The 286,848-nt window shown below is 36.2% G+C and overlaps 2 long non-coding RNA genes across 2 annotated transcripts; one reads left to right on the top strand and one right to left on the bottom strand.

The window, feature by feature from the left end:
• Positions 1 to 106,372: 106,372 nt before the first annotated feature.
• LOC121827182 (uncharacterized) lies at positions 106,373 to 243,074 on the bottom strand. Its single transcript, XR_013049033.1, has 5 exons — positions 242,980 to 243,074; positions 217,993 to 218,094; positions 192,656 to 192,736; positions 174,242 to 174,426; positions 106,373 to 108,341 (listed from the first exon to the last, which is right to left on the bottom strand). It is a non-coding gene; the product is annotated as an uncharacterized LOC121827182 (long non-coding RNA).
• Positions 243,075 to 272,453: 29,379 nt separating this feature from the next.
• Positions 272,454 to 277,985, top strand: LOC121827184 (uncharacterized). The gene is made up of 4 exons (XR_013049034.1): positions 272,454 to 272,515; positions 274,091 to 274,244; positions 276,761 to 277,032; positions 277,775 to 277,985. It is a non-coding gene; the product is annotated as an uncharacterized LOC121827184 (long non-coding RNA).
• Positions 277,986 to 286,848: the final 8,863 nt, after the last annotated feature.

Raw genomic sequence — 286,848 nt, forward strand, 5'->3', positions numbered from 1 at the left:
CAGTAATAATATAAATAAATAAATAACTCTTAAGTAAAGAAAGCACTGGACACCCAAGTGGATACATATCCACATTCTACTAGACCATTATAGAAGAATTAGCATGATTATTACTATCATCATCAACCAATTATTCCATAAAATATAAAGGGAATTAGCCCTTCCAATTTTTTATGACAGTATTACCATGATACCAAAGCCAGACAAAGATCCAACAATAAAGAGAACTATCCGCAAATCTTTTAATGAACTTAGATTTAAAAAACTCTGTAAAATACTTGTAAATCAAATTCAAAAACACATTAAAATGATTATCTACCATGATCAAGTCAGCCTCATATGAGAGATGCAGTTCAACATACTTAAATTAATAAGTGCAATCAACCACATAAATAGACTGAAGGACTAATCATGTTATTAGACACAAAGAAGGCTTTTGCCAAAATCCAACATCCTTTCATTATAAAACGTCCCAGAGAATCTATGGATACAGGGGACAAAAATCACGGCAAGCCATTAGTTAATATCATCAACAAGAATGCCCATTCTCTCCTTTTCTGTTCAACATAGTACTTGAAGTCTTAACCAGAGGAATGAGAAAAATGAGGAACTTAAAAGAATACAAATAGGAAAAGAAGAAATAAAATTATCCCTATTTGCAGATGATTCTATACATAAAGGATAATAAAAGCTTCACTAGAAACTACAGATGATAAATACATTCATTAAGTAGCAGAACATAAATTAGTTCACAAAAGATAGTATCCTTCTTATATACAAATAATAAACATATCAAAAAAAGATTTAGAAAAGTGATCCTATTGATAATAACACCAAAAATATCTTAGAAGAAATCTAATGGCATGAAATACTAATGTAATAAAACCTTTGACTGAAGAAAGAAATTAAAGAACATTCCCAAAGATGGAAAGATCTCTCATGTTCATAGATTGGTGAGATTCATATTCTAAAAATGGCCATCTTACCAAAAGCAGTCTACAAGTTTAATACAACCCCCATCAAACTTCTAAAGCAACTCACAGAATTTGAAAAAAAAAAAAAAAAGCCTTAAATTCCATTTGGAAACAGAGAAAACTCAAAATAGGGAAACAAGCCTGAATAATAAAAAAAACAAATGGAGGTATCAGCATCCCTTATTTTAAGTTACTCTACAGAGCTGTAGTAATAAAAACATCATGGCACTGGAAGGCAAATCAATGAAACATAATTGAAGATACCCACATAATCAGGGCAAATTATTTTAGATTAAAAAAAATCCAAAACTACATACTATGGAAGAAAAGATAGCACTTCAACAAATGGTCCTTGCAATTGGAGAGCTCTTCTAGAAAAATAAGACTAGATTCCTATTTCTCATTCTGAACAAAACTCGACTCCAAATAGATCAAGGATGTAAACATAATACCTGATATCCTGAATCTGAAAAGGGAGAATATACTTCACTTACAGACAGAGGAAAGGACTTTCTGGCCAGGACCCTGATGGATAGTATAGACACTAAGACCAGTAACTGATAAATAGCACAATATGAAACTAAAAATTTCTAAAGAGCAAAGAAGCTGATTATTCAAGTAAAGAGACAGGGCATACAGAACAGAATAAAATCCTTTGCTTACTGTATATTTTACAGGGGTTTAGTGTCTAAAATATTAAAAGAAGTTAAAAAGCTAAACATTAAGAACACAAAATGCAACTAAAAATGGGACATGATAGTCTGACATACCAATTTAGGTCAAGATATACTATAAAAACAGGTGTGTGTTTGTGTGTGTGGGGGGTGTGGGTGTATACAGGAGTACATCAGAATAGGACCAGCTAGTAAGCAAACTCAGCAGGTAAAGGCTGCCTGAGAATGCAAATATGATAACTTGAGTTTATCCACCAAACACATGTAAAAATGGAAGGAATGGACCAACTCCACAAAGTTGCCATTTGACTCCACACCTGTGTCATGACATTTGGAACACACACACACACACACACACACACACACACACACACACACACACACATTATATACAAACACATTAACAAAAAGTAGCTGAATAAAAACAATTGACACAACTAAACTTTGCAAATGAAAACACATTGGATTATTTGTCCATGATCAAGAATGTTAATGAGAAATAAAGGCCATAAATGAATGAAAGAAAGAAAAGAACACCATTGCATGAACCAATGTTAATAGGAAGTCATATGCAATTTTGATCAATTACAACCTTTGCTCCCAAGGTCCAAACAAAACATACAGTTATACAATTTAAAACAAAACACAACAAACAAACAAAAAACCCATGCAGAGTTATCATGTAATTCTTTCTCTGGATATCAAGCCAGGTGTTATTTGAAACTCAGCTTCTCAAATGTATTTGTAATGGGATTTATTTGTAATATATCAATATCTGAAGCAGTAAGCTTCCTGAATGTGAATTAAACAGTTCTAATCCTATGAGTTTCATGAATGAATGAATTCCAGGGAAAACAACAAACAAATAAAACCGAACTTTCCTCTGCCTCAGGAAAATGAAGTGTGTGCATCTCGGTGCTTTATAATGACAAATAATCCTTAAAGACTCAGGCAGTTTCTTTATTAGAGTTAGTATTATTGTTTGAACTAAAGGGCACTGACATTTTGCTTCTGTAAAATACCATGCACAGGGTTTTTTGTTGTCAAAAGCTTAAGAGACATGCTTTCCTATTTCAAGTCAATGTGAGTGTCTGGTTCTTCTGCAGGTGCAAATTGTCCAGATATTGTCTTTTTGCTAGTAAGTGAAAAATTCTGAATTCTAATATGAACAATTCAAAAAAAGTCATTTTAGTTTTGCTGTGGTTTTCCCATCTGCTAAGTAATTTTGACAGTGACATTTGAGTTAAAACAAACTCATCTTTCTAAGCAGAGTTGGATTTGTTAGAAAGACTACTGCAGTAGAGGTCTGCACTTGATTCTAGGGAGAGTGATTCATGGACACATCAATACAGAACAGAAGCTGAGGGGTACAGGCATTCTTCCTTGACGGAATATCATTTTCAGAAGGTTGGGTCTAAAAGCCTGTGAAAATGATCCATGACACTGGTGCTTTTGTGATGGGCAGTGAGAGGGTGAGAGTAGTGTAGCTGGAGGAGAAAGTAGTAGTGAGTCCTTAATGGAAATATTTTACTTGTACAGTTACAAATCCTTCACCATCTCTTGGGATGTGGCCCTTCTGAATACTTTTTTTCTCATTCCTAAAATGAAGCTAATGGCACCTATTTTAAAAACAAGTTATTATAAAAATATAGATACCAAAAGTCTATTAATCAATTTCCACATAACAATACTTCCCTTCACACAATTATGTATTTTGTTTCTGGATGCAGAAATTTGTAGAAGCTCTGGTCTTGTTTGCTTTCTTCTCCTTCTTATAGAAATCAGAAAGATCTGGAAATACCTCCTGAAGTTAATGTCAGAAGTAAGTACTTCTGTTTTCGATCTACTCAGATACTCTCTTATAAACACATTGTGTTTAGAAGTAGTGAGAAGGGAGTGAGGGTGGGGTGTGGTATTAAAATTCTTACCCTAGTGTTCTGTTTGCTTATGGTCAAGTACATCTCTGTGCTACACATTTCTCAGTCCTCTCTGTCTCCTTACATCACCTCTGCTTATGACAGTGACAAGTGCATGTTCCTCACTGTGCTCGCTCCCCCCAGAACCTGGTATCATCTTTTCAATCTCAGAATAAAAACCGTGTCTTTTTCGTCAGTTGAAGGAAATATTCCTGTAATTGATGCCTGTTTCTGTACCTCACTTGTGCTTCTATGTAACATAACCTATTCCCATTCATAGCCTGATGTTTACTCCAAATATATAGAGGTAACCTACCCAGTGCAGGGGACCATTACATTCTACTGGTATACAAGTTGTTATGCATTTAAAGAGGCCTGGTATAACATTGTTAATTACTATTTATATACAAATACATCAGATTAATTTCATTGGCTTATTTATCTACTTACTTATTACATATGAACTTATTTATTTATTTTCTGAGACAGTCTTACACTGTATCCCATGCTAGCTTTGAACTCAGAATCATGTTTTTGTCTCAGCATCTTCAACACTGGGATTATAGGCATTGGCATATGTTACCACACCCAGCTTAGCTTGAATTTTGAAAACATAACAAAAAAAAAAAAGGAAAGTTTTGTACTTAGTCTGTAGCTGAAGTTTTCTCCAATCCTGCCCGGGGCCTGTAGCCACTCAGACCCAAATAAACACACAGAGGCTTATATTAATTACAAACTGTATGGCCCAATGGCTCAGGTTTCTTGCTAACTAGATCTTACATCTTAAATCTATAAATTTACTTTCTATAAATCTATATTTTGCCATGTGGCTCATGGCTTACCGGGATCTTTACATCTTACTTTTCATGGTGGCAACAGTGGCTGGCAGTGTCTCCTGACTCAGCCTTTCTGTTCCCAGATTTCTCCTCTCTGCTTATCGTGCCTATACTATACTTCCTGCCTGGCTACTGGCCAATCAGCATTTTATTTATCAATCCAATCAGAGTAACATATTTACAGCATACAGAGCAATATCCACATGAGTCTGTCTTGGTTGTAAGATGGACTAGCAGTTATCACCTAGCTCATGCTCAAGAAACCTGATGTGACCATGCAACACAACAGCAGTTCCACCACCACCCCCCACACTACGTCTCACCTAGCATGCCTGTTACCATCTCAAATCAATAGAACAAGGCAGAATTTGAAAGAGAACCCAGACTCATACCATTTTATTATAATACATTGTTCTGTGTTATTATGGTGAAGCTCTTTCTGTACCTAACTTACAAATTAAAATATTTCCTAAGTATGTGTGGTTTGAAGAAACAGCATATATTTGATACTCTTCATGGTTTCAGGCATCTACCAGAAGTCTTTTAATTTATTGTTCATGGATAAAGGGGGATTACTATAAAATGGTCTTTACCTTCATTGATACTCAAATAACATAAATTAATATACAGAAATTTTATCATTGCCAAGCAGAATAGAAAAAGCTAAAAGTTTGATCATAGCAAGGGCTTTAAACGGTATATAGAAAATATATTCTCTACATACTGTTGATCAAAATCTTTGAGGGGGGGCTAACAAAAAAATGTCTATCAAAATTTAAAATACAGCCTTTTGTCCTAAGATATCATTTTCCATACATATTCTAGATAAATAATTTCACATGAGCACAAAAACTATCCACACAAATGTTAAGGAGCTTAATATATATGTATATATAATATGTATGTATACATACATATATGTATATATACATATACATACATACATACATACATACACACACATATGGTCTTGCTGGTCTTGCTCTGAACTCAGGTGTATAGAAATAGCTCTAAATACCTCCCATCCTAGCTATGCTGAAGGCTGAGGCAGGAGATACACCTGAGTTCACAGCAAGACCCTGTCTCACAAAGCAAAACAAAATGGTTAAGTAGTTGTGGTAGAGACAAGCAAAAGTGCTGAGGATGCATGCATAAGTGGGTGTGCCATTCTCCAATGCATCTTTTCCCCCTTTTATTAAAAAAAGATTGTTTTCTCACATAATATATCCTGATTATGGTTTCCCCTCCCTCTACTCTTCCTAGTTCCTCCCGTCTGGATATAATCCCTATCTGTCTCTCACTAGAAAAGAACAGGCTTCTAAGAGACAATACAAAATATAACAAAAGAAGAAAGGTTTTCAAGTATGAACAAGTAAAGCAAATTAGAAATATTTATAATATTTTTAATTTATATAAAATTAAATACAGAAGTCAAAATTTAATTATTTCAAGTATATATAAATATGTATAATGTAGTTAGCATATCTGAATGACATAATGCAAAAACCAGGGCAAGCCAGAAAAAAAAAATTACAGAGAGAAGTTAAATGGGGAATTATGAATGAGGACACATTAACAGGTTCTCTTACAAACATGAAAGAGACTTTCTAAACATAACTAACAAAAAAGTTATAAAACTATATGATAAATTCTATAATTCTACGTTTACACCAGCAAATGGTCTATATAAGTTCATACATGACTATAACTCTTATAGACAAATATATTCTGACCCAAATCAATAAACTGTATAAATGTTTCTACTGAACCAGAGACTGTGACAGGACCTAGAGGACATTCATCGTGTGCTAGAGTAAAACAGGCAATACACAAGGAACATTGTACAGTTAGTAGGAAAGAAATCCATAGCATTGCTGGAAGTCAGGACACGAGAGAAAAATAATCTCTTAGATTCATATATTAACATGATCACTGCTAAACTTCTCGCTTTAATGAGGATTTAATTAAAAACACAAGGAAAATTCTAAATAAAATCTGTCTGGTCTGAGTAGCTGCTTCACTTAATTCAGTCAGAGGATGTTTGTTAGGTTTTATGGGAAAATAAAAGGTGGAGTACATGAAAGATCTCCAGCAGTTCAAAATCTAACCAAGGAAACACAGATTAGTGACACGCAGAAAGCAATTCATGATTTATTATTTAATTGAAGACATGAGGGCTATGAGCACAGATGTTCTATTGAAGGATCTCTGCAGATTTCATAGCAACAATGCATTTAAACAATAAGTCTAGGTCTTAGATCTTGGAATGGCAATAAAGATGTTGTCATTATTGGAGCATAAAGGAAGGAAGATATACATAAAGGAGTAGGAAAAGCTTTTGGAAGGAGGTGGTGTTTGGGGATGGTGTTGATTTTCTATGGTTAGAGACAGCAGAGAAGCCTTTCCAGTCTGAGGAACCTTCTACTCAGGCTAAGGAAACACATATTTCAAGACACAAGGAAGAGCTCGTAGCCAGACTAATAGTTATGGAGGGAATGAGTCAGATATTCAACTGGGAAGAGAAGCTGAGCTAAATCCTGCAGGATTCTGAGTCTAGTTCATGTGTCATGAGAAGGAAACTATAGTTCTTCACAGAGGATACTGACTTTTCCAGAGTTGAACTCTATAAATGTTTGAGTCATAGTCAGAAAGGAGTTTTCAATATGTCACCAAATACCCTATCAAAAAGATATTTCATGTACAGTAGATGTTAGGCACATGAATGAAAAGGGAAAAGTTTAAATAAACAAGGTTTGAATAACAAAATAATCTTTAAAAGATGACCAGGACCCATAGAAGAGAAAACCTCACCTGCCAACTCAATAGAGAAAGGTCCAAGGGAAGCTAGGACAGTGTTCCCTACTCCAAGGAGAGCTGGGAGAGTGCTCCCTAGTTCCTTCACAGCAGCTTTGGGAAATTCTTATGATTAAACAATGCAGTTGAAGTGAGTTAGTTTTTGGGAACCAATAATATTAAAGAACTCTTTTGGTATGTATAAAACTCTGAGACAGGATTATATGAGAAGGCAGTGAATGATCACATTCTTTAAGCATTTATATTTTTTCCTCTTGATGTAGGTAAGTTGTTTCTGATTCCGTCAATACCAGTCTTTGGAGGCAGTTTCTGTAGCATGTCCTTTGGCTTGTCTCTTCCTGCAGCCCCTGAATTCTAATGAAGGTCTAGGAATTTCACAGCCATGCAGATGTTTCTGCACTCTCTAAAGAAACATTTCCAGTTCTTAACCTGAAATACTTAAGTTGATAACAACTGATTAAAAAAAAAAAAAGGACAGTTTAACTATCTTGGTGCTTTTATAGTGATAAAAATTATACCAGATTTTTCCCCCACAGGAAACAAACAGAAATATAACACTTTTCTAGAGAACAAATAAATCGGAAGGAAAGTTCTCATCATTTGCAATGCAAAATGTGGCCAAGGAAAGGGAAATACTTGTTCCTACTAGAAATTCAACCTACACAATATACATTTAAATAACTACATTCTGTGGTATTCAGACCCTGAAATATCCATTTAGACAGTTTCTAGCTGAGACCTTTTGGGTTTTAAAATAATTCTGTTTTCAGTGTCAAATATTTGGTGTCCATCAGCTGCACTAAAGAAAAAAAAAAAGGTTGGGCAACATTGTGTCTTTTGAGATACAGTAACATGACAGAAGGTGACAAATGGGAGAATGTGTCACAGTGAAGCATGATATATTACAGCACAGTGATGTGCTGATACTCAAAGAATCCATAATATGCATCTTTCTTTTTATTTGCTGCTATTGCAGAGGAGATTATTCTTATAGATTAAGGGACTACTGTCACTTCTCAGGTAACAGAGTAAATATATTTTACTACATTAATATTTCTGTTGAAGACTATCATGTGCTTTTTCTCTACTTCCTTTCTAATAATTTCAGATTAGACATAGAAGCATTATAAATAGAATTCTGTTTCCTCTTCTGTTGCCTGGCTTATCCAGAGGTCACACAACATCATAAGTCTGAATTCCAAATCATTACCATGGGAAAAAATTAATGCCATGGTAGACTTGCATATGATTGAGTGAGGGTAGATTTAAACACAATGGTATTTTATGGTTTCCTCAGAATCTTTTATGGTAAAATACAATGATGAATAAAACTTTCTAATTTATGTTTAAAAATCATTTTCTCAGTTACCTTGCTATTTTGTCTTTTGAGGGGGGGCTTACATTTTTGAAGAAGGAAATAGGGGGTGGGTTGGGGGTTGCAAAGCTGGGGTGGTAGGAGGAGGGAAGAGAGGGGGATCTGTGGTTGTTATATAAAATGAATACAAAGTTTATTAATAAAGAAAAAATTCATTTTCTTATTAAATTTTTAAAGAATTTGTAATTTGATTTGTACAAGACCTCTATATGATTAATACACTCTTCTGTTATCATTTTTCTAAACATTAGCAACCAGTTTTCTTGAAAATACTTATTATGCATGATACACTGACAGCTTTTTAATCTGTAACTAATACTCCTTAAACTTCTGCTTCCCAGAGAGACATGCACTTTGTAGTATGTGTTTGAAGATTGAGCAGACTCAGACCTGTGATTTGGAGCATTAGTGTTCCTGATATATACTAATACCAAAATACCAAGTAGAGTAGACACATTAATGTGAAACATTAATACTACCCAGAAAAGGAAACAGTTTCATGCTAATAGTTCTGTCAGGGTGCTTTTCTTTCATTCAGTTAAAACCTCAGTGTCTCTTATTTCCTGTAATCAGGAAGGAAAAGGATTCTTTTTTCTTAATTTACATACTATCCTCATATAAGTACATTATGTGGCTTAAACTAAAAAAAGTATATAAAAGAATCAAAAATAAGTTTATGTCATACTCAATGAATTCAATACAGAGAGTTCCTCTATTCTGCTTTTCCCACACATGTATCTGAAATTGTCCTTGCCAATTCATACACATTCTATACGACAAACTTCATTCATTTATAAAACATGATTTTATATTTTCCCAACCTAAAAATGTAACTTGCTCATTCATGAAGCACTCACATGAGTGACTGCTCACTTATCCTGATGAGTAAAATACAGAAACAAAGGGTTGTAAATGTAGCCCAGTGGTAAAGTGTTTGCTTAGCATATACAGCATTGCCTTGATCCTGAGCACCAAAGAATATCAGTACTTCTTTTATTCTCTCCCTTTATTTCTTTCTCCCACTCTAGCTCCCAATAAATAGGACCTTTGGACAAATGACACATATTCAGTTAAAATACATAGTGCTACTCTGAACCATAGAAATATAATTTTTTTTTTTGTTTTTTGTTTTTTGTTTTTTCGAGACAGGGTTTCTCTGTGTAGCTTTGTGCCTTTCCTGGAACTCACTTGGTAGCCCAGGCTGGCCTTGAATTTTAAAATGCTTTGATGATATAAACATTATATTGAGTCTAAAATGAAACATTTTATGTTGGATAAATAAGATTTTAAAGCATCTCAGGTTAAAGTTTCACATTTGGAATAAAAAATACTTAGCTATAGAGAGTATTTATTTCTTTTTTGTGGTGCTGGAATTGAACTGAACAACTTGTGTGTACTAGGCAACCACTTTTCATGGAGCTGTCCTCCCCAGTACTAGGAAATATTCCTGAGTTAAAAATGTCATTCTGCTGTAGTAGAAGATGTAAAAGCACTGGATCTACAGCAGGCCACATTCTGTAGGGAGGAAAGACTCTTCATTTTCTATCTGCTCTCTTATAAATGTCACCTTTTTTTTCCAGCAGAGGCCTAGAAGAAAGGGTTTTCTTTAATAAAAGAGCAGAAACTACTTCAGAACTATTAAACACCAGGGATTGATAGAATTAATCAGTTGTGAAGTCTATATCACACAATAAAACCTGTAAAATCACAAGGACAAAATATACAGAGAATGAATTTTATGTGAAAGGTATCTTATCTCATGGAATGTTAATGCTTCCAGTACTTATTTAAAAAGTAAAAAGAGTTATCTTTCGAGTTGTACATGTGTATGTATGTACATATCACACACACTGAATTTCTACTAAACCTTATTTATTATTAAATTCACTATATTATATATTATTATTTATTATTAAAAGAGTAGTGTCTCAATAAGCTAAATGTGTGATGGAAGAAAAATCCATGGCAAGGCTTAAGCATTTGGTACAATCTATAAAAGCAGTTGCTGCTCTTGCAGAGGACCTGGGCTCAATTTCCATGACCCAAACAGGATGGCTAGTAACTGCCTGTGACTCACTTCCAGGGGATCCTGCATGCCTTTTTGGCTTTGTGTGAACCTGCTTGCATTTGGTGCACACACACACATTTCAGCACACACATGCATGCACATAAATTTTAAAGTTCTTTAAAAAGGAAATCTATATGAAAAAAATATATTGAGGAATATCTTTTGTGTATCCTTCAAATTTCCTTCTAAGTAACGGTTTATGCTCATAATTTCTGTCAGCCTTAGTCAGATCAACTTGTTTTTGCAATTGTCAGTGGTAAACACAAGAATTATAAGTGGCCTAGATGCTGAGAATAAGTGATTATTAAATTTTCAACCATAATGGGACATGTTTACCACCACGTATACTATCACCTACAAGTCTCAAAGAACACCATATCAGAAACTAAAAGCAAGTTTGAGAACTAGAGGAAGGTTGAGGGCCAGCAGGCAAATAGCAAAGGTTCTTTTTTCCATTTTCTTTTTTTTTTTTTTTTTTTTTTTTTTTTTGGTTTTTCAAGACAGGGTTTCTCTGTGTAGCTTTGCGCCTTTCCTGGAACTCACTTGGTAGCCCAGCCATTTTCTTTTATGTGGGTTGTTACCAGAAAGTATGGCCTAAATTTAGGGTGTTTCTTCCTTCTTCAAATAATGTATTACCAAAACACATCCTCAGTGTATATTATAACTTTCAGCTTAGTATTTTATGGGACTCCAGAGTGAGTGAATGAGTAGATCTCTGATTCGTGTGCCTACACTTGGGGCTATTTTCCTTCTGTTGGGTTGCCTTGTCCAACATTTTTTGTCTTATTATATTTTCTTTTATTTTGTTTTGTTGTTATCTCTTAGAAGCCTGTTCTTTTCTAATGAGAGACAAAACAGGATTGGACCAAGATAGAAGAAATGGCGAGGAACCAGAAGGGGTAGAGGGAGATGGAACTGTAATCAGGATGTATTGCATGAGAAAATAATCTGTTTTCAACAAAAGATGGGGGTAAGAAAAGAAAATCCCTGACAGGAGTGCCCAGCAGCTTAGGTTTTAGTTGATTCCAAATGTCTTCACACTGACAGCCAAGACTACCAAGGCAACATCAAAAACATGTCAGATTAAATTCCAGATGCCCTGGGCCAGAAGGAAACCAGGAATTCTGTCACCATGAACAGATACTAGAAAAGTATGGAGGGTGCCTAGTATCTCTGAAGAATGTTTGGATACAATTAACTAGGTCCAGCATTTAACTTTAAACATTTATTTAAATATCTAGTAACACTGAAAAAAACTGTGGATCTTTTTGTTCCCCCACACCTCCAGCCTTCACTTAAGTTCAACTTTAATAGTAGAATAAAATGCGCTTATTTAATAGTTTGGAAAAGGCAGAGAAAAGGAAGCTTTACTTAGAGGTCTTGCTGATGTTTATAATTAACATCCATGTGTTAACATGACAAGAAAGGTGCCTTCGGCTGAGCAGTGAGAAAGATGTATGCAGTAGTATGTCAATGTACTTCTTCTACACCAGTATTATAGCTGTAGAAAACCCAAAGATCACTTAAAATGTAGAACAATAGTTTGGAAGAAATACACTTCATTAATTAACTTTGAATTTAACTAAATTATATAATTTTATTTTAAGCCATTGTCTTATTATTGTTCATTAATCATCATCATAATCATCACCATCATCATTAGTATTGTGTATGTACACAATGACACAGCACATGGAAGTCAGAGGATAATTTTGTGGAGTTGGTTTTCCCCTACATATATGTATATTCCAGAGATGGAGTTTTGATTGTCATGCTTCTGAGATAAGCATCTGTCATACCACAGTTCTGCCCTCTTATTACATGATTCCACATAGAACAAAGTCATTTGACTTTCTGTAAGATTCTCTACTTTAGGGTTCTCTACTTTACCTGTAAACTTCTAAAACAGAAATTTTAGGAAATATATGTTTCATGGCAGGTGGGAAGTTAATTTAGACTTGGTGCATTCACATTTTATTTTACTAGGTTGGGATTCAATTCTTTTTATTGTTTTGTCTTTTGAGACAGGAACTGAGTATTTGGCCATGTCTGGCCTGAAACTCAATATGGACCAGGTCAATCTTGAACTCAGAGACATCAGCCTTTCTTTGTATCCTGAGTATGTGAATCAAAGGCATGTGTCATTGATGCAGGCTATATGCTACAATTAAAAAATGTTTGATATACCAGCTTTTACATTGAAATTGTTTTCTAAAGTGGCTATACAAGTTTGCACTCGTACCAATGGTGAAAATTGTTTGGAAGTTGAAAGTGTCATTAGCCTCAATCATATTACATAGACATAATATAACCATTCGTTAGAATACATATTGCTGATTATTAAAAGTGGTTGATATTTTTTGTTTTTTGTTTTGGGAAAAGGTTTAATTATGCAGCCCAGGTTTAGCTCATTGGGTCACTCAAGCTGCCTTTAAACTCTAAATTCTTCTGCCTGGGTCTTCCAAATGGGGATCACAGGTATATATCCATGTCTTCAAAATATTACTTAAATGATTTTTATTGTTTCTGAGATATTTCTTACCACTTTTATTTCTTCCTATGTCATCTCTCTGTTCAGACCCACAATCCAATTTTTAATTATTTTTTTTATTGTTTGAAATTATAATATAATTACATCATTTCCCTCTTCCCTCTACTCCCATCAAACCTTCAAATAGACCACTCTTTGCTCTTTAAAATCCACAGACCATTTTTTATTGATTGTTGTAACATACACATATGTATATTCATCTATATTTCTAAATGCATAGATAAAACTTGCCTAGTCTATATACAGTTAATTGTATATTTGTTTTTAGGGCTGAGTATTTAGTATTGAATAACTAATTATTGTTTTCTTCCCTGAGGAAAACTATTTCATTTGCTTTCAGCATTTCTTGGTTGCCTGTAGTTCTTTGTGTAGATTGAGACCTCCTGGGATATCCTTATTCATATTAATCTGTCTATTGTCCTTCAGACACAGGGCCCAGACTTTGTTGACCTGAATTAGAATTAACATGAAAGCCTCCTCTCCAAGGACTACCTTCCACGGTATCAGAAGGCATCATGTGAACATCCAAAAGAGGAAAGCAGCCAACAGTTCTTCCCAGCTATGAGTTCTATGAACTACATGGACCAGCACCATACAATAATCCTATGTGTGCACTATTGGTGTCATATCATACAGTAACCAACAGCTCTCTAATTGGACTCAAGTCCTACTCAACAATAGAGAAACAATGCCTAATACTGGGAATCTAGCCCACAATCCAGGGCTAGTCAAGACAAGGTTCTTAGAGGAGAACACACAATCATCACTTCTTAAACTAGCATCATCTCTAACTACATTATAAATGTTTTACCTACAGATAAGTGTAGCTCTCTCCCATCATCAAGAAAACTTCACTTTGTCACAGATGCAAACTATTACAGAAAATCACAACCATTCAAAATGCAGAGATGTGGATAATCTTTGAAATCTGGTAGAGTTCTACTGTGAGTCTATCTGGTACAGGACTTAGTACAGGTAGAAGATTTTATATTATGACTTCAATAAATTCTCCTTTTTTATTATGGTCTATTTAGGTTGTTTATTTATTGGTTTAACTTTGGTGGTTTTTATGAATTCAGAAATTCATATATTTCTTTTAGATTTTACACCTTAATGGACTGCAGCCTTTTAAAGTATTTCTCTATAATATTCTAAATTTATTTGATGTCTATTATAATGTTTCTCTGTTTCTTTCAGAATCTTTTTAATTTGGGTCATCTCTTTTTATTTTTGATTAGTTGAGTTGAGTGTCTGTTAATCCTGTTTATCTTCTCTAAAAAATCATCATTTTTTGTTGATACTCTATTATTTTTTGTTTTTTTATTTCTTTAATTTCTGCTCTAACATTTCTTAGTTTTTTTGCCATCAATTTGGTTTGGGTTTGTTTTGTTCTCATTTTTCCAAATTTTACTTGAACCATTAATTCATTTATATTTGCTATTTTTAATTTTATATTGTAGGCAGTTAGAGCTATAAATTTCCCTCACAGGACTGCTTTTAATTTGTCCCAGAGGTTTTGTTATAGTTTTATGTTTATTTAGTTCCAGAAATGCTTTTTATTTATTTCTTGCTTTCTCCTTTGACTCATTCATTATGCAATGGTAAACTATTTAATCTCTGTGTGTTTGTGTATGTACTAGAGACTTATTTGCTGTCAATTTTAAGTTTGGATGCATTATTATCAAATAGGACATACAAAGGTATTTTTGTTTTCCTGCATTTATTTAGGTTGTTTTGCATCTCAAGGTGTATTCTATTTCAGAGAAGCCTTCATGGGATGCTGACTGGAATCAATAATCTTTCTCATTTTTTCTGGAATATTCTGAGATATCACTTAAGTCCATTTTATATCTGCTGTTATTTACTTCTGATGTGTTTCTGATTATTTTTGTCCAAAGGACCTATCAAATGGAATTGGAGAAAATGGAGTACTGAATTACCTACTTTTTATTAATGGATTGATATTAATATGTGCCCTTAATCCCACTATTAGACATTTTTAATGAAATTTGGTACACAAAAATTTTGCATATATATTTGTGTGTGTGTGTATAGTGAATCTATAAACATATATGGCATTTATAACTTAAATTTATAGTTTATAAATTTATAAACTTAAGGTTCAAATGCCCACTTGTTTAACTGTTCCCTTGATTACAATTTAGTATTTTTTATCTCTTTAGATTAATTTTAATTTGAAGTTTATTTTGGCAGGCATTAAGAACAATGCATCCCATTGAAATATTTTTTCTACCTTTTAGCTTCAAGATTATGTATGTCTAGAACTAAGAGGACTTTCTGGGTTTCATTTCTTAATCCAATCAGCCAGCTTGTCTTTTGCTTAGAGGATTGAAAGCATTTATATTATTCACCATCCTTAGTAATTATGAAAAGGCAAATTAAAGCAACTTGGAGATTTCATCTCACCCAGTCAGAACAGACAAGATCAACAAAACAAACTACCAAAAATGCTATAGAAGACATGGGAGAAAGGGAACCCTCGTGAAGTTATACCACTTGGACAAAAAGTACTTCCCTGGAGAGCCATAGACCACCTAACAAAAATTTAGCACCTGGTAGGAATAACCTCTTTGTTCCGAAATGTCCAATAGAATCTGGAAACAATGTAGCTTTTTGCCTTTGCCATTGGTTGTCTGCCAGAGGTTGAAGGTCAAGTCCTATTGCTGAAGACATCATGTTCTTGGGCCACAGTACTTGGAAGATTCAATCTGTATTTAATCTAAGAGCCTCCTCCCTGTGGACATGCTTTCATAGGACCAGAATGTGCTATGTGAGATTTCAAAGGAGGAAAGCAGTCAACAACTCTACCCATCTGTGTAGCCTGTGCATCAAAACAATGACTAACAGGGCAAGATATTTATTTATTTATTTTTGAATTTTGAGACAGAGTTTCTCTGTGTAGATTCTGAGCCTGTACTGGAACTCTCTGTAGATCAGGCTGGCCTCAGTCTCACAGAGATCCACCTGTCTCTGCCTCCTGAGTGCTGGGATTAAAGCCCTGTGGGCATCACCACTGCCCAGCTGGCAAGATATTTTTAAAGGTACAATAATGGCAGGAATCTTGGTTATAACTAAAAACTGTCCAATTGTACCTAAAGCTCATTCAGCAGGAGGGTAATCGTTCCTTATACTGTTGAAAAAATTTAACAGCTGCAAGACTGGGAAAACTGTTGAGATAATGCCTCCTAAAAATGACAGGGAAGCTACATCCATGAAACTTCAACAATATGGCTGCCTAAACAAAACCCAGACAATGACAACACTGTTAGACATGCTGAAGTGAATTGGAGAACAACAACAATATAAGAGGTTTCCATGCCTTGTGCTGAATTTTTGTTAGATGGCTTATGGCTCTCAAAAAGCACTTTCTGTCCAAGTGGCATAACTTCATTTCATATATATTTATTTTGATTCACAGTTTCAGAAGTTCATTGAAGCTCGGAAGTAATGGCATATATCAGTGGTAACAGGACCTTGTGATATGACTTGCTCATATCTTAGTGCAAGAGCAACCAGAGGCAGGGACTACAAGCAAGCCTGTCACAAGTTAAGCACCTCTATTAGCCAGGACTCCTGGCCTGAATGTTGTGCATACTCCCAGAAATGCACAGCCACCTAGAGACCACCTGTATACTGAAGCACATGAGCTTGTGAAGGAAGTAGTACCAATTTCAATTTGGGTAGAGCCATCACATTGATTTCTCCAATATTTGCAGCATTGTGAATTCCAAAATTGTACCAAGGACCAAATTTATGCACTTTGGTCACTCCACTACTTGCTACTTTCTGGCTTATGTATGTATGTATTTGTACTAGCCATCTATCTCTATACGGTTTTGGTTTTCTTGGGATAGACTCTCAATCTATTTGTTCAGGTAAATTAGGTCGAGCTCTGCCTGTATAAACTGATACATTTTAGAATTTCCTTGAGCTAGTTTGTAGGGGTTTGTTGTTGTTATTGTTCCAATTGTAAACAAAAAAAAAAACAAAATCCTGTCTGATGTTTTCAGAGACTGTTGCTCAACTGGCTTCCCAGAATTCTAAATACCAGTGAAAGACATAGAGATCAAAATCAGAGAGAGACTAACTTGATCAGCCTTGAAGAGTGGAGGATTCTCTAAAAACTAAGTTAAGATTCTTGCTAAGACCAGAACTGGCAGACAAGAGAGGGAGGGTGGAAAAGAAGAATGGGCCAAGATTTTGTCCAGATGGATGCTCTGGGCATAGAATGAGATTGGTTCAGGAGAAAAATGTGTTACTATAGAGTAAGAGGAAATCTGGCTGGGTCCTTACAGCTGTTTTCCCTCACCATGTCAGTGTTACTCACTAGAGAAGGTTCGGATTGCTTGGCCTGAGGGGATTTTAAGAGAGAGAGAGAGAGAGAGAGAGAGAGAGAGAGAGAGAGAGAGAGAGAGAGAGAGAGAGAGAGAGAGAGAGAGAAAAGCAAAATAAAACTCTGAATCATTTACTCTGTAATATAAACATGGCCATAACACACACATTAAAAATGAAAACAAATTACCAAAGCCACATGATATCAAAACACTTTATATTTTGAAAAGAATAATAAACATGGTTTCCTACATGAAAAATCTGAGAATTATTTTAGGTAAGAGTCCTAAAATAAAATTAGATATTAGATTTTCACATTAATAATATTTATGTTAGGAGTGGTATGGTAGTCTGAATGTAATTGGCTCCCACAATCTCATAGGGAGTCATAGGGAGTGGCACTATTAGAAAGTGTGGCTTTGTTGGAGTGGGTATGGCCTTATTGGAGGAAGTGTGTCACTCTGGGGGCAGGCTTTGAGGTTTCCTATGCTGAGGATAACACCCAGTATCTTAGTCAACTTCCTGTTGCCTGCAAACATGTACGACGCTCAGCTACTATTCCAGTACCAACTCTGCCTGCACACCACCATGCTCCCTGCCATGATGACAATGGACTAAACCTCTGAAATTATATGCAAGCTACCCCAATTAAATGTTTTAACTTTATAAGAGCTGCTGTGGTCATGGTGTTTCTTCACAGCAATAAAAACCCTAACTAAGACAATAATATGATTTTATTATGTTTCATGATCCCAATATAAGCTCATTAGAGAGATCAGGACACTATGTTTAACTGGCCCTATTTTTTTTTACATGATATGAATCAGTTTTCATGGGAAAACATATTGTAAGGAACTATGAGTACAGAATAGAAGTATTGTCTAAATAACAATGATTTAAAATTAACTATCAAGGTTTATTTTTTGTCAAGCATCAATTTTACAACTCTCCTTTTTTCTTGTGTGTACTCTTTTAGAAAGAATCTACCAAAACATCTGTACTTTCTTGGTTTCCTGTTATGATTTTACACATTTCTAAATCTCATACAGATAAGGAGATTCAAATAAAATTTGGTGATAAAAGAAAACATCACCTTCTGTATGTTGAGAATTCCAATGGCAACTTTCAGCTGAATGTGAATTAAAATGGCAGGTTATAAATCCCCTGAAAATAAGGTTTATAATGGAAATGCTGACAGGCATTTAACAATAGCAGCAGTCGCTGGCACCACTGTAATAAAGGGACTTAAACGAAAAAGAAATGTATGCCTCACAAAGACATGCATATTTCAGGCTGAAGCTATGTGCACACTCAATATAGGGATAGATGATAGTGTGCCTCAGCAATTACGATGCATGGTGCTGGTAACAAAGGTTCTTGATTGTTGGAGATTTTAATGAAAAGCCTGAATTTGGTATTCTTCCTGTTTGATCCTTGCACCATCACCTTAGGAATATACTTTCTTCCACTTCCCTATGAGAGCAAAAAAAGGCTTAGTCAGAAATTGAGCCTTGGGACCCAGACAGGTCTTATAACACCAAGTCCTCTGAAGCCCTCCACCAAATGAATGATTGCAATGCTGATTAGGCATTAATTACCTCACGGAATACCAACCCCATCCTTTAAGGATGCTGAATCTCTTTAGTCGTGAAGTTGACCATTCTGCTTGTTACAGTTCCCTTTCCTAAACAGGACAGTGGCCCTAAGCGACTCCTGTGAACTCCCTGCATGCTGAAAGTTCACCCCCTGGTTGCATCTGAACAATATGTTAGATAAGTTGTTTTCCTTTCTTCTTAGCAGTGAGTCACATAACAATGACTTCCTCTTCATCCTCCTCACCCTTTTCTCCTTTCTTCTTCCTTTTTCTTCTTTCCTCCTCCTCATCCTCTTCATTATTTATTCTGCTTCTGAATTTTAAAACCATATGTTTACAAAGAAAGAACTGAATATTAAGTATGCCAGGTTGTGTTGTTCTGATTATGCCTATAAAATGAGTTTTAAATCTTCTAAAAAGCAGACTTATAGAACAAACCATATCTAGATCCAAACTTATCACTTATAGATTCTTATTTCTAGACATCTGTGCCCCAGGTCATCACCAAACTGATCCACTCTGTAATTTTGTTTAACAAATAACGAAGTCTTTGGTTATTTGTGGAGAGAATTTTCCCCAGGAATAGGTTAAAGGCCTACTGGTGTTAGAATCTGTGTATTCTTTCTTCATGCCCATAAATTCCACCTAAACTGTCAAGATTGACAATTCAAAAAGATAATGAAAACCACTTTTTACTCTCCTTCTTGTAATTGCCACAGGCAAATTTTAAAAGATATCATAACTGGTCCCAAAGAATGGCTGGTATAAATACTTGACATAGGCTGAAATGAGTACTTTGGATATGATCGTAAGTCATATAACTGGTTAGTTTCTAAATTACAGGTAACTATGACTTATATTTGTACATGCAGGCTTGAATTCTCAATTGTTTAACTTTTTAAATTAAATACTTCAATTTAATTGTTTTAAATAGTATATGTGTATTAAATACATTTTAAAATTATATGTGTGCATGTATGTATAAGCACAGATATGTTCATACAAATTTTTCTTTTTTTTTCTCTCTTTTCTTTCTTTCTTTTTTTTTTCTCAAGACAAGGTTTTTCTGTGTAGCTTTGTGCCTTTCCTGGGACTCACTCTGTGGCCCAGGCTGGCCTCAAACTCATAGAGATCCGCCTGGCTCTGCCTCCCGAGTGCTGGGATTAGAGTTGTGTGCCACCACCATCCGGCAATACAAATTTTAATGCACAAAATTGAAAAAAAAAAAGCAAATTTCAAATTAAAACCTGTTTATACATATCTTATTTTATTTCTCGAATAACACATGTTAATATATTAAAAATACCCCAATATTAAATATTAAATAAATACTAAAATTAGTATTTTCACTGTAGATTTTAAAAGTTTGCCAACTTGTATAAGCACTCTTTAAAATTTATAACAAACATTAAAAAGTCAATAAATTGTGCATTGTAAATAAATTCTAAAAGATTAACTGGAGTGAGTTCAACACCCAGGGATCAAGACAAAGCATTGTAGGCACTGGGAGCTGAATCCTTGGTCTTCTCCCATCAAATTATTATCAACTGCGATAGCAACCATTTCATTTGAATCTTCCAAAAATTCTGTATTCTGTTAGGATGACATTTAAAGAATGAATGTAGGCTCCTAAGACTGAAAATAGAAGAGAGACAAAGAATAGAAAGGGTTATAACATGTATGTCTAAGAGTGGGTTAGTATTGTGAACCGTGGAATCTCACTTCTTCATTTGAACACTGAGAAATCACATGGAATGTTCTGGAATGTTGATCACTGAAGGGCTGAGCCTCTGTCTAGCCTCTGGTTCCTGTTTGACTTGCTGGGGTTTTCCCAGAAGAATTTCTTTATATTTTGGTTTAGCAAGAGCAGATAAGATTCTTGGCCAAATAAGTTGAGAGCCTTCAGGTGATAGTAACATAAAGAGAGGATGGATGGTCAGTTAGCATGAGGGACATGGAGGAGCAGCTGTAGCACAAATGGATGGAGTGTGGAACATGCTGTCAAGAATTTCTGCTCCAACAATATTTTAAATTTTACCCAAATACTAGTTTTTGGCACAATGGCACAATGGGGTTGGTGAACACTATTTCATTTCTTCTTTCTTTAGCTCAATATTCTCTATGATAAGTGGTCTATGATATTGTGTTTGGAATGCCAGTTGGCTAAACATTTATACAGCAATTCATATTATTAACCTCTCATTTTTCTATTTCTTTGATAAGCACATTTTGTTCATTTCCGGGCACTGGACATTTTGAATATAACTTCTGAAAATATATATCATGAATACCTATGAGGTATGCATTTTGTTGAATGCATATTTTATTGATCATAGTTTGTTCACAGGCATGTTCACCTTTAGTAGAGGTTGACAAATACTTTCTCAAATCACATATGTTTATATTCACATTAGTGAAGTATAAAATTTTATCATTCACTTGCAACCTGAGTGAGTCCCTTTAGTATTCTCTACATTGCTGATCTTGAGAGTCACATTCTTAATTTTTGTTACTAGGCAGTAGTTTGTATAGAAAAAGTTTTTTGTTTTTTGTTTTTGTTTTTTTTTGTTTGTTGTTGTTGTTGTTTTTGTTTTTTGTTTTGTTTTGTTTTGTTTTTTTTGGTTTTTCGAGACAGGGTTTCTCTGTGTAGCTTTGCGCCTTTCCTGGAACTCGCTTTGGAGACCAGGCTGGCCTCGAACTCACAGAGATCCGCCTGCCTCTGCCTCCCAAGTGCTGGGATTAAAGGCGTGAGCCACCACCGCCCAGCCCTAGAAAAAGTTATTTTTGAAACATACAAATAGATGTGAGATTGTCGACTGATCTTCATTTTTCTCTAATATATTTAAGTTGTTATTTAAAGTTCTTTTGGTTTTCATCATTTCTATGGAAAATAAGCTGTCAATATTACTGCTTATTGCTTCTTGGAAGCTAGTCTGTCAGATTGTTTTTAGTATGCCTGTTTTTAAATATTTTTTCTTTGTTCTTCACTTCCAATAATTTTTCTATTAGAAGGCAAGTTAGTTCACATTTACCATGTTCAGGTTCTTGGGAGTTTATAAATTTGTGGTTTGGTATGTTTTATCAGTTTAGAAAATGTATTTATTTTTTAATGTGTGTGTGTGTGTGCGCACCATATAGATGCAAGTGCCCATGGAGGCCAGATTAGAGTACCAGATCCCCTGTAGCTGGAATTCACAGTAATGAGCTGCCCAACATGGGTGCTTGATGAAGTAGGTACTCTAGAAGAGCAGGAAGTGCTATTAACAACTTAGCCCCTTAAAAGTTACTTCCTAGGAAAAATTTAAGTATTCTTTATTCTTTATGTTTATCTTCTACCTTTGAGGCTAATTCTGTTTATTATGTACTATGTATCTATGTATATTATGTGTAATTAAATAATATATACATTAGTATATTATTTATAGTTATGTATATTAAACCTTTTTAGTGGTTTTTTTTTTGCAATCTGTTTAATATTGGTTATATTAAACTTCATTCTTTCCCCCTTATCTGGTTTTCTTATCTCTATTGCAAAGTTAACTGCATTGTTCAATCCTTCAATTGATACATGAAAAAGGCAGCTCAAGAAAGTTATTTGTGTGTTCTTTTTCACTCACTTTATACTTTATGACATTTTCTCTAACAAACCAGTGCTTCCTCAATTTCGTTTCTGCTTTCTTTTCCCAGATCAAAAATTGTCTGTTTTCATTGGTTCAATCCCTAACTGTCACATGCTATAAAAATCATGGCTTAGTTAGAAATTAGTGGTTTGGCTCACAGTCTGCAATATCATCATTTATTTGAGCACTGCCTATTATATTACCTTTTCTGACTATACTGAGTTTATTGACTAAAATAATGATTGGTTATTTTGAAAAGGAGCTAGTATAGAAATATTTTATCTCTGTTGTACAGAGCATTTCATACTGTTTTGTATTGTGTCTATATCATGTACCTTTTGATTACATGATATAGATCCAAACCACATGAGAGCATTTATACAAGCCATTATATATCCACTTAACTATATTATTACTTCGTGTACAAAAGTGTACTTCTTTTTTATTTGTATTTATTTATTTATTTTTCTATTATCAGCTTGATACAGTACAAATTCTTATCCTAATATTGAAATGTTTCACTGAGGCTTGCCCAGTGATTGAGTAAAACCAAAATTTATTATAGGTCACAGTTATCCTAGGGTCCCCCCTGCTATATAGCCTCCCTGGTTCTGTGGGTTGCAGTCTGATTATTGTTCTTTGCTTTATATCTAGTATCCACTTATGAGTGAGTACATACCATGTTTGTCCTTCTGGGTTTGGGTTACCTCACTCAGGATGATATTTTCTAGCTCTATCCATTTGCCTGCAAATTTCATGCTGTCATTGTTTTTCTCTGCTGAGTAGTACTCCATTGTGTATACGTACCACATTTTCTTAATCCATTCTTCAGTTGAGGGGCATCTAGGTTGTTTCCAAGTTCTGACTATTAGGAATAGTGCTGCTATGAACATAGTTGGGCATGTATCTTTGTAGTATGATTGAGCATTCCTTGGGTATTTGCCCAAGAGTGGTATGGCTGGGTCTTGAGGTAGATCGATTCCCAATTTTTTGAGAAACCGCCATACTGATTTCCACAGTGGTTGTACAAGTTTGCACTCCCACCAACAGTGTAGAAGTGTTCCCTTTGCTCTGCATCCTCTCCAACATAAACTGTCATTAGTGTTTTTGATCATAGCCATTCTGACAAGTGTAAGGTGGTATCTCAGAGTTGTTTTGACTTGCATTTACCTGATAACTAAGTGTATTGAGCATTTTTTTAAATGCATTCAGCCATTTGAGATTCTTCTTTTGAGAATTCTCTGTTTAGCTCTTTAGCACATTTTTCAATTGGATTGTTCAGTATTTTGATGTCTAGTTTCTTGTGTTCTTTATATATTCTGGATATCAGTCCTCTATCAGATGTGGGGTTGGTGAAGGTCTTTTCCCAATCTATAGGCTGTTTTTTTGTAGGAGGCCCCCAGACAATGGGACCGGGACCTGTCCTTGGTGTATGAGCTGGCTTTTTGGAACCCAGGGCCTATGCTAAGACATTTTGCTCAGCCTCAGTTTAGGGAGGAGGGGACTGGACCTGCTTCAACTGAATCTACCAGGCTAAGCTGAATCCCCAGGGGATACCTTGCCTTGGAGGAGGTGGGAATGGGGGGTGGATTTTGGGGGAAGGCTGTGGGGTGGGAGGAGGGAGGACAGGGGAATCTGTGGCTGATATGTAAAATTAATTATAAAATAAAAATATATATAAAAAGAAAGAAATTGAAGAAGATATCAGAAAATGGAAGGCTCTCCCATGCTCATGGATAGGTAGGATTAACAGTAAATATGGCAATCTTACCAAAAGCAATCTACAGATTCAGTGCAATACCCATCAAAATCCCAACATAATTCTTCACAGACTTGGAAAGAACAATACTCAACTTCATATGGAAAAACAAAAGATCCAGGATAGCTAAAAGAATCCTGTATAATAAAGCAACCTCTGGAGGCATCACCATCCCTGACCTCAAGCTCTACTATAGAGCTATAGTAATAAAAACAGCTTGTTACTGGCATAAAAACCGACCTACAGACCAATGGAATCAAAATGAAGACCCTGACAATAATCCATGCACATATCAACACTTGATTTTTGACAAAGAAGCCAAAACTGTACAATGGAAAAAAGAAAGTATCTTCAACAAATGGTGCTGGCATAACTGGATGTCAATATGTAAAAGATTACTAATAGATCCATATCTGTCACCATGCACAAGACTCAAGTCCAAGTGGATCAAAGACCTCAACATAAATCCAGTTACAATGAACTTGATAGAAGAGAAAATAGGAAGCACTCTTGAAAGCATTGGCACAGGAGATCACTTCCTAAATACAATACCAGTAGCACAGACACTGAGAACAACAATTAATAAATGGAACCTCTTAAAACTGAGAAGCTTTTGTAGGGCAAAAGAAACAGTCAATAAGACGAAAGTGTACTTCTTATGATGTCTAAAAGATGGATAAAAGTCTAAAAAGAAAAGGAAAGATTCATGCTGGCTGACACATGTGAGAGAGATTACATCATGGCTTGTAGCATGAATCTTAAAAGTTCTTATTAATAAAATCAAACCCAGAGCCAAGTATTGGGATGAATGCTGGATGGTCAAAGAGACAGAACAAGCCACAGCTACCTCACCTTGCCAGTTCCTCAGATGGTCCTGTTTCCTCAGACTGGAAGCCTCTGAGTCCTTATCCCAATGGCTCTCAGATGAACTGCTGCTCGAAAGCCTGAAGTTTAACCAGCTAAAAGCTTAACCAGGCCAAATGCTAAATCAGGTCAAATGCTTCTAGTTCCTGGGCCTCACACCTTATACATCTTTCTGCCTTCTACCATCACTTCCTGGGATTAAAGGCTTGCTTTCTGGGATTAAAGGCATGAGTCACGATGCTTGGCTGTATCCTTAAACACATGGATTTCTGCCTAGCTCTGCCTCCCAAGTGCTGTGATTAAAGGCATGTGCTGCCACTGCCTACCCTCTATGTTTAATATTGTGGCTGTTCTGTCTCTGACCCCAGATAAGTTTATTAGGGTGCACAATATTTCGGGGAACACAATACCACCACAATGGCTGACACTGCACTTTGATCTGCTGTAAGGCAAGGGCACATGGCTGTTATAGAATATTATTTGAAGGTGTGTTACTTTTGTTTATGTTTCATTTGTTTAACTCTGTGAAGCTGTGTTACTTTGCTTGTCTCAAACACCTGATGGTCTAATAAAGAACTGAATGGCCAATAACAAGGCAGGAGAAAGGATAGGCAGGGCTGGCAAGTAGAGAGAATATATAGCAGGAGTAATCTGGGATGAACGAAGAAGGAGCAAGAGATGGAGAGGAGGACCCAAGGGCCAGCTACCTAGCTACATAGTAAGCCACAGAGTTAGTGTAAGATTTACAGAAGGAAGAGAAAGGAAAAAGCCCATAAGCAAAGGTATATAGAATAATTTAAGGAAAGCTGGAAAGAAACAAGCCAAGCTAAGGTTGGGCATTCATGATTATGAATAAACTTCCGTGAGTGATCTATTTGGAAACTGGGTGGTGGACCCCCTAAAAGAGTAAATAACAAACAACAACACATGGCAGAAAAATGAGAAGATGTTTGAGCTCATTCACGGAATTTAGGAAAAAGAAAGGACAAGGCAGGGAGCCAGGGACCACGTATTCTACTCACAGTCATAATTTCTGTGGCTCACTTTCTTTAACTATATTGTACTTTCTAGTTTCCAAACATCCCACCAATGTCAGACATCCCTGGATTATGATCCCATTAATAAAATAATCTATTGGTCGGGGGAAAATCTTCTAATAATTTACTTCCTCAAAGTCTTATCTCTGTACACTGCATTAAGGATCTAGCCTTTATGCTCATTCTAAAACATTCCATACTCAAACTATAATAAAAGCAAGAATTTGTGAATCTACAACTATGCTATTGAATCATCTGCTAGACATTTCTTCACAACTATGACGACCATATTATTGGATTCTTAGCAAGAATTTTGTTGTATGTTTGCTGATTTCAATTTGAGTGTGCTAGATACACCACAAATGAGATTGCCTTTGTGTGTTTGAACATTCTCTGGTACATAATAAGTTATCACTAAATGCTTACAGAGCTCAATTGCAGTGTAGTGTGGTCCACCTATACAGTACATGCCAGTCGCATTTATGTGAGCACAATTATTTTGTCATCCTTCCATTCTTCTATAGAGTTTTGGGCATTAACAGAAAGCAGAAGTGAAGTGCATGAGGAGTGGAGTCAGTCGAACTTCACTTTTATCCATATACACCATGATAATTTAGTATCACTGAAGAAAGCTTTAAAATGTGGGCAGGGCAGCCTCATTTTTAATTAACTGCTCCAAAATCTTGTCTTGGTTACCAAAACATAGTTTTGATAGATGAGGATGACACCGCCTATACTTCCATGAAGAAACTGTAGTCAATTGATACTGAAAAGGAAGTCCTATGATGTATATGTGTACACTAATGGCATTTAATAAAGTGTAGAAAATACAGTACAATGTTGTACCTGATGTAATAAGCAGCAAGAAAGAACATTTAATGTATCCATGAATTTCCATATCCAGACATGAGAAATGGCAGCAATAATACTGTATTTGTACCACTTCTTTTGGACACTCATTGATGGCAACTTACTTGACAATAGTACCTATGACACAAACAATTGTTCATTGTAAATTGTCTCATGTTAATGACAAGTTATGGGTATTGTGGAAAGAGAAGTTAATAGAAGTAAACTAGTTGGTTTGAAATGCCACTTAATGAGAGTGATGGGCTGGATGTTCTTTTAAAGGGAATGGCAGTGTTTAATCTGCCCACTTTTGTACTTGAAGCAGTAACTATCAGTGTTTATGAGTTTTAGCTCCTGAAATAATACACCATGACATATTAAACTTTAATGGAATAAGCATAACATTGTATTTTGTTTTATGAATGAGTATACTTAATAAACAATGCATTATTTAGTTTGAATCAACTAACTGAAGGCAGTTGTTGTCTGAAAAACACAGTAGTGCAGTAATAAGAGTGGGCTATTTCATTCATTTTTCTTCTTCAGATTTTAAATTGCTCAGCACATGCCTTCTCCCAGCTCTCACTATTTTAAGCAAATCTGAACTCCTGAGACACAACACGCTTCATAATCAACCAATATAGTTATTGCAATTGGGGAAAAAAACAAAGAGAATGTCAAAGCTATAAATTCATCAAGTACAAAAGTAAGCTTAAAAGTAGAGTATAATGATCTTACTTTGGAAATCATGTAAGACACAAATCTAAAATTTGTTGAATCACACTTTAGTTTTCAGTAGAAAATTGAGATATGATCTATGAATAAACATAGATTCAGACAAAATTGCCAGAGAAAGAAGATGCAAATAATGAAAGACTATCCTTTAAAACATAATAATTTAGCAAAATAAAAATATAATTCAATAAATAACATGCATATATGCACTAATGTTACAGCAACCTCTATAAAAAGTATGTCAAGTTTCCAATAGACTTTCTAGTAGGCTTCAACGTCTCCTTCTGAAGAATGTTTTCAGAGAGATGGTGTTTAACAATATAGAGTGTGAAGATTCCAACAAGTGACATTTTGTTACTTTGTGTGTTTTCATTTTAATATTATTTCAAATGGAAGTAAGGTCACAACTATTTCTAAAACTTCAATAAGCCCTAAATTAAGTTTTCTTAATGCTTTATCATTCTGTCAATTTTCCTATAGTTCTTGTTATTTTTTCCATTCTTATACTTTTTGAACTACCCAAAAATGCTGAAGACACTGTTTCCTTAGGATTTCAAGGTATATTATGAAGAGCAAAGACATCCTACTAAAACACATACACACACGCATGCACGCACGCACACATGAATGTGTAACCTAAAACAGAACTGCACTGATACCTGCTGGGAGAGGGAAAACCAGTTTTCTTCCATGGAGAGAAACTGAGATATCAACCACACCCTAAGACAGGAAGCTTGATCAGGAAGAGTTGGCCAACATAAATTGAAACCATGTTTTTTTGTTGTTGTTGTTTCCGTGTGTGTGTGTGTGTGTGTGTGTGTGTGTGTGTGTGTGTGTTTTGTTTGCTTTGGTTTTGGTTTCTTAAGAGAAAGAAAGAATATGAAGTTGGATAGGCAGAGAGGGGAAATGTGGGAGATGTTAGGGGAAAGGAAAGAATATGACCAGTATATATTGCATAAAAAAGTAATTTAAATAAACAAATGTTATAAACAATTTTTAAGATACCCAAGACCCATCTTGTAGATTTTCTATGAGGCCCTGGGACTCAGCATTTTCCTAAGTACTTCTAAGTAAATGCACCAATGTTTGAATTGCTAGTAGTGTCAGCTATTAGTTGACAGAGCTAGGAACGTTTGAATGTTTAGTCAATGTAGATTAATAGAATATATTCTACATGTAATATAGAACATAAGTAATGTTTGTATATGTGGATGCACATGTGTTGCATATTTTGAATATATATATGAAATAAGGTTATATTGATAACTTTTAGTACATTCAATTCCATTGGAACAGGTACACTTGTGTTCTTTCTATATTTGTGACTTGCTTGCTCAGCATCTCAATTTATTGAGATGACTGAACCCATTGTCTCAATAAATTTACTAAGTTTAAAGCACAAAGAGGATCCTTCCAGAACTGCTGATTTGTACCAGCAAATTCCTGACAAGAATTCAAAGTTTGTTTCAACTTATAGGTAAAATTTATTGGAGTGAAATCCAGAAACCAGGAGTAAATAATTGTATGAATTTTGAGAGCAGATATACTTATGATATCCTTAGCCCCACAAAAATGTAGAATATTTATGTTCATATGGTGTAACAGAGTATATACTCTATTTGACTTTGTTCATCTAGTATAATATTTGTAAAATTTTTCCACTTTGTTGTATTAGGAATTGTTCTATTTTATTGCTGATTAGTATTCCTTTGCATAATTACAACTAATTTATTCATTCTCTTCTTAGTGAACATGTGGGTTGTTTTCAGCATTTGGCTTTTATGAATAAAAATGTCAAAACCATTCTCTTAGAAGTCTTTTTGAAGAGATATGTTTCTACTTTTATTGGAAAACACCTAAGAATGGAGTTACTGGGTCATATGGTGGATATAAATCTAACTTTGTAAGAAACTGCTACAGTCTTTCCCTGAATGGCTTGTGTCATTTGTGAACTCAGTGATAATGTGTAAGTATTCCATTGCTTCAAATACTTGCTGACATTTGGTATTTCCATCTTAAAATTTCAGGAATTTGAGAAGCTTCACAAGAATCTATTATTATCGCTACAATATGTATTTTCCAAGTTAATTATTCTTATTCATTTTATTTTCTTATAGTTGTCATTTACTGTGTCTTAAGAAATATTGCCAACTACTATTTTGTCAAAATTGTCACTTTCAGTTGCCTTAAGAACCATCATACTTTCAGTTGGGGCATTTTGGCTACTGTGTCTTTTAAGTTAATTTTTTTTTTTTGGCGTAGGGTAGAGTTCAACCTTCATGTTTTTCCACATGGATGCTCAGTTGGTCTGCTTCATTTGTTGGCAAGATGTCCTCCAGTGCTTTTCTCTAGTGCTTTAGTAGAAATTCAGTTCTACTATTTAAAACTAGGTCTGGTTCTGTACTGTTTTGCTGATTCTATCGATGTGATTAACTACTATTAAAGAAAATTCAAGCACCTCAAATCATGGAGCTTTATAATAGATCTTGAAGGTAGAGGGTATATGTAGTGGGTAGCCATTCCAGCTTGGATCTGGAAGTTTCAACCCCCATTGAGACTCTGGCAACTGTCACGCCTATCAGGCAGGATCTGGGAAAGGTGTATCGTAGTCCAGCGGTGTTCTCTGGAGCTCGGCTCAGTCCATCTCCAACGTTCAGCGTCCTGGCACCGAGAGAGCTCACAGAGAGAGTGCTGGCCCATCCAGCTCTCTGGTCTCCAGGCGCCTCCCCTGGCCCCGCCTCGTAGGCGTGGCAGTTGCCAGAGTCTCAATGGGGGTTGGAACTTCCAGATCCAAGCTGGAATGGCTACCCAGTACAGGTATAAGTATCTTTCCCCCACAAGAAATTTTGGCTATGCCAGATATTCATCATTTCTAAATAAAATTTGAACGAGCTTTTATATTTCTTTTTCTTTTTCTTTTTTTTTTTTTTAATGTCTCCTGTTCGGGTACCCAGGATAGGTCCTGGTCCCATTGCCAGGGACCTCACAAACAGATCAAGCTACACAACTGTCACCCACATTCAGAGGGCCTAGTTCAGTCCCATGCAGTCTTGTGAGGTCCCACTAGCTCAGGTCAGCTGTCTCTGTGATTTTTTTCTGATCATGCTCATGACCACCACCACCCTCTTTCTCCTTCAACTGAAGTCTAGGAGCTCAGACAAGTGCTTTGCCTGGGTCTCTGCAACTTGCCTCCATTAGTCAGTGAATGGGGGTGGAATAGGGGAGGTGGGGGGAGAAAGAAGAAGGAGGAGGGGAAACAGTGGTTGGTATGCAAAATTAAAAAAAAAAAAAGTTAAAATAAAATCCCACTGTTGCTTGAGTTTTCCTGCCTTGCCCACAGTCAGGACAAATCTTTGTCACCCGCCAGTCCCACAGCCGCTCAGACCCAACCAAGTAAACACAGAGACTTATATTGCTTACAAACTGTATGGCCGTGGCAGGCTTCTTGCTAACTGTTCTTTTATCTTAAATTAATCCATTTCCATAAATCTATACCTTGCCACGTGGCTGGTGGCTTCCCGGTGACTTCACATGCTGCTGGTCATGGCGGCGGCTGCAGTCAGTCCTTCTGCCTTCCTGTCCTTTTATTTCTCCTCTCTGTTAGTCCTGCCTATCCTTCCTGCCTAGCCACAGCCAATCAGGTTTTATTTATTGATCAATCAGAACAACTTGACATACAGACCATCCCCCAGCACAGCCAAGTGCAGGCCATCTCAGACACCTGCACTCAGGCCCATGGTCCTAATCATCCTCTATGCGGACCTGCTGGGTAACGCCACAAAGAACCCAAGAAGGGCTCCCACAGGACATACAGAACATCCCACAGCATCCCACACAACTACAAAAAAAAAAAAAAAAAAAAAGCCTCCTGTACCCAGTTGTCATTAGAGAGGCTTCTCCCAGCAACTGATGGAAACAGATGCAGAGATCCATAGCTAAACATTGAGTAGAGCTCCAGGAATTCTTTGGAAGAAGGGGAAGAGGATTGTAGGAGCCACATGGGTCAAGGACACCATGAGAAAATCTATGTAATCAACTAACCTGGTCTCCTAAGTGCTCACAGAGACTGGACTGAACCAACAACCAGGAAGAGTGCATGGGACTGACCTAAGCCCTCTGCTTATATGTTATAATTGTGTGGATTTGCCTTCTTGTGGGACTCCTAACTATGGGAGCAGGACCTTTCTCTGACTCTGTTGCCTGCTTTTGGGACCCTTTCCTACCACAGGGTTGCCTTGTTCAGTCTTAATAGAAGAGGAAGTACCTATTCTCACTGCAATTGATATACCATGGCTGGTTGATAGGGGAGGCTTACTCTTTTCTGAAGAGATAGGGAGGATGAGTGAAAGGGGGAGGGACTGGGAGGAGAAACTGCAGTCAAGATGTAAAAGAGAGAGAGAGAGAGAGAGAGAGAGAGAGAGAGAGAGAGAGAGAGAGAGAGAGAGAGAGAGAGAGAGAAGCAAGCAAGCATACTGTGACTTCCTTTGTGATTGAGTATACAGATTATTTGGAAGGAAGTGGAGAATACCCTAACAATTTTGGATACCATTATTCCCAAGCTTGATGTATTTCTTCATTGATTTATTGTTTTCATTAATTTCTCTTAAGAATGTTTTGTAGCTTTCAGCAAAATCTTTTGTTATATTTGTTATCATTTTATGTTTTAAAATACTACTTGGTACAGTATTAATTTTCCAAAATTCATTTTCTAACTAAAAATTGACTAAGGCTATTAGTCTTTTATTTTTTATTTTTTTTTTTTTAGTTTTTGAATAATGTAAGTCTCAATAAAAGTCTCATTAAAAGAAAAGTATCTCTCCACTTGGGAAAAATCAGGGTAAGACTGGTAATTCTTACTCTTTAGTCGATAGTGAGATAGTCACACCATCCAACTTGAGTTTTCTTTATTAGAACAGTTTCATTTTTATATTTTAAAATAAAATATTCTACTTTTATGTACATATGTGGGTTGTTCAGATTTTCTGATAGTGTACTAATCTTGTAGCCTGACATTCTTCTAAATATACTTAATGGTTCTAGAATTTCAATAATTTCACCATTATCTGTTGCATTACCTATAAGAAATATTGGGTATATGCTTATAAGGTTGAGAAAATACTCTTTCAGTTGCTTTAAGGATCCTAGGTTACTTCTTATTTAATCTGGTAATGTAAATTATAATAATTGATTTTCAAATGTTAAAATAACTGTATCCTTTGAAGAAATCCCATTTGCTCAGTATATATTATACTTTTTATATATTTCTGGCTTCATTTTGCTAACATTTTGTTAGAAATTTTTACATGTTTATTCATGAAGGATATTAGTCTTTCATGTTTGAACTTTTTTTTAGTTTTGGAATAATGTAAGCCTCATATAATAAGCTTAAAAGTGTCTCTCCATTTGGGAAAATTGGAATAAGATTGATAATTCTTACTCTCCAATAGAATGTGGAGTAGTCAGAAACACCATCGAGGACCTGAGTTTTCTTTATTAAAGGGTTTTATTTTTATATTTTCAAGTGACAAATTCTACTTTTATGTACATAAGTGGAGTGGGTGTTCAGATTTTTCTGTTTCATCTTGAGCTAGCTTTTAGAAATTCTGTTTTCTTGATGCTTCATCTTTTTCATCTATGTTATCAAATATATATACTAAAACTATTATTTCTTTATTCTTTAATGGTAAATATGTCATGTGTTTCCTCCTCCTCATATTGTAGTGGTAATATGGGATTTTCTTATATTTTCTTTATTGGTCTTTCTAATGTTTATCACCTTTATGATTTATATTTATTTATTTAGTTAGTTAGTTGGTTAGTATGTGTGATTACATGTATTCATATGTGTGGGTGGGAGTTAGCATGCCTCGATACAATTATGGAGGTTAGAGGAAATCTTACAATAATGTGTTTTTGCCTTATATTATGTGAGTTGCAGGAATGAAAAATCAGTTCATCAGACTTTGCAGCAGGCATGATTTCTGGAGCAATCTTGCCAGCACACTTTAATGCTATGCATGTATATAATATATTTTGATCATACTGACCCCACCCTCTTCCTCCTAACTCTTCCCCAAACCACTCCTTCCACTTTGCATTCTCTTTTTCACTCAGTCAAATTTATTCTGCCCATGTATTCATGGGTATCAAGTCATCCTATTAGGGTCTTTTCCTGTAAAGAAAACCAATTCTCCCCCTCTCTCCCAGAAGCCATTGACTATCCTCAGGTGTGGAGAGTAGCACATGAGCTCCTCCCCACATCATGCCAGTAGGCTGACTGGCTTAATTTTGTCCTGGTCTTGTGCAGACAACCACAGCTGCTGTGAGTTTGAGTTCAGCAATCCTGTCATCACCAAAAATCAGTGTTTCACTGTTCATTCAGTGTTCCTCTTTGACCTTTGGCTCTCAGGATTTTCCCATCTCCTGCTCTGCAATGATCTCTGAGGGTGAGAAGTTGATAAAGTTATGCTATTTGTTGGTAAGCACATGGCCGACACATTCTTCCTCTACATTGTCCCATTGTGGGTTTATGTATTAATCACAATCTACCTTACAAACTCTCATATGAGCTTCGAGAGCTTAACTAATCTCTGTATATAGAGAAATGAATTTGTAGGGCAGTTTGATACTGTCCATTAAGGAACATAATAATAGTGAGTTCATCCCTAGAACCCAAAAGCTCCCTAACTCTGAACTATGGCTATATTTATAGGATGCCATATGAGTTCCATCCTATGGAGCAGGCCTTAAATTAAATCAAATTAAATTAAATCTATAACAGTTATGCTACTATTGTACCCATTAGCATATCTTGGCACTGTGGTTATCATTGTAGTTCACAGGTTTCATAGCTGGATAAGACTTGATGATATTTTTGCCTTAACAGCCTAAACAGCACTTTTTGGCACTAGACAAGTTAGGCAGCAGGGGATAATTCTCCCACCCATTACCAACATAATTTCAACATGGCTTGTGACCAAAGTAGGTGGTGCCTTATCAATAGAGTTTTATATAATCTACACAAACGATGTTGGAGTAGGGTGCATCAACTGTGCCAAAAGACTATACCCCCTGTCTTTATTTTAATAGGATTAGTTTAAAACATCCCCATTTCTTTAAATTAAGTGAGTTTTTTAACCTTTTTTCACAGAATATAATTTGGTTGCACTCACATTCTCTTCATTCCTATTCTTTAGTATTTCTTTTTGTATGTACATATAATTTGCTCTCTTCTCAAATATTACTACAAAAGCTTACGTCAGTTAGTTATCACTTCTTATATAAATACATAAATCTATAAATTGACTTCTCAGCACTGACTTAGGCCCTTTATCAAATCGACTATATTTCATTTTCAATCATGTTGAAACTATATTCTAATTTCTCTTGTAATTTCTCCTTGCTCCATTGATCATTTAGAAATGGATTCTTATATACCCACATATTTGGATATTCTCAGGTATTTTTGTTACTTATTTCTAATTTAATATTGTTAAGCACAGACCTTAATCTCTGCCTGAGCTAAGTGTATGCCCAGGTAGAGGGTCGGTGAACACTTAAAACTAATTTAGATTCCATAGCTAATACTTGTTCTGCTAAGTCCACTTGAAGCAGCAAGTTGATATCTTTTATATATTCTTTAAATACATGCCTGAAGATGATTTGGGTTACATTCAATGCTTAGTGTCCAGGTATGGAAAACTTGTGGTATCATATATCAATGCTCAAATTTTTTCAGATTTTGGAATTTTTCAGGTTTCAGTTTTCAAATACAGGATACTCAAACTACGGAACTGTTCAAGTTGAGTGTTTTACATTTTTTGGTCCACTTTTTCATTCAGTCTCAATCCAGATCATGGTCCTCCCATATCTCCCTCTCTTCTTTCCAATTTCATGACTTATTTTTGTTTGTTTGTTTGCTTTGGAGAGTCTCAGGGTAGAGCTCTGGCCTGAAACTCCTTAAGGAGGGAAGCCAGGGCGGCCACACTCACAGAGACATGCCTGCCTATATCTCCAAGTGCCTAGAGTAAGTGTGTGTGCACACACACACGCACACACACAGCAATAATAAAAAGCTGAGTCTATTTAGCATTGTCTTTAGTTATGTGTGTCTAGGGCTGTCACTAACTGGTATGGTATTGTCAGAGAAAGGATGTAACTGTGGGGACTGGCTTTGAGGTCTCTTTGAGTGCATCTTAGCTCAGTGTGACAGACAGTCAACTTCCTGTTGCCTACATAATGCAGGACTCTCAGCTACCCTTGCAGCACCACATCTGCCTGCATCCTGCCATGCTCCCTGCTGTGATGATAATGGACTGAACCTCTGAAACTGTAAACCACCACCTCAATTAAATGTTTTCCTTTATAAGAGTTGCCGTGGTCATGGTGTCTCTTCACAGCAATAGAACACCTAGCTAAGACAAGGCTGGAAGTACTTTTCTAAAAGAGGCCTCTCTAGGTTGTCAGTTAAGGCTTCCTATATCTCTTTATCAATATTTCTTCCATAAATATTTGGAAGTCACTGAGAAGTCTCTAACATAAATTCATCTCTCATGGCTCCAGAATATTTTTTGCAGTAGACAGACAGACCTTGTAAAGGATCACTGTACCTTTATCGCACTGTGATGGACATGTGATAGACTCCTTGCATAGATATATGTAACTCCAGTCATACTTGGTGCAATACTCTCTTATACCCAGTACTGCAAATGCTAGCAATACAAATGTCACAATACTCTCTATCTCATTGAATGGTGGCACAAACCATGTGGTGGTGACCAGCCAATTTCTGATTTGACCCAAGGCCCATTCCACAAGATGGAACCCATACCTGACACTGCTAAGGTGATCAAGAACCTGAGAATAAACAGCCAAGAGACCTAGGGTAAAACCTAAAATTACTGATCACAAAAAATGTAGTGATAAAATGATTCCTAGTGACATTCTGCTATACTCATAGATTGTTCACCATCATCAGAGAAACTGATGCAGCAGATGGGAGCAAATACAGATATCCTCCTCTTGACATTATACAGAGATTGTGAGACCTTGGAACACAGCCCTAAATATTGTCTCCATTAAATCCTTCCTCTTGGGGATCATCAAATCCTTCGGGAAAAGAGATAGACAGAATGTAAGAGCCAGAGGTGATGGAGGACACCAAGAAAACAAGACCCTCTAAATCAACATGAGCAAAGCTCATATGAACTCACAATGACTGAAGCAGCATGCACAGAGCCTGCTTAGTCTGCACCAGCTCTACTAGTACATATGATGGTTTCTAGTTTAGTGTTTTCATAAAATTCCCAAGTGTGTAAATAAGTTGTTTCCTGATTTGTGTGGCTTCTCTTGGGCTCTTTTCCTTCTCTTGGTTTGCTTTTGTACAACTTCAATGTGATAGTTACTACTTTAGCTTATGCTTTATTTTGCTACTTTTGTTATTATATCTTAGAAACCTGTTCTTTTTTAAAGAGAGTGGATCTGGATGATAGGTGATGTGGCGAGGAACTGGGAGGAGTAGAGGGAGGGGAAATTGTAATGAGGTTATATTATTTGAGAAAAGAATCCATTTTCATTGAAAAAAATACAATATTATTGTTATTTTTTACTTAAATAAATGATAATACAAATGGAATCAAAGTGAAAGTGAGCCTTGAAATTAAATACTGTAGTTAAAGAGTTATAGTATTTAACTTCGGAGACTGTTATATTTGGGTCCCTGTTTGGATTTGCTCTTCCACATGTAATAGATTCTGAGAGTTTGTTTTTCTTGAAGTTTAGGTGTTGAGCATATATTTGACAATGTGGTACCCTCCAAATTTGTTTTGAAAATCTATACATTTTACTGGTTTGCTCTTTCATTTTGTTTAGATTCACATATGTGAGATCATGTGATATTCTTCTTTCTCTGTTTGATTCCTTTCATTCAGTATACTGTCCTCCACTTTCACCTGTTACAGAAGACTGCAAGATATTTCTTTGTAAACCACTCTTCTAATTTGATTTTATCCAGTGGTAGCCTTAACTGGCCATCTCCTGTGACTAGATTGGTACCTGGCCCAATTGTCATCCATCAGAGAGGCTTCATCCAGAGATTGATGGAGGCAGATGCAGAGACCCACAGCCAAATACTGAGCGAACGAGAATCCTGCAGAGGAGAAGGAGAAAGGAGTGCAGGAGCCAGAAGAAGAACACCACAAGTTAACTCACAGAAGCAACTAACCTTAGATCATAGGGCCTCACAGAGCCTGAACTGATAATCAAGAAGTCTGCATGGGACTGACCTAGGCACTCTGCATATATGTTACTGTTGTGTAGCTTGGTGTTCTTGTGGGACTCTTATCAGCAGAACAGGGGATGTCTCCGACTATTTTAATGGCCTCTGGGACCCTACTTTTTATACTAGGTCACTTTGCCCAGCCTTAATACAGGAAGAGGTGCTTAGTCTTACTGCAATTTGATGTGCCATGTTTTAATGATACTCATAGGATACCTCACCTTTCCTGGATGGAGACATAAGAGGAGTGGATTGTGAGGTGAGAGGGGAAGAATAGGGGAGAGAGACTGGTATGGGATGGATGATAGGGGCAGGAAGGCTGCAGCCGGGATGTAAAATAAATGAATGAATAATAAATAAGAAGAAGAAAGTAAAACTTCAGAAGTCAAAAAAAAAAAAAAAAAAAAAAAAAAAAAAAAAAAAAAAAAGAGGCCATGGTGGGGGTGGGGAGAACTCTCTTCTGCTTGCATCTGTACCACAGTTTCTTAATCGTCAAGGGTTCCAGGTTGTTTGGTGTCTTGCCTGTTGTGAATATTGCTGCAATGAATCTGCCAATTCAGGTATCTTTACAAAGGGGTGATTTGATTGCCTTTGAGGATCAGAATAGAAGTTAGTTTATTTATAACACAGGTCTATTTTAAGTTTTTTTCATTAACAAATGCCATGTTCTTCCATAATTGCTGCATATATGCTCATTCCTATCAATGATGCATCAAGTCTCTTTTTAAATTACTTTAAATTTTTCTTAAATAACAAAATAGGCTGATAGATTAAAGTAGATAAGATAGTATGATAAATATTCCATATTATTCTAGAGATATACATAATTTTTACTGTAGTGCTTAGTTTGTTTTTATTTAGTTTGGAATAAGTACCAAGTGACTATCAAATTGTGCCATGTATTTTTAATTTCCATCACTATCATTGTGTTGTGTTAAATGGCAAAATATTTGAATGATATATTTTGGAAATTAAGTACTAGTGGAATATTTTTCCTGTCTAGTGTTATGAATATTGGACTATATTTAATTTATTATTTTGAAATTTTAAATAGACTACTGTGTGTGACTTTTAAAATTTAAGGCACCAACAAGACTTTCTTCCATGTTCACTACAATAGTCATGATAAACAACCAACAATAAAATGCAGTGAAAAAACTCAGTGCATTGGTCTAGAGACTTTTTATTATTATTATTATTTTATTTTATCTTATTTTTGAGACAGGGTTTCTTTGTACAGTTTTGGTGCCTGTCCTGGAACTCACTCTGTCGATCAGGCTGGCTTCAAACTCACAGAGATTCGCCCGCCTCTGCCTCCTGAGTACTGGGTTAAAGAGTTGAGCCACCACCACCCAGCTGTTCTAGAGATTTTTAATTTTGAAACTTTTCCATTTTTACAAAATCTCTATTTAATATGTTAACATTTATACTTTAAACTAATATACCAATTGTAGCAAATTTCACTTTTTGTTTATTTTCAATTTATTATTTTTCTTATAACAAATTTTTAAGTTTTATATGATCTAAAAGCTTTTTTACAACATTCATTATAAAGCAAGTTACTAATTTACCAATTTAATGCTTTGTAAAATTTGTAAATTTTTGAGTACTTGTTTGCCTTTAAAATTTATGTTTGGTTTGCGATGTTTTCTAGGATTCGAGGGTTACGATGATCTGTTTCCTTAATTTTACCTGATAAAACATTCCAAGTGATTTCCTTTAGTCCTACAGAAAGTATTTCACACATTTTGACAAGCTGTATTTCTATTTCTGCTGTGGAGCTTCATATCATGTTTTTAATTTTAAGGATTTCATAATAGATAATTTTAAAATGTCGTAAGTATTTTGTATAAGTTTTCAGATGTGTTCTTTGAGTCAGAGAATATGATCTTTATTCTGCAGAATTTGCAGTTCTATGCGAAGTAAAATCAATGCTGTTTGTATTCTGCTGTTTGTGCAAGATATATATTGTGTTGAATTGATATTAAATTTATATCATTCAGATCATGCAGTTTTTTTGCTTTCTAAGTTTAAACTCTGAATATTGTAAAGTCTTTTTTAAAATAGCACAAAATTGTTTTGTACAGATATAATTACATTAGTATGTAAAATAAAATGTTAATAAATTAAGCATAAACTTTCATATTTCAGAGCATAGAACACAGAATTACTGATTGTTTTTAAACAGACATTGTATTTTGTTTTCTTAATTTAACAGTTATAGGCTACTGGTACTATGAATAGTGCTTCTCTTTTTAAGTTTATGTAAAGTTTTAAACTCTTATTTCAACCTAAATTTTAAAGTTTAAGATAATTTTTCCTTTAAGATAGAAAAGATATGAGTTTATTTCTTTTTTACTTATTTTGAAAATCATAGTAATCAACAACAACTTAATGTTTTATATTGTTGTTAGGGAATATTTAGATCTAAGATTGTACTATTTTTCTTAAAATACCCTTCCTCATCATTTTTTTCACAATGTTTTCTACATACGTTAATTATCTGACTGCTTCTAATCTGCTTTATATTTGGCTGTTCCAGTTTTTACAATCGACAATCTATTAAATTTGCTACTTTCACTTCAAATGCAGAAAATCTAGTAAAATGAGACATACAAATTTGTGCTTAAAATAATGAAAACAAAAGTTTTGTGTTGAAATGATACAAAGAGTACCCTGCACCCATCGAAGAAGCTGATGAAACTTGATGAGGTTAAGTATGGCCAGTATCCTTTGCTGAACATACTCTACTACTTGAGTGTTTTCCTGTCCACTTGTGATTTCAACAGTTATAGTCACTCTTTGCAAAAGCAACAGGCATTCCCTTCCTAATTCTCAGCACCTGCCAGTGTGGCAAAGGAGATGAAAGCAGAAGGTTATCAATCAACTGGCCTAAAAATATAAAGATTATCCCAGATTATGTCTGTGGGCTCAATATTATTACCAAGGTCCCTAAAAATGGAATTATGGAGCAGAGGGAAACATAGCTGATGGTAGAGAAGGACTCAGCCCAATGTTCCTATTTTAAGCAGGAGAAAGACAGCCATGCTAGACAGGACAGAGATGCAGAATGCCAACTTGGTGACTTTACCTCAGTAAGACCCATCTCAGACTCGATCTACAGAATGGAAATACTGCCTAAAGCTGCTGAATTTTGGTAAATGCTTACAACAGCGATAAAAACTGACAAACTATTGCACTGGAAAAAAACACAAATACAGATGAAATACTGCAAAAATATAGCCAAACTCCAAGGATAAGTGGTCCATAAAGACAATACAGGAAAGTAATTTATATATATATATATATATATATATATATATATATATATATATATATATATATAATAAAGTAATATAAATATAAAGGAATCAGGAAGAAATTACATATATAGATATTTCATGCATAGAATGAAAAGTAAGAAAATCTCATTCTCAAGAGATCACTATAAATGTTACAGGTTTTTAAAAATAAATGACTAGCATCAATAAGAATTTTTGAAATGAAAATTATGAGTGAAATAAAATTGAATAATAATTATACAATGACTATTCAAAACAGATTAAAGGTGAACACATTTAATTCTAGCATAAGGACACAGAGACATTAGGATTTCAATGAGTTTAAGGCCAACCTAGTCTACATAGCAAGTTCTAAGACAGCCAATGCTACACAGAGATATTCTGTCTTATAAATAAAAAGCAAATGATCAAAATATAAAAAGGAAATTAATGAAATAGCTAAATCACATTAATGTACAAATACTTTAAAATCATGGAATAGACAGATAAATGAAAAAGCTAAAGCATTATCCCAAATTAGTGTAAATGCATTAAAAACATGGAACAGAGCTTAGGAACAATTTCCTATCAATCAGTAGTTTCTTGAGGAGAACATAACAGAAGGTAGTAAATGGAATTTTCATATTTTCAGGTGTAAGATGTGTACAGAGTATTTTCTGAAAGAAGTACAAGATGCATGCTTTAAAGTTTATATTTCTATGAAACAATGGTTGGGTGCAGAAAGGAAAAATGAATGATGAAAAAAACTTAAGTAAAATGAACATTAAAAGGTAATAAAAGTAAATTTAAAAAAGAGTGAGAGGAAGATGATGAAGAAGATGAGATGATGAATAAACAGCCATGAATGTGGAGTTCAGAGGACAACTTGTGGAAATCAGTTCTCTCTTTGCACTAGATGGATCAGAGGGATTGAACTCATGACTCATGGATGTATACTGTAGGCTTGGTGGCAAGCACTTTTACATCTTGTGCTAAACCATCTTGCTGCCTTAATAAATATTACAAAAACATTGAACATATTATTATGGTTAAATAAAAGTTGTCAAGGAAAATTGCAATCAGAGGAACAAAAAGTGAAGAATTTGGAATTGAGGGAAAGAAGAAAGAGAAGGAACGGAATGGTAGACTATTGATCACCCTAGGAAAATATGTTTAAGTGCATGTGGTAGAAAATAAGCACAGAGTAAGGACAGAAATTAAATGTAGAAATACCAACATTAGAACCAAATAAAACTCATTGAATCTAGTAGACTATATCAAAATATAAGTAACATATAACAAACTTTTGAAAAGTGTAATGTTGGTAGCCAGCTGGCTCAGCAGGTAAAGTAATCGCTGCCAAGCATGAAGACCTATTGTGTCTCTTCCAGAACAACATGGTGGAAGGAAAGGACTGCCTCTCACTAGTGGTTCTGTGTACTGCCTGCTGTGACACATGAGCCTTCAACACACACACACACAGTGTTTTTAACAATAACACACACACACACACACACACACACATATATATATATATATATATATGTATATATATTATTTGATATATATTTATATACTATCTAATATATATCAAATGAATGACACATATATGCACTTCATGATTACAATGACTCTGGTGAATGGGGGCTTAATGATCCCAAGACAAATATTATACTATTAGGTCAAATAAAATGAATCAAATGTTGCAGTTGGCTTCTTTTGGTTTTATTTTGTACTTCTGTGGAAGACTGGTGGTACATAAAATCAAAAACATGATGAAAATAGAAAAAGATACATACTTTCTTCTAACTATACATCCAGATAGAGCATGGGTAAAAAAGAAAACGATTAGAATAATAACAACCAAGTAGATCAGTAACATAAATTAGCATTAGTAAATTCCACAATAAAAACAGAATGAATAATAAAATATCAAAAAAGAACAGAAAAGAAAATGTCTTAAATTGTCAACACATAAGTATTCTAAAAATGAGCGTTGGTGTTTGAAGCAGCATTTCATTCTGTGGGTCAGGCTGGCTTGGATCTCACTGTGTAGACCAGACTATGAACTCAAATAGTCAGTTAGCAACATTCTGCTATCACTCAGATTCCTTTTACCTTAACTTCCCAAGTGCTAGAATCATAGGTGAAAACCATCATATCAAAATTAATATTTTTAATTAAATTTGACTGACTAAAACTTTTGACATGTTTGCTGAAGACAAATGGGTCATAAAATTACAAGTAAGTACACACTCACGTATTTTATAGCACCGAGTGATATCAGAATGCTGCTATCAAAGCGATTAATAATGTCTTTGTCTTTTATACCGGATGACTTCTGTGATGGTAGCATCATGCTGACAAGACATGAAAGTAATGATTAACAATGATGATACTGCTAATTAATTGCTGTATTGAAGCATAATAATAATAAAACTATCAGCTCTTTAATAACACAGTTTGTCCTTAAAGCATTTAAAGCAAATATCATAGCTGGAAAAATTTACATTGATGTGTGATGTAACAATGGAAATAAAACCTGACAAATACTGTTCCAAGTGGAAACAAAAATGTGTTAAATTTGGGAGGCAGGAAGTATCTGGGAGAGTTAGGGGAGAGGAAACCATTACTTCCTTTTTCAACCAGACCAGACTCAACCAGTCCAGCCCGTATTGGACCAAACTGGACTGATCCCAACCATTCAGACTGGACCTGCACAGGGCCTATTGCACAAATATGAGGACCTGAGTTCAGACCACAAGACCCCAAATAAAAATCCAGATGCATGCCTATAATATCAGTGCTAGGGAGACAGAATAATGTGGATCCTCGAGTCCCTCTGTCCTGTCCATCTATACTTTGAGGTAAGCTCCAGGTTAATGAGAGACCCTGTCTCAAAAATACAGTATAAGTAACTAAGGGAGAAACACAAGACCAACCTCTGACTTCTAACCATTTATTTACACACATGTGTATCTACATGCACACAGCATGTGCTCCCACACCCACACATATACACACATTTCATATACACACATGCACACCTGTACCATACATGGTCAAACACACACATATGAACACACACAAGCATGTGATCCCTAAGAACATGATATTGCTATAAGCTGCCCTCATGCACTTGCTATAAAGAAAGTACAAATTGATTTTATACTAACAAATGTAAAGTGTAATTCCAATTAAATAACTGTAATGAAAGGGAATGTTAAAATCAAATTTGATTTTCAATTTTACACGGAAAGAGAATTGACATTATATGAATATCCCTGGCTCTTTCAATATATTATATAACCAATATATTCATTTAGAGATGAATTGTGACAACCCAGAGAGGCTATCTAGGGAGAACTTACTCAAGGTCAGAAAATCTGAGCTTGCTTTACTCAACAGGGCTGCATAATAGGACGATTTGGCCAGGGGCATGTATCCCAGGTGTTTGGAAGGGTCTACACTTGGTTGTATGGTGTGCCTTGATCTTGCAAGGAGATCTTTTGCCTCTCTTGGCATAATATAAAAGCCCTTTTGAATAAACCTCTGGGCCGCTGGGTATTGACCCAGGGCCTTCCCAAAGCTATCCTGTGTCTCTATCTTTCTTATCTGTTTCTATCTTTCTGTCTAATATTTCCTCATTCTTCTCTCCTCTACGCAAGAACTCTTCATAGGTGGGAACAGGTCAGAGCTGAAATCACACAGACTCCCAAATTGAACAATATAAAAGCATTTGAGGTGAGATACAAGTAAGCTAGAGGATGTCAGAAAATAATCTTGGTAATGTTAGACACAATGATCTTTCTTTATAACTGAGTCATTTTAAGGAGAATCATATCTCTAAACAGAGAACCTAGAACCATCACACTGATATTTTGTAATAAAATATATTTTGGTAATTCAACAGGATATTGTCTCTACTTATGAATGTCTATGAGCAATTTGCTCTGCCAAGCAAATTTCAAATGTGTAGTCTATTTGTTTAGTTCATACTAAGTTTATAGCAACTAGTTCTAATCACCTGGTATAGCCCAAATCAAATTGAGAAATGTGTTCTGTGTCAAATTTCCTTTAAAATACATGGTGCTCAATTGAGGATTGTTGGCCAAAGATTTCTACCTGAACTAACCTTTTCTCCTAACTGTCCTTCTCTGGGTGAGATGTCTGCTTTCCATTTTTGCCATTAAAAAAAAATAATAACTTGCCGGGCGGTGGTGGCGCACGCCTTTAATCCCAGCACTTGGGAGGCAGAGCAAGGCGGATCTCTGTGAGTTCAAGGCCAGCCGGGGCTACCAAGTGAGTTCCAGGAAAGGCGCAAAGCTACACAGAGAAACCCTGTCTCGAAAAACAAAAAAACAAAACAAAAAAAAAAACAAAACAAAACTGACTGATAATATATAATCCTTAGAAAGATATACTAATGAAACTAAGAAAAATATTAACACATAGACCAAGGAGTTTAGGGAAGAAGTTACCACACCATTGCATTACAAAGCTGAAGAATGGCCCAAGGTTATTAGAAAACCATCCTTAGTTTATCCAGTTAGATACAGGAATGACCACCAGGTAGGGCCATTACAAGTTAATATCGACAATGATCCAGTGTATTTCTCTAGTAATGAAAGTTTGTTTTTGCATATTACTGCATAGGGCACATTACAAGTATACCACATGATACTAGATGGGAGGGAAGGGATGGCCAGATTCCAACCCACAACTCCAGAGAGGCTAGCTAACAGGGAAAGACCCTAGAAGGGACACATGGATGACCAAGCGAAGGAGAAGTGGATGAGATCTACATGAGTGGACTGGGTGTGGGGGTATGGCAGAGTGCGAGGAGTGGGGGATGAGAACATAGGGAAATGGGAGGGTCAAGCTGGAACAGGGACAAAGGGGGAGGGCAGGGAAGAAGATACCATGATAGATGAGGACATAATTGGAATAGGAAGAGGCAGGGTGTTGGGGAGGCTCTCAAGAATCCACAAGGATGACCCTACCTTGGTCTGCTGGCAGTGGTCCAGAGGGTGCCTGGACCGGTCTACTCTGGTGACCAGCCTAGCAAATAACCCAGCTGTCATCATAGAGCCTTTGACCAGTGACTGATGGAGGCAGATACAGAGATCCATGGCCAGGCACCAGGCTGAGTTCCGGGAATCCAATTGATGAGAGAGAGGAGAGATAGTGCAGGCAAGTGACATCAAGATCATGATGGGAGGACGTGCAGAGATGACCAACCACACTAGTGGAAGCCCATGAACTTTGTACTGGTGGCTGTGTGGAGCCCCCATGGGACTGGACTAGGCCCTCTGGATACAGAAGATGGTTGTTTGGCTCGAACTGTTTGGGGGGGGGGCACCCAGGCAAGGGAATCGGGATCTGTCCTGGGTCAACGGGCAGGCTTCTGGAATCTGATGCCTGTGGTGTGACGCCTTGCACAGCCTTGGTGCAGTGGGAAGAGGCTTGGACCTGCCTAGGCTCAGTGTGCTGAGCTCTGCTGACTCCCCATGGGAAACCTCGATTTGGGGGCCGTGGGGATGTGGGTTGGCTTAGGAGGGAGCACTGGGGGGTGGAAGGAGGGGGAGGAAGATCTGTGGATAGTATGTGGAGTGAGTAGAAAATTTTTTAATAAAGAAAAATGAAAAAAAAGTATACCACACAATCCTACAGGACAAGCAGTTATAAAAAGATCTAACTGCACTTTAAAAATATACTTAATAAACAGAAAGGGGTAATAAAGACCCCCAGAGATAGATTGCACAATGCTTTGTTAACTTTAAAATTTTAAAATGATATTGATAAAAGAACAATAACTTTGGAAAATAGAAAAAAAAAACTCCTGAATTAAATCAGCCTGTATACTTTAAATACTTGTTGACCTCAGAATGAAAACCAGGATGCCAGGATATGTGTTCTATTGAGGAAGTGGTTTTGCTTTTGTTTCCATAGGAGAAGAAAAGCTGTGCATACCATAAAAATTGATAAAGATTAGATTCAAAGAGACAAGACCTCTTGATTAGAAGAGGCAATAGTTCATTAAACAGAATGACATTCAATCTAAGCTAACATTTAAGACTAACAAATGCCTTTCATTTGATCAGGTATAAGGAAACTCTGTAAAGTTAAGGTTGGGGCAGGGATTTGTTTTTGTTTTTCCAGGAAAATGAAGGCATCCAACTAAGGAATCTGAGGACCATTGGACAAATGAGACATCTGAAGGAAAAGGATGAATCACCTAGAGAAAATGTCCCAAGAAAAAGAGTAAATTGGCCTAATGGTATCTATAACATTTCCAAGAGGATAAAATTTCATAAATCTTCCCAAATGTTTGGTTTTTTTTTTGCTGGTCTCTACAGACAAAAATGATCCTTTTGTGTTTCCAGTTCAACTAAAATTTAAGACTGGCTTTGGAGTTGGAGTATGGCTCTCTTCTTCACTAAACCCAAGCATGCTTATTAAAGAAAAATCCAAAATCTCTGTCTCATGTCAGAGGAGCTACCCATTATGGGACAGAAAAAAAATTAAGCAACTATTTTATTGTCACTAATTTCATAATATTTTGGTTTTATTTTGACTCTTTAAATTTTTTCTTAAGGTATAAATATTTAAAAATTTATAAGATTAATATATATTTAAAGTATCTGTTGTGATAATAATGGTCATATAGAGTACTAATTCTAGAAAAAGGCTTAATCTAGTTTCCTATGAATGATTTGGGGCTTATGTTTAAATCAGGTTACTAGGAATGAAGTTTGTGTACTCTGGATATTCTTAACAAATTGTTGTCCTTTAACCTCTCTGAGATCTGCTGCATATGACATTTAAAATGTTTAAGTTTCCTTCAATGAACCATGACCATTCCTAACAGTGACTTTGGAAATCTCCAAAAGGATAATGGGGCCCCAAAAGAATGATTCCACCCAGATTTTGATAATGCCACTAAGCTGACAAACATCATCAAGAGATTGGATTTGGACTACAAATTGCTCAGGAGAGTTTTAAGGTGCCTAGCTGAGATGGTCCAGCTTCACAGACTACTCTAGACAGGACTTGAGATAAGCCCTGTACTTTCCTATTACACAGAAACAGGACAACAAAAGATATAGCTAACTCTTCTAGGATTTGACCATCATCCCAATTTTCTCAGGGTCCCCTGGAGATGCTGTTGCTCCCCCTGCCAGACAGCAGAAAGCAATCTAGAGAACATGATATCCATATTCCCAAGAGGTGGGATAAGTATTTTTTGTCATTCAATGGGTTATGGATATTTGTCATCATTTAGGGGTAGTTGGTTATGAGCTATTATTGGTAATGGAAAGGAAAAAAGCTGAACAAAGGAAATTAGATTCAATGATCTCATTCTGACAAGAAAAAAAAGGGGTATAGAAATGATAGGATAAAAGGGTAAATTATTCAATCTACTTTTAAACTAAAAATACAACTACTAGTCTTAAATATTTTATATTGCTATGGATTTTTTTATATTAATACAAAATTGAGATTATTTTTGTTAGAACATACTGTACATACATTTCCACTCTTGTTTAAGTTATTGTACCTATGCAACCCATTTAACAATGTACTGTAAACTTCTAGTCCTTGAAAGTTATTATTACAACCTTTTTAGGATAATAAAGAAGTGCAGGTTAGTAGTTAGTCACCTATTATGACCAAACTTATAGTTATGTTAGTAAAAAAAAGCTACTGACAGTATGCTGTCCAAATAGGACAAGCAGGACACAAAGGAAAGCCACTGCCAAACTTTGCCAAGACAAGGCAGGACAGTCCTTCAAAATTCTTGCTTGACAGAAATGGCTATCAGATGTTCTAGGCCTGTAAGCCAAAGATGGATGCCCCAACATTACAAAGGAACCTTGGGTGACTGTTCAAACAGCCATCTGTTTCTATCATTTCTAGAGTTTTGGAAGTTGTTTGCTCTATACTTCCTGTTTACTCAGTTAATATTATAACCTTCTTGGGTCTCTGATGGAGTTGAGAACTAGATAGTTATAGTTTTCCTTGTTACCAAATTCAGAAAATAAACTCACTAAAGAGGTAAAGTGTATAAGGTTGAGAGACATAAAAAAATAGTTTTGGGTTGGTAATGCAAGCTAGGATAGAAAGTAAATTAGGTACAAAACTTTGGATATACCAAGATAGAATAGATATTGTATATAGTTTTACTACATTAGAGTTAAAACCTTCCCTTTTATTTAGACAAAAATGGGGAAATGTGTGATATTTTGATTGCATTCTGACAATAAAGCTTGCTTTGAGTCAGAGGGCAGAGCTAGCCACTAACTGACCAAAGTTAGCCATAGAGGTTTTGGAGGACTGAGGACAGATAGGATGCAGGAAGTACTAAGGATAGGTGGATAAAGGATCTCAGCCCTTTGGATGGAGGAACAGGAGAGATAGGAGGTCACTAGTGGCTTCCCAGCTGCTTCTCTGATCATTCAGATTCTTAGCCCGATATCTGACTCCCGATTTTTTATTGATAAAGAATAATTAGATAAATGTATCAGAAGCACATCACTATTATGGTAACTGAAAACAAACAAAGATATGGTGTATATATAGATATATGCTTACATACACACAGATCTATAACATTCTAGGTTGAGGGTAATACACAGGGAGGCTAATCTATCATACCTAAATAGTTTTTTAAAATGTATATTTACTTTGTGTAATACACACACACACACACACACACACACACACACACACACACACACACACACGGGGAATGAGGAATTACAGAAGCCAGCATCAGGCTTCAGATCCCTTTGAGCTGGAGTTAGAGTCATTTTGTGAGTCTCCTTTTGTGGGTCCTGGGATTCAAACTCAGGACCTCTCATAGAACAGTAAACATTTGTTAACTGACGAGCCATCTCTTCACCTCAACTTGTCTACATGTTTTTAATTTAGACATACAGCTAACAATTAAGTGAACTATGCCCTACAATGTTCAACCTTTGACCTTGCTAAGTATGCCTCTAAACCATCAAAATGAAAAAGCACATGACTATTATTTATATCATTTATGTGTCTGAAGGTCAGGGAAAGATCAATCAATATTGTGTTTAATTAATAATGTACAAGATTTAAACATTGGGCTTTGAAGGGTCAGAAGATCTTGCTAAGTAATAATCAGGCATAATTCACAAAGTATACATTATTTGAAAATATTGTATTTATTTACTTTACTGCAACAAACCAGTAAAAACACGGAAGCAATCAACATCTTTGTACTTTTATCTTAAAATTATCTGCTTCTTTGGGTCACTGTAACTTGAAAAAAAATTTTTGTTAATTTTGATTTAAGAACTCTTATAAAGGTCGTACCAAAATTAGATTGTTGATGAAAACTAGTTAGATTCAGAATTTGTATTAAAATATTACGAAGAATCAGATTATAAGGTGTCATTAATTTATAAACTATATTTAAACTGTTTAATTTTCAAAAATTTGTTATATAACCTATTATCACAGAGTATATTTTAATTACTACCTCTGTAAAGGATCGCTGGATCCATATAGTTAGAGATATAGTAACACATTAGTGTAAAAAACTGCCTGATACTTAAAATGTCTGAGCTTCCCAGAGGAACTCTGAAATCACTCTTCTAACTTGTGGGTACCTCGAAGCAGCACAAATTAGAACATGAAAAGAGGGGGAAAATGAGTTTTTGTCACTGCTGGGAAATCATGTTTAATCAAGAACCTGTTTTTTCCATGCCTTCTCAGAGGAAGACTCAAGACTATTGTCTTTCCATTTCGCTTGTTTCATCAATGCCACTCCCAACACATTAAGGGGTATTGAACTCCAAGGACTTCATAGCATAAAGCCTCAAGGTATGTCCTCATGGTTTCCTACCTTAGGACCATGTTTTTAGGTAGAACACAGGCATCATACATTCTACACATTCTTAGGTAGAACACAGGCATTATAAGGAAGCTTGAAAAGTATCGCCTGATTCACCTTCCACATCCAGGGCTCTGCAAGGGATTGACTGTACTTCTGACCTCCACCCCCAGAGTGTCTGTAAATTCAAACAGGAGACTGAGACAGGGACAGTCTCAGGTGATCTCCTCTTGCCTTGGCAGAATGTACTAGAATCCTCTCAGCTGTGACAGAATCTACTCTTTTGTAAAGTCTACTGCTATTGTCAAAGTAAACCTGTAATTCTCTCTTCTGTAGTGTGAAATACCAGAGCTGTGAAGGGTATTGATGGAGCCAAAATATTTGTTTCTAAATTAGTGAAGATTATGGAGTGGATGTGGGAGTCAGGCAGTAGGGTGGGGTAGTGGAGGCTCCCTGTCTTTTATCTGTCCTGAAGCAGGAAGTTAATCTTCTGAAGATAACTACCCACCAGTCCAGAGAAGGCAACTGCAGATTCTATAGAAATCTGAAGGCAGATTTACTTCATGATTTTCTGTTTCCAATCTTCACACCTTAAGAGACATGAATTACTCTCTCCATCTTGTCAATGTTCTTGGATTTGCTGTCCATTGGTGGGCTGCTACCTAAGCAAAGATCCTAGGCTACTGAGTTATTTTTCCAACCACGAAAAGTGAGCATAGATTATTAAGCCCACTTAGTTGTCTCTTCTAGTTTATGTTTCAGAAAAATACCTCTACTACAAACTTTTGAGAGTTCAATGGAAAGGAGGATATTTTTGACCCTTTCACAAGCAAATTATATAGTTTTGTTGTGGGTACTTGGGATGGAAGCCAGGGCTTCATTCATGTTATATGGGCACTCCACAATTGAGCTACACCACCAACCAAAATTGTATAATCTAGTATAAGTAGAGTATCTAGTATTGAAGATTCATGGGACCAGAAGAGTTCCAGATAGCAGGTGTTTTCATTTTGAAATATATGCATATTCATAATGAGGTATCGTGGGGGGTGAGACCCAAGTCTGATTTTATAATTTATGTTTCAAAACCACTATATTAACATAGACAAAGGATTTTTAGAATATATTTTTAGTGTGCCATCATTATAACTGAAGCCTATCAAATGAAGTCAGATATGAAATTTTCCACTTATGGTATTATATCAACAGTTAAATGTAGCTGGAGTTTTTTCCAGTCCTGCCTGGCCCACGGTCAGGACAAATCTCTCTCACCCGCCAGTCCTGCAGTTGCTCAGACCCAACCAAGTAAACACAGAGACTTATATTGCTTACAAACTGTATGGCCATGGCAGGCTTCTTGCTAACTCTCCTTATATCTTAAATCAACCCATTTCTATTAATCTATAAGTTGCCATGTGGCTTGTGGCTTACCAGTATCTTTTTTTGTTTGTTTGTTTGTGTTTTTCTCTTTGTTTGTTTTTTGTTTTGTTTTGTTTTTAGAGACAGAGTTTCTCTGTGTAGCTTTGTGCCTTTCCTAGAACTCACTTTGGAGACCAGGCTGGTCTCGAACTCACAGAGATCTGCCTGCCTCTGCCTCTTGAGTGCTGGGATTAAAGGCATATGCCACCGCCGCCCGGCTGCTTACATCTCGCTTGTCATGGTGGCGGCTGGCAGTGTCTCTCTGCCTCAGCCTTCCACTTCCAAGAATTCTCTTTTCTGTTTGTCTCACCTATACTTCCTGCCTGGCTACTGGTCAATTAGCATTTAATTTATACAGAGTGATATCCACAGCAGTTAAACAGTTTTTGATTTGGGAGTATTTAGGATTTCAGATCTTTGCAGTAGAGATTGTCATCTACTGATTCAATATGTTTAACCCAACTGCCATGTTTTCCCAATTTGAGAAATGCCCTTGTCTGAGATTAGGCTTTATTTTCTTATCAGAGAACCTTTGCAAATGCCAAGAGACTGAAAGAGGTGGTATGCTGGGGAGTCTCCTCCTCTCAGCTCATCATTCTGCGTGGGCAAGTCTATGGTGAAGACATGCTGACTTTCTCCAGAGAAGTGATAATTGCTTGGTTTATCGTTCCCTGAGAGACTTACCTTTTGCAAACCAACAAGGAATTAGATGCGTGGAACAGGTGTGAGCACTTTACCCCAGGAAAGTCATCTTTTGCTCTTCTGTTCTTGCCAGTGTAAGCCAATAGTGAAGTGAGCAGAAAGTAAACAAAAGTAACAATATTATTACAGGAGAAAATGCTCTCCCTGTGGCCCTCTAGCCATGGGTCCATTACTTTGTCTTCCTTGTGTTTTCATGACAATGGGACCATATGACCATGGCAAGGCCTTTAATCTGTTTCTGGAGCAATACATCAAAAGTGCAAGGGTAGAAAAGATTACAATACTCCTGCCTTATTAAAACTGTGCAGATATATAGAGGCGTTATTATTTTTTCAATGAATATACCACCTTCATAATAGCTTTTGAACATGGAGAAATGATCTAAATATGCAAAGCTGTAATGAAAACATTCTTTCAAGATATTCCATGAGTTAAGACCAAAGCCATTTACCAGCAACTCAAGTTCAATGTTTTGTTTTGTTTTTTAATTTGGATCATGATAGCAAAGAAAGCTATAAATCTTCATTTTATAATAAATAATAGAATGATGAGGTTTTTAGGCATTTGCACTAGAGTCCCTTTTTTATGTCATTTTCTGTATTTTTAAGGGAAATTATCTTAAAACAAGGCATTCTAATCCACCCCTGCATCTGCCCTCACATCTTAAGTAAAATTATCTCTCACTTTTCTCCAGAGAGTAACTACAAAGGGTTAAAGAAAATCCACCCTGACAATGCTACCAACAATTCTCTCAGTGTGCTGGTTCACTGCTCCACAGGGCATAGCAGATGTTGTGTCTGGTAGTAAGAAGGGCCCAGGAGGTGCGGGCTGTCAATCACATGTTTGCTGCTTTCCCCCCCTCTAACTAAAGGCTATGCTATGGATATGAAACCTAACCAAAACAATCTGCCTCAGCTGGGGTGTGTGAGGTATCAATAACCCTGGCAGAGGTGTCAAGAGCCTTGCTGGAACTTGGCTACCCTGCGGACCAGACACTTAGCAAGTTAACATGGTTCTGAACACTCCCTATTCCCATACCACAGCAATGAGCACAACTGGAAAAAATCACAGAAGCAAAATGCTGAAAAGAATCTCATTGAGTTGCCCTCAATGAAGCAGAGAGTGAAACTAAGTACTGGACTTCACTGGAGAGTATGGTGAAGCTTCAAGCTGGGCAAGTTCCTTGGCTAAATGAGAAACAGTGAAATACAGAAATATTGTCGAAATATTTTCTCAGTACATCCATATGTAAAATTTCAGAATACAATAAAGTGATCCCATTCTACCCCCACAACTGTGATGTTCTGCCTTTGGAAGTAAAGAATCAATTCTCCCAAGAAACCACAACTCAAATTTGATCAAAGGGTCATATAAAATGTAAGTTTCATTAAAGGGAATAACATTACTCAGCATATGTATTAAGGTTGTTTAAAAACTTACCCATTTAGCAAAATTTAAATATTTGTCCAACACAAAAGACTCAACTTATTTAATGATTTTAAAAAATCCTATTTAAATGACTCCATACAAATTAGTATACTCCCTGGCCTGATTTTTCTTGATCATGTCTGTTTTTCAACTTATATTGCATTATGGTGTTTCCCAAGTTCTTATTTATAATTTTATTAAATTGCAATTATATATTATTCTGAGAATAAAGATTACATGGTATTTCTAGAAAAATATATAGTATACAGGAAAATATGAATATGTGCTCAGCATTTGAATGTTGTTAGTTTTTGCTTTGAAATTCAATAATGCCATCAGCATGGAAGACCTCTCAGAACTCAGCATTTCACACAGTGCAAGCTGCTTTCTGTTACAAAAGACCAGCAGCTGTGGCTCCCACAGATACCCTTAAAGACAGATAGAATAAAACACTGGGAGGGAGTAGGTTGACACAGGAGCATGAAATGGACGAGATGAAGTCCCTTTGTTCAAGCCAAAAGGGCTATAAAGTTACTATAGTAACATACAGTATTAAACTCCAGGTGGATTGATCATCTTCCTCAAACAAAAACAAACAAACAAAAAAGCAAAAGATAAAAAACCAAAACAATAGTGATCACAAATATTTTTCAAGAAGTTGTTATTTTTGGTTTCATTTGGATAGACAAGGAACTGGGTGCATGTTCTGATTTGAGGAAACAACCCCAGAGATTCACAGTATGGGAGGAAAATGCAGTTTTTAAATATTCCTAATAAATGCAGTGATGTGTGCAGCAAGAACAACCAGGAGACAATGGGAGAAGAATTAAGCAATGTGGTTCCCAAAACCTTGTGTTTTCTTTCTGTTTTATTTTTACAGTTGTCTGTTTTTGTGTGGGTGTGAGAGTGTGTGAGTGTGTGTGTGTGTGTGTGTGTGTGTGTGTGTGTGTGTGTGTCCATCAATTTTTTTTGTCAGGTAGAAAGAATTAAGTGTCGATAACTCTGGATCACATTCATAGATGATTCAGCAAATGTTCCTTAATTGTAGTTGCAAGGTTTCTAGGTCTCTCTGGTTCAGTCTTCTTCGGTGATGATTTAAGATATGAGGTACAAAAACTATAAAACGTGAAATGTCAGACAAAAAAGTTTCCATAAAAGCACAGAAAATAAAAAAAAAATACAAACTGAGTTCTAATTTTGAAATTCCCTATACTTTTATGTTGGATCAGTAACATAGGATACATGGGAGGGACCTCCTTATCCATTCTTCAGGCACAATACTGTCTGTCTCTGGTTTTGTGTGATTACCATCTATAAACATGCTGCAGGTAAAACCTTGCAAGGTCTTTGTTCCACCACACACTTCTTCCATTGCTTGAATACACAGTCTCTTACACCCATATTCTTGTCTCATTTTCTTTAATAAGTGTCCATTTTTGTGACTCTATTTTCCAATACTGAGTCTTATGTTTTATACATCAGTGAATCCTTTCAATAATAAATAAGCATTAACAATTACATCATTTGGATTTAGGGCTAAATTAATGATCCTGTGAATTGCTCTTCGTGAATGCTGCTGTAGTGCTATGAAAGAGTTAAGGGATGTCTCCTAACCCTTAATTTATGCCATGGGGTACCCAGGCAGTCTGGACTCAATAAGAATATTTTTAGTAGGATTTAGCTAACAGTGTGAGACATACCTTTAATGGATTTAGTTTGGGTAAACAACCTTTGTCTAGACAGCCCAAATGTCACAGGTATTGGTGTTCATTCTAAGTGGTAACTGCTAGGTAAATAATTGCAGTGTTACCTTTCATTATTCCTACTGATATTTTATGAATTAAGTTTTTTCTCGTATCAAAAACTAGATGCAAATTCTTAGGAATGGCTTTAACCACACACATTTTTGCTGATCACTATTATTAGACAGTATAGGAATAGTTAGGTTTTAGGATGCACTGATAAGTGTTCAAGATTTTTGAGGCTGCTTAAGGAATATAGCAGTACTAAGAATATAGAAAAAAGGGTGGAAAGAAAAGCTAATAGCAGAGTTTAGGAGGAAAGTAAAGAGCACAGTTATAGTTAAGAGATGAACAAATAAACACAGAAATGCAGGAAGTCATAGAAGCATTCATTTACTATAAAGAGCTATTCATTCATTAAGCTTATCATACATATCCCTGCTTACAAAAATAAAACATGATGTGTTTGCTTCAGCAACACATATACTAAAATTGGAAGAAATAAAAAATAGGAACACTAATAGAGCTGTGTCATTTTTAAAAAGGGAACAAAATTTAGTTTACTTCCTTATAATAAGAAAAAATGACTTATCTTTTTAATAACTAAAGATACTTTACACTAAGTTTTTTATTTTATTTGAGACCATATATTCTTTTCTAATTATGGTAAAAATTCACCTATAAAACATTTCTGTTTGTCATGATATTTTGCTGAAGTCTCATTGTAAAGGAAGGGGGAAACAGAGCTAGGATTCTGGAGGACTTGGCATTGCCAGACTCCTCCATCACAGCTATGAGTGCTGTTCCCCTTGGCTAGCAATCACTAATGCTTTCTGAGATTTCAGCATTGTAATAATCCATGATTAATGTTTGCTTGGGTCTCTAGAGTCTCTAAAATTATAGAAATGAGTAATACAATATATCCCTTATCTATAAAATGATAAATGTATAATTTTATAGGAAAAGTGAATTTTGACAACTCTTACATGAGACTAGAGTTATAAGAACTAAGTAAAATTGGGTGAAGGGTGTTGTTCCAAAATTTTCATTCTAAAGAGAATGTGATTATAGCATTAAGTACAGGGCAAAGTTATTACTGTTACATAAAGCATTCAATTATTTATGCATGCAAAATTTCTGTTCTTCATTGCTTTAATTTTGTTAAGAACAAGTGTCATCTGAGGTTGTACTTTTTTTCAACTTGCTGATAACACTGGGAACTCTACCCTACAATACAAAATAAATGGGATATGGGACCCAAAGCAACAACTACTGTATTAAATGTTGCCTTAAATGAGAATGCATTGCTGGTAATCCTATTTATATATTGCATAATCTATTATTTCTTTTGATTATGCTTTTTCTTCCAGTGTACATTTTACATTTTACCAGAAGGGCTCTGTGGTTCAAACTAGTAATTAGAAACCTGAGGCTCTAATAATTTGACAAAGACAGTAGGTCTGCTCCATTGTGTAAGTTGTTCAGAAAGAGGAAAGAAATAAATGGATTCTTAAAAGATGAATTAGTTTAATTCACAAAAATTCACATAATGGGTAACAGTTCATCTGGAGCGATCCAGCCATTTTTATTTAGAGGAGCAAAGGAGGAGAGAGGGGTGTTTCCAAGCCACATTGTCAGTGATATCAGCCCAAATGTGTGCCAGACTCCTACAATTGCTGCAGTTTTCACCTTGGGTATCACAAACAGCGCTGGAGGCCACCTGGTACAATCTATGAGAACCTATGCTCCCAGCATCTTCCTTACTAACACTGCTGGACACTCCAAAGCTTTAAGATCTCCACCAGCATCCTCTGCATCCATGGTACAGAGGTCACTGAGCACTCTACCAGAGAAGCACGGCAACCCTCATCTAATTCTCTGTAGGAATAGGAAAGAAAGAGGATCATGAATTAATGACAAAAGTCGTCAAGACAACTTCCATACAGAGCAAATGTTTCTATTTTTAAGTGTGTTTATTTTTATTTTATGCATATGAATGTTTTGCCTGCATGTACATGTGTGTACCAGATGTGTGCAGGGCCCATTGTAGGCCAGGAAAGGGCATCAGATATTTCAGAATTATAATAGGTGGCAAGTAAGCTGTCATATGGGTCTTGGTGACTGAAACCAGGTCCTTTGCAAAAGCAAGCACTCTCAACTGCTGAGCCACCTCTTAGCCTTCAAGGCAAATGTTTTAATGATCATGTAGATTTTATTCCTTGTTCCCTGACTGCAAGTGGAATATTTTAAACTGCAGGTTCCAATCTGCTTATGAACAAAGTTCATAAGTTAGTTAGTTTTATATGGTTATATCTGTGCTCTGGACTATGAATACCCCCAAGAGTTCACACAGGTAACAGTGTTTGAAAGGTGTTACTTCTGAAATAGTCACATTTGGTAAAGTGAGCAGATGCACATGGCTTTTTCATTTTCAATATGCACATGCCTACCTCCATATCTTTGCTAGTCACTAACCATAGCCACACCAGCAAGAATAGTCAGTTCTAGTGATGGAGGCTGAAGTCTCTACCACTTGATTTTCCATTCTTATTCCTCCAGACAGAAATGGGTTTTGCCTTAACATCTGCACAAAGCTTGGGCCAACTTCACTCGATGAACTTGCACCCTACCTACCTGATACTGTTGAACTGACATATTGTAAACACTATCATGTCCATAGCTGCTTAAAAGTGAGAGTACCCTAATCTCTAAAACCTCTCATTCGGTTTATGGACATGTTTGTGATATTTGGGCTAAGAGGTTGTTCATCAGGTAAGACAGCTTGCTGCACAAGCCCAAGGGTCAGATTTCAATCTCAAGAACCATGGAAAAAGTAGAGAATTGCATAACTCAGCACTCTTTGGGAAGATATGGAAGGACGTCTGGGGCTTTCTGACCACCAACCTAGCTGGGAGACCCTATCTCGATGAATTGGGGCATAGAGTGATAGCGCAAAACATATGACTTCCTCTGATCTCTGTGAGTACCTGCACACACATGCTCATATCACACACACACACAAAGTCAATCAAAAACTAAGATTATGCTAGGGATCTCATCTGTTTCATCTTTCCATTTTCCTCTCAAAATATGAAGAATTTAAGGCATGTGTCAGTAATAATAAACACTGTAACGTTCAGCAGATGCTGAGTGTGTTTCTCTTTTGCATTTAACAACCTGTTCCTTGGAGTTTGCACTTGAAGGGAAGGTCAGCAAATAAACACATTGAACATTTCCAAATTACCTAAAAATAAAATAATGCCTAAAATAATCTGAATTTCCATCTTCTTACATATCTATAAGTGCATACATTAATCGGACCTATGTCTGCTTTGCTTGTTTTTTTTTTTGGCTTTTCTTTATTTTTCAGTGATTAAAATTGTGTCTAGCACACAATGTTTGGTGCTCATTGAATAAACAAACAGTAAAATTCTTGAATTGTGCAACATTTTGTACACCTCTCTAAATGTATGAACAAAAGTAAATACTCAATTTGAGATAAATTAGATATATTGAAATCCAATTTGGAATTAGGGTCAAATGTTTGATTTTTAACAGTGTAAACTATATAGGGTGCATACACAGCATTTGTATTTTGTTGTTTATAATTAGTTATCTGTGTAGATATATCACTAAGTTAATTTCTGAGGAAAAATCAGAGGTAAAACATTAGGGAAAATTTGCACACTTATAAAAATAAACAATTTATAAGAGATTTTCTGAGAAACTGCTCACTGAACACAAAATGAATCAGATGTGTAAAGGGACCAAACCACCCAAACTATAAGATCAGTGAAATTGTGTTGAGCCTATTCACACGAGATGTATAACCAGGTGTTGGCCAGAGTCACACCAACACTGCAATGCCAGGCTCCTCTCATTCTTCTTGGATGCTGGCAGTTTCAGAGACAGGACCAAAACTTACACTGATTTGAGACCGGTACAAAATAGGAATTTCTGCTCTGTTTAGTTTATCCCATGATGCAGTGGCTATACTTGTAAACGTATTTTATCTGTGTCTCAGATTGTATGAGCTCAACCATCATGGAGACAGGACTAAAAGTACTTTTAAAGATATTTATTGCAGCCTTCGTGTAAGGATATAAATATCCTGAATGTTAAAAGCAGCCACTTCATCCATGTTGAATTAAGAGAAAAATAGGAAACACGGATGCAGTAACTCTGCTCCCTAGCCAACACTACAATTATGCTAATAAATTGCCTACCTCTGCATCACTTCCTAGTGAGTTCCACACCATCCCAGTGTTTAGGAACCAGGAAGAAAAGCCTTGAATCCTGTGTACCATCATTCTGTTTGTCTGAAGTCTACTCTCTGAACTTTCCAAAACTCAGGTCCCTCATGTATGAGGAAAAGATAACAGAACATACAGGGTACAGGATTAATAGTAATAATACTTTTAAATATTTGCATTAAATAATTTATAACTGTGATTCCTCTCCCCTAGAAGTTATTCAGCTAAGAGTCTCACACTCTTTGGATATAAATAAATACAAATGTATTTTTCTATTTTTACTTTTTATTATAGCATGTTATATTTTAGTCCGTCATTTAGGCATGGTTTACACATTATAAAATTCTTATTTCTTTCACAAGGTTAGAATTCACACTTACCTCCAACTCTGTCTGTGTGAGTGTTTACTCAAGCATGCATGGGGAACACATGTATGGTAATTAGAGGACACTTTTCAGAAGCTAAGTCTCTATTTTCACATGTGCGTACAGAGGCTAGACTTGGTCATCAGGCTTGACAACAAGAACCATCATCTCCCTGACCCATCATTGACCTCTCAACACATTGGAAGACACTTTCTCTCTGAGTCCAAGTCCTATAAACACACCATGTTCTTGCTGCAGCCCCCAGATGGACAGTTCTCATGTTATGAACCCTGACTGTGATGGTGTAGTGATGCACACTTAGTTCTTTCAATCACGGTTTCAACTTCCTGCTTGGACACTACTTGTCTGCTCTCTTGTTACCTTACTTGTAGAATGATGACTGAATGTTTAGCATAGCATCAGAGGAAATAAATTGAGTAATGTCAAAAATTTATCTGTGAACTATAGTAAGAGCCAAATTTTTCTTATAATTAAACAAAATGTGCCCAGGAGGCCTGCGTGTTTATATAACAACATCTCTCCAACAAGAAGGGTAAAACTAGTCCATAAAACAGACATTGAGTTTTAAAATATTGTATTTTGCTTCTATGAAAGACTGATAAATACATCTATTAGCTAAAGACCTCAGGAAACACTGAGATCAAAAAGCTATTATTTTCTGAAATTCATATCAGCAATATTTATATTGGGAAATTTTTTTGATTTTTCTTATCATAGCCACACTTTAAAATTGGCATTTTTATTATTCTTTGATAATTTCATACATGTACACAATATATTTTGATCATTATCAGCTTTCCATTCCTTCTCTCTTAAATTCACCTTCTTCTCAATTCTATGTCTGTTTTGTTATTTTTAATGGACTCACTGAGTTCACTTTGTGCTTTCAGTGGATCTTAGATTACACACTGGAATGTGGTCATCTTACCAGGGTTCACAAACTTAGATAAAACTCACTCCCCTCCTCTTAGCAGCCATCAACTCTCATTAGCTCCTCAGATACTCCATGCTGAAATATTGACTGTCTTGATCTTGTACAGGTCTGATGTCAGCAACCTAAACTGCTGTGAATTCATCGAAGCTGTGGTCCTGGCATTTCCAGAAGACACTGTAGTGCTCCAGTCTTTCCCAACCTCTAGCTCTTGTATTCCTTCTGCCTCTCTCTTGTCCTCACTGTACCCTGAGTCTTTATCCATCTGCTATACAGAACTAGAATTTTATGTATATTAATGGCATTGCCATGGAAAAATATTTAGATTATTTTATCTAATAATCCTATACTATCCCACAATATTTAGACTATTACATTATGAATACATATGCTGAATTAAAAGTTATATTATTTGATCAATATATGTTTGTTGAGTGAACAAAATTATATAAAATGTTCATGCAGAGACTTTTGGTATATAAGATTATTCAAAAGAATTAAACAGAAGTGCTTATTCAAGAAAATTCTGGTCTGTCACTGTAGCAGGAATCTTAAAAGTTCTTATTAATAAAATCAAACCTGAGGCGAGTTATTGGGGTCCATGCTGGTAGATCAGAGAGACAGAACAAGCCACAGCTATCTCACCTCGCCGGATCCTCAGCTGGTCTTGTCTCCTCAGATTGGAGGCCTCTGAGTCCTCATCCCAAATGGGTCTCAGCTGAAAAGCCTGAATGCTTAACCAGCCCAATGCTTAACCAGCCAAAAGCCTCTAGTTTCTGGTCCTCACACCTTATATATCTTTCTTCTTTCTACCACCACTCCCTGGGATTAAAGGCTGGCTTTCTGGGATTAAAGGTGTGTATCACCATGCTTGGCTATTTCCAATATGGCCTTGAACTCACAGAGATCCAGAGGGATTTCTATCTCTGGAATGCTAGGATTAAAGGTGTGAGTGCCACCATTTTCTAGCCTTTGTATTTAGTGGCTGTCTGTTCTCTGACCCCAGATAAATTTATTAGAGTACACAATATTTTGGGGAACACTATAATACCACCACATTTCCTCTCTTTTTGTCTAAAATTAAAAAAGCTTATAACTAATACAAGAAAAACTATCCAATAAGTATATACAATATATACAGCCAAAATTACATTAATGATGTCTAGTCTATTAACATTTGACAGATTCAGATAAAAACTCCATTATATATATTAACAATGTCCAGTCCAGTAACATCTGATAAACTCAGACCAAAAAATTTTCATTACTTATCTTATTTAAAACAAGTAGTTCCTTTTTAAAAGTAGATTCCATAATCTCCCTTTTTATCTTATCATATCCACATTTTCTCTTCTTTCTTTTCATAATAGATTCAGTAGTCTACCTTTTGTCATTTTTATATCTTCCCCTTTTTCTTCAGTGTAGATTCAATGATCACCTATTTATCCTATTATTTCTTTATCTTTTTTCTCAGAGTAGATTCGATGATCTATCTCATATCTATATTCTCTTTTTCTTTTTGCTTTCTAGGGGTGAAGATATCTTTAGGGAATCTTGAAAAGAAAATTTTTGGGTTAATTGTGAAGTCCTGTATCATTTGTCCAGTCTCTGGATAATAGGAAAGTTCAGGGCTTGTTTTAAGTCCTTGTTTGAGTAGTCTGTCAGGCTGGATCATCTCAACTAGTCCTCTCGAAATTGTTCTGACCAGTTCGTAGTCCAAAGTCGATTTTTCCATGGTGTTAATTGGCTTAATGGCTTTATCATAGTCCATGTGGAATCATCTTTGTGGGATCCTGATCTTTTTGAAGATTTCAAAGTCAGTATTGGTCATGGTTTCCTGCAGACTTCTTTTTTTTTTTTTTTTTTTTTTTGCCTCCTCTGTGGTTTGGAGCAATCATAGTCTGATAAATGTCTGTCTCTCGGAACCATGAACATTCTTCCCTAGAACAGAAAATCTTCACAACATGTCACCACTTTTAACTATACAAGATACTGATTGAAAGACATCTAAGGATGAGAGAACCCTACCTGTAAGAGCTATGCCTTTCTATTGACATTATTATGCTATACCTTCAGTAACAATCTGCAAGCCCAAGGGAAAACTCATGTACCACAGAACACATCAGAGCATCAGAATCCTGTGGCATTTCTTCCCAAAGACTTGGAAATGAAATCTTTTCAGGACATAAAGCAGTATCACCACTGTTTCCTTTATGCAGTGTCCATTTTTAATGTAGAGGACAAGAAGTTCTTGTGCACATAGAGAAACATGGGGGAAACCAGGAAAAGTTAAACACACAGGCTTGTCTCTTTAAAGGAAGTACATGTTTACCTTTCTTCCACTTGGAACACTGAGAAAGGATACAATTTATAGCCTGGTGATCTTTTGCTATCTGTGGGGCCAGTCCTCACGAGAATCCCCCAGATTATTATGTTCGTTTATTCCAGGCTTCCCCCTACCCTGAGATCTCGAGCATTCTTCTCAGTCCATAAGACCATCCTTATGAGAGATGTCACCTGTGCTTTACAACAGCCTAAGTGATTTCTTTTTTTTTTTCTTTTTTTTTTTTGATTTTTCGAGACAGGGTTTCTCTGTGTAGCTTTGCGCCTTTCCTGGAACTCACTTGGTAGCCCAGGCTGGCCTCGAACTCACAGAGATCCGCCTGGCTCTGCCTCCCGAGTGCTGGGATTAAAGGCGTGCGCCACCACCGCCCGGAATGATTTCTGTTATCTTAGGGCCAGGCCAATCCTGACTTCCACAGATGTTAAGTTTATTAACACCCGTGGAAGTTATTCTCCCTAGCCCTTCATCTTGAGCACTGTTTCTGAGTCAACAGAACCCTTCATTATGGAAGAAGCCACACGTACTTTATAAAGAATTTCAGCGTAAACACATTTTAAGCATTGTGTACAAATGGGACTGTGTTTATTGTCATCAGAAATATTTTTTTAATTGTGTTGTGTTTAAATATAGATAAAATAAACCTGGTGTCAGACTCCAGAAGTTTGAACCAGCAATAGCTAAGTCATGCTGAACTGGATTTTCTTCTTGTCCCCACATGAACGATTTCTTGGCCAACCCTGGTGTTTACAAAGATCCCCACATTATAAGAAATCATTTTCACATTGAAGAATTGGAGTGTGTGACAAGGAATGTGTACACACAGATCATTGTGATCATTAAGTGTGTAGAAGAATCAAATGCCATGCTAGCCAATGCATTTATCATAGGCATCTTTTTCTGAGATTTTTGAATTATGGAAACAATTAGTTGTTGTTTGAGCAAAGTTGACTAAAAGTCAATGAGTTGATCTGAAGAGACCATTATTGAATTATTTCAAACAGACTAGAGAGTCCACATCATACCAGGTACATACTTTTCATTGTCATACCAACATAGTAATAGAAATATATGAAAATAAATTTTTGGTTGTTACAGCAACTGAAAACACTTTCACAATTGCATGAGGTACAGAGTAGCATGCTAGATTTCTTACAAACAGTAATATCAAATGTGGTACAACTAAAAAATGTATCAACGCCCTTATGTATGTGTGAATTGCACCTAATGTTTATGCTTTTACAAATAAATACAAACTATTACAATTGCTTTAATGTATTTAGAACTTTATAAAACTTGAGCTGTGTTCTACAATAATGACTACAATGTCTACAATGATGAAAGTACTCTTCAATCTTTTTCAGACTTATTAAAAGATGTTACCCTTTAAATGTGTATTGTTCACCTATAACAATGCCACTTATCCCGACAATGCTACTGCCACACAAATGAAATAGAGTTGTCTCTACCAGCTGCTACTCTCCATCCACAGTGCAGGCATGTGAACAAGAAGGTTTGACAACATGATTTCACAAAGTAATGACAGACAGACAAAATGAGTGGTTGATTCTTAGCATGTAGGAAACCATAGGAGTACCATCATACACTTTCTTTTTTTTCACTTGTGTGTGTGTGTGTGGTGTATGCATTCACTCCTGTGTGCATGTGGAGACCAGAGAGAACATCAGGTATCCTTTTATGTCACTTTTTTGAAGCTTTTTTAAATTTTATAATTTAATTTAATTTTACATATCAGCCACAGATTCTATCATACACTTTCAAGGATATTTGACTCCTTGATGAGGCCTTCAGTACATCTGTTTTTCTTCTTCCCTCTTGGAACAGAGACGAACCACCTATTCCTGCTTTTTTTTTTTTAATCTATCAAGACCTCTTGTGAGTAGCACACATAGCTTTTCTGACTTCTTAGCAATATGCAGAAAACATTTTAATTAAAGATGTCATGGACAGCCAAGTGAGCTCAGTAGAAATTTTCATACTATATGGTGCCTAACTTTGCCTGAATTTCTCAGGGAAAATATTTTACTTCAAAATATTCATCACCAGCACACTGAAGACAGTCAAGTTTCAAAACTCTAACAAACATCTTTCTGCTTGCTCTTTATGTCATGATAATGAAGAAAATTTCTGTGCATAAACCTAACAAGGATTTTCTTTCTTTCCATTCTTGCTACCTCCTTCTCGAGCTCCCTTCTTAGCTCTTTTCCTCTCATGTTTTCTTTCTAAGGTTTTAAAGTTAGGACCACATATATGCTTAGCAAGTGTTCCAGCACCAAACCACATTCCTTGACTTTAACTATTGCCTTTCATGTCTTAGTTAGGGTTTCTATTGCTGCAATGAAACACCATGGCAAAAAGCAAGTGTCAGGGAAGGGGGTTATTTGCCTTACACTTCAACAGCATTGTTCATCATTGAAGGAAGTCAGGACAGAAACTCAAGTAGGGAAGGATCCTGGAAAAAGGAGCTGATGCAGAGGCCACAGGATGCTGCTTACTGACTTGCCTCCTTTACTCAGCCTGCTTTCTTATAGAAGCCAGGACCACCAGCCAAGGATGGCACCACACACAATGGGCTGGGACTGTCTCCATCAATTACTAATTAATAAAATGCCTTGCAGCCAGGTGCTTTTCTTTTTCCTCTCTCTCTTTCTTGTTTGTTTGTTTGTTTTTGTTTTTTGAGTCAGGGTTTCTCTCTGTAGCAGTGGCTGTCCTGTAATTCACTTCATAGACCAGGCTGGCCTTGAACTCATTGAGGTCCACCTGCCTCTACTTCCAGAGTGCTGGGATCAAAAAGGCATGAGCCATCACACCCAGGTTTTTATTTCTTTTTGATTTATTTTTTTACAACCAGATATTATGGAAGCATTTTCTCAATTAAGGTTCCCTCCTTTAAAATAACTCTAGTTAGTGTGTCAAGTTGAAATAAGACTAATCAGAACACCTGATAATCTTCTGGATATTTAAAATAAAAGTACTCTACAACTCATTTCTAGAAAGGGATCATATTTTAGTTCTTACAAGTCTCATAGGGAAATGGAAGTTATTTAAAACAAAGCCATACACTCACAATGGCAGTGGATAATGTTTGTAGATTTCAATCATGAACAGTTGTAATAATGAAACATGAGTCAAAATGAAAGACACTTTGTGAAATGTTAGTCTGAAATCCAATCAGAAAGTGGTTGGTTACTCCAATAGTATTTTTGTCACTATGGCACCCTTGGGCATATCTTGTTGGGTAGATCATTATTGTATCCGGCCATGTTCATAGATGTCTAAGACTCCTGATGATGCTCCTTGCAAGAGAATATTGTAGCTATCTTTACAGTTCAGTACCAAATTGATTTCTCCATGTTCTATGACTCAAGTGTTTTCAGCAATAATTTCTTGCTTTCAGGTTCTGGAAGGCAGCCAAAAGCAAAAGCAATAGCCTGTTCTGTCTGACATGGGGCGGATATATGAGACCTGACTGACCAACAACTCAAAATGAGGTAACCAATACCTGGCACAGTACTTGTTATTTTATAGTTTCCATTGTCCAGGAGAGACATTGTCCACTACAGTAGAGGGTAACTCCCCTTAAACTCCTTTTATGTGTGCATCTGTATATACTTTAGGAATTTCTACCGTAGTAGGTTTCCACATGGCATTTTAAACAGACATTAGTATTAGTTTTCCCTTTACATATGCCCCCTCTAACCTGCTCTCTCATGCCCCACCCTGTTGAATATTGTCTCCCTTTCCCCTTCCATACTACCCATGTTTTGTTTTCCTTACCTTCAAATCCACCCGTATAGACCTTTACTTGTTTCCTGACTTTTATTGGTACTCAAATTTAAACAAATATCAAATGACAATAAATGCCAGTGTGGATGTAAGGAGAAGGGATGTCGGTAGGAGTGGACACTAACACAGCCACTATGAGGATAAGTTTAGAAACTCCTTGAAAAGCTAGAAGTGAACATAGTTGAGCATGTGCCCTTGTGGTATGATTGAGCACTCCTTGGGTATATGCCCAAGAGTGGTATAGCCAGGTCTTGAGGGAGGTTGATTCCCAATTTTCTGAGAAACTGCCATACTGATTTCCAGAGTGGCTGTACAAGCTTACATTCCCACCAACAGTGGAGGAGAGTTCCCCTTGCTCCACATTCTTTCCAACATAAGCTGCCTTCAGTGTTTTTGATTTTAGCCATTCTGACATGTGTAAGATAGTATCTCAGAATCATTTTGATTTACATTTCCCTGATGATTAAGGATGTTGAGCAATTCCTTAAATGTCTTTCAGCCATTTGAGCTTCTTGTTTTGAGAATTCTCTGTTTAGCTCTATAGACCATTTCTTAATTGGACTGTTGGGTATTTTGATGTCTTATTTCTTGAGTTCTTTATATATTCTGGATATCAGTCTTCTGTCAGATGTGGGGTTGGTGAAGATCTTTTCCCATTCTGTAGGCTGTCCTTTTGTCTTATTGACCATGTCCTTTGCCCTACAAAAGCTTCTCAGTTTCAAGAGGTCCCATTGATTAATTGTTTTCTCAGTGTCTATGCTATTGGTGTTATGTTTAGGAAGTAATCGGATGGCTGAACACCCTTGCTTTCATGATAGAACTCTCAGCCAGTGTCTGATGGAATGGGTGCAGAGATCCACGGCTGAGCCCCAGGTGGAGCTCTGGGAGTATCTGCAAGAGAGAGGAGGGATTATGTGAGCGAGAGATGTTGAGACCATGGTTGGAGGAAACACAGAGACAAATAGCCAAACTAGTGGAAGCGCATGCACTGTGAACCAATGGTGGAGGAACCCCCTTGGAACTGAACCAGGCCCTTTAGATAACTGAGACAGTTGATTAGCTTGAACTGTTTGGGAGGCCCGCAGGCAGTGGAGCCAGGACCTGTCCTTGGTGCATGGGCTGACATTTTAGAGCCTGGGGTCTATGCTGAGATACTTTGCTCAGCCTTAGTGTAGGGAGGAGGGGACTGGACCTACCTTAGCTGAGTCTGCCAGGCTGGGATGACTCCCCAGGGGAGACCTTGCCTTGGAGGAGGTAGGAGTGGGGGTAGATGGAGAGGGAGAAGGCTGGGGAGTAGGAGGTGGGAGGACGGGGGAATCCATGGCTGATATGTGAAATTAAGTTAATTATAAAATAAAAACTCTATATAAAAAAGCTAGAAGTAGACCTATCATATTACACAGTTATCCTGTTCCTGGGTATATTCACAAAGGACTCTATATCCTACTATGAAGATACTTGCACATTCATTTTCATTACTGCTCTTTCTATAATAGTCAGGGAGTGGAAACAAATTAGATGTCCATCACTTGTGAATGAATGATGAAGATATGGTACATATATACAAGTGAATATTATTCAGCACTAAAGAAAAATGAAATTCACTGGTAAATGGATAAAGCTGGGAAAAATCATCCTAAATAAGGTAACCTGGACCCTGTAAGATAAACACTGCACATTCTTTTTAAATTGTGAGTTTAGATATGTGTGTTTAAACTGGAGTAGCCTTAGCAGTCAGGAAATTAAATTACCTTAAGTGTAGGGTTAAATAAATGTTAAGACAATGTAGAGTTATTAAATGTGATATAACTGTTCTTCCTGCTATAAAGCTTTATTGATGGTTTTAATTATTGTTTTTTGGAATTTCCAGTGTTATTTACAGACCTGGACAATAGTATTTTTGTTTTGTTTTGTTTTTTTCTGGGAACACTGGTATTTTTCAAAACTTAAGGTTCATAATAATAGATGTTCCTGATTTCAAAAAGGATAGATTCTCAAATTGTTCATAACATGATCCATGAGAAATAGTTGATTTATGTCTACTTGTACTTGTTCACCAAATCAGTGTCTACAACACAGATACTTTTGTCTGTCACTGTATCTTTGCTGAAATCTCTAGCTGATTCCTTTCTTTTTAATTTTATTTATTTATTTATTTATTTATTTATTTATTTATTTATTTATTTATTTATTTATATTTTTAGGTACCAGTGCCCTGTCTGCATGTATACCAGCATGCCAGAAGAGAGCCTCAGATCTCATTATAGACAGATGGTTTTGAGCCACCATGTGGTTGGTGGAAATTGAACTCCGGGCCCCTGGAAGAGCAGTCAGTGCTCTTAACTGCTGAGTCTTCTCCCCAGGCCCTTCTATCTGATTCTTAAATAATATATGACTGTGAGATTTCTAAAACTAACTGAGTGATTTCAAGATGGCCGAAGTCAGAATACCTTCCAGATAACAGAACAAATTACACAAGGATTGCCCTTGGTCCATTGCTTAGCATAAGGACTCCTGCACATTTGGACTTCTGGGATTTGCCTTTTCAAGGAGACTAATATTCACTATAATGGGTGGGTTATTCATGTCTTGACCACAACATTTCTACAACACAGCATAGGAGATTTTTGACAGCTATTTGAAGTAGAAGACAATGATAAAATGAACGCAAATTTTCAAATCTTGCTGACAATATAATAAATGGATTAAATGATTCTCAGGATCTCTCCAAGATCCCAAATATCTCTACTTGTAATTTTAAGTTCTTAGAATCAAAAATCTCAAACATTCCAAATAACATTTAAACTTATTTTCCAAAGCAGTCTGTTAATTATGGGTAAGAGGCACATGAAAATGAAATTCATGGAGATACATCCTATAATAAAAAAATGCATTTTTAGTAACTCATCAACCCAAGCACATAAACACATTTGGGAAATGAACCTCATTCTTTTTGTACAAGTGAATTCAAATAAATATGTTTCATTATAAAAATTTTATTTTAATATCTGAATGCTATGCTATATTTTTCTCAAGTTCTGATTAATTCCTTATCAAATATCACTTTTATTATCAGGGATTAATGAGAGATATATAGGCAGTGGTGGCCCAAGCCTTTAATCCTAGTACTTGGGAGGCAGAGGTAGGCAGGAGAAGACAGATCTTTGTGAGTTCAAGGCCAGCTTGGTCTATAGAGCATGTTCCGGGATGGCTAGGGCTGTTACACAGAGAAAGCCTATTTCAAAAAACAAAAGCAAAACCAAAACCAAAAATGTGGTATAAAGCAGTTTTAAAAATGGCTATATATCCTTTCAAATAGGAAATATATATTTTTCTACAGGTTAAACTTGATAGGAATTCAGGTTTACCTATATTAAATTACTATGGCCCATAGAACATTACTTTGTTGCATAACTATGTGCCAATTTTTTCATAGCATTTTAAAGTTTATAACATATAAATATGTTCTTCAAGCACAATTGAGATATTTTCAACTCATATAATAATGGTAGCATAGAATATTGACATACATTATAATCTATAAGTCACTTTCTTATCAACCCTTTTAAAATTATCCTAAGGATGATTTTAATAAAATTTATGTTTTTTTTCTAATATTCTTATGGTAAGAAAACAAGCATTTTGCATTGTACAACCAATTGTTGTGCTCTCCCTTGGTGAAAACTATTTCTCCTCTCAGAATTCCTTAGTTGACTGGAGTTCCTGAGAATATACATACAAGTAACATTATACAGACCGAGCAGGGTATATTTATGTACCTAGGAATACATATGTGTGTGCATGTGCACCAACAATTAATTTTTAAAAAGTGGCCACGGATTTGAAAAAGAGCAAAGAGGGGTATGTAGGAGGATTCAGAGGGAGGAAAGGGAAGGGGAAAATAACATCATTATATTATAATGTCATACAATAAAAGAAATGATTTTTTTTAAAGACCTAGCTTTTCTACATCCAGTTCAAGATTGTTTTCTGGTTTTCATTTGTTTGTTATGCAAATTTAAAATGCATTAATGGTTCACAACAAACCAGTTTTGAATCAGAGAAACTTGAGGAAAAAACACTGTTTCTGATTTTCCTTATGTCGTGTTTTTTTTTTTTTTCCCCCATTGAGACAACTTCTTCCACCATTAAAAACACATCTTTGTGGGTCTTCTTATCTAGAGGACAGGAGATACTGTCTGTAGAGTTTATATCAGGTTCTAACAACTGTAAAACATTTGTGATAAAATAAAAATAAACTCAGGTACCATGAGGCCATGAGCTTAACATTCTCTTTTCAGTTATGCATAATGCATGTAGATTGGAAAGAACATCATAGGAAATGAGTTTTAAAATATGAACATAGAATTGTTAGCATATTTGTAGGTTATGCTCATTCTATTACATTTAACAACAAAAACATTTGTCACAATTTTGTTGATTATACTAACACAAGTGCTCTGAAAACAACACTGGCTGTCTCACATCTTTGAGCTTTCCCCTTCTAGCAGGAGGGGGAACAAGACAGGAAGCATTTCTAGAAAATCCATTTTGCTAATATTTGAGACAACACTGTTCTTATTTCACTGGGATCTTATTTCATTCTTATAGGCTTAACATCTCACTGCATGAACAAAGAAAATACCATGTGAAAAGGGCTTCAGGCTAGCTACTTCCAAAAGGATTCAACCTTCTGAGTGCTATCCATATCAGCCGTACACCCACACAGTTAGCACTTTTGAATACATTTACTGAAAACCATTAATAAAGCTACAATCTTACTCTGGTTCTTAACCATGTGTCACAGTGAAATAAGTTCATGTAAATCTGTGAACTGCACGACAACGATCAAATTAACAGTCATTTCAAGAAAAAAATGCCCCTCAGGCTGAAAAATAATTAGTAGTCTCTCACTATCTTTTCCTCCTAATAAAAATCACGTTATTATTGTTGACTGTGCTAATAAAACACCTCCCGTGACCCTGATGTAGCTTGATGTAAAATGTAAGGACTGTTCTATTGTGCAGCCTCGCACATCTTTTATTGAACATTTCCATTTGGCTCTTCATCTGGGAACACAAGGGCCCATAGACGCTGAAGAACTTTTGTCACATATAATATAACTCTCACTTGTTTATCACTGCAGTTAATAAAACACCCGCTTTAAAATTCATTATCTCTGAAATCCAACTTTTAACTCTGAAGCTGAATATTCAGAGCTGTGGCTAAGTGCAGGAACAAGAGTAAGAAACAGGGAAAGCAAAGAGGACAATTCCATTTAGTGCAAACAGAACAAGGCTACCAGAAATGCTACTGTAAACAGAATGTCCAAGGTTTTGATGCTTAGAAACATGAACAGCTTGTTCAACATATTTTGGGAGGGTAACTTATCTGCCATAACTACTTACTGCATTCTTTTGTACTAAATAGTATTGTAGGTCTCCCAGGGACAGAGCAAAATAGGTACATATTTTTTAGCCGGGCGGTGGTGGCGCACGCCTTTAATCCCAGCACTCGGGAGGCAGAGCCAGGTGGATCTCTGTGAGTTCGAGGCCAGCCTGGGCTACCAAGTGAGCTCCAGGAAAGGCGCAAAGCTACACAGAGAAACCCTGTCTCGAAAAACCAAAAAAAAAAAAAAAAAAAAAAAAAAAAAAAAAAAAGGTACATATTTTTTGTCCTTAATTTTCGAAAAACATGAACAAGTTGGGTTTTTGTGTGAAAGTGGGCAATTGGGTACTTGTGTTTTGAACATGCAAGATGAGGATAAAATCTCTTTTATTGTTTCTAAAAACACAAAAGCCTAATAAATTTAGAAAAAATATTGAAGTATATGAATCAGAACATTGAACAGTACCTATATATCAGTAATAAAATTCCTAAGTATTCTGATTTCAAGAACTGACAGGACTCAGCAGATACCTTTGAACACAATAAGGTAAGCAAGATAATGTCTTTGCTTAGTGTACAGTGAGGAAACTTTCACAACATAATTAAATACAACAGAAAGCTAGGACATGACCAGTTTTCCAAATGATAATGAACTCTGTAGCAAATAATTATTGAACTTTGACAAATTCTTAGAATATACCTTTTAAGAAATGTACAATATAGATAGATGTTGCTAGCACAAAACAGCATTTAGAGTGTGCATGCCCACCCCCAAAATAACCCAAATACATAAATTTTATGGAGTTTTGTAACTTTCACACCTTATCAGAAGTCATACATAGGTGAGAAGCATATACTAAACAAATGGATACCAAAAAGAAATGTTAAAATTATAGAAAATATTGTAGCAAGTTCTACATATAAAAAATTTACTGCAAACAAAGGAAGCTATGTCTTGCTTATTTTTTATGAGCATGACATTTTCATCATTCTTCTTAATCCATATTTATCAAAGTGATCTACACTGAATGTTATCTTAAAAGTATTTTGAAGGTCAAATAGGCTTGAAAATCTCAGATTTAGCTAAGGCAAATACTTATAGGACTCAAATGTGGTCAGGAGCACATGTGACTCTGGGAGGAAGCACAGCCTGGTGACCAATGAGAAAAGATAGGACCTCTGGCCCTTTCCCTGAAAGGTAGAGGCTAGAAGCTAGAGGCTGTGTTCTTAAGACTTCTGGGATATTTCAGTGACAGTGTATGGTGTTAGAATGGGACTCCTTTTGAGAGTCTCTCCTACTAAAGATAAATCCTCACACTTAGATGCTACTGGTTATTCAAAGTTCGCAAACAGTGCTACTATCATAACAATACGCATTACAACATTATTTTTAAAGTTCTTTCAATAGTCAGATTGAAATAATAGACTTCTATAATCATCTTATCTTTTAGAGCAATTTTTTGACTATAACGAAATGGATGATACTTGCTAAACAATGGATTGTTTAGCCCACATTTCTAGACAGTCAAAGTCCAAATCCTGGTGGCAGTCCCATTGGTACAGGTTTGGAAATTTGACTAAGAATGAATGGTGTCACAATGGTACACATAGAGAAAGCAATCACATCTCAAATTGAACCGATAGTCCTGTCTTCTTATCCAAAGGCCCCCTCCACTAGGACTCACCTCTTAAGGTTCCCATCTCCCCTCATTGCTAAACTATAGACCAAGCTTGCAATACACCAGCCTTCAGATAAGAAAATATATCCAAACCATAGCACACTTTTTTGAAACTGCAGGAAACTTTTATGTCTTAGGCTATGCTCTCCTTTATGATAAAATGGTGCTAATCCTTTGCAGAGAAAGACTAATTCCTAAATACCAAGTTTTGCCTATCTGATTATTCTTGGACCAATTACTACTAAATATACAATTCACCAATTCTTTCAGCATGAAATGAATTGCATTGAGGTTTCCCTTTCTCCCTGTCCGACAATCTTCCTTTCCCTGACTTTAAATATAGAAGGCTTATTAAGGAGAGTCAGAGATGCACCATAGCTTTAGCCTTACAAGCCGTTAGGTTTCTAAATAATAAACACACTCCACTCAATACTGCTTTTGTTTATAATGACATGGGTTGTTTTGACAAGCCTTTCCTACTCCTTGAGTTTTATAACTTTAGTTTCATAAAAGAGATCTTTAAAAAAAGAAAGAAGAAACAGATGCAACTGTCAGAGCGGACAAAAGGAAATATGCAAAAAGAAAAGTGCTCGTTTTATTTTTTTAAGAAACCAAACTTATAAATTCGACTTTGCATTCGTCTATCTCTCTCCCAAAAGGTATAACTTGTGTGAAAATGCTGTCACAGTGAATAAAATGGTATGGACACTAATATCCCTTTAAAATTAAGAATAATGCTACAACTATAAGAACAAGTTAAGAAAAGATTTCTTACAGGAATAGGTGTTACTATGCTCCTAGCCAATCAATCACCATTTTCTCACCTTTCACATTCTGGATTAACAAATGCTGACCAAACTGGAAACCATGTGCACAGAAGTTTTATATGTAGCAAGCAGTATAATTTAGAGTTAAGAACAAATCATCACAAAGCCTGATATCTCACTGCAGATCTCAAAGTGAATTGAATAGGTTCATTTTTAAAATGTCAATTTGATGGACCATTTGTGTTTCATCTCATATGAAGTGTCTGTTCAGATTATTTGTCCATTTTAAAATTGATTAATTACTTTTTTTCAGTGAGGATCATGGGCACTGGTAGGTCTCAAAATTGTAATACTCCATCCTTACCTACATGAGAACATGATTATTAAATCACAGTAGGTAACATGATTTTGTTGCAGTGGTTAATTATTTTTTAAATTTCTTATATGTTCTATGTTCAAATACTTTTATCAGAGAAAATTTTGGCAAGTACTTTTCTCTATTCCATAGGCTATCTCTTCTCCTATTGATTATATCCTTTGTTTTGCAAGGGTTTTTAATATGATAAGTCCTGGTTTTAGAAATTAGGACAATGTAAATCATAATTGTAATGATATAATACCTTATCTTAGAATAATTGTCATTTTTTGTAAAAGCAAAAAGTATATTGTGGCAGAAACATACAAATACATGAATTATTAGATACTATTAGTAAGAGTGTAAATTTTATATATATGAAAATAAGTCAGCATAACAAAGTGATATTTTACATACTGATATTTATTGTAGTCCTACTCAGTCAGAGTAGCCAAAATATTATAACAGACTAGGCATTCATAAACAAATGAATGGTTAAGGAAAATATGCTAGATATGCTTATTATTCCACAGTAAAGATGAATGAAATATGCCAGAAATTAAACAGATGGAACTGGAGTACTTATACCAAGTGAAATAAGCCATATACACAAAGACAAATAATAGAGTTTGCCTTCATTTGTGGAAGCTAAGAATTTGACTTGATACAGATTTACTAAGGTTGGGAAGGGTGTATATGAGGAGAAAAAAAATGGGTGTTGGTTTGATGAGTGCCTGCCCCATGATGTGCTCACTGAACTTGATTAAAATATACAATCAATACATTTTTAAAGAAAAGTAAAAAGAAATATTATTTTTAAGTGCCAATCTCATATTAAGTTTCTTTAAGTGTAAACTTGATAATGGTAGTGAATATTTCAAAATCAACAAAAATTAAAGGATGAAAACTGTAAATATCTTTCAATATATGCATGAAGAAATACTCTAGTTCATGGTTGTAAAGTGATGAATAGAGGTAGAATGAGGATAAATAAAGGTGCACACAAACACAATTCTTCCCTAAACTATTTAATGATATAGGAATAAATATTGTCTTGATTTGTCACTGAGGAAGCAAAAAAAATTAAATAAAATTATTCTTATGGTTGGTTTATTACTATCCCATTAGTTTATCTATATAGCAAACCATTCATAGTCATATGTTCTTACGCTTCAACCAGTTTTTTTTTTCTAGAAGCTTTTCATAGGTTTGCAAAAAAAGAAAAAGAAAAAGAAAAAAAAGTGGGGGAAGGCTTGTATTATCTGGGGGTTTTACTGGGCTGAGCATTCAACATGGCATGAAGTACATCCTAGAAGCCCCTGGGGTGCTGAGCTCAGCCAGAAGACCAAACACCCACAGGGATAGTTTTGTGAAGCTCAGACATCAATGTGTTCTTACTTTCAGAAAGCATCATAGGCCCACAGATCCAGTAAGAAGCGACAAAGATCAAAATGACCAGATCATCGATATTCCAGGGTATCCTGTAGCTGTGTTCGACAGGGAAAATAAGGCACTAACTTGAGAAACTAGTCTCCATGTTCAGAGCAGGGAAGCGCATACACATGCGGGGCAAGGAGGAACCGGTGGGATGGCAGTTAGCTTTTACTAAGGCAGCAGCTTGCACTGGGTTCTTATTGCTGTTACCTCCACCATCGTAAACATGTCTCAGAACTAAAGCGAGACATTTCAGGGGCAGAAATCCTTCCTCTAGTATGAAGAAACTCAACAGCATTGCAAGTTCTCCTGGATTTGATGGTTGCACAGAAGAAATTAGCAGAACACTTCACAATAATATTAACACATTTTGTGCTGCCGTGAATATGGCAAATATTTGGTAAACTACACAGTAAAAAGGAAATACATTTACCTTTATTTTATCTACAGTAACAAAGTACTACACCAAGTAAAGGTTCATGTTCCTGGTTACGTATGTATTTGGATGAGACAGATATTCACAATTCTGTTTTGGAGCTGAGGCTCAAGATTAAATGGTGGGTTTGTTTGATTGTTGTTTGTTTGTCTGTTTGTCTGTTTGGGGGTGCTTACCTTCTGCATGAAATTAAAAATTCAATAGATAGAAAAACTAAGATCCCCACCTGATTTCTCTACTATATTCGGCATGTTGACTCAGTAAAGAGTATATTGTAAAGGCCTGTTAGAGAAACTGTGGGTTCAGAAAGGGCCACAGGCAAGAAGATACGGTAAGAAATGGGAACATTCGAGTGAGAAGTCTCTACTCCAACAAATACGTTTCATCACCTAACTTGTCAGAGTGACCCTGTCTTACAGCATCCACACTGTGGGAAACACTAAAAAACCAAACAAAACTCTGGACAGTGGGAAAGAGAACAATGCGGCGGAGGTCATGAAACAGGCTGCCGGTGGGGCACAGCGTGGTGAGTGATGGAGCACGGGAAACAGTGACAAGTGAAGACAATGACATACAGGATAGACAAGAGGGGTGAGATCTTCCCTCCCTCCGAGCTCACACCCCTGCTGCTGAGGAGACTTTGGGGTTTGTATAGAGCTGGAGGGAGTCTGTGAAAGAATCAAGAGAACAGCCATGTGTGGCTTATAGGGCATAGTCTGGTTTTAAACAGAGCAGATACCCAAGGCAAAATGAATTAATCAAAATCTTCAGTAACAACAAAGAATATGAGGTAACAAATGAAATCCACTACCTCATATATATCTTCTTAGTCATGTTGATAATTCAGTTTTTAAAATGGGGGGAAATACTAGGAACAACCACAACTTTTCATTCATTCCTCTAAACAATACAAAATAATTTTAAAATGAAGCTAATATTTCTAAGAAAACACTTTGACAAAATTATAAATAAAGATATATAATGAAAGTGTTAAGCACGATCTATTATGTTATTCTTCTTCTTTACAACTGACTTAAATATGTTGCCACTTGGAAAACCAATCTAGCTAAATATTGTTTATTAGACTTGAAAATCTCATCATCAAAGTCTGTTTTAAAAATGTTGTACAAAATGATCAACTTTTTAAATATATGTTTTTAATCAATTGGCTGATGTCTAAGTGATTTCACATCATTCTTGACAACATTGGTGTACATTTTAGTCCAAGGGAACAAATTACATTTTATTAAAAGGAAATAAAATTGTAAAGCCACCCGTTGCCTGAGATTCTTATCTAGCTATTCATCTAAATCCACCCCAGCCTATTATGAATAATTCTTTCTAGCTATTTTCTGATCCATGTTTTTGATTCAAAATGCACAAAAGTAATTAGGCTAAATTGAAACATTTATAGAAATACACTACTTAAAAACTCAGTTTCCAAAAAAGTTTTACTCTACCCTAAGGAAGCAAAAACAAAAATGCCCATGCAGCAGAACTCTCATTCTGCATGTTACAGTTAGCCCTGTAGCCAACCAAGCTCAAATTAATTGTACTGACTAAACTTTCCTTCTTGGAGAAAATTAAAGATATGCTGTTGTCAACACTTGAGCACAACCTCATGACACTTAAATGCAGAGAAGGGTGTGACATCCTGCCCCGGCTGCCTCTCGCTAATTAATCACTCTGGTATTTAGGACCATTCAAGCAGACAAATTAATGGGGAATAATTAGTGTATCTTTGTTCCAGCTCAGCTTTGCACACCAGACACTCAGGGAGAAGGGAGCTTGTGGAGTGCAGCCATTAGCATGCACATAGTTTCACTTCTGTTCTGCGAGTTCTTCTGAGATTAAGAGAAAGGCCAAATTAGCAGACGTGTGACTGGGGTTAGGATACCCTTCTGCAAAGAAAGCTCTCTGCACATCAGCCTTCAGATGCACATTGATCATCCAGACATTGAGTTTCATGAAACCCAATTAAACTTTAGGGAAAATACAATTTCAGAATCAAAAAATCTTTTAAGAAATATGGTGGAAAAATTATTTTTATTTACACCACTTATATTTTATTTATTTATATAGTACAGAGCTGAATGCTACTATAAGACATTTCCCATTTATTATACCGCTGGCTTTTGTGAGTTCTATTGAAAATGGATTTTATCAACAAATAGCACTTACACATTTTGTAATTAAATAGTGTAGTCCATTTAACCTCTCTCCATTTACTAAGAACTCTCTGTAGATACTCCCTACGGCCATAAAACTTAATTTCTTTTTTTTTTCTGATAGGAACCGTAGACTAGAGAATTCAGACAGCCTCCATACACAGCATGTGTGAGCAGCACAGTATTGATTAAACTCTGTCCCACTCCACACTGCTGACTGGTTTCAGTCATATGGAGTAAGAGCTCAACAGCTTTGTTTTCAAACTAAAACTTAAGTGTTGATGCCTAATATCATTTGGCCCACTACTAAAAAAAATGACACAAAGATAAAATCAAGTGAGTAACAAGAGTTTAAATTTTCTTGAATTAAACACACCACTTTCATTCACTATACAAATTTTATTCCTCGTCAGAAAAAAAAAATTCCATTGTTTTCTTCAAATAAAACTTGAAGCTACAGATTCCATACTGATAATAAATTTTCTGAACTTTTGTTGAAAGTGTGCTATATACAAAACTTATCTGAGCATACCACATGTAAGGATGTGAACATATGTATATTCATTCATATAATCATACTGGTTTTAATGGCATTATGTGTACATGATTTTCAATCATATTTTTTCAATTCTGATGCAATCTACAAATTTATGCTTGCCTGCCTAAAGTTTCTATGAGCTTTATTTTCTACATTTCACTACCTAACTGTCCAGACAAGAATGATTACTCCAGCTATACAGACAGCATTCCTGCAAATCCCATACCCATTATAGAAGGCTCACAACCTGAAGTCTTTACCTCAAGGGGCAATGTGCTGTGTGAAAGGACAGAACTACAAACTCAGAGGCTGATGGAAAGTAAGACCACACAAGCATCACACTCAAAGTAGGAGCTAAAAAGTTTTCAGAAAGAATTTTCACCACCTGAAATAAGAAGGTAAATTTAGTGTTTAGCACTGTGAGTGGGTTCACTCCTGTTAATAGCACATAACAAAAAATGATATAAAAGAGTAATTTCCCTGCCTGCCACAATTTAGGATGCTTTTTAACCACACTCAAGTTCTACATTTAATAAAAACGTACTTGTAAGCATAATGCTCTTGAATTTGTTATAGTGGGGGAAGAGAGAGAGAATATAAATCAGAAAACCACACATTCTCACAATTTCTTAGAGGCAAGGAATGAATCTCTCTCCAGTCTCCTGTGAGACACTAAATTACTGCCTACCATAAGCACAGATGCCATTAGAAAGGCTTCCATCCTGGGAGTGGGTCCTCCTAGATCTTTGAAGGTGCCTAATCCTCATTAAAGGCAAACCCTGGCTTAGGAGGGGCTGTGCTGCCATCAAGGCACCTGGTGATGACTAAAAGCGCTGTCCCCATGTGCGGCTGCTGCTGAGCAGCAGAATGTAATTTAGTCGCACCAGCGGGAGCAGGGGTCAATGATTTTATATTAATGGGGATCACGACAGTTCTAAGCTGTGGCGTGCTTTGAAATAAGTGTTTTACACGGCAGCAAAGAGAGCTGAGCTGGGGAAATGAGCTGTGTCACTGTCTCCTCATGCCTTGCAGCAAACACTGGGATGTTTTTAGTTGCCGCAGACTGTGCCATCATAATATTTTATAAACAACAATTACCTTTTTCATTTTGAAAAACCCGACCTCCTCGTGTAATTTTGCTAAAGAAGCTACCGAGAATTAACAGATTCCTTTCTAATCAACTAGAGCCTAAGCACGCTGCTGAAACAATGGATGAAGTTCATATGGGATGTTCAGATCTGGGAACTGGTTTAGGAACATAACCATGCTGGTAGTGTATGCTGCTTTTGTAATTGTGAAAGATGTATTTTCACACACCTTGACCCATTATCAAAAGTGCCCACACCTAGAACAAAGGAGATGACAGAGGAGTTTAGGGCAATGATGTAAAGTGTGGTCAGGGTTCAACTCTTCTTTCTATGATAGAAATTACTGTTATCGCATTCTCCAGAAATTTATCCACAATTTAAAATTCCATGTCATGAATACCAGCTCTAGAATCTATATATTGTTTAGCACATGGGTGTTTTATCAAATTAGCATCTGAGAAGGAGGGCCCCCCAAAATTATTTCTGTGAGTAGCTGTAGATAAGCACAATTTGAAGAACTGTGGAATTTTCAGGCTTCTGAAATAGTCAGATGAAATGGTATCTATGCATGGGAATATAGAGTTACGGCAAGGAAGTAGTCTTCAGTTTAAAATTTTCTTTGAATTACCTAGGTTGTAGGTATCAGAACATACAGGGATGAGCATGTATCTGTGCCAGATATGACTGATTAGTAGATACCTCTCTGTTATATGAATAACAGCTTCCCAAGAGTTAATTACAAAAAAAAACTACTGTAAAATGTGTGTTTGTTGACCAGAAAGATAAAATCTATTCTAATAAATTAGCACTTGAAAAAAACAATTGATTAATTTTCAATATTTCTCTCATGCACAAGAATAGTCTTAGCTGGGCTTTGAGGTTATTGAGCAATTACTGAAGATCAAGGTAGTATAATTAAAAATTGAATTACATGCTACCTCAAAAACACTTTCAATAAAGCAAACTCCAAGCTTCGCACATTCCAAAGATTATCTTTGAAAGAGTTGTGCTGTGACAGTTAGTCTATGCAAAAGCCCAACCATAAAACACACACACACACACACACACACACACACACACACACACACACGAGTTGGATGAAAGAGTGCAATCATCAGGTGTGTTAAAAATAACATGTTATCATTATTCTTATTATGTCTGGAGAACATCAGGATATTAAAGATTCTGACAAGTGTTAGTATTCTTCAAATATTTGTTCAATAAATTTTCTAGTTACTTTTCCCCTGGGCCCATGGTCACTACCCTTTTAAAAACACACTATGGGGAATGTTCCATTAGAGCTACAGGCTTTGTGAATATACATTTTCATCAGTTGAAGCCAGTACATCTAATCTGGATCCCAAGTCCATTCCTTTGTATGTAGTCTCTGGTTAAGGAATTGGGGTGGGGGATTAAAATGTAAGTTTCCAGACAGTTTGAAAAGCACATTATATTTAAAAATTAATATCTCTCCAAATTGGAGAAATATTCCATTATTCCAGTAACAAAAATACAAAGGATGGTAGGCCCATTTCTGTCTTCAAATCTGAAGGTAAGAATCACCACAAGTAGTGTTTTGATGTGGCAATTTGACTAATTCATGACACTGCTATAATTTGGGATACAGAGTGGTTTAGCTATTCTAAGACTAGTGTTACATGCAGTCTGATAGGGGCAATCAGCACCAAGATGAGAGTAAAGGTAAATGAGGTCCTTTCATGATCACAAAATATGAGGAGGAACAAAAAATCCAGTAATCAGGATACATAACATTTTAATCAGATTTTTAAATTAAAATTTATGCAAATAAACCCATGGTGAGCAAAATATCAAAATTTTAAATAAGGACAGGATTAGTGTTACTCATGTATCATTTTGCTTCAGGCTCCAGTGTGGCTAAGCATAGCATTGGGAATAAGAAATTACCAGGAGAGATGCTGCGAAAGTGTGAAGCACTTGCTTGCAAGCCGAAATTAGTTCTGATTCATTAATAGCTAAACAACTTTCACAAGCCCATATACCATGCTCTTCTCACTCACCGATAGAGATAAGAGGACTTCCCAAATTGTTGTTGGAAACATTGATTCAATGAGATCATAATGTGCAAGAGGAAAATAGAATTAATAGTAATTTTTTTTACATTAATTTGTTTTATTTTATGTACATCACATGTGTGTTCCTGGTGTCCACAGAGGTCAGAAGGGAGAGGTGGGTCCTCTGGGTGAGAGTTAAAAATGACTCTGAGGTGCCATATTGGTGCTGGGAACCAAATCTCTTTAAGAACAAATACTCTTAAGTTTAAGAAAAGACTAAATTTGATTTAGTAAATTATTTAAACACTTCTGCCTCCCGATTTAAACAATTTTTAAAAGTTTTCAATTATCATACAAAGTATCATGGAATCTTTAAACATAGCTTATTCTTGTTGGTCCTCCCTCTTCTCATCCATCCTGCCCTCTAGTCTATCTACCCCTACTAGCCTCTTTTCTATTTTCTGGTCACTTGTGTTCTGCAGGGAACCCTGGAGTTGGCTTGGCCTAGCTGAGCCATATGTCACAGGTTTTTCAGGTTGGTGTCCACAGCTCCTAGGGCACTGAGCTTTCCAGTTCTTGAGAGATTGGTGCACTTCCTCAGACAGTGAAGCATTCAGGCCATGTTGGGTTTCTCTGTATGTCCCCTTAGTAGTCAAGGAAGCATGGAAGCTTAGTAGAACGCTTGGTCTTAGACACTAATATTTTGTACCCTTTGTGGCTTGCAAACGTCACTGTATCCTGGCACCTACATCTGTGTTGATCCTGGAAATTGCCATTATATTCTGTTTCTGATAAAGGTATAAAAAGTCTGATTGCTCTCAACAAAACTATCCTTGCCTCGGTTGTGCTGTGGCCCCCTCCAACCTGGCTTGATTTCATTCCTTGCAGCTGTATCAGGTGACCTGGGCCTGCTAAGTAAGTGCAGACACTTACAGTGTTCTATCACCCTTCCTGCTTTTCCAACATTCTTATTCCCTTTTTGGTTCCATTTTCTAGTTTCATGACCTATCCCAATCTCATATACATACATATCCATGTATATACATACATATATACAGATATATATATAATATATATATATATATGATCAACATATGAGGAAGAGCATATGGTGTTTAACTTTTTGAGTCTATAGTACCTCATTTAATATAATGATTTCCATATTCATCTATTTTTCTGAAATTTTCAGTTTCAGGTTTATGACTGAAAAAAAAAACATTGAATGTATGTACCATGTTTCATTATCCATTCATCTCTTGCCAGAGACCTACTCTGATTCCATTCCCTTGCTATTGTTAATAGATCACAGTAACACTGAATGTGCAAGTACCTCTCTTCCAGGACGTAGAGCCTTTTGGGCATATGACAGTGGTGATACTGAGGTAATATGCTAGTTCATCTTCTAAATTTTTGAGAAACTTCTATATTTATTTGCATAATGGCTGCACAACTTTACACCACAACATGTCATAAATGAATATTCCTCTTTTTCAAATCCTTACTATCAGTTGGTGTCATTTGTTTTCTTGATGACAGATATACTGACTCAAGTGAGATGAAAACCCAAAGTTTTAGCTTACATTTCTCTGATAACTAAGGGTGTTGAACATTTTGACTATTTTTTAGTAATGTCTACTCATTTCTTTAACCCATTCCTTATTTTGATGTTATTGATATTTTAGTAGTTTTTAAATAGTCTAGATATTAACCTCCTGTTAGAAGTAGAGTTGGCAGAGACTCTCTCATTCAGTAGGCTCTGTTCTACTGTTAGTTTCTTTTTCTGTACAGAAGTCTCTTGACTTCATGTAATTTGATCTGTCAATTCTTGGGGCTATTTCTTGTGCAATTAAGTCTTGTCCAGAAAGTTATTGCCTACACCTACATCTTGAAATATATTTTTCTCTAGAAGTTTCAGAGTTTAAGATTTTACATGAAGACCATTCTCCCATTTCAAATATTGTTCTGTTCAGGGTGACAAATATAGAACTGGTTTAGTTCTTCTGCAGGTTGATAACTGGTTTTGATACCACAGTTTGTTTTATAGTCATCAGCCCACCCCCTTCTTTGATGTATCTGTTGTGTATTGATGGCCAAAGCAGTCTGAGTTTACTTCTGGTTTTCAATTCTGTTCTGTAGGTCTATATGTAATACTTTGTACATGTACCATGCCGTCTTTGTCAATATGGATGTACAGTGTAATTTGAACTGAGCTAATTTTATACTTTCAGCAGTGTTCTTTCTGATTAGAATTAATTTGGCTATTGTAGTCTTTTGTATTTCCATATGAACTTTTTTAGTGGATTCTTCTAGTTCTATGAAATATCTGATTGAAATTTTGTGTGAGATTGCATCAAGTCCATAGATTACTCTTGTTAATACAGCCAATCTCAAAATATTTATTCTGCCAATGAATGGGGGTAGAAGTTCTATCCCATCATTTAGTATCTTCAACTAATTTTGTTAGCATCTAGACTACTTGAAAAAATGTTATATTGACTGGAATTACAAGACCCATAGAAAGGTGACCACTAAATTTTACAAGACAAAATGGTCCTTTAGGTTCCTGCTTCACAGAGAAAACTGCCAAACATTCTACAAAACACAAAAAATGAGACCTTGAGACTCTAGGCCAGTTGGCTAAAGAATGAATGCCCTAATGTTACAGTAAAACTTTGGATGACTGTCCAGACAGCCAGCTGTCTCTGTTATTCTAGATTTTTAAAAGTTGCTTACAATGCTCTTCCTGTTTACTTAGGTAATATTATATCCTTCCAGGTCTTTGATGTAGTTAAAGACTACATAGTTATAATTTTCCTTACTTATAATAAAAGATAAATATAAAACTTTAGACTCATAAATATAAGATAGAAAATATTTTCTTTAATTTTGTCAAATACAAATAGACTAGATATTATAACTGTAATTCTTGCTTAATAACTGTTTTGTTATATGTAATTTTACTATGTTGAAGTTAAACCCTTCCTTTTTGATTAGACAAAAAAAAGAGGTCCTGTGGGATGTTCTGTATGCTGTGGATGTGTTTCTCTGATTGGTTGATAAATAAAAAGCTAATTGGCCAGTAGCCAGGCAGGAAATATAGACCGGATAAACAGACAAGGAGAATTCTTGGAAAGGAAGGCTGAGTCAGGAGATGCCAGACGCCAGCCTACCGTCTAGGAAGCAGCATGTAATGGCATACAGGTAAAGCCACAGAACATGTGGCAACAGATAGATTAACAAAAATGGGCTGAGTTTAAGTGTAGGAACTAGTCAGTGGTAGGTCTGAGCTAATGGCCAAGCAGTTTATAATTGATATAAGCTTCTGAATTATTATTGTACAGTTGGCTGCAGGGTCCCTGGGACTGGGCAGGAATGGAGAAAACTTTCAGGTACAGTCAGGAAATTAGTAAAGGGCCCTAATAAGGGAATGCTATCTCTGGATAGAAGAAAGAATCCAGTGACTTAAATGAGTAGTGGGATACTGAAACACTCGGGCTGAATGAGGTGTGATAAAAGGGCAAAGTAGAAGAAGGAAGACATGGGAGGCATTCTATCAGTGAAGATCAAGACCAGCAGTCACCCTGCAGAAACTGCCTTCTGCAGTAGGAGTAACCGATGATGTTTTTATTAGACTTAAGACCCGCTTCACACAGTGGAACTTATACCTGGGTCAGTCATTGGGCCAAGAATCCACGGTAAGGCAGGGCATGGACACCAGGGAAGCACCTAGCTGAGTATTCACTGGTGATTGACACATGTCAGGAGGGAAGAGACAGTTTTCTTTAAGGGTGGGGCCATTGGTAGGTCTAACAGGCTCCTGAGGTCAATGGCTGTACATCTAAGAGTACATAGACAGTGCTGATGGGACTCGGGGTGTCTAAACATGAAATGAGAGCACAAAGTTGGGTGGGTATGGAATGGTTGTAGATACGGTAAGAGACGGGGAGATCAAAATGTTCAAATACAATATACAAATTCTCAAAGAATTAATAAAGAAGCAGTCCTATTTCCCCTGATAGTCTGAATAATCATTCCTTCTGGCATCTTTAGCCTGTTGACTCAAGAGTGCTAGGAGCCCAATGTGGCCGGGAAGAAGTCTTATTTTGCAGTTCAATGAAATTATTCTTGTGCCTTCTGGGTTGGAGTTGTGGTTAGTGTTATAACCTTGACAGGAAATATGATTACCTGGTAGTTGTACCTCAGGTCATACCTACCGGGCATTATTTTGTTTATGTTAATGGATGTGAGAAGTTTCCTCCCTACTTAATTATGAGTGGGACCATTCCATAGCACTAGCAAACATGCATTCATTACTCTCTCATTCTTGCAAAAAGAATTTTTATTAGTTCTTTGTTCTTTGAGAATTCTGTATGTGATAATCACTTGCATTGCCTTAGCTCTTCCCTAGATGGACACACACACTCTACTCACCACCCAAATTATCATCATTTTCAAAGGTAATTAAGGAACATCAAAGAGTAGCTTGTTCTGCAAGATCAACCTATCATTGGCCACACTTTTAGAGGAAATGGACTCTTCCTCTCAGCAGCTCTCTGTTGTTCATTGGCTAGAGGTGGTACTTCATGCCCAACTCCTTTCTCCATGCTTGGATTTAGTCTAGCTTGGACTTCCCAGGTATTTTGCATGCTGTTACAACCTTTGTGAGTTCTTATTTGCAGCTATCTTGCTGTCTCCCTCTCTCAGTTTTTGTTAGTTGCCTGTAGATCTTTGTCTAGGAGTGGGATCCCTTGCGATTTTGGCCTTCCATGTTATCTTTACTATTGATATTGTCATTGTTCAGGCCTTATTTAGACATCCATTTCTAGGAGACACAGTCTCACAGCAGAATTCTTCATCCTCTGCCTCTTAGCATCTTCCTATCCCCCTTTTTGCATTGTTTTCTGAGCCTTAGGATGAGAAGTTGTGTTGTAGATATATCTTCTAGGGCTAGGCTGCACACAGTCCATTAAACTCTGCATTGTGTGCTGTTTTGGTTTCATATAACTATCTTTATTTGTTGTAAAGAGAAGCATTTTTTGATGAAGGGTGGGAATGATACTAATCTGTATATATAAGAAAAAAATTAAAATGTAGTTGGTAATTATTTTGACCTAGAAAGGTAGCAGTGATAGGCTCTCTTCTAAAATTAATGACCTTAAAATTTTGGGATTTGGATTGGTTTCTAGTATCAAGCAAGATGACCCTCCTATTGAGTGGAACTTAAGTCCTAATATACAGCTGTTAATTACCATATGGATGTTGCTACTGCAGCTTTAGGGATATCTTGAATGTTTGTCATCATTGTGATCCATAGTCATTACAGTTAGGTAGGACTACAGGTTGTTTCATTTGGCAGTTTGCGTAATAGTTTCTGGTACTATGAAAGCTATTCCACTAGAAGGAGGTTTTCACTTAGTTCTAATTCAAATCAACCAAGTCCTGTGTCCTAACTCTTTGGTGTCTTCTGCAATAACAACTTATCTTCAACTCTGAGAAGCAACCAAAGGCAACAGCAATAGCTTATATTATTTTGGGAGTCATTTGTATTACACTGAACTACAACTCAAATGAAGATTTCTCATGTTTTGTACTGGGATTTTTATAAGATAGTCTATGGCTCTTGAGGGGAACATTGTCATACAAGAGGCATAACTTCATTTAAGGGTGTGTGTGTGTGTGTGTGTGTGTGTGTGTGTGTGTGTGTGTTTGGGAATCATATTTTAAGGTGTGCTACTTTTGTTTATGTTACATTTGTTTAATTCTGTGAAGCTGTGTGTTACTGTGACTGTCTAAAACATCTGGTGGTCTAAGAAAATGCTAAACTGCAATAGTGAGGCAGGGGAAAGGATAGGTGGGGCTGGCAGGCAGAGAAAATATATAGAAGAAATCTAGAAGGAAAAAAGAAAGAGTAGAGAGAAAGAGAAGGACTCCAGGGGCCAAACACCCAGCTACACAACAAGCCACAGAATAACAGTAAGATTTACAAAAGTAAGAGAACAGGAAAAGCCCAGAGGTAAAAGATAGGATAATATAAGTTAAGGAAAGCTGGCAAGAAACAAGCCAAACTAAGACCAGGCATTTATAATTAAGAATAAGCTCTGCATGTTTGACTTATTTGGGAGCTAGATGGTGGGGCCCCAAAAGAGAAAAAACTAATCAACAACATGTGTGTGAGTTTTTTTATTCGTTGTGTATAAATTTAGGAAAAGATGATTTTTGAGACTTCATCAAAAATCATTGGTGTTATTTGTCCCTCCTCATGATTTCTTCTATATTAACCCTCCTCCACAATCTCCAATCAGTTCACCCCTCACTGTTTTTTTCATTTCCACTTTAATAACATCTGTACACTGTTATTATCCTCTCAATATCCACTTCCTCTTTTCCCTTTATGTTTCCCTGGTTTCTGTTGTGATTTCATGTTATGTGTTTGCATCTGAATATTTGTAGCTAGCAACCACAAATGAAAGAGAAGATATGTTGTTCGTCTTCTGGGCTTAGGTTACTGGATTCAATCTTTTCCAGATTCATCAACTTACCTGCAAATTTTATTATTACATTTTTCATTATAGTTGAATGGTATTACTTTGGGTTATGTACCACATTTTCATTATGTATTCATCTAGTGAGGCACATTTATGCCTTTTCTCTTTCCTAGCTATTGTGAATAGAGGAACACTGAACACTGATGAGCAAGGATATGTGGAGTAGGATGCCAATTCCTTTGGGTATATGTCAAGGCATGATATCACTGGGTCATGTGGTAGATTTGTGTTTAGTTGTTGAAGATTCTCTATATTGATTTCCAGAGTGGCTATACCAATTTGCATTCCCACCACTAGTGAATCAGGGTCCCCACACCCGAAGTAACATTTGTTGTCAATTGTTTTGTTTTTCTTAGCCATTCTGACTGGGGTGACATGGAATTTGAACATTGTTTTAATTTGTATTTCAATAAATTAAGCATGACAAACACTATTAGAAGTACTTCTTGGTCATTTTTAAAATTATTTTTCTATTGAGAACTCTCTGTTCAGATCCATAACACATATTTTAATTATTTTTCTTGTTTAGTTTCCTTATTTGTTGATTGATTGATTTTGTATATTCTGGCTGTTAATCCTCTGTCAGATGTATAGTTAGAATTGATTCTCTCCCACTCTATAGGTTTCTTCTTCACTGGATATTTTCATTATCTATACAGAGATTTTTTTTTTTAGTTTAAGATTCCATATCTCAATTGATGGCCTTAATTCTTGGACAAATGGAGTCCTAGTCAGATATCCTTTTCTATACCTGTATCTTCTCAGGTATATTTTCTTTTACAGTTTTAACATTTGAGGTTTCTAATTGAGGTCTTGTCCCACTTGGATCTAATTTTGGGGCAGAATAATAAAAGTGTCTGATTTCATTCTTCTAACTTCCTTTCTTTTAGTTAGTTGAGCCAAAGGTCTGGTTTAGTTTTTCAAAGAATGAAATTTTAGTTTCATTGGTTCTTTGTATCGTTTGTTTCTATGTCATCATTAGTTTCTACTTATATCTTTATTAAAATTTACTAAATTTTGTTTACTGGACTTACTAGATTTTTTTAAAACTCTTGAGTTGTATTTTCAAGGCCTTCATTTATGCTCTTTCTGAGCTTTTAATATAAAGAATGGGGTTCTAAATTTCACTTGTAGAAATGCTTTTAATGTGTCCCAGAGTTTTTCTTGTATTGTGTTTTTATTTTCCTTTAGTTTCCAGAATTTCTATTTATTATCTTATTTTTATTTACATATTATTCACTAATTAGTTGTTTAATATCCATGAGTTTATGTACTTACTAGAGATTTATTTGCTGTGAAATTTAATTTTAATGGCATAACAATCAGATGGAATACATGGAATTAAAAGTTTTAAAAATCTGTTAAATTTGATTTTTGTTCCGGGATATGGTTTATTTAAGAGAAGCTTCCATATATTCATATGTATGCATAATTAGGGATGGGATATATAATAGATATCTGTTAAGTCCATTTAATGTAAGGTATTACTTAATTTAAGACTCCTCTGTTTTGCTTTTGTGCAGATGACCTATTTACTGAAGAAAGTGGGGTGTTGAAATCACCTACTATTATTAGGTTGGTGTTAATTTGTTTCTATAATTACAAGAGTGCACTTTTTCTGAAATCCGATGCATCGGAGCTATATATGTGTGTGTGGAATTATAAATATATAATTCCAAATATATAATATGTACATATTATTGAAATATTTTCTTGGATAATTATTCCCATGATTAAAATGAAGTACCCTTCTCTGTCTCTTCAAATTAGTTTTAGATTGAAGTCTATTTTTTCAGATATTAGGATGGCATCCCTATTTTCTCCTGATATATTTGCTTGGAATGCTTTTTCTATCCTTTCACTTATAGTGATAGCAATCTTTAAAGCTGAGTTCATTGTAAACAACAGATAGGCAGATACTTTTAATCTATGAGGCAACCAATGCCTTTTGATCTGTTAGCTGAAGTCATTAATATTTAAATTTATTATTGAAAAGCATGTAGTGAACGCAGTCATTTTTGTGTATTTATGTTGTTTTGTGTTCCTAGTAGTTAGTGTTTTGTTATTCACTAGTTATAACTTTGTTTGTTTTCTCTCTAGAGTCACTTGACTGTGTGTATTCTCTCCAGTTCAAAATATTCTTCCAGTATTCTCTTTAGGATTGTTGAGTGGATATGATTTTTTTAGGCTTTTAGTATAATGGAAAGTTATACTTTTGCTTTCTCCTATAGGAGATAGTTTAGCCAGGTATTGTAATTTATTTGGCAGTAGTTGTTTAGAACTTGGAGTGCATTGCTACAGGTTTTTCTGTTTTGGTGCTGAGATACCATTGAATTTAGTGCCATAAGTGGTATCTAAGTAGCATAAGTGGTATCTAAGCACCAAAAGTGTGTATGTGTGTATGTATAAATTTATAATTTCAAACATATAATATGTACATATTACTGCAATATTTTCTTGATTAATTGTTCCCTTAATTAGAATGAAGTACCCTTCTCTGGATCTTCAAATTAGTTTGAAGTCTATTTTTTCAGGTATTAGCAAGGCAATGCCTGTTTGTCTCCTGATACATTTGCTTCGTATATATTGCTAATCACCCAAAGTTTTAGATTCCATTGAATTCAATGCCATAAGTTTATTTTAAATTTTTTCTTACATATATTAATTGAACTCAAAAGTCTGTGTATTATGAGAAAAAAGTGCCATTCACACTTAGTTTAAAATTTAACTTGTGTTGCTTCTAATTTATCTATATTTCTTATATATTCATTTTTTTACTTCACTGGGAAAAGGCCATTTTTATTCTATTTACTCTTGTAAATTTGAGAGTAAACTATAATTTATCATTTTACCTATTGTTGAGCTATTTTTCTACTTGCATAACTAGGTACTTCTTTTTATATTATGATGAGAAAAGAGAAAGCAGATGAATGTTTGTGTTCACAGAAATGCTTTCTATTCCATTTCTCACAGCCTTTCTACTGCAGTAAAGCCAGACTGGAGGAATGATTTCCCTTCCTCTGTTCCCTCTCTTCTCTTTCCTTCTCATGGAGAGCAGACATTGGAAACAGTTTACTTCCTTATTCCTTTCCTCTATCTATTGCTAACTCAAACATCAACTGCCAGGTATGAAAAGATGCTTACATATTTTCAATCCAATAAGTGTAATTAAAATATTCCTTATGGAATATCTTATGTTTCTAGAGTCCTACTACAGCACTAACAGTACATATTGCCAGTAAACTTATCCATTTGACGATAAGGATATATTACAAAAGTTAATGATCCAGCTATATCTGTCTTTGATTCTCTTTAGCACTTTCCATAGAAGCAGTGGGTATGTGTTTCAGTGATATTCTCGAATAGTGTATCTATTTTCTAGTACCTTTTTCTTAATCTTATATACATAAAAATTTTGCATAACACACAATTTTGCTGCAAATTTTCTATAGTTAATGATCAAAAACTAGAAACATTTAATAAAAGCATTCTAAATTCATAACAGCATACAACATACAACTTTCCCTTTATAGTCTCTCATTCAATAGAATTAATAATTGGTAATAAAATTATGCAAAATGGAATTGAATTGATTATAAAATAATAAAATACCTCAAAGACCATTTTAATACAAGGATGATTAGTAATTTTTGATAAACAACTTAGTGAAGTATCACTGTATTACTATAATCTTAATAATATGATTTGGATAAAAATACAAGATTTACTTGACTGCAACAGTAAAGTGATAGATGATATAAAGTATTTCTTAAATTAAAATTATTTAGATGGTTAGTAGAATTCTAATGGAAAATAGATAGGACTCTTAAATTTGGTCTATATTTTAAGACATTTTTTCATGCATGTTGATGTCAATATTTCAAACATAATTACAGATTTTACCTGCTGAAGTGACTTATTCAGATTGTTATATTAGAATCAATTCCTCATGTTTTAATAGAAAATGTAATGTGTTAAGTGACTGAAGAAGTGGCAGTATATTCTTTCTACTCTCTAGATGAAACAGTTCAAGCAAGTGTACAAATAAATAAATCATCATAGAAACTCTAAGGGTTTCTTTGGAATCAGAATTCAGAGAATTAAATGATCATGAAAAATTAGAAGGTAAATAATATTTGGGAAACTATTATGAATAAAAATGAAAAATAAAGTAGTCGCATGCAAGTTAATATTAATCAACAAAACATTAATTCTTTAATGGAGCTCTTAAGGCACGAGAAGAAGAAAATGCTTAAGTAACACATGAAAATACTAAACTAGACTTTAAAATCATAAAGCAAATGCAAATTAAAGCAAAATTTGCAGTAAGACCGCCCTGGAGGAGTCACTTCACACCTCCTTCCTTGCTTCTATCTTTTCTGTCCACAGAGAAGAAATGCTATAGTTTTTCCCTCCTTACTGCCCTTTTCTGCCCATTGCTACCTTGAAGTGTGAAGTTTTAGATCTCATTTCTCTCTATTTATCATTCCTTCTTTTAGAAATATATTTCCTAAGAATATAGCTTCCCATCCCCTCCGTGTGTGTGTGTTTGGGGAAAGGGTTAAGTATAATCTACAAATTGTTGGTAGATTTTAATTAAAATTATTTTTTCTCAACATCATTTTCTCAAAATTCATTTATTATTTTTATTTTATTCATCTTCTCTGTATGTATGCAGTTTCAGCAGAGGCCAAAAGGAAGTGTTGGAAGGTTTGATATTGGAGTTATAGGAAGTTGTGAGCCACTGTGTGGGTGCTGAGAATGGAGCCTGAGTCCCCTGAAAAAAACAATAAGTTCTTATCACCACTTAGCCATCTCTCCGGCTCCTGGATATCAGCTTTATATTTACAGTTATACATTTCAGAAATAATGCAAATAAATCATCATTATTATTCTACGATTATTTGTGTCTTATTTGATAATAAAAAATGGGAAATGCCATTTACACAGGAAAATAGGTGAGGTGTATAGACATACAAACTGAAGATGTTATGGTGTTCAGATGAATACCTGAAGGAGGTAGGGAAAAGGTGACATTTCAGTCATTTTCAAGTATTTCAAGAAATATTTTAGACAGAATAAACTAAATATATTTGTAAATTAAGTTCCCTAAAATATAAAGCAATGTATATGAGTCAATCTTAAGTAAGAAAGCCTTTTTAGCAAAACAATCATAAATTTTACTTCTTCAAAATATTCCATGAAGTTGCAGGGAAAACATGGATATTAGCAATTATTGCAGCTATGAAAAATATTGATCAAACATTATGTGCCCTACTTACTGAAAAGAAATAATTGTCACCAGTGAAGATATGACTAATAAAGAAACATAAAACTAAAAGTGAAACATAAAGTAAATATTATAGAAAATATTCTATGTATTTCATCTGAATAAAAAAATGAATCACAGTTAAAGATTGATCCACATACTATCTCTTTATAAATATATAACATGAGGCCACATTAACCACCAGAAGTTAAGGTAGGCTGTCTGTCCATGGACCTTCCCCACTCTCTTGGTGAACCCTACCCTATTCTCAATCCCCCCTCCAGTCCTTGTTGTTTGTCCCTGTCCCCAACTTAGGAGGACACCCTTTACTCAACCCCAGTACCCACAAGCCATAAGACCAGACAGGAAGCAGCAACCAAGGAATGAAAGACCTCCTCTACCAAAGACAAATTCAGAAATCAGCACCTAGACCTGCAATCATCCCAAACCCAGATGCCTAGATGCCAGTGTAAGAACACAATCAACAACAATATGGCAATATGTTACCACAAGAGCTCAGCTGTCCTGTTACAATTAGACCTGAATATCCCAACACAGCTGAAGCACAAGAAAACTACCTTAAAACCACCTTTTTAATGATGATAGAGGTCCTTAAAGAGGAAATGAATAGATCCCTTAAAGAAATTGAGGAAAAGACAAACAAAAATTTGTAGGAAATAAATGAATCCCTTAAAAACACAAAGGAAAAAAAGCAATGAAACAACGATTCTCTGAGAAAATCAACAAGATAGATAATCCCTTATCAAAACAAACTGAAAGACAGAGAGACAATGTGCAAATTAACAAACCAGAAATGAATAAAGTGACATAAGATCAGATTTCCAGAAAAAAAAAACAAAGAATTATCAAGTCATAAAAACTATGTTCCACCAAAATTTGAAAATCTAAAAGAAATGGATAATTTTCTCTACAGATACCATTTACCAAAGTTAAATCAATTTAAAAGACCTATAACCCGTAAGGAAATAGAAGCAGTCATTAAAAGTCTCCCAAGCTGCCCCCTCAAAAAACCCATAGTGAGACAATTTTAATGCAGAATTCTACCAGACTTTCAAAAAAGTACTAATATCAATACTAAAATTATTCCACAAAACAGAAATAGAAAGAACACTGCCAAATTCATTTTATGACAGTTACCCTGATAACCAAACAACAAAACGATTCAATTAAAAAAATATTGCAGAGCAATTTCCCTTATGAGCATAGATGCAAAAATGCTCAATAAAATCTTGCAGACTGAATCTGAGAACATGTAAAAAAGATCATCCACCATGATCAAGTAGGCTTCATCCTTACTTGAGGGATCAAGCAGACTTGACTCCTATCTGAGGGATCAGGTAGCAGGGAAGACTGGAGGGATAGAGTATGGGAAAGATGACTGGATTTGGATGGTATCTGGCAGGAGGTGTGGAAACCTAATGCAGTGGAAACTCCCTGGAATCTATGAGAATTACCCTAACAAGGGACCCTAGTAATGGAGGATATGAAGTCTGAACTATCCATTTTCTGTAACCGGGCAAGGCTTTCAGTGGAGGGATTTGAACACCAACCCAGCAACAAAACATTTCATCTATAATCTGTTCTGCCTGCAAAATGTGCTGGGGAATGGTGGCACATAACTTGTAAGAATGGTCAACCAATGATTCTTCTAATTTGAGGCCATGGCACAAGATGGAGCACATGTCTGACACCACCTGGATAACCAGGAACTGAAGGCTGGATAGCCCTGAGACCTAGGGTGGAAACAAACACAACTGGCAAAAAAAATCAATGAAATGATTCCTAAGAATGTTATGCTATACTCATAGTCAGATGTCTAAGATGCCTAGTCCAGTAGTCAGTAGAGGCTGCCTCCAAAAGCTGATGGAAGTGGATGCAGAGACCAACAGGCAAACATTAGGCAGAGAGAAAGAGTCCAGATTGGATGTCTCCATCACTTCACTCTCCTCAAAGCTTGGGGAGCACCTGTAGAAGGATGGAAGAAGGAACTGTGGGATGCATAGAGATCGAGGACACCAGGAGAGCACGGCTTGTGTAATCAATTAATCAGTGTTCATGGGAGCTCACAGAGACTTAAGAGGCAATCACAGAGCTTGCATGGATCTGTGCTAGGTCTTCTGCATACATGTTATGGTTGTTGGCTCTTAGTATTTTTGAAGGACTCCTGAGAGTTGGAGTGGGGTTGTCTCTTACACTTTTGCCTGTTTTGGGGACCCTTTTCTTCCTACTGGGTTGCCTTGCCCAGTCATGATGTTAGGGTTTGTGCCTGGTATTATTGTATCTTGGCATGGCATGTTTGGTTGGTGCCCCTGGGAAGCCTGTTCTTTTCTGAATGGTTGGGGCTGATGGATTGGATCTAAAGGAGGGAGAGCAGGGAATTGGGATGAGTGGAGGGAGGGGAAGCTGAGTCAGAGTATATTATATGAGAGAAGAATAAATAAAAATTAACATAAAAATAAATAACAAATAACATCTTTGCTTTAGTATTTCCTTCAGCCATTTAAGTCTGATTCTGATAGATGTGCATCAAGTTTCCTATTCCAATTACCAAAAAAGTCTTCACTCTTCAAGTTGGTAAAAAAGACTAATACCTGTTTGCAACAATGGAACTCTATCATAGTACATGGTGATATTTTACTATTGTTTACATCTTCATAAACTTCCCCATTCATTTTATGAGTACTAGTTTTAAACAGTACGTAGTAAATCCCATGTCCTCATAAAAATGCCACAATATTGGGATGATCAAATATATAAAACATAAGTTACAATGTACTAGTAGCATTGAGTGAAATGCCTACTTTCTAAATTTTACAGTATTATGTAATACTTCTTAGTGGCATCTTCATAAAGGATTGCTACCTTAAAAGGAACTTAAAAATATGTAAGTAAGAATAATATAATTTTGTCTGCTACACATAAAATAGGAAGATTAATTGAAGTTATAATTCAAGTAATGTCTCCAAGAGTGCCAAATTTCATTTTTAATATATACCCTTAAAAGGAAAGCACAAAATAGTCTATAAAACCTCGTAAAAATTTGTGTGTCTCTGTGTATGTGTATGTGTGTATGTGTGAGAGAGTCTCTGTGTGTCTGTGTTTATCTGTGTGTGTCTATATGTGTTTCTATGTGTCTCTGTGTTTGATGAGTGTGAGTATAATTGTGTATGTCTATGTGTCTGTGTATGTGTGTGCATCTCTGTGTGTGTATGTGCTTCTCTGTATGTGCATGTGCATGTGTCTGTCTATCTCTCTGTGTGTCTGTGCATGTGTGTATGTGTATGTGTATCTCTGTGCATGTGTGTATATGTGTCTGTGTGCATCTGTGAATGTGTGTGTACATGTCTTTCTGTGTATACGTGCATGTCTGTGTGTGTATGTATGTGTGTCTGTATACTTGTGTGTGTGTGTGTGTGTGTGTGTGTGTGTGTGTATGTATGTGTTTCTGTGGCATGTGTAGGGGAGGGGTATGAAGAGCCCAAGTCAGAAATAGCTTCAGGGTGGGAGGAAAGAATAGGTGGAGAAACAGAAACCTAAAAGGAATGAGAAAGAGAACAAGAAATCATTTAAGAAAATATATGTTCCTTAATACTCCTAGCAACCAGAACAGAATTTTTTTTTAATTTGTCTCATAAATCTGTGTAGTTTACTTTATTTATATTCATGATAAAAGTCAGAATTGTCAACAAGTTGCCAAACACAGGCCAAAGGAGCTCTTCGCCATGTCTCTAATGTCAAAATTTTACAGGTGTCTTTTACCTTGAGTCCTGGAGGTTTCCAGAGGCCACATGAATCCCTCATGTAGTTGAAAATGAAGTCATTGTGAATCCAAACAGAAATGAGCCTTCAAAGGAGGGCAAAGATGTCAAACGTACAGCTTGCCACCGTTGTTGGGCCAACTTTCCTTCTGCTGGGTCAGTGACCTCAGTGCCCAGGACTGTCAAGTAAGATGGGCTGAAGGACAGCTGTTTTCCCAGAACCCTTGGCCCTGACTCAGACCGCAGCCCTGATGTGCCCTCATGACGTGCATAGCAATGAAGTCAAGAAAATGGGCAGTTGCCAGGGGATTTTGCTGAACATTTTGACTAGCCGTTTTATATTATCTTTCATCTCATTGGTGATGAATATAAATCTATATATTGAATTGAGAGCCATATTGATTGGCCTCCAAAGTCCTAACTTGGTTTCAACTTATTATAAATTTATCTAATGTCCTCTTTCAGCAATATGATCTTATAACATATCTGAACATTATTATGTAAACAGTAAGAAAATTTTAACTCCAATTTTAGTAAATAACCTATAAAGAAACTAGTTTTGCTTTTACCTCTCATAGATTTTAAAAATCTGTATAAAAATCTAAAATTCAATAAAATAGTTATTGAACTTTATTCACAGAGACTAAAGTAATAAATGTTCTTTCCCAAGATTTAATATAGATGAAATATGAGACACTGTTTTTTACTCATTTGAATCTGTCTGGTAGTTTTATTTATGTATTTTAAAACCTAGCCTACTGTGTATATGGCACATGGATTTGATGCAGAGGATGCCTAAACCATAGGACTACATACTAGTTTGTTTACTTGGTTATACAGATATGGACTTAAGACCTGAGTATGAGTTAAACAAGAACTACATAACTAAATCTTCAGTTAGTACTTCAATGTGGACTTCATCCCCACAAAGTGAGAGTTTAAAATAAATCATAAGCTTTAAATGGTACCAGATGCCTATAATTTCAGGAATTGTGAACTTGGGGCAGAAGGATTGCAAAAATTCAAAGTCAGCATTGATGACATAAAAAGATAGTATCTCAGTCAGTGTATAAATAAAATGAAGTGAAACACAAATAAATATCAGGATGTATCTATGTCAAGCAACTTCTTTAAAACTCTAAATAAAAATAAGAGTTGAAGATAATTCCTCCTTACAGAGTGCAGTCCCCAATCTGTGACATCACAGGCTGAGATACTTCCTCCTCACATAGTGCAGTCCCAGAAATGTGACATCACAGGCTGAGACTCTTCTTCCTCACATAGTGTAGTCCCAGATCTTTAACATCATAGGCTGAGACTCTTCCTCCTCACATAATACAATCCAATATGTGATATCACAGGCTGAGGCACTTCCTCCTCACATAGTACAGTCCCAGATCTGTGACATCACTGGCTGAGACCCTTACTCCTCACATAGTATAGTCCCAGATCTGTGTCAGGATAAGCCGATACAAAAGCCAGTGTGATGAAGTTCTCTAGCCTAGACCCAGATTGGCTCCACAGTCACCTGCCCCAGTTTCTGCCCTTTAGCCAACCAGAAAATTTGATTTAGAGAAACACATGTACAAATGAAGGAATGCAAGAAAAGATAATTACAGGTTCCTGTCAGGTACAGCATCAAGAAAAGAAAGCAGAGCATTCACACAGGGAGGAAGACAAAGCAAAATCTGTGAGGTTTGTGTTATCTGCTCCCTAGTAAGAGTCAGAGTAGCAGTGACTTTCTAAAAAGACATAACTGGGTGAGATATGACAAAATGACAGAACACACTTCCAGAAGCTATAATCAAGATAAAGGACTGTCCTAGTTAGGATTACTGTGGCTGTGATAAAGCACCAGGGCAAAGCCCCTTGGAAAGGAAAGGGTTTATCTGGCTTCCACATAAAACTTTATTATCAAAGGAAGTCAGGGCAGGAACTCAAGCAGGCAAGGAACCAGGAGAGAAGAGCTGATGCACAGGCCAGGGATGGGTGCTGCTTATTGGCTTGCTCCTCATGGCTTGCTCAGCCTGCTTTCTTAAAGAACCCAGGACCACCTGCCCAGGGATGGCACCATCCACAGTGGGCCTTTTTCCCTTCCCATCAATGACTAATTAAGGAAATGTCCTACAGGTTGCCTACAATCTGATCTTATGGAGGATTTTTCTCAATTGTGGTTCCCTCTTCTCTGATGACTCTAGTTTGTGTCAAGTTGACATAAAACCAGCCAGTACAACAGACCCCTTGTCAACTTGACATACAGACATTTCACTTTTCAATTAAAATCTCTATCTCATTTTTCCCCACATGGCACATTAATATTTATATAAGATATGAATTTTACTTATAAAATAACATAATTTCTATTATATGTAAAATAAATATGTATTTTAAATACATATTTATATAAATAATATATTATATATAAATTATATAATAATATATATAACACAATATAAAACACAAATAACTTTAAAAGTTCCATAATCCTTACAAATTAAACACATTAAGCTTGGTCTCTTTTTAGAAAAGCATTGAGTCTTTTTAAAGATAAAAAAAAAATCTCTTTTAAAAGTTCAAGTCTTTCAGTTGTTTGCTCTGTAAAAATCAAAATTTTAATAAATACTTCTTCCAGGAGAGAAGAACTAGGTCACAGTCACAATCTGAATTAAGCAAAACCAACCCCTAAAAGTGTAAAATAACACAATGTCCAATACCTGGGATCCACTCACAATTTTCTGGGCTCCTCTAAAAGGCTTAGGTCATTTCTCTGGCTCTGCACCCTGCAGCACACACAACCTATCTTCTAAGATCAGGTAGGCTCCATCCCACCACTGTTCTTGATGGTTGTTCCATGGTACTGGCATCTCCAAAATGCTGCAATTGGGCTACACTTTCACCAACAGTCTCTCCTAGTGTCAAGCTTCAACTTTTCTGCATGACTCCTTCAATCCTGGGCCTTCACCTACTATTGAGGCTGTACCTTCACCAATGGCCAGCATCTCAAAGTACCAAGCCTCAGCTACTCTCCAAGACCCCTTCATACATTCAAAACCAGTATCACCTGGGTGAGTCTTACACTACCAAGTCCAGCTGCCAGCTCAAGGTACAACCTTGGCACAGAGTGTCTGTGTGCTGAATGTTCTGAGTGTGTGGAAACACTTCCCAGAAGATTTCACCCTAGTGGTGTTGGTCTCTTCTTAATCACCACTATTTCTTAGCTCCAGGTGATCAGCATCTATTATTTCAGTAAAGAAAAGGTTTTAATTGAGTAGTTCTGTTCCCTCATTAATCACAGCTGATTCTTCAGTTCCTGCTGACCAGACATCACATATACTTCACATAAACACATGGTAGAGTCTTTGCTTCCCTCTGAAAGCTTGTGAGCCAGACCTCCACCATATAAACTGTTCTCAGTATTCTTATCTCCATAGCTCTGACAGAACAGTCCACTGAGCTCTCAATAATAAATGATTCTTCTAGCCCAAAGTTCCAAAGTCCTTTTACAGTTATCCCCAAAACATAACAATCAGGTCTGTCACAGCAATACCCCACTATTCAGGTACCAACTTCTGTCCAAGTTTAGGTTATTATTGCTGTGATGAAACATCATGACCAAAGCAACTTGGTCAGGAAAGGGTTTTATTTAGCTTATGCTTCCACATCACAATTCATCGTCATCAAAGGAATTTAGTACAGGACTCAAGCAGGGCAGGAACCTGGCAGCAGGAGCTGTTGCAGCAGCCAAGGAGGGGTGCTACTTATTGACTTGCTCCCCATTGCTTGCTCAGTTTGCTTTCTTATAGAACTCGGGACCGGGACCGCTATCCCACTATCCCAAGGATGGCATCATCCACTTTGGGTGTCCCTTCTCTCCTCTACCAATGAGTAATAAGAAAAAGTCCTACAGGCTTGCCTATACACTGATCTTATGGAAGCATTTACTCAATTGAGGCTCCCTCTTCTCTGATGACTCCAGCTTGTGTCAAGTTGACATAAAACCAGCCAGTATAAGTACCTTGAATAAATAAATTGGATTTAGAGAAATTTAGAGGGTTCAAAGCAATCCAAGCCACAATGCTCTCAGAGGACTACCTTGAGGTTATTTTTAAAAGAAACTACCCAATATTTTACCTTTAGCTAATTATTCATGTACACTATAAGAGAAACAATTAAATGTGTAATCCTCAGAACCATAATAAATTATTTGAAATGCCTGTTTTTAAACATTGGGAAACCATTTTTTTCTTTTCTTCCTGCATGAAAACCTCTGACAAGTCTGTTTTGTCTTCAGCGTTTTTCATGCACACAGCACAAAAAGTTGAGTTCTGTAATTTTTCTTTAAGTTTCTCATAAAATGTAAAGGTTAGAAGACAAGGATGTTCTTCATAACATTGTTTACAGGACATTTGTTCACTGGAAAACTTCCAGTGTGCCAGGCAATGTGTTTGCTATTTAAAAGAATAATTAAACACCATTAAAAGTGTGTTAGTTAATTATGGTACAGGCATATGATGAGCTATTATCTAGTTATTAAAATGATGTTTATGGAAAGTTTAATGACAGGAAAATGCTAATGATTTAGTATTGAGTGAAAATGTACTTATAAAATAGCACTTACCATATTATCTGAGATACATAAAAATGCATTAAAAATTGAGGAATATGCCAAAATACAAACAATTTGCCTTTCGGTGGCAGAAGGATGAATGCTCTTTCCTCTTGCAGTACCTTTCACCAAAAACAACAACAACAACAAAAAACATGTATTAATTTAATTATCATTAACATATATTTTTAAACCTTTGGTAAACTGGCAATATTAGAACCCGAGCCAGCTGACCTGGAAGAACTTGATTGAAGTCTGACAGGTTGTCAGACAAACTCTCTAGACACACTTCTCTGGAATGAAGCAGCTGGACTTCATGGATTGCCCGTATTGTTCCAGGTCTTTAAAATGTCTGAGTTCTCCAGAAAAACAGACAGACATATTTAAGATTTTTTTTTGTTTTATTTTGCTAATAATCAAAAGCTAGTCTTATAGGATGCCTGCTATATGCTTTTTATTGTGTATAATTTACATGCACCCATTTTAAGTTTTATTTTTTAGCAATTTTGACACATACACAAATACAATGATTATTCTAATAAAGTACAGGATATTCTCTGATTCTCAATAGTTCCCTTGCATTGTTCTTCCTTGCAGACAGTCCTGGCACCAAACAGCAACTAGACTGCCTTTTGCTGCTGTCAATTGTCTGCCTTGCAGAATTTTACACAAATCGAACGGGACAGCACGTGCTCATCTTGCCGAACTTAGGTCACCTGGAGTTTTGAGGTCTATCCTTGCTGCATATTTCTGTGTGAGAGGCTATTACAGATAATTTTAACTGTTTGTTCTTTGGCTACTTTAGAGCTCCAGTCTCCTGCACTGAGCTCTTCCCACTGCAGCTATAGTAAATGCTCTGTCTCTCTGGACTTTTTGTTTGTTGTTTGTTTTCCCACTGTGGCTCTCCTAAATGCTGTTTTTCTGGGAACAATGCATGCAACTGTGATCCTGATTCAAAAGATGCCTTGGATTTGAAATCTCTGCCTCCCAAGTGCTGGAATTATGGGCATGGAACAGGCCCAGCATAACAGAACATTTATAATAACCACAGTTGGAGCAGATCAACAGATAAAATTATAAGCAAGTTATTACATGTGGGCACAATGGAATGCTACTCAGCATTTAAAAACACGGAAAGATTGAGGTGGGAAATGGACGTAACTCCATCCCTAACCAAGAAGGTATCTGTAACTGTATCATTTACAAAGGAAAAATTAGTTGTTCCCAATGGAGACTCATTAGGTATACAAACCTTACTTGAGGAAGGCCTGATCCCAGCACAAAAGAAACTCAGCAGCATTTTTGTAGACTTTTTGTCTCATATTGCTTTGGTTTTGTCTTAATATCTTTTGCTTGTATATTACGTTTTCCATTTTTTGTGTTTCTATGGGCTTTGGTTTTGTGCTTGTTTGTGTATTTCTTGTTTTTTTTACTTAATAATTTATTATCCTAATTTTTTTTGGGGGGGGGTTGTTTGTTTGCTCACTTCTTTTTTGTTTGTTTGTTTGTTTTTGTTTTTTTCAAGACAGGGTCCCTTTGTGTAGCTTTGGAGCCTGTCCTGGAACTCACTTTGTAGACCAGGCTAGCCTCGAACTCACAGAGATCCTCCTTCTTCTGCCTCCCAAGTGCTGGGATTAAAGGCGTGCGCCACCACCGCCTGGCTGCTCACTTATTTTCTAAAGAGAAGATGTGGAATTGGGTTGGACAGAACCTCAGAGGAGTTGGCAGAGGAGAAACTGTGTATCAGAATATATTGTATGAAAAGAAGTGTTTCAATAAAATATATATACATAAAGTATTTTTAATAGTAATTTAAAAGCAAGGTTACTTACTTTGTAGTTTGAATAAAAAATCTTTATTAAAGGTAACTTCTATATGTTAGTTGAAATTACACATACATATTATTCAGTACAAATATTTTCAAAATACATTAAGTTTTAAATAAGCTTCAACAGTGTTTAATTGACATGCAGAGTTATCAATTCAAAAGCACATTTGCCTGTTTCATTTTAAGATGAATGCATTTTTATAATACTTGTTATATATGTCAAAGGAAGTATTACATTGGTTAAAGCAATCAGGAAACTGAAATGAATATTTATTACACAAAAACTCACATACTTTAAATTAAGTACCAAATTCCTACTGTGTAGCCTCCCGCTAGCCACTGGTGGAAACCTTTTTTGAAACTCAAATAGTTATAAATAAAAATTGTTTCAGTTTTTCCTTTCATTTGAAACTCAAGTCCTGAACACAGAATAAGATATGGTCTCCGCTCCATGGGTTTCACAATGCCAGACTAATGTTCATTCTATTCAACTCTATATTATATCACACACTTGGTAAAGGCTTGTTCACTACTGTTGAGATAGAATCCTGTGCCCTGATAGACTACTGACAGAAAGTTCACAGTCCTTTGAAAAAACAAGGCCTTGAGCATATTGGTAGGCCAAAAAAAAAAAACCAAAAAACAAACAAACAAACAAAACACACACACACACACACACACACACACACACACACACACACACACACACCTGTCATAAAGCAAGAGTTCTGTGTGGAGTGGAATTCTTATCATGGACTGTCTTTTTCTAGTTACTACTTAGTAAAGCTTGCCAGAAACAGCACTCCAATGCTATGTATAACCCCGTGCAATTCTGTAACATTAGCACAATATTTGAAATGCTCTAAACATCTGTTGAGTGGTACGGCAAATTATGGCACAGCAAATAAAATATGTATGTGAGACAAAACATTTTAGGATATCAATAACTGTTTGTGATTTATAAATATCTATGGCCTTCATATTCATAAGGAAATGTTCTTAGAAATCTGACCACTATAACTGTTTTTTTATGATTTTTCTAAATTTCTCCCTGGGGGCAAAATTTTGGTTTGTGCATAAGAAAGAATATAATATACTATAAGAATTCACTTATTTGGATAAAAGGGAATATTATATTAGAAATATAGTATATCTCAAATTGAACTAACAACTGAATTATTCTATTCAATAAATGTTTAAACACCTACTATGTGTCATTCTGTGAAGACGTTTGAATTATTCATAGATGTCCTCAGAACACATAGATCTTACATTCTAATAGAGGATTCACTGTGATTGAGGTGGTCGAAGATAAAGTTAGAAAATGTACAAATGAGTTAATATTCAATATTTCTGGTGATATTATCCTGTATTCACTTTTAGCCTAGATATTTTCAGCTGATGATATTGCAACTTAAAACTTCAAACAATTCATGCTAGCAGGGTAATACTTAAATTCAGATTATTCTACTTATTTTTGTTAGGTGAAAAAAAGCATGAGAAAACAGCATCTAATCTCAAAATTGATAACAAAAATGGAAAGACAGTGAATAGGAAAAAACTTTCAGAAGGAAGTACTTACTTATATGTAAGGCCTTGGGATTGTTTGCTTTGTATCTCTCTATATGGAGAATGTAGCTGACAAAGACCCACAACTATTGCACTGTAAAATCTTCTGCGACATTGACATGGTCCTAACCATTACTCTCCACCAGTGATGGAGCAAGGCAGGGGGATTAAATGATGAGTTTTTCAGAAAGAGGAGATGTTCTGACGTCCATTTTTATCTTGCAGAAATACTGGCACCCTGGCTGAAACCTTCTCATCATCCTTGTCAGAGGCACTTTCTCTCTGGTGATCACTTATGTTGTGGTCTGAAGGTGCTCCCAATCTTTTCAGCTCACTCATACTTCTTTTGTTGTGGTCTGAAGGTGCTCCCAATCTTTTCAGCTCACTCATACTTCTTTTGTTGCTAGAAAAAAAAAAAGACCTTCCATGTTCAATGTTTAATTTCATTTTGGAGTCTACTTCTTGTATACTTGGTACAAAGATAGATTTGTGCAAATGAGAAATAGTGGAGGATTGAACTAGCTCCCTCACTATGCCCCATGTAAGGTTATTTGTGTAAGTTATAGTTCTCTACAATAACAGAACTTATAGAAGGAATATATATAAATACGTATATATACATGGAGGGTTATTAGATATCCAGCTTTACCTAGCTACCTTACTGTTTTCTTTCACACATGTGTCTCCTAGTAAAAATCCTTGAATATTTTATCCTCTTTTATTGGCTGCTTTTTGAGAGTCTCTGCAATATCCTTATATAGTATTAGAGTTAAGTTATATCCATACTTCCCAGTCTCTCACTTTACATGGCCTGGAAAGGGTAGAAAACTAGTAAAAAATATTGAAAGCATAAGGAAAATGAGTGTGGGCTACCAAAAGAAGATGCGACAATGCATTTTAAGGAAACCAAAGTAGTGCCGTATCATCTGTGCAACTGTTTGCTCTATAGCTGACTATTAGCAATAAGCAGTTTTAGTATTTTTGCTTGTCAATGAAATATTCACAGCCTAACTATGAAGGCAGGTTAAGATTCATTTCATGGGGTGTTGCAAGCAAAAGACAGTGAATTTTTTTAATTCTAACTGTCATGCTTTTTAAATTTTATTTAAATAATATTTTTCCATTTATTTTACATGCTGACCACAGTTTCCCCCGCCTCCGCCTCCTATCTTCTCAATACTCGCCCTTCCATCTGTCCCCCTTCCCTTCCACTCCTCCATATCTCTCTCTCTCTCTCTCTCTCTCTCTCTCTCTCTGTCTCTCTCTCTCTCTCTCTCTGTCTCTCTCTCTCTCTCTCTCTCTCTCTCTCTCTCTCTCTCTCTCTCTCTCTCTCTCTCGACTGTTAAAGGATTAAGTTTATTTCAGAACAGACCAATAGTAGCCACTCACATCCGTTCAGTCCCATGGATCTGAGTGACTTCATTCTGGAAGTCACCAGACCATGCAAACAAGTTGATCATTCAGCTTGCTCTTCATTGAAAATGTTCTCTGGTTTCCTCAAACACCAGCTTGAGGCCTTGTCTTAGCCCACTGACACACATTTAAAAACTGTACCCAACGGGCTAGAGAGATGGCTCAGAGGTTAAGAGCACTGACTGCTCTTCCAGAGGTCCTGAGTTCAATTCCCAGCAACCACATTGTGGTTCACAACCACTTGTATTGAGATCCGGCGCCCTCTTCTGGCCTTCAGGGACACATGCAGGCAGAACAAATCTTTCTGCTCTGTCTTCTGCAATGATCACCATGCCTTAGATGTGGAAGTGTTTTGTAGATGGATTCACTGGATCTGGGTTCCACAACTCCACATCCTGATTGGCTATGGTTTTCTGTGGTGGTCTTTTTTTTAAAGTGTGAAGGGAGAGGGAATTTATATTCCATATGAACACCTGGCAAAGCCCACCCGTCTTTGAGTTCCTTAGCATTACCATCACCCCCCCAACACACACACACACTTCTCACTGCTCACACCTACCTTGTAAGGGCTTCCTCCCACCTACTATCTGTCTGACTTCCTCCTTTCTTCTTTGTCATCTCCACTCATTTTCATAACAATGTCTGGCAATAGTTTAAAATGCTTCTAAGAATATATGTTTTATTTTCATTATTACTGACATTAGAACGGCTTTCTGAGTGGTCACAAATGGCACTGAGCTGCCCTAGAGCTGAGAGTTCATGCCTTTGGAAGGCTTCAAGCAAAGGTCTTCTGTCTCCTTTAGCTTTCATTTTCAATGGCTGTGTAAAACTCTTAGATCCCCCTTTGAAGAATGAAAATGACTATCCTGGAGTGCTTTGGTAGCACTGGAGAGAACCAATGATTTCTGAACATATTTTAATCAGGTTATCGTTTTGTTTACATTTCCTAAGTTTCTTCTTACACAAAAAAACAAAGATAAGCTTCAATCTGTCAGTATTGTTACCCACTCCAAATCATCAATGTCAAAAATATTGCTACTTTTTATACTTATAAAATCTTTTCCTTTCAGTCCTCTTTCTGTTGTACTTGTGTTGGGAATATTCTGATCCCAAACTATGAAAGTTTTAGTGAATTTTTTTAACTAAATTACCACAAAATGTTTCCAAGGCTAATATTTTACTGTTAGGAAAAGTAAAGTGTTAGAAATCATTCCTCCCCAGATCTTCATCAAAAGAAACAGAAAACACAAGAAAAAGAGAAAGTGCATTTTCATCCATGAAGCTCCACTTTTATTCATTGTTCCCATGCATCTGCACTTACATTTTGTGAGCTCCACTTAAGGTTTAGTGGAAAGGACTCTCTGCAATAAACAAATGATGCTGGAACCCAGTCATAATTCATCTCCTTCTCCAGATATCACTGTTTCCCAAGAGAAACTCCAAAAGGAAATATCTAGGTATTTTTACTTTTGCAGAAAGTGTAGTGAGAACAGAACCTGCTTTTTAAACTACTGTGAGTTATTTTCATTTGCTAAATGTGGGCCTTTTTCTTTTACAAACTTAATAATTATTAATGCAACAAGAGATAACATCCAGTGCCCTATGTTTAAAAAAATCCTTCACCTCTTATATAAATGTTTTCAGACTTACATCAAGATTATTTTAATGTATGGAAATAGCTTATCAAATCAAATTAGGTGGAATCAGTAATACTAACACTCACAAACACATATACATAAGCCATTCTAAATATGCCACTAAATATATTATGCATACATCTTTGTTTTAGTTAGGATTTCTATTGCTGTGAAGAGACACCATGACCATGGTAACTCTTATAAGGGAAAATATTTAATTTGAGGGTTTACAGTTCAGATATTTAGTCCATCATCACCATGGTGGGACATGGTGGCATGTAAGCAGACATGGTACTGGAGAAGGAGATGAGCATTTTACATCTTGATATGCAGGCAACAGGAAGTGAGCTGTCCTCCCTGGGTGTAGCTTGAGCATAGGAAGGAGACCTCAAAGCCCACCTGCACAATGACACACTTCCTCCAACAAGGCCACACCCACTCCAATAAGGGCACACCTCCCATTAGTGCCACTCCCTTTGGGGGACATTTTCTTTCAAACCACCAAAAGCTGTATATCTGCATATGTATCATATATATGATTTTAAGGTCCCAAATTATGGAATGTTTTTCAACATGTAATAACTATGTATTCTGAAGTTTTCAACTGTAGATAATAGACCCCTTGTATGTTTCCTTTTTATTTCTTTTTAAGTCATGCAAATACATTACATAGAGAACAATTTAGCGTAAGAACAATTTCCTTTGCATTGACTTCTTGATTTTTCCATGAAATTAAGCCTTGTGTTACTTTTTGACCATCCCTTGACATTCCACATAGTACTGACACTTTTTTCTGAAATAATTATTGGGCCTATAATTTGTCTATACCTTCGATCAAAATATATGTTCTATGAAAATCTATAATGTGCATGTTATGCTTTAACCTTTTAAGTGTTTTTCCTTGCATGTCTATTCTAAAATCCTACATTCTCAGAAAGCTGTATACTTCATTGAGTGAATGATTAATTCAGCTTTTTTAAAAATAGCTTTTATTTGCCCAAATTAAGCACTGGTATATTTCTGCATAAAGAAGAATAAGGCCTTATAATAAGAAATTCCTCGTTCCTCACTTTCAAATCACCTTGGAACAAAATTAAAGTAGTACACATAAAACAAGCACCTGATTACAAGAGGAAGTTTCAACCAGTTTCAGTACATTGCAAGAGGGTGGTGGGCTGGGCAGTAACTGCAGTGCTGGATGTCAAGAGAAAGTTTAAGTATATGGCTTACTCCTCTCTAGTAAGATAATCGAGATATGTATAAAATCACAATGGGAGAAAGGAATGAGAGGGCTTAGAATTTGGAAATTTAATGGATGTCTCAAAAAACGTGAGCCAAGTAGAAAAAGAGAGATATCAAAAGATGGATATTGAAGGGAAAATGAAGTAGCTTAGCTAGAAACAAGAAGGATGTTCATTCTGTAGAATCACAGAGGACTGGGGTCTCATAGTCTGGGAAACGTCAGGAAACAGGCAGTTGGAGGAAGAATGGGTGATGAAAATGTGTTACTGGAAGGTGACAGAATAAACAGGCATTGCCCAGAACATAGACCTCCATGCTCTATCAATTTAGTTCTAGCCTTCTAGGCAGACAAAAAGAGATCCTTTGGTGTGGTTGCAGTGAGGGAAAACAAACTTTAGCTTGAGGTATTATCTTCATAAAAAAAAAATGGGAAGAATGAAGACAGTTTCTTTATTTTAGGTGATTTTAAACTAAACAATCTTTGTTGCGCAATACCCTAAGGAAAATGTTAATAAAATTGAAGAGTTTACCGTTTTTGCTGCCTTCTGTGTTACAAATTGTCACTCTTGAAACTGCTTCATGAAACAGCATTTGAAGTCAGCAAAGACTTCCCTAATTAAAACTCTTATGACAAAGGTTTGTTTCCTTTTTGCTTCCCTCTCATACACCTCAATAGTTGACTCCTGCTTTTCTCTTTTTAAGGACTCATTTATCTGTATTTTATGTGTGTATGTGTGTCTGCCAGTATGTCTATAGAGACACCATCCATGCATATGCTGGTGCATGTGGGGACCAAAAGAGGGTATCAGATCTCCTAGAACTAGAGCTCCAAGCAATTGTGAGCTACTTGCTGTGGATGCTGAGAACAGAGCAAAGGTTTTCTGCAAGGGAGGCAAGTACTCTTACCATTGAGCCCTCTCCCCACCCCCTCCTTTATTAATGCCCTTTTCACTTGACTGTTTATCTCTTGTCTTGCTGCCTGGTCTTTAGTGTCTGCATCTGGATGCTACTCTGCTTATGCATCTTCATGGGAGCTTCTTTTGATCAGTACAGAAGTAGCTCTGTAGCCGAACCCTCCTCACAGATGGACTAATGTAGCCCAGATCAACACAAAGAACGGTGGGGAAAATATTTCAAGCTATGACATTTTGAGGAGTTTTGTTTCACACTAATATCTGGCTTGATCTGTTTGGGAGGCATCCAGGCAGTGGGTCCGGGTCCTGTGCTCACTGCATGAGTTGGCTGTTTGAAACCTGGGGCTTATGCAGGGTTGCTTGGCTCAGCCTCGGAGGAGGGGACTGGACCTAACTGGACTGAGTCTACCAGGTTGATCTCAGTCCTTGGGGGAGGCTTTGCCCTGGAGGAGGTGGGAATCGGGGGTTGGGCTGGGGGGAAGGGGGAGAACAAGGGAATCCGTAGCTGATATGTAGAACTGAATTGTATTGTAAAATAAAATTAAATTTAAAAAAAATCTGAATATAATGCATTACTAAGGGTTGCATGTGTACATTTTTCTATATCTATTGTTATATATTTAATTATAAATCTATAGCATTTTCTGAAAGTTGCTTTGTAAATTGTACTTTATCATTAAATTTTAGCAATACATTTATTACAATATAGAATTCTTTGAACATCATTCATATGGTTGCAGTCTTCATAATTTTGATGTGCCAACATTAGCATTTAAATAGTATTTTTGTTACTGGATAGCAAAGATATACCAATTTAAAGTATTAAATGACCATTTAATAATATCCTGGATCTGTTTCATAAGTAAGTAAATCATGTTGCCAGGCATATAAGGCTCAGGTTTATCAAATTTTCCACTTATAGTGTGAGCTAACATTGTGCTCAAGGATTTACCATTACTTGAATCCGACAAGGTTTCAAAACCTTTTTATATTGGCCCAATTTTAAAAAATTTGAGATATGGTATAATTATAACATTTCCCCTTTCCATTTACTCCCTTCAAACCCTACCATATATACTGCTCCTCACTCTCTTTAAATTCATGGCCACTTTTCCCACTGATTGTCATTGCATCCATATATGTACATACATATACATACATATGTGTGTGTGTGGGGGGGTATTCCTAAATATAACTGACTCAGTCTGTATGTATTACTTGTATGCATTTTGAGGACTGGCTGACCATATGGCACTGGACAACTGGTTGATATACTTTTCAGGAAGGATTACCTCTCAAAAGTTTTGTTTGGGCTATCTCAAAGGACAAACGTGCTTTCCATGAAGCTTGATCACATGGTGGAAGAAGAGAAGAGACTTGACTCTGACTCTCACAGTTGTCCTCTGACCTTCACACAAGTGTTATGGCATGTGTACCTGAATGTGCACATGCAGACACATGCACTGATAGAAGGAAAATAATTAATTAAGCAAATAATGGTAGAATACATGTTTGATTAAAGCACAATTTTATATAATTATATATAGCTGACATCTACAAATGGATCATTTTTGTATATGTATAAACTTGTTAAAAGTGACCCAAATCAAGATCATTAGCACATCTTTCTGTCCTAACTTTTCCTCAGTTGCTCTCAAGGCAGAAAAGTGGAACAATTCATTGGGTTCACTCCACTCCGTTTGATTCCCCTTTCTCAGGGATCAGTGTCAGCCAATGTCTTTGAAGACTGCTTTCAAATATATTTTTCAGTTTTTAAATATTTTACACAAAAGGGTGATTGAAAACTCTATGAATCCAGAATAAATTTTATCTTGTTTAAAAAAAATTAGTCTAAGCCGGGCGGTGGTGGCGCACGCCTTTAATCCCAGCACTCGGGAGGCAGAGCCAGGCGGATCTCTGTGAGTTCGAGGCCAGCCTGGGCTACCAAGTGAGCTCCAGGAAAGGCGCAAAGCTACACAGAGAAACCCTGTCTCGAAAAACCAAAAAAAAAAAAAAAAAAAAAAAAAAAAAAAAAAAATTAGTCTAATATATATATATAAAATTAGTCACTGGCTTAACATTTTTACTTTCAGCAAAAGTGGTTACTATTAATTTTATTCCCTTAACTAGATGAAGTCAAGGGAAACTAACACTCTTCTATTTTCTAAATTATTCTCTGCTCTAGAACCCAAGTTAAATAAATTACTAAATTATTTAATTATCTCACTTAATTAAAACAAAAAGAAACACAACCCTTCCCTTCTTCTCCCCCCCCCCCCCCCGCCCCAGTTTACCCAGTAGATCTTAACTATTTTCCCTTCCTGGAACCCTCTATGTGTGTCCCTCTCAGGGTCCTCCTTTTTGCCTAGCTTCTCTGGGGTTGTGGATTATAGCCTGGTTATCCTTTGCTTTGATTCTAATAATTGCTCAGCCCTGGCACAGCAGGGAGGGTCTCAATTTAGTATGCCAGACTCTCTTGACTCCCTAAGGGAGGCCTTATCCTCTCTGAGGAGTGGATGGGGGATGGGACTGAGGAGGTGAGGGAGGTCAGGAGGAGAGGGAGGGGGAACTGGGATTAGCATGTAAAATAAATTTTAAAAATTTAAATAAGAAACACAAGCTAGTTATTGTGCTTGTTTATAGGAAAAATACGGTGTTTTCATTGCTTTTAACTTTTTAAAGTTCACTGGGCCTATTATTCTAGTGCTTGGAAGGCAGGGAGAAATGATCCCTGGAGCCTGATGGCTAGTAACTCTAGCCTTATTGGCAATTGGTTTTTGGTTCGATGGAGGGATGCTGTTTCCATGAATATGGTGGAAACTGTTTAAGGAAGAGTCCCAACATCAACATCAGGCATTCATACACATGTACACATACATGCACCTTTGTATACATATAAACACATGTACACCACACACCACACACAAAAGAGAAAAATAAAAGGATGTTTATTTGATTATTTTCAGTATGCGCTGTGTATTTTCCTCACAGTGTCCATATGTATATAGTGCTCTGTCCTATGTCCAAACATATATCTCCTATTGTAGAGTTGCACACTTAAGGAATTTTCACTTCTGTTAAAAGTTTTCAAGCTAGAATGACTTTCAAGCATCAAAAGTCTTTCTCGGGGTTGTAAACTTTTATTTTCAGATTATGGATTAGAAGCAAGAGGAAGGAAACATTATCAAGGCCAACTGTAAGTCCAGCTACTTGGGAAACTGAGGCAGATAGATTGTACATTAAGGCATGCCTGGGCTTAAAAAATGATCCTGTCTAAAAAAATAACAAAAGAAAACAATCAACAAGCATTTCAGAGAAAAGACTTTAACCCTAATAATTCATTGAATTTTAGTGGGAAAGAGAGTTAAAAATAGTACTTCTATGAAAGTAAAATTACTAATATAATTTAGTTCTTATATTATTCTTGGATCCATATTTGAATATGCTCCAGTGTACTGCTACATATGGAGTTAAGAATTTTGCAACATATTCAATCTATGTCTCTTTTAATACAGTGATGACATGAGCAAAATCTAGAACATTCAATGGGTTTATGTAGATGAAGTGCACTGATACATCCTGCTAGAATTTACAATTGGTATAGCTAGGCTAGTTATTCTCTTAGTTTTTAGATATTTGCAAGCACTCCTAATCTCATGCATACTGTAAAACAACAACAATAATAATGCTCATCCACCCTTAAGTTTGCTGATGGCCAAATGGTACAGTCTATATTCTCTTTGGTTTCATACTAGGCTTCCTATCATATTTACATTGCCAGTGACAAGGTCTCGTGAATCTTTGCCAGAAAAGTAAACAAATGAAGCAAACTGTGTTTTGTTTTCACTTATATTTTTTTTAACTTTTGAAAGTTAGAAAACTTGTTTACTATTAAAATGTACATTTCAAAATTTTATTTTCTGTGAACCACTATCATGACAATGTTGTTAGCTATAGCCAGTTGCCTCCCATGACTACTGAAATACAGTATTTATGTATATGTTTTAATTATAATCTGTACAGTGTTTAAGCACATTTACTTGGCTATACCTGCTAACAATATGAAACAGATTTTTTTTTCAGATTTAGGCAGAAGATAAGAAACAGAAATGAATAATAACTTGGATTTTCAGTGGCTTGCCAATACCTTTAGTGCCAAGAAACTCTCTCTGATAGGTGCTAAATCAAGACAGACATGCAACTGCACTCCTGTTCACTTGTTCCTCTCTGACCATATCATTAAAAAAAGCCATGCCTCGCAAAAAAATGAATTTGTGTAGTTACTTGTGTCCCCTTCATTGGAATCATTATCAGCTGCTAAAATATAAGTGAATATTTGATTAATGCTGCCTTAATAATGAAGGAAACATGAAAGCTTGTGCATTAATGTGACCTTGGACAAACTTTTCCAAGATAAATATGGTGGTTTGAAAAGAATAGCCCTCATTGGCTCATATATTTGAATGCTTAGTCATCAGGGAGTGGCACTATTTGAAAACAATTAGGAGGTGTGGCCTTGATGGAGGGAGGAAGTCAGTCTCTCTCTCTCTATCTCTCTCTCTCTCTCTCTCTCTCTCTCTCTCTCTCTCTCTCTCTCTCTCTCTTTCTCTCTCCCTAAAGATTAGGACATAACTCTTAGCTACTGCTCCAGCACCAGGCTTGCTTGCCCACAGTGATGATAATGAACTAAACCTCTGTATCTGTAAGCAAGTCCCAAGTAAATGTTTCCTTTGTAAGAGTTGCCTTGGCCATGGGGTCTCTTCACAGCAATAGAACAGTGACTCGGACAATAAAGTATAGGAAAAGAGAAATTTGGCAAATTGCCCAATGTGTAACTTTTCTGCATCAAGCTCTGGCCTCTGCAACTTCCTGTGAAGAGATTTTGCCTGGTAGCATACGTATTTATCCCTAAAACTGTGGCTCCTATCAGAAGTTAGTGAAACTTTTTTCCTATGTGTAATAAGCTCAAACTTAAATGATACAGGAATTGTGATGGGGCCCTGGGAGTTAAAGAAGTCCAGGCTTTCCTGTCCCAGAACCTTGCTATCCTCTATTAGAATTTTCCTGGAAAATGGGTTAGAAACCTTTTAAAGAGTGCTCTTTGGGAAAAAAAAAAACAAAAAAAAAAAAAAAAAAAAAAAAACTAATCTACTAGGGTCTATAATTCTCTGTAGATCCTATTGTCTTTTGTGTTTCATCATTTCCTGAGGAAAATTCATCTAAAATAGCAGACTGAATTATTTTCAGCATGATTAGAATGGCCCAGACTGGTTGCAAACAATGTGAAATGCACTGTTCTTTTTGAGTTTCTATTGCTGTGATAAAACACCATGGCCAAAAGTATCTGGAAAGCAAAGGGTTTGTTTCAATCTTACAATTCCATATCACAGTCCATCATTAAAGAAAGTTACAGTGGGAAATCAATGTAGGAACCTGGAGGCAGAAACTAAGGCAGAAGCTGTGAAGGACTGCTGCTTACTGGCTTGCTCAGCCTGCCTTCTTATGCCATCCAGGACCATCATCCCAGAGGTGGTACTGACCACAGTGAGCTGGGCCCTCCTACATCAATCATTATGAAAGAAAATGTTCCTTCCACAAGCTTGTGCACAGACTAATCTAATAGGGGCATTTTCTCAATGGAGGTTCCCTCTTCCTAAATGAGTCTAGTTTGTGTCAGGTTGACATGAAGCTAGCCAGCACAACTGTATTTAATATGTTAGCACTGTGATAATATAAGGAAAAGTTAGATGCATGGATATTTTTCTTTCTGATATTGCAATATTTCCACAGAGATATCAATGTAAAGTTGAAACTTTTGTGTGTTATTTGAGTATATTCCAATTGGCCTAATACTCAGGAATGCCCGTATTTGTCTATAGTCACTATAGTATCTAGCAACTTCTGACTTCAACACACCCCTAGAGCTCCATTCATATAGCATAGAGACATTTACTTAATATTCAGTTTCAAGCTCTAGGACTACAGATACAAATTAAAATTAAAAATCAATGATTTTCTTATTTTAAGAGGACATGAAAGTTGCCAAAGGCCAATGAATGACAGGAGCAGAGTGAAATAAGCTAATGCATTCTGACTCATATTCATTCATAATTATTAGGTTTCTCCTTACTTTGAAATAGCTGTGACCTGGCCAGCACCTACCTGCTGCCCAATGCCCAGAACACTTGACTCTCCCATGTTAAGGACTTCCTTTCTGGCCTGTCACAGCATAAAGCACTCAGCCTGACAAAATGTCTGACATCAAGAGTAAAGGAAGTAGACTCATTGTCTAGTTACTGTGCTGCACTCATGGGAGTCCTGAGGCCAGCTGCATCACACTTCTAATTGTCTACTGCCAAGTCTGCTATCATGTCACATCACCAAGGCCCATACCTTACAAAGGTCCAAGTCTTTAAGAACATTTTTAATTCATACAACATCTGGCATCCAACTTTGGGGACGTGAATTCACGAAAAAGCCTCTTGTCTGTGACTTTGGAGCCTGCTCAAGTCCAGACTCAGGCCCAGACTTGGACTCCAAAAATGACAGAATTAGCCAGTTTTGCACATTCCCCCATTCAGATAGCTGGCTTTTTGGTTTCTTTCCTCTCCTGGTGTGCTTTGGCTTTCACTGGGCCCCCTCCTCAGGCTGCTACAACACCACCGTCTGAATCATCACTGTCAGAAGATTTGGTGAGTCAATTGGGATTTTTTAAAGGGAGGAATTAGTTAAAAGAAAGTTTTTTTCCCACATTAAAAAAATGGGAAACGTTTTAACAATGGGGAGAGTTTGGACTCTGCCTCATAATACTATGGACCGTCTGAAAATGGAACAATTAAATGAGAGGATAATTAATGTTGATGGGATTCATGTAATGTCTGTTTTTATTTCTGTTTTATCATTAAAAAAGCTGGTTAATATGAGTGCCAAGATAAAAGTTTTAGAAAAACCTGTTAAAACAGATCATAGAGATATTCAAACCCAAACAGTAATTTAAAAGTAAACCAATCTCAACATTGCATTATAAGGTTACAGTGAAACAGGCTAAGGCTTTCAAATAGCCAGCCTTCATCTATCCAGTAACCTTACAGAAATGATAGCTCTGCTCAAGGCTGTGTAGGAGCTGACTGGACTCCTGAGCAAATGTTAGATTTGAGGAGATTCAAAGAAGCAATAGTCTCATAAGGCATCCACTCATCTTTTGTGAAGCAGATGTTAAACTCGTGGTCAACTTGTAATAGAATTTTCCCTCAAGACTGGAGAGATTTGGTTACAGCAGTCTTAGAGTCTGGTCCCCAATTACAGTGGAGGACCTGGTGGAAGGATGACCACTGAACAATGAAGAAGAGCTAGCGGTATGGAAATTTCCCAAGATCAACTTCTTAGAGAAGGTAATTATGTTGATATACAAAGACAATCTTTATATGATGACCACACCCTAGCTTATGCAGAATGGCAGCTTTGAATGCTTGGGACCAATTTGCAGAAGTAGGAAAAAATGAGTCATTTACAAAAGTTATACAGGGTCCAAAAGAAACCTTCACTGATTTCTTACAAAGACAGACTACAGCAGGAAATAGAATGATACCAAATTCAGAAGTTAGACAAATAATAATTAAACATTTGACTTTTGAAAATGCTAATGCACAATGAAAAAGGGTAATTAGGCCATGAAATGCAAGATTAACACCCTTGGAGGAATGGATCTAAGATACAGTTTGTATTGAAACTCATGATCATGGTGATGCTTGGATAGGAGAGGTGATTTCCAGAGGTCTGAAGAAAAATAGTAATGTCAAATGTTTCAATTGTGGTAAACAATGTCACCTAAAAAGGGACTATAAACAGGGCGTTCCTAGAAATAATGTTTTTTCAAGAAATAATCCCAACAGAATTCTGGATTATGCAGAAGTTGTGGCAAAGGCAGAAACTGGACTAATTAATGTAGATCAACAAGGGACAGTTAGACAAGGTAATCCCTTGCCTTTGCCATCAGGAAAATCCCTGAGGGGCCTGTCTACTTTTAAAAAGTACTAGTTTTAAATATTTTACATTGGATTAGATTTTTTGTATATTGTATACAAATTTGTATATTGATACAAAGTTAAGATTATTTTTGTTGGCATGTACTATGCATACATTTCTTTTTTGGGGTTTTTTTTTTTTTTTGAGACAGGGTTTCTCTGTGTAGCTTTGTGATTTTCCCTTGAACTCACTTTGTAGACCAGGCTGGCCTTGAACTCACAGAGATTCGCCTGTCTCTGTCTCCCAAATACTGGGATTAAAAGCGTGTACCACCACTGTCCAGCTGTACATACATTTCTAATCATGTTCAAGGTATTAGTCACCTATTACAATCAAACTTATTGTATTAGGAATATTTTCAAGGTCAAAAAGAAATATATTTTAGATTGACAAGTCATCTTCAAACATTTCAGAGATCTACATTTCTGGCTCTGGGATTTTCATTAAAAGACCTATTAGATTTCATGTTACGGGGTCCCCAAAAACCTATCCTTTTAAAAAAGGTAGCAATAAGTGAACATGCAATTTTTGAGTTTGAGTTTCTAAAGCTTTCTTTCATATCAATTCAGATTCTGAAAACATAGAGATCTCTGTACTACTGCCACATAGAGGAAATGCCACTTAAGGCCAGAGTATTAACTCAGTATAATATATTGTTAAAAACATACAATATTATTTTTAGATAGAATGAATAAGTAAGATGAATTCAACTCAGAGGTCACTCAGAAGAACTTGCTGAGGGACATTTAGAGACTTGAGAAAGATATTTATTATTATATTTGAGTTTAGAAGTGTTTTCTCAACAATAATTCATTAATAGGAAACTCTCCTTTTACCACAATGCATGGTTTCCTTCAAATGGTGCAATGTTCTTGTTACTTATTCCTTAGACTCATACTTCAACATTATGAGAAACACAGTATCATTCACTTCTACATATCTTGTATAGACTTGAAAATGAATCAAACTTAAGGTATTATTGATACATGAAAGACAAGTTAATAATCACAGTATGATTTAGAACAAGAGACCTGAATAACAGCACTTTCTTAATGATTTCTAGAAGTATCTCTTGCCTGGAGCTTTACCTGGGAGTTTCATACAAAATCAAGTTAAAAATTGCCACATATATCTCTAGAGCATTTCAGTTCAAACATATGTCACAAATCCTGGGAAGAAGTTTAAACCATTTTGAAAATGATGTAGAAAAGGAAATAATTTGAAGATTGACCTTCCTGTTGCCATCATCTAAATATCTGAAGGATCTGTCACATAGAATTTATTTTAAAAGATCAGGGAATATAACTTTATATACACTCATGTACACTGAGTACCTGTCATCTCACCAAAAAGTAAATAACAAAACTTGTAAATTACTTGAATTAACAAGGGATAGGGAGCAAAGGATGACCTTCCTTAAGTCTTTTATTAGCATTTCACTTTCCATAAACGTCATCATAACATTGGAAATTAATTTCCCCCACAGTTAGAAAAGTATAGAGATATGGTCATTTAAATGTACTTATTAAGTATCACTTTACATGATATTCAACAATAGGAACTGACTCAGGAGAACAGCTCAGGCAGCAGCTCCACCCTTGAGGAGTTTAAAACAGCAGATAACAACAGTATAGTAAGACAGTCTCGGGTGTGCAGGGATGACTGAAAGCAGGTGCGTGAACACTGTCATCAATTCACTTAAAGATGAATGCTGGACGGCTGGGTAATGGTGAGTATAGGTGCAGAGACGGGGGCCATGCCAGCACCCCTCTGATCACTGTGATACCCCAGGAAACGTGAGGCTTACCAAGAGCCCAAGTTGGGGCAAAGCAAGAGAGTGGTGCTGTGTGTGGTTAAAGAGTTCTGGGACAGCCTGCACCATGCTGGGCAGTGGGAGTGAGTGGCAGAGTGGAGAGCAACTGATAAAACTGCAAGTTTTCAGGGATGTTCTCACAACAAAGCAGGCAATGGGGTTAAGTACAACCAGAAAACTTGTGCACCACCGTCATGAGGACAGACTTGCCATTGTCCCCAGGCCAAAGAGACACTCATTCTGTCTTATGTTTGAAAGAGAAACTGTAAACATAAGACAAATCTGGAAATTGCTCATTAAGAGATTCCCATACAGACATTTTCTCCTTCAAAGCTACAAATCTAGTTGTAAAACATACAAACTAAAGACAAAGCAATCTTAAAATTATGAATTATAAATGCATAATTCTATTAAGAAAAGAAGAAAAATGAGGAACTGATTTTTCACCTATTATTCAGGACTTCCACCTGAAACTAAAACCGTTAATTAGCTTTGGTTATGATAAGAAGGCTCAAAACATGTTTTTTCTTTGTCAATCTGGTTGACTGGTTACTTACCGCCTTTTTCTCTGCCTCTCGTAAATATTCATAGGTGGTAGTAAACTATGTGTCCTGTGCCCAGATCTACAAGACCACATTCCATTGATGCAGACTGAACCACGTGAGTGTCTTTCTCTCTTCTTTGTCAATATATTCAGTTTACAGTGGACTTTTGCAGTGAACTGGTGTTTGAGATTTGAAAAATACTTTGCCATTTTAGACAGATTTTCTTTTAAGGAACTAAAGAAAAGGAGAGAAGGAAAAATGCATGCATATGTATGTGTACATATGTATGTTCGATATCTAGAACAGAAATTAATTTTTCTTTATCTAGTGTGGTATAGCTAGTTGCACAGGAGTAAAACATTCCCTTTTGGAGAGGGAAGGAAGGAAATGAGATTCAGGGAAGTCAATGAACCATATAAGGAACAGGCAACAAACAAAACTTTGTAAAATCTCACAAAACTTCTGAAAGTTGAAAGATTCACAAAGACTCCTCCGGGCCCCCCTCTAAGGTTATGCAGCCAGTCGCAGATGCTAGGGAGAGGAGATTCTCATCAGCACTGCTTCCTGCATGCTGTCTAGGGAGCTCCTGACATACAGCGTCCATGAGTCATCACCCGTTCTGGGGCAGGCTATTTGGTGATGCAGTCATCTTACAATCACCCATGATCCTCCTGGAAGTAAATTCTTACCTGAAAGTAACCCACCCCTCCCAAAAAATACAGCTTTCTGGATTATAAAACTGGCCTTAGGTAGACTGTTTCTTTGCTTTTTTTTTTGTTGTTGTTGTTGTTGGTGGTGGTGGTGGTGGTGGTGGTGTCTTATCTGGGGTGAACAGATGTTCATTCAAACTTCCCCCAAGAAAAGCCTTGCAACCTATAATTATAATTCCCTTTTTCTCTGAACTCTTGCCTGATATATATGTACAAACTGAAAAAAAGAATGCAAAACTAAGTTAAGTTGTCTATCTTGTATTATGGACCAAAGCATTGGGAACACTTCACCAATAATACTTTCATCTCAGGGGAAGAGATATACTAGATCACAAAGTGGCAGTTGCTCTGGATCTCCAGAGAGCAAAACAGCAAAGTAAAAACAAGAAAAGAATTCTGACAACATGAAGTTATTTGTACTCAGTTTATGTATATTATGAAATTGCTTGGGAACTTTTTACGTATTTACCTTGCTGAACACATGAGTGAAAATGTGAGTCTTGGAAAATAGTCATTGCTCAAATAAAAGATACTTTTAATTTTTTTTAGTAGGAAGTCTAATAAATTGAAATGAGGTTAGCATTTGAAAAGACTAGTTTGTTCAAATAAACCCAGGCCATGTGTCCAAGGCAGTGAAAGAGAGTGAGCAGCGATGTGCTGGGCATCAGTAGGAAAACAGCTGCCATGAGCAATGAAGGAATGATATTTGCACTGCCTTTTCCCGTTCCTTTTATTTTAGTCTTTGATAGATACGTAATAATTATATTTTATAAGAATGCCAGTGGTGATGGAAGTGCTTCTCCTAATGCAGAGGCTGTAAAGCTATCAGAAGAGCTTTAAGCAAATGTTATCTGTTTTACAGAAGAAATCAATTACCCACAGATTGCTCAAACCAGTGGCAGGCATGGGAAGGAATAAAATGTGTTAAGTAGAAAAGTTACAGCCATAAACATGAAGGAATTACATGATATATGAAAGCAATCACTTGTTCAATTTACCTTCAAAACTAAAACAAGTTCTTCTGCACTGGAAATAAACATGAACCTCTCTCTGAAGAGGGAACAATTTCCAACTCAATAGGGAAAGTACTGTATAAATTTTAGCCAGGAATAGCACTATTAGGAACGCACAGCCAGGTCTTCAGAGATAAAGTATGTGAACTATTTAACATACTTATTTCAAAGTAGGTATCAGTTTATCTTCATCTTCCTGCAATTCAGCATTATGTAATTTTCTACATACACTCAGAATAAAAAATGGTCTGCCAGAAAATGTTCCACACATTAAAATGTACCTTATATTTATATCAAAATGCAAAATATGTCACCCAATTAAAAAATTTATTTTGTATATATAGATTCTAATTTTCATCATTCTCTATTGATACATTGTGTTTATAATACTAAGAAACACCATAGAAGTAGACATTTTCAATGCTTAAAGAAGAAAAATAAATGTTCCAATGAAGCCCTGCTGGTTCTAATAATGACATCATGGTATGAATGTTCACCAAGCTGGAAGTCCTTGGGTGGAGTTGGATTCTTGCTTGTGAGACAAGGTCATAATTTTTAGTCTTTTCTCTCCCTAGTCCTTGAGGAATCTTTAGACTGTATCATTGAAAAGTTTAAGTGGATTCATTCAAATCACATGTAACATAAAAAGTGATTTCCTAATTTTGTAAAACAGAAGTCATTTTACCAGATGTGTTTCCAAAGAATCACAACATAACCATCAGGCTTCATAGTCATCATGTGTGATGACAGCCTTGAAAAGAGATACCTGCTTAATGAAGAACTTCTGTTTTCCTTTTTGTCTTTTTCATTTTTTAAGCTGAGAAGTGTTTAGAAGAATTTCCTCACATGATCTTTTAATGGAATCAGGAGTAATATACCAGCTGGTGCACATCATTTTTTTAAGAGATTCTAAAGGAGAGTTCTATACTAATTTAATTTCTTGTGAATTAAATATGTGTAGTCAGGTTTAATGTAAGTCAATTGTCCTTATGGACAAGTGTTAATGATAAATTCAAAGTACTATATTTTGGGGACATATTTTATCAAAAATTTTAAGTAGGGTCCTATTAGTATACTATAACTCAGAAAATAGTACTGAGAAAATTCCCCAATAAAATACAGCACTGCTAATGCTGTTTCCTCCTGATGATCAGGTTGATATACTGGAGAGGTCCCGCTGATTATTCTCCACAGACCTTCCTGCAGGATAATGCATTCTGAAAACACTAACTTGAAGCTAAAATATTAAATATGCATTTCTTCCTCTTACAGGACATGTTGCAACAGCACACGCTGCTGGGGAGAATGACCCATAAGTGCTGGCTTTCTCTCCCCCTTGCTCTTCTTTTGCAGAAACAGTTAGTGTGGCGTGCAGTGAACCAAATCAGCAATGTGATTCAAGCTGTCTCCATAGCTTCTTGGCAAAAGAAAGGATAAACTATAAAAACTCCCCTCCTACTGCTTTCAGCTCTTGCTTCCCACACTTTAACATCTTCTGTCACCTCTGGCGCTGTTACTGACCCATGCTAAGCTAAACTAAAGGATGATAAGTTTGCTGCCTTTGCCCTTGTCCTAAGGGGCTGCACATTATCCTATCAAGTATCAGTAGCCATTTTAGTAGGATATTTGTCACCCCACGAAGGCCCTGGAACAAATGAAATGGGCAGCGAATTACAAAAATGTCATTCTCTAAAGGAAATGGATGAAGGCTTTTGTTCTCTAGTAATAAATAGATGCCATAGGCCTATAACACTATTTTTATATTAAATTTGACAGGGTTACTATTTCCAGTTCATTAAGGGAACAGCTTGAAAACTATTTCTTTCTGTACTTTTAAAAATAACACAGTGCACCTTTCCTCTCCAGTAATAAATATAAACAATATGTGGTAATAGATCTAAGAAATCATAGATCATGAAGAACTCCAAACTTTCATTAATGTTTACTTTTAAAAATGTGCAAACATCATTTGGAGGAGGTCTTGTGATTACAGATGGATTATATGAGGTACCTATGAATGGGTCCTAAAGATTGATTTATACTGTTCCTCCTGTCTTTATAAATCACAAATATATGACTTCCGTTCCTCACTTTTCTCACACATTAGTTTTACAGGGCATCATGATAAATATGCCATGGACAAAGGTCTAGCAAAGGATAATAACTCAAGCCCTTAAATGAAAGCTTCAAAGTAAATCCTCTGTGCTTAGCAGCAGTATACAGGGGTCAAGATGACAATGTCCCAGACTAGAAAATAAAGTGTGTTTTAGCACCTTTGAGCCTCAGTACATTTGTTAATGGGTACACTCGGAAGGGCATACAAACTTGTCTTTGGAGTGGAGCGTATGCAGGATATATAAGATAGCAAGTTAGATTGCACCATATATTTGACAGTCAACTTGGATTTTGCGATTTACTCAGTAATGCTCTAGGGGCATTTACAGAGTAGTTACTAGCTCTATCCAATTTAATAGACATTGTTTAGTAGTTTCTCCTATTCGGTGACTTTGGAATTGAGTTCTCTTCTACTTACTATTTGCTAAGACTGGGTAGTACAAGTAATTCATGGGGAATTTTAAATGACAGTTTGACACCTCTGTGTTCCAATAAACCATTACTAGATGTGATGTACCCTTAATGTCATTTAATAACATTTTTGGTCATGTTTTAAAACTCAAAGTCTAGAGTTTGTCTTAAGTTTCATGTATATATGTTTATATTTTGATCCTTTTAATGAGCAAAGGCTCTCAAAACTGGCTAAAAGATTCCATTTTTCAGTTTAAGAAATCAGAGTAAGTTATTTCATAAAGGCAAATGACTTTAAAATATCAAACTCAGAGCTATGTGCTATCTGTGGAAATTCACCATTTCCAAATGTGTGTGTGTGTGTGTGTGTGTGTGTGTGTGTGCATGCATTCCAATTTTCCTTTGTTTTTCAACATAAAAACACACTCTGGTCTTTATAAACTCTCTGCTTGTATAAGCTTTGATAACGTCACTAATACAACCAGCAGTTCGACACAGAATATCTAAGTATATGATTTTGCATCTATTTATTTAACACATGAATTTAAGCTCAAAGTTATTAATGTGTATTTTAATCTCTGCCTTATCACTCTCATTACATCTCCTGTGTACTGCTGGGAGCCTTCCAATATCAATCCCCTTGTGTCTTTTAATTTATTTTGGCTGTTGGTGCTTTCTGACAAGCTATACTCCATTTCTTATAACTAAAGCCTCTTTAAATTTTCTACATTTCATTGACAAACTCAGGAAATAATTCCTGTACTGAAGGAGAGGGAAAAGTAAGTAATAGCTAGAAGATGAGAAGGAGATGACTTTTGAAGAACACAATTGTCTCAGAAAACAAAGACTAAAGAGGAAAAAACTGGTTTTTAGTTTGTAAATGGAAAATGATAAGTAGTATTTTTTATTATTGTATCATAAATACACAAGTTTAAATAGAAACATGGTAGATAAAGACTTTCATCAGTGGAAACTGTTCCACCCTTACCATGAGTTACTCAAATGGTTTGCTATGTTTGTTTTTTTATTGATCTTAAAAAATAAAGCCAACTCAACATTAAGATTCTTTTTTCTTCTGCATTGGAAACAGACATAGGAAATAACATGCATGTTATTGGCAGACATTTCATTATATAAATATCTATTATTTAAATTTTGAATTTTATCCTTGACTTCTAAAAGACATTTTTCAAAGGTTTGTGTGGTGATATTTTATTTGTGCTCTAACAAATAAAGCTTGCCTGGGTATCAGAGGATAAAGCCAGCCACTGTATTAAACATAGAGGTCAGGCAGTGGTAGCACATGCCTTTAATCCTAGCATTTTGGGGCAGAGATTCATCTGAATCTCTGTGAGTTCAAGGCCACACTGGAAACAGAGCCAGTGACACAGGCCTTTAATCCCAGCACTAGTTAACCATAGAGGTCTGGAGGTCTGTACAAAAAGCCAGGAAGTGATAGAGCTGAGTGGAAAGAGGAAGTGATGTAGCTGGGCAGAGAGAGGAAGTAAGATGGCAGGGCACGGAAAGGTATATAGGGCATAAGTTTACAAAAAGTAGCTCTCTTGGGCTGAGGATTTCTTAGCACTAAGAACTTGTGGCTGGCTTGTTCTATTCCTCTGATCTTTCAGCTTTCACCCCAACATCTGGCTCTGGGTTTTCTATTAATAAGATAATTTAGCAATTTGTGTTACAGTTTTGTTTTATTTAAATATCAAATACAAAGACATTTTAAAATACATTTCCCATTATTTGTATTCTTCAATTGAAACAATGGGTTTAAAGTCTCTTAATTCCCATAATATTTCATCCTGATTTCTTCCTTGTGATATACTTCCTGCAGAAAACACCTTCACCTATTGGATTGTGGGAAATCCCATAGGAAGAACCCCTAGTTTCTCCTACAGGGGAATGGCAATAAACCAAAAGGAATGAGGCCCTCAACCCACTAGTGAAACTGAAGATTGTTCAGCCAGATTTAACCCATGGCCTTCAGAATAAGAAAATTTGGGTACAGCAGACCAGAAACTTAGCAGAATACAGCCCCGACAAAAGCTGGAAGAAGTGCCTGGCTTCAGAACTATATCCCAAAGGAAGAACTTTTTGTATCCAGAGCTCTCTTCATTCGACAGCCAGCTCATATACAGAAACATGGGGTCTACTGCTTCAGCAAAGACCATGGGAGCAGGTCACTGTTTCAGCAGTTACTTGATTCTGTATTAACCACATGATGTATTTGTAAATTAAACGGCTACTTGGGTTAAGAGTACTTGTTTTATTTATAGTTATATTTCATGGAAAAGGGAACCACAGAAGTTATAATATGTTACCTTCGAAATACTTTAAAAAATAAATCACAGGGTATTTCCTCCCTCCTCCCATAAGCTGCTTGATGATTTCCAACAGATGCTTTGTGGCATCTGAATGTGGAATGGAGTCCAGAGGGAAGTGAGTTCTTTCCTTCTTGGGTTCTTTGTTTGTTTGTTTGTTTTCCTTTTATAAATGAGAAACATGGTGAGAAAAATAACATTTTATTTATTTGTTTGTTTATTTATTTATTTCCATTTTGCCAATATGCCAGGGAGGCATTGCAGGAGGCAGGCTTGGAAGCTGGAACAAGAAGCTGAAAGTTCACATCCTCAACTGAACTTCAGGGCTGGATGTGGGAGTCACCATATTATGAGATGAGAAAGGATGCAGATTTAGGACAAACCTGAGAGAAGGCTACATTAAAGGCAAAGGGAAGTCTCAGAGGATTTGTTGCGTGTCCTTGAACTCCTGACCCTCCTGCCTTCACCTCAAGTGCTGGTAGTATAGGCTTAAGACTTTTTATTTTTAAGCCATTAAAAAATAGTGGCAGGTCAATTGGAGTTTGAGTAATTTCCTTTTGTACTGATACTTTAAAATAGTGTGAACTCTACCCTGTTTAAACAGTTACCCTCAACCTTGTTAAACGCATTTTTCTTTCATTCCTGTCCAGTAATTGCCCTCTTCATTCTGAGATTTCAGAGATCAATCCTGTTTCTTTAGTCTCATTTGAACCCTCTTAATCTACCTCTCTCTCTCTCTCTCTCTCTCTCTCTCTCTCTCTCTCTCTCTCTCTCTCTCTCTCTCTCTCACACACACACGCACACGCACACGCACACGCACACGCACACGCACGCACGCACGCTTGCTCACTCTCTCCCTCCCCCTCCTTTTGTCCCTCTCTTCCCCCCCACCCCAGGTTAGGATGTGTCTTACTCTACCTCTCTCACATCAATTGGTACCCAAACCAGAAACAATTCAGGCTGTCAGGCTAACCCCCTGCCCTCTGCACATGTTATAAACTGTGGTAGAAGAACTTCCATAACTCATGCTCTCCCATCAGGCCTGGCAGCTCCCCAACAAGAGTCAGACTGCTGCAGCTCTCTGGTTAACTTGGCTAGATTGCTGAAACTCTCCAAGACTCATTTTCCTTGTTCAGAGATGCAGAACTAATAATAGATCCTCCTTCGAAGGACTGATATTTTGAAAACAATTAAATAGTTTGTAAAGGTTTGCTTAAGCTATTTTTCACAACTCTTTTCCAAGATGCAGACTTGGGTGGGTGTGTTTCCTAACAACATCCAAATACTATGAAGTATAAAATATGTTATTCTTCCCATTGTCTGGAAATTAGAACACATGTAAAAAGTATTATTTCCAAAATGATGAATATTTCTTCTAGAAACATAATATATACTAATCATATTATTTTATACTTATATGTTTATGTTGTATTATAAATTGCTTATAAATATAAGATGCTTAAAATAATGTATATTAAAATAAATCTAGATTAAGTTTTGAATAATGTTTTGTTTTGATATTATGATAAAATTTTATCATGTCCTTCTTCCATTTCATCCCTCCCTCCCACTTACCACTCCTTGCTCTCATTCCAATTCATGGCTGCTTCTTCTTTAATTGTTGTTGCGCGTGTGTGTGTGTGTGTGTGTGTGTGTGTGTGTGTGTATGTGTGTGTTTTCCTAAGTATATAAAACAACCTGCTCAGTCTGCTTACTGTTACTTGTATAAATATTTTCAGGCTCCACATCTCTGCATTTTAATCAGTTGTGTTGTTTGTAATGGTCTCTGTCTATTCCAAAGAGAAGATTTGGAAATAAGGACAAATATTTAGAATGTAGTTGGGGGTTATGCTGGTTTAGTAGTGGTATATTAATCCAGATCTAGATAGTAAATTATCTTGTAAAAATGGGTCTGGTACCCAGCAAGGGTCTCAGGAGGCAAAGGCATTCACCACCTGACAACATGGCTTTCCCCCCAGAACCCACATAGTAGAAGTAAAGAACCAACTCCCACAAGTCATTCTTTGACCTTCGGACACGTGTGTTACACAGTACTGTGATTCTACATTCCAAATAAGTGTGAAAATGTTTAATAAACTAAAATAAATATTAAAAACAGGGCTGGAGTGGATGTAACTCGGTAGTAGAGTGCTTACCTAGCATGTATAAGGCTCCGAGTTCCATCACCAATACTGAAAAAAAAAAAGTTAAAATAAACCAACAAAAAGACTAATATGTGTTTATGGAATCTGGACCCAGTTTTGACTAATATTAAAGTGTTAGTGTAGTCCTCTAAAAGCAGAAGCTTTAACTGTCTTTTTATAGTAGCATTAATATAATTTCCATTAAGAACATAATAACTCCCACATTCACTCCATCCTGAGGAATAATCATGACGGGTGATTTTTATCACCACCTTAATTTTCAGATGGCAACATTAAAGTGGAGTCACAAACTTGTGCTGTTAACGTCTAGTAAAATTAAATGTGATTTTAATCCATAATGCATGATTTTAAAAGGGAAGTAAATTACTAGTTTTATATGGCTTGGTTTGTATTGATAAAAGTTGGCACAAATTGCTAATTTTTTTAAAGTTTACTTTCCAAATTTAACTTTGAGCTGCAGCTATCTCTGGCTTAAAAAAAAAGCTTTGCAAACTCAGACATAAAATGTGTATTATATATACATTTAATATGAAAAATAACTCCTTATATCATATTAATTAGCTATGTGGCATAGCAAGCCATGCTTAGGTTACCCACTGAGCTAATTTAATTTACACAGTGGCAACTAATTTAAAGTAAGCATCCTCTGGCCAAGCTTGTTTCTGATTGTTTTAGGAGAAATTATGTAAAAATTATTAGTCTTGGATTTGAAAATAATCTTTTCCATTAATTTCGTCCCTTTTGGAAGTGACTGTGGAATTTCTCCTCTTGGCAGATAGAAGAATAAGTATTTAGGAATTATTAAGAATAAACTAGAGAGTGAAAACATTAGTAAAATATGATGCCTAACTTCTGACATAAACTCTAAATTTTCATTTTTATGGTTTTTGCAAGGACTCTTTCATTGTCAATGGGAACCCTAAGCAATAGAGCAAGAAATAATACATCCTAAGTATTTTCATGGAATGTACTCAGAACACACAAATGGAAGCTGAACTCTACTTTTTGATGATCCTATATGTTTGTTTCAATGAATCACCCATTGTACAGATACAAATATATTCCATGTGATCCAGAGATATAAACTAGAGAGAAAGCAAAGGAAGAAAAATCCTTGATACAAATAATTTTGGAAACTATAGGAAAGAAAATGGCACAAAAATATTTATATGACTATTCATTTGAGACTTCCACACAAATTATTACAAAGAGGCTCATGATGAAGAATAAATAACACAACTACATCAATACTATAAAATATACAGATTTGTTCCATCTTAAAATCTGCTGGAAATAAGATCAGAGTTGTTAGAAATGTATCTTACAAGGCATTCTAATTAAACTACTGTATCTGTACTCCAAATATGTCAATGAGTTTAGCACTGGAAATAAATAATAAAACTGATGGAAAAACAGAACAAAATTTCATTATCTTTGATATTAAAATATGGAGACTATTCAGAATAAAATGAAATTGTTGAATTAATTGATATGTAGCTAAAAATATGAAACTGAAAACAAATAGGTTAATGTTCTCATATAACTTGCAAAACAGTCAAGGTAGTTTAAAAGTATATTCCAGAATATTTTTTGGGAAATGGCAACATCAAGTTCAAATTGAAGGTATGATATTACTGGCAAAGTTATACACATAGTTAGTTATTCAGCAATTTAAGAGTTCATAGCCTTCCATGATCATTTACTAGAACACAGTTTTTCTGTAACTTTTTTATTAACAAGTCATTCTGTTCAAATAAATTCACTCCTCCTAATCACTTCCTATCTAAATCAAAGCTATATGGCAAAAGTAAGTAAATAAAGAAAGAAGAAAAAAGTTTCTGTGAATAAAGAACAAAATGAAAAAAAAAATAAGGTATTAAGTCGGCCTTCAAACATCAAGGTTGTTGATGTAGACAAATTTCTAAAATGTCTTATTAATAAAAACAAACCCGGAGCCAGGTATAGGGTGTACGCTGAAAGATCAGAGAAACAGAACAAGCCACAGCTAACCTCACCTTGCCAATTTCTCAGCTGATCTTGTTTCCTCAAACTGGAAGCTTCTGAGTCCTCATCCAAATGGATCCTCAGCTGAGCTGATGCTAAAAGCCTAAAAGTTTCAAGGCCTAAAGTTCCTGGTCCTCACACCTTATGTATTTTTCTGCTTCCTGTCAACACTTCCTGGGATTAAAGGTGTATGTCACCATGCCTGGCTGTTTCCAGTGTGGCTTTGAACTCAAGGAGGTCTGGATGGATCTCTGCCTCCAGAATGCTAGGATTAAAGGTGTGTGTGCCACCATTTTCTGGCCTCTATGTCTATCTAGTGACTGTTGCATTCTCTGACCCCAGATAAGTTTATTAGGGTGCACAATATATTGGGGAACACAATATCACCACATATTGACCAGCCCACCTGATTCATATTTTCATCCTTTTCATTACTTTTGTATAAACATGATCATCTAATATCTAGTTACCCATGCTGTTCCATTAGTTTGTCATATTGTAAATGTTTGCTTTTTACATTTCTTGATAAACTTTCCTGCATTTTTCTTCTGGTTATTCTCAAGTCTTATACTTCACACCCCACCTCTCCAATTACGCTAAAAAAGAAATAAGATTTGTACTAGTCAAAATATAAATACTGATACTTATCAAAATGAATTATATAAAGGAATGGTGTTAGAATTGGGTTTTAAAATGAACAAGAGTATCTTCTCAAATAAGCCTAACCCCAAAAGAGTTCATGAGGCATTCATTCAATTTAAAAAGATCATCTATGAAAAGCTATAGTAAAGAAAGACAATGATTTAGTCAAGGGAACAATGTCTTCAGGAAATTTCAAAGTAGCAGCAAGAGGGATCAAGGTCTATGCTGTGTATGGCCTGGTCTGTGTTTGTTCAAGATAAGCATGGGGATTCAGACACTCAAGTACAGCTGGACACATAGATAAATTTCCTAGTAAGAGTGTTGACTCTCCATGGGAGACCTTGCCTTGGAGGAGGTGGAAATGAGTGGGGTTGGGGGTGAAGACTGGGGTGCAGGAGGAGGGATGTGAGTGGAATCTGTGGTTGGTATTTAAAAATGAATAGAAAATCTAATAATAATAATAATAAATAATAATAATAATAACAGAGTGAAGAAATGATTGTTTTGTATTATTTAATACATTTTTTATATTAAGGAATTTTTTATTCATTTTACATACCAACCACAGATCCTCCTATCTTCCCTCCTCCCATCCCTCCAGCCTTCCCCCTGTGCCCCTCTGCTCCCACCAACACACCCCCTATTCCCTCCACCAACAAGGTATGGCCTCCCATGGGGAGTCAGCAAAGCTTGGTACATTCAGTAGAGGCAGGCCAAGCTCCTCCCCCTGTATCAAGGCTGTGCAAGTTGTTCCACCATAGGTAATGGGCTCCAAAAAGCCAGCTCATGCACCAGGGATGAATTTTGATCCTACTGCCAGGCAGCCCCTTAAGCATATCTTGGTTAGGCAGAGGGCCTAGTCCAGTCCCATGGAGGCTCCACAGCTATTGGTCTAAAGTTCATGAGTTCTCACTAGTTAGGTTTGGTTGTCTCTGTATGTTTTCCCATCATTATGTTTATATCCCCTGCTCATGGAAATCCCCTTCTCTCTCTTCGATTGGACACCTGGAACTCAGCCTGGTGCTTTATAAAGGCCCACATATGCTTCCTAGTAAGATTTGAGCTTGCTTTACCCAGCAGAGCTGCATTAGAAGATTACTTGACCACATGCATGATTTCTGGGTGATTGGAAGGGTCTACACTTGGCTGTACGAGGGGGAGGTCTTTTGCTCCACCCCTTGGCATTCCTATAAAAAGCCCTTTAGAAGAGACAGAAGGGACCAGTGAATAATGATCCAGGCCCTCCCAAGACTATGCTGTTTCTTTCTGTTTCTCTCCCCTCTATCCTTTAATATCTCTTATCCCTCTTTCCTCAAGGTAAAACGTGGGAGCCAGTCTCCCAGTTGGGCTCCCACAGTGCTTGGCTGTGAATCTCTGCATCTGTTTCCATCAGTTACTGGATGAAGACTCTATGATGACAGTTAGTTATTTAATAAGTTTTTAATTGATGTAGAATTACATCACTTTCCCCTATCTCTTTCTTCTCTAGAGCCCCTCCCAAGTACTCTCCCATGTCCCCCTAGCTCTCTAGTTGATAGCCTCCTTTCAATTGATTATTATTGTTACATATGTATACATATATATATACACATATATAACATATATATGTTATATATGTGTATATATATATCCTGCTGAGTCCATTTTTGCTGTTTGTGTATGTTTCAAGATCATTCTATTATGATAGAATGACTGCTTCATTACTTTGCTTTGAGAAAGTGCCTAGTCAGAAAGTAGGAACACGGTGAATCTATAACTTTGGAAAATTTTATCAACATTGTTACCTGTGCCTTCACCGGGTAGTAGTTATATCAAGGCCCTGAACCTTAAGATATCTGACAACAAAATCAATTCAAGGAATACTCAGATTCTTTTTATTAGAACAGCTTTCACTCTGAGAGGAAAAAAAAAATATCTGTAATGAACACAGTATCGGAGTAACTCAGAAAAAATTAAAACAAAGGCATGGCAAATACCAATGAAGAGAACAGAGGGCTCTTCACATGATACTGCCTTCCACTACTCATGTGTGTGCTTCCTCTTTCTGACACACTTACGTATTTATCCATACATTTATATAGAATTGAAGACTTTAAAAAGATTTTTGTCATTTCTGATAGTTTAAGAATTTGGGGGATTATAGGAGATATCTGATTATTCCTTAAAGAGAAATTTAATCAGGAAGAATTTGCTCTGCAAACCATGGTGATTTGTAGAATCTTCTTGTTCACAATAAGGGATGCGCTGTTGTTTGCTTAGTGTTTTGGGAAGAATTTTCCCCATCCTTAGTCTGTTCTATTTCTCTGTTTTATTCAGTCACACAAGGATAGAGAGCAGTGTAAAGGAGAGCCTAGTGTGATTGCAAAAGTTAAAATTCAAGGTAGGAACCTTCACAACTTCATTAACATTGAAAACACTGAAACTCAACACACAACTGTTTTTCTCATTTTCTCTGAATTGTTTTCAATAATATTTTTCAAGTACAGAGAAATTATTTTAATGGAGTTAATTTAGACTATCAATGATACGTTTCTTTTAAATCAAATATCTGCTTACTCAGGATCTAGATTACAGAAAATACTATTAGAATAAGGAATTTTTAATTAAGAATAAAACTATTTAATAAACTCTTAGAGTGAACAAGCTAGCCATTTTCTGCACTAAAGGATGAGCAGATACTTTTTTTTTTTTTTTTTGGTTTTTCGAGGCAGGGTTTCTCTGTGTAGCTTTCCGCCTTTCCTGGAACTCACTTGGTAGCCCAGGCTGGCCTCGAACTCACAGAGATCCGCCTGGCTCTGCCTCCCGAGTGCTGGGATTAAAGGCGTGCGCCACCACCGCCCGGCTTGAGCAGATACATTTTTGACTATTAATGAACTATTTTAGACCAAACAACAACCATTCCAGACCACTGTATTGTCTACCCATTCATGAAGACTCCCCCCAACCCCCATACCTTTCTGTCCAATGGGCTGTCTGCCTGATCTGTATACAATATTATTCTTCAGCCTGAAAGATTTACAATGGGCACTTTATGTAGGAAAAAAAGAACACGAGAGAGAGAGAGACAGAGACAGAGACAGAGACAGAGACAGAGACAGAGACAGAACGAGCTAGTGATACAGAATATCATATTTTTCTTTTCTAATGGATGAGTAATAACCAAGAAATTCTGAAAAGCTTTCCAGGGTGCCTATCAGCCATGGCAAAATTATGAGTTACTGAGCATCAGAGAAATAATAAAACTGGCCTAAATACTTGGCATGCAGAATTTACTATCCACCCATACAGTTTTGCATGCAGGAAAATATATAAAATTATGTTTCCAGCTAAGTTTAAAATAGCATATATGAAATATGTGGTTACAAGATCTCTACAACAAAATACTATTTCAGTAGATGCCAAAGGGTTAGAAATCAGTAAATGGATGTAAATTAAATCAGGCTTTGGCACCTTGTAGATCCATGTTAGTATCAGCTGATTTCTGTGCTTGAATTTAACTTGATTCTGAAGATCCTCTTTATGGAACCTGTCTATCTCCCTCCCCCCCTTCACACACACCCTTTGAAATGAGAACAATGAGAGAGGAGGGAAGGGATATGTGAAGAAAGGGAACAACAGTTCACTTGAATTAGTGTGAATTAGTGGTCTCTTTGCTTCCTGTTTCATTTGGGTCCCTCCCACCCTTGCATAGATCTTGGCAAAAGTTTCTGTTTCGGTGCCAATTTAGTGAAGGCAGTGGGCACGGTGCTAAAGTTGAGAGCAGCTACATCCCATTTCCGCATAGGAGCTGCTTAATACACACCAGAAGCCAGCAGAGAAAACTGCAAAAATGGGGCTCTGGGCAAGTATTATTACTTTGATTTTCTATAAAGGGTTAAAACAGCTGTGATCGTTCAAATCAGTCCTATGCTCCACTTGGGATTTCCTGAGAAAGAAAGGGAATCCTTTAGCTTCACCCCTTGGGAAAACTCTACAACTGGGGCATGACTCTCTAGACAGCTTCTCAGAAGGCTGTGCACTGTGAATAATATGAAAAGTGTCTCTGACATGTGTGCCTAGGAACCTATATGAAATATGTATATGTATATTCATAGAATATATATATATATATTACATGAATTTAAAATGAAAACAACTAATGATTAGTTTTGTGTTTACATAGTCTCTGTGCATCCAGTAACTTTCCTGAATAAAATCAGATAAAGTGGCAATTTAAAATCCCACAGAACAAACACCTGGCTGATTGGCAGAAATTCCACTTATGAATCAGCAGATTTAGCACTATGCAGACACAATCAGAGGTCAATTTTATGACGTACTCTGAGGGTATTTGTGATTCATCTTGAAACTTAGGCAAATGTCCAACTGTGATTGTGGTTATACTGGTGTAGTTATGACTCTATCTAGTGAGTAAATCATGTAAATAGTAATGGGGAAGATCATAGAAACACTAATTGGTGCCATATTCATAGTCTGCAGAGAATTTCTCTAGGGATTCTCATCCTAACCCATGGTAAACAAGGAAAGAGTTTCAATTTCATAGTTGAAGAAACAGAGGCCAAGAAAACTTTTTAAAACATAAATTTGAAGAAAGGTCACCTGTACACAATTCAGGTGCTCATTTAAACTCACTGTGGATAGGATGATACTAAATAAAAGAAAGATGGATTTGAAGAGGGACCATTTTTAAAAAATAAAAATAGCTCCTCACAATTCAAAGTTTGCTATAGCCCAGTTGCTGTGGATGTTTGAGAAACACAATATGTAGATATACACATTTGACCCAGAAATGGGAGAACTTAACAAAAGAAAGAAATAAAAAGAACTATATTCTCAAAATTCAAAATTTAATATAGCCCAGTTCTGAATTGACAGAACAGATACAATATGTAAATGTCCATCTTTCCACTGAGCATGTAGCCATGCTACAGATGGTAACCAGTATTCAGGTGCAATGCATTGGCACTGCTGCTTTCTTAGTCACCATGGTGTACAGAATCCACATCCCAATGTGCAGCTAAGCTCAATTAGACTCTTTAGGATGATATAAAGCAGAAAAGCAGATCGTACTGGAGCAATGGAGAACACCATCCCTGTCTCTTTGTGTGCCTTGGGTAGGAAATGGTTTTGAGTCTCCATCATATTTGAAGTTAGAAATTAAAGTTCCAATTTTTATTTCAATGTCTTTATAAATATATCATCTTCATTATTAAAAAGTTCTAAAATATAAAACATACACAAAGTATGAATGATATTCTGGATGTCCTATGAGATCCAGACTGAATCCAAATTTATTACATTTGCTAAATCTCACTTTAGAGAAAAACTAAAATCTCAATTTAGAAAACTGAAGAAAGCAACTTCCGATGTATGTACCTGGAAACATTTAAACCTGTGTTCAAAAGAAGTAATAAGGAGATGCTAAGGACTAGAAACACCACAAAGCATGCTCTATTACATAGAACTCCTTCTTAATTCCAGACAGTTTTATGCTTCAAAAATAAAACAAAGAACATGCGAACAAGCGGAGATTAATGCAGGAAAGGCGGCTCTTTCCCAGACATTCCACTGGTTTATCCCACTGTCTGGAAAACGAATTGAGGGTCCCGAAACTATCGGTGCTTTTACATTTCTCTTCATTAGGAAGTGTATTTGTAAAACAAGCTCCAAATTCTTGCTCTTCACAATTCCTGGCCGCAGGGTGATATTCTTCAGTAGCACAATCTTCAATGCATATGAGTCAGAGGATCATTTCTTACCCGGAGCACAGGACAGAGCTAAGACACAGCTGAAACCAGCCCTCCCACGCGTGCCCCTCCAACAACAGCAGCGGCTCATTATCAGAAGCATTTGCGGAGGGCGGTGCAAGCACAAGAATCAATCTGATTGCCGGTGTAGCTCTGCAAAATCATTCCCAGGGAGGAGAAAAAAAAATGTCAAAATAAGGAGAAGAAGAGCCAGGAGAGTGGGATAGAGCAGGAATGGGGACATAAACCCTCACAGGTCCATAAGGACTGAAGTTTAATGGCTGAGTGCTTATTTTGAACTGTGACCTGAGGTTTGGCTGGGCACTAACAGTGGTATGCCTCATCAGCCACTGTCATAGCCACCCCAGGGTACACTTCCAGCAGGGAGTCAGCTCCATATCCTGAATTCTCAACTACCAGATACCCACTGCCTCCTCTGCACGCACTGCTGAGACCCTGCAGAGAGATCAGCATGCAGCCCAAGGAAGCTTCCTTTCCTCTGGAATAAAAATTAATATTACTTGTCATATTTCATGTCTGAGCTCTTTTCATGCTTTATCCTCTGGTAATGAGGGCTAAATTACCAATATTAGTAGATTTTCATGGCTAGCACAGAAAGAGCTGTTACCAGAATAAATGTTTGCCTTGCTTCTGTTGGACACAGGCTTTGCTAATGCAGCTTTGCTAATTATTTCTAAATAGGCAATAATCTGCATCCCCTAGTGCTGGATAGTGGATTGGCCACGTACCTGCTATTTCCCTTATTTACATGTTTTACAACTTTATCAACTACACTAATTACACTCTGAGCACTGTTTAAAATTTTCTGTTAATAGAGATACAATGATTCACCAGAGGATGTGTATTTATGCCATAATTGCGCCTCTGTTCCTACGATGCAGTCTCCAATTAGCTGTCTACGGTGGCACAAGCAGCTGCCTGATATTCTAAAGCAGCGAAACATCTGCACGGCGGATGATACGCTCACATGGATTTTTTTTTAAGCCTAGAAATTTACACCCAAGGGAGCGCAGACAAATAGGAGCCTGTCATGTGTAGGGATGATTAGAAATCCTCACCATGGCAACATTGGAGCAGCCATGTCACAGAGTGAGGGGACACATGTCTAGATGAAGGCGCTAAAAACATTTGCCATTTTTTTTAAGCTTCAGTCTTCCAAACTTCCCTCCCACCCCCACCCCCTTTCTCTTTTTCATATTCTTCTCTTTGCATCTAAAGCCAGCCCAAACAGCAGGTGAGAAGGGCAGAGTCTGCAGCCATGCAAGGCGTGTGGCATGCGATATTCAGTGTTAGGAAAAACAGTGAGCAATCAGAAATGTTAGAACCAGAAAACATGCATGGCCTGGAATGGGTGGGTAGGTTTCATTTCAAAATATTATCATTATTAATGTTAGGAGTTGGTTGTGTTAAGATCACGAGGTAAGGAAGAAAAGAATTTAGACAGGATATAACAGTTGAGGTACCTTAGTGGAGAGATGACACCTGATTTAAAATTTCCTTTTAACCCTCATTAACAGTTACAATTTCTGCATGAACAGTTGGCTAACACACATTAGTGAGACTAGAGGAGACACACAAATGTCTTCTCGCCTGATACTGAATGTATTTCTTAATGGCTGTTTCCTGCATGGCTTATCCAAGACTGCCCTTCTCACCTGCTGTTTTGGTTGGTTTTAGATGCAAAGAACAGAATATGAAAAAAAAAAAAAAAAAAAAAAAAAAGCACGGGAGGGAATTGGAGGACTGAAGCTAAAAAATTAGCAAGCTTTCTTGTTTAAGAATAGTATATGGGTGCATTTAGCCATATGTAAAATAGATCAGCGAACCCTATAGAAAAGCATGGAAGAAATGAAAAAAAAAAAAAAACATCATTAACTTTTCTAGAATCAGATTGATTTGCATATTCAATTGATTATACTGTCCATTGAAATAACATTGTCTTGCCTATGAGTTGACACAAAGGTGTGTCTCTTGATAATATGCAGTGCTTGTACCACAAGCTGCTTTACTCTATGTATGACAATGACAATACTTAGGTTTAAGTTATTAATTTAAATGTGTCTTGCAAATAATTATTTTATCATATGGTCATGGCAACACTGTACAACTCATAACAAAGACACATTTAAAGGTATTTAATTAGCAGAGAGCTGAGAGGTGAAGAGGGTTACTAGTAGCGAAATAATTAGAGAGAAAATGCTTTAATATAAAGAGTAATTATAGGTAGGAGCAAAAAACGTAACATATGCGCTAAGTTATAAGAGAACCTCAGAAACGTGAACTGCATGAAGGATGAAAGTCTTCAGATAAAATCAGCCACTGTTCAGTGATGACGGTCCCACTGGCAGACACTACTTCTCATACCTGCCTGCCTCACAAGCATCATTTGACTGCTGCTTCAGAATCTCTAAGACCTCAAGACAGCGTGCAGACTGTGCTAGAATCACCAAACTTCTCTTGAGAATAAATTTCAAGGGGTTACACTCCAGGAAATCATTTCAATCTTTCCTTTGGAAAGAAATACATTAGCAAATGTTCTATTTACAAGAAATAGTTTAAATATTAGATGTGCATAGATCAAGCAAAGTATGTGTGGTTTCAAAATAGTTTCATGGTATTGTATTCCATAGTATACAATCTTAAAAATGTAGTTTGTATTTTACAAATGGGGATTAGCACCTTCTCAATAAGTTAAAATAACTTCATGAAATTCTAATAACAATTCTAAGAAAAGATCACTTGGAATTAACAGACTATATTAGCATTATTTTAGGTTAATGGCAGCTAAGTCTCCTAAGCCCATTCTTCTAATTTCCCAGCATCCTGGTACCATTGGGTACTAGATGATCAATATTTCCATCAGCCCCCTCAGGCTCCTGGCTTTTATCAGACCATGGCACTGAGGCACCGTACAGTGTTTACCAATGAGTCCTATAGCATTAAGCTAACAGTGAAAATGCCTTTCCTCTCTCTCTCTATTTAACACTTTCACAACATGAGAATTACCTGTTCATTTCAAAAGAGAAACCAAGAGATGCCTTTCTCTGTTGTGTACTTCAATTCTGAGCACAATGGGATAACTGTTACCTGAGCAATTCTTGTCATAGTGTTGGTCAGTGGATCTCATTGTCCTGTCCCTCAGCATACCATTCTTTATATACGACTTAGAGAAGTATGGTACCTAAGACCCACCATCTACCACATCTGTCAGAATAAAGACAGAGTTTATCTGATAAACAAGTCATTTTTGGAAACTGCAGATGCTCCCACTGTGAAGTATTAAATGTGGCCCTGCTCTGATACATAGAATGGGGTTCCAGTCGACTGAACGCGGTCTGATAAGCTCTGCACAGCTCCGAATGCTGTTTGCCCACATACTAATGTTAAACAAAAGAACCGCAGACTGCAGAGAAAGGATGCAGGTCAGACCAGTCAATTGCTTAAACCCTAAGGCAGCCTTCTGAAAAAAGAAGCATGAAAGGAGCTGATATGAGCTTTTATGTAGAATTGTTCTGTTTATTACCCCTGTTAAGAAAATGATGGCAAGTGTCTTGTTAAACTATATATTCTCAATAAGACAGGAGGACTGACTTTTTCTGAACAAGACATAATATACCACTGGTCATCCCTGATAAACCACACATCTCTGCTATGTTATTGCTAGGTTATGAACACAATAAAAAGACAATAATAAAGTTGTACACATGAAGCCATAAAGGCTGTTAGATTGTGTCTTAGTATCACACAACCTGATTTGTCACTGGGAATTCCAGGCTAATAACAACTTGTCATGGAAGAGATCCATTTTATATAAAAATTTCACTATCATCTACTGAAACTTTGTTAGTTCTCAATTGTGATAACTCTATTTCAAATTAATTGCTGGGACAGGTTAATAACAGAATAGGAATAAAGTGTATCTTTGTGACAACATGTAAACTTACCCTGAATTGAGCATGGATATAATTTTATTACTAAAATTCTCCAGTGGGTAACATGACAGTAAGTATTGAATCTTGACCATGTTACGGGTTAGAGTTGAGGGAAATGAAGAAGAAGCTTCTCTAGTTTGCCAGATTTTCAATACTTACCTTCAGGTTTCTCTTATCTTGTCCCAGTCTCCTCTCTTCTCCCTCACCTCCTGCAGTGATACTAAATTTTGATTCCTATGTTGGGACAAAAGAAATGAGGGAAGATCCCAACTAAGGCTTAGGGAAGATCAGATGAGGGATTCCTAACAGACAATAAGCGATCTTTCCCTTGTAAATCACAAAGCAAGAAAAGATTTCACATCAAAGGGCTTCTTACGGGGGCAGGAAGAAATGAAACCACACGAGGTAAAGACAGAATAAAGAAAAACACACACAGGCAAAATGTACCAACAATAAAAAATTAAAAATTACCCTTTGCTTAAATCCAGTATAACATGTCATTGAGTACTACTTTGACATTTCCCTGCGGCTTTTCTCAACAGGAAACAAATGAAAACAATCTTGAAAGCATTCTGTGAAAGGCTCAGTGCAGGAGGCACGTCCACACGTTGTCATCAGATACTCTTACAATAGAGGTCAGCCTTAAGTTTTTATACCAATGAGGCATCAGGCTTTTTACAGGAACTACTCAAATCTGGTGCCAGATGTTTGTCAAACAACCAACAAAATTGAAAATTGAAGACAGACATGTACAAACTACTGGAACTCTTCCATACTGAATAAAATGTAGAGAAAGGGGGTTTATTAGGAAGGAATATGAGAAGCTGAGTATAAAAGAGATAACACATATACCCTGAGCCAGCAGCGATCAGGGAGTCAGGCCAGTGAAATGCCCAATACTGCTGACTACAGGCATCACTGGATGGCTCATGAACACATTCAAAAGAAGGAAAGTGGTGTACTGCAGAGTGGTTTAAAATAAAAGTCTCCAGATCTAAAAACAGACAGACAAATTAAAACAAAACTCCCCCCAATAAACAAAATGAAAACTCAGATGATACCAAGATTCTGACACTGTGACATTGCAACTCTAATGAATGGTCCATGGAGGGAGCTGTTGACACAAGTTCCTGGGTGGATATCCATCAGAACAGCAGAAGGAGAGGAGGAAGAACTTAACTGAATCACAAATTTGAAATGAATTAGCTGAAGGTGTGTTCCTTTAAAGTACAAATCTGCTTTCTCAGGTGTCACCTCACATAGTCACTCTCAAACCCTTCTACCTCAGGTCTGGATAAGACCTGAGCACAGGTTATCATTTCTAATTTTTCATGGCAGAGGCAGCCATTCTTCAAATTATATAAATAACCCACTACACCAAAGAGGGAAACAGGCACAGGGCAATGCAGAAGAGAATTAACCCCAGCAATACCAACAGCTGTGTCTAGTAAGTGTTGATGGTAGCTGGTTCATTCAGCACATAGACTAGAACAACGCTTTCAGAACAATGTATCCTCAAGCTGCATCAGCACTCTGTTGGGAAAGGCCTGTAGAGAGCACAGGTTATTTTCAAGACCCCTCTGTACAGACAGGCCACACAGACGTCTTTTGGCAGAATGTCTGATTCCAGAATGCATAATGGGAGCATCCTTTCAAATACTTTCCATTTCACACATTTTCCTGCGCAGAACTTTTGCAGAGTAAGCTTTTCTTTTTCTTCTTTTTCCTTGGCAAGAAGCACTGACAGGCTTCAGATGATGAAAGTGGAAGATGCTATCTGCGGGCTGAGGATTCCATCTGCTCACAAATTTTACCCAAAGACCTTCATCCTCCTAATGTGAAATGCTGCTGCAGAGTAGAGGGATCTCCACTGTGCCTCAAAGGTTGCCTGTAGCAGAGAACAGGGTTGAGATAGAGCAAGACCCCAAAATAGTATGTCCTGGACTGCCTTCTGCTTCAGCGCTCCTTCGAGAAAGACATTAGGAAGCACACACACACTTCTTGGAGTATAGGGCAGCATGGACACAATTGGTTCAAATGGGGTTTCTTTTTGAAAAGATGGCAGACTTCCTCCCGTGCCCTTTCTTTTCCTTATACCTCTGTGTGAAAGAGTGAGAAATCAGCTCAAGAAGAAAAATTATATAACTTGGTATACTTATATGGTTTAAAGATAATCTTTGGGAAATAATTTTCATAACATATATATATATATATATATATATATATATATATATATCTTCCAAGCAGGACCAGTTTCATATCTCCATATTCTATGACTCAAGTTTGTATGTTTTCACCAGTAGGGTCTTACTATCAAGTTCTAGAAGGTAACTAATGGCATTGGCAATAACCTATAATGTTTGGGGTTTAATGGATCTCAATGGCCAATGCCTTAGTTACTTTTCTATTGCTCGAAGACACCATGAACAAGTCAATTTATAGCAGAAAGTTGAGCAGGTTACAGTTTCAAAGGATGAGTGCATGGCAACAGGTAGGTAGGTGGGAAGGCATAGTGCCAGAACAAGAGCTGAGAGCTCACATCTTGAGACAATAACCAAAGGCAAAAAGGGTTAACTGGGAGTGGGCCATGATTTTGAAACCTCCAAGTCTACTCTCAGTGACACATCTCCTCCAACAAGGCCACACAGACTAATCCTTTCCAGACAGTTCTCCTAACTGAGGTCCAAGTATTCAAGCATATAAGTCTACAGAAGTCATTCCCATTCAAATCCATTCCCAACCACTAGGTGTTTCATTTGCTAGCTTGTGATCTTGTGGAGGCTCTGCTTTTGCTGTCCCATTATAGGGTAACTCCACTTTAACTATTTTTTAAATATTTTAAAATTATTTCTCCTATTTTTGTTCTCAAGAATATGAGGAATTTCTCATTCAAATCACCACTATCTGTATCACAGGCCCCTTCTCGAGGATCAGGGATCATTGTAGAAGACATAGAGGAAAGACTGTAGCAGTCAGAAGTGCTAGATGACTCTAAGGGAGTATTTATTGTCTTTTGGACACAGTGGGGCAGCTGCACAAATCTGCTTTATCTCAAAATGAGTAAACTCCCAGCAGGGACAGCAAAGGTAGACAGAAAGTCTCTTGATAAGCTAAAGCTATTGTCAACTGATAATGTCGAAGTGATGGGAGAGAATTTTCTTTAACAGCTTTGCTCCTTGTAAGTTGACCATGCTCCGGGAGAAGACCGCACATCCAAGAGTAAATGAGCAAAACAAACTGTACTTTATGGGTGTAAAATTAAATATATAAATAAATAGGATATAAAGCTGGGTGGAGAGGGAGTGGGGTGGACCTGGGAAGAATTGCAGGTGAGGATGAGTATGAGGAGACACATTGTACAAAATTCTCAAAGAATTTATTTTAAAAATTAAAAAAAAACATGTGTATAAAACTTAGAAATTATATCTTATATATAATGGTTTTGGACTGAGGAGACAGCTCAGACTTAACCTAGCATGGATAGAGTTTATTTTTTAAATCACAGAAAAGAAAAAGAAAAGACAAAAGTAAAATAAAAAAGAAAATCTACTGTGAAGGTTTTAAGTGATATTTGAAAGCCCGTTTAGCTCTTATGAAGAAATGAGAAAAGACAAAAGGTCCTTCTAAGTCTTTATTCAGTACTGTGCAAAACATTGCATCTGCAGGTCAGAAAATTATGTGTACATTTTAAGGAATATGCAATCCTCTCAAATTGACTAATATTAATGAATATAAAAATAATAAGAAAACTATGTCTCACTTCTGTAAATGCCTGGGATTGTATTAAAGATACACAAAGAAGCCAAAATAACATTTTCTGTGGAATTTTGGCAAAAATTCATGATGACACCAATTAGTATTTAAGGACTACTTTGTTTATAATACCCTGTTTATGCTCATCGTATTCATGATGTAGCAGATCACTTTTTATTAAATATAGGTTAAAGTGTAAAATCATGGCAAAATGAAGATAATGAGCATCAATTAATTACTGTTTTAATTAGTAGGAGGAATTTTTCTATTATCTTCATGATTTTTTTTATCAGATTTTGCTTTTTGAAAAGTGATTTCAGATATTGGGAGAAAGTACGAAATGTTACTTTTGATGTGCTTCCCAATACTGGTTCACAAAAGCACTTTTCTACAATTGGCTCTCACTCAGCATTGCTTGAGTGTGATTCGCCACGCAGTGCTGTTGAGTTCTATCATTGATCAATTATTGTTTTCATTTACTTCTAGAGAATTCTCAGACTGGCTTTCTTGTGTGCAACCATGGAGGTGTTCATGAGATTGGTCTACACCAACGCATTCTTTTGTTAGTTATGTAAACTTCGACATGTTTCGGAAAGGGTGGAACAAAATGAAAATACAACAAAATGTAAATGAATTCGGAAAAGGAATGAAAGGAACAGCGGCACAATCAGGCCATTTTCTGTCAATGCAAATACAGTTTGACATCCTAAGTTTTCAAAGGTGGGATCACACTGAACGGCATGCTTTAGGCCTCAAAATATAGGTTTGTCATCAGCAGTGGTACACAGGCCGGAGATACAGCTCCAGGAAGAAAAAGAGCTCTGTCCAGGTCAGACTGAGATTCTTCACATAACCGCTGAAAAGAACTTCAGGACTGGCCAGCATGAGACAAGCTGAGAATTTATTAAGAAGCATTTTACAGTCAGGCAGTGGTGGTACATGCCTTTAATCCCTGAAGGGGCAGGAGAATCTCTGTGAGTGTTGCACAAGAGGTTACAACATGTATCATATTGTAAATGGAGTTTCTTATAAGATTACTAAAACATTGTAGTTATACTTTAGAAGAGAAGTCCATACGCACTTAGGCCTTATGTATGGTTCATTAATATTTTAATAGTCTCATTTGAGACATCTCTATATGAAATGAATGTTGTCTCTTTGCAGAAACATTTTTTTAATTGTGCTATAATTCTTGACTCTCATGTAGAGAGAGGCTTCATCAGACACTGTGGTAAATGGTTCCCTCTTCTATTGTTCCCCAGTTTTTGTTATCTTTTTGTCCTGTCTTAGGTTTTATTTACTTAAGACACTCTAATCCTGAAGCCACAGAAGACGAAATATTTTCATAGTTAGCCTACTTCTCATAGTCTCAGAGCTATTACATCCTCTTATCTACTATACCTCTCCTGATGATAGGTTACTCATCATATAACAATAAACTAATTCATAAGATTGATATGGCAATGTAATCCCAGCAATTCAGACAAATAAGGATTTAGTATTGATTTGGCTTGATATTTTGTTTTTATTGATAGCTATTGGAGTTAAATAAAAACAATGTGTATGTATCTAACAAGACTGGTTATATTTGAAGTGAACAGTTAAAACTTTTTCTGGAAATGAAAGAAGAGAGTTTTCTGTACACTTGGGTCACTGCCCTCTCTTCAGGAGGAGATCCTGCCTCTCACTTTTTCTTTCGTTCCCTCTCATTAGCTCTCTCTCTCTCTCCTTCCCTCCCTCTCTCCTTCTCTTCCCTCCAGTACAAGCAGTAACTCACTGCCAAGAAATGCCCCTCTGTTGCATGCTCACGCTTTGATATTGAATACCTCCTCTGGAAAGCTGTTGCTTTGGTTTCTAGCTTTGCCATGCACATAATGTACTGGGTTTAAAAGGAGGCGCACTAGATACTCTCTGCCATAAGAAGTAGGTCATCAATTTACAGTTATCACCCACTGATAAGTAATTTAATTATTAAATCAACTCAACAAATTGGGAAATATTTTCCTCTTAGCACATTCTTCTAACCTGAGCGACACAGTGGAACATGAAGGATATCTGTCTCAGGGAAATTGTTTTTTGTAATCGTACTTTGTTAAAAATTTACCTAAAGTATTTTATAGCATTGAAACAGTTGTTTATAGGGGAGTCTGCTGAATTAAACTCAATAGGGAAATACTCAGCCATTTTTAGATAATTTCAAAAGGGCTTACAAGTCTGACATTAGTACTCATTGATTTTTGTCTTAATTTTGAAACACAAGCCATTATAGGCTATCGATGAAGTTCTCATTTCTATCTCATTGGTGATTATCTCCATCACATCTAATGTACACAGAGATTCTGAACAAAATTCTATGGAATGTCGCTGCTTCAGTGATGCTGTAGCAGTACATGTTCTAGGCAGGGGTGGTAAACAATGCCCTCATGAGACCTGAAGATGGTTAGAAGATTGGCCTGCTATCAAGTCTGACCTGACACAATCACAAATGCTTGATATATGAGGTGTAGTTACTAAGGCTAATCTCTTGATCAATATGTCAGATTTCAAAGGTGATAGCAGCAAAGTAGACTCTGGGTTATGAGGAAGCAGAATGCATGAAGGAGATGGAAGGACACATCAGACAGGGCTGCCTGCATTCCGTATGTCAAAGGACAGAGTACACGTTGTCCAGATCTATAGATGCCTTCATACTGCAGAAGGCGAGTCATCTATGGATCATTTGAAGGACTGAAAATGTGAAACACTGTAAGGTAATTATTAGGAAAAGGAAGAGTAGCATGAGCCCAAACAGTAAACCCCAGTAATTTTGCTCAGGCTGTGATTTGCTCAGATCTCACCTAAGTAGCCATTAACATGATAATGCTCATTAATCCTGCCAAACACAACTCATCTGTCATCCTCTGTGGCGACCCATCTGTGTGCATGGTGAGGGAAAAAATTCACAGTTTTAACTGCCCAGGGATTATCTGCAGAGGAGAGGCTGATTTCCCCTAATTCTTTGCTAGGAAAGCATGCACTAGTTTGCATTTACTGAAGCACCCACTTACTTTTCAGCTTCTTTCATCTCACCAACATCTTAAGCAGAAGTTACACAGAGATGGATCTCATGGAAATTAAAAACACTGCAGAAGAATCAAGCTGAAGTCCAGAGTAGTTCCTAAACTTCATGATTCCATTTCCATGTCTTGGCTGACCAGAGAGCCTTACATCAGATCATGGAAAAGAGAGAGATGTGCCCACTTTCCTATCTTTAACTGTTGCCAATTAATGGACTATGCTCTCCTAATACTGCCTTTATCTAGTTCATGCAAAATAGGCAAAAGCAGCATATGACTTTTAGGATAGATAGTAGCTGTTTCTTGGACAATATAAAAATATACCCACTTCAGAGAATTTAAGAACAAAATCTTCAGGCTGGAGAGATGGCTCAGGGGCTGATGGGTACTAGCTGCTCTTTCTGGGGACTCAGGTTTGATAATCAGCACCCACGAAGCAGCTCACAGCCCTCTGCAACTGCTTTCTGGGCTTCACAGTCATCGGGCATGCACCATGTGGTACACAGACATACAAGCAGGCAAAACACACACACACACACACACACACACACACACACTTTTTAAAAGAATTAAAACAGTTTGATTTATTTTTCACTAATTATTCAGATAAACCTGTGCTTATGTCTTTCTTTGCAATGAATAATTTCACTCAAATTATTTGAGATATAGCTATTCTAAACAAAATTATATATGTATAATTTACAAACACAAACTACTATATTGCAAACTTTTTAACAAAAAGAATCTTATAAAATACAAGAAGCACTAGCAGAAGAAATATAATCAAAATATTTAGAGGGTCAAACAAAACTGTGTAATCCACTGGGAACAAAACTGAGTAACAAGACACCAAGACTGGATGCTTAACCTAATCATTTCACTTCTCAGGTAGGTTGGAGTAATACAGCACTGACCTACTCTGAGAATGTAAACATTCAAGTGAATATTTTTTGTTTTGTTTTGTTTTGTTTTGTTTTTCAAGACAGGGTTTCTCTATGTAGCTTTGCGCCTTTCCTGGAACTCACTTGGTAGCCCAGGCTGGCCTCGAACGCACAGAGATCCGCCTGCCTTTGCCTCCCGAGTGGTGGGATTAAAGGCATGCGCCACCACCGACGGGCTCAAGTGAATATTTTTAAAAGCCACCATCAAGTGATTTCCCTGAATGATTTGACATCAAAATGACCTATCATTAGCTTAAAATTAAGAGTTCATTGTATTCTGTTTGGGTATAGATAGGTATTATTAAATATAATATAAAATATCATATTATATAAAATTTTATATTATACAAAATAATATAAAATGAAGTATAATTTCTTTTTGTGTTCATCATTAACAATGTCCTAAAGTGTGTTCCGTGGGATGTTAAAAGGCCTTAGATGCGAAATGTTCCATAATAAATTGACCTTAGTAAGAATAAGATCATATGATGTTTACCAGGTTGACACTTAACAGGTTAATGAATACACTGCATCTGTGAGTGTATTCACAGAAACCCACAACAGAACTGTTTTAGACTTTAGATTCTGTTTCTTCATATGTAAAATAAAGGGTGGAAAAGACCTCAATTAATGTGCGCAGAGCAATTACAACTGACACACACACCAGAAGCTCCATATCAAAATTAGTTCCTATTATTAGCACACATATTATTTAAACTTATTTAGCAAATATAATTTCCCCTCGAGTGACTATTTGAAGTTAAATTTGAAGAATCCACTCTAAGAAGCTCATAGATTAAAACTGGAGGATATCCAATGTTAGATTATCTATTTAATAATATCTCCAACAACTAACTTCAGTGGGCAACTCAGAATGTTTCTTAAGACTGTATTAAGAACAATTAAAATCAAGGAAATATATTCGATGAAAGGGTTAAATGTTAAAAACTTGTTATTTGGGCAACTTGCTTTTGGGTATCTACTTTTGAGCATCCTTCACCACTCATCTATCCCTAGTGGGAAATGAACATCTGTTAGAAAGTGGACACAGGAAGGCGAATGCTGCTATTCAGCTATTGTTTTCTTTCATCTCTCAACCAGGATGCGACTAATAGAAATGACACAAAAATCTGTTTATGACAGCAATTCTGGGAAACGGCATCTACGGAAATAGAGCATGAAGGAGGCATGAAGGAATCCAGCAAGCTCAGTTTGGGTCTTTAGCACTAATAGCCCAGCTTTGGCTCTCAGACATCCGTGCAGGAGGTGATACTAAATTTGACTGGAGCTATGCAAACAGTCCTAAAGTAAAATAAGCACAAGGCATAATGTCTAGAAAGTTGAAAATACAATTTTCACACAGAAAGCTATAGAAAAGCTGCTCTTAAGAACAGGAAATGTCCTGTTTCATCCTATCTGGGACCAAAGACACATTTTTTTTTTAAAGTAAGAAATGTTTAGGCTTTGTTTCTGTTTTTCGTCAAGACACTAATTATTAGATTTCTTTTCAAAATTCTATAAATCCACAAAAAAATCACATCTTGGGAAATAAAACACATTTCATTTCATCACTTAAAAAATGTGGGCAGTCGTGATCAATCAAAGTCAGTGAGAGGCTTGAAACTTGTGTGTTCAGAACTTCAGCTTTGCTGAAGTAAAAAGAGTGCGTTTGCCTGCATATGCAATGATGCAATCACTAAAATAAATGTTCTTGCTGCACTCAATTAAGCATTGTATTGTACATGTGTGTTTATTCAATTGTGTGACGATACAGTGATTGAAACACACACGCTCAGTGCATTTGTCTCAATCCACAGTGCATTTATTTAAATGTACAATCAATCACAGGTCTCTGCTTCTAGCTTTTCCCTTTTATTTTTAGAGCACACTGAAGATAAGGCATGGTGAGTATGCTATAAAATGATAAAAAAAAAATAAGTGCACATTAAATATAGCAATATAAAATTTAAATTTCAGGAAAAGAATATATATGACTAGTATATGTGAATGGTCAACTGCCGTGTACATACATATATACATACATACATACATACATACATACATACATACATATGTGAGAGGTAAAAGTTGTTTTACTGCCCTGTTCCTATTGATAAGTGCCCTATGTGTATATCAGTATAAACATTTATTTAATCATAATCTTCAAAAACATTCTAACCCACAGTAAAATTTTATGGAGCTTGAGTTTTATTCCATATTATTAATTATTTACAAGATTCTTGTTACATTCCTCATGTTTGATTCTCTTGATTTTTGTGACTCTTTTCCTTCTTTCTGTCCAGTCTTTGAACTCATACTTGTGAAGCAAAAGAGCATATCTTGTAATTATAAGGAGTGGGTCCTGGAAGGGAACTGTTTGTGCCTTTTCCAAGTGAACTAACTTGAAGAAAATATCTTTAGAGAGCAACTTATCCCTTTCCCGATGTTCTGGCATGGATCTATTTATCTTAACTATAAATTCTTAACACATTCTGTTGTAATCATGAGATCATATTCTAAAAAGACATTTGTTTCCAAGTGCAGTCTTAGGGTTTCTATTGCTGTGAAGAGACACCATGACCATGGTAAATCTTATAAAGGAAAACATTTCATTGGAGCTGGCTTACAGTTTCTGAGGTCTGAAGTTTTGTCCATTGTAATTGTGGCAGTAAACATAGTGGCATTCAGGAAGAGATGGTGCTGGAGAAGGAGCTGAGAGTTCTACATCTTGATCCACAGACAGCAGAAGGAAACTGTGCCACACTGGGCATAGCTTGAACATATAAGACCTCAAAGACTATTATTCCCACAGTGACATACCTCCTCCAACAAGGTCACACCTATTCCAATTAGACCACACCTCCTAATAGTTCCACTCCCTATGGGCCAAGCATTCAAACACAAGAATCTATGGGGGCCATTCCTAGTCAAACCACCACAAGTGCCAAGATAGAGAAGAACTTCCTTCCTACTTCTAGACTTAACTATGCCATTCTGTACTTAGCAAGCACTTTGCTTCAGTGCTAAAAATTGCTACTCAATTTTTTTAAGTAGCTATTCCTAAAGAAAGTTACACTCTTTTTAAAATTCATCCAGCCATTTAATTAAATTTATTAATAGGCCTCAATATTCCAGGCCAAGGGAACAAAGATGAACAGGGCAGATACAACCCTCTACACAGGATATCAACAATCTTACATTGTGAATTTCCCCAGTTAATTTCAAAACTCCATTGTTTGCCTAGCACATGTTTCAATTTGTGAATTTGTTTACATTTTTAGTGTCTCTCTTACTTGATACCACATTTCCTAGGAATCAACATAATGACTCTCTTTCTTATTGTTTTCCTCCACACCCAGGAGAGTGCCTAGCACAGAGTATGTAGTTACAAGATTCTAGTCAATTAGTTGAAAAGAACAGAGGAATTTAGTCCTTACAATAACTGAAAGCAACCTGCAGTGAGCCACAGGAACTGGGTGGCACTAAAGGTTTCTTCAAACCAGTCTGCAGTCTTATAGGCTTTGGACCAGCAATTAAAGTTTAGCCAAGATGGTTCACAGTGACAACCTTGGCTTTTGGATTCTTTCATTGTGCTCCTGTAAGTAGCAGGGGATACTCATAAGGGGACTCCAAAGGGAGCCAAGCACAAATTCAGAACAGGCACTTGCACCCCTTCAGTTACCATAAACATTCTATAAACATTAAATAAAGCTCTTAGAACAATGTTGTGATTGTTCAAATGAAAATGGCCCCCCAAGAATCATGTTTGAATGCTTGGTCCCCATTTGGGAAGGATTAGGAAGTGTGACCTTGCTGTTAGAGGCCTGTCACTGGGGACAGTTCTGAGATCTCAGAAGCCATGCACATTCCCCATTGGCTACCACTATTTGTAGTTTGAAGTGTGAGCTCTCAGCTGCTCCAGTTGCCATGCTTTGGCTCCATCATCATGGACACTAAACGTCTGGAATGGTAAGCCCAATTAAACACTTCCTTTTACAAGTCAAGTTGGTCATGGTGTTTTATCAAAGCAATAGAAAAGTAATTAATACAAATGTGAATATTGTTCCTGTTGTAGTAATTATCACTATGATATAAGGACAAAGAATGTATAATTTTTAGGAGATCTGCTAGTGAAAATGTTTTGAATTACAGTCATTTTTATAAAAGGGATAAAACAACATTTTTATATTCCCTTTGTATTTAAGGTAGGAAACAAGTCTGTTCCATTTTTGAAACGGAAAAGTTATTTAATCTGTATGTGTTCAGTAGACAAGTAAGACTCAATTCCATTGCTGATGAAAGTTTTTGAAAATGAAAATAAGTCTAAAAATTACTAATCAGGAATTTATTCAATTATTTATTTGTTTGTTTAATTATTGAGATTGGGTCTCACTGTATAGCCCTGGCTAGCCTGGAATTTGGCATGTAGTTCATGCTGACCCTGAACTCATAGAGATTTATCTGTCTCTGCCTCCAGAATGCTGGGATCAAAGACAATTGCCACAATGCCCAGTTCAAGCATGGATGTCTAACATGCTTTTCAATATTAGAGTGGTGTGGTTTTGACTACAGAGAATACTCAAATATGGTGATCAGAATACTTCAGAATATTAACTCGGATTTTAGCTTAATCTCTCTTCCATAAATCATCATCAAAATGCCTACACAACACTAACACTAGTTTTAGAAAAGCTAACACTTGTAAAATAAATCACATAAGGCCAATGTCATCACTGAAGATAGATTTTAGACCTTAAAAGGTTTATGACAGGTGTGTTGTCCATACTTATCATAGAACTTATGAATCTGAAACAAAGGTATTAGCACATTGGAGGCCAGTCTGGACTACACAGAGCTCCAAGTCAGCCTGGGCTACACAGCTAGACCTTATTTCAAATGCTAAACCAATTAAAGTGTTTATATTTTGCTTGAAAATATTATACACTAAGTAGCTATTAGTTTAGAAATAACTACTAAATAAAGAGAAAATGACTGATTGACCACTCATTTCTTTATTTACACTTGTTTGAAAGTTTCAGTCCATTCTGTCCTGTGATTTAAATGAAACCAAGAATATGACCAGTGTGTGGTTTAGTATAGCAAGATTTCTCAGTCTGCCAGCTCCCAAATCATGACACGGAGACTTATTATTAGTTATGAATGCTTGGCCTTATCTTATGCTTGTACCACTAACTCTTACAACTTAAACTAACCTGTTTCTCTTCATCTACATTTTGCCTCAAGCTTTTTGCCTTTCTTTCATTCTGTATGTCCTACTTGGTGTCCCATTGACTGGCCACTGCCTGGCTTCTGGCCCCAGGTGTATTCCTCTCTTTCTCCCTCATTTTCTCCTCCTACCTGTTCTCTCTGCCTGGAAGCACCACCTATCCCTCTTCTGCCTAGCTATTGGCCATTCAGCCTTTTATTAGACCAATCAGGTACCTTAGACAGGCAAGGTAAAACAGCAACACATCTTTACATAATTAAACAAACGCGGCATAAACAAAGGCAACACACCTTTACATAGTAAAAGTAATATTCCATAACAGTTGAGGAGAAGGGTTTTATTGTAGATATGAGAGAAAGAACATCCAGAGGCATCTGGAACAGTCCAGACTGAATATGGCCAGTAGAACAGACAGAGCCATAAGAGGAGAGAGAAATGGGGAGAGGGAGAGGAAGAGAAGTGAGATGGGCAAGCAGATAAAAAGAGGAGCTGTGGACCAAGAAGCTGAAAGTGAGCCAAGAGACCCAAGAGAGGGAATGGGAACCAAGAGAGTGAGTTACATAGAAATCAGGAGATGGGAGAAGGGAAGCCCAGCCCCTGGGCTGGAGACATTTAGAGTAGGGGCCTGGGCAAGAAGTGCTTAGAAGAGCCAAGGTATGGGGTGAGACTTGTTCCAGGTTTCTTTGGGACCTCGCATGATTCCTTTTCTTCTTAGGAAATTCAGTGATCAGAGTGCTGTCTGAATCCTGGGTAGAGAGGAGTTAAAAAAGCTGAGAGCCCTGTAACTCTTTCTCACCCATTGTTCTAGGGTCTGGACCATTCCCTGCCACTCCATTCCCCCCAAAAGACTGAGATGACCTTTCCTGTTACCCACCACAGAGTCATGTGGCTATCTAGAACAAGCAAGCCCTGTTTCTTCACCAAAGACAACTATCTTCCCGTATGAGCAGGCTGCAGAACCCACAACGATCTGTGTGAATACCAGACTGACGACCCTGTACTTGGCAGCTTGTTTCCACCAGGACAACCTTCTCAACCGACTCTCAGCGATTTTGTTAATGAGGTCTGTACTCTGGCCACTATCAATCTCATCTTTCTCAGATATTACATCCATCACCATTATTTTTGCAGCAGAGATCCTATACACTACTGCTATCACTTCCTCCTTATTCTTTAAAGGCTTCTCATCAAGTCCCTCCTGATCACTGGTATAATATGTGGTCCCAGTGAAACCTGAAACAACCCTGTTTTTACAGATTCCTCTTACATGATACCTGCACACTTATTTCACTCTCAAATGAGTCCTAATGTGTACCACAAAATGAACATATATAGACTGACTGTAAGAGAACCTGCTTTCATAGTCCTTAAAAAGGGAAAGACATCAACAGACTTGTGAAATTATCAGTAAGTAAAATACAGTTAGGGTATCCATGGTAACTGCCAATGATTAAAACCAAAGGACTTCTTGAGGGGGTCTCTGTAGGTGTCAGGCAGGAAAGTGAACCTTGAAGAGGTGAGAGTCAAAACTTGGTTCAGATTGATTTCTCAACCAGAACCAAGACTGCTGAAGAGTCTGATGCCAGCCAGTTCATTGCCAGCATATTTAAAACACAGTCAAATTTTGGGGAAAAAAAGTTTCCTGTGTAGTACAATCCCTGGTATACAAGAAAGCATAATTACATTAAAACACAACTCAGGGTACATGTCATTTCTTCCAAGAAGATGGGTTTTAGAGATAGGCTACATGTATTAGTTTAAGAGCATAGGGAAGGGTCTGGCCCGGTCTCTGTCAAACAGATAACATAGAGGTCATTTGAGCTATTAGCCATCTACAGACCTGGTTGGGGGAGCCCCTGCTATTAGGGTCATCTAGATTACTAGGCACTTCCCATACTCCTGGTTGTAGGGGCTTGATATGGCATGGGCCAATCAATAACACAGATCACCAAACAGTTATTTAGCCTCCAATCCCCAGCCTTCTGGATGGAAAAACAGGTATTTTCTTCTTTGAAGAGACAGCCCTACATGATTCGCAGTTTCCCTCTTTGTCTGGGGCTGCAAGGACCTTCACACTATGCTCCCAACAACTTCTAATGCCACAGCATTTATCATGGGCTGACATACTGTATGTACCTTGTTTATAATTGGAATATAAATTCAACAAGAGTGGGTGTGTTTTCCATTCTGTAGACTACCCTAGTTACAACAGAGATTATTAATATTCTAGGGTTAGATGAATGAGAAAACAAAACACCTAAAGACTAAAAGGAGCAGATTTTTTTTTACCTCCGAACTACTCTATCCTAATAATATCCTAACAATAATCATATAGTACAGATGGATTAAAATTAGTAGAGATTTACAAAACAAACAACAAATGTAGCTGATGTCCTATCCTATAGCAGTGTTCTGGCTCAGAACACTAACATGGACTCTGAAAATATAGGCTGGTGATGTTATCATTGAACCATACACCCTTCAGTTCTTTTTCATTTTCAAATACGTTGTAGGCACAGGAGTACACAAGCCCATATTTGTTCCAGCAGATAAAGAAATGAAGCTAAGATGGAACTAATCTTTTTTTTTTTATTTCTGATAGTGTATATTTTGGTTTTTCAAAAACCAATATATTGAAACCTTGTCATGTGTCTAAGTCTAGACAGTGGTTCCTGAAAACCCAATGCCTCATTGTCGTGTTCTTCTAGGATATGTGAAGTGCTTAACAATGAATCAAGCCATGCTGTCTGCTTTATCAGCATTTTGCTAGTAGACAGCAGAGGGAACTGTTAGTACATTCAGCAGCAGAGAGGTATAGCCAGGTAAGAGGGGGAGCGACCAGTGCAGGTATGTATATCAGGCCTAGGTCCCTTCTCCTTTTAAACACTTCATTTTACTGGAAACTTGCACCCTGCCAACACCTTGTAGCCAGTTGTGAACGATATCTCTAAAAGGTTGGCTTTGCATGATAAAGAATTTAGCATTTCTTTTTACTAGACTTTCTTTCTGGGAGTTTCATTGTCATTCAGATGAAGTTTTAGTTACCTGCCCAAGTCCCTAAGGATTTTCAAGAGTGCTCTTCTCTCTCTTTCACTCCAGACATTGCCTCATCTGACCTCTCCACCTCCTTCTCACAATCTCAACCATCTGGAACAATTTCTTATTTTCCTTTGACAAGTGTCATATCTTACTCAAGACTCCTTAAAACTGTTCTCTTCTGAGCAGGCAATTCCAAGCTTTTCTTTTCTTTTTTTTTTTCTTTTTTTCTTTTTTTTTTTCTTTTTTCTTTTCTTTCTTTTTTTTTTTTTTGATGAATACGTGGGAATTCTGCTCATGACATCTACCTCCCTTCTAATAGTCAGGGTCTGATGCCCTAATCTGCTGTCTAATCTAATGACCTATCCTGTCTCACTACTCTGTGCATTCTTCCTTCTAAAAAGTGCCAAAAATCAAAGAGAATTACAGCCCATCACAAGAAACAGTTCTCCTTTGATAATCAGCTACTATAACTACAAACAGTAGCAGCAATTAGTGACCCCAGTGCACAGATTTCTAACTCGTCTGGTTCATGTGATCTTTAGGCATTGAGGTAAATAATGCCATTTAAATTCCATAGGAATCGTTTAGAACTGGGAAACAAGGGAATTGAGTAGCATAGTACGACAGGAATTTATAAAATAATAATAATAATAATAATAGACATTTCATAAGTTTCTGATGTCAGAAAATGGAAATCATAGAGGTTTTATGGCCACAGAGTCAGGAGTACAGTACCACGCACTTCCCACCTTGGAAATATATAATAGACATTATAGGGAAGTTTGTGAATGACCCTGTCGAACAATCTCTATGATTTTATTTGTATTTTCCAAATTCGTGCCTCTTTAGAATTTTTCTTTTGATTAGCACATGGCTAATTATTACTTAGCAGAACTATTAACTACAAGGTTCAGATGCAATCTGATGATATTTGTTAATCCATCCCCAAAAGTTTCCTGTGAGAGTCACAAAGATATTAGAACACACACACACACACACACACACACACACACACACACACACACATTTGAACAATAGATGGCTATTAAGGTAATTAAAGAGAGGCAACATACATATGTTACAATTTTGTACATATTACACAAATTTACTATATATATATATATATATGTATATATATATATACATATATATATATATTCGTGTGTGTGTGTGTGTGTGTGTGTGTGTGTTCCATATAATGTTATTTACATGTATATGGCTTTAGGGACAATATATATTCCCTCAGGAAACAGACCTTAGAAAGATTTTAAGAGCTGAAAAAGCAGGATGTCTACAGTGAGACTGCTTCTCCTAGAAATAATAGGAACACTACACCCATAAAGTCTTGACAAGAGGGTGACCTAAGCATGAAATGAACAAGGATAATAAAAATCAACATGCTAACATGGAAGGTGGAAATCTCATGGGCTACAACCCTAGACAGAAAACTACAGGCCACTAAACAATGTTGATAGCTGGAGAAAATAGGCTTCTCCAGGGAAGTTACTTTTAAATCATCACTTTAACTCATGGTTGAGTAATTCAAAACTATCTCATGGCTATCAGCTAAAATTCAGTGTCTTCATAAAGATTTCTACAATTGGGGTGAATTAGATACATGATTTCAGTATCTTCTATCACTATACTTTTTTAAACGTGCCGTGCCCATGTGCTCTCAAAATGTAGAGCTGCTTTTTAAAGTCATGCTCTGCCCTCCTACCCTAGGAATCTGCTGCGGTGGGTACCAACACCAGGCCCTGCCTGAGGCCTCTCAATGGTACTTTCTTTGTAAGGGTTTCTAGGATGCCTCTTGCTGTAATTCTATGTTTTGTCATGCCCTCCAAATGCAACTTAATTTTACTCTAGCTTATAATAATTTATCATGTAATCAAGGACTTGTCTGAGAATCTCTGTGGGACAGAAAATTCCTGATGGATAGGGTTTGTGTTTGCTCCTTTCCAGAAAATAGTTCTAGTTAAACCACATCATCCACATATAGGCATTAGGGTCAGAGTGAAGACTAGACCAGTCACCTTTAAGGAAGGTGTTGTCTCCAATGAAACATAGTGCACCAAAGGAGGTGGAGATTTGGGTCCAGTACTTCTCACTCTTGTGCTCATAGGAAGACAAGGTAGCATCAGTTTTGCTACTGCTGCGCACTGCTCTATTATGTTGTAGTCATAGTTTGATAATGAGAAGTGATAATATGTGAAATTATGATGTAACTAAAGATGTGCTATTTTTGGATTAATCTCAATTGTTCTCATAAATAATTAATATTAGAATGATGAGCAGAGTATCATTTGAGACTGATATAAATGTGACTCAACTCCTTTCTTCAGGGGCATCCTACTTCTATGATCACTGTCAACTCTCTGGGCCTCCACTTTTTCACTTCTAAAATGTCAGAGAGCATGGGGCAGCCATTATGCTAAATATTGGGCAGTTTGTTGGTATTAGCATGCAAAAATCTCAATTTTTATAATAAGACTATGGGGTAGATAGTCCCATTTTATTTGTGTGTAAGGAATATCATCTCTGAAATTAGTCAAATGAATTGACTAAAGATAAACATATGACTACAATTCAGCTGAAACAATAGTTAAAACCCAACTCACTATAGCTAACTTCGGAGAATTTAAGAAAATACATATTGAACATGAAGTCACCTGTTACAATACAAAACCCTAGTAGGTTTGCCCCACAGAAGTCCCTTTCTCACTTTCTTCTCTACTCACCAAAAATGGAAATTGTCTAAATCAACACCAAGAAGCCCTAGATTTTGGAAGGGTTTTACACAAAATGGGATCATAACTGCAAAGTGCCTTAAAAGTTCAAAAGCCACAATAAATGTAAATCTTTGTACCTTCTTAAATGGGCACCACAATTATGTACCTGCTTGCTTGGCATTCTCTGATAATCATGCCAAAAAGACCTGTGGCTCTAGTGATATATTGTGTACCTTAATAAAATTTGCCTGAAGATCAGAAAGACAAAGGAACAAGCCACTGCCATGTCTCACCTCACCAATTCCAGGAATCCTTGGACTGAAATCCTCTTTTATCCCCCCTTGAAAGGCTCCAGCCAAAAAATCCTCTAGCTGAAAGGGACGCTTCTGCCTAAAAGCCTTTAGTTCCTGTCTCCTCACGCCTTAAATACCTTTCTCACCCAGCCATCACTTTCTGGGATTAAAGGTGTGTATACTTCCCAAGCAAAGGCATGAGGTCTCAAGTACTGGGATTAAAGGTATGTGCCACCACTGCCTGGCTCTGTTTTCTCTCCTAGATGGAATCAATCTCATGTAGTCCAGGGTGTCTTTGAACACACAGATATAGACAGATCTCTGCCTTTGGAGTGCTAGGATTAAAGATGTGTGCCACCACTGCCTGGCATCTATGTTGAATCTAGTGGCTTGTTCTGTTCTCTGATCTTCAAGCAAATTTTATTAGGGCACACAATATATCACCACACCTGCCATTTTATGTGAGGGCTCAAAGTCACATGTCCACTTAAATTCTTTTCTAAGAAAGAATATTTGTAAACATATTATCTTGAATTTTTTCTTTGTCAACATAGGTAAGATGCCCAGGCAATAAACTAACTTTACCCAAGTAGCCTCTGATTCCCTTCCAGAGAGTCATGTCTGGTGTCTACTGATATTTGAGTTGAAACCATAAGAGGCTGTCATGCCTTTCATACTTTGTCACTGTCTTTCAGAAATGTTCAAATTTGAACTTCAGCATCCAAGTCTTCATTTCAGATTTGGAACTTCAGAGAAATTTGATTGCACACAAAGCTCGCTGCTCTTTTTTTTTTTTTTTCCTGGAAAGTTTTGTCTGAGTTACTGGTGACTTTTTTTTTCTTCAACGCACACATGCAAATGCATAAGCACAGCATGTGTAATCAAAGAAGTGCCAAAAAGTATACAGATGTAAAATGAAAACTCAGCCAATCATCTAAATGTTTAAAAAATACCCAGATGTTAGATAGGATACAGATAAACCATCTGGCACATCAGCTTTGTTTTTCCTTTTCATCCAGCTGTTGAGTACTGTGGAAGGACAACCTTGTTCTGTGCTTAAAGTTGAACAAAGAGAAGGCTGTCACATGAGTACTGCTGGTCCTCCAGAAATCATTTCCAATCCTATAGTTCTGACATCTTTGATATTCATGAGTGACACAATTAGTCTGCCAATTAGTCTTTTTGTCCTAGGATATGTGTTTTAAGAGGACCAGTTCCTCTTAAAAGAGCACTGCATCACATCAATCTATAGACTGGAAGATGGTCTACAGAAACTGCCCGCTCTAGCAACAGCAAATGCAAATGTCATGAGACACCCAGATCAAGTCCCACACTAGAAATGACCCAGTTTTTAGAATTAAAACTCATTTGAAAACACCTTAGAAAACTTTTGAATTCTTATAAGTATCTTGATTTAGTTAAAAATTCATATCTAAAATTAAAGAGCAACACATTTTCTTCATATATAGTTTACTATTTATATTTTAATACTAGTTTTTAAAATAAAACTTTATTTTAAAATTAGCAATTAAAATAAACTTTGCTTTGCTTTCTCTTCACATCAATAAGGCATTTTGTATATCTAATACTGACAAAAGATATAAAAATGTCCTACAACAAAACGTTAAATAAAAATGAAATGATACAGCAAATATTGTGTTAACTATAGATCTACCACAAAGTCATCATACACACGCCATTCTCATAAAAGCTAGTAAATAATACCACCAGCTAAAGTAGAGAGAAATGGTGGGGTAAAACACCCTGGAACAGCACAGAGGGGAAGATGGGCATGAAATCTGTAGACAGTTTGTAGGTAGGTTTTCAAAGTGGCATGTGACAGAGCCAAGCACAAATCCTCTTACTTATTAACAAGATTTGTCCCTAAGCCTGTCAAACATTGCTTTGATAGTACCTGCTTTTGTGAAAGTTATACTGCTTTTCCCTGCCAGGTTTACTCCTGAGAGATTAATGTATAATCTCTTTATGTTTCATCATTTTATTTCTGTGAATATGACAAATTGTTTTGAGCACTCTTCATACATACACAGAAAAATATAGGCACTAAATGCTTATTGGTACATATTTAAAGCCCTCAGAGACACTATTTTCCTCATTGGAAATTATTGTTGTATTAAAATAACCTCAAGATTTGCCATTGAAACTTTCTAACTAATGCATGTGTTCCTTGATATCAAAAGGTGGCTGCTTTCAACCTCAACAGATCTGGTACCTACTTTTTTGCAAGTATTTTATACTTCATTTACTATTGTGAAATGAAATTCATAGATACTACAGCTATGTTGAGGCTATCACTAAAAAAACCCCCAACACCATGCCTGTGTCCCAACTATAAAACAAAGGTAATAAAAAAAGAAAGTACATCATAGCAAAACAGTATATATTTTGAAATGTGAACATTTAAAACCTCTTGTATAAGGGAGACATGGAGTCTACCACTGGTATATATGCAAGAACTATTCTAAGTTTGTTAGAAGCATCAGCTACCAATTAAGCTGAAGTAAAGTCATTATTTTGATGCAACAATACTATAAACAGCTGCCATTGGTGACCAATAATGAATGAAATTCAAAACAATTTCTCTCAATTTGCATTAAGTTTGATTCCTAGAAAAGTTAGGGCATATTAGGCCATATTAAAAGTTTGTAATTATAAGTTTGGAAAGAGGACTCAGCAGTTAAGAACATATACTGGTGTAGAGGACCTAAATTTGGTTCCCAGCATGCACATTGGGCTGCTCCCAACTACTTGTAACTCCACCTCCAGAGCTTGCCATCCCCTCTTCTGGAATCTGTGGGCACCTACATTCAAACACGCACAGACCTATATATACAAACAGAGCGCATAACTAAAAACAAAGTAAAATAAAAACTTAAAATATCTTAAGTCTAAAATGGAAATGGGGTATAAGTATAGATAATGGTAAGTAGGTATTTCAACTACATGCATGTCTGCCTCATAAGATGCTTAAAAGCCCGATAAGCACAGGACAATGGATCTCTCAATGAGTTGACCTTTCTTCTGGTCACGAATGTCTACCCTCCCTTGGCTAGCACAAGTCAATGAGGCCCTGGATACAATCTATTTCCTACAAAGACCTAATACATCCCATACATTTCCCAAACTCTATACAATGTATCCTGATTCCTCCATGTAAATACTGTTGTAATTTTGGAGGGTTCAAAGAAAACCTAACCTATGACATTTATGATCTCATATCCATGTCATTATGATGTCATACCCATTAGAGACAAAGCCCAATGTTTAAGTCCACACAACTCTTGATGTTAGGCTCATGAATTCTATGACAAAGGTATTCACTAATATTTTCATTCTAAAATTTAAAGATATAGAGGTGGAGCACATCGGCTTATCATATGGGCTGGGGGCATTTTAATGAAACTTAACAAAGCATAACATGCTAGGATTAATGATTGATTTAAAAAAATATACTTTTGTAAGAATAACATATGCATAAAGACTCTGCAAACAAACTACATAATGTGTAAAGCAGAAGATAAAATGAAACTCAGAAAGAATGTGAGAGAAAGAGAAAAAAAGAAAAACTGGTACAAGCTGTTGTTTCAGGGGAAAGAATGTTGCCATATGACATGATATGGTGCTAGATTTATTATTCCATTTATCCATTTATCCTTAAAACAAACCAACCATAGACATTTACCTTTGAAATATAAAGTTGCTATTTCTGTGCAGCACAGTTTTACAGAACCATGGATTTATGGTTTCACAAGGTATCAGTCACACTTCCATGGCATTTGCTGATATAAATATAAAAGCTTCATTTTAAAGGATAAATAAAGCCACACTATTATCTAAACAGGGTAAAATTTAACATCCTTGTGGTTTGTGGAAATTTTTGATGTGCCTGCTGGCTTTTCAATAAAAATCAATTATGCCTTAAATGCGAGCGGTAGTCAACATACTACAGACTATAAATTCAATTTCATACTCAGAAATATGGATTAGCTGAACTTGATGCCCTTCCATTGATTTCAGAAAGCAAAAGCTGATAAGGTAAATAATAGTAAGAGGCTCTCTGACACTCCACATCAAGTTCCGGATTTCCATATTATTTTTTGTAAGAACTTTGCAGTCACCACAATATCCTCCTTGTGAAATATGTATGATGAATAGATATTATATGGATTGCTGATTCATCTCTCCATACAGAATGGATATTTGGCTTTCATAAGTCAAGGAAAGAGCTGCAACAGGAAAAAAAAAGAATATGCTTATTTCCCTGGGCTCAGCATGAAGTGTGTGTCAAGCAATTGTGAATAAATCCTGTGAGTAATTAGAACACAGATTAAACAGTGAGATTCCACCTATAAATAAAAATTGTATAAACCCAGAACTCATGATGTTTTCCGGTTCTCCAGCACATGTTTATGTATATTTGTATGATTATATAGAGGCAGAGAGAAAGGAAGAGAGGGAAGGTAGAGAGCATTTTTAAACACTAAAAAAAGAAAGATCGCATTGTTCTGCTCATTGAAAAAAATTCTTTCAATGACTAGAATCTCAAAGAGGACAAGATCTTCAGAGGGGAGAGTAGCTGATTTGGCACTAAGAAATTGGAAAAATAATGACTGCGAGGAAGAAATGTAGACTAGTTTTCAGCATAATATAATCACATCTGAGACAATTTTGTTCCTTCTTCCTTTAATACGCAGAACACTTAGGTTTTATAGAGCTGTCCAGGTCCACACGTGGAGCATGTCATGACTTAGTTTTTCTCTTTTCAGTAAGCTTAGTAAACTCATCTTAAATCCTGAGCTCTGAAGATTTCCTCCATGGGACCCTGGTCTCACCTTTCCCCAGGACAAGACGGCTTTACTTACAAACAAGAATTGCTTTGTCTCATATCCAGCATGTGAAGGGAACAACTACGGTCCTACCAGGTACAAGATGCACATTCTTAAAACAAGGGTCTCACAGCCTTCCCAGAAGGAATCACCTTTGAGATTTCATATTCTCATTTTCATAAAATTCCTACTTCAAGAAATTTACACTTGAATTTCTCTAGATAAAAGTGAATCGTTAAGAGTGCATTTATGTATTACTTGTGCTGAATTACTATTAGTGGACAATAGCCATGAGAATGGTTTGTTCAAAAGTGAGACCACAAAAAGAGTCAGACATTGAAGGAAAATACTTTCTCTAGTAGATTTTTTTTATGTATTTGGCCATAGAATATTTGTTATTTCTTCTGATTAATTTTGAGAGAAACCATACAGGAGCATTTCAACGGTTATTGTGGGCTGTTTTTTTTTTGTTTGTTTGTTTTTGTTTTGAAATTTTCTTAACAAGGAAATTGTTTATATGAGAAAAATCATAAAAGTAGTAGAAAAGGATGATATAGTCTCATTCTGACATTCCATCTATTGACTTGTTGGATGAAAAAAAAAAAACCTCAAGAAACATTTCTTCTGCATGTATGCTCATTTATGAATAACACTGTGTTCTTGGAGCAGGAAATGTGTGGGCACATTTTCCATCATAGTATTTTCCATCTTATTTCAGTAAGAATACAACTGGAAATCATGTTTGTCTTATAGCTCTGTACACTAACTGTATCTGTAAACATGAAGTTTCTAATGAATATTTGCTATAAGATCACAAAATCTTAACTTTTAACTTTCAGTATTTGAAACCCATCTAACAAAAACATGCCACAGCCGACCATTTTTATCATGCGCTGTAATAATGCAGCTGGAGCATGTGAGCAAGAAGCACACATTGTTTATGAAAAACAATTCTTGTAGATACACTTGGAAAGCTGCAAACATTCATAAACAGCTACTCTTTGGGGATAGAGAAAAACTGCCATTAAACAGGTGTTAGAATTTAAATGACATCTCATTAGTGACTCCTTTTTGCAGCTCAGAGACAAATAAAACCTTCATTTAAAAGCATTAGTGCTATTCCTAAGGGTTTCTGGTATCATAATGTTTTGTTTTATGAAGATATTTAGCTTCTTCCAGCATTCTTGCTTATTTATACAAAATAAACCAATTGCATTTGCAAGTTTATCTGAGTGTGAAGTCAGGGGGTGAATTCAACCTCCTTGAGTATTTTCTATTCCTTTGCCCCTCCCTCATCTTCAGCAAGTCCATGAGGTTGGAGTACAACATTTTAAACAACACTATATTTGAACTGCACTTCCTGATAGAGATTTAGTCTTTTGTTTCATTTGCCCTCAGTTAAACAACTTACTTTTTCTTGGTGTCAATTCCATTAACTATTTTGCCAATTGCTCTCAACGTAAAATGTGAAGCTGCCTCTATATTCATGGATTATAGCTGAACATATGTCTGCTGGAATCTCACCTGCTAATTTTGAAATCCATCTCTCTAACACTGTATAATTCCTTCATAGAGACAACTATCTGAGGTTACAAAATGTGAAACTAAAGGACAGCATTCAGAATGCAAGTCTCAACAAACAGTTAAAAATCATTAAAAAAATCAGTGATTTCATAGTTTTGAGAATTTACAACATAATTTCATTCAGCTGTCTGAAACCTTTTAATTCTACCAATTAAGCTGACCACGGAATTTCAAGAAGCATGTACTAAGGCAAGCATTGAGGTTTAATAATTCTCTGCATTAAAATAATAGTTATTGAGTATTGCTAAGAAATTACAGTGATGTATTTTGATAATGTAATGATAACTGAATCATATCTGGCTCACCAAGAGCTTAAGCTTGAACAGGGACAGAGTTTCTGGAGAAAGGGGAGAAGATAATCTTTAGAGATCTATAACATGGTAAAGGCTATTGAACAAAAAGTGCTGGCAAGTAAAAGTCACAGAGAAAACAAATGACAGTATGAGAACTGGGGGAAGAAATTACATCTGCACTGCATGTATGGGCATGCACTAACTTCTGAGAAGTGGCTGGGCAGTGAAAACTACACTTACCTGTACAGGTAGGGACGCACGATTATATGCTATTGTTAGGGAATATGCTAAGTTAGTCTGTGTCTTAGCTAGGGTTTCTATTGCTGTGAAGAGACATCATGAGCATGGAAACTCTTATAAAGAAAAACATTTAAATGGGGCTGGCTTATAGGTTCAGAGGTTTAGTCCATTACTGTCATGGCAGGAAGTGTGGTGGCACACAGGCAGACATGGTGCTGGAGAAGGAGCAAAGAGTTCTCATCGGATCAGCAGGCAGCAGGAAAAGAGACTGGGCTTGGCTTAAGCTACTGAAACCCCCAAACCTACTACCCATGACACCTCCTCCAACAAGGCCTGACCTACTCCTACAAGGCCACAGTCAAATAGGGCCACTCCCTAGGAGCCTATGGGGGCCATTTTCATTCAAACCTCACAGCCTAGCAACATACCATAATAAATCAGTCACTGTAGATTCCCCTCCAATAATCATGACTTCATTAACACTGGGTAATTTGCTAGGTTTCCAGAAACAGGAATGGTATCCCTCCTGTTGAGCAGGTGGTTAAGTACCATTAGAGAGCTGTTGGTTACCATGAGCCCCCACTGCAACCTTAGGGTTATGATGCCATAATGGTTGCTGATCTGTTAAATAGGTATCAAAGCTGAATAGAACTATTGGTCACCTCCCTTCTTTGGAAGCTTGTATGGTGCCTTCTGATACCAAAAAGATAATTCTCAGGGAGGGGCCATTCAGGTCAGTTCCTGCTCAGAGTTCTCTGAACCCTGTGTCTGACATGCATGGTGTCTTCTGCAATAGGGATTTACCTTCTACCTTTAGGGAGTAACCATACGTGAGCTAAACAAGAATGACACCAATGGATAAGCCTAACCTTTTGGAGCAAAGCCTATGAGGCTTCAGTCCTAAACAAAGAACTACAGGCCACTACAGAAAGCCAGAAGCAGGAGAGGTGCCCTTCCCCAGAGAAGCACACTGGCTGGTTTTTCCTATGCAGGAAAAAAAAAAAATCAGCCCTGAAAACATGCATACTGGTATAATTTTAGAAACTGAACAGGTCATATTTAGGAATATATATGTATATACATATAAATATACAAGCCATTAATTTGGAGGAGAGTGAGAATGAGTATATGGGAGAGTTTGAAGAAAAGAAATGAAAAAGATAAATATCGTAATTAGGTAATTATCTAAAAAAATATTTAAAACGTGAATGGGCCTGTTAAACTAGAGTCTCTCTTTGTACAAGTTTTATGCAAATGATTAAAAAGAAAATTACCAAGATACAAATGTTTTTGAGTATCAACCAGGGAAGATATTTGAAACTCGTGAAAGGCAAGAAGCCTCTAACGTTCTGAGAGGGACCAGGGAGAAGCCAAGGAAAGGAGAAATTGTAGGAGAAGGGAGGGTTCCTCAGAGGTTGTTTTCAGTGCAGATATCAAATGTTAGGTGGCTTGCCCTAGCAGATTAATACTGTGAGAGAAAACACGGCAGGTGTGTGTATGTGCAGGGGTGCATGTGCAGGGGTGTATGTGTAGGGGTATATTGTAGGTAGTGTATGTGTAGGGGGTATATGTGTAGGGGTTGTATGATTAGGGGTGTATTTAAGGGTGTATGTGTAGGGGGATATTCATGGCATGGAACTAGATTGTACTGATTAGAAAATGTCCAAGAACAAGAAGCAAAAAGAGACTAAAGATGGTTGTTGGTCTAAGGGAGATAGAAGATGGACATACTTAGAATGAGGAATTATCATAAAATCTTGAAGACATTCTACAAAGTGACTGGGCAATCCTCCAGTTACAAGTTAAGTTTTGGTTCCCTCTCTACAATTGAATATTGAAGTGTAGGATAATTAGAGTCTCATAATATACAAGGAAGGACTGAGAAAGATGTTAGTGACTGACTTAGGGAAATATTAATGTTACATAACTATTATTAAACTCAGTGACAAAGCTGAGACTTGAAATACATTTACAAGTATTAGCATAAAAATGTTTCATAGGAGGCGATAGCATTAAAAACAGAGAAATCACAAAAAGAAAAAGAGAAGAGAGAGAGAGATAGAGATGTAGAGAAAACCTACATTCATTTTTGCAGTGGTCCAAGATGCATTCACTTACAGTTTATACAATTAGTGAATAAAAATAACACTGACAGATGATGACATTACCTACTTAGTATTGCTTATTATTATAATTGCTAAATCAAATCCAGCTAATTTTGACGAAATTTTGATTCTGTGGTCTTTTCAAATCACTGTCTAGTTCTCAGTCACCTCGTAAGTAAGAAGCAAAGCCCAAAGAAAGGAGATGATGCCCAGAGAGGCAAAAGCAGTGGAGCCCCAGCATTTATGGGAAAGATCGAGTTTCAGGCTACAAGAAAAAAATAGAAAAGATGACTAAGCTGAAATCAGTTTATATCACATATAACCTGTGACCTAACCATTAAAACACTACTCAAGACAACTCTAGAACAGCAGAATACAGATATGCCTATTTTTTGACATTTAAATAACAATCCCCTTTGACTAAAATGAACACACAAATTTTCTTGTTCCTTGGCTTTATTTTAGTTCTCATCCAGGAAATTAATTAAGATTTTATGAGAAGGATGAAATCAAAAGGGAAAGAAAGAAAGGTATGTAACAAAATGCTTTGGCACCTATAAACACTGAGTAATTTCGCCTTTTTACTGTGGCAAAAGTAGTGATCTATCTCAGCATTCTTGGACCTTCTCCATCCACCCTATCTCCTTGCTCACAGGTTTTTCAGGAATTCTCTATGGAAACCATCTTATCCCAACACCAATTCAGAGATAAATCTATCTTGGTGATGTACATATTTATGTTAATTCAGCTCAGTATTATGTATAACAGAAATTGTCTTTTGTACAGAGTAAATTGTCATTGTCTCTATAACAGACTCAAAGATGCTAATTATTTGTTAATTTATTTTCCATCCAACCCTCAGTTTTCCCTCCCTCCTCTCTTTCCAGTCCTTCTCCCCCACATTCCCTCGGACTCCCCCCCACCCCAATCCCTACCCATTCCTCCTCTGTTTCTCTTCAGAAAAGGGCAGGCCTCCCATGGATAACAACAAAACGTGGCATATCAAGTTGCAGTAAGACTAAGCAACTTGCCTTCCTTGTATTAAGGCTGGGCAAGGCAACCCAATATGAGGAATAGGGTCCCAAAAGCCAGCAAAAGAGTCAGCGACAGCCCCTTCTCCCACTGTTAGGAGTCCCGCAAGAAGACCAAGCTACACAACTGTGACATATATGCAGAGGGCCTAGGTCAATCCAACACAGGCTCCTTGGTTGTCAGTTCAGTCTCTGTGAGCTCCTCTTATGAACCCAGGTTAGTTGTTGATTCTGTGGGTTTTCTTGGGATGTTCTTAACCTTCCGGCTATTACAATCCCTCCTGCCTCTCTTCAGCAGGATTCCCTGAGCTCTGCCTAATGTTTGACTGTGGGTCTCTGCATCTGTTTCTACCAGTTTCTGGATGAAACCGCTCTGATTAGCAATGCTAATTTTTAAGTGATGATAACTCTAATGACATTCTTGGTTTCGTGCATATGTGTTTTTTCTACCAGTAGCTAGGACCTTGTGCCCCATGGTCCAGAGTCTGCTCGCTGGACCCACATATACTCAGACTGACTTGGAAAGCCTTCATACTCACTTTTGGTAGGCAAACTAGAACACCTGGTTAGAAGATCATTCTGTATGTTCTGCCTTATCTTCTATGCCCAAACTTCCAGGTCCTCTTCCAGGATCTGAATCTATTGGTTCTGCCCAATTGCTGATACAGGAAACACTGGAAAAATGAATTGCAATTTGTAATTCTTAAACCAGGAAAACGCATCCCCAAGCTATGATCAGGTCATTTGCTGTCATTATTCATACGTCTGAGCTATTCATTCTCCCTTGTATTTATTAATGAAAACATCAGGCTCATATAAACTAGTTCAAGAGTAGTCAGCTAACAGGTAACATAATGAGACCTCAAAGTCCATCCATGTTTCCCTTCCATTCTATGGGCTCAAATCACCAACAGTGTCTTTCTTATCCAGGCTGCTTTTCATAACAAATTGCAAGTCAGCATCATCATCTTCAAATAAATAGGAAATGTTCATAAAATTTGGAAACAAAATCTGATAATGTACATGTAACAAATATAATAATGTCGCTGAATAGAAAGTTAATTCTGAACTAAGCTCGCACTTCTAATTTCACATAGCTTTCTGAAATACTGCTTTGGAAAGATCCAGAAAGCTGCAAAACAAAACGAACAAACAACAACAGCAACAGAAAACAAAACAAGGACTTGCTTTTTACCCTTGAGGACATTCATGGACAGAGCTAATTTCTACCATTCTGTTCCTCTGGATTTATGTCTCTTGATTGTTCCGCATATGACCGAATGCATTTTTAACTTTTTTTTTTTTTTTTTTTTTTTTTTTTTTTTTTTTTTGGTTTTTCGAGACAGGGTTTCTCTGTGTAGCTTTGCGCCTTTCCTGGAACTCACTTGGTAGCCCAGGCTGGCCTCGAACTCACAGAGATCCGCCTGGCTCTGCCTCCCGAGTGCTGGGATTAAAGGCGTGCGCCACCACCGCCCAGCTCATTTTTAACTATTTTTAAAAATGTATGTCAAACAAACTAAAAGAGTGTTTTGACTGCTGTATGTCTGTCCACCATAGAATGTACTGCCTATCAACAACATTGGGCCCCCCCGGAATGGAGTTAAGGTAGTTGTGAGCTGCCATGTGGGTGCTAGGAATGAACTCTAGACCCTAGCCCTGGGAATGAACTCTTGACCCTAGCCCTGGGCAGGAGCAGGAAGTGCTGAGTCAGCTGCAGCCATGAGCGAAGCCTTTTAAAATAATCACATGTACGTTAGTTTGTGAAAAGTTTCTGTATGCCTATACATCTATCTCATACAATAGGAAAGCACACCACTGAGGCTTTTTTCTGCTTTCCTTGTGTATAAGGGAAAGACCAACAAAAAGCATCAGCACACTGAAAGTTCTGTGAACTCTTAGGTGTAATTAGTTTGCTTCTTAAGCCAAGCATACTGGCAGGAAGGGTGTTCTTTCTGGGAAATACGGTCTGATTAAAAATCAGTTGCTTTTAGGCTGTATCAGCCTTTTGAATAATTGTGACAAAAGAAACAATTTTTTATCCTTTAAAGTGATATTCTGTTGTGCATCTCATTGATTCTAGTAGACACACAGACACAAAAAGACCCAACAATCTGTTAAAATATGAATGAAACTGAAGATAAAAAAGTAGTAAAAACAGTAAATCATTGAAATAAAAAACATGTCTTTTACTATCTTCAAACTCTCAGTCACGGTGTAGAATTTCTAGGAAACCGATTTAATAACACTAGTGCAGAATTAGGTATTTCCTGTAATATTCAAAACGCTCATTTCTAACTTTAAGATAGTTGACTTTTCTCACATTATCTAATCATTCGAAATTATTTAGAAAGGTTATGAGAAATTTTCTAAGAACCACAATAATCCTATCAGCAACCAATGAATGTGAAACATTGCTTTATATGTCTAATAAATGCATTCCTCAGTAAGGTTTGCCCTGGTTGCCTTTGTCTTATATTCCAGACTCACAAAGTTCTTAAACATGAGACTTGTACAGCTATCTCTGCATCACATCGCAAATCAGTCCCAATCCATCTTAAGCGGGATTTTTTTTTTTTTTTTTTTTTGCGCTTCTCCCCCTTTTCCTTCTTGCTCTTTTTTAAAGGGGGAAAACTGCTTTATATCAACAACCATCTGTGAGCCTGTCTCTCAGGCCATCAAACTCTCCCATCCATTACGGGAGCCTTCCTCACCTCCGCTGCATGACAGCACAATAAAGATGACATACTAATTCAATGACTTGTAATTTCGGCTAGACAAAGGCAAGAGCTGCAGCCCCTGCCTCTGTGCTAACGGCGGCATATCGGGGAAGGCAGCTATGCAAACACAGCACCGGGAGGGGTTTATGACAGCAGTTGAATGGGGAGACTGGCTTGGTGTTGCTTTTTATGGTTTTTGGCTCCATAATTTTTGGCTCTGTGCTGCTGGCCATGGCTATTGTGTCTGGATTCTGTGTCAGCAGCAGCTAATTGTTCCAATAATGTTTATCATAGGGATCCACCAGGGAGCTGTATATGTGGAGATAAGCTACAGGGCAATGATACACACTATCTTACTGATCTCTATACACAGAGCTTTTGCCTCATGCCAAAAAGCCTTTTAGTTTCCCAGTCTTAAAAAAAAAAAAATAACAGCTTAATCATCGTGCCAACAATAGTGTCTAAGGGGATGTAATCAGGTTCCTCTGATAATCTTAGCAACACATGAAAGTCATGCGCAAAAGCAGTAATTGAAGCAGTTGGCTCATTCGACCACCTGCTGTTGAAGTCACAGGTTAATCTAAATGAGGTCCTCTTTCGATGAAGCAGTATGCAAAGCATTTTTTATATCATAAACGTGCATTCCGGAAGCTTTGCAAAATAATAAAGTAACAGTTCATTAAATGAACTGTATGAAGTATCCTAGGCTTGTCCAGCTTCTCCCACTGCTGCTGGATGGTGAATCCAAGTACCAATTCTGTCCTCTTGTCTGTACCCCAAAGCACACTTCAGTTTGCATATGGTTTCAGACAATGGGAGTTCCTGAGACAGATGCCCAAATGTAACTAAACGTCAGGCAATCAGGGAGTCAGCTGCAGGAAAGTGAAACATTTTTCTTTGTCTGCTTTTGATGCTATTTCCCCCAAGATTACTAAATAGAATGTTGACAATGTAAAATAGCCTGAGAATTGAAAATTAAGCAGCTTGCCACAGTCTGCATTAGCCCATGTGCAAGGGATGAATTTCCTAATTAAACTTTTAACACCTGATTGCCATTGAATTTTTTTCTTGAAGGTTTTCAATCAGTCCTCATCTTCTCCCCAAACCTCTAAGGTTATGTAGTATTCAGTATTTCTGATAGCACTTTCTTTAGAAAAAAAAAAAGACTTTAAAATTATAGAAAGTTTAAATAAGACTGTAATGGAAAATTTTAAGTATAAGAGAAATTCCACTTTCATTAATTAAAATGCCTTATTTTAAGTAATTTTACTGAAAATGGTAACTGTCATTTATTGAGCATTGACTCAGCACGAGGTGCTAAAATAGGCAACATTATCTTATTTAGGACTCAGTGATTCTCAGAAATTGTTATGGCATCTGGAAAAATGGAAGAAAGTAATACTCAGAGTGAGGCTGTGGAAAAATCCAATCAATCCTATGGGTTGAGGAATCAGCTATTCGAGGAGAGAAAACCACTCAGCCAGAGTTCAAAGCACACGCTTTTCCTACCAAATGAAAAGGATGTACTTCATTTAGTGTAAAAGAAGATTAAAGACAACATGGTAAACATGTTAAACACAACTGGAGTTCTCTACCCCTCCAAAGACTGAGAAGAAGGCCTACTTGGGATGTATATGAAACCTAGTCTCAGATAAAATAAAAACAGCAAAAATTAGCAACTCATGATAATATAAACTGACTTATTCCTAAATTTAGTAATATGTGGGGCATGTGGATGAAAAATATTGTTATAAGACTAGAGACATCTTAAATTTCAATTTTTGTCTTTGTGTGTATTATGTGTACATATACATGTGCCAAGGCATATTTATAGAGCTCAAAAGACACTTTTTAGGAGTCTGTTCTCTCCATGTAGGTCCAGAGATAACACTCAAGTTGTCTGTTAAGCTTGGGGACAAATTTTTACCAACTGAGCCATCTTGTTGGCCTAGCTTTTTTATTGTTGTTGAATTTTTTTCTTTGTTTGTTCTGTGTATATAAAAGATAAAATAGTGTTCCTTTAACCTAAATTGGTATAAGATGATGAGCAATTAACATGGTAAATATAAAATTGAAGTTACAATGGTAGCTAACTTTGGTTATTAACTGATTACATCCAGAATCAGTTAAATCCAATAGCTGGCATTACTGTGAGGGATTTCCTTGATTCCAACATGAATGGAAGATGACTGTCTCTGTAGGAATTCCTTGGGACTATAGCACCACATTGGGGTGGTCCAGACACCCAGCCTCACTGATAGAACAAATACTGGATGCTTTGTCTTTCTATCACCAGACAGTTGTAAGACTGTTTGAATCACAGTGGGTAAGTCACTCTAATAAATTCCCTTTTACTATTTATATAGATAGATATAAATATTTAACAGAGATAGATATAGGTAGATGGGTGTATGTATATTCTATTACTTCTGTTCCTCTAGGGAACCCTGACTAGTAGAGTACCTAATCAATACTTGAAAATTTTTAACAAATAAATGAATTACAAATAATAAATGCAACCACATCAGTGAGCATGTTTAGCAGTACTTACTTTATTCCAGGCATTTAATAGTACACTTGTACTTTGCCATGTATTGTGTAACCACCTTTTAAGTTTGGAATTATCCCCACCTTGCAAGGGAGGAATTTGGCTATGAGATATTATATCGCTTGTATATGATGACATAATTTGGAAGGAAAAAAGTCTGCATTTAAGCCCACAATAATCTAACCACTTGCCTGGTGGTGGTGGTGGTGGGGCACACCTTTAATCCCAGCACTTGGGAGGCAGAGACAGGCAGATCTCTGTGAGTTCGAGGCCAGCCTGGTCTACAGAGTGAGATCCAGGACAGGCACCAAAACTACACAGAGAAACCCTGTCTCAAAAAAAAAACAAAAAACAAAAACAAAAAAAAATCTAACCCCTTAAGGAGGGAGTGCCTGAGCCAATTATTGGTGAGTTTTGAAAATTAAAGTTCTCTTCACTGTCAATAGTTCTTTACATTGCTCTCGAGGAGAGAAACTTTGTGTTTATAGGAGTTTACAAAAGAATTGCTATCAAGACCATAGCATTTTCATGTTTTTGGCATGTAGTAACTTTCTTAACAGCAAGGATTATTAAGAAAACAATACCCTAATAGTGTCAAGATCTTTGAAACAAATTGTACTTATATTTGTCTTGATAATTCCATTTGAAATCTGGAAGAGCTGGGGAACTGATATTTAAAGATGTATTTAGCACAGGGTTGCTTTAATATGAAAAGGCAACATTTCTAGAATATTTTTCATGATAATCTATCAAAATATGTAAAATATCCCCAATGCATTGTCTCTAGCTTTCAATACCTTACTAGTGTGTATCTCATGGCACCAAGCATCAGTAAAGTTTCATTTCTGAGCTTTGAGCAGTAACTGCCTATTAATTCAGGACTGATACAAATTCCTGATGAAAGTAAATTAGAAAAGAAGAAAAATATAACAAAGGGAGAGACTTGCAGTTATTATTATTATTATTATTATTATTATATTTTTATTTGATTGTGTTTACAGTAACTGAGTCCTCCTTTAACTTCAAGGAGCATTTTTCAAGAGTTGTTGGAATTGATTACATTATAAAATTTAACAAGAGGCTTAGATTTGACATAACTAATTCCTACAAGTCACATAATAAAATTCAGTTTTTTTCTATCACAAGTTATTTGGTATGTTCAACTGTAATGTTACTTGAATAATCTATTTAATGGTATTTATAAAATAATAATTTTCCATTTTTAACTATTTCCTGTTTATAAGAAAATGCACTATCCTTTTACAAGCCCACTAAATTATCAGAGTTCCTAGTTTCCAGGCCAGCATTTACATTCTAATAAGTGCAAAACTTACAACAAATCTTCTTGAAGCTAATGAAAAAGTGAGGTCATAGGTCAAATTTCTATTACCAAACTGAAGTGAAAAATAAGCTACTGTAGAAAATCACCTCATCGGTAACAGAGGTTTATAAATGGAAGTGTGTGTGTGTGTGTGTGTGTGTGTGTGTGTGTGTGTGTGTGTGTGTGTGTGTGTGTGTATTATTTAGTTCTGGTGGAATCATAACTGGTAAACTTGATGTTCTGTGCTAACAAGACTGAATATTGAAACCTCAAGAAATTCTAGATTCTAGCATAACTTCTGTCCCAGAATCCTGATGAGGGGCAGTGAGAGACTGTGCAATAGATAAGCACATGGATAGGACAGCTGGCATAAGGTGGTCTGGGCTCCTTGATGGAGAAGCTGCTGCAGTCATGAAGCTTAGTGTGTTTATTACACACAGTTGAACAGAGGGGTGAGTTATTTCATTTAGCTGAACCAAATGGCAGGGTTTATGGCATATACCTGAATCAAGAAGGCAGTTTTAGCTACTCTTGCAAAAGAAGTCTCTGCTGGAGAAAAGTCTTCAGGCTATAAATATCTAGGGGGAGAAAGTTATGGTAGGCATTTTCTGCTCACACAGTCAACAGGTGGACAGACACTGGCCTTTTGCCATCCCATGTGTCTTCCTCAGGGGAAGGCTTTTCCAATTTGCCACATGTCTAAGGCTTTGGTCCTTGATATGTCTGATTTATGCCAACAAAACACATTTACTCAGGACTTTATACCTTCAGGGATTCTTCCTTTCCCCACAAAGGGACAACCAGTCTTGAGGTAAAATAAAGAACATACATTTATGGATTTTGCTTCCAAAAATTCTATCAGATCTTACAATGAATGTTAGTGGAAAGTGCTGCTTCTAGCAGAATGCTCTTCATATTGCCATAACAAGACAAAATATCACAGATAAGGAGGGCATGGTGTAACTTTGATGGAGCCAATAACCATAACAACAAACATAAACAAAGGGCTGGAGAGATGGCCAAATGGTTAGGAGTACTAGCTGCTCTTCCAGAGCACTGAGATTTAATTCCCAGCACCTACATAGCTGCTGTGCGATGGTCTTTCTGTATGCCGTGATTATGAATAGCTCTGATTGGTTGATGAATAAAGCTGCATTGGCCTATGGCAAGATAGCTTAGAGGCAGGTAGGAAATCCAAGCAGATATACAGAGAAAAGAAAGGAGAGGAGAGAGAAGGAGAGGAGAGGAGAGGGGAGGGATAGGGAGAGAAAGGGAGGGAGGGAGGAGGGAGGGAGGGAGGGAGAAGGGAGGGAGGGAGGGAGGGAGGGAGGGAGGGAGAGAGAGAGAGAGAGAGAGAGAGAGAGAGAGAGAGAGAGAGAGAGAGAGAGAGAGAGAGAGAGAAGCTGCAGTTGCAGAAGGGGCAGCAAGATACCAGCAGACCAGTAATGCCATAGCCATGTGGCAACTTATAGATTAATAGAAATGGGTTAAGTTATAAGAGCTAGCTAGCAAGAAGCCCACCATAGGTCATGCAATTGGTAATTAATATTAAGCCTCTGAATGATTATTTTATAAGCTGCTAAGGGATCACAAGGCCAGGTGGAAGCAGAGGAACATTCTGGCTACACACAGCAGATAACAACAGTCTGTAATTTCGGTTCCAAAAGATCTGATGCCCTCTTCTGGCCTTTTTGGGCACCAGGAATGAACTTGGTACACAGACACACATGCCGGCAAAAAACTCATACACAGAAGATAAAATAATAGATTATTTTTAAAATAAAATCAATAATTATATACAATAATAATAATAAAAAGCAAACATCAGTATGCACATATCTAGAAAATGTTTATTTGTAAATAAATTTGATATTCATTACAATTGGGAATGTAAACACCTTTTTTTTTCTTTTCTTGTATTCTGTGTCTTTTACATCATGTGTCTTGATCCCATTCATTTCCCAGTCCCTTTGCATCTGTCCTCCACCCCTGCACCCCTGCTCACAAAGTACAAAAAATTTAAGAGGAAAGAGGGAGAAGTGGGGGGGGGGGGTAAAAATCTCATCATGGAAGGTGTAGTATGACACAGTGTGTCAAGCAGTAAACCCTCTGAGTATCTTGCAAGTGTTCATTGCAAAGAGTCATTGATCTGGTTTGAGACCTTTGTTTTCTATCATACTATGGATGCTAGGTCTTCACTAGGACTCTCCTTGGATATCCTGTTATTGCCCTGTGTTGTGGAGATCCTGAAGCTTTGGGTCTGTGGGTCAGGCCCTTCACATGCTCCAGCAGATCGTAGATGGGGTGGATGTTAGTGTGGGCCAAGTTAAACCAGGTTCTGGGCCTGGGCTACTGCAGGGTTGTTTTGCCTGTCAGCTCTCCCCTGTCCTTGCCATCAGGGTGAGCTCTCTGGAGTTGCGCTACCTAATTCACGTCTTGCAGCAATGATCAAGGGGCCAGTTCTTCTGCTTTCATGCCCCAGGATCTGTTCTTCCACACCTACACCATCAGGGCCAGCTCTATTGTGTTGCCCCATGTGTCTTCTCTATTGCAGATGGTAAGGGGCAAAGGGTAAGGGGGGGCATTTCTCCCCTAACCATACTATCTCATGATAGGCAAGTAGTGGGGGCAGCTCTCCCATGCTTACAGCTTTGAGGTTGGCTCACTCACATCTCTGCCAATAAGGATGGCTCTATTGTGCTACCCTTGTGAGGTGCAGGGCCTGCTCTCCCAAGTGTTGCATCTGGTGGGGGTCAGGGACAGTTCACCTTCTCTTGTCACCTCAGGGCCAGTTCCCCCACCTGCCTCAGGCATTGATGGGCAGATGGGAGGGACAACTCTCTCTTGCCCATGCCACTGTAGTACAGACGGGTAATGGGGGTAGCTCTTTTTTCAGGGCTGGCTCACCCATCCCTATGCCAACAGGCCTGGCTCTATTGTGTTGCACAGGCAAGGTGCAGGGCCTGCTCTCCCAAGTGTTACAGCTGAACATTTTTTTTAAAACATAATTTTACATTATGCATCTCAATCCTGCTCACTACCCAGTCCCTCCACATCATCCCCTCAACCCTGCGGGATGCCCCCAAATTAATGAAAAACAAAACAAATTAAAAAAAAGAAACCTCACTCCTCCATCTTTTAAACACCTCCCCATTCACCACAGTAGCAACAGGAGCTATGGTGCATCACACAGTATACCCTTTTGCTCAATCAGCCCCACCCACAAATGTTCATTGCAATGAGTCATTGGTCTGATTCAAGCCTTTGGCATACCATCATCACAAGTCCCTCACTCTTCTTGGATATCCTGCTGTTGCCCCAAGTCATGGATATCCTGTGGCTATCATTCTTCAGTACCAGTTCCTTCAAGTACTCCAGCAGATCATAGAAAGGGTAGATGTTAGTGTGCACCAACCCAATCCCAGGATGTGTGCTGTCTGGATGGTAACTGAGCTGGACTGTCCCAGCCAATAGGACAGCCCCCTCAGTCGAGGGGCAGAGTCATGGTGAGGGGTAGGGACATCTCTCCTGAGTGTGAGGGTGGAGGGGAGCACTCCCATGGGGGGGGCACGTATCCTAGGACAAAGTCCCGCCCCTTATAAACAACTTTTTATCAGAACTAAAAAAATCCAAAAGGCAGAAAATCCTTGAAGATATTCATTACTATGCAGAACTAGCATCCATAGATTATTTTAACCAATGGCAGCAGATATACTTTTCTCAGGATCAATAGAAAATTCATTAAGATAGATCATACACTAGGTCATAAAATGCATGGTAACAATTTTAAAGGACATGACTTACACTATATCAACTCCGACTGCATGAACTCAAAACTAGAAATCAGCAACAGGAAAATCCTCAAACACTTCGGCATCAAACAGCAAAGTTCTAAACAGCACAAGTGTAAAAGAAATCTCATCAGAACTTCAGAATTCCAGTGCTCTGCCTAACATTTGGCTGTGAGTCTCTGTATCTGTTTCCATCAGTTGCTGGTTGAAGCCTCTCTGATGACAACTGAGCTAGGCAACAATCTATGACTATAACAGAAAATCATTAGCAACAATTTCATTGACTTTTGTCTTTTTTTGCCAGGCATGTTTGATTGCATCCTAGGTCTCTGACTGTCCAGCCTCTTGGTCCTGGCCCTCCAGGCAGGGTCCGGGCTGGGCTCCCTCTCATAGTATGGGTCTCAAGCTAAACCAGTCATTTGTTGGCCACCCCATAATTTCTGCACCTGCCTTATGGGCAGGGAAATTTGTAGGTCAGAGGTTATGTAACTGGGCTGGGGTCCCAATCCCTCCACTGGAAGTCTTGCTTGGTTACAGGAGAGGGCCAGTTTAGGCTCTGTGGCTCCCATTACTAGGAGTCTTATTTATCATCACCCTCATAGATTCCTGGGAGTTTCCACTGCACTAGGTCTCTAGCTCATCCCAGAGGTGTCCCTGGGAGTCAGAAAGCCAAGAATACCACAAGAAAACCCACAGAATCAACTAACCTGGGCTTATAGGGGCTCACAGAGACTGAACCAACAACAGAGAGCCTGCAGGGGACTGACCTAGGCCCTCTACACATGTTATAGTTGTGTTGCTTTCTTCTGATGGGACTCCTAACAGAGGGAATATGGGGCTGGCTCTGACTCTGTTACCTGCTTTTGGGGCCCTTTCCTCCTACTGGGTTGCTGTGTCTAGCCTTAATAGCTTTACTGTAACTTGATATACCATTGCTGGCTGATATACATGGGAGACCTACACTTTTCTGAAGAGAAAGGAGGAGTGGAAGATAGGGGAGGAGAGAGGAGGAGAGGAGTGAGGGAGGGGAAACTGTGATAGGACCGGGAATAATAATTAATTAATTAATTAATTAATTAATTAATTGAAAAATATTTTCTGGGAAAAAATAACTTCAAAATTATTTCCAAATAAAAGCAAATAAAGGCACAAGCATCAAATTTTGTGAGATACAATGAAAATAGGGCCTAGAAATATATTTATAGTATTGACTATACATTAGGAAAAAGAATTTCAAAGAAAAAACATGAAACCTTACAATTTATGAACTCTAGAAAAAAAAGCAAGGAAAGCACACACAGACATCATCATCATCATCAATATGTACAAAAGGCAATTAAATTTAAAAAAAGGGAATTGATAGTGAAAAATGAAAAAAGTACTTGTATACAGACATATAGATCAAATTATCAATCTAGCTAACTGAACACTAAAACAAAACATAAATAAAATACCAATATCTAAGCATGAGTGAGTAGGTATCAACACAGACTTCATGAACACAACAGAACAACACATTAAAAACTATGAAGAAATCTATGTGCACAAATTTTATAGTCTAAGTAAAATTGACCAGTTCTTTAAAAAGCAAAACATGCTAAAATACACACCTGAAGAAATAGAAACTCTAAATAGGCCCATGTCTCTTAAAAATTAAATCAGTAATAACATTCTAAAACTGACAGTATCAGTCTCCCACTGTTTTTATGGTGAAATCTACCAAATATTCCCACCCCCCCAGACAGGGTTTCTCTGTATAGTTTTGCGCCTTTCCTGGAACTTGCTTTGTAGACCAGGCTGGCCTTGAACTCACAAAGATCTGCCTGCCTCTGCCTCCCGAGTGATGGGATTAAAGGCGTGCGCCACCACCGCCCGGCTGAAATCTACCAAATATTAAAGGAAAAAAATTACACAAATTCTTTATTTTTGTTTTTGTTTGTTTGTTTGTTTGTTTGCTTGTTTTCAAGATAGGGTTTCCCTATGTAGTTTTGGTGCCTGTCCTGGATCTCGCTCTGTAGACCAGGCTGGCCTCAAACTCACAGAGATCTGCCTGGCTCTGCCTCCTGAGTGCTGGGATTAAAGGCAAGCTCCACTGCCACCAGGCTACACAAATTCCTTTTACTCGCTTTCACATATAGAATCAGAGGGCATACAGTTTATCTAATTCTGAGACCAATATTACCTTAATACTAAAACTTAATAAAGACATTACATAAAACTATACACCAACATCTCTAATGAACAGAGATGTAAAGATCCTCAAAGTGAGCAGCACAGAATTTGAAATGATTTTCATGTAATTCTTACAAATTTTCATATTCTTTCAATTTTTAATGTACCTCTGAAGTGAGCACTGAGGACATTTTTAAAGACCAAAACTTACTGAAATAATAAATGGGATAGTGAGGTTTCTATATACACATTTGATACACAAAAGTTAGTTGTTTTCTTGTATTCCAATTATGAGTAAATGGATTTTGAAATTTAAAACAGTGAAAATTTTATTATGCAACCCAAGAAAATACTTTAGTAAGTTGTATCAAATAAACATAATAAATACATGTAGCAAAGTCTAAAACTCTGATGAAAAAGTAAAATAATAAAAAAAAACTAAAAAAAAAAATGGAATAGCATTCCATGACTTGGCACGGAATACTTACCATTGTGGTGATGTCAGATTTTAATCTCTGTCTATAGCTTCGATGAGAACCCAGCCCACATGGGCCAGGTATATTTTAGGCATAAACAAATCTTGATTTGATAGTTCATTTGGAGAGGTCAAAGACCTATGGCATGAGGTATTTTTAGATGAAGGGCTCACAACTGTCTGTCTCAAGATTTGCTATAAAGCTATATTGATTACCATGTGGTATTGTTGAAAACAAACAAACAAAAAAACAGTAGATCAAGACAACATAATGGAGACCCCAGAGCATAAGTTTAGTCAACTTACCTTTATAAAAGATGTAAATGGTGTGTTTGCTGAAAAGATTACCTTTCTGGAGCAATTTCAATTACATGTACAGAAACTATCCTGGCACAATCTTACATTAAAATCAAACAAACAAACAAACAAACAAACAAAAAAAGTGGATCATAATCTTCACTGTAAAATGTCAAACTATAAAACTCCCTGGAAATTAGGTCAATTTGGGTAAACTCATAGATTTCTTTTAATATAATGCCAAAGGCATGATCCATGAGAAAATAAGAGAAACAGCTAGATTTTCAAAACTAGGAACTTCTCTGAAAAAGACACTGATAAGGACTGAGAAGACAAATTACTTGACCTTGAGAAAACATTTGTAAAGAGATAATCTCATAAATGTCATTTATCCAAAATATGCATGGATTTCTCAAAACTCAACATTATGGTAAAAGACTCAAAATTGATACCTCAACAAAGAAAATACAGGGATAGTAATTGTAGGGGAGCATTTATAGCAGGGAAATGCTTAACAAATGTCACGGGGGGGGGGCTACAAATTAAAACACCTCTGAGGACTGAGAATGGATAGGTCAATGGATGCAATAAAATGACCCCTAATGACATCACTCTATGCATATCACTCAGTTCTCAACACTCCATTCAATAGGTGGGAATTAACATAGAGATGGGCAACTGGACAATGCCCAGAGAGTGAGAGGCAATGGAGAACCTAGTCATAATGTGATGTCTTCACCATAGCCCTTCGCTCAAGATTCAGGAATACAGATGGAAAAGGAGGCAGAATGATTGCAAGAACTGTAAGTGGTGGATGACTCCAAGAAAAGAACATCTTCAAGACATGACAGACTTGGTGTATATACGAACTCACAGAGCCTGGAGCAGCATGCACAGGACCCACACATTCCAAACCAGATCAATTACCAGTACTGAGCAGGGGAAGTTGGCACAAAATCCCACCTCTAACTAAGAAGCTATTTGTATTTGGTACTTTCTGGGAAATGGGAAATCAGTTTTTCTCAATGGACTATAACTAGGTATATCAACCACGCTCCAGGGCAGACCCCATGCTCAGGAATAAATGGTCAATTCAAAATAGACTAAATGTTGTTGGTTTGCTTGATTTTTTTTGGGGGGGGTTGATTTTTTTTTTGTCTTATTGGTGTTTGAGCAAGTGAAAGAGAATGTGAGGGAGAGAGCTGAGGCTGGATGATGAGTGGAGAAGTCAAGGAGATAAGGAAGGAGATGGGGATGGACTTAAAACTTGATCAAAATATATTTTAATCTGGGTGTGGTGGTACACACCTTTAATCTCAGGCCTCAGGAGGCAGAGGCTGGCTGATCTCTGTGAGTTTGAGGCCAACAACCTGGTCTACAAAGCAAGTTCCAGGATAGCCAGGACTGTTACAGAGAGAAACCCTGATATATATATATTGTATATATATATTACATATATGTTATAAAATGTTTAAATAAAGATAAAATGGATATTAAAAGTGTAAAACACAATGTACAACACCAAGATTAACTTCTAAACTACATTAATAATTTTGCTGCTAATAATATTCCATTATAGGACTATAGGACTCTCCTTTGCCTTAAATGCACCTCTCCCAGGAAAACTATCGAAAGCTGAACTTCTGTCTTAGGTATTCTTTTGCTGCAAAGAGATACCATGACTATGGCAATTCCTATAAAGGAAATAATTTAAGTGGGGCTTGCTTAAAGTTTCAGAGTCTTAGTTCACTATCATCAAGGTAGGGGACATGGCTGGCCGTATTCAGGAAGTCATAGTGCTGGAGAAGCAGCTGAAGAGTTTTACATCCTAATCTTCACTCCAACAGCAAGCAGAAAGAGACACACTGAGCCTAGTGTATGCTTTTGAAATCTCAAAGTCCACATATGGTGACACACCTCCTCTAACAAGGCCGCACCTCCTAGTCCTATTCAATCTACCAACTGTAGGCTAGTCATTAAACATATGAACCTATGGGACCATTCTCATTCAAACCACCACAGCTGTGGAGGGCGCTGTGGGTGAGAATGCAGCAATATTCTTTCCACTTCATTTTGCTGTTAATTTAAAGTTTCTCTAGAAATAAAACTTACTGCTAAAAATAAAATTAAGAGGATTTGAAAAATTAATTTTTCATGCAACTATCAAGCAGTTTATGTAGTATGTAAACCTGACTGTAACATACTTAAAACAATGCTCTCTTCAACAAGCATAAAATGTATAACTTAAAATAGGACCTGAGGTGTTTTTATTTAACTTGAACATGAATAAATATACTCTAAATTTTAATTGTGATGGATTTCTTTTAAATTATATGGGAGAAACAAATCTATCATTGCAATGAATTAGAGTCAAATAACCATCTCCTGATTCTAAATATTCGGTTGTATATCACTATCTGTACAGCAAAATTGTGCCCTGCTGATGGACATTCATCAGTTTCCTCAAAAACAGTATTGTTACCTACTAATATTGGCTGGAATACAGTCCAAGAACACAGCCACAGGAAGTAGGAAGAGACTGAGACACACTGGGCTTGAGCTTCTGAGACCTCAAAGTCTATCCTCAGTGACAAAATTCCTCCAACTATGCCATACCTATTTCAACAAGTCCACACTTTCTGATAATGCCACTCCCTATGAGCCATGGGGCTATTTTCATTTGAACTACCACAATGAAACAATTATCTACTAGTGTCACTGATCAAATATCAGTACCAGTTCTTGGTAGCTTCCTCTACTCTCTTCTCTATGACCTTGCAATCTCTATAACTAGAGATGAAATGTATATCCCACTTTAACCTGGGATTTGGCCACATAAACTATATTCATATATGTGTGTGTGTGTGTGAGTGTGTGTGTGTGTGTGTGTGTGTGTGTGTGTGTGTGTGTGTGTGTGTGTGTGTGGATATATGGGCTGGAGAGATGGCTCAGTGGTTAAGAGCACTGACTGTTTTTCCAGGACTTGAGTTCAGTTCCCAGCACCCACATGGCAGCTCACAACTGTATGTAACTTGAGTTCCAGGTTATACAACTCCCTCACACAGACAACCATACAAGCAAAACACCAATGCATATTAAAAAAATGTACTGAGTGAAAATTTTCCAAACAGACAATAGCCTGAAGCAGATATCAGTGCTCTGCTTTGAAAAGAAGTCTCATGAGTAGCTACAACCTACAACATGGATTGTAGAAAGAAAGCTATTAAGTAAAAATGGATCTGACCTCTATCTAACAGCAAAGTTCACCCAGATATACAACATGAAGAAGAGCCACACAGGCAAGCCTACCCTGAATCAACCAACCTAATCCAAAATAAGCCACACATGGTTGACATACATAGGTACAAACAAAACACTCATTCACATAAGAGAAACATAAATCTCAAAAAATAAGATAACCTGATCTATGAATTAGGGAAAACATGGATTCCATTTTAAAGATTTTTAAGAAAAATAATTTCCAAAGGCCAGGGATGTGACTCAGTTAAGAGAGTCTTATTCCCATCTTGTTATGCAATGTTCAGTTGATATCACTGGGAAGAGCACTGGATTTGGGGGAGGTGGAGGGTAATAGGGAGAGGAATGGAGGGAGGGAAGGCTGCTGATGGAAGGTATTTTATGAGAGAAGAAAAAAGAGAAAAAGAAATAAGACAATTAAAAAAAAGGAAAAACATAAAAGAAAGAAAGTTCATTAATGCCCCCCAAAAGCATGAGAACACCCAGAGCCTTACTGGCTTGGCAAATTAGCCAAATTGATGAGCTAAGGGTTTATTGAGAGCTCCAGACTCAAAAAATAAAGGTAGGGAGCAATTGAGAAAAGATATCCAATGTTGGCCCTGAGCTTCAGACACACAAACACACATAAATATTAATTGTAACTAATGCTTTGGGGAAAACTTCAAAATAGGGTCATAAATATCCTCTGGAATCACTACATCATTAACCTTCCATGAGATTGAGAGTTTGCAAAATGCCAACTAATAGTAAAGAACTATTCCAACCATGTTAGATAACCACCAAGTATCAATTATAAGCAAAGCAGGACCTAGGAAAAGAAAAAATACGTCTGTCCTCTGAAAGACTTGAAAATCCAGACAAGAGAGAAAGAGGATTCAGACACAGCAAGCCTACTAATGAACCCAGAAATCTCAACAGTGGTATCTACTCTGCTTTTATCCTTACTTAACTCATTCTTTCTGGCAGAACTTTGCCAGTGAAATCCCATCCAGTCCCTAGCCCCACTTGAATGTACCCCAATCAGTGGTTTGAATAGAAGCTTAAAATGTAACATATTATTTATAAAAGCTCTGCTGTGATCATGCTTTCCTGTTCAGTTTAAAAGCTAAGTATTTAGTGATACGTAGGTTTAATAAAATAAAATTCAAAGCCATTTCAACAGTGTTTATGGGATATTGGGCTAGGCACATGAAAAAAAAAAATGAGATTCAATAACCCACAAAACCAAACACACTCATCTCAGATAGTATTACAGATTTGGCGTGCTTCAGAGAAATTGCAATTAAAATAGAAATGCACATTTGAAGATAAGGGAAAATCTAAAATAATGCCTACATTACCGGTTAAGGAATATGATGATTTTGTTGTTGTTTTAAATGTTAGCATTTAACAAACCTCCCTGGATGGCTTTAAGCCTCCAGGACACAGGCAGCTCCCACACCCTTAATCTTCTGTTCAGCTCTTCTGCTGAAGAATTTGACCTTCGTGATGACAGGCTGCTTAGGGAGTTTTTGCTTCCCCAGAACTCTGTAGTGGCCTGATGACACACCTATGATGGCAGCAGCTCCAGTCTTATTTTGTGTTTTGTTTGTTTGTTTTCAGCTTTAACCCGTGTCTGCTCACTGACCAATGCCCACTGTAGACAAATTTCTAAATGGTCTTAATAAATAAAAAACATGGAGCCAGAAATTTGGATTAAAGCCTGAGAGAAAGATCAGAGGAATAGGACAAACCATGAGCTAACCTCACCTCACCAACTCCACAGCATCCAAAGAGAACTTCTTCCTGTATATTCACATTTATACGCCTTTTCTGTTCTGTTCTCCCATTGGCTCTCTTAGCCCAGCTACATCACTTCCTCTTCCTACAAAGCTCTGTCACTTTCTGTCTGTCTGTACAGACTTCCAGACCTCAAAGGTTGGTACTGGGATTAAAGGCAGGTGTCACCACGCTTGGCTCTGTTCCCTAGTGTGGCCTTGAACACACAGAGATCCTGCCTGTTAAATGATAGGATTAAGGACATGTGCTACTGCTGCCTGGCTTCTTTGTTTACTTATAATAGCTTGCTATTTCCTTTGATCTCCAGACAAGCTTTATTTATTAAAGCACAAATAAAATATCACCACATTTCAGCACAAATAAAATAACACCACAGCCCATGATTTATCTAGGTTTACAATTAGCCAGAAGCTCTTGTTTCTTTTTAAGTGGCAATGTCATATCAACTTGTCCAAAGGAACCTGTATGTTACTTGTCTAAGTTGACCCCTTGGTGATGACAGTCTCCCACATTACCACAGCATCATGGTTTCTTGTGGTGCTTACCCTGGAGTTGCCAGATCTTCCTCAGTCTGGATGACACAGCACGGGCCGAAAGGTGAAGATGATGTTTTCATACATAGAAACCTGATAAACATTAAGTCAAATCAGTCTTACCAGTCTATGGACCAATACCTGTAACTTTCATCAATTTCAATTAAAATAAATTGCTAGTAACGGAGAGCACTGCATTCAATGCTCTTTTACAGACTTGTTAGTTACCTAAGATAACAGAAGCAATGTATCTATTAATTATAATGTACAGTAGTGATTTGTGAACAAAAGTTAGACCTTAACCACTACCATGTAAACTGAAGATCAAATGAAACAAAGTGCATGCCTTTATGTTTGCATAGTGTAGGTTTATCTGCAAAATGCTCAGTTAGATGCTTGACAGTCTTGATGGGTGCTTTATTGAATGGATCATTGTGAAAATGCAACTTGGCCTTTAGATGACCATTTGTGGGCTCCCCCCAATCAAAATCACATTGCTTTTAATAGAGCTTAGAACTAACAGAGTTTCTAAAGGTTTCATTGAAACCTCCCTATTACTTATCTCTATAAATAACAGTGTTTATAACAGCTCTCTCTAAGCTTTTCTCTCATTTTCTTGTCTAATAATATGACATCTGACATTTTTATTGAAAAGAAAAATGACCAAGAATTAATCTAAAGTAAACTAACAGTTGTGGAACAGCTTTGCAAATACATAGTAATATATAACTATTTCTTAATCACATCTCACTATATAATACCTATTTTGAACACAGAATAAATACAACTTGGCTGCAAAGTATTTCTCAAGTATTTTTATTATAACTTGCACTTAAAGAAGTTTTTTTTTCCTCCACATGATATCAGAGTTACTTATTCTAATTTTGTTAATACAGAAAACAGTAGATAAAAGTATGCTTTTACCAATTAAACTTTAAACAATATAACTACATTCAAAGATGCAGTAACTACAATAGCATTTATAATAATCACCTACAATGCTGGCCGGTGGTGGAGCACGCCTTTAATCCCAGCACTCGGGAGGCAGAGCCAGGCGGATCTCTGTGAGTTCGAGGCCAGCCTGGGCTACCAAGTGAGTTCCAGGAAAAGGCACAAAGCTACACAGAGAAACCCTGTCTTGAAAAACCAAAAAAAACCCAACCAAACAAAACAAAACAAAAAAATCACCTACAACAATATAACCAACAGAGCTTGATGCCTATAAGTAAAGCACAAATCACTACATAATGTCTCAGACCACAAGAAGAAAACCAGCACATGCAATTCTTCCTATAGACAGTTTATTTTCTTCATATGCCATTATATTCTCCTTTCTGTTGCTGTTATTAAACACTCATATCTAGAGCAATTTGGAGAGGAAAAGTTTTATTTGGCTTATACTTCTAAGTCTGAATCCATCATTGAGGGAAATTAGGTAGAAACTTAAGGTAGGAACGTGGAGCAGAAGCCATTGAAGAACTCTTCTTTCAGTTTACCCCATGACTCACTCAACAGTTCATGTTTAGCTAGTCTTTGTGTATAGTATACTGCCCACAGTGACTTGCCTTTTCCATCAGTTAATAAACAAGACAATTACCCTATAGACATGTCCAATTTGATCTATGTAACTCCTCTACCAAGGCTTTCCTTTCTTATCATGCTAGGCTGTATCAACTTGACAATTAATGCTAACAAGAATATAAGCCTATATAAATTTAAGATCGATCTATTCATTTGGCCAGAATATTGGCCAAGTTTATTTTTTTAATTATATGCATGGGTACAAGAGGCTTCCTTTATACAGCAATGCTAATATATCTATTTGTTTGTGTCTTTTTCATATGACATGGGAGTCATGACTGTTCAGGTGGTATTAAAGTTTATAATGGTCACTGAACTGTGATTTCACCAGTAATTGATAAAATATTGAATCTAAACCAAGAAAAATAATTGAACAGGAATTTCAGTGTTTAAAGATTTCTCAAACAACATTAAAATGAACCCACAATTCATATTTATTACAAGGTCAAACAAACAAATCCAGAAACATCTTTCACCATTGGCAGTTTTCTGATCTTTTCTGGTAATCCTGCCAGACATTCTTCACCAGCCAGTTTGTCCTCCTTCTGTAACTTATGCTAGCCCCTTCTGGAGTTCTCACACTGTCCTCAGAGGTCTACTGATCTGCCTACACCCACTTTCCTAATATTGCATCACACAAGGTCTGGGCACTGAATTTGAAAGGCTCCACCTACTTCAGGAAATGGGTTGGAGAAGTATGACAAATCTTTCCCTCTTACTTCTCTTTCCAGTCTCCTTCTGCACCCCTGGAGTATAGCTGCAATTTCAAGAACACTTGGTCAGGGTGGCCTGCACCCAGAGGACACAACACAGTTACATCACTATATTTTAACTAACTGAGCCGATCAGCTATGTCATTATATTAATGTCATATTAGAAACAATTGTGTTCAATATTAAGTTAAATATTAGGATTATTCGAGAGTAATAGTTTTTGCTCTGGCAACCTACATTTGGCTCTTCGAATTTTGCCTTTCAAATAAGAAGTAATACTGAATTTCTATAGTCTTAATTTATATGAAAATCTATATTCCAGTTATATAAATTCAGATAGCAATTATAATTAAGGGAGTGAAAATAATAAATATGTATAAAGGATAAATAAGAGTATGAAGGGAAAATATACCCAGAGAAACTACTTTAAAATCAAATTCTAGGGAATATTTTAAGGGAAAAATAGAGTGGATTAAAATTATAGTTGATAGTGAAAATTGATGCCCCTGGAATAAAGTGGAGAAACTGAATATTTATAAAGTAATTACAAATAATTAATTTTATTTAAAAGACATCATTAGGAAGTTCTTACAGCATTATAATAGTTTCATAAGTAGCATAGGTGAATGGATCATTGCTTGCAAAGTTAATCCACACAGCATAAGATGCATCTCTGGCACAAAAACTGTGAAATACCATGGCTTTCCTGAAGCCTTCACAGCCTCTTTGTTTATTTTATCTTCTACTTCTAAAGTAAATATTTTCAAGTAAAATAAACAACCATTGTCTTCTTTTGTCTGGGTCTGTCGTGGGTTTGTTTTTAAGAATAGAGGTAAAATTTACTAGTGTTTCCAATTTATCATCAAATCTGTACCTGGAGTGGAAAAAAAAATGATGGCTTTTTACTGCCTGTGCTTTGGACTCCTACTCTGGAATAGTGTTAATATTAAACTTTAGTGTTTTCTTAAAAAGACAATTTAGTAAATGATGTAATCACCTGTTAAGCAAATATAAAGTATAAAAGAATGTGCATCTACCCAATCAGCTCATAACACTGTGTTGTGCTCTTATTAAAATTTTATTGAATACATATATAGAAAACTAAATATTGAAAATTTCAGTTTAAAAAAGAAACTATTGATTAGGGGCTTGGAATGGCTTATGGATAATAACACTTGCCATCTGTTGTGGTTTGAATATGAAATGTCCCACAAAGGCTCCTGTGTTTGAACACTTGGTGCCTGGCTGGCAGCATGGTTTAGGAAGATTGTGGAGACTTTAGGAGGTGGAGCTTTGGAGAAAGGATGTCAATGGAGGTGAACTTTGAGGTTTTCCAGCCCAATCCCACCTCCTGGTGGCTCTTGGCTTGTGAAAGCAATGTCAAGAGCTGATCTCACACTCCTACCACCATGCTTCCTCTGCCATAGGACTGTGTCTGTCTGGAAAGACTGCAAACCAAAATGAAGCCTTTCTTCCTTGATTTTGTTTTTTTGGGGGAAGTATTTTATAATCACAGAATCAGAATGGAATTAGTACTCTGCCAAAGCTTGTGCCTCAATTCCACCTCCCAAACCAGAATGGTAGAGGGAAAGAACCAATTCCTGCATATTGTCTCTAATCTCTGCACACATGCTATGACACAGGTAGTACACACACACACACACACACACACACACACACACACACACACACACCACACTACACAACACCACACCCACAATAAATGAATGTAGAAAGCTTTAAAAACAGATGTGGTTTATTTGTTCATATCTATCATATTAACTCAAGCAATTGCCTATACTGTTTTTCCTAGAAATAATTTATTTACTTTAATAGTCATACTTTTATAACTATTTGTGACTTATTTACCATATGACTTATTTCTGCTTACAGTAATTTACTTATTGGTGTATTGATTACTTCTGTGTGCAGATTCCCTTTTCACAGGGCCAAGTGCTCCTGTGGAGTTGGAGGACAGCCTGCAGGAGCAAGTTCCCCACTCCTGCAGTGTCGCTCTGGGGAAGCAAGTTCAGCCTTGGCCACAGATGCCCTTACCTGGTAAGGCATCTCACTGGTCCCAAATTTCTTACTCTTGGAAAAGAACAAAATGAGTAGAAAACACTTGTTTAACAAGTCATCATTATTACTTTAAAATAAGTGAAATGTGTTTTATTTCTTTTAGCAACTTCTACTATCATTTTCATCTAACTTTACGGACATTTTGAACTTAAATGAATGATTTTCACACAGTTCATTGTACTTCTGAGGAGTAAAGCATAGAATCCAGGAATGTCTGTGGAATCCAAGCTGCAGACCTCTTTCAATTGTGCATTTATTTATCCTGCATATATATATTCACATCCACAAAACACTTAAGCAGCTCATGATGATTGAAAGAATCACTAACATATGTAAATTAGAATGTTGCTTTGCCTATAGCAAATATCAATCAATCTTACCTAGTATTAGTTTTCATTATCATTTAAAATAATACAATTGTTAAAGAAAAATGAAAAACACTAAATGTGTAGATAAAATCTGAAGGTTTGACTAGATTTCTCAGCTGGTAAACAAAGAAGAACTATTACTACACTTTCTGATTTTATTAAATTCTACTTAGGGACAGGAATCTTACTTTGGAGGAATCATATTTGTGTCAAAATCTTTTATGATTTTAATTTTTTGTTTTTTTACAGGAAGAATTCAATATAAATTTACATGTATCATGCAAAATATTTAGGTAAAAATGATATATCTTGAAATTGATACTTTAATACATTTTATTCTTGGGCATTTTGAAATGAAGAAGAACACAAAAGAAATACATGACATATTGCTTAAACAGTCATTTCAAAATATAATTAATCCTTTATTTAATTTTCTTTTGAATAATAAACTCCCTCATAAATAAAAAGTTGAAACTTCCTAATTCTTCTGCTATTTTGCCCTAGTAAGAATGAAACACTATTATGAAGTTCATCTGTATCTATTTAATATTTTAAGAGTTTTATTGTCTGTAGCTATACGTAAATATTTCTATGTCACTTAAGTTGCACACTTTGGCAGATAAGAATTTTGCATTTGATCTTGAATAGAATGCCGTGACCTTTGCAATTTCCCTTTTAACTAGTGAGCTAATTTTAACAAGGAAAGTTTTTGATTTTTTTTTAATCTGTTCTTTTCTTGAGTCATTTTATAATTGTATTTCTTCAGGGAACTAACTCTCAGAAGAGGTCAAGTCCCTTGTGTCTGTTGAGAATTCCTTTTTTATGTACTTGGTGGTCATTGAGCTTCAAATCTTTTATTGTGGACTTATAAAGAATGTATACTTAGTATTTATTGAGTTCAAGATAAATGCAATTTATTATATACTTTTGTAAATTTTTTCTAACACGTGGTCATACTTGATGCTGGTACTCTTTTTTTTATTGACCTTGTTACTTCCAATTAAATTATTTCATTCACACATGATTATTAGCCATCATGTCTGCATACCAAGTATTATGTAAACCTGACATTTCTGCTCTTTTATTTCAGATGTTACAGATAAATATATGATTATAGGTTATTACACAATTTACCTCACTATATGTTCATCCATAGTGTAGGGAGAGGTCATAATACTATTTTTTTTTGTATCTTACTCATGTGTGAAGAACATTCTGTATATAGTATTTTAGCCTATCATATTTAGCTAACAGCCTATCCACCTATTCTGAGTACCACTAATTCCATCAATGAGAACAGTTAGGTAGTTGAATGCTAGTTATCAAGCCATTATTCTCACCAGTGAAATCTCTCTTCTAACATTCATTGGGATAATGAAAAAAGTCTGTAGTGTTAATAGCAGTGGAAGGTAATTGGGTGAATTTTAGATGTCACTGCTGGTGCTTGTGTTCTACATCCAATACTTGAGTATGAATTTCTGATATAAATACTGACTACAGACCACTGGATTTATATTATAATGAAAACACCCATTTATACTGAACCATTATGTTGACATAATTTAATATCTATGATAAATTACAAATTTCAAAATAAATTTTATATTTTAAATCATTGATAGAATTTCAATGTGATCTCATTGAAGTTTCTTTTTTAAAAAGTAGACTATCTTTTGGAATAGTTTTATTTTTATAGCAAAATTAGCAAAAAGGTACAGTTTCTTCATATACCTTTCAAGTTTAGCTTATTACCAAAATTGACAGTGTGACACATTTATTTTAAAGCAGAACCCACATTGATGCAGGAGTGTCCTCAGTCCATAGTTTTTAAGTTGCGGCTTATTTTTGGTGTTATGCATTCTATGGATTTGGAAATTGATCTATAATATTTTAGCAAAAGAATATTTGATCGATGATGCTGGCTGATTTGTCCTTCTTTCCTTGTAATTTTTGGAGGATCTCTGATAAATATTTTAGGGTTATTTGATTAGACATGGGTAAGTTATTTTTATATTAGCAACATGAATTGTTATTTTAAGTGATTTACAATGCTTTTTCTCCTTCTAATAATATGTTGGCTGTAGATGTAACCAACCGTCTTATTAAATAAGAAACACAGAACCAATGTAAAAGAGAAAGCCAAGAGGTCAGAACTCAGAGCTAAAATCTCACCCTTCTTCCTGTGGTAGTCCTAGCTCTCCGAAAGAGAGCTACTTCCTGTGTGTATGTCTTTTCATAGTCTTTTTGTTCTGCCTTCTCATTGGTTGTAAACCTAAACACGTGACTGCCTCATCACTGCCTGTATGTACAGCCCCCCAGGTCTTAAAGGCATATGTCTCCAATGCTGGCTGTATCCCTGAACACACAGAGATCTACCTAGCTCTTCTACCAAGTGCTGGGATTAAAGGCGTGTGCCACCACCGCCACACTCTTGCTATGGCTCTAATAGCTCTGACCCCTGTATTACCCGTTATTACTTATATAAAAGTAACATTATCTGGCCAGGGTATTCTCTTAACAGTTTTAAACTACTTTGTATGTATGTGTATGTCATGTATACACACATACACACACACACACACACACACACACACACACACAAAACACATACACACACAATACATATAAGAACCTATTTATTGTTTGTTTGTGTTTTGCTTTTTCTTTTTATTTATTTATTTTTTTAAATTATACTTCTCCTGCATTTTATTGAAATATATTCTTTTCTCATACAAATATCCTGATTACAGTTTAATAATTTGATTGTTATCACTTAGAAATATGTTGTGTTTTGCTTTTTAAATCAAGGTCTTTACATATATTTTGATCAGTAATACAAGATTATTTTCAACACACTTTAGTAGTGGTTTTTGCTTGTACTGATTTTTATTTGTTTCTTTCCACATCTTTATCCTGATATCTTGATGGTAACAGTTTTCTCTTCTTCTGCCTTTAGTTTTCTTCAGCAATTATGCCAGTTACAGACCGCATTATCATTCACTAGCTTAGTGCCTCCTTAATTTCCCATCCAAATCACTACCGTCTATAAGTATTAATGATTTGGCCAGTCTCAAGGCTATCATTTATGTCCTTCAAGCATTTAAAACACAGGGTAGTTTCACAGCAGTGACACTCCTGCCATGTGGGGCTTGGTCAGCCTCTGTGTGGAAATGTGTCCTGTACAAACAGGATCACTGATCCTCATCTACTGCATGCTGTAGCATTTTCCTCAGCTGTGAAAGAAAACATTTCTCCAGACATTATCAAATGTTTTCTAGAAGGCAAAATTGTCATAAAAGACCATCACCAATTAAGGGAATAAATAGGACTTACACAACTACTCCTTTGTTAATTTTTAATGATAAAAATACAAGGTAGAATTTGTAACCTGGCATGTTTTACATTTACATGTTTACATGTAAATGATGTACATGCATCATATACAATTGCCTCTTAATTAGCAACTAAAGAAACTAAAACCCAAGCATTTGTGTAATTCCTCGGAATTACATGTTATAAGAGTGTCTGGTCATCAATAATTTTCATATATTCTTGAAATTTTGATTAAGTAAAAGGAGGTGTAAGATGAAACGGGGCGTGTGCCTTTCCCTCCCTTTCCTAAGCATGTCTGTCTGCAGTGACACAGACAGCTCCTGGTGGCGAGCCAGATTCCCACCGTGAAACAATTGACTTGGCTTCACAGGAACAACATATAAACAGCAGTTTGTCAACAGGCTTCACATTAGTGGCAGAACATTTTTGGCAAAATAGAAGCATCCTTCTGGGCACCATGGCAAACACAGCCACTGGCTTTCATTTGGAACTCCTCTGTATAAAGCACAAAATTAATTTAAAAATTGTAAATGTGATACAAGCTTTCAGTAAGATTTCTTTCATTTTTTTTTTTGTTTTAAGAAAGGGAAGTAATATTATAGAATCCCTGCTAAACAAAACTTTATTGCTGAGTGATTATTCCTGATTAGTACAAACCTGTAAATTCCAAGTAATTGTAAATGTTCTGAAATGACATGTTTTTTCTTAAGTTAAACTAAAATTGTTGAAGATGCTTGAAAATGTAATTTGGAAAAATGTATTTTAGTTAAATGAATATCAAAGTACAATAACCTTCCCTGCTTTTAAATTAATATAGAAAAAAAGATAATTAACTTAGAAATAAATCTATGTATTAAAAATAATTTTAAAAATAAAATGTAAAGAATGTCTACAGTGATTAACAAAGAAGCAAGCTCAGAATTACTGTAAAATGATAACTGTAAACCGACTCTCTTAAACATCTGAGAAATCAAGATAATTTATTCCTAGGAAATCTTTCATTCATCACTAAAGCTGTTTAAAATGGGAAACATGAAAGCGTTTAGCTGGGTTGGAACTATAAGCCCATAGAGTACACCAACCTGTAGCTAGCTGCACATTACTCCTGACCAACGTTTGGAGGCCTCAGCTTATGCTTGTTACCCAACTAAAGGCAGAGTTGTCTAGAGAGTTCTGGAAAGCTTAATGAGTACTGAAAATTGACAGTGTTACAAGCAAGGCCCCAGGCAGAAATGATGGTGCTACAGAAGCTACAAGACTCAAACCAAAAGAGAATTATTCAAAAATTATTTTACGATTTTGCTAGATTTTAAAGTATTGTTGGACCACACCAATATTTATAATTTTTTTCTGACTCAAATGAATGTACCCTTTTCTTGAAAAAGTTTTTCATACCAATGGCATCTGTTATGGTTTGAATTTAAAATGTCCCCCAGTCTCATGTTTTGAAAACTGACCTCCAGAGGTGCTAACTTGTGCAGCTGTGGGGCAAGGGCCCAGCATTTGAAGACAAATTCTTGCTCCAGACAATGAGCTAGTAAAAGCAAGACCTCCTCTGAGACAGCTCTGGCCCTGGTTCGACCTTGTATTTGGCTTCAGGTGCTGTTGTGAAATGAACAGTCTTTGCCATACCCTCTATCTGTTCCACACACCATACTAGACCAACAGCCTGTGGAACCATGAGGAAAGCAGACATGTCCTCTCCTGAGTTTCCATCAGGTATTATGGGCACAGTACTGCTAAAGTAACTAATAGTGCATCACTGTAACATGATCATATAGTCTGATTCCTTAGATGAGGATTCAATTTTCCTAAACATTCTTAGTGTCCAGTCTAGGCCAACATTTTTAGGTACAAGCTGTATAAGCAGGATTAATCTCTCTCTAACCCAAGGTTGGTTAGAAACCAATAATTACATTACAAGAAATTACCTAGAGTGTCAATCTACCTAAATGTGAGTCTATGCTTAAAATAGGAAGAAGTCAAATGATATCAAATGCCAATTAATTGTATTAGAGAGGTCAGAAATTAAAAAGAAAAAAAAATAAGGCTATTAGAAGACTCATTATTGTTAAAAGATCCACATTACCTAGTGATCTGAATATTCAACATATACTCTATCATAATTTCAGCAACATTTTTCATAGAAATAAAAAATTATCAAATTCATATGATGTAAGAACATGCCCTGAATATTTAAAGCAACTTTGAAACAAAACAAAAACATAAACAACATTGAAGGTATCACAGTACCTGACAACAAAAAGTATTTCAAAGCCATAATAATCAGAAAAGCATAATGTTGGTCTAGAAACAGTTATATAGACTAAGAAAGAGATAAAAGACCAGAAATAAATTCATCTATTTGTAGTCATTTAGTTATTTTATAAAGATGTCATGAATATGCAATAGAGGGAAAGACTTTTAAAATGAATACGTAGAGGCAACTAGATGTCCACATGTTAACAAATAAACTAGATCCCTACCTCATAATTAATATAAAACTAAGGGCAGAGTTTTCACACTTAAGTAAATATATGACCCAAAATTTTAATATTACTATAAGAGAAAACAAGAGACCTGGTATTGGTTTAAGAAACAATTTTTGAAGAGGAACTAAATAAACACAGGTAACAACAGCAAAAACCGACCAAAAGGACTAAAAAGTTTTTACATAGCCAAGGAAACAAAAATACAAAGACAGCTTGTGGAGTGGGAGAAAATATTTGAAAACCGCACACCTAAAAGGGGTAAAATGAAAAATCCATAAAGCCGATAAGCAATGCAGGTTAGTAAGGGCTGATCTGACTACAAGCAGGGGAAGAATCACTTAGCTGTTTCTCAAAAGACATACAAATGAATACCAGGCAGTCTAGAAGTGGTTCCTATACATTTCTAATGAATAAGAAATATAAGTTAGAACCATATACTTCATATCTGTTAGAACAATGACTGCAAAAAGTAACTATTTGAAATGATGTGTAGAGGAGACTGTAGCTCACTATTTGCAAAATTTAATGGACACAGCCTTATGAAAAGCTCCTCAAAAAAAACTGAATCAGCACTATTGTATAATTCAGCAATCCCCTAGAAAGGGTGTGGTGTCAGCATGGCACAGTGACATCAGCACAAAAATGTTCACTGTGGCACTATTCATAATAGCTGAGATTTAAAGTAATTTTTATCCAATAATAAATTATTAAAGATTATATAACATAATATATTGTTGTCATTATTATATTTTACCCACAATAAAATATTATATGTATAACATACATACAATGACATATCATTTTCCCATAAAAATGAATAGTCATTTGTGACAACATTTATAAGCTTAGGGACATTAATTAAGTAAGATAAGTCAGACAGAAAAAGACAAATGTCACATGATCTCATTCATCAAGACATGGAATTTAATTTAAACTCATAGAAGTTAAAAACAGGATGTTGGCTACCAAGGCTCATCAGGGTAGAGTTGGACAGATGTTTATCAAATGGAACAAAATTTCCCTTAGAAGCAGTAAGTTCAAGAGATTTTATTACCCAACAGGATACATATAGTTCATTGCAATTTGTTCTTGAAAATTTACAAGACAGTAGTTTTTACATATTCTCATTTAGGACAAAAAGGCAAACATAAACAATATATTCATGTATTGATTCACTGTATCATCCTAAAAAGCACATAGAATTCAGAACATGTACTTGATACAATTATTAGCATTATTGTTATCATTATTTTACCGTTACATTAGTCAACTAAAAATAAACTCATTGAGGCACTTAGTATTTGTTATTAAAATTTTTTGCATTATGATTGTAATTTATGTATATTCATTTAGAAAATATACTATGAAAAGTGAGAGGAAACCAGAGATATGTAGAACTCATGCCAAGTTTGGGGGACTACATAGTCTTCTAGTGTGAATCAGCTCATAATAGGTTAGATACGAAGGCACAAAAGGTGGGTGAAATAAATGAGGTTGTGAAGGCTTTCTCTCTCACATAAAGAAACTGAGTCTCATTTTGTGGACATGGGAGACTACTAAAGGATTCAAAAAGAAATAAAACCAAATAACTAACTAACTAACTAGCTAAATACATGAATAAACAGACAAATAAAATACACATCTTAGGCAGCATAGGTATTGGTAAGATTAATTAAAGACCTGCTACAATTTTATTGTAAAACAAATAAAAAGTAAATAGATTAGAGGAATGTCCATGAAAAATTAATATAACCATGGAACACTGAAAAGAAAATCAATCTAATAATTGACCACAGAGAAACATCAAATCCAACTAAGGAGCAGGATTTGTAAAAGCTAGAAGTTTTTGCTCTTGATACTATGACTGCAGATATTTCTTAAAATTTAAAAATGAAAGTAGAAGGAAACTATCATACAATATGTAAATTATAAAATTATTACTTAGATAGGATGATTGTCCTACCTGAAGGACCTCATATTTTGTCTTTAATAATTTTGGCAATCTGGTGTTTTTATGTTTGTGCTTCAAGGAGTTGTAATGACATCTGGCTAGCTGGATCCTAACTACTGAATCTGCTATTCAGGTAAGATATTGTACCCATCTTTAACAAAAAGGAAGTGTGAACTATTTATTATCCATCTCTATGTCTACATTTACATAAAAATATAATAGTTTCTTATCATGCTCAGAAACAGAATTCTATCCTTATGTGGGTTTAGAAATTAATATATCTGAAATTCCCCTTTGTATGCCCCTGATAACCTAAACAGATGTTTAAATCTTATTTTCCATAATTAACCCACTTACTTTCCTTTGTTTTTGATTCTTTCTTATTAATGATTCCTTTGTGCAGCTTATATTTTCCACTAACTCTACTCATTGGCAGGGTCCACAGGATAATCTTTGTCTTTGAAAAATGAAGCCACATTACCAAACAATGAAAATAATTCGATTGATTTTCTATAGTCAGGTTTTCAAAATACTTCAAAGTCATATTACATGCTTTTAATCAATTCAGTGAAAGGTTAATATTTTGAAATACAAAAGCTATACATACATATCAACTATTATTTTGAATAATAGATTGTTATTTCAAACAAAATGCAATTTGAAGTGGTAGCAATGGCTAGGTTATATGCCTTTTTAAAAGAAATACATTTAGGAATTATAAAACCAAAACATTTAAAAACAAGATTTCAAATGGATTGAGAAAATGAGAAAAGACAAATCTGTGTATTCAAGCACCAATTTCATTTAAGCACATAGAGTTTCTGAATGAGGACATTCCATAATAGTTTTCCTATGTGAACTGAAAATGCACTGACTGGCATACTAATGGAATTATTTTGAAATAGTACCTAGCAGGTGACTTAATTTGACAATAAGATGTAAAAAAGTAATCAAGGTATTGTCCCTAGAGAAAGCATTATGCATTATTTTGGCTGGTTTACTACACTTATACATTCAAAAATACATGTATTATGAACTCATAATATGTGATTTAAAAAAAGGCTGTAAGCAGACTGCTGTCAGTCAATGGAAAGAAGTGGGAATGAGGAAGTGAATAAATCAGGTACCAACTCCTCACAATGAAAAGTATATAGGAAGTAAGTGCTGAAAACAAGGTAAAAGAAGAAACCCACCAAAACAGCCCTTATGTATATTCCTTATAAAATTTTGGCTACTTAAATTTTAACAGAAAAAAGGTGTATAACTTTCTACTAAAATTATCACCTTCATCTTGCTATGTATGATACTGGAAATTTTAGGTATTTATAATTCCCACAGAAAATATCTTGCATTTAAAAACATTCTAATGCATATAATTAAATAAGATATGCCAACTAGCAAATCTTCAGTTACCACCATCTCCATTTGCTTGATATGTTATATTAAAAATCTAATAATGATTCCTTTACCTAAATACACATATATACATGTTGGTTGGAAGTAATTAAACAAGCCAAAGAATAATTGCCTCAGAGAAAATAAAAAATAGTAGGACATAGTCATTTAATATTATATATTCAAAACATTAAGGTACGAACAAAGAAAAGATTAATTCTTTTGGTGGATAACCAGCTACCACAGTTAAGACTTTTTAATCAACAATATTTCCCAAACATTAAATCTTTTTGCTAGTGTTTGCAATGATTGCAGCCCTAATATGTTGTGAACCCATTTTTTTCTGTGATGCAATCTTAAGTTAGCTTATTAGCTTCAGAAATATCAAAGCTTGCTTATTTTTAAAGTCTAACAGAATGCTAATTTTAGAAAAAAAATATGTGGTGGGATATTTGTACACTGTATGAAAATGTATTGCTGTGACTGGTGTAGTAAAAAGCTGAATGGCCAATAGCTAGGGTGAGATTAGGTGGGATTTAACACCTAATCTCAAAACAGAGAGAACTCAGAGAAGAAGAAAACCAGAGATGCGGGGAGACACAGAGGAAGCAGGATGGGTGGTACATGACTGTAGCTGGAGTTTTCTCCAGTCCTGCCTGGCCCACAGTCTGGACAAATCTCTCTCACCCACAGGTCCCACAGCTTCTCAGACTCAACTGAGTAAACACACAGAGACTTATATTACTTACAAACTGTATGGCCATGGCAGGCTTCTTGTTATCTAGTTCTTCTATCTTAAATTAACCCATTTCTATTAATCTCTAAATTGCCACATGGCTCGTGTCTAACCGGTACTTTACATCCTGCTCCTTATCACAGTGGCTGGCAGTATCTCTCTGCCTCAGCCTTTCTTTTCCCAGTATTCTACTCTCTGTTCCACCTATACTTCCTGCCTGGCTACTGGCCAATTAGCATTTTATTTATCAATCAATCATAGCAACATATTTTTACAGCACACAGAACATTCCACAGCACATGACAGAACTTAGATTAATAGAAATGGGTTAATTTAAGTTACTAGAGCTACTTAAAAATAAGTCTAGCCGGGCAGTGGTGGCGCACGCCTTTAATCCCAGCACTCGGGAGGCAGAGCCAGGCAGATCTCTGTGAGTTCGAGGCCAGCCTGGGCTACCAAGTGAGTTCCAGTAAAGGCGCAAAGCTACACAGAGAAACCCTGTCTCTAAAAACCAAAAAAAAAAAAAAAAAAAAAAAAGTCTAAGCTAAGACGAAGCTTCCATAACTAATAAGACTCTCTGTTGTCATTTGGGAGCTGGCTAGAGGGACAGAGAAAGTCTCATTACAAAAACATACATCTTACACTAGATACAATTTTCCCCCGTGGAGAATTTGGTGAGATGTATAGACAAAAGTGGATCTATCGAGAAATGACATGTGAATTTTTAAAGATTAAAACCTTTTAAACATTGATAATTATCAAAGTATTTGACAGTTAAAATACATTTTACATGTCAGGATGGTGACAAAATAAACATAGATTTGTCTGAAGTAATTTAGATCTTATCCCATATATATTGAAATATTACATGTGGAATAATATTTATAACTTTCACCCTTATCTGACCCATTAAAAATCTTCCTCCTCAATTTCATGCCTCAGTGTGATCCCTATCAAAACACTTAGCTGGAAGGTAGAGCATTTCTGAATGACCTTAAACCTACTAAAATTGTATCCTATCTGGTTTTCAAAGGTGTTTAATCAATTTGTATGCTCTAAAATTTCCATCTGCCTTTGTATCACTTCCTGTGATATCAGTCTACTGTGTTACTCAGTGTAGCAATAAGTTTATATAATGTGATACCATGCATTACAATGCATAGCTTTTAAACTTCATTTTCTGGGCTGGAGAGGGATTGATTGAATCTCACATATTCCCCACACCATGGAAACATGACATAGGTTGAATACTACTAAATAAAGTATATCAACCTGTTTGTACGTGTTTCAGTATAAGGATTGCATTCTTGTCTTTCCAGCTAGCCACACTTATTTGTTAAGTGATTATATTTTTAATCTAAATTTATAAAGTTAGATAAATTAAAGCAATAAGAAATAAGTGACTGAAATTTTCCATCATTGCCACCCAAACTTCATATTTAGGAGTTGTCAAGTTGCAGTGTAAGTATTGAATATCACTATCTACCAGTGGGTTTCATTGGTATACTTCCTTAAGAAGTTAAACCAGGGAAGGAAACATTTTTGTCTGGGAGCTGATAAGCAAAGGATAGTGTGTTCTATATGCAAGAAGAGTCAGAATCATCACACTGGACCTGAGTCTATAAGTGATGGCTTATGAATCAAATATAGCTACTTTATGTGTTTATAAATAAAAGTATCAGACACAGTTACACATATTCTATTTTATTGTTTATGATTGCTATCAGGTCATGAAGGCAAATGCAGTAGCCACTACAAATTATATATATATATATATATATATATATATATGTGTGTGTGTGTATGTATATGTATGTATATACATATATATACACATACATACATGGCTCTCATGTACAATATATTACTATCTGGCACTCTTAATAAAAATATGTCTACTCTATTCCAGATTGTTCCTTAACTATGGACTATACTAAAATAGACAATATCATAATTCTCAGCAAGGATGTAATAATATGAAAAAGAAAAATTATTCTGGAAAAATACTAAATATGCTAAGTTCTTTTATAATTTCTAGAACACATAAACACATTTCACATCTGAAGAGTTTTTTTTTTTCTCAATCAGACATAACATTGTATTGTTCTTTATCGGGAAAATGAGTATTTTTATTAAAATGAGCATGTAAATCTCTGTTCTAATATGAAGGAATGCAGTGTACCTATGCTGCTATAGTAATATAATGTAATATGACTTCAGGAAATAATCTCTTTCTAAAGATAGTTAACCAGACCCTTGGGCTCATATGAACTCACTGTAAGTAGTGAAACATGTACTTCTAGTCCTGTCAAGAAAGTCTTGAAGCTAAAACATCAATGAAGAGTGAATTTCACTTGAAAAAGAATCAGACTGTCTGGCATACTCCATGGTTCTCCAGAGAGAACTCCAGTTAATGATTGTGAGTTAGATTCTATAAGATAATCTGAAGTCATATTATATTATATTACTATAGCAGCATAGGTACACTGCATTCCTTAATAGTAGAACAGAAATTTACATGCTCATTTATATTCTTGACTTATTATTAAAAAGTTTTGTAGATTATGGAATGATACTAGGTTGAGGAATATATCAGCCCATCAATAGGCAGTCATGAGTGAGTAAGATGAGTCATCTACAAGGAGGTCTACAGTTACAGCCCCACTAATGAATCATCAATAGATCTCGTTTTCAGAAAGGGCTTTTATCAGTGGTTAAGGAGGGGTGGTAAGCATGCTGGAATCCTACTTGGATCTAGCTCTGTAGACCAGGCTGGCCTTGAACTCACAAAGATCCGCCTGCCTCTGCCTCCTGAGTGCTGGGATTAAAGGCGTGTGCCACCACTGCCCGGCTTCATATGAGACCTTTGAAGACACTAATTATCAGCTGGGCATGCAGACAAAGAGAGACAGAGTTTTTGTATGAAAGCTTCTTTGCTTTCTCTAATCTCAGTTGCGATATTACAGGAAAAGAACTAGGTGTGTGACGTAGGATGGCAAACATCATTGAAGTTCAGAGACTGATACCCTGTGTCATTTTTTTCAAATTTAAATGACATATTTTAGAAAAGTATCTTTTGAATGTCCTGCCAAATGTATACAAGGTATTATGTGAAAAAAAAAAGGAATCATCATTAAATAATATTAATTGTTTTTAATAAAACCCAATCTTAACTTTTAAATTTTAACAAAATTGCTGAGTCGTTTCCCACCTTTCCATGTTCCAATTGTTTTCCCAGTAAGATTTTTATGAGACAATAAATTTAATTCCTCTTCTTATCTTTAATGTCCTAACTGATCTCAGGGTCTCACATATTGTTGGCAGTTTCTATCCCCAATTAAATTTAATCTATCTTTTAAACTGAAAAGAACGTTAACACTGCAAGATGCTTTTAATTATTGTAAAATAGTGCTAGATCTCTCGTGATAAGGTTGCCTCATATAACCTTATTGGCATGGCTCATGTGACTTGACTAATCCCAGTCTAAGTTCTAAATTATGTTGTTATTATAATATCAAGTTGGATTTGTAACATAAATTACAGAAGGTGTGAGAGAAAGCTGTTAATATTCTGATCGGCCCCTTGGAAACCGGTTAGAATTCTGACCCGCCTGACCTGACCTGACCTTGGTGCCACCCTGTGTCCTGATGTAAAAGCCTCCTTTTGAGGAAAACCTCCTCCCCTTCTCTCTCTTCCACTCTCTTTCTTCCCTGCCACAAGGTGCACACATATGTAGCAAGAATCTTGAAAGGTCTTATTAATAAAAACAAACCTGGAGCCAGGTATTGGGGTGAACGCTGAAAGATCAAAGAAGCAGAATAAGCCACAGCTACCTCACCTCGCCAGTTACTCAGCTGATTCTGTTTCCTTAGACTGGAAGCCTCTGAGTCCTCATCCAGAATGGATCTCAAATGAACTGCTGCTCAAAAGCCTAAAAGCTTACCCAGCTATAGTTCCTCATCCTCATATCCTCATGCCTTAAATACCTTTCTGCCTCCTGCCATTACTTCCTGGGATTAAAGGCATGAGTCACCATGCTTGGCTATTTCCAGTATGGCCTTGAACTCATAAAGATCCAGGCGGACCTCTGCCTCTGGAATGCTAAGATTCAAGGCATGTACTACCACCATTTCCTGGCCTCTATATCTAGTGGCTGTTCTGTTATCTGACCCCAGATAAGTTTATTTTGGGGCACAATATTTTGGGGAACACAATACCACCACACACATATCTGCTTTTCCTCTCTTCTGTTCCTCTCTCTCCTTTTTGTCTTTCTGTCTCTTTATATTATAATAAATTCTTTCTGTGTGGATGCAGCGTCCAGATTGTGAATGACTGTTCACTGCCTCCGCCACCATGCTTGCATGGTGTGTCTCCCCCTCCACCTGCCGTTGCCTCTGCCTAGCATGCCAGCAGCTTTCCCTGCACATGTGGGACACCCTGGTCAGCTGGGGTCCACTGTGTGCATATATCATAACAAAACCTCCATAGCATCCACTATAGTCCTAGCAGGGGTATGCTCATTCTGTCTAACAGAGTATTGTGAAAAGTTTAAGAAAACGATTCCTAAGAAATTCTGTATGGAAGATCTGAGAGGAGCTCGGGGAGGGGAAACTGGATCAGAACATATTGCATAATAATCCTTTGCAAAAAAAAAAAGTTTAAAAAGGAAAGTGTGGACAAACCTAAATAAAGCCAGAAATAGGAGATCAAGTGTCCTCAGAATAATGAGGAGGGAGATGTTGCCATTTCTGTCCCAAAGGACAAGCGGAATAAATATCAGACCTTTGAAGAGAGCCACAGAGGACTTTTGGAAGAGAATGCATTTACTGGACAACTCAAGACTTGACCTAGAAAGTGCCATGAAATTAGACCCCAACCTCCATTAACTTATCTTCCAATCATTTCCTTGTACCCACTATCAGTTGAAACCAATCTGAGGCCAGAGAGTAAAAATGTAAAAATGTAAAAATGTGAGCTGCTGGAGGCGCAGAACTGAGTGTATCTGACATGGAAAATATAAGTTATAAAAAATAGACACTTTAATTCAGATTTGCTTAAATTCATGAAATGGCTTTTCCATTTTAAATAACGAATTTTTTGAAAAAAAGGCGAGAGTACTTCATACAGACGGCAATTGTTCGCTTGTGTATTGAACAGAGCTTTTGGGGATGACCACTGTCATTATGTGTTTGGCACTCAGTGAAATTACTTGATGTAATTACACACCTAGAGGATTTTTTCATTTTGACTGAAGGTGCAGAGGTGAAAGTCAACTATCAGCCCTATGTTGCAAAGAATGATTATCACACAGAAGGAACAAGAAGAAACAAAATGGTCTCCAGATGGAAATGCAACAGGAATCAAGAGTGAAGCATGAGAGTTAGTACCCTTTCCTGGATGGAGATGGAAGACAGGGAACCAGGGGGATAGGTGGGGGAAATGGAGAAGAGGGATGGGGAGAGGAGGCTGGGAGGAGGCTGTGGCCAGGATATAAAGTAAATAGATGAATTGAAAAACAAGAGTAGGAGTTAGATCAGTAGAAGGGAAGGTCACTGAGGGTAGAGTGGGAGAACAGGCACTCTGCAGAGATTGAGAGCAGTGTCCAAGGAGATCTGTCTCACGACACTGACACTATTTAGGTTCTCAACCTCTGGTCAAGACTCTTCTGGGGGTTGAATGGTTATTCACAAGGGTTGCATACCTTATATTTACATTACAATTTATAATAGTAGCAAACTTACAGTTATGAAGTAGCAACAAAAATAATTTAATTTGGGAGATAACCCCAACATGAGAAACTGTATTTAACTGCTGCAGCATTGAGAACTGCTGTTTTAGAAGGACCTGGCCTGAACACATCTGGTCTGAAATATTGAGATGCTTTATGTTAACAGAAAAGTTTTATCTTGAAATGGACAAGAAGCCATTTTGAAGCACAGGAAAGGCTTAAGGAGTTCTACCATGAAGAAATAAAGTGGTGGAATTTGTTTGAATGACAGATGCATAAGAAGAGTGAGAAACTAGAGAGGGATTAAGAGACTATAATTAGCCCATGAAAAAAATCAAAATTGTGTATTTGTACTTATTCATGTATAGAATAAATTTCATATAAGAAACTGTCTCACATGATTGGGAGGTGGTAAGTCTCATGATCTAGCCCAGGGTGCTCATGGTCTATTTCCAGTCCCAAGCCTATGCCTGAGATCCAGAAGTTTCAGTAGTATCAGTTATACTTTAGAAGCCAACAGCTCCAAGATCCATGGACAAATGTTGCTACCATTCAAATGTGAAGACAGGAAACTGGAAACCACCTAGATGCCCCTCAACTGAAGAATGGATAAAGACAATGTGGTACAAAAAACAATGGAGAATTACTCAGCTGTTAAAATAAATAACATCATGAAATGTGCAGGCAAATATGGATGGAACTAGAAAAGATCATCCTGAATGAGATAACCCAGACCCCAAAAGATAAACATGTTAAGTACTCACATATAAGCAGCAATTAGCTATTAAGTAAAGGATAATCATGCTACAATTCATAGCCCAGGAATAAGTAACAAGAAGGGTTTGTGCGGTGGGTGACACATGGATCTCCTTGGGAAGGAGAAATAGAATAGATTTTGCAGGAGGACTGAAAGTAGGTGGGGATGGGAACAGGCAGGCTCAGGCAAGGAAGGGAGGGACAGAAGGAAAGAGTTCTGGGAGAGATACTGGAATTGGGGTGGATTTTGGAGTGGTGTAGAAACCCAGTACAATGGAAACTCCCCAGAATCTAAGAAAGTAACCCTAGCAAAGTTTCCCAGTAATGAGGGATACAGTGCCCAAACCGGCCATTTTCTATACTCACACAAAGCTCCTAATAATGGTCATGATTTTTTAATATAGCAATACTAACTCTAACCAGGACACTTAGAATTCTGTATCTTTTCAAACAGGTATTTGGAAACCATAGTAATAATGCTGTTTAATTAGAAAAACAATCAATTTAGGAAATAATCATACATTAAAGGCTTAATTTTAAAAATCAGTCACCTTTGGTTACAAATTTCTTCATTTGTGTAAATAGCATATCTGTACTAGATTTTGCTATATGTACAATTCAAAAATACCATCATTACTTAGTTAATTTTTTATATGTAATGCTCTTTATATATGAGTATTTATTATAGTAACATAACAAAATTTAGTATGGTCACTATAATTTGAAAAATCTACTAGTGGGAAAGTTGATATCAGCTACCCACTCAATACCTAATTTAAAATGTATGGGAACTGGGACCTGTTAGATGGCTTATTTGGTAAAGGTACCCACCTACCAGCAAAACTGATTTGATCATCTGATTCTGTGTGATTACCTATGACCTCCACAGGCATGCCATGGTACATGTACCCACACACACATACCCTCCATACACATAAGCATACCATAGTATAAGTATACACACAGAGACAGACACACACACACATACTCACACACTAAATCTTGTTATAGCACAACTCCACACAAAGCATGCTTTTACACATGTGCTTCCACAATCATGCCACGCACACCCATAAACAAACTATAGCATAAGCATCCAAACATACACACACACACACACACCACGGTACACAACTGCACACATACACATACAAGCATGCCATGGTACATGCATGAGCATGAGTGTGCACATGCACAGTCATATAAAAATTTTAGAAAATTAAGTTCTTAAAAAATTCTATGGAATAAATGCATAAAATATATTTAATTACGAAAGTTAAAATTTAATGCGAAATTTCACAACTTCGTTTCCAAATTCTAATTCCAACTGCATATAAGTTCATTTAATTCTATGGACTTTGGATCTGATTAATTTTGATGTGTTTTGTCTTTACGTATTTGCAAGTTTTTAAATAATAAAGTTTATTTTACAGTGTATGAAAACTGCTAGGCTCCTTAGATGCTTTCAAACACTACTTGTTCGTCAGTGCTCACTGAGGTTCATCTCCTTCCCTCTATGTAACCTATCCTGGTTCATAGTGCATCCAACCCTGTTGATTCAAAATTCCTCTGTAACATAGTCTACCAAAATGTTCCCTATTTACTAATTATTTTGAGTTTTTATTTAATTACTGAGGTGAAAACAAACAGGAATCTGCTTGAGGTCAGGTCTTTTCTCTCTGTGGATCAGGAACTAGCAACCACAGCAATTAATCCTTTGTGTTCCATAGCCTGATATGTTCTGAACTCTGTGTAGCAGGAACAGAAGAAAAAAATAGCGTTCTGTACAAATTATTGTCAGGCAATAAAAAAATGGAGCTAAAATTAAACAAATCAAAAATCATAATTTCATATAAAAGAAATAAATTCTCTCTACATCTTTCATTTTATTAATTATCATATATGGCAAAATTTAAAGAGAATTCATGTCTTTTAACTTACAAATAAACTGAAATACAAAGTGTAGTGTATGTATGTAGAAATTTTAAAATGATAAGATATGTAAAACTAATTTCATTGTACAAAAGCTAAAATCATTTTCCTATATAAAAAGTAATACTATCATACAAATTACTTTTCTTTTTAAAGACAATTTTAGTAAGTTAATGGACAACTAATGTACATGGCTTTTATTCATTTTCTTTATAGTTTTTTATAAGACATTTCTGGTTGTATATTACATTTCTGATTGTATATTTTCATATATGTTTATTTCTAAATTCAACAAACACATTCCTTTCTTATTTCAGTGACAATGGAACAGTATACATTGTGTTTCATATTGCATTTTTTTTCAACATTTTAGCATAGAGTTTAAGTATGAGAGTGAGGAGGACTCCTGGTTCCCCAACTGTTTGAAGCTCCTGACACTTCCCAGCTGCACCTAGACTGGCATTTTGCTTCTACAGATTAATAACCTAGGGGCATTTCAGATCTCACTCAAGTTTAAGGAGGCAATTATATTCTACTCATGGTGATATTCATAGTTTTAACTTAAATTTTAAAAGGGTGACTTATTCATTTTTAATTCTTTGAAAAAATATTGTAGGATCTTCTTCCTGATTGAAAAAGTTACTTGTTCATACTTTTCTATTGGTACAATTTATGAAAACAAATAGGATACAGGTACGTAGAGAAATTTAAACACAAATATTTAAGTAGTATTAAGTAACCTACTCTATTCTCACTAGTCTTTATTAGTTATTAATCATGGATTAATCCAATCTTGCCATCATACCAAAGTTTAATAACATAAATAAATAAACAAACAAATAAAAAAATAAAACTCAAGTGCATTGGAGAAACCTCATTTATCTTTTCAATTCTCCCTGCTTTTTTCCCCTCTTCTTACCTACAAGAATTATAGAAAAATTCATATCACAGTGTGGTGCCGTGATATGTATAAAAACCCTTGACAGGCATTTCCCCTCAGCAGTCTTCCTGCTGGCCAGCTTCTAAGTCTCTTTGACCCCCTTCTCCTCAGGTAGCTGCTTGCTAGATGTTTACTGATTAATTTGCATCAAACGTTCTCCTAGCAACCAACACTAGGATGGATTAGGTATTTTTGTAAAAGACTGTTTTCTGTAAAAACTGCTTATACTTTCTAAACACCATAAACACAATTTAAGCAAAGCTATATGATATGACTTCCTCACAAGTTTAAAAGAGAGTTTAGTCAATTGCCTTTTTCTTCTTGTTGGTTTTACATGGAGAAAACCCATCTCTTTTTTTCTATTTAAAAATTTGCATTTGGGGACAGCTATCTATTTGATGACAATACGGGAATATATTTTACAAATTGTAAATAAATCCAGAGTGGATCCATGTTCTCAATAGTCTTGGTGCAAAGCAGGAAATAAATACATCTGGGTTCTAATGGTCAGTTCAATCATAAACAGAAGGCAGGAAACTTCCCCAGAAAACATGTTATTAATTTTCATTTCCTGAACAAAATAATTCAAAACCCAAGTTTCAGTGAAGATTTACTTTACTGAAAAGTTTATATTTTCTCTGGATTTCTCAAAAAAAATATTACTTTGTTACAAATTGTGCTGTAAACCTCAGTAACAATGTATAGTATGAAAAAAATAAGTGCTGGGCAGAGCAAAGCAGAGGGAAAATATATAAATAAGTATCTCTACTGATCACACAAACTGTCCGGCAGTAAATGGTCACTGTCTTCGCAGGCCCTTGAACAAGATGAAGGAATATATTGTATTATGCCCCATTAAGATTTTAATCTTGCAGGGAACAATAATAGCAGGCAAGAAAGTTAAGATATTTTAGTAAAATCAATAACAGTTATTAAGTTTTCAAGTTATTAAGTTTAAAAGTGATAATGTTGAGGCAGCAAACCATTTTACAATTTCAAAAATAATCTCAGATTCAAAAATAAAAACCTATAGTTTAATCATTTGGTGAAGTTAATAGATTTTCCCCCAAACGAAAAGATAAAGCAGAAGCTTTTTCAAATAAAAATTCATTAGCAATTCCACTACGCTGCTTCTCATACCTTGAATCCAAGAAGACTTTGATAAGTCCCCTTTTCCACTACAGTTGACTGTTTTCTACGGGACGGTTCTAAATCTCATATGTGCTTTAAGCAGTCTTAAATTTAGATATTACTACTTAAAGTTTCAAGAAGCTTAACTTGTTTCAAGAAACAAGAAGTTTCATTGAAGCTTGACAATGTATTGGAAATCTAAATCTCTTACCATATTGATAGATGACAGTGATCTGGCCATGGTGGTGTATGTAGGCTTGTAATCTCAGCCACTCAGGATGCTGAAGCAGGAGGATCACCACCGAGACTCTGACTGAAAATAAAAAGTAGAAAGTGGGCCAGGGATGTAGCTCAGTGGTAGAGTACCTGCTTATCATGTACAAATCCATAGTTAGATCTAATTTCCAGTAATGTAAAAATAAAAATAACAAAGATAGACAATGGCAAAGCAAACAATCTTCATTTGGTAGAGACCTGGAGACCAATATTTACTTAAAATCTGCTCAATGCTACGAGTCTTACAAACTTTTTAATAGAACAGGTTCAAAAATCCTTCCCACAATTAAGATAGGAATTATCATTTTTATGACTGACATACAGAAATGTTACATTTCTTTCCAAAGGTAAAAGAATAAGGCAAACCCCAAATTGAATTTTATGGCTGAAGAGCCATAAATTAGATGCTTTGGAAAAACATGTCAAAACATCTACTCTAATCATTCTCCATCCTCCTGTACTCAACCCTTTCAAAAGGCCCAGGCTTTACTAACCATTCACTCAGACTCATGATAACCTTTAAAATTGCTATTTTTACTTTTTAAAAGATTTACTTTTATTTTGTAAGTATGAATGTTTTGTCTGCATGTATGTAAGTTCACTTCCCTCATGTCTACTGCTCACAGGCAGTGCTGTGTACCTTGAACTGAAGTACCAATGGTTATAAGAAACCATAGGGCACTGGGAACCAAACCCAGGTCTGCTTCAAGAGCACCATGTGCTCTTAACTGCTGAGCTATCTCTCCAGCACCAGAAATCACTGCATTCTATTTTCTGATGGATTACCAAAATGCTGACCATTTCAGACTCAGATTACAAAAGATTAAAGAAATCAAAATTGAAATATGAGACAATAATAACAAACTGCAAATGCTTAATTTAGGTAGGGAATAATAAGATATAATTTGAGTATAGAAAGTGATATTGTGTGTGTGTTTGTAGATATTAAAGAGATTCTTCTTCTCTCGCTCTTCCTTTCTCCCATCCACATCATTTCCCTCTCTTCTCCCACCTCTCCTTCCCTCTCTACCCTCCCTTCTTCCCTCTCTTCTCATCTGATTGTGTTGACTTGGCTGGCCTTGAAATCAAAGTGCCAAGCCTGTCTTTGTCTCCTAAGCTCTTGGAATTAAAGGCTAGCACCACCTTGCCATGTACCCAACTTTCCCTTGTCTTTATGTTCCTACTTACCTAATCTCATGCTTACAAATTTCTGTGTATGATATACTTTTTGCTAATGAGATTTGATGGATGGATGTCACTACCCTGTCCATGAACCTATCCAGATCAATCCTTTGTGTTAAGACACTGACTCTTGTTTAAACCATGGATATATTTATGTATAATAAGTGAGAAAACATGGAAAGGGAGAAATCTGATGTTACTAGATTTTTCTCTCTCTAAGGTAGTATCTTAGATTGTGATAGTAGCATATTTGGTTAGCAGAGTTTGGGAAATTTTGCTGGCATAAACATATATTCAGTAATGTCAGCTACAGTTTGAAAAAGAACATCTTTAAGAAATATAAGCTTGATGGACCTAAGAAGCAAGCTAGTGTACTATCCTAATATCTGACAATATAGACTTCCAACCAAAATTAATCAAAAGAGTTGGAAAAGTGCATTCCATATTCATCAAAGGAAAAATCCACCAGGATGAGGTATCATCCAGCAACTGGTGAAGGCAGATGCAGAGACCCACAGCCAAACACTAGCTGGAGTTGAGGAATCCTGCAGAGGAGGAGAAAGGAGTGCAGGAGCCAGAGGGGCCAAGGACACCACACCAAGGCTTACACAATCAACTACACTGAGCTCACAGGGGTTCACAGAGAATGAACAGACAACCAGGGAGCCTACATGGGACTAGCCTAGGCACTGCATATATGTTACAGTTGCCAGTTGCATAGTTTGGTCCTCTTTGGGGACTCCTAACAGTGGAAACAAGGGCTGTCCCTGACTCCTTTACTAGCTTTTGGAACCTTACTCTTCATACTGGGTCACCTTGCCCAGCCTTAATACATGGGGAGGTGCTTAGTTTTACTGCAACTTGATATGTCATGTTTTTTGTTTTCTGGGTTTTGTTTTGTTTTGTTTTGTTGTTGTTGTTGTTTGTTTGTTTTGATACTCAAGGGAGACATACTCTTTCCTGGATGGAGACTGAAGAGGAGGAGATTGGGGGGTGGGGGCAGGGGCAATGTGGGGGAGGAACTGGGAAGGGAGGATGGGGAGAAGCTGCGGCTGGGAAGTAAAATAGATCACTGAAAATAAATACAAATTAAAAAAGAAAGTCATGCAAAAGAAAACAAAATATAAGTTGATGCCTACTTTTAAAACATTGTGAGAAAATAACAGATGAAACACCTATGAAAAGACGAAATCCTGATTTTTAACATTAGTATATATGCTATTTGCATTAAAAAAGGCAAAATTGGGAGCAAAATCTTTATGGTCCTCTATATGATACTCTTTCTCAAGGTATGACTGGCCAGGTTTTGGAGGTGCATGCCTATAATTCCAGCACTTGGGAGGCAAAGGCAGGTGGATCTCTGAGTTCCAGGCCAGCCTGGGCTACAGAGCGAGTTCCAGGACAGCTAGAGCTGTTACACATAGAAACCCTGTCTCAAAAAAGAAGCAGAAGGAGAAGAAAGAAAAGAAAATAGAAGAAAGGCAAAGATATAAAATATATAAATGAAATGACATCTAGGAGGTCATCGTAACATAGTAAGAGGAGTGAGCCAAGCTAGGTTGCAGAAAAGTACAACACAATACCAATAGCTGGTAAATACAGCCAAGCTGGAGAAAACAAAGCCAGAACCTTGACCTTGGCTGGTTTTTAACATGCAAAAGAGAAAACTAAAGCTCTGTGGTAAGCGCAAATAGTGCGGAAGCAGTCAGTTAGAAAAATAACTCTCTTCAAAGCAAGCATCTGTGACTGTCCTCAACCCATGAGCACAATTGTTCAATGATTCTATCAGAAATTCTGTAACTGTTTGACTAGATCTATTTGGAAACACATTAAAATATTTACATCAATTTCTCCTTTTAATCCCTCATTTTTCATAGTTTTATATAAATATATCAGGATTCTTATGGGAAAAAGGTGTTTTGTTGGTGTTTTGTATACCTTTACCTTAATTCTTTATTTTTCCTAAAATTGTGTAAAATTATCATGGGGAAAAGGTAGGAACTGTATCCAAAATGTTAAACTTTAAGGACTTTTTATTCATTGTTTTAAAAAAGTAAGAAGAAAACTTTTGCCTTTGTCCCTATTGTACCTTCCATCTCTCTAAATTTTTTTCTCTTTCAAATCACTGTTAAGCCTTCGGTAGCCACTGAATCCATGAGACACTGGGTAGGGCAGGGCATCTTTTTCTGACTGTCCCTGAAAGGACTGACTGATCCAAAGAAGCTTCCTGCTTCTGAAAGCATGCTGGCCAAGCAAACTAGATGGTGGGCCAACATTAAAGCTGGGCGGCCAAGACCTTTCCAAATGTTCCAAGTGAAGAAGCACTTTCACATTTCCTTAAGAGAACATGAATGCCTTGGCAAGCCCACCAGCTCCTGTGTCTGTCAACTATATGGAATTAATATTGCTTTCTCTATCTCAACAGCTGTCTAGACAGAAGAAAGTAACACATACAGGAGGCCAGTAAATTAGAGGTGTGGTTTAGAAAACTCCAAATATATGCACAATTTAGAAAACTGAAGACAGGTTTTTCTATAGAAGTAGTGAAGATGTATGGCAAAAACTCAATAAGAATTAAAAGTGAGATCACTCAAAAAGATTATTATTAAACATATACATATACACACATGCATACACACATACATACACACATCTTAGTACAATTTTTCAATAAGAAGAGAATGGGTATTAGTACGTGATAAAATGGTGAATAATGTACTTAACAACATAGCTTCATATAGGAAAGAATCATTTAACATAAGGCCATATGAATAGCAAACCCCAAAAAGATGACATTAAATATTAGTAAAACAAGAGAAAGAGGGCAAACATGAAGCTAGAAAGCAGGTTAGCAGTCTTTATTAAAAATTAAATGTGAATATCATGTCATTAACCAACCTTACTTCTGAATGTATCAGAACAATGGGACACAGCTGTCCAGTGTGTGTGTTAGCAACCCATGGTGGGGTATCATTCATATTGGGAAGGAAGAATGCATGCTATGAACTTCCCTAAGGATTGCAGATATCTTAAGTTCAAATAAATGCTGTAACATTTATAACCAAGTAAAAGAATGAACAGAAGGGAAATCTTTAAAAATCACGTAACTCGTGTAATTATTAAGATAAAAGACCATGAAATTTCTAAATGAAAGGATGAAATATTAGAAATACTTTACAGATATACTCTGTCTTCAGTGAAAGTTGTCTATGATGTTTGTGAATCCCTAAAAATGTATAGAGCTTAAAAACAACCAGATATGCATGAATTTGTTGTTTTCTTATATTGTTTCTTTAATAATTCTGTCTTGATCATCAGTGAGAATTTTTCCCTGACCTCTCATAATTCAATATTCTGTATCCAGAAAAAAAAAATGGCTGTTTCCATCTGTTCTGTTTAGAGTGAGCAATACTTGGTTAAGTTCATGAATAATAATGAATATGCATGTCCCGGTAGGTGCTTCACCAAATTTTGGTTTATAAATTTGTCCAGGATCATAGCCTTGACAGAAGGGTCTGTGCATATTTATTTTATTTTACAAGTGATGTGGGAATGCTGATTTGTCCCTCTCTGTGTTTAGTCCATATTCTTGCTTTATAAAGGAAGCATTCTGCCACAGCAGAATAGGGTTGTGTTTAAAAAAATTCTCCCTTTAGGTCTAAACATGAGGTAACTCCAAGTAGTGAGCGTGGCAGAGTTTACAGAACTGGTTTTTCATCGAGGACTTAGTTGAATCAGCTTTTTAGATGCCTTTCAGATTTTTAACAGAAGCAAAGAAAAAGCATTCTTCCAGCACCAGGAAAGCAGTTTACCACAGATAATTGTCTCATTTCATTTGCATTCTAATGCCTACCAAACTAAAAAAAAAAAAAAAAAAATCACAATTCTCAGGAGGTGAACTCTATGGAAGATTTCCTATCAAGAAACAGTGACAAGAGACAAGAGAGATAGAAAAGACAAAGGGCAGGTCTGGGAGGAAGGCTCACCGGTAGGCTGCAAACTCCCAAGTTCAAGTTAGAAAATTGTTTCTGTTTAAGTCCCAACTCCTCTTCAGGCAGCAAAAAGAAAAAAAAAAGAGTTAGAAAAATTCCAGACAGGCTAAGAAATCAGCCGACAAACCTCATTATTGATGGCGTCAGGTGGTAGATCAATGCCGGAGGAAAATCAATGGTAAAAATATTTTTAGTAGTGCATACAGATGAATGGCCTCAGCAGTAATTCTTCATGGAAACCACAAAGGTCTGCAGCCACCCTGAGAGCCACTGTTTCCTAGGAGGCAAGAACTTACCTAGGTTTTCCAGATACCAATTATCCCTGTGCTTTTTCTTTTTTGTAGAATCTGTAACTATTTGCTGCAAAAAACCAATGTAAGGCAAGGTGGTGGGAAAGAAGTTAGAGAGAAAGGAAAACAAGGAAGGGAGGAAACAAGGCAGACTTAAACATTCCACTGACATTGAAATGCATTTTTTTTTTTGTATAAAACATTTAAAGGATATCTGTTATCCATGTGCACCCATTTAATAAATTTAAAGACTGAAAGAAGATGTTGGAAAGCACAGATAAAATAAAAACAAGTCAATTTCTAATTCAAAGAGAGAATGTGAAAGGATTGAAATTGCATCAAAAGCTGAAGTTCTAGAAGGAAAATGAAGTATAAAGATGTTTGTTTAGAATACATTAAGGATAGTGGCATGATTTCATAGAACCAATCTGGCTTAGCAACTCCTGAATAATCAACCAATCAGATTGAAATACTTTCCTGTCCCAGCTGAATACTCAGAACAAGTATCTAGGAATAAAACAAAGGAACAAAAGCCCCAAAGCTTATTCCTGGGTGAAGTTCAGAGCTTGAGGAAGAGCATCACCACCAGTCTTGGGTTTTACTCCCTTTGAAGAGAAAGTGGTGACTTGAGTTGTGATGAGAGCCGCAGAACTGAGGTCTGTCCTTTCAGGACAGACAAAGCTGTTCAGTAGTAAACAGGGGCAGACTATGACCTGCAACTGTTGCCTCCTTGTCAGGATAAAAACTATACATTCAGTGGACCTAGGTGATGAAGTGGAGAACTGACATTTACTCCGAGACATCATTTGCCTTGATAGAACAGAAGTTTCTCCAGGAGTACCTCCATTTGCAAATCTCCTAACTGCCACTTTGTGTGTTGTATTGGAGCCTGTTTTCATGCATTGAATTGCAGTAAAACAGTAAAAGTTGATCTTCAGGTTGTGAAGGTCAGCCAGGTTCTTCAATGGACAAAGTTAGGAGAATTGGACTAGAGATGGCTAGTGCTGAAAGCATATCAAAGTGAGCCTGAGCTGGGATAGTAAGGTGTAGGAAACAGGTATAAGGACAGAGAGAGCCTTATTCTTCCTCCAGTACTCACATTCAAGTGACCTCATGCAGACACTCGAGGTACTATTCATTATAGTCTTCCCAGATCATGTCTCCTCATCTCTCCTTTTGGATCCACCATGCAGCCTGAAGTAATTTCTAGCAACATTATAACCAATCACTCCAATATAGTTTGCACCTCACACAATGTGTCTAGTCTCTCAATGTTCCCAATGATGCTTTTTAAAGCAAGAAACCAGATCATGCCATTCTCTGTTTTAATTAAAAGCAAATTCTACAAATGTCTCCTAAGGCCCTCCTTTCCTCCACACCATTCCTCTGTCTTACACTTACTGTCCTCACTAGACATCCACATGAAAGTCTTGACCCTTCAAGTAATTCACACATGATTTTCAACCAATAGTCTCTTAAGCCATCATAGCCTAAATTTCATCACACTCTTCAGCATTTCTTGTACCTATTTCTTGATTCTTATTTTTAGATTAACATGTAAACATTTATTTTCATCTATACTTGTGTAGGAGGTTGGGAGGTTATTGGTATTGGTTCACTTTTTGTTTTCATATTGTCTGCCACCTCACACTTGGATGGAAATTCTATGAGGCTGTGGTATTGTACCTTGCTTAACGTTGTTTTCCCAGGGCCTTCAAGCATCCACAGGGCACTGTCATTTAACACTGCATTGTTTTTATATATTTGTAAATCTTTTTCTCCTTTATTCCTTTGTTCCTTCATTCCTTCTTCCCCCTAGTACTGGAATGACCCTAATATCCAGAATCTCATATGTTAGACAAGTTTATCCTAAGCATAAACTTCATTTGCAAGATATTAAAAATTCATTTACAAAGCATTAAAATTCTTCATAATGTGTCTTTGACTGATACTTCCACACTTATTGTTTTCCTTTCTTCTCTGGTGTTCTTCAATATAGATAATCTGTCTATTCTTTATTTCTTTAAAACACCAAATATTTTCATGTCTCAATCTCTTGTTCTGCTATCTCCTATCGTGGTTTTCACTTTGCATCTCATCATCACTCTTTCCATGCAAATTCCTGAACCTCCCTACTATCTAAACTTTAGTGTTTTTCCCTCTGTGGGATGATTTCAGACTCTATAGGCACAATTAATTAATACTCACTCAATTTCCCTAAGGAGATTATACATCTCTTTTTAATATATATATATATTAAATAATCAATTTGTATCAATACTGTTTATATACTTTGCTCAGAATATAGTGTCTAATGCATAATAAATATTTGTTAAATAATAGTATCTTTCTATTTTAAGAACAATATATAATAATTTATCAGTGATTTCTTACCAGCTGAACTATGATAACACTTGTTTTGTTAATGATAATTAACACAGAGTATCCTGCACATATTGTACATTGTTCCAAACACCTTAGAAATATATTTTCATAGAACTACTCCAAGGGTTTTCTCTGTAAGTATCAAGCATCTGGTCTGATATTAGAGATGAGGAAGCAGCCATGCACAAAGGTATGCTTTTGGAAAAGGTACTCTTGACCACAGTTATAAAAGTCTCCCAGATGACTGATTTCTTCAAAAAGCACAGGCAAAGTAGAAAGCTGTCCAAACACATAACATCCTTTTCTTTCTAAAATTATAGTTGAATTTACCTTTATATTATATATAAATCCCATTAGATTAAAGGATACTAAATATAGCTCATTAGAATATTTGAATGACCACATATGACTATAAGTTTGCAAATACTGACAGACTTCACCAGTAAAAAACAATGAATAGTCAAAGAACAGAAGAGTTATCATATGAACATGAAACCTTCACAGAAGGGAGGTGTCTACATCCTGCACAAAAAGAAAGAAATTGTAGTAGAATACCCGTCTAAGCCTCATACCCTTTGCTAGCTCCACCACTTCACTGAGAGCAAATAATCTTTAGAGATGAAGGCTTAAAAACAGATGTTAACAGGAGCAGGTGAATCCAGGTGGTATTGTGTATGGACTAATCCCCTAAGAAAGTTTTTAAATGGGCCACACTTTATCTCTAGAAAAAGAAATAAAGACTGCTAGGAGAAGGAGAATTAATCCTTCCAATTTACTAGTCCCCTCATTGACTGTCTAAGCCAGAGTGGTCTGCCTTGAAACCATATACACACCACCAACAAAAATGGACTCAGCAAGTTATATATATATATATATATATATATATATATATATATATATATATATATATATATATATATTTGTGTGTGTGTGTGTGTGTGCATACACATAATACATACCTACACATGAATATGTATATAACACTGATAATCAAATAAAAAGAGATTACCAGTTTGACGGTTGGGAGGATATGGGAGACATTTGAGGGAGAGTTTTCTGTGAGGAACTGGAGAGAGGAAACGGTCCCTTGGAAGCAATGTAATTCTGTTTCAATTAAAACATACTACAAAAATAAATTTATTGAATCAATATGAAAATCAAGAAATATATAATACTATATGAAACTAAAAAAGAAAGTTGTGAGGTAAAAGGAAAATAACATTATATTTTTTTGAGTAATTAAAATATAATTTGAGATTTTATGAAGTTTTGAAGGACAGAAAACTACTTCTTAAAAACTAACTGGGAATTTTGGCTTACAGTTTGGTAGGTGTCTTAGTTAAGGTTTCTAGTGCTGTGAAGAGACACCATGACCACGGCAACTCTTGTAAGGAAAACATTTAATTGATGTGGCTAGCTTGCAGTTCAGGGGTTCAGTCCATTATCATCATGGTTGGGAACATGGTGGTGTGCAGCCAGACATGGTGCTGGCTATATCTTGATCAGAAGGCAACAGGACATGGTCTCAGTGTCACACTAAATGAAGCTTGAGCAAAAGAGACCACAAAGCCCACCCCCACAGTGACACACTTCCTCTAACAAGACCACACCTCTTCCAACAAGGCCACACCTCCTTCAACAAGGCCACACCTAATAGCGCCACTCCACTGAGGGGGGTGGTATTTGCTTTCAAGCCATCACAGCATGTAAAAACTTAGGTCTCACCACTTAATCCTAAAATGCAAAATTTCATGAGCTGAAACAACTAATTATGCTTTTGACTTCTACTAGAAAAGGGTAGTTATAGGAAAACATCACCCTCCAAATTGGAGTGGCAGCTGGATGAGTGAATGCAGGGAACCACATTGCACCAGAGTAAACAACTACAGATAAAACCCTCTGCAGGATCCAGTGTCAGGACTGGAAAGTTTCAACTGGAATTAGAGTAGTTGAGGTTCTGTCTGACAGAGACGTCTGAGGTAAGATCCTCAAGAAACTCCATCACAAGTATCTAAGGTTTGCCTCCAGAAGCTCCAGGTTTTCACAGTGAATACTACAAAATATCCTTAAGTGCTTCTACCTGGGGAGGAAAAGTATGACCATTTTGGAATACATAACTTAATTTTTCTAAGTCTTATCTTTACAAGAAACTAAATTCCCAGAATCTACAAAAATATTTTCTTTTTATTTGATTTTCTTATTTCAAACTTAATCAGCTGGAGAAGAGGAATGGTCAACTTAAGGTATTCTCATCATCCTGCCCACATATGAAAAAAGATAGGTGTGTGTGGTAGTTCAAATGTAATTGGCCCCCATTAGCTCATCATAATCTTAATTCCATTCCCATCTGAGAGCAAATATTGCACAATTTTTAATCCCTTGTAGAACATGGTAATTCTTGGTGACTATCCCACTGTAATCTTAAGAATGTGTAGTGTAATATGCTGCTGTTGGATAAAATAATTTACAGATGTTGATTACATAAGATTGATGATATTACACTCAGCCTACTTATTCGTATCTGTTCCTAGCTTCCTTATGAATTGCTGTCCCATCCAACAGGCCAGGGTATTAGGTGTGACTCGAGGAGGCACCTCCTAAAAGACCAATGGGGGCGAGAGAGAAAGGAGACCAAGCGCGTAAAGGAAAACAGAGTCAGTCTGAGTCGTGTCAAGGTCTCGTTTATTGCAAGGGAAGGCAGGCTTATATATACTGGGGGATAGGAGAAGTGAATAGGGAAAGGGGGGGTGATGGAAAATTCCTGAAGAATAGGATCAGGGTGAGGTCTCTTTGGTCCAAAGCTTGTGCAACCAACATGTTTCAGGACGTTATTCTAAAAGTACATTTTGTGTTTTTTTTGGGAACGAGTGTTTTTGTAAGTTAGTGATGTTTATCAAGGGTATAGTCATGCCAGATCATGCAGGCAAGAAAGGTCAAGGCGCAGTCATCCATATTTTGGTTCCCAATGATTCCCCCTTCTTTCTTTAAAATGGCCAAAGCAGACTTTGGTCATAACTCGAGAGGGCCCCTGTCTTAGGCTATATGGGGGGGCATCCCGTGTCTGGCAACGTGCCATGTTGAGCCGGTCTCGACAACCTCTGTACGTTGTGCTCGCAGCACAGGCCCCATACTAATCCCGTCATTGAGTACCCTCTAGCCTTTAGTTGTATGGGGTTTTTAGGTTCATAGGACACCGAACCTGAGTCTTTCACCTGTTTCGATAGTTTGGTCTCGAGTTTCTAACCAATGGTAGTGTACTGAAACGGTTTTTGATAGAGCTGAATCGATCTGATTTTTTATGAATTGTGTTAGCCGTTGAAAAGCCCAAGGACCAAAGGTGAGGAGGAGAAGGAAAATAATCAGGGGGGCCAGGAGGATGGGGATCAGGGTAGAAAGCCAAGGGGATTCTTTAAAGCGTCTATATAGGAATACTTATCTGGGGTCCTTTCGACCTCTGTGAAGTGGGTCTATGTTTTTATGACTTTTTTAATCCTTTGAGGCCTACTTACAAAATGACGTAAAAGTTTTAGATACATTAGTATTATCAATCTGTACTGAAATCTATATTGTAGACAAAGCAGGTAATGAGTATCTGTAAAACAGCAGAAGTGGACTCATACCTTTGAGTCCCAACAAGAACTACAGATTTGGGAATTTTTCTTCTGTCCAGAAAGCCAGGTATAAGTTGAACAGAGATTTTAGACCTGGTGAGAAGCACTTTTAGGTTTACATTTAGACATATCTAGATGACATCTAAAACAAATCCAAAATGTTGAGCTTGTGACTGAACAGTAAGTGGTCATTGCTCTATCAGCTCATCAGGACTCCTAAATGTTAAGCTCTGAACCATAGAACAGGAGAGTAATCTGAAACATATCTTATTTTAGACTCATATCTGAACCTTTATGATTTATTTAAATTTTTTTTTTTGAGACAGGGTTTCTCTGTGTAGCTTTGTGCCTTTCCTGGGACTCACTTGGTAGCCCAGGCTGGCCTCGAAATCACAGAGATCCACCTGGCTCTGCCTCCCAAGTGCTGGGATTAAAGGCATGTGCCACCACTGCCCGGCGATTTATTTAAATTTTTGTATCTTAAAACATTTTCTTTTTAAAAGTGAGCTAACAAGCTAGCTATGGCCTTGCAGAAAGATCTGGTTATCTGATGCTGCCATGCTGACAAAGTTAGAGCTAGCCTAGCCATCAGTACTGTCAGAGATCTGAGAAGGATAAACTATATCTGAGTGCAGACCAAGAAGCATCCAATCCTATAAATAACAATGATCAATCCCTACCCAGGTCTCCATGGCATTGGAGGCACCAGTCAGAACAGCATCACTCTTTTTCCGCCATCAGGCCCCTAAGGCAGAGTATTTTTCCTGTGGAATAGGGACACAGAAGATTCAAGAGGGTGCATTCAATTCCAGTGTCCTACTACTTGTCCACAGTCTGGGCTGGGTCCTGGCAGCAGGTGTTGCACTGGGGCATCTTGCCCTGTGTTCAGCATTGTCATAATCCAGGTGGCGTCTTTTTGTTATTCCATATCTTCTTTGGAGACCTTGGGAGTCATTGCTAGGAGCTGGGGAGCTGGGAGTCTCTGTTTCCAATAGTAAGTTTTTAATCAAATAATTTAAATGCCATATTTTTGGTTCCCAACAAATTGCCATACTGAGTTCCACAGTGGCTATAAAAGTTTGCACTCCCACAAGCAATGGATGAGTGCTCCCCTTATTCCACATCCTTGTCAATGTGAGTTGTCATATATATATATATATATATATATATATATATATATATATATATATATATATATATATAGTGTTTTTGAGACAGGGTTTCTCTGTGTAGTTTGGGTGCCTGTCCTGTATTTCACTCTGTAGACCAGGCTGGCCTTAAACTCACAGAGATCTGCTGGGCTATGCCTCCTCAGTGCTGGGATTAAAGGTGTGCACCACTGCCACCCTGTAATCTGTCATTTTTTTATGGAAACTATTCAATTAAATTGGAGACATTCTGAAGGGTGTAATACAAAATCTCAAAAAAAAAATGGTTTTGATTTGCATTTCCTTGATGACTAAGGATGTTGACCACTTCTTTAAGAGTTTCTCAGACATTTGAGTTTTCTCTATTGAAAATCCTTGGTTTATATCAGTACCACATTTTTAATTAGGTTATTTGTTTTCCTGTATAGTTTATTTGAATTCTTTATATGGTTGGATATTAACCTCTTTTAGATGTATAGTTGGTAGAAAATCTTTTCTCATTCTGTAGGCTGTTGCTTTGTCTGAATAATGATGTCCTTTACTGTGCAGAAGCTTTTCAGTTTCATAATTAGCAGTGCCTTTGCTACCAGTGTTCTGTTCAGAAAGTCTTTGCCTGTGCCAGTGAGTTCAAGGATATCACTCACTTTCTCTTTTATCAGTGAACTTCAATGTAAACTGTGGACTTTGGATGATAATGTTATGTCACTGTAGGGTCTTTGATTACATGAAGGGTACAATACTGCTGCAGGAGACTGATTATATGGAAGTTTGTACATATGAGAAGATATAGGGTTTCTGGAAAAATCTATGCATCTAATACAGGATTTGTTGTAGACCTTATACTATTTGAAAGTGAAAATATATAATTTTTAAAGTTTTAGCTGTCCAGTACCAATTTTGCACACAAATATGTGGTTTTCACCTTAGAGCTAAATATAAGCATTTTAAAAACTCAACAGGATTTCCTAAACATTTTAGTAGCTATCTTATGATATATATTACTTCAAACTGTAAACATTTTATCAATAAAGTTCTTTTTACAATGGTCTTAGCTTGTGATGTCTCCTGAGAACCAGAGTCTTTTCTACCTGCCTGCTTATGTAAGTCTTCCAGAAGACATTTCAATGAATCACATTTTATAGAAGAGAATATAAGCTTTTCTTCAACCTCTGATAGATTGGTTTTAAAATATATTTATAGGAGGAGGGAAAATAATATCTATCTTTCAAAATTTTCACTGTTTAAAAAAAATCCGGGAGCCCACTGAACAATACTTTCTGGGGAGTACAGGTTTTTGATTATACCACAACATGTGGCTTTTCCTTGATTGAGGTGAAAGGTGGAACTAACCTAGGTGATGAACTCTTGGGAAATTCTATAGATAAAACTTACAAGGTAAAACTATAAGCATGGTCTTTCTTGAAAAAAAAAAACCTGTGATTTTTCCCCTAAGCATTCCAATCAAAATTTACCATAAAGCTTCTAGAAAATGAATTTATAAGACCAAGAAGATTGCAAGATTGAAGGAGATTTAAGAACATAGATATTTATTTAGCATTATTCTCTGGTAGATCCTTGACCATCTTTATTAATCTGGTTCACAAATTCCTCCAGAAAAGTACTGCCACCCTGAAAGAATGCACAGAAAAGTTTTAGTACTACCTAGGTCAGACTCCAGTGCCAATTGCAATGGGTGTCAACACTACTTGGTGGTAAAATTTAAACACTGACTCAGGAAATGCCATAGCTACTGTGATGTAAAATACGTATTATGGGAAACATGTTTTAGTAACTTAGTTTTACAAGTGTCAAAACCACCTCTTCTCTCACTGCCAATCACTGCTAGTACTCATTTTGGTTTTTGTCTTTGTATTTTCAGTTAGCTAAAATCATTAACATGTGAAAAGAGTCCAGAGAGGCATAAAATTAGAACATAATTTTTCCCATGTTATTTCTTTCGGTGATGTAGAATGCATTTTCTCCATGTAATAAAAGTTAACCATGAAAATAAAAGCAAGAAGAGCCTCTTTGCTATGAATTGCTCATTCAACACACACATGCACGCATACACACACACACACACACACACACACAGCCTATATGGCCAGGAACATAAAAAAAAATCATTATTTCTCATCAATGCCTTTCTAGAGATCCTTAAGATTCCAAATTTCTATATTCTGAAAAATATTTTAAATTGTCTGCTTCAGAAGAGCATATACTTTCCTTTCACCCTAAAGACCCATGCCGCCAACTCTGGTTCACGTGATCACAACTGACCAGGCCAAAGTACTTTGCTAGCTCTCGGCATGGTGTATGTTCTAGTCTGTCTATTTTTAAACAATATTAGATATAGTATTCTCCTTTCCTCAATACTGATTTCTTCTCTGGCCTTGTAATTTCTGACTCTTATCTCATTTACTGAAAAAGGTTCCACCAGAGTAAAAGATGTCATCTCTAGTTACAATGAATTTATTAAAAATTTTAGTTTTAATTATGATATAAATAAGCCTTTATGGCTTATGTCTTATGGATGCTATTTTTCCTTGATGCTACTGAATTTCACAACTACTAAACAGGCCAATTAAAGAGTATTGGGGATCTGAAGAGAACAAAAAAAATCCTAAATATAAAAAATGTAAAATAGTATATTTTAGGAAAAAGTAAAATAGATATTTTGATAACTTCACTAAGAAAACACACTTTTTTCTTGTGCTAGAATTCATTGATTATCATAAAATCATTAACTATCCAACCATTTTCCTAAGATTGTCATCAGAGAAAAGAAAAATTATCCTTTGCAAGCTTCTATGATAGGGAAACCTCATTTTCAAAACAACACAAGGAATGTTTATTTGGTGGGACTGATTAAAAACATTATTAAATATTCATCAGCTCCTCTATTTCCTTTCTTCCTCCCTCTTTCATTCTTCAAGCAACAATGACAGATACGGTCCTATGGTCTAACACCTACATTATGAAATGTAAGCATTTTACCATAGAGAACAATATCGAAAAGATTGAACCAGGAATGAATAACCTGAAATTTTTCATTCTTTAGGAATAACGGCACTAGAACATAAATTAATCATACATTTTGTAACAGGGCACTTTACCATTGTTAACACAAGGAATATTTATCACTGAAAACATTAAGCTTTAAATTTTACTTTTAATTTTTTTCCTATGAGCTTTATAGCAGACACTGAGATCATAGAGGTGTGATGAAATTACATATTTAGATCCCTTCTAACAAGGTGACCATTTTGTAAGACCTCCAATTCTCAGAAACAGTGACTCATCCCCAGATCAAACTCATTAAAGGTTATTTAAGTAATGCCAGGAAAGGATGTGGCTCTGATGTCAAGGCTTCTTTTCCTAGCTCATCAAAGGAAGCAATGCTCATGTTTCCAAACAAGTTCACATAGTTTTATTAACAAGTGTTAGTGTTTCGGCTAGCCATAGGGCTGAAGTTCCAAATGAAGTATCCAAAAATAGCCCAGCAGTGCCTGGAACATGAAAAGGTTATGACTTAGAACTGTCACAGCTCTCCTCAGGTATGTATTCAGTCTAACACAGAAGTGGGAGCAAAAAATGATTACTGTCCTATACAATCATCATGTTCTAATGAATACTTCACCATTTCCTAAAGTGAATGACAAAAGTAAAATATCACTAATGTAGTTCTAAAACTGATCATGCCAGTGCTCTTGATAAAACAACTGAACATTGGTTTCTGTCATAATTCCCTTGAGCAGATGCTGTTTTCAAATGATTGATGAATGGTTCTTTATTGTTTAGCAAGTTTTAGCAACAAATGGCAGAGAATTATGTTTGAATTACAAAATGGACCTTAAATAGCTCAGGGTACTGAGAAAAAAAGGATAGTTGAGTGTTCAGTTGTAAACAGGACCTTTATACTATTCTATCTAAAACTTGTGGAATATAGTAGAAGAGTTGGAGAGAACGGAAGAACTAGAAGGTAGCGGAAAGGGTGGCAAAGTGCCATGTTTTTCTGGTCATGACACAGGTTGGCTTCATAAACTCAGCAGTTGTGGTTGCTTATACAAGACTAGACCTGACAACTGTTAGTCATGAATGAGGGAGGAGCTCATGGAGTTCTGCTTCTCCCTGCTGAACTGAAGTCTACTGAAGGATTCTAAGACATAGGGAGTCATTACTTCCAGATGTGCACCAATAGTGACCCCACCCATCAGGTTCCATTAGATAGTTCATACCCGGAGTCACACAGAGGACCCTGACTAAGCTCAGTGGGTCAGAAATCTAAAGAACATGAACCCGAGAGATGGAGGGAGTAAGAGGCTGGACTGAGAGAGGTCAGAGGAGGATGAAAGAGTCTGGACAACAGGAGTTATTAGAATGTGATATACACATGTATGAAATTCTCAAGGGATGAATTAAAAAAAACAAGTATATTATGCAATAGCATGATGGATAGCATTCAGAAGATTACAAATATGTGGAAATTATATGTATTCAGCTACTATGTAGCTAAAGCTCCTGGTAACCCTTCCCTTTATTCTTTCCCTCTTCCATTTATCTTGCCTTTTTCTAATTCCCCGCTTTTCTTAGTGAAAGTATTCTACACTGAAAGTAAATACAGATTTGCCAAAAATACAGAGCCATTCCCTTTGGATTCTTTTATAAATGAAATCATTGGTACAACTCTCTCCTTTTTTTTAATCTTCTAAACTCCGATGACTCTCTCCTTTCATTTTTTTCCTCTGGTACAAACATAAAATAGTTAAATGTGTTTCCCCACCTGTTCTTTACTTGCAATGCTGCAGAATGTATCTGAAGGGAAGCAGTGTACTGAGTACACTGTTGAATCCACTTTAAATTCATGAGTATGAACTCTAAGAGCTTATACTGCACACTCACAAAGAATTCATACTTGTCTGTCCCTTCATTCACTTTCTTCATTCATTACATTTCTCATTGCTAAGGCAAAGGAAGAAGGGTTTACTTAAGTTTAAAGTTATAATCCATCCAACTAGGCAAAGTATGCTCCAGGAAGAGGAGGCAGCTGGTCACAGCAACCCACAAACAGGAAGTGGAAGAAATGAATAGATTCTCAGCTGGCTTTCTCTGCTTTATTCATTGTAAGACCTCATACCACCCTTTCTCGTGAAATGGTACCATCCACAATTATGATGGGTCTCCAACCTTAATTATCCTCATTTAGAAAGTCCCTCACAGACATGTTCAGAGGTTTGTTTCCATGGCAACTCTAAATCCCATCAAGTTGACTATTAAGAGTAACCATCACATTTTCCCAGGAGATTATTTGAGAACTCAAATCTTCTTAAAACTCTTGTCACCCCTCTTCCACTTTGCTCTTAGCTAATGACCTTGCTTGTATTTCAATACACACACACACACACACACACACGCACGCACGCACGCACGCACGCACGCACGCACGCGCGCACGCGCAGACAGAAACAAAATTGTTCCAACTCTAACTGCTGTATCTACCTGTCATAATTTTACCAGGTCACTTCCTTATTTCCTATTATAGCAGATGAGTTGCTTGGATTTCTAAGATTATTACTTTTACTCTAGCACTAGTTTCTATAAATTATTGTCTACTTGTCTATATAAATTATCAAATTATCTCTTTCTCATTAGATGGAACTGGATCTTGAAATTCATAGGATAATGTCCATGGTGCAAAATTTGGTAGTCCGTTCTCAATCACTTCACTTTTCCATGACATTTATTGTAGGGAATACATCTCTGAAACCTAATGTATTATTTCACGTGTATTTACTGTACCAGTCTGTTCACTGATCCCTCTAGCCTCACTACATCTTGAGACTAGAGCATCCAAGGTCATGCTCCTTTTTTCTTGATTCAATTCATAATCCTTTCGGAGATTTTATTCTCTTTCAAGTTTTCATCTATCCAGGTGCTAACTGTTATCAAATGCAGATGACCATCCCATAATACTGAACTGCTTCTGTAGTATCTCTTAGACAGAATAGGTTTAAGATGTCTTTAACTGCCTAACATTTCTCCTTATCTTAATTATGCCTTTCCATTTGTTTATAACACTCTGGTCCTTCTTATTATACAAGTAAAATATTGGAATTCTTAACTACCTCCTTTGGTTTACACATCAAATAAAATTATCAGAAAATCCTGAAATTTTCTATGCTGGATCAACTTCATGAGTCACATCCTGATGTCTTATCCCTTTATAGTTTTCTTTCTTTTGAGGGCGGGGGTGGTATGTCTATTATGTATTTATTTTAAATATTTTAATTGAAATATATTAAATCACTTTCCCCCTTCAGCCCCTCCTAGGCACCCTCCCACCAACCCATTACATGCACTTTCTTTCAGGTCCTTTTATAAATTATTATTGTTATTAACATATACCATACTATATATTAATATATAAATATTCTTACTGTATTTTCTCTTTTAACACTGTTACTAAAGTATAAATAAAATTGGTCAGCAAACTTGATTCCAGTAATTACTTTTGAATATGCACATTAAAGGTACTCTTATCTCATTAACTTGAAACTTAGACCTTTTAAAGGTCAAATTCTGAACTTTCACTCATATATACATATACATATGTATGTATGTATGTATGTATATATGTATACATATCCTTTTGTAGATAAGTTTGACATTCTCTTTACCTGGTGCCAAAATGACACTTTTGCATGAGGTTGTCTTCCCATTCCTGACCACAGTCTGGTCAATCAATTAAATATTTCAAACCCATGGAAACCATCATAAATTGTTTGTGCTTGTAATTCCCTGAAGCCCTACACATTTCTCAGCACTTAGATTCCTCTACTCTTGCCTGCTGAGATATACCTTTCTGTTTTTTTCCTCCTTGGCTTTCTGTTCTTTTTGACAATACTTTTGTTTCCTAATCCTGCCTGATTCCCTTAGCATTCTTGTCCCTGGCACTATTCTATACCACCAAATATCCAAATTAATCAATAGTCTTATTATCTCTTGATTACATAGACACAATAACTATTTTTTTGGTTGGTTGATTGGCTTACTGAACTAGGTTCTCACTGCTTAGCTCAGATTACGTGAAGAGCTTGAAACTGACTATATAAAACCCACTGCGTTGAATTCATGATTGATAGACACTCTACCTTGGCTTCCTGAGTCCTGGAAATAGAACCATTCATTGCCTAAACATCTATAACATCTGAACTAAAATAAATTACACAATTATCTTCATCATTTTGACTTTGGGCTACACAGTGTTTTCCTAAATGAAATGCAAAAGGCAAACACAAAAATGAAAACTGAATAAGTTGGATCTCATTGAACTCGAAAATGTATTATTGAAATACACTGTGAATAGTAAGATGCAATGCATTAAATGGCAAAGATCATCAGCAAAGCACATAAGCAATGTAGGTTTGGTCACCAAGAATTATATGTTTCAATGAAATAGTACGGAAAATAACAACCTAAAATTTTAAAATGATAAAATTTTTGAACAGATAAGAAGTAAGTACATCATTAGATATTATAGAAATAAATTTAAAACCAGAATGGTTATTTTCACACACATAGAATGGCAAAATGAAGAAGTAAGCAATACTAAGTGATGGCAGAAAACAAAACAAAAATAAAACAAATAAAATAAGCAAACACATAAGCAGTTGTAGTTCTCACATACTGCTGGTAAGAATGAAAATGGTTAGCCATCTTAGACGGCTAATGACAGAATCTAGGAATGACAATCCTAGTCATTTAACCAATAAATGGATAATGTGGGCATCTACAAAGATCAACAGACAATGTTATATAATAAATCTGTGATTTCAAAAACCTAAGAACATCTCAAATGCTTATCAACTGCCAAATATATTCTTAAAAATATGATTCACTTTTATAACTAAATGCTACTTAACAATAAACCATTGGAAGATTCAAAAGAAGGCATCCTAACACCACAGCCTCTGTATTGAGTGATCTCCTTCATGGCACAGTAAGAAACAGGAAATGGAGAAGCTGAACAGTCAGAATGGTGGTAGTCACTCAGGGAGTTAGCAATCATCAGTGGGAAAACAAAACTGGTCTCTTTTGCAGTGGCAAAAATCATCTTTATCTTTACTCTGGTAAGGCTTAACCAGGTTCATGTATGTGTATACTTAAAAATAGCAAGTATTTCTGAATGTGAAGTAATACAGTAAGCATGACAAACAGCCAGGAACAAGAGAAAATAAAGGAAGTAGACATAAATTATTAACAACACTAAAACATAACCATTAGGAAGTAGAAAACAGAAAATACATACATGCAAAAAAAAAGGATATATTATTGCTGGGAACCATGGCGTTGGCCTGGCTTAGCTGCTTTGAGAGGCATTTGTCATAGGTTTTGAGGCTCGAGTCTGTGGCTCCTGGGCCACAATGTGCCTTCCAGTTCCTGAGAGACCAATGTTGTGTTTCTCTGTATGTTCCCTTAGTAGTCAGGGAAGCATGGAAACTTGACAGAACAACTATTCTTAGACATTAATCTTGTGTACCCTGTAAGGCTTGCAAACTTCATTGTGTTCTAGCAACTACAACGGTATTGACCCAGGCAATTGTCATTATACTAATAATAAAGGTATAAAAAGTCTGATTACTCTCAATAAAGTTATCACAGCCTCAGTTTTACTTTGGCCCTTCAACCGGCCTGATTTAATTCCTTGTGGCCATATCAGAGGACCTTGGCTTGGTCAGTAATTGGGCATTTACATATTATGTAAAATATTTAAGTAAACTTGCAAATAAAAATATCGCCACCACATAAAACAAAATGGATTACTATCTTAAGTATATGACAAACTTCTGAAAAACTTTAAGAACATAAATAATATATAAAAATAAAAATGATCAACTGATTAGAATAGAGGAAAACAAGTCACCTAAAATACTTGCCAAAGATCACAAAGTTAATTATGGAAATAAAAATTTCTGGTGTTTAATTTCATCCACTATGTTTGCAAAATGGATGTTTGTATTTTTTTAAGACTTCTTGCCCCATCCCTCCATCCTTTCTCCTCCTATTTCTGTGACAACCAAACGTTTACACATGTTGGGAAAACATAATTATATGAAGCTCAACACTCATCTGTTGAGTTAGACGCTGCATGTTCACATTCTCCAAATGATTTATGTATGCACTGAATAGTAAGTGTGGCCATAGAGATCACCAAATTGCAGAGAAAAGGTTGGCATACAAGACAGAGATACAAGCTAAGCTACAAACTACATATCACATGACTGACAAATGCCATGGCAGAAAGGAGTCGTGAAAATTCTTCAGGGACTAAGATTTCTTCTTCACAGCTAAAATTGCGATGGTGTTAGACACTACTCTTTTTGCTCAGCCACTCAGATTATGTTCACCATGCTCTGACATTTTTCACTTTCTTTCTTAAACTGATTGTCTTAGTAGGAATTATTGCTTCCTTCACACTGGAAATGATAACTGTTTTTACAACCAAGAAACCCTTTGCATCCATTCATATATACACATTAAGAAGTGGATTGCATCAATTATATTCTAAGGCATTCTTGGTAATGGAGTAAGTGACAAAACATTTGCTTTTGTCATAGTTCTATTCGGTGATGCCAATGTGAACCATGGAGAAATATGACACTTTTTTAAATTTTAATTTGAGTCCTGGAGTCAGGATCATGTCTGTGACTCTATTTTGCACATTATTTTCTATATCCTTGTAATGATGTTAATGGAATTCTTTTTAACTAAACTGTTTAATCAGGTCTACAATCTATTAATTGCATATTAAGAAGTAATCTCATGTCAGCATTATTTAATACACCAGAGGTTCAATTCAATAATAAAATATGCTTTTGTGAAGAACATCATTATTGTAGAGAGTTCAAATGGCACAATATTTTATTTACTGTATTCTATTGTATAACTATTCTAAGTAGCATTTGAAACAAAGAAAAACATAATAATGTCTTTGAGTTCTCAGTACAGATGGAAAAATAGCTCCCTTATTTAGTAAAAACCAAAAGTTGTATTTGGCTGTAGAAGTGATTGGAGATATACCACCTACATTTAAAGCCTGCATATGAAGAACTTAACAAGAATTTTTTTCAAAACCTGTCCAGGGCTGGTGTTCATGTGAATTTAAATTATACCTTATTATGCCTATTTATGTTTCTCTCTAGATCTAACAAGTAGCACAGTCTCTCTGGACACACAGCAAGCTCTCAGAAATGGACACTTTCTGCATAGTTAACTGTGTAAAAAGTCTTCAAATAAGAAATTATTAAGTGCCAGGTGGTGGTGGCACATACCTTTAATCCCAGCACTCAGGAGACAGACACAGGTGGATCTCTATGAGTTCGAACCCAGCCTGGTCTACAGGGCTAGTTCAAGGACAGCCAAAACTCCACAAAGAAACCCTGTCTTGAAAAAAAATAGATATTAATAAATAAAAAAATAAGGCATTGTTTTCTATAATGACATTCCTATAATTAAACTATAGTGAAATTTGATTGAAGAAAGGTGGCTTGAGTGATTCTATATCTCATTTTGCATGAGTGGGCTACAACAACCTTGGGAGCTAAGCTTGGTCTATTGTTAAATCTCTACAATGTACCATTATAGATGAAAAAGTATTATGGGAGATTCATTTACATAGTATTCACTTATATTTTTCTTCATTATGATTTTGATTTCCTTTATTTTTAAAATACAATGATTAAGTTTAAAAAAGTTAACATTAAGCAGTTGTACATTTAAGTGTTTGTTTGTTTCCTTAACAAAGCCCTACTATGAAGCCAGAGTGGCCTGTTACTTGCTGTGTAGCCAAGGCTGGCTTTTAGTTCATACTGATCATTGCAATTCCACCTCTTGAATGCTGGTATGAGAGTCATATAACCATCATGCCAAATTACAGAGAAACGAATGAGATCTACATGAGCAAACTGGACATGAGGGGGCAGTAATGAAGGGCAAGGGTTGGGGGAAAGAGAGCTTAGGGGAGTAGGAGGTCCCAGCTGGATCAGGAATAGGTGGGAGAACAAGGAAAGAGATACCATGATAAATGAAGACCCCAAGGGAATAGGAAGAAGCAGAGTGCTACAGAGGTCCCATGGAACTGGATCAGGCCCTCTGGGTAAGTGAGACAGTTGATGAGCTTGAACTATCTAGGAGGCCCCCAGGCAGTGGGACCAGGACCTGTCCTTAGTGCATGAGCTGGCTTCTTGGAACCTAGGGTCTATGCTGAGACATTTTTCTCAGCCTTGGTGTAGGGAGGAGTGGACTGGACCTGCCTCAGCTGAATCTACCAGGCTGAGCTGAATCCCCAGGGGAGACCTTGCTTTGGAAGAGGTGGGAATGGGGGTTTGAATTGGGGGGTGGGAGGAGGGAGCTCAGAGGAATCTGTGGTTGATATGTAAAACTAAATTAATTATAAAATAAAATAATAATAAAAAAGAAAACTTCTTGGAGTGTAAAGTAGGGCAGAAATGAAAAAAAAACGTATTTCTTGAAACTAAATAATTTAATTCAGGGCTGGACAGAGGGCTAAGTGGTTCAATTACCAGTGTCTACATGGCTACAAAACCATCTTTAAGTTCAGTCTGAGGGAATCTGATACTCTCTGCCAGCATCCACAGGTACTGAATACACATAATGCATAGATGTACATGTAAGCAAAACACCCATACACATAGAATACATAAAATAAAATAAGCATTACACATATTACATTTAAAGTATTTATTAAACTTTTCTTTCTGTGAAATTGATAGTTTTATGGAAAAATCATTGGGTAGTCCAATATAAAAGTGAGAACTGTACAATTTATTTTAGTTTAGATGTTACAAACTTTGTGATCTTGGGTCTAATTTTAGATTGTTTCATACAACTGTCTGCTTAATTATTCTATCATTTCATTGTAGTGCCAGTCAGGATGTGATATTAGATAAACTACATATATGAGAAAAACCTGGCACCATATATGCAAAAATCCTCCAACAGATGAATATATTCATTATAGCAGACTAACCAAACAACCATTAAAATTTCCATATAACATCCACACACATGCTAATCACACACACACACACACACACACACACACACACACACACACACACAGTCAAAAGTTTTCCTGTGTCCTGTCCATCTTGCAGCCGCTCAGACAAGTAAACACACAGAGGCTTATATTACTTACAAACTTTATGGCCTAATGACTCAGGCTTCTCACTAGCTAGCTCCTATAACTTAACCCATTTCCATTAATTTATAAGTGCCACATGGCCGTGGCTTACCAGTACTTTCACATCTTGCTTTTCCTGGTGGCAGCTGGCGTCTCTTCTCTGCCTGTGTCTTTCCTTTCTCCTCCTCTCTGTCTGCTTGGATTTCTGCCTGCCTCTAAGCTGCCTCACCATTGGCCAATGAGGTTTTATTTATCAACCAATCAGAGAAAAACATACTCACAGCATACAGAAAGGCATCCCGCAGCACTTCCTCTTTTCTGTCTAATCAAAAAGGAAGGTTTTAACTTTAACATGGTAAAATTACATGTAATAGAACAGTTATCAAGCAAGAACTACAGTTACAATATGTAGTCAGTTTGCATTTGGCCACACACATGGTCAGTTGCCATAAACGTTTGCTGATGGTTAAATCAGCTTTTCTTCTTTAACTGAACAGTTTTTACACAGGAATACGAGAGACAGTGCCAGACTTGGAATCTGAGTAACAAGTTCAATGTGTCAACATGAAAACAACCAATGATAAAGAAGCTATTGTGAAGGGATAAACTCTATATGAGGAACAATTATCTTAGGCTTTTATAGAAGTGTCAAATCTATCAACACATAAAGATGAATCCTATTAACAATATGGATTCTGGCTGTGGATTTATAATGAGTCAACAAGTGGCATAAAGCTGAGTTAGTGTGTGGCAACCTTAGACTGGCCAAAGCTGAAACAGCAAAGCTGTGAATTTGATTTCTTGTCACTATTTTTTTCTTACATATCTCATATTCTCTGGATAGTTTCATAACTTCCTTTTATCTTCTGACTCTTGTGGGTTTGTCTGGTGGCCCACCGTTGGCTCCCTTCACCCACAGCACAAGAAAGCAGACACTTCTCCCTCCTGCTCAGCTTTGATATTAAACAGCCTGTCTACAAACACTGCATGCATTTACCACACTCAACGAATAGTTTTGCTTACAGGAATATTAGTGATACAGCATGTACATTTTACATTTCCCTTGTAACTCCATCTGAGCATTAAAGCAGCGATTTCACAGATTTCTTAAATGTCCTCACCAGAATTCAGAAAAGACTCTCAACATTCTTTAAACATTCACAACTATAATTATATAGGAATATACTCATCTTGTATGAATTATGTTACCTATCAAATTAAAATTATTTTTGCTAAAATGTTCTATTTTATTTTTAAGTGTGTGTGTGTGTGTGTGTGTGTGTGTGTGTGTGTGTGTGTGTGTGTTCTGTGATTACAGTAGAGGCCAAACTAAATGGCTCCCTCTGTAGCTGGATTACAAGCAGTTGCTAGTTGCTTAATGTTAATGCTAGCAACTGAACTTGAGTGCTCTGGAAGTACAGTACACACTCTTTAGCACTGAACCATCTCTCCATATATAAAATGTAAATCATTTTGGCAATAGTATTCAGCTGCAATTTTGTACTTGTTTATTTTCTTTGCTTATCAGAAGCATGAATATGTTAGAATTTCTCCATTTCCTGCCTGTAGTCAGGCAATTGTAAGCCCAAGTACATGCTGGGGAGTTTTGTACAACATTATGAGATTTTTGTAGGTTACATATACACTGTTGTGATTTAACTTATAGAAGTAGTTTGAATTTACTATTCTAATCAATAAACATCAAGTTTTGGATTTTAGGATTCCGTGCTAAGCTTTTCAACACAGATCTACCACAAGTAACATAAACCAGTGAATTCTCATAAGACCATAGAGTGTCATGAAAACATACTACGTCACTCAAATAGGAGTCCCAAGGGACAACTTTTTTCCCCCATTGATGACATAAAATGTTTTCTTCTGTCTCTGTCTCTGTCTCTGTCTCTATCTCTGTCTCTCTCTCTCTCTCTCTCTCTCTCTCTCTCTCTCAATTTCACAGCATAGGTGAAGACTTAGAAAACCCTTCTTCTACTAAAAGCCATTTTCATATTGAGATTCAAAACAAATTTATAAGCATAATAATTTCCTTCTATGCTGTCCACTCTTCTACCTCTGTATGTAGACTGTGAAATCTCAGATAAAAATCTCAATTCTCATTATCTATCATTTGTCTGTCTGTCTGTCTGTCTGTCTGTCTGTCTATCTATCTATCTATCTATCTATCATCTATCTAATCATAGCTATAAAATGAATATACACATACATATACACTTGGAGATCTGAAGGAACACAGCTCAATGTAATCTAAGTCATAAAGACTATGTGTTTATTATATTTAAGAATGAACTTATGAAGATTAACATTCCTTTCAGTCATTCTTATTTAGCAATAAGATTATAATGAATCACACTCTATCCTACACTATTTTTTTAAGGAGTTTGTCTCTGACAATGGACAGATAAGTGGAATTAAAAGCTACAGAACATTCTAGATCACCTGCCCTTAACAAAATCTCTCCAAAGTACCCAGAATACTAGAAAAACCTTTACTTCCACCACACTGCTGGTCTTTGATAGCACTGAGATTTGTGGAGTGGCAGCTTTTTAATCTGAAATTTATGTTTTACAAAGAATTTCGGCGTAAGTTGGAGTGTTTGTTATATATTTGCCTTGAGTATTTTATTTTGGCTTGATAATTTAATGCATAATACTCAAGGGAAGAAATATAAAACCCATCTTTTCTTTCCCTTTTCTCTGAGGTTCAGAGCTTTCATAAAACAACCTAAATCTCCTCGATGGTCTTCAGACACAAATCTCTCCCTGCCCCCAACCAGGCCAAAGGATTCTTCTAGAATTCTGTTTAGAGATGTAATACATTCTTCTTTATTTCCAGCAGCAGTAATTTTACTTTGATCTCACAGCCACCGAACCATTAACCACACGGCAGCTCATAAGCAAGGTACAAGGCAGCAGCGACTGTGATTTCCAGGCTAAGGTCATCACCCAGGACTTTTTTCAGAATAACTATTACAATGAAGAACGGGTTACAGCCACAAAAGGAATGGTTATAATTTATGCCTGACTTACTTCAGCAGAATATAGTTTATTTATAAACTGCTTATGGCAAACTCTGTATGCCCCTGTTCTATGCATGTGCTGAACTGTCTTCTGGTAAATTATTTAAATTACACCTAGCAGTAATTCCTGAGGACTTTCATACTTCATTTTCTCTATTAATGTAACAGGGAAAAGCTGCTTTGCAAGGATTGCTCTAAATTCCCAGAGTGTGAGTTCCAGACTCTGTATGTGTTGCATTAAGCCTGTCAAAAAACGTGTCTTCTCCCGAAATTTATTACTGAAGTTTCTCAGCCCGAGCTACTCATTGAAGCCTTACAGAAAGCTCATACATGATTTAAGCAGCTAACATCATTGAAAGAAATAGGTCAGGTTTAAAAAAATCCTGAATTTAAGCTACCTTCACTTATTACTTATGCAAGATTATGCATAATTTAGCACACTGCTGAATATGCAAGGACAGAATAATTGTTTACCAAAATATTTACTCTGAGTTGGTACTCATGTTTTAGTGAGATAAGGTGACTTCTCAGGATTTGCTAATCACTTCCGAATTAAAAAGACAATGAGTGGGTTTTTTGATTGGGTTGATAACTGCATAACAGTGCATGGAAACAGAGATCTTGTTTAACAACTTCATAGAAGTAAAATACATGATACTGTTGTGCACACACAGCAGTTTCATTAAAATCACATTCTGAAACATTTTTCTGTTTTTGCTTTAACTCTCTCACACATACACACAGTCTCTCTCTCTCTCTCTCTCTCTCTCTCTCTCTCTCTCTCTCTCTCTCTCTCTCTCTCTCTCTCTCTCCAGAAAACCTTCCTATGAAATGTTCTATCCCACCCCTGTCATTTGTACTTTAAGATAAGCATTGTATTAAAAAGTTTAGAACCAGGTTGAAAGGTGAAGAGCCACTAATATGAAAGAGCAATTTGGCTTTAAAACAAGGTCTTTAGATCAGCTCTTTTCCAAAGGTTACATTCAGTAGAACATAAGTACTGTTTGACATCGGCTGTTTTCACTTGTACATTTTCATAGAAGCTTTTAAAAGGGAAAGAGCTAAAAGTAAAACCTTACTAACATTTATCATATCTTAAAGTAGGGGAGTCACAATTATACAATGGGGGGGGATTTTGTGTGGTATTCTTTAACTAAATTTAGAGAATTTATAACATGAACATGTAGATACCAAAATAAATTCCAATTGTACTGAATTAATACTACTTAGGATAGCTCAACAGAGGTGGTTCTTCAAAAAAAAAAATCTAAAAGTAAATCTATTATACAAGCTGGATTTCTTGTGTTTAGGATATAACCACAGTATGTGAAATCAGGATACTAAAGAATTTGAATTCTCATGTTCACCATAGCAGTGTTCACAACAACTAAGGTATGGAATTTTAAACTCATTCTAAACTCTTAGCAATGGATTAAAAAATATGGTATATGTCCACAATGGAACATCTTCCATCCATAAAGAAAAAAACTTATTTGCAGCAAAATAATATAATTAGAGGACTCTAAGCTGCATGAACTAGTTAGACAGAAAAAGACAATCAACACATATTTTCTCCAAATTGCAAAAGTTAAAAAGAGAATGCTGCCTGAAGGTAGAGTAGAGATTTGGTAGTATTTGGGAAGGGTGCTATTGACTCGATTTCTATTTTTTCCCTACAAAGTCACCTTAAGATAAAAGAAGAGAACATCTTAGAGAGTTGATTTGTATTTTTACATTTAATAAAATTTTAATCTAAAGGAAGACAAAAATGTAGATTGAAAGACATGTATTTTTTAAAGAAATATTTTAGATAGGATGTTGAAAATATCTCACTATGCTAACATGTCAATTGGTGTCATTTTTCATGGGTGCAGCTTCCTAGTCACATATAATAAACACTATCTCAGAGCAGGCTTCTAGTCCTCTGGCACTCACAATCTTTCTGCCATCTATTCCATGATGTTCTCTGAGCCTTAAGTAAGGGGTTGTGTTGTAGATATATCACTTGTGGCTGGGTATCCACATTTAGTTGTTATCTGTTGTTTGATCAGTTGTGGTTTATAGTAAAGATCTTTGTATGATGCCTGCAAAATGGTCTTTGATGAGAGGTCAGAGCCACATCCACCTGTGAGGTTAAGTATTGTGAATACACTTAGAAATTATTCTTGTTTAGAAGTGGCAACTGTATCTTCTCTTCTAGGGTCTATGGCTTCAACAACCACATGTGATTGGCTTTACCCTCTACTGGGTGGGCATTAAGCCTGACTAGATGATTGTTGGTTATTCCCAGCATTTAAGTGCCTCTGAAGGCTTACAGATAATTAGTGGTTGCTGTATGAAGGATAATAAGTTGTCTCCAGGGATGAACCCCCAGACAGGCTATGCCATTCCAAGTGGTCAGCCCTATACACATACACCTTCAGACAGAACTTATTGAACTCAGCAGGTTGTATTTATAAATTTATATACATATATGTAGGAATAACAAAGACTAAGAGTGCATGATTTTGAGGTGTCGTGGTAACATGGGAGGAGTTGGAAGGAGGGAAAATTATATAAGTAAAGTACACATATATGAAATTCTCAATAAATGAGTAAATTTTTTTCAAAGGTTAAAAATTCCCAATAAAATCAGGTATGGTGGTATGTAATGGTATTTGCTCTGCCCATGACCTTGGGCTATAGGGCCTGAAGGAGGGATGCTTCTTGCTGTTGTACATGACCTCTTAAAAGGAAAGGGAGAAGGGTCACAAGCCCTTCTCCCTGCTGCCTGCTTCCTGGTCGGATGGAACTGCCAGGTGGATTGGCTCCAGGTCAGAACAGAGGACGACTTCAGCTGTCTACTCCGTTCTGTATTCGTGAGTGTATTTCCTCAATTTTATATCTTAATAAATCCCCATTACCCATTAAAAAGACTCATGTGTATTGATCTTAATAGTGGCATATGCCTGTAAATTTTACGTATAAAAGATAGAGGTCAGAGGATCAGAAGTTCAAGGTCATTTTCAATACATTGCTAGTGGAAGGCAGGCCTAGGATACATGAAACACTATTGAAATAAAAAGAAAAACTCTCTTTAAAAAACTGTAAATATACACAAAATAGAAACACATAATACTGAAGCATTGAAGTTACAATGTAATGTGAATTTATGAAAAGTAATATTATTTTATGGACAAATTAATGTTGATCAATGGTAGAGCACTTCCCCAGCATGTTCAAGGCCCTGTGTTTGATCCTCAGTAACAAAAAATCTCTATTTAAAGATGTTTTGTATACTTACAATAGTTTCAGAAAATTATCAAATCTTATTTTAATTCCTAAATTTATGGAGTAGATAGGAAGACAGTATACTCTTCAAAGACATTTTTGAAAAACAAAATGTACTAAGTGACAATGTATCAGTGCTATTAGGTACCCAAGGCAGGTAGGTAACTTGTTCTTACAGGGAAATCTAGTCTTGCAGCTTCCTTGAATCAAATAGAAATAAAATACAAAGTTTTATATATTAGTTGATTTCCTTATCAGTTGAGTTTGCAACATTTTCAAGTGGAGCTAGACCAGGTGTTGTAAATAGATTCTAAGTAAAGTTTAGCATTTAATGGATGCAAATAAGTAGAAAGAATAACCAACCAACTAAAAAGAAAATAAGCTTCAAGCTTCAGAACATCCAAAACATAATTAGTCCACAATAGACATAGTGTTGCTTTTCTTTAATCTCAGCACTTGGATGAAAGAAGCAGGTGGATCTCTATGACTTTGAGGCAGCCCATTCTACATATCAAGTTACAGTCCAGCCATAGTTACATGTTGAGACCTTGACTCAACAAAACAATGGTGTGTGTGTGTGTGTGTGTGTGTGTGTGTGTGTGTGTGTGTGTGTATGTGTGTGTGTGTGTGTGTGTAGTTCAAATGGTATGCACAAAAAATATATATTTTGGTTTTTCGAGACACGGTTTCGAAGGATTCATATTGATTAAAAATATATGGCCCAATTTATATGTTGTTTACTACATACATATATAAATATATATGAGATAAATAGAGAAAGAAGCAAATTCATGATAGAATCAAATTCTTGAAGATCCCAAATACTAGTTTCTGGTAATTTTGAAGTTTTATTTCTGGGCTAAACAGTATAGAATGCCCCTTTATTATATATTTTCTAATGTCTGATGTATTACACAATTTAAATACTTCAACATTTTCCGTTTATATGTGTATTAGTATAGCCACATATTATAAATACACATCAGTAGAGGGAATTATTATACATTCTAGTAAAATACATTTATAAGATAATTTACACAGTATATAATTAGTGTACTAAAAGTTTAAAATTTTTTTTCCTATCACTTGAGGCCAAGTATCATTTTCACCTGATTTTAAGATAATCATTGTTAGATAGAATCGGTCAAATATACACAGTGGTGCATTATTATCATGTGTTCAGGAAAAAACACAAAAAGGATGTTAGTATAGTTTGCTCCCACCTTTGTGCAGCGACAATTCAATGATGAATACTCATCACAGACTATAAGTCATAATATAATGTCCTCCTTTCTGATTGGAAGTATTCCCTGCTATTTATAGGGCAGATAATCAGGGCAAAATAATTATCTTCCTTCAGTAGTTACTTCTGAATTAAAGGATTTAATCTAAAGAATGAAACCATACTAAGATGTGAGTGCATGTTAGGTTTTCTTTAAAGCATAATCGATTATTTACAATAAAATGCTGTTTTCTCACTGATAGTGGGCAAGTACATAGTTAGCTGCAATATGGGCACTTGTTGAAGGAAGAACACTATGTGTGTAGCTGATGGCTAGTGTGAAAGTTCCTGTTTGTTTCTAATCATGATTTTCTTATCACTATGTATTACTCAGTGCTATTCAAAGTTTGCAATATCTTACTATTGACTATTATTTGTTGTTCTTTAAATAATACAAAAATCACTTCCAACTATCTTTTAGATTTATCCTAGAATTCTATATAGGTAAGCTTTAGTTCAAATTTTAGAACCAATTTGTAATCTATAAGCCTTTAATTATTTTTTCTTTTTTAATATTTTCCAACTACTTGCTAATTATAAATTAAAATCCCTAAGTGCATTTGGTTATTGTTGATTTGTACCACTGATAATTATATTCTGTTTGATGTGCTTATCTCTGATGATGTTATGATTTAAGTGAAAACAATCTCTACTCAGTGGGATTTCTTTCTTTCTTTTCCCTTTTCTTTTTTCTTTTTCTTTTTTTTCCTGACAGGGTTTCTCTGTGTAGATTTTCGTCTTTCCTGAAACTTGCTTTGGAGACCAAGCTGGCCTCGAACTCATGGACATCCTTCTGCCTCTGCCTCCCGAGTGCTGGGATTAAAGGCATGTGCCACCACCACCCAGCAGTGAGATTTCTTGCTATTTTAAGAGGGATATGATCAATAAATAGGGACTCATAGTCCAGGAAGAACAGCATGGAATGTGAGGAGGCCATTCTGGGGCAGACATATTGCTCAGTTTTATAAAATTAGTGGCAGACTTTAGGAAGACGAGTCAGGATAGCAAGAATAAAGAGGAATGAGTTTCCAAGTTAAGGATGGGGAAGATTAGGGTGAAGAATGATATACACAAAAAATGAAACCTGTTCATTTGTTTTTGAGTTGAAGTAAGGCAACACAATTATATGGTGTAAGTTAATACAGCAATCTCAAACAGTAACTAAATGTGCATAAACATTAAATAAATTCATAGTAAATCACAGTTTGATATTATTTTCTTTATTCAAAAGGATACTAGACTTAGGACAGAATACAGTTGTAACATCCCATCCTTATTGTAGTTTTACTGAGGATTCAGATAATCTGGAGGTGTTAACAAGCAATGATTTGTTTGTATAACTGAACTATTTTCATACTAGTGACACACATGAAATTTAAAGAGTTTGGATGTATATGTCTGCCAAATTCATATGTTGAAATCTGCACTTCTAGGATGTTGGTATCAAGAGATGGCGTTGTTGGAGGGCATACACATAGGAGGGTTGAGACACATTTTTTGACTATGAATATCTCAGCTTCCAGAATGGGGAACAATAAATCCCTGTCTCTTATAAACTATCCACTGTACAGAAGTTTGTTAAAACAGCACAAATAGACAAAGACGTCAATATCCTGCAAATTATTAAGAGTATTTCATTTGTACCTTACCCCCAATGTCTAGAAAACTGATTTGGAAACAGTATACGCTTCAGGAGTAAAAAAATATTGATGCCAGTTAAGAAAATATTATCAATAATAGATCCTTCAGAATTTCATTAGTACTTATAAATTATCCTACTAATGTAACACTTCCACTTTCATGAGATGAAATAACAATATGCTACTGAATGCAAATGTTCTACCTGCAAAAGTACTTATGTGTCTATTTAGAGGAAAACAGGCATTAATCGTATGTTTTTACATGGAATTCAGCAATGTTTGCACTAATTTTTAACTACTTTTGGTGAAGTTATTACAGCATGACTTCATAATTCATTTTTCTAGTACGAATGTTTATTTTTATCACCTAAGTCTCTTTGAATTTTATATGGCTGAAAATAAATATGAAAAGTTCAAAATAATTTTCTTTTGTTTAAGAAGTATTTGGTTCTAGTTCATAGAATAGAATCTCATTAGATTCACACACACCAACATATACACATGGAAATGAAAGATGAGGAAAGATGGGTCTCTTTATCTCAAAAATTTCGTGTTAACAATTGAACCAAAACTGTTACAAGAAACTCAGCTTTGACTACCTTCAAAGGCAATGGAAAACCAGAATATGAAAAGCATTTTTTTAATTTTTTTTACATTTTTTTGTACATTTAGCAGAATCTTTCTTTGGTTAATCAGACTTTCCCAATGAGCAGTAATAATTCATAACTTTATAGATAATGGACTATGATAGGACAGATCTGAGTCAGTGCTTGCCTTAGAATCAGCTGTAGATGCCATAGGAATGTAGATGATGGGATCAGCTTGGGTCAGGGAGGGGGTTTGGAGAGGTACCTGGCAGAGCAATTACCTAGTGAAGGTGAATAAGTTTGCTGTGAATATAAATGCCTATTGTATTTATCTCTCATTTTTAGAAATAATAAATATTATTTATTTATAGATATTGCTAAGTGAATTTCAAACAATGCTTTCCATATTTCTATTTTAACATGAATGTAAATGTTTTTTCAATATAGAAAATATATTTTTAAATTTTTCATTGTAATATAATTATGTCATTTTTCCCATTCACTCACCTTGCTTCAAATTTTCTTATATATCTCTTTTTGTTCTATTTTGAATTCATTCCCTCTTTTGCCATAAATTACTGTTTAATGCATATATGCATATGGACATTCATATGTATTTGTAAATTCTTAAATACAAGCTGTTACTTGTATGTGTGTTTTCAGGGCTGACCATTTGGTTTTGGATAACCAATTGGTGTTTTCTTCCCTAAGAAAGTCTATTTCTCCCGTTCTCAGTGTTCCTTTGTTGCCTGTAGTTCTTTATGTAGGACTAAGGTCTCATGATCCTTCCTTCCCCATCCACTTTAGCATGTATATAGCTCTTGTTCCTGATAAGGTCATGTTTAAACAGTCTTGTTGGTGAGACTTTAAAGGTGTAGCTTCTGACAGTACTAAGAGACATGCTCACAAAAACTCTGATCCTCTAGCTCTTACAATCTTTCTCTCTCCTCTTTCACAATGTACCCTGAGCCTTAGGTGAAGTTGTTGCTTTATTCAGTCGGACGAGGTTCCTCAACTCTGTGCTTTGATTGGCTGTGATTTTTTGTAGCAGTCTTTGTCTGTAGCACAGAAGAGTTTCACTGATGAAGAGTGAGGACTACACTTACTTGTGGGGATAAGGACACATATTTAGAATGCAGTTAGAGATCATGCTGGTTTAGTCAAGTGGCAGATGTAGTTCTCTTCAAAGATCCAAGATTTCATTAGCTCTGAGTAGTTGGTTAGGTTTCCAGTACCATGATTACTCTCCTGTTAAAAAGTCTTTAGAGAGGTGCTTGTTCCTGCCAAGTGTGACAATACTTAGAGCTATTATGTCACACTGGTCATGGTTACCATAGATGTCATTGCTGGATAGGACTGCTAGTTGCTTTCCTCCTTCAGAAGCTTGCATGGTTTCCTCAGGAAGGAGGCATTGAAGTCAGTTTCAGTTGAGGGGTCTCTTGGACCTATGTCGGAAGTGTATGGTGTTTTCAACAGTAGGACTTACTTTCCACCTCAAGAGGCAACTAAAGGCAGCAGCAATAGTCCGCAAGTTTTGTGAGTCTCTAGAAAACCCTGACCAAAAGCTCAAAAAGAGGTTTCTGGTATACAGTGTTAAGGTTTCTGTTACGTGGTTGTTGGCTCTCAGAGGAAACGTTGTTAACCACAATGAGAAATTTCATTTAAATTATTCATGTATATTTATATACAGACTTACAATTATCATTTTGATTTTTTAGTAGATACTTGATAGTATGATTACTTACGACTTTTTTTTCAGATATCCTTAATGTTATTTTACCCTCTTCTCTCTTTCTTTCATATTTATCTTCTTCCATCCTCCCTAATTAGAGCCCCTTTTTTTTCTTATTTTCCTGATCAGATCACCTTTCTTATTCTATCTTAAATCTCTATATCACATAAACAAATCTGCATTAGAAGATACTTTCCATTCCTAGGATCCCATTATATATGCTTATTTCATAATAGTAATCATTTTTAAAAAGTATATTTGAAGATATCCAGGAGATGCAAAAAGTACAGCCTATTCTATATATTCTGGCAATATTTTATAATAGCCATGTAAGAAGTGGTAGCCTAGAATATCTTTTAAATAGTTGAATCTATCACATCAAATGTCACCAGTCATTTACAGGAGAAACCCATAGAGTTTTTAATAATAATTCACTCTCCCATGTAAAGTCTTGGGTAAAATAAGAATAACTTGAGAATTTGGAGTTGATGAACATTTGTGTTTTTCCTTGTAAATTAATAAATTGTCTTTTAGTATCTTGTGTTGCCTCTTGTAGTAGAATATTGTTTCAAGGTGTGTTACTTTCGTTTATGTTCTGGAACATTTGTTTAATAATGCAAAGATGTGTTTGATTAAAAAAAATTCACCTGTAGTCAGGAAGCTGCGTCAGCAATTAGCTGACAGGAAGCAGTAGGGAGGAGCCAGATGGAGAAGGGTTTTTTTTATGGAGGGGCGAGGAGAAGCACAAGGGCTTTGGGGAGGAGGAGAGCAAGGAGAAGAGGTGAGCTACTTGCTATTCAGCCACTCCGAAGAGCGGGATTCCACCTTAACCTTTGAATCTTAAGTTCTTTAGAGGGACAGAGGTCTAGTTAAGTTTCTTTCATAGCTGTGCATGAGTCGGAGCCTGAGGGAACAGAATTTTCTCTGGCCAGGGCCCTTGCAGCAAAACAGCTGCTGGTAGAGGCAGAGTTACAGTTGCTGATTCGGACAGGGATGGCTTAAAAGGCAGCAACAATTAAATTAAAGGACAACAACCTCCTTTCAACCTGATAAGTGGCATCTGTCTGTGGAATCCATGTTTTCTTAGTGAGCTGGCTAAAATGACTTCTGATCCTGCCAGGCTGAGAAGCAGCCTTGGTAGAACAGGTTTGTCATGGAGAGAGAGGATGCTGGGCAATCTGGTTGACTGAATGAAGAACTCCAAGTGAACTCTCTCCCTTTGTCTCATTGTACACAAATTTAGAAATGCAAAAGAAGTTTTGTTTTGGTAGCTTCTCAATAAATACATAGACAATTATTAGATACATCTGTAAAGAAAACAGAGTGTCTTCTTGCCCCGTACCTTAACCTTCTTTTTACTTGATTTCTAAGGGAAAATATTTTTGTTGTTTTTTTAAGAAAGACAGCAGTCTTTTCATGGAAGTGGGGCATCAGAACCTCAACTCTGTCTCTCTGGGCTCCCTGTGCACAGTTTGTTGGTTGCAGACATATATTTCTTCCAAGATAAGTGTATGCATGTCTGTTTTTCCATGTAATGGATTGAAAAGGTGCATGATACGGAATGCTTATGTTACCAAGGGTTTCAAATGTCATAACTTTGAAACAAAAACTTTCAAGTCCCCACAGTGACTGTAAACAGAATCAGGAAGAGCTTATGTAACCAAACAAATAATCCTTATTCCATTTATCCTTTTATTTCCTCTTTTTATATGATGATTCTTAACAAAACTCCAGAAATCAGTACTGGCTGCAATCTCATTGCTTCATTGTCAGCAATGAAATAGAAACAGAAATCAGTTACTCACCATTACACCCTTCTGTAATTCACTGGAACATCAAATCAGATTCCTCCAACTCTAGTAAGGTCTTGTCTTTAAGTTTCTGGTAATAAAGTGCCCTAGCACTAGGCCAGATTTTTAAGTAATGTTCAGAGTTCAGGTGAACCCTGTGCTGGGTGTCACCCTGTGTCGTCTCCTGCTTTGACTGTGGTGATTTTGGTGGTGCCACTGAACCCTGTCATTTGTTTTTAAAAGAAAGCAAACAAGGCCGCTGTATTCATTGAAGGGATGAAATTATTCATTTTATATTATACCATAAACTCCAATGTGTTACTCAAAAGGATTCAGCAACATTCTTTATGTGATTGAAAAATAAAAGTGTTCAATGAAACATCCTAAATGTATTCTTTTCTGCATTCCAGTTTTTCTCTCCAGAATCATTCCCAGTTCTCCTTTATTAAAATATTTCTAAGATAACATACAAAACAGTGAGTTTCATTGACCTCTGCTCCAACGTCCCCTTTTCCTTATTTGTTGTGCAGACCCCCCCTTTCCCCAATACTCCCATCCATTCTATTTTCATGTTACATGAATTTCATTAACCTCCTTCCCTAACCATTTCCTCTCTATTTAGGTCTTCTTTTCTAAAATCCTTCTTATCATGCATGGTTTGTTTTTGTTGCTGTGTTGTTATTTTTTAACTTGACACAAGCTAGAGTTTCTGGGGAGAGGGAACCCAATTCAGAAAATGCCTCTATCAGGCAAGTCTATTGAGCATTTTCTTTATAAACTGATGCAGAAGGGTCAGCCCTCTGTGAATAGTGCCACCCCTAGGTAGGTGGTCCTGGGGTGTATAAGACAACAAACTGAGTAATCCAGGAGGACCAAGATGGTAATCAGCACTGATCCATGGCTTCAGGTTCATGATCTGACTTCCTTTGATAGGCTACAGCAGCTCTTGCCCTTCCTCATCAAAGAAACACTGAGTTTCTGCACCTTCTAAAGTTAAAACCCAAGCAATAGATGCACAGATGCTTCACAAACCTATGAGAACACTGATCTTCCTGAGTCTAGCCCCACATGAAATTTCACTCAGATTTATAATATAGTCACCACTCTAAAAAGGAAAATTGAACTAATATTATACCGTTTATTAACAATGGAATATTCCCAGCTTCTTACATTTCATTACAACAACTTTTGGAAAGTTTGTTCCCATAAATATTCAGTATAAAGAGGGATTTGTGATTTGTTAGCCAGTGGTGTCTGGTACTTGCATCTTTGAACACATTGTTAATTAACTGGCAAACAAGTTTGGAATGTATGTGCTTCAATTCTCCCTGTTATTTCTATATAATAATTTTATTATATATTAAAGAGTACTTTCCAAATGACCTTTATTCAGACAAAGTAGCACTTGAGGAAATAAAGGCAGAAAAATAATATTAATTTAATAAAATGTCTCTCAGTGCAAATCAAAGAATATGTATTATATTATGGATCCCAGTGCCTAATGGTATTCATTTTCATCAGAAATTTACTCTCCATAGATATAGTAAAAATAACATGCAAATTTGCCCCACTGTGAATGAGATCAAGTCATGCCTATGTGTGTGATGTCATTTACACAAAACCTGGACAGTAATAGCCTAGAACCAGTGGGCAGGGATCTCTGTTCCTCGGTGCTTGCAATTCCTCTTACCTAATTAACTCTTACACTGCTGTGGTAAAATGATTGCTTTGCTTTAAATTACTTGATAATGTGCCACTGTCTTTTGATTTTTACACATTTGCCATTCCTTTGAACCAGCATGTGCTCTTTTTTAAACAATGTTTCCTTATTGTACAACCTAGGATGTACCAAAGAAATTATGAAAAATAAACAATGAAATTAGCAAAGATTACCATTTCCTAAGCAAGATGAGCTCCTATCAGAAGATCACCATAGTTTCAAATGTATGTCTTCTCTTCCAGATGACTATGAAAGATATAAGCCTAGACACTAGAAAATGTTCCAGATGAGCAGAAATTGTTAGATTCTATTCTAGCAACATTGAGCCAAATTTTTCCAGCGTGTAGCCAAATGTTCCTTATGACTGGCTGGTCTATTGTAACATTTTAAAAGGAATATGTATTGTACTTCATGAGATTACAATATTTCGTCCTGATTTTTAGAAGGTGACTCCCCCAGAAGTCACATACACATCAAAACTTTAACTGAAGCTAGATCTGTGCTTTTCTCCCATGCTGGCTACTTAGATTTTTGTTGACTTTCCCCCTGCTATGGTCTTCTTTGGAATTTGGGTAAAAGCATATTTATGCTTTTAGAAATAACAACACGATTTCTAAAATGTTTTAAAGCTTTTGAAGCATTTCATATTTACTCTGTGACAGAATCTTAAAATAAATGTAGATAAGGCATATATTGGTATTACCCTTCCACCACAGCTATAAATGCAGTTAAGGTGTATATTGGTATTACCCCTCCATTATAACTACAAACCTGGGGTTCCAGGCATTAATTGATAGAGACTTCCTTTCAGACTCATTAGCTAAATTGTGCTATTTGACATGATTTTCCATTTCTAAAATATTTACTAATTTTCCAAGGAAAACATATCAGAATCACTTAGGTTGAAACTAGATTCTGTATCACATATGCCAATATTTTAATTAACCTACACAATATTGAATGTATGCCAGAAAATATTAGATGACTAAATAACAAGCAAATTGAAAAGTTCAAGCTAAACGTATCAGTCTTGTGATAATTAAAACCATCTTGCTTATTTTGAATTTTAAAAAGTAGCCATAAGTTAATTGTCACAGGTTTTGTGCTTTTTTCATTTAAAAAATCTGTTTATTTATTTATTTTCTTAAATTCAAGATGATAATAGACATGATTAGACAAGAGCATGATAACCATTGAAGTATATGTTACTTTTAATTTTTCAATTTAAATAATTTATAAGTATTTTCCTATGGGGCAATAGCTTTTATTTTAGCCTAAGCTGTGCAGCTGCAAACTCTCATGGAGAAATAGCAGTGATACCACACAAGGTGGTTAAACAGCTTATGAATTAAGCCCTATATAAGCAAATTTCTTTGTAAGTAATTTATACTGTATGGTAAACTTGTATCCAACTAGAACAGCAAATTAAAACATTAATCACATGTGTAAAATTTAGGGCCTCGTGCATACAGAAAAAAATATTAGGGAAATACATTTTCTTGTATTGCTGAAATAAATATTCCACATATGCAAGGCAGTCTAATCCTTCTCATTATGGTGTGGATGAAGATGAACATTAAGCCTATATAACATTTCTTCCTGAATTAGTCGATACCTCATTTTAGTGGGTCACACATATTTCCCAATGTGAAATGCCCATGTTCAGTCAGATTTGCAGTCCCTTTTCCCTGGCTGCTCAGGCTTTCCATCAGTGTTAGGGAACCACGGTGATTATTCCATATCACACACTGATGAGATGGCAAAACAGTTACAAGCTCTCTCCCCTGCATTAAGCAGGTTGTAAGCCATGGAAAACTAACTTTCCCTGAAATTATTAAGCATTCCAGTGCCCTGTACCAATGCAGGCAGCCTGCCAAAACACATTCAAGACACCAACCCTATTCTCAAGCACATTTTAATCCAGCTGTTCCTCACAAAAAATCCAGCATGCCTTGATTTACTGTTTTACTTAATTAGAATGTAAAGTATGAAAGACCATCTCATCCAATATAAGCATCTTGAATGATATGTTAAACTTTATCAAATGCAGTGAGGTTTTGTTAAGTCTGTGTGCATTTTATTCTCATAACAAAATACTAAATTATGTGTGTAGGACCACTGTTCCTGGCATTAGCAAACTGAAAGAACATGAAAGTATTCAACTTCTATTTTATAGACAAATATGCAGTGTACATTTCAAGTTCTACAAAATATGCCTGAACGTGGTTTAGGAAATAAAATATGAAAGCTTCTTTAAAACAATAAATTTTATCATCTTCATGCAATTCTAAGGTAGTGCTGTTAGCCAGCCTTCATTGAGACCAGGACACTGGTTCTCTGATAGAGCACTCTCGGTAGGAGGGGTTCTCTAGACGGGGCTTAGCAGAAGCCTCAGACTATATGACAGTTTTGTGATACGAGAAATGGCAAAACTCAGATTTTATTCTGCAAAATAACTTTAAGCACAAACACCTAAAGTTCCTTGCAGATTGAAAGTTCGGGCAAAAATAGAGTAAAATACTTGGGAAGAAGTAATACCAAATGTTTTAGGCTGGGTGCTAAACTAACTTTATTCTTTTAAAAAATTAAACACGTACTCAGGACCTCACATTTTAAAAAACGTACCACTTCTTTACGTCCTCTAAAATTGCTCCTACATGTGATACAGGCTGTGCATAGCTACTAAACTTGATACTACATATAACACAACCATGATAGAAACAATTGGATTTAGTCTTTGTGCAATTCAAATAAAGAATTAGATTTCCATGAGTTTCTAACTCAACCCTTTCCTGAATTGCCCCCACCATATAAACATACCAAAATAAATGAGAAACAATACAAAATCTTAAAAGGAGTTGTCTCAACAAGAAGAACTATCTTTAAGATTCTAATATAATAGGTTTACATTATTATTAAAGCCATTTTGTATTGTTATAAGAAGCATACAGAATACAACCAATTTATATTACATAATAGACTTACTACCCTTTCCTGACATATTTCATGACTAAAACAGAAATTTGTCTTTCAAAATAACAACAAAGTCCATGACCTGATTTAAGCAGGGGAGGGTGTACACTCATTTCTCACTTGTGTACTTAAATAACCATTTTAGATTCATATGTTTACAGATAATAATGAACTCATTTTCTTACAAAGGTTCATTCAGTTATTCAATAGCTAAATTAGGCTTCATTTAATGATTTTAATGAAAAGTCTATCTTTTATTATAAAGTCTATCTGAGTTATATTTTGTGATGGCAAACCAATTCATTTTATAATAAAAATATTCAGTTAAATCTCAAGTTTTTATTGCTTAGGATGACACACTTTTCAGATTATGTTGCCATAAGAATTGGTTATTTTGAACAACATGATTCCTTTATCTGTATTTTAATTCTAAAATCTATTAATATAATTTCTGTATTTCTGGACCAATAAATGTGATCCCATAGACTTCCTAAACTATTTTGTATAAGTTAAAATATTTGCTTATTGAGTAATAAGCACTATGGGTGAAATTACATCATAAGTCAGGGCATACAGCCAAAAATGAGATAGAGGAGGAACAAAGATTAAGAGGAATTTGAGAGTGCAGCAATGAGAAGCCACAGGTCAGTGCAAAGGATACAAAGTAAGATCCAAGAATACAAGCTTTGTGGAAATACTCAAAGACAATGAAACACAGATCATGAGGTCAAACCTGCTGTCAATGCTGCACACCTCCCTCCTGTCTGGAAGGCTACCCTAGACCAGCATTCCAATACATGCTTAAAGCCTGTATGAAATTCCCTATGAAATAAACAAGTTTAATTTGGGTAACATCCGTTTATACAAGCAGTGCCCACTTCAAGTAAGTATGTACATTCTATCTACAGAAACTGTGCCCAACAATCAACTCTAGCCTTTAGCTGTTATGACAGCTGTTATCTGATGCTTATTTCAGAGGTCTCGCCATCCTGACCCCAGACACAGCAATAATAAGCAATCCTGACTCCCTTGCATAGTTCCAGCTTTGTTGACTCTTGGCCTGAGCACTTATGAGCACTCCAGCAATTCAACATCTTCTGCTGCCAATGGATCGTGGTCCTTCTTGTATCCCTTAAGAACTGCTGATGGACCAAATGCTTCCTCTGGTTCTGAACTGGACCTGACAGAACTACCATCCTTGATTTTGTCCAGAAAACCAACTTTGACAAAACTGAAATAAGAATTTGGAAGCACAAGCCCCTTCTTAAGTAATAAGGATGAGATACGGTGATTCTAACCTGAGAAAAATTGTACCCCTTTCTTCTCCACCTTTGTTTCCTCCATCAGAAAGATTGATGAATCTTTTACTCCTTGGCCACTAACCCAGGCTTTATTTTATTGAATGTATAATCATGAATTTCTTTCTCTGGAGTTAAACTAAAGTTGTGTTTCTGGCGTGCTTAAATCTTTGCATAGTATAAGAAAAGTCTTTTCCAAGAATACTACGTTTTCAGTTACTTTTAGAGTACAGAACATAAGATCAGCTGGTTTCTTCTTAGTAGATGCACGAAAACGGTGACACTTACATATTTCTAAGATGCACACTTAACATATTCATCCTTGGTATTCACCAGAGAAAGAACAACATTGACCAAAAATACTATTAAAATATATTCCTCTTCACTAAAGCTATTTTGCATGCTCGCATTGCTGAGAGTAATTAGAATCACATTTTAAGTCTCTCATTTGTACTGTACGACTAGAGCAAGCAATGTGATGCTTTGATGATCAATTCTCAAACTAGCTTATAATTTTAGGCTAAAATATGTTTATTTGAATCCTAACAAGTATAAATTCTAAAAGTAAATTTTTTCAGAGATAAATTTCCATCATAAAAATTGAAATATTGGGTCGAAATTTGAATCATTTGAATAGACACTAAAGAGTCCAACAAATAAATCCTTATTAAAACAAATCAAAATTGCTGCATTCTCTTCTAGTTTCCTATGAAAACTTTAAGGAAGAGTATAAATTCTTCATTTTTTATCTGGCCAACTAATAATGTGATGGAATCAAGTTATAACCAATATATATCTAGTATATTTAAACTGTGGTTGGATTCACGGATTAAAATTAGCTTAATGATAATTGTTTTAAGGTTATATTTTGGACTTCACAGTTCTAAAGTTCACTTACTCATGTGTGAAATGGATCTTTTCCAACATCTGGAGTGAACAATTGAACTAACATGTTTTGACATACACAAAGAGCACTACTAACTTTTCTTGCATAAAAACAGACTTGTTTTATACTCCAGCAATCCAAGCTATATACAGACTTACAAAACCTGAACTTAATTCACAGAACAAATATTTAGAGCTTGCAGCCAACAATAAACAAAGGAAAGACTGATTGAGAAAAGTGATCAAAATAAAAGTCAGTTTCAGCCAAGGCACCAATAAATGTGGTGACAAACTGCCATTTTTCCTTTACTGATAGAACATTAATTTCATTGATTTCCTTACATTTGGGTTGTGGGTGGGTCTCAATACCTGTACTACATTTTATCATGAAAGCGAAAAGGAGTTTTGAAGAGTTTTCCTTATGCTTATAGAATGTGGTCCTCTGCTGCTAGGTGTATCAGTAATTCAGTTGCTGTAAGCTAATGAAGAAATGAAATCATTTGCCTTTTTCTTGTCTCCTTCTTAAAGAGGTTGCATTTTGTGCTGACAGTGCACAGCTGATAAAGCAGCAATTTCTGAAAAGCTAGCTCATTTAGTTACTCTCAGAGCCCCTGCTGACATCACGGACATTTTCTCCAAATATGCAAATGCTGTAAGTCACTTTCTAAGATGCATGCATATATTTCCAAAATTGTTATTATTTTATGATCAACTAGGCATAAATACGGAGGCATACTAGTTTGCTGGCTTTGTAATGTCACACTCATGAAATGACTTTAAAAAAATGAGATTTGGTAGGAATCTGTCATAGCCCCGTAGATCTTTAAAGGTGAGTTATTCCTTTTATATAGAGTGGGGGTTATTTTAAGGCCTTCACATTATACAAACATAAAAAAAAAGGAGGCAAAAGCCCATGAGCTCAGCAAACTTAAATACCTGGGAGACAATGGTACTGTGAGCTACGCTCAACACACAACTTTTGAAATACAGTGCAGATGCAGTGAGCATGGAATACTATCTTATTTAAATGTCTGTATTAAGCACAACCACTCTCTGCTAAAAATGGGGAAAAAACAAACAAGTCATATTCATCAAAGTAATTGTGTAGGTACTTTCAGTACCAAAATGCCTAGAATGAAGGATTGAACTGCTAACGGCAGCAGTGACAGCCATGAATCATGGTAGGCTACTCCGGGGCCTTTACCACCATAAAACAAAAGATGTAGATGAAAAATGCTGCAATTAAGTGATTTGATTTCTGCCCCCTTTTTCCTACTGCATTCGTGCATGGCTGCACAGCAAAGATTGATGGGAAAAATTACTCTACGTGATCTCTGACAGAGCCTTGGAACAATTCTATAAGGGGGGAACATACAAATCAAAGCAGCTTTCTTGTATTCAAACAAAATAATACATATAAAGCAAATACTTTAGCCTATATCCAAAGCACTAAACATTTGCATGCACACATAAATTGTTAAGAAATGCTCTGCTATCAAAGCCAAACTCACGGATTTTCCAGCTAGTTGGGTTATACTGATATTTGTTTAAATAAATATTCAATCAGTACTGCCGAGTGGCATCCTCAATATGTCTGTGCTCAGAGTACAAATTACAGATACAAATTTGTGGAGGTAAAACATTCTTATCTTTTATATCAATAAATTATTAATGAAAATACACACAAAATAAAATAATAGAAAATTTCACTGACTACTCAACTTCTCTGTCATTATAGTCATTTAGAGGGACATTTTTAATGGGTATTCACAACTCAGTAGGGTTCCTACATACAAAAGAGTCAGCCTTGAATGCCAGGGAGTATTTTATTGTGGTTCGTAGATACATGCTGAACATGCTAAATTTGCAACTTGTACTGAATAAAATAAACAATATAGCTAATATGAAGAAAAGATAATTCCTATTATCAGAGGCTGTAGAGAAATTATGTGGGTTTCATTTTCAAAGGAGAGGTCATTTGGATTCAGCTGGCTGTAGGAAATGCACAGTTTGTTTAGTTTGAATCTATACACTAGAACCTCCCCTCCCTCCAGGGGAAGAAATATGTATGTAATTGTTTTTGTTGTGTTACTGAGGCTGCATTTTAAGACTACTGGCACAGTGCATTTTTTTACATTCTTTCCATAAATGCATATACATCTGTTTCAAATATTGGGGTGTTATAAATAGTTGCTTAAAAATAGGATTTTATAATACAGTAAACAATTTCAATACTAATATTGATTTCTGATTTTGAGAAAGCTTAACAAATATTTTAAATTATCACTTTACTGTAGCATCTCAAATTCCTCCTAAAATGTGTTCTCAATTACTATGGCTTCATTAGTGGATTATATAATAACCATTTAGGATAAACTTTAGAAATAATAGTATGGTTTTATGGAATATCACAAATTTGAAGAGCAAGAAATTTCAGCTAATTAACAGTATTGGGTGAAGCCACATGAAATCCTCAGGGATTTTGTTTATTTTGTGGGTTTTTGTAAGTAAAACATGGTCAACAATCATAATCAGTGTGGCTCAACATACACTGGTTTGGTATAGTAGGAACATTCAGCTTCAGTTTTCCTGCACATAAAATATTCAGGTAACAATTAAAAAGATGAGTGTAGAGAGCTGCACTGTAGAGGACTCCCACTACTCAACGGCTCAATCTAACACGGCAGTGTAGGGTGCTGGGTATCGCCCCCACAACACTGCCATATATTGAAAAAAGGGTCACTATAGCCCTCAAATACTCAATTACCCACACAAGGAAAGTTTGATTATGTTTACAGAAGTAAGAAAAACATATTCATGTCATCCTAAGAATATTACATTGTTTAAAACAGTCAATGACACCATCTTCTAAAATTTAAAATATATGTTTTACTTTTTGCTTTTGCTTTTTGTTAGGACATTATTCACATATAATATATCAAACATATTTTAAATGTGCAATTTGTTAATATTTGGCAAATTCATATAACTGTGAAGTTTCCATGACAATCTAAATGCTGTGACTATTCATCACAAACAGCTACCCTCATCTCTCAACTTTTCCTGACTTATTAATATATATTCTGACACTACAAATTATTGCCTGTTCCTTTGACTCAGTAAAACGATTTTAGAATTCCCCCATGATTTTAGGTTCCTCATCAGTGCTGTGCAGTATTCAATTTTATGGATATACCACCTTTTAAAAAAATTGATACCTTTTGGTGAACATTTGGTTTGTTTCTATGTTTATCCAACACGGATAATGCCACCATAACATTTCCCTTTTTCTTTTGATGCTATAAAGAGAATGAAAGATGACAAACTAGGAGAAAATACTTGCTAAGTATACAATTGATAATTTGTAACCAAAAGTTTAAGAAGTAAGCTATTAAAAAATAGTAATAAGAAAATAAACAAACATATTATAAATGAATAAACATCTTAAATATATTTGTCATGGTTTCTTCCAGTTGCTGTGATAAAATGCCCTGAAAAAAAAAAAAAACCAGAAATCAAACAAACACAAAGAAAATGCACATATGGTAAAAAAAAAAAATATTTATTTTAGCTTACAATTTGAGGGTATATTCTGTCACAGCAGGGAAGACAAAGCTGAGGGAAGTTGACGGGCTGGTCACACTGCATCTATGTCAAGATGAGAGACGTGAACACGTGCGTGCTCAGTTGATTGCTTACTTGTGCTCAGCTCCACACATAGAGCTCAGAAAACCCTGCCTGTGGAATTGTGTTATCCACGCATGATGAGTCTTCCCACATGCATTAATGTAATTAGGAAATCCTGTCATATACATGCCCACAGGACATCTTCCCTCAGACATGCCCACAGGACATATCCCCATAGACATGCCCACAGAACATATCCCCACAGACAAGCCCACAGGACATATCCCCACAGACATTCCCACAGGATATCTCCCCACAGACATGCCCACAGGACATCTGCCCACAGACATGCCCACAGGATATCCCCCCACAGACATGTCCACAGGATATCCCCCCATAGACATGCCCACAGGATATCTCCCCACAGACATGCCCACAGGATATCTCCCCACAGACATGCCCACAGGATATCTCCCCACAGACATGCCCACAGGACATCTGCCCACAGACATGCCCACAGGATATCCCCCCACAGACATGTCCACAGGATATCCCCCCATAGACATGCCCACAGGATATCTCCCCACAGACATGCCCACAGGATATCCCCCCACAGACATACCCACAGGATATCCCCCCCACAGACATGCCCATAGGACATCCCTTCCCAACAGACATGCCCATAGGACATCCCTCCACAGACTAACTCCAGGCCAGCATAATGTCATTGAGATTCTTCTCAGGTGATTTTAGATTGTGTCCAGTTGACAAAATAAACCATCCCAATTTCCAAAAAGGTAAACAAAGCAAGTCAGAGTGCACAGAGATAACCAAATTCATGATCATCGCAGAAACACATGCTTGAAGCACAGTCCAATGTCCCTTACCACAGTGGCTAAACTCAGTAAGAATTTATCATGCCAATTATCAGGAAGGCTATAGAAAATTTAGACTTTTATAACTACTATTAGAAATGTAGATGATTCGGAAAAAAAAAAAAAAAAAAAAGAAATGTAGATGATTCGGCCTTTTTGGCAGATACGAAACATGATTTTTGTTATAAGCTAAACATGTATCAGTGATTCAGAATGATTCAGGAATCACTTTCTTTGTAAACTTACCTGTTATTATTAATTACTAGCCACCTTAATTCTCATTTTTCCTCTCCCTATGACAACACAGATGTTAAATACTATCCATATGCTGTTGGTGTACATCTTCAGATCCATATCACAGGATTCTTCACCAAACAAGCTAATATTCAATGCTTATTTACTTAACCCGAGAGCAGTTCTTAGAAAGGTTTTCCAGTCTCAAGGAATAGCATCGCTGTCTTCCCAGGCCCTGGAGCACCTGGTATCTTTATATCCATCACTGCTTTATGCTGCTCCCTTCCTGACACACATATAAAGCCAGTCAAGAATGCCCATTACATATATCTCCAAAATGTGTTTAGAATCTGCCCAATGTTCTTCATTTACATTGCTACTTACACACAAATTTAGACTATCATGTATTAAATTGCAATGGTGAATTCCTCCTAATAGCTCTTTTTATATTCCTTGAAATTCAACCTCTACTTTCCTACAGTATCTAGAAAATATTTTGAAACCTAAATCAGACTTTATCACTTTTCTTCTTAAATTCTACAACAGCTTCTCTTCTATTTTGAATAGGATCCAAACTCTTACATAGTCTGAGCCATGTAGCATCCAGCTCTGCCAGGTTCCCTTAACATCAATGATGCTAACCACCTTGCCTTCTTTATCTTCTTTTAAAACCAAAGTCCATTTCATCTTTGGCTTTTGTACTGGACCTGATATCCACAGATCTTTCTCACACATGGTTCTATAGTTCAAATATCATTACTCTAGTGAATTTCCCTTCACCACTAAGTCAGTTTCTATTCCTTTACCCTTACACCAACATGGCATCTTATTAAGTGATTTATTATCCTGTGTGCTTCTGTGTTATCTGCCTAACTTCCTGTAGGGTGTTGTCAATACAATGAAACTACTGAAATCTTCAAGAATAATGTTCATCTTATGTTTGCTGGATCCCAAACAATTCTTGGCAAGCATGGATCAATAAACTAATATTTATGAAATCTATTGCATGAAAAAATTTATTTGGTTGATAAATTTATGTGAACTTTAAAGGTAATTTTAACTTTCATATCACTTTTAGGGGATATTCTAAAATTTTATTTACCTGTATGAGAATAAAAATTAAATGCTGAAGAAGAAACTTGGAAGAACAGGACAAGAGCACTGAATTTGGTTACTGAATTGTGTAATAGAATGGTAGTTCTTACAGTGCTTAAGTAAATGGAAGGTTAGAAATGTTGCTTGATGAGCAATGATCCTGAGAAGAATACAAAGCACAAAACAGGCATCACACTGCTGTCTTGCCTCCATTCATCTTGTTTATAGCAGCTACATATAGCTGGGATTACTTAGTGCCTAGAATATCTTCATTTTATATTACATGGGCACTACCTAGAGTTACATAACAAGTTATATGACTGCCCTATAATCGACAAGAGTTAAACCACAGCTGTGTAGTTGAGCCTCAAAACCCTCAGAATGAACATTTACTTGATTATTTCTAGGGCCTTTGGGTGTCACCATTCTTATTAAAAGGAAAAAATTAGATACTTTTTTCCAATTTTTTTCTTCCAACTTAGTGGTGACACCACCGTAATAATCTGTATTTTTCTCTTTTCAAAATAGTAATTAATACAGTATTCAAAAGAAGGAAAATTATTTGATTCCTCAGAAGGTATAAAAATGAAATCAGTCATCAGTGATCTAGGTTGCCAGCTATTCCCAGCAGAATCTTTAAGAGAAAGGGACTCCAGAGCTCATGCAGCCCAGAGCACAGGGGCTACAGTGATGAGACAGTATACTCATGGCAGCAACCCAAAGGAGTCATTAAGATGGACACAGAGAGCCAGCGACTGTGGCCTCTCCTAGAGGGAGTGATGTGAAGAGCCCTGGGGATCATCCACTTAGTGTCGTTTCCAGAGGAAGAAACTGTCCTGGAAACAGGGGCTGAAGGCAAGAGAGCTAATAATGAAAGTAGAGGACTTTGAGTTGTTTAAGCTGAAAAGTACAATTTGAATTTCCTAATCCTCATAGGAGAGCATGCTAGAAGAGGTCTGTTGGAAAAAAAAAAAAAAAGAAAACCCACATAACTCACTGTAGGAGGAGAGTTTAAAAGAGGAATTTAAATTCAGCTCCCAGACTGCATGTTATTACTCAATGCTTAACTTAGCTGATTCATAAATATGGCTATTAGTTTATAGGTGGTGTCAGATGTGTTTGTGAATTAGACAAATTAAGTGAAAGCTTCCCTTTATAAACCTTATCAGATAATTGGATATTTCCATGCTAACAGAGCTTTGACTCCCATCCAGTGCCACAAGGAAAGGGGAGATTATTATTGATCATCTATAACCCAATTTCTTCAGAGAGTAGACAAAGAACAACAACAACAAAAACAAAATAAATTCAATAAAAAATGGGCACAAGCCTAAATGAGCAAAATGAAAACAAAACTAGAGAAGCCTATGATCTTGAAAACTGTTTTATTGAGATCACTTTCCCTCAAATGAGTTTTATTTTGAAGTGGTTTTACTCATGAACAAAAAGTAACCTAGGTCTGGGGGGACACTGGTAAATAGTTCTTTATCTTGAATTTTGAGCATTTATGATGAAAGAGGAAATAGTTATCTGGAATTCAGGAGCACTAATAGAAAATACAATCATGATACAGGAGTGGCAACCATAAGAATACACATCTGTGAACATGGTCACATGGTCTAGTCATGCACTGTGTGAACTAAGACTCAGAGGAATAGTCTGTAAGAGTATCTTTCCAACAAATTCTTTGGCAAACATATTCTTATTTTAGCCTTTGGAAAAAAAAGGATTTTCTGGATGTTGCAAGGGCTTAAAATGCACCAGTTAATTTTATCTACCTCACTATCTATATGGTGGAAAGTCTTGAGATGTCAGATGGATGCAAATCTAAACTGCCAATAGAATTACATGATATGATTTTTAAATTCAGTAACATGAACCAAACAAAAATACACATTTCTCTTAATTTCCACAATCATTTTCTAAAGTTTCCAAATTATGTTATTTTAAATTTTATAGTGGTGAAATCACACCAACTCATAGTCAATTATGTAAATATATTCAATATTCACTCAACAAGCATTTATTAAAAGCTTCCTTTATGCAAGATGTGTGGCTCCATGCTCAGGGCCATTATTCCCTTGGAAAGCAAATAAATAAATAAATGAAATAACTGTCCTCATCTATATTCCATGAATCACAACATACATTATATGCCCAACATGGATAAAAAGCCCCAAGACAGAAAGATAGTTTTGATCTCAGCTTATTCCTCAAAAACACCCAGGCTTTCCTTTATTGATACATTATGTATAAAATTTAAAGTCTTTATTAACATCAAATAGATTTAATAAAAGTGTGACTAATGTTAGTGTGTTTGATTGATGATATTCAGATTACAACTTAGTGATTCTAAAATCATCTAAACGCAACTGAGGCAACACCTCATCTTAGGAAACTTCCTTGTGTCTCTTTCTGCGCCCTGGCCTACCAGAGGTACATGGATCTCTCCACTTTGCTCTCCTTCCTTGATGTATTGCCTCACCACAGACCAAAAGCAATGGAGCTAGAAAGCATAAGCTAACATCCTGAAAATAGCAAAACAAACCTTTCATCCTTTAAACTGGTTGTCTCAGGTATTTGTCACAGTAACAAATAATGCCTGATACAGGGAAGTCATAGTTGTGACATCTTATCAACATGGCTGCCTAAATAACACCTGAGCATGGGCTATATCAACAGGCATGTTAACACAAAAGGAGAAATCTCGTGGAGCTTCAAAGCCAGCCAAAGAACTATAGGAAAATAAGGAATGCTGAGAATGGGAGAAATAGTTTTCTAGAGGGATGAGCTTCCAAAATGATTATCCAGCCAGCCTGGATCAATACATATAGGTTATACTTATAAATTTAAAGCATATATATATATATATAAATATAAACAATTAAAGAAATAGAGGTCAATTAAAGAAATAGAGGTCATGAATTTGAAAGAGAGCAAGGAGGGACATGGAAGCACTGGAGACAGGAAATGGATGGGAAAATATGTAATTATATTTTAATTTAAAAAAAATTAAAAAGAATAACATGCAACATTTTTTTTACTAAACCAAAAACTACTGGGACAGCAAGATGTTTCAATGAGAAGAGGCACATTTCTCCCAAATGATCTGAGTTTGATTCTTAGAACCCACATAACGAAAAAGGAAAACTGACCACTACAAGTAGTCCAGCCTCTAAACTTGTGCTGTTGCATGCACACACACACACACACACACACACACACACACACACACACACACTGGCACAACACCAAATAGACAAATAAAATAAAGCACAAAATCTTGACTGTTTGTATTATACTTTAGTAAATATTTCAATAGTCGGATGTTATTACTGTTTTAAATTTGCATGTGTTAAAATCTGATGTGATGTTACTAGGAGGCACAATCACACAGCAAACTCCATCGTTCTCTGGCTCTTAAAGTCTTTTTGCCCCTTCTTCATCAATGCTCCATGAGCCTTGTGTGCAGGAGTGTTTTGTAGATGTGTGCATTGGAACTTGGCTCTACAACTCTCCATCTTAGTTTGTTGTGATTTTCTATAGTGGTTTCTGCTTGTGGCAAAGAGAAGTTCCTTGTTGAGGGCATGAAGACTACACTTCTCTGTGAGTATAAGGAGATTTTTTATAGATTGTTCTTGGGGATGATTCTAGTTTAAGAAAAGGTGGCTTGAAGTTGAAGGAGAGTAGGGAGGGGTATATGGGAGGATTTAGAGATCAGAAAGGGAAATGAAAAAATGTTACAATTATAATCATAAAAATAAAAAAATATTTGATATTATCAACAGCTTAAGGAAACTGATATTTTATCAAATAAATTTCATTTTAAATTTTGTTGTGTAATATCAAAAGTCATTGCATTTAATTTTCTAGTTGCATACTCTAAATGTACAATAAAGTATATGAGCTCAAGGTCGTATTGGTTGTTAGTTACATGTAAGCTAATCCTGTGTGAGAAAATGTGCTAAAACTTGGCCTTACCTAATTTAATATAAATTAACTGCATATTACACCATGATTTCCAAACCATGGATAAATATAAATAAAGCCTTAGAGTTGGAGGACTTGATGCCACATACCTGCAAACCCAGTCACTAAGAGGTTGAGGCATGCAGACTGACTTGGAACAGAACCAAAGCAGTTCATTTGTAGAGTGGAACTCTATCCAGCACTAATGAAAAACAAAAGTATAACTAACACTTTTGGGGAGATGAAATATAACTTGTAAACACTACACTGAATGAAGTAACCCAAGCCCAGAGTGGCAAGCACCCTATTTTCTCATGCGAATCTTAGGTTCAAATCTTTAGATTTCTGTGTTTAATTTGAAGTGACTGTAATGGCCAGGAAGCAAAGAGTTCTGAGACGGGGTAGGGAATGAGAACTGAAGGGGCAGAAAACACGTATGATATGAAAATAGAGGGATCAATATGGGGGTAGAAAGGTTTAAATGGGGATGAGGCCAGGGAATTGGGAGAAAGTTGAGGTACAGATGACAGTGAACAAAACTAAGGATATATTTAAAAGGCTGTTAGGGACCTTCTACTCCAAAAGCTAACTAAACAAAATGTTTCTAAAAATAAATATTGGAGCTTACATAGAATGGCCCTTCATAGATGGACAATGTTAGTTCCAGAGGTCGTAGATTTTTAAGCCAAAATCGCAGTTGTCATGTGTGGGATACAGCCCTATGAATTGTTAGCCCAGGAGCCAACAACAACTTTTCAAAATATACAGGCCATTGCCACTGCTCTCTGTTGCCTTCTGCAAGTATATGGTCATATCTTATCGCTAAAGCCACGACTCATTTTGAATATGTGCCACAGAGACATCAATTAGAACTGAGCTGTAGGCTCTCTTCCTACTGGCTAACATATACAGTGCCAGCAGGTGCCATGCAGGGTGTTTGGGGAGAAAAACAATCTCACCCAGCTGTACACTCTGTGTGCTACAATACTGATTTGCCAGACAAGAATGCCCATTGGTATAAGAGTTGACATGATTATTTTAGGGGTAACCAACTGCTTCTGTATTTGATCTGAGGCCTAAATCAGAGGAGGTGATACGTACGTGGCTCTGTAAACCTGGCCAAAAAATCCATAGCTAAGGATATTATTAGAAATACAATGTTCCTTCAGTTTAATATTGTTGAGATAAGATCTCTATATCATCCACTCCAAGGCCCAGGAAACATCATGGAACAGAGTGTGGGAAAGCTACAAGAGCTGGCAGGTGGTGAAGATCACTAGAAATTGCTGTCTTTTGACTGTGAGATGGCTGCTGAAAACACAAAAGGAGAACAACAGCTGTGGCTAACTGTGTAAGATCCGAGCAAGTAAGGACATAGAACAGGAGGATCTGGGAAGGGGCAGGATGTCTGAAGGAGGATGAGGAGAATAACTGTACATAGTAGGATGAGAATATGATCAAAATACTTTATATAAGGCATGAAACTATCAAAAATTTAAAAAGCCTAATGTTAATTTTTAAAAAGCCCCCAACAAAACCTCCCAAAATCTAGAGCGTAATTTTATAATTTTCTTCACATGTAATTCTATGGATTAAACAAATATATTTTAAATTAAAAAGGGCTGGTGTGGGCTGGAGAGATGGCCCATCATTTAAAAGCACCTACTGTTCTTGAAGAAGACCTGAGTTTGGTCAGCAGCACCTGTGCCAGGCAGTTCAAAATCACGGGTCCATCTAGTACCTGGGCAATCTAACATCAACTTCTAGCCCCTGTGGGCAACTCACACAGACACACATACACATGATTTTAAAAAAAACTGAAAAAAATTAAACACAAAAAACGGTTAGATGATCAAAGTCATTTTTTATTTTAAAAAAGTGTCAGGTTCACTTTTCTAGACACTTAACTATAGCCTAATACTACACTTGCTTACTTTTTTTTAGCAAAAATACTTGAGTTTCTTGAAAATATTTTCCCTTTTTCTAACTCAACAAAAAGACCTATGAATACTAGTTAATAATATAATAAAATACAAAAGTGATAATATAATCCCAATATCTATCATTAGTCAATAGATGAGCAGGGTAGGGTTTTGACTTCAGTAGTGCATCCAGTGGTAAGGCTTTCGGGCTCCAATAGACACTCCCAAGCCTGTGGTCCTGGTTAATATAAGAGGGTCACAAAACAACAGAAAGGCACGAATGTGATAATAAGAGGGGGTGAGAGATACAGTAAACAAAATTCACTATTTGTATGTATGAAATTGTCATATGTGGCAATATATACACACACATACATATAGTGCATAATTTGCACAGTTAACATTATGAGTGATAGATTAGCATCATTATTAAAGATTTACACATATCATAGACAAGAAATATGAAAACCCTTAACAGCTCCCAGTTCATTATGTGCCTGCCAAGTCAAAGACTTCATCCTCAACACCTTGTGTGGACCACTATTCAAAGTCACAGCAAGGCAAGATTATTTTCTTCAGTTTTAAAGAAGATGCCTCTATGGTTAAGACTGGGGAGGCACTTGCCTCAAATCCAAAGGGCTAGATTCCAAACACAAATCTCTACCATTTATGTTTAGAGGAAATATATTTTCCTCATTTATGATAAATTATGTTCTAATATACTTATTACTTTTTCAGAATTCACCTTTTTCAAAATTGTTTCCTGAAAACAAAACAGCCAAGTGCTTTATTGAGATACTTTGACATTTTAGGGTCATGTTCTGTTATGACAGATATACAAAATTGGAATTTTAAAAGTAAATGTTCCTAATATAACCTTGTTAACAGAGAGAAATGCTTTCAATTTTACTTCCAGGTATCTTTATAAGAGTGTCCTAAAAAAACCAATAGTTGTACGATGATAACTATTGCATAATTTTCAACCCCAAGAAAGAGGTACTTATTCCTTAATGATGATAGTGGATATATTTATGAAGGCTTACTGCAAGTGACTAAATGCTTCAAGTGAATATTTATCATTTACAACAACTTTTGGAGGAGGAGTGTTATCACAATACTACATATAAACAAACAGAAGCACAAACACAATTAATGAGTTTACTTGCCTCTGGGTACTAATGAGTAGAAAGACTAAGCATGGATTCCAAATTTAGCCAGCTCACCCTCTGGCACTCATCCTTGTTCCAGCTGCCCACACACCAAGGATTTAGAAGTGCACCTCATTCATAGCTCCACATTGGCCAGACCTGTTCCAGTGAACTGAGCATCCACGCAGATAGATGGGTGGTTTCAAACTCACTTAAGTTCAGTGAGAATTGACATCTCCTTGCAAGTGAGCCATGTGTGTTAGATAATAGCTGAAATCAATTAAAATGATAAGGTATTTTAATATCCTATTCATGCATTTCATTCATCTATGTATTGACTAGTGTTGTTAAAAATGTATCCAAAAAGTCAATTGATGATATGCTATTATTTTTTTACTGTTCTCCATAGCCATTACATAGGTTACATATGCTCAAACCAGAGTCATGGAGAACTCAGCTCTTGTTTTGTGTGTGGCATGTGTGACTTAGGAATCTTTTAAATCTGTAAACATGAGTAACATTTCTTGCTTCATAGACTTCCTGAGAAAAATATAGCTCAAGAAATATTTGCAATTAATATTTTGTACTACTAACATTATGAGACTGAGGCTATACTATACAATTTACGTGAAATAATATGAAAAAGTCAGAAAGGCATTAATGAGGGCAAACTGTTTACAGCTAATGTACTCTGGATGTCTTTTAAATTATATTTTATATGTGTGCATATGAATATATATATATATGGCAATGCACATCTATTTAAAATTTAGTTTTTGTATGCATTTTGGTCTTTTTTCTGGTATTTTTAGATGGCATGGATGACAAGACAACATCAGATACAGATAGAATGATAATATGCAAAAGCATACAGACTTCTCACATATAAATGCTGTCTAGTTATTTTAAGACATTTTGTGGAAACTCCAAAAGTAAAGAGGCCGGAACAATGATGCATCAACTGAATTAATCACCATCATCACTCTCGTAAAGGAAAAACAAAGCAACTTCAGCACACTCAATCATCATGAACGCCAAGAGAATGGATCCGCATAAAACCAGGGCTGGGTCCTGGTCCTAGGAGGTAACGTGGTTAGAAAACTACACACTGAAAGCTCTCAACACACCCCAAGTCTGAAATGCTAAGGAGGGGGCTTAGTTTGACTGCTTCTCTTTTTTTTTTCTCCTTATAGTTTTGCTTCCTTAAAAAAAAATGTAACTTTTCTTTGCAGAACTCCAGAAAGTCCTGGAACCAGACATTTAAGGCTGCTGATGAAGAGCTAGACTCAAACTGACCCATTAGTGCCAAAGGGAGCTGAGAAAGAAAGCTTTCTTTTCATAAATGCTGTCAAATCTAAGCTGTGAACATTGCCTAAGATAGACATTCCGGACAAATGTAGCAGTATTCCACAGCACCCATTCCTTGTACTGTTTTATAGATGCCACTGATTCAATGGCATGTTTGTACCATGCACTGTATTACTTATGGATAACCCATTCACAAAACACCATCATGTGGGACTCTAAGGAATAAGGAATAATCACCATTGTGACTTGGGTCAGCAAGAACATGAAAGTGAACACATGGTTAAATTCAAGCATTCCCCTAAACAAGCATTTTAGTGTTTTCATCTTTATTTAAAAGCATAGAAAAGTGAAATAATAACTATATTATTGCCATAAAAATATATAGTTGATGTTATCTATAAGTAAATTATAAATAACTATGCATTTCAAAATTATGTTATTGCATGTTTATGCCATGTGACCCTATGAACTAATGCTTTCCACCCTCTCTGTTGTACCTTGCAAATGCTGTCCTGTAGATCAATGTGGAGATTGCCACCACAGACCGCAAGCATGCATAATACTGCAAAGGTAGAATTGCTGAAGCAGCACTTACTGGTAATTTCTCACATATATGTGTGAAATGAAAAAAATAAAAATGGCTCAGGGTATCTTTGTTCATTTATTGAGCTCGGGGAATTAATTGTTCTTCTGCTGCTCAACACACTAACACTGAGGGGCAGAAAACAAATGAAGGGGATATAAACATAAGAGATGAGCCCATGATTTTATGTTTACCTTCAGATGCGTCTGTAACATAAAATTTCATAATACAAGTACATTGCTTACTTGTCTACAATGTAGATCAGAGGTTTGGTGAGTTTATTTTAATATCTAGAATAAGGAAAAGCAAAGGCAGCCTTTTCTAAACAAATATTACTAAAATATACTGCACATGTTCCATCGAAAGAGAATAATTCAAATCACTGACATCAGCAGCAACGACGGTCGTCTGTTTACACCATGCGAAATAGCAGAGAGATGATCACTTAGCTTTTGTTTTGGTTCCAATTCATTTTTTTTTCAAGAAGTGTAATTAAAAAGTGCATTAATGCCACCAATTATGGCCTCCAAGGGACCAGAAACCCCATGTTACTCCATGATGGAACACAACTGAGCTGCAAACATCCATTTACCATTATAATACTCATTAATCCTGCCAAAAACAACTCATTATGGGACTTCAAGGAAATCATCTCATAGGCAAACACAGCACAGAATCTGTCAGCATGTTCCTCACAGTAAAGTTGCAGAGGTGGCGACTTTTGAGTATTATTAATTTAGGAACTTAAAACTATGATTTTTGCCTATTTTTGAGTCAGAAGTTATTGTAAAATAGCTGACTTAAAGGGTTCTCCTTTTACACAAAGTCTTAATAAAGAAGTAACTTAAAGTCAAACTTGAAAAATCTTCAGGATTCTGCAAGAAATAAATGCACCTTATTGGCGAGCAAAAGCATTGACATTTTTCTCATCACTGTAGTAAGTCAAACAGTTCCAAAATATCTAGTATGTTTTTGAGGCTGAATCTAAAGTAGAACATTATTTAATTATTTAATCTCTGTAAAATCTCTCTTATTCTTGAATCAATTGAAGATATTAAAATACTTCTGTAAAGTTTTTTTCTACTCCCCAATTCAAAACCATGTTGCACTAAGTATGAGCTTGTTAGTGACTGGATGTAAGTGTGATAGGGGAAAGGCCCTAAAATAGCCTCTAGCAACAAAAATGAATTCTCAGCTATCAAAATTTGATAAGCAATTATTACCAAGATGAATCACTGCAAACATTTGTTTTAAAATACATTATCAATCCTTATGTTTTAAACAAAAAACAAACCATTTTGTTTCTTCTACAAGATTCATTGCCTGAGTAGAATTTATCTATATAGTAATTTTCTAAAACAAGCTTAGATAAGACATTAACAAACCAATTTTAAAAGTATTCGTGCTTAATGTTTTCATTCATTATTTCAAAAAAGCATGAAAGAAATTTATAAGAATTATTTTCTTTGGTGTCTATACATGTATTTTATACAATTGCTAAAAATAAAATGATATGCATTGTTTGCATCCAGCTACATCACTCTTTCAAAACCATAACTGTTATTAGAGTATTTCAACTACATGCATATCTTTTTAAAAGGTATAACTCCATACTATTACGAAATACCAACAGGAACCTTTGTTATAATTGGTTTAATGAGTAGATAAGACTTATCCTGAGTCCTTTCTCTAAATGAATTCTGAAAATTCATGTGTCTGAAAAAAGTTGAAGAGAATCATAAAATGTGTAAAACAAAATTGAAGTCTGCCTTGATTATTTATTTTCAAATTTTAGGCTAGGAAATTTACAGCAGAAATTACATAATCTGAAGGTTATGTGTGCAGTTGTCAATTTTCTACAGCATGGAAACCTTACAGACCTTAAATCCTGAGAGACCTCTGTTTAATTCTCTACTGAACCAGCAAGTTTTATCTTGATATAAACAGCTGGAGTAGAAGCAGCTGCTTCTTTGATGAGATTCCTCCCAGGAAACCATGATGCTGGCTGGGAAGATATTTTGTTGCTTTGTTTGGTCTTTAAGTCCTAAGGAAATATGAATGGAAAACCCACAGCACTGCTACTTACAGATAATGTACTACATCTTGGATGGTGTAGCATGGGGGTAAGGATAAAACTGTCGTTACACAACTGACATTTTGAACTTATAAGAATGAAATGGCTATATAACTTGTATGAAAATGAAGGTGGACCAAATATGGTGTGAACTATAGTCATATTAAGCGATATTTCCTTTGTAAGGTGTGACAAGTTATTCTTGGGCTAATGTCTTTGAAGTAAATTTTTAATACATTCTACATAACTGCTTTAAAATGCTATTTTGTATTTTGTAAATGTAATTTACAGAAGGAAAATTACTTTATTGTTTAAGGCTATGCATAACCAAATCCAAATGAAATTAGAGAATATAAAAGATAATAAAATTCATACTTTGTCTTCTCTATTTTATGTTTCAAAATCTAATATATAGAAATAAACTAATTGATAATTTAAAATTCACAATTTGGGGATTGAAATACTAAATGTGCATGAAGTTTTCAAATTATCAGATACCATGTGCTTCCAAGCTACAGAACAAGGACCTTCCAAACATTTTCGTGTTTTGGAATCCATACTGCAAAAGTGACAGTTCCTTTCTGAATAGTCTAGGCCAGACATTTATAAATATACATTACTAGAGCTTAATGTGTGCTTCTGGTTAGGAGCTCTAGAAATGACACAAATAACTCCAACTATAAAAATAACATTGATGGTACATGCACATACAAAAAGAGAGATGGGGTGGGGGAAAGGATGGAGGGAGGGAGGAAGGGAGCACAGAGGGGTGGAGAAGGAATGGAGACACCTCGCAAAGATAAGAATAAAGCATACTCAGAGAAAGACATTGAGTAGGCAGTCCTGGTTTACTGTCAGTCAGAAATTCACAAAACAAGTTCACAGTTATTAGAGACGTTGTTTAGAGTATTTCACTGGAACTAGAAAGATCAAACTAAGATTAATGTGTACTTTCATCTTAGAAAAGGAATCAAAGCCATTTCTGCCATTCTGTTCTCTTATTCAAACGTTTCCACCATTCCAATTTTTCCTGTCTACAGCTTTTATGATCATCAATAAAATTCTCTGCATCTGCCAACAAATATCAGTGTTGCTGGAAAATGTATTTAAAAATAAATTAAAAAGTAATAAAGCAGTTGGGCGGTGGTGGCTCATGCCTTTAATCCCAGCACTCGGGAGGCAGAGGCAGGCAAATTTCAGTGAGTTCAAGGCCAGCCTGGTCTACAAAGTGAGTTCCAGGAAAGGCACAAAGCTACACAGACAAACCCTATCTCAAAGAAAAAAAGAAAGAAAGAAAGAAAATAAAAGTAATAAAGCAATATAGTAGGATTTCTTTTAACAACGATATAATCAATCTATTTAGATTGACATATAAGATAATAATTTTCACAATTGTGTTACCTAACCAAGATTTTTCATGACTTAATTCAGGTGTTTCAAATTACTTTTCTAATTTTACACAAGTCATTTTAGAAATCTGAGCTTGTCCTTATAGATTTTTTCATTCTTTCCTTGTTGGAAGACAACTGCCAAAAGCATAATATTAATAGACCCATATCATAGTGTGACTGGCCAACCCGTATCTTAATGCACTGCCCAACAGTAAATGCTTAAATGATGATACCCTGTTGTCTGTTATTTCTTTTTAACATTTTTATTCAGCTATTAGCCTAATAATGTGACATCCATAGCTTGTGTGAGTCCTTTAGAAGAGTTGGCTTCAAAAATGTAGAACTCAGTATATAAATAGGTCAGAAAGAGAAGTGTGGGAGACAGGCTATGAAACTCCAACCAGTTGTTCTGCAAAGGTTCAACATATCAGAAAAAAAATGAAGGTGTCCTGCCTTCCTCTTGAACTACTTTGGAACATCAAGCCAAAATGCCTTTACTTTGGAAGGCTTGTCATTACTCTGAAAAATTAAATGCGTAATGGACTCTGACCTTAGATTAACATGTGGTATGATGAAAATACCTGAGATATATCATAAAATAATGAGCAAATTAGAATTTGTAAAATTTCAAACCAGAGAAAAGCTATCCATGGATAAAACATAAAAACAAAAGCTATAGATGCTTTCCAATTTTAAAAATACAAATAGAGCTAATCCAAATGTTTTGTCTAAATCTATGCATCCTTGGTTAAGGATGTTGTTCAATGGTGGTGTGAGTACTCTTGTAAATAAGTCTAACAATTTTAAATAACACTCATATATATGTAACATGAATCTTAAAAGTCTTATTAAATAAAAAACTTGGAGCCAGGTATTGGGGTGAATGCTGAAAGATCAGAGAAGCAGAACAAGCCCCAGCTAAACTCACCTTGCCAACTTCTCATCTAATCCTGTTTCCTCAAACTGGAAACCTCTGACTCCTCATCCAAACGGATCTCAGCTGAACTGCTGCTCAAAAGCCTAAAAGCTTAAAAAGCCTCTAGTTCCTGGTCCTCATGCCTTATATATGTTTCTGCTTCCTGCCATCACTTCCTAGGACTAAAGACTTGTGTTTTTTACAAGCAAGACATGAGATCTGAAGTGCTGGGATTAAAGGCGTATGCCACCACACCTGGCTCTGTTCTCAGTGTGGCTTTGAACTCACAGAGATCCTGGATCTCTGTCTCTGGAATGCTAAGATTAAAGGCCTGTGCTACCACTGCCTAACCTCTATGTTTAATATAGTGACTGTTCTGTTCTCTGACCCCCAGATAAGTTTAGGGGTACACAATATATCAACCACTCATATATCATACATGTTAAGAGCTCGATAGACATGAGCTAGTAATATAATTATTTACTGTGTTTTCAAAGAATCCAACAAACAAATCATAATAAATTTGAAATTATACAAGATTAAAGACACTTTATAATAAGTAATTCATAGCATTCATTTTTTTTGCAAATTTAATATTTCAGAGTTTTAATTTTATTATTTATTATAGGTATTCTGTAATTCTAGTAAACCATCAAATGATTATAATTTTCTCCAACAAATAGAAATAGCAATGCATATTTCATAAAGATGTTTGAAATTAAATTGTCATATAAAACAGTAACAGTGATATGACTATTCCTTACCATGATATTTCTAACCAAGATCTAGTGAAAGCAAGCATATGATGTCTAAGAATATTGTTTCCTGAGATTGAAAATATATAGAAGGAATGTGACCAGTTGCTCTCTGAAAGTATGAAAAGCATGCTTTCACAAGAAGCTACTGCACTTGAAAGACTTAATAGCTGAGCAGAAACTGTACAATAAGAAAATAAAGAGGAAGCCACGTGCTTTTTTTTCAAATGTAATGATTTACCAGATATGTAGTCAACATATCTGAGTGTAGCCATAATGACTGCTAGACTGAATCATTTCCTATTAAATTGGATTTCTAAGCATGTCTCTGCAGAGTAGAGTTTAATTTTTTTGTATGTTTTATTATTTTTTATTTTATTTTATGTTACATGGGTGTTTTGTGTATATATATACCATGTGCATGTAGTGCCTGCTGAGGCCAGAAGAGGACGTTGGATCCCCCTCAGACTGGAGCTACAGGTGGTGGTCAGCCACCATGTGGGTGCTGGGAATTGAACCCTGGTCCTCTGGAAGAGCAGCCATATATTATCATCATCATGGGCCAATCAGTTTAGACAGAGGCACAAAATAAAGCTCATCATGTCATCATCTATGGACTTGCACAAGTCTTAGTGTCACTTATAAGACTTTCATGATTGGTCTATAGTGTATAGAAAAGCTTACTCCAGCGTTCTTCAGTTATTCCCACTACACAAAATACATCAAGAAGCTAAATCTTAGGCTTTCTACAAAGTGTCTTCATAATTAAGAAAAGATATGTGTTTATTATAACTTCTATGACAAGAGGACTGAGATAAAGACTAAAAATAGCTGAATATACGAAAAAATCATCTTTAATGGTCTTTTCAGTGTGGTCTAACAGTCATTGACTTTGTCTAAAACCTTTCAAATACTGGATCCTTAAGTTTTAAAGCAATTAGAAGCTAATAGCTTCAAAGATCTAAAAAAAAAAAAAAAAACCTTTCGCCCATAATATATGCAGCACAGAAAAGTAACAGAAATATAGATGTGCTCACCTAAATGAATGAAACATATTATCAGTGCAGCTGTAATATCTGCTGCCAGATATTGATCACTGTGAACATAATGAATTGTATTGTATGATCTATAAGATCACAATCTTGTTATTAATCTGCCTTTCAGGTCATAATCACATGCACTTCAGAAAGCTAAAGCAAATAGCAAAAGTCCTTCAATTGAATTCAAATTACTGAAATTATATACAGATGAATGTTGTAATCATGTCATGTAACTGAATGTCTTAAAATGCCTAGTATCAGTCTGACTATATGACAGCAATATCACATTCTCAGTATTGATCAAACGTTTGCAAATAATCACGTTGGAATGTTTGGATTTTAAAAGATCCAATTACATTCATTATCTTCTTCTACAAGCACAAACGCTAGAAATAATGTTAATGTTGAAAACATTCCCATTATGCTCTTCTGAGAGGAACCCTTCATTTACTACCCTGGGATATCCTCAACACTAGTATATTGTTGACTTAGGTAAGTACACCTTATCACAGAGTTGAAAATATGCTGCATCATCAATTGACAGTGGCAAATGAATTGTGAAACTGAGTGTTGATGTTCAAGTTTCACCTTCAGGGCAGTTTAGAGCCTTCAGGATCAGTGCCCCCAAACCATTACAGGTGGAGGGACATCTCTCCAGTTACAAATGCTTTATGAAAATACAGTTCACGGGGGCTTCATGATTTGAAATGTTGATACTATTGCACTATGTTGTTATGTTTGTTGAAATGTATGTTTTGTATCTCCCAGTTCCTATGACAGTGTTTGGCCCTTGGCACTTACTTAACAAATCCATATTGTTAACTAAAGAAGTCTTTTTCTCAGTGAAATATTTTCTGTTTCTTATGCCCCCTCTTCCTTTGTCTCTCAGATCATGTATATTAAATTTATTTAGTTTTTCATCTTTGGTTTTCTTACTTTGTTTATTCAATCTAAGTGCTATTTATTCTCTAGATGGTAGTTCTATAGCTGTTACTTTCTATTGCTCTGACAATAAATAATAATTATTAATATTTATGCCCAAACTACCAGGACCCTTCTCTTTTTATTCCTACAAGATTCCGATTTCCCTCATAAGCTTGTGTTCTTTAGATAGACTCTGAGCTCCACTAAAGAATGCTTTGAGTCCTGGAGATTAACTCAATAATAGAGCCTTTGCCTCTTGGTGATGAACAAGGCCCTAAGCACATTCCTTAGCACCCCCAATGCACATGTGAATGCATATACACAGGCGCATGTACATGCATGCACACACACAAGCACACACATGTACACATGCAGACATGACACACATCTACACATGTATACAGGTACAGACATATATTACACATGACTGTATACAGCTTTTTTTCTGTTCTGACTGTAGAACCCTATGCTGGGAACATGGTGGAGCTTCGGTATTTATAATCTTAAAAATCACATAAGTAGAACGGGAAACAAAGAAGAGTGTGGGAAGGCATGTTAATGAGACTCATCAGTCTAGAGGCCTTTGAAGACTTTTTCTGATGTTTCCGTTGATCTTCAAATAGTTGTTATAATGCAACGGGACAAATCACCAGGGCTGGTATAGAATTCATTATTTGGATTTCAAACAAGTTAAAGGAAAACAAATTAGCTATATTAACGTGACTTCTTAGAAGAATGTTATCAGACATAATGTGTGTGATTAACTAAAACTGGCATATAATGATAACCAGAAGTATCATTTACATAACATTTTCCCGTCCTTGTTAATAAAGCTTCACCAGTTGTCACACACCTAATTTAACCTCTAATAATTGATAAAAATATAGCCAATCATTCCACACCAATATTATAGACCTTCTGCCTATTTGGGAATCAATAAACAGCTGAAACTTTTCAAAAATACCAACATAGCACATCAGTAGCATCCTACTGGAGTGTATTTCAGTTCTTGTGACCTTTCATTACTAAGTGAAGAGGGACGGGGAAAAATTACTCTTACTTTATTGTAATGTCAAATAGTACAAATAGAACTTTACTTCTCTTATCTACAGTTAAAATATGCAAGTGATGGTAAGAAATGCTAAAATATATGTGGTCATTTGGAGTGTAGAAAACCAACTCAAAAGTCACTTTGCATAGCAATCTCTCTGATACTACCTGGCAGAGGAGTCACATGTGGTTTGTAGATCTAGGATGTGAACAAGAAACTTTGATGCTACCATGCTAAAATATTTTTGTTTCCATACAAATTTTAATTTCTTAAAATTACAGTTTCTGAGGAGCATAGCAATATATAATAATAATCTGTTATTATAATTATGATGAACAAGCATTTGCCAGTATCTTACCTGTGAATAGCATGTCTACAAATAATACTTGAAAGTATCAGTTTAGGTATTCAGAAAACAAACACATATATACATGCACTTAATTTTTTTATTTAACTAATATATTTGAATATATATGTATATATTCTTAAAAAATGTATCTATATCTATACATATCTACATCTATATGCTAAGAAATTATAAGATTCTGGAATGGCTATACCTAATGTATGAAAGGTATGTGATTTTACTACACAGAAATAATTATGCCTCCAGTCAAAACTATAAAAACATTATGAATCAAAATCCCAAATCATATGCAGTTTGCTTTATATTATATTTTTACCACTGAAATTTAAATATCTTTTAAAATGTTGTAAAAACAATGTGTCCCTAGCTTGGTTAGATTCCTAACATAGGTAGATATGTCCTATTCTACCAAAGAGCTCATTTCAGACTAGAAAGTTACATTTTTTCCAGGTCACATGGAAAGCAATATCAATACTGGCACCTGTGGTGTA

This window comes from Peromyscus maniculatus, chromosome 2 (assembly GCF_049852395.1).
Source record: "Peromyscus maniculatus bairdii isolate BWxNUB_F1_BW_parent chromosome 2, HU_Pman_BW_mat_3.1, whole genome shotgun sequence".
NCBI classification, from domain to species: Eukaryota; Metazoa; Chordata; class Mammalia; order Rodentia; family Cricetidae; genus Peromyscus; species Peromyscus maniculatus.